Raw genomic sequence first — 288,358 nt, 5'->3', positions numbered from 1 at the left:
ACGTCGGATATAATTGTCGGCAATATTTACTGTCGGCAGAATCGTTAACTGATTGATCACATTCTTACACGTGATTGTTTGATGATAACACGTGAACGCATGTTTTCACGAGTTCGTTAATTCGCTCATATTATGTCTGTAACGGGTATGCTGATTTGATTATAGAAAAATAGTGATAAAGTAATAATAAATTTAAAGAGGTATTTTCATCTAATTGCATGAGTCGATTTCAAAATGTATATCTATAGTTTTGATATTAAATACAAAAGCATTAAGTTAAAGCAAAAATATAAAATGATTATCTTTTCATTGTATAGCATAGTCAAATTAAATTTTTCACAGTTTAAAGAAATATAGGAAAGGGATTTATTTCTACTGATTTTTATATTAAAGACAAAAGTTTACATGACAAAGACTGCTAATAAATGCATAATATTGATTTTTTCAAAATTTAGTTAATTATTAAATTCAATAATGTTTCTAATATAGATAATATTTTTCATATCATTTTAAAAACCATGGTATGTACATCGACACAATTACATGGGATACGGACAAAAGCCCGCCCTGACGAAAGCCACCCCCCCCCCCCGGTCTAACTTCAATTTTCAATTTCATTTTTATTCACTCAGATCATACAAACATGACAACATATGAGGCTTCTTACTTGTAACATTCTTTATACTCATATTCTTACATGATTATGTCCCTTACAAATATGTACTTGACAAGATCATATACATTTATGTCCCTACTTGAAATATCCTATACTTCCTTGTTTAAATTTGGTCACCTTCCCTATAAACATGTACGTGTACCTAGTCATGTCCTGTATATACAAATTCTCACATCATACAATAAATTACATCTTATATATCCATGTTTTTACTTAAACATATCCAGAACATGACTAAGGCATACTATATTCAATCATGTATGTCCCATATATAGATGAAAATATTATATTTGTACTATAATATGTGAATTTTAATTCTACATTTCAATGGTGTAATTATAACGATTTTACTTGTATTTATGATAATATATACAAAGTCTCTTATAACTCTGTAGAGAGTGACAATGTGTCTTCTTTTTAATTATGCATTTTATATATGATATGTTGTATATACTGTATCACATTGATGAGACTATAATAAAGAATAAAATATGTGGTAATAATACAATTACATGTACATAATAAATGAGGCTTCAGAATCAGTATCAAAATAACATGATATATAAAGTGTTAACATAAATATTGCGGGAGTCCGTATTAAAACAAATACTTCAATAGGGTTCTCCACTACATTAAATTTATACAATTTTTGGCTCATGTTAATTTTAATATAATTTCTTTAATAAATAAACAAAGTTTTTTTGTAATCTGGAATGTTAACATCAGTGTTCATAAGAAGATCAATAGAATGTATATTATGTTTCTTTAAATAGTTATGTTTCAAAAAACGTTTTCTGCTGTTATCAAACAAGGACACTCAAAAATATAATGAAATTCATCACCAATCGATCTATCACACAGTGTACAGACACGCCTGTTAAGTTCGATGTTGTTCCAACGTCTGGTTTCTACTGGCAATTTGTTATTTCTTGTTCTAAATTTTATCATGTATTGTAAAAAAAATTGATGGAGTTTTTACAAGATATGTTTCAAAACAAAAAATGTTTGAATGATCTATAATCTATTATTTATGCATTTACTAGAATTCTCTAAAAATGACAAGGTGGACAAACTACCCCCCCCCTCTCCCAATGAAATTTATACATAGAACAAAAAGCCCCCCCCCACCCCCCATAAAAAAGTAAAGGTAGGACAAAAGCCCCCCCCCCATGGTCAATCAAATTTACAATACAATATATACAATACAATACAAATCACTTTATTTTATAGTGTATTAAAGTTGTGTTTTTCATGTGTTTAAAAGATATTTATGGACATCACATGTAGGTGACATAGAGCTAAGGATATTAATTTGATCCCTTTACAAAGTGATAAAACATTACTACTCTTCTGACCCTTGTTGTGTATAAGAAAAGGTATGAATTCAGTATCGCATGCATGCATTATTTCATCTGTTATCATATACTTTGTTATCACTTCAATATATACATTGTAAATAAACATTAAAACCGATTCTTTTCATTTTTATTTAAAGGTTTGTGTGAAATTTGATGAATTTGAGCACCTGTGCGTGTGAAAAAAGATGGGGGGTTCTTTTGTCCTACCTGTATTTTTGATGGGGGGGTTTTTTGTCCACCTTGTCATTTTTAGACGGGGGGCTTTCGTGCGGGGGGGGGGGCTTTTGTCCTACACTCCAATTACATGTCGAAGAAACAAAGACATACTGATCTACCTGAAGAAAATGATATTCTCATTCTATAGTGTTCATATTGCAAGATCTACAAATAGATAGGTAACTTCTGTATTGTCATAATGAATGGTCATATAAGAAATATGACAAACACAAAGAGGAAGAAAGACAAGTATAGGGGGACTAGTAGACAACCATCAAAAAATAACTGTGTACATAAACACTGAAGATCTGCTCATAGTTGTAATATATATTGTTATCATACATCCTCCGAACAATCTAGTATTTTTTGATGAAATAATAGATAAAATAATAGATAAATCCTATTATATAATGTATCATGATATATAGATAGCTAACTACGTTGTATTATGACGTAAAGACTTTTTTATCTTGTGATCAGAAACTGCCTGAGAACTTCCAAAATCTTTAGTTTTACCTATGATTTACTACATGTTAATTAAAAAAAATTCTTTTTTGCTGAATAAGTTGGAAGGGAATGGCCATTTATAGCAAAACAAAAAAATCTGTTTTACAAGCCCTACAAAGCTTGAAAAAAACACATGAACCACATAAGCTGAAAACATAAACCACATTAAAGTTAAGTTTGTTCGTTTAGAGATAATAGTAGATGACATTTACTATATTTAAGATAAAAATATAGATTTTATGCAGAACTAGAAATGTCTCCAAAGGACATGTGGGGGTATAAAAGTAAATAAAAACATGAAATGTTTATTTCAAAGATTTTATTTAGGTAATGATGGAGGATGATATATCACAACACCAACGGTAAACTTTCACCTAATTTGTATTTTATATACCAGGACAGTCTAGAATAACTGTCGAATTATTCTCCGTAATTATTTTACCTAGAAACACATTCATACCTACATATCGTTATTACTTTAAAAGGTTTCAACTTAATTCTTGCATTGTAAAAAGTGATTGTATAAAAAGTACAGACCGAAGTAAGCAAAAACAATTTTGACATACAATTCAACAAAACTGCAAACTGAAGTACAGTAGTAGATCTACTCAAACATAAATATAAACACTTATAATATAAATCATGATATTGTATAACATATTACGATATAATACAGTAGTTTGACATTTATTGAACAATTTGTATATAACATAATCACCTTGTATATCCAGTAACGCCGGATTGTGAAAATCACGCACGATTCCTGCAATAAGAAACGCAGAATTGTGCAATAAATGGCGGATACCTGCCAGAATTTCCACTGGCCAATCTGTGTTTTATTTTACCGAACTGAAAAAGGAATAGCCGCATACGCATTACTCTTTCTCCCCCATCAAGATTATTTCCACGAAATTGTTTACTTTTCAAGATCATTCGTGAAAATGATGGCTTGACCGTTTTGAGCGAGATTTTGGCTTTTTGTTGGCTCTTATAAGTAGAACAAAGCATTATTATACCGTATTATTTCGATTTTCGGTAGGCAAATGACATAAACCTAACTTCTTGTGATATAGAAAATTGAAAATAAACTGATAAAATGTGATTCAAGTCGTTTTTATGAGGTAACGCCGATGAAATTGAATATTTCTTCACGGTAACGCCGGAAAATGCAATATTTTTCATATATGGTATAGAATTATACCACAGGCTGAACGCCTTTTATCGGCGAATGTAATCAAGCTATTTGCGACCTAGTCAATGTATTTTCTTCGTAACTTATTAAGAAATATATGATAATTAGATCTTAACAAACTTTCAACATTTTGATTGCATAGTGTAACTTAATACAATTTGACCATTGTTTTCCGAAATAAATTATTATTTTCAAATATGTTGCCCACGTCCGATCTTGTTAGAAAATAAGAACAATAAACTTCCTTTGCAAATACAATTTAAATTGAATTATAAAAATCATAAAAAACAATAAAGAGAAGAAGTGTTTGTATATTTTATGTCTAAAATAATGCACCAGTAAAACTTGAAAGTCTCCATATGTCCTTTATAGTGTTGACGTGATGTGAAACCCAAACAAAAGAAATATTTGGCTGTAGCAATTTGCTTGGTGAACTTCTGTGAAAATGGATTATTTATTTTATTTATTCTTCGTCCATATTTTAGGAGAAATGGCTCGGACAAAAATAAACTATGAAACTTAACAAAGGGCAATAACTGAAAAAATAAAAAGCGCAGAGTAACGATTCTTGTGCACTGCATTTCAGGTCATTGAAAGAAGCATGCATACCACGTTTATAGTCAATCTGATTTATAGTGACTGAAGTATGGTCCAGACAAGCCTTAGGGGACGCCGCCGCCGACACCAACAACAACGTCTACGCCGACAAAAGTAACCCCTATATGTCGCACGTAGTTCAGCACGACATTATTGTTGTGTGCATGTGTGTGGTATTTTAGTTCCTTCGATTTGACCTTTGTCAACTTGGGTGGTTCCAGACTGGGGTAGTTCCAGTACTACTGTATAATTACCCTTAGGGTATGGTGCCTACTTTGTTTTTTAATTTGTCTTTGACATCTTTTTTGTGATACGCAGGCTTTATAACAGCAGATACCCTTTGAAAATTCCATTTTATTTAATTCGGCCCATTGTTTTCTCTTTAGGGCACACAAAAGTGTCACATGATAACCGCAATATGAACATCTGCGCGGATCTTTCTAAATTCCAAAATTCCGAATTTTTCATGTCAAAATGTTGACTTCTGGTGAACCCGGTGCTAGTGGGCGTGGACGGTAATTTGCACTTTAAAGTACCGCCGTCCACTAAAAGGCTCAATAAAATTAAGCCTGCAAATCTTTTGGGGTTTTTTTTTTTTGGGGGGGGGGGGGGGGGTTATTAAGGGATTCCGTTTTCTCGATTTTAGGTGAAAATGAAAAAAAGTCTGACAATCATTTTAATAATCAATTTATGTAGAATTATTAACATATAAAATTACTGTCAACCGGTGAACATTTTGTACATTCGGCTTCCATAAACTTAATAATGCGTACATGCATAAAAATAATGAACTAAATATATACATGTATGTATCAAATACATGTATGAAGTTATGGTCTGTGATAGTCATACTGGCCTGCAGACATGTGTAAATTTTCAAATAAGTTTAGTGATAAATAAGATATGGAGGCGCACGCAAACTAATTATATAACGCTACATGGTGAGTAGGACATATTCATCGACTGTTCTAGCTACTATAAAAGTTGCGTTAATCAGGTTAGAAAGAAAAAGGAACAAATGAAACAAATATTTTAACTTTATTTATTTCAATCTGTTCCAAATGGCATTGTCTAAAAAGTCTCTCCGCGTATAATATACAACATGCATCTCCGTTGCTCAGCTGTTTTATTACAAGTCTGCCTTGTGATTATGAAACAGTTTCTATCAGTGCGTCTTTTATGCTCTAATTTAACGTTTTGCATAAATATATTTTGCAAACAATTATACATGCAAACTATTCTAATAATATAATTTATAAAACCTATAAATGTCTTAAATTCAAATAGCACTTGGCTTTAAACCAGTCAATTCTTAACCTGGAACAAAAAATCTGTCCCAGTCTGGTCTGAACATACGTCCAATTTGGCTAATAACTTTTTGAACATAGAAGTCTACTGTAAACAAAGTGTTCTCTAAAAAATGACTCTCGTCACCTGTATAACGATTTTTGTAGCACTTTTCTGACAATTTGCATTTTAACCTTCATGCAATTCTTAAAATTATCAAGAAGGCAAACGTAACTGTAATATTAAGCCAGCCCACTTTTGTCACTTGACTTGCAGTTGAACCAATTAATGAAGCGGACAGTGTCTGTGACGTGGTGACGTTGTATGGTACGGCGACATTGCAGTAAGATATTGTGCAGCACGAGATACATTCCTGAAAAATAAATAAAAAAATAAAGGTTTACTTTTAATTTATATGTTTGTGATACATATATTAATTCTGGAAATGTTTTGAATAAAATGACTGTAGAACTGTGCGTTTAATTTGAACAGGGTTTGGTGAAGATCTTATATGGAATGAGAACACAACAAATTAACAGTATAATACAATGAATTAGCTTAATGGAAATTTATGTAATGTTTGAGTTTAAACTTACGATTTCTCCTTCTAAACCCGTTGCCTTGCAACCTACATGATCATTGCTGCACTGGTCTGGCATGGCACACATTTTGTCGACTTGTATACTTTCGCCGGTTCTATCGTTTATACGATGCACAGTCTTGCATACCGTGTGTCCTAAAGAATATAAATGTATACATTTAATAAGAACTTTCTGACAACAACAATATATGATTTGTGAAAATGGTACAATGATATTTTCTGAGATAATACGTTTGTCATTTAAAGCAATTAATTCAGATGCAGTAACGTTGCGTTGGGTAATTAGTGAAAATGTTAGTGACGTTGTCTTTCATTCTAATACTGTTTTTAAAGAATATTTGAATTGCTCTGTGTATATTGTCAAGTGTAAATATACGAGTATATGAGAAATAAAATATGTTTAAACTAAACAGAAATATATTTCAAAAGACTGGTTTTTATATAAAAATGGTGATAGACCAATACTTGATAATGAAAAATAGTGATGATTCAATATAGAAACTATCTAAATTATAAAAAAGGACTGCACCACACTTTTAAAGAATTAAGCATTTCCAATACATTATGAACGATATTTATAGAATTTTTTTATTGGGTACATGAATTATTGTATTTTAGGTTAAGATACATGTACTTACTAAATGGACATGGTATGTTAGGCGCCCAATTGTTGCATTGTTCGTTGTCCTTCTTCATCGGGCACGTGTAACATGTTAACGCTGAAAAAGTGATGAACATCATTGTTATTATTATCAGAGACGTTAAAATATGATGTATATATGTCTTTGTTATGATGTAGCTGTTAAAAGCACTGTGTAGCAGAAAGATTTTTTTAAAATAATATGTCGTATTGTGGGTACTTTTCAGCTTCGAAGAAAACTCCGATTCTGAACTTTTTCATTCATACATTATTTTTAACACGTGTGAGACACTTCAGTCTTGTTAATCAGATTCATTACAAAACGTGAACATTATGGAGTATTTTTTCTCTTTCAGCATACTTTTTTTTGCACTTATTAATTTTTACAGGTTTGAAAGCAAGACTTTTCCGATATTCCGCAATTTAAACTAAATCAAAATTTAACCTACACCAGGGAAAAAATTGTAAGCATTAATTATTACAAATGAATGATACACACCTTCAAAATTCCGGTAATCTATATGGATGTGTAAACCAAATGTCCCTGTCGTCATGACAGCCAAAAGTACCAAAGCAAAACTCACCAGGTAGGTCATTTTCTATAATCTGAAAAAAAATGTGTGCTTTAAACATACGATATTTGACAAGAATGTCAGACGAGTATTCATTTCCATCATAAATGATACATGTTTTGATGTATATTTACTTAAGTGTATAAACTTAAAACTATTTTCAAAGACAGTGCAATATTTTGATGAAAACTTTCAATGAGAGGGAAAATACCGAACAAAGAAACAAAACTACAAGAACCAGTACGTGTACATTAACTTAAAAGTGTATAAACTAAAACTATTTCCGAGGCAATGCAAAATTTTAATGAAAACATTCAATAGTAATATATGGTGAGAGAGAAAAAACTACCGAATAAAGAAATGACATAACAAGAGTCGTGGCCGAAAATCAAAAATTATTTCATACCTTTAAAGGTGTTTTATCCTGAACTAAATCCAATCACGAGAAGCACAAGGTAAAGAATAAAGTTGTAAGTTAATATGTATAAAGTTGTTTTAGTATATTAGATAAGTCCTGGCATGAATGCTTGTTCCAAAATAACAGTATGGCTTTGTATTTATTTATTTTGTTCTTATATACTTTATTTCTTTATCGTGTAATCAGTGTTAAAAGTAACACTCTAAACACATTATTATCTAATTATCAAATAGATCGGTGACTACAAAGGGCAATGTGATGACGGTATCGGGGCACGTAATGGATGGTATTTCTCACGTCAGGTATAATTGTCGGCAATATTTACTGTCGGCATAATCGTTAACTGATTGATCACATTCTAACACGTGATTGTTTGATGATAACACGTGAACGCATGTTTTCCCGAGTTCGTTAATTCGCTCATATTATGTCTGTAACGGGTATGCTGATTTGATTATAGTATAATAGTGATAAAGTAATAATAAATTTAAAGAGGTATTTTCATGATGGCATTACATCTAATTTCATGAGTCGATTTCAAAATTTATATCTATAGTTTTGATATTAAATATAGAAACATTAGTTAGGAAAAAATATTGAATGATTTTCTTTTTCATTGTATAGCATAGTAAAAGTTAAAGGGATTTAATTGTACTGATTTTTATACTAAAGACAAAAGTTTACATGACATGAATGTCGAATATTTACTGACAAACAATGTCTGCTAATAAATAATATTGATTTTTAAAAAATTTAGTTAATTATTAAATTCAATAATGTTTAACATAGATATTTTTTATCATTTTAAAAACCATGTTATGTACATCGAACACAATTACATGTTGAAGACACAAAGACATACTGAAAATGTTTTGTATCTCCCCGAAGAAAATGATATTCTCATTCTTTAGTGTTCAAGATTTACAAATACGTTGGTAATTTCTGTATTGTCATAACAAACGGTCATATGAGAAATATGACAAATACAAAGAGGAAGAAAGACTAGGGGGACTAGTAGACAACCATTAAAATATAACTGTGTGATCATGAAGATCTGATCATAGTTGTTATATATATTGTTATCATACATCCTCCTAGCAATATTGTATTTTATATTGATGAAATAATAGATAAATCCTATTTTATAACATATAGATAGATTACTATTGGGATGTAAAGACTTTTTATCTCGTAATCAGAAACTGCCTGAAAACTTCTTAAATCTTGAGTTTTGCCTATGATTTCATACACGTAAATTAAAAAAAAAAGAGTTGGAAGGAAAGGCCCATAGCAAAACAAAACAAGAGAGCCATGATGGCCCTGAGTCGCTCACCAGAAGCAACTGCTTATCAGTGTTGGAATGTCAATATATTCTTATATTAAATTTGAGCATAGAATATGTTTAAACAATAATTTGAAGAAATGCCATGACCTGAGGCATTTAAACTTTAGCTTAAACGGGGCTAATCAAATTAATATGAGCAAACTTGATAAAATACTACCTAAGAATGCTACAAAGTTTGGTGATCATGTATCAATTATTTCAGTAGGAAATGATGTTCGAAGTCTTTTTCTATTTTAAGCTTTAGTGGCCCCTAAAAGGGGCCAATCAAATTTATATAAGCAAACTTGATAAAAGACTACTCAAGAATGCTACAGACAAAGTTTGGTGATCATCCATCAATTAGTTCTGTAGAAATAGACATTTAAAGGTATCTCTATTTTTAGCTTTAGCGGCCCATAAAAGGGGCCAATCAAATTCATATGAGCAAACTTGATAAAAGACTACCCAAGAATGCTACAGACAAAGTTTGGTGATCATCAATCAATTAGTTCTCTAGAAATAGACATTTAAAGGTTTTTCTATTTTTAGCTTTTGCGGCCCCTAAAAGGGGCTGATCAAATTAATATGAGCAAACTTGATAAAACACTATCCGAGAATGCTACCGACAAAGTTTGGTGATCATCCATCAATTAGTTCTGTGGGAGAAGATGTTTTAAGGTTTTTCTATTTTTAGCCCTATGGACCCCTAAAAGGGGCCAATCAAAATAATATTAGCAAACTTGATAAAACACTATCCGAGAATGCTACTGACAAAGTTTGGTGATCATCCATCAATTAGTTCTGTGGGAGAAGATGTTTAAAGGTTTTTCTACTTTTAGCCCTATAGACCCCTAAAAGGGACCAACCAAAATAATATGAGCAAAGTTGATAAAAGACTACCTAAGAATGCTACAGACAAAGTTTGGTGATCACCCATTGATTAGTTCTGTAGAAATAGACATTTAAAGGTGTTTCTATTTTTAGCTTTTGCGGCCCCTAAAAGGGGCTACTCAAATTAATATGAGCAAACTTGATAAAACACTATCCGAGAATGCTACCGACAAAGTTTGGTGATCATCCATCAATTAGTTCTGTGGGAGAAGATGTTTAAAGGTTTTTCTATTTTTAGCCCTATAGACCCCTAAAAGGGGCCAATCAAAATAATATGAGCAAACTTGATAAAAGACTACCTAAGAATGCTACAGACAAAGTTAGGTGATCATCCATTGATTAGTTCTGTAGAAATAGACGTTTAAAGGTTTTTCTATTTTTAGCTTTTGCGGCCCCTAAAAGGGGCTAATCAAATTAATATGAGCAAACTTGATAAAACACTATCCGAGAATGCTACCGACAAAGTTTGGTGATCATCCATCAATTAGTTCTGTGGGAGAAGATGTTTTAAGGTTTTTCTATTTTTAGCCCTATGGACCCCTAAAAGGGGCCAATCAAAATAATATTAGCAAACTTGATAAAAGACTACCTAAGAATGCTACAGACAAAGTTTGGTGATCATCCATTGATAGTTCTGTAGAAATAGAGGTTTAAAGGTTTTTCTATTTTTAGCTTTAGCTGCCCCTTAAAGGGGCCAATCAAATTCTTATGAGCAAACTTGATAAGAGACTACCAAAGAATGCTACAGACAAAGTTTGGTGATCATCCATCCATTGATTCTGTAGAAGAAGATGTTTAAAGGTTTTTCTATTTTTAGCCCTAGAGACCCCTAAAAGGGGCCAATCAAATTAATATGAGCAAACTTGATAAAAGACTACCCAAGAATGCTACAGACAAAGTTTGGTGATCATCCACCCATTAGTTCTGTAGAAGAAGATGTTTAAAGGTTTTTCTATTTATAGCTCTGCTGAGCCCTAAAAGGGGCCAATTGGAATGACATGAGCAAATTCAAGTGTGACTGTCACAAGGATGCTACAGACCAAATTTGAAGTAAATCTGCTTAGTAGTTTCAGAGAAGAAGACTATTGTTGACGCACGACGAAGGACGCCGGAGCATCCCCCTTTGATACTAATAGCTCACCCTGAGTCTTAGGCTCTGGTGAGCTAATAATCTGTTTTACAAGCCCTACAAATGTATGCTGAAATTATATTTTTTTAAGCATAAACCACATTTAAGTTAAGTTTGTGAGAGAGAAATGTCTACTAAGGATATGGTGGAGCATAAAAAGTAACTAAAACATCAAATGTTTATCTTAAACATTTTATTTTGGTAATGATATATCACAACACCAATGATCAACTTCCACCTAATTTGTATTTTATATACTAGGACAGTCTAAAATAACTGTCGAATAATTCTCCGTAATTATTATACCTAGTAACACATTCATACCTACATATGGTTATTTTTTTCAAAGGTTTCAACTTATTTCTAATATTGTAAAAAGTGATTGTAAGTACAGACTCAAGTAAGCAAAAACAAATTTTGACATACAATTCAATAAAACTGCAATCTGAAGTACAAATATACTCATACATAAATATAAATATTTATAAGGTGTTCACACAAAATTTAATGGAATGTGTTGTTTGTTTTATAAATATAAATCATCATATTGTATAACATATTACCATGCACTACAGTAGTTTGACATTAATTGAACAATTTGTATATAACTGGTATATAACGTAATGCATACATTAATTGTCAGGGTCAAGCTTACCTAGTGGAGGGTATTTCACTGTGCAATAAATCACCCGAGTAAAAGCGCTTATCTTCCATAAAAGCTAGCTGAATACACATGTAGCTGTTCAAGTGAAAGAATAACAAGAGGGCCAAGATGGCCCTAGATCGCTCACCTGACCCATCAAACTCATCCAAGCAATTACCTAGACAAGCATCCGGCAATTGAGTCAAAAATGTGACCACTAGAGTGTTAACAAGGTTTTCCCATATTTGGGCGTTGTGACCTAGTATTGACCCCAGGTGAGGCATATTCAAACTTGACCTAGAAATCATCAAAACAAACTTTCAGACCAAATTCCAGGATACTTGGATCAAAACAGTAGCCACTAGAGTGTTAACAAGATTTTTCCATTTTTAGCTCCTGTGACCTAGTTTTTCATCTGAGATGACCCATGTTTGAACTCATCCCAGCATAACAAGACAAGCAACTTGACCAAATTTCATTACAATTGAGTCAAAAATGTGACCACTAGAGTGTTAAGATGGGTATTCCATATTTGTGCAGTGTTATCTAGTGGTTGATCCCAGGTGACCCATATTTGTACTTGACCTAGAAATCATCAAAAAAAACTTTCAGACCAATTTTCAGGATACTTGGATCAAAACAGTAGCAACTAGAGTTTTAACAAGATTTTTCTATTTTTGGCTCATGTGACCTAGTTTTTCATCCGAAATGACCCATGCTCGAACTTATCTAAGCAATTACCTAGTAAAGCATCCTGACCAAGTTTGATTATGATTGAGTCAAAAATGTGATCACTAGAGTGTTAACAAGGTTTTCCATATTTCGACGGTGCGACCTAGTTTTTGACCCGAGGTAACCCATATTCAAACTTGACCTAGAAATCATCAAAACAAATTTTTCAGTCCAATTTCCAGCATAATTCGATTAAAACAGTAGCCACTAGAATGTTAACAAGATTTTTCTATTTTCAGCTGCATTGGCCTAGTTTTAAATCCAAGATGACCCATGGTTGAACTTATCCGAGCGATTACCTAGACAAGCATCATGACAAAGTTTGATGATGATTGAGGCAAAAATTGTGACCACTAGAGTGTTAACAAACAAATGTGGACAGACAACAGACAAATAGCGGACAACACACATTCAGCTATTCTTAAAGCTCATCCTTAGTTAGCTAGCTCAAATGAGCTAAAAAGTCCCTACCACAACAGTGAGGAGCAAGTGATTAGAAGCCAGCGGCCTTGACCACTCAGCCACTCACCCTCAGATGCCCCTCAAAAATCAATACTTTATCATTACTGTAAAAAGATTATTCAGTGAAGAGTATACAAGTAATAACAATTGTATAAATAATATAAACAAAGATTCTTTTATAAAACAACATTATTTTTCTTTCAAAATTAATCCCTATGAAAGAAAATTTGAAGGTAATACTACAGTATTTGTAAATTACTAACAAAAATATTTTATATACTAGATAAACAAGTGTAATCTTCAAAGCAACAACACATCTTTGAATGTAAAGAACTAAGCAACAAAAATGTTGGTATAGAATATTCATGTTGATATTTTTTCAGAAATGATAACTATGAACCTTAATGTTATCAGTTATTGAAATATGATTAGGGTTTGGGGGAGAAAATACATGTTGACCTTAAAGTGGCGACCCTGAAATGTGCATCCTGGACGTACATCACCTTGACGTGATGAACATTTAAGTAAAGTATCATAATGTAACACTAGCTCCAAAATATTGTCACTGTATATAGTGATTGCCTGGAAGTCGATCAATTACTGTAAAAATGTTCTAAAGATTGACATAGGCCAACTATATTTTATTTCAAGACAATATTTAAGTTGCTTTATATGAAAGAAAAAAAAAACAACAACAAGAAACAAACAAATTATGTAAAATTATCAACAACCACTTTTTGAGAGTGTATAGAATTACGTATTGTATTATGAAGAGATTCCATTGATGTAAAGCTAAAGAAAGATATGCAAAAGATATTTTAAGAAACTCTGGAAAAAAATTGTATTCTCGTGCTATTCTAAGCCTGACTTATTTATTTTTAGCCAAATATAGGTCATTTTTCACAGTCAAAACAATTACACTGGTTAAAGAGGGAGAGGGAATGATTTAAAATTTTGCACACAAGTTATTGGTCAAGGCCTACATCAAATTGAACATTAATCTAGAAAAAATTATAATCAGTCCCGTTATGTCAAAAAGGGGAGTCCCTTTAATAATAATCTTACAAATGTACACAAAATGAAATAATAATATTTGCATATTTCCAACAAATCTACTAGAAGAATTACATTTGATAATTTTGTTAGTGGACAATTTATTCTGTCTTATATAATTCTTGTGCATTGAATAACATAAATATTTTTTGCTAGACTATATGACTAGTAAAGAAAGAAAGAAAAAAAAAAACTGTACTATGCGTAATGTAATTTACCTCATTACATGTAAAGGCTTTTATAAGCAATACGTAGGTCCAACTAATCAAAATGTATCGTGCAGAATGAATAAACATGAATTTGATATGAGAAATTGTAACGTAAATCCAGTTTCACATGTTGCGATCCATTTTGGATCACCCGAAAATAAGTGTTCATTGTCAGATTTTTCATTTTTGCCGATAGAAATTGTAGATAACAACATGGAAGGGTTATGCAAAGAATTCTTTTGGATCCATAAATTAAATACTATGATTCCAAATGGACTAAATAACAAGAGGGCCATGATGGCCCTGAGTCGCTCACCAGAAACAACTGCTTTTCAGTGTTTGAATGTCAATATTTCCTAATATTAAATTTAAGCATAGAATAAGTTTAAACAATAATTTGAAGAAATGCCATGACCTGGGGCATTTAAGCTTTAGCTTAAACGGGGCTAATCAAATTAATAAGAGCAACTTTGATAAAAGACTACCTAAGAATGCTACAGACAAAGTTTGGTAATCATCTATCAATTATTTCAGTAGGAAATGATGTTCGAAGATTTTTTCTATTTTTATCTTTAGTGGCCCCTAAAAGGGGTCAATCAAAATAATATAAGCAAACTTGATAAAAAGAGTACCAAAGAATGCTACAGACAAAGTTTGGTGATCATCCATCAAGTAGAAGTTGTTTAAAGGTTTTTCTATTTTTAGCTTGAGTGGCCCCGAAAAGGGGCCAATCAAATTATTGGAGCAAACTTGATAAATGATTACCCAAAAATGCTAGAAACAAAGTTTGGTGATCATCTATCAATTAGTTCTGTAGGAGAAGATGTTTAAAATTATTTCAATTTTTAATTTTAGCGGCCCCTAAAAGGAAGCAATCAAATTAATATGAGCAAACTTGATAAAAGACTACCCAATAATGCTACAGACAAAGTTTGGTGATCATCCATCAATTAGTTCTGTAGCAATTGACGTTTAAACATATTTCTATTTTTAATTTTAGCGGCCCCTATAAGGGGCCAATCAAAATAATATGAGCAAACTTGATAAATGACTACCCAACAATGCTACAGACAAAGTTTGGTGATCATCCATCAATTAGTTCTGAAGCAATAGACTTTAAAACATATTTCTATTTTTAATTTTAGCGGCCCCTATAAGGGGCCAATCAAAATAATATGAGCAAACTTGATAAAAGACTACCCAACAATGCTACAGACAAAGTTTGGTGATCATCCATCCCTTAGTTCTGTAGAAATAGACATTTAAAGGTATTTCTATTTTTAGCTTAAGCGGCCCCTAAATGGGGCCAATCAAATTCATATGAGCAATCTTGATAAAAAAGTACCCAAAAATGCTACAGACAAAGTTTGGTGATCATCCATCAGTTAGTTCTGTAGAAGAAGATATCTAAAGTTTTTTTCTATTTTTAGCAATAGAGGCCCCTAAAAGGGGCCAATCAAATTAATATGAGCAAACTTGATAAAAGACTACCAGACAATGCTACAGACAAAGTTTGGTAATCATCCATCAATGAGATCTGTAGAAATAGAGATTTTAAGGTATTTCTATTTTTAACTTTTGCAGCCCCTAAAAGGGGCCAATCAAATTCATATGAGCAAACTTGATAAACGACTACCCAAGAATGCTACAGACAAAGTTTGGTGATCATCCATCAATTAGTTCTGTAGAAATAGACATTTAAAGGTTTTTCTTTTTTTAGCTTTTGCGGCCCCTAAAAGGGGCCAATCAAAATTATATAAGTAAACTTAATAAAAGACTACCCAAGCATGCTACAGACAAAGTTTGGTGATCATCCATCTATTAGTTCTCTAGAAATAGACATTTAAAGGTATTTCTATTGTTTTCTTTAGCGGCCCCTATAAGGGGCCAATCAAATTAATATGAGCAAACTTGATAAAACACTACCCAACAATGCTACAGACAAAGTTTGGTGATCATCCATTAATTAGTTCTGTAGAAATAGACATTTAAAGGTATTTCTATTTTTAGCTTAAGTGGCCCCTAAAAGGGGCCAATCAAATTCATATGAGCAAACTTGATAAAAGACCACCCAAGAATGCTACAGACAAAGTTTGGTGATCATCCATCCATTAGTTCTGTAGAAGAAGATGTTTAAAGGTTTTTCTATTTTTAGCCTTAGTGACCCCTAAAAGGGGCCAATCAAATTAATATGAGTAAACTTGATAAAAGACTACCCAAGAATGCTACAGACAAAGTTTGGTGATCATCCATCAAATAGTTCTGTAGAAGAAGATGTTTAAAGGTTTTTCTATTTTTAGCTCTGCTGACCCCTAAAAGGGGCCAATTGGGATGACATGAGCAAATCCAAGTGTGACTGTCACAAGGATGCTACAGACCAAATTTGAAGTAAATCTGCCTTGTACTGACAGAGAAGAAGACGATTGTTGACGCATGACGACGGACGATGGAGCATCCCCCTTTGATACTAATAGCTCACCCTGAGCCTTCGGCTCTGGTGAGCTAATAAAGTATTGTTTAATTTATAACGTGTTACATGAATATTAATATGTTTGTCTATTATCTTATTTTTATTAACACTGTCTAATAGACATCTGTATCACTATTGATCCATTTTAATTCATGTACCAGCTTATTTATAACATAAATATTTGTTTCTACATGTTATCATATTTTGCCGCTAAACGCCATAACGTTTTTTCGCACGTTTTACACGTGTTCCGTTATGACGTCGCTTCCAGTAATTTTATTATGTTTTGCACTGATGATGGCATACAGCCGAAACATATGCAATAAATAATTACTGAATGTTTGTGTTTGTGTGGCTTGTCTGTTTATTTTAGATATGACTACAAGAATACATGTATGAAAAATGTTTACTGGTGAACACCTTTTGATTTTTTTATAGCTTATATTGACAATAACAACTTAACAACTTTAATCTGGAATAACAAACAATATGGAATGTGCAAAAAAACATTTGTATTCATAAAAGAACATTTCAAAAAAATAAAGTGAACACTGAAAAATATCAGAGACTTATATTACAAAACAACAACAAAAATCACAAGAATCACAAGTAAATAATAAAATGACATTAACCAAAGACCAGACCAGAGATTCTTCCACCATAATAGCTGTTAGTTTGAAATAATGAGAAAACAAATAAAAAGTCATATAACTTACAGTTTTATATGTGGAGTTTTAGAACTAATACAACTGAAAGTTAATACATGTACAGCCACATGACTTTCAGTAGTACATTGTAGAACAATATAACTTAAAGAAGTACATATAGATCTATATAACTTACAGTATTTAGAGTACATGTAGAACTATATAACCTCAAGTAGAAAATATAAAGCTATATATACTTAAGTACAACTTATAGTACATGTAGTACATATATGGCTATATAATGTACAGTACAAGTAAAACCATATAACTCTAAGTAGTACACATGGAGCTATATAACCTATAGTACTTGCACAGTAGTACATTTAGAACAATATAACTTAAAATACATTAACACATTTTTGATAAATAACTTTGATAGTTTGAACATATTCATTAATATTTATTCAAACTTGACAATGTAACAAATTCTTGCAACTTAATCACTTTCAAATCTGCTACCTGGAAAGAACCAGAATCATGTTTGTCCTCCGAGTAGGACTTGAACCCATGATCCCTGGTTTGAGAGACAAACATCTAAACCACTAGCCCCCACCCCCATCTGCTATCATATATTACAATAACTTTGATAATAAATCTCCAAAAACAAAATTGTTTAACTTTCTTCTCTAGTTAAAATAAGTTATAAAATATTTAATGGCAAGTGTGATAATGCTATTATTAGTTGAATACTAGTTATATGTTAAATACTAGTTATATTAAGTATGGAATGCCCTATATCAAACAAATTGTATAAAAAAATAATTGGACAACTCTTTTTTACTGATACTAGGATACATGACATAAACTATATTAACAAATATTTCTGAAAATGAGAAAAAAAATCAAAATACTGAAACATTGTTACATCAAATATGATAATGTCAAGGCTACATATCAGTCAAAAGATGTTTTCTTCTCTATTTTTTACCTATCCTTAACTATGCTGACAACCTTAAACCTTCTCTTTCCAAATTAATATCACATTCAACATTACAAAAAAAGAAAAAGAAATGCTCTTATTTGCTAAACAAAAAAAGCAGATTTACATGCCGTAAGAAGTTTTTTGCTTTTGTTTTTAAACCTATCAACTTAGATAGTTTATTAATTCACTTAACAATAACATACAACAACACAATTCTTTAAGGTCAATGATTAAGACAGGGAAAAAAAAGTGGGAGTTTTACAAAGGAAGAGACTATTTCGCCTTTCTATACGACAATATCAAAACTAAGCAATGACGACAAAATAAAAGTGTCATAAATGATTTACATTCACAATGTAACACTGACTAGACATAAGGTCTAATAGATGTTTGTTTGACTATTAGATTTGGTTTTACTTCAGACTGACACAGTACAGGTCATATAGCGATGTTCCAGCTTTACTGCTGAAGGAAGACCTCAGGTGCCCGTTTGTGCCTGAAATAATATATGGAAAGGCACCTGAGATCTGAGGTTGAACCACCAACATTCGGTAAGCTAGCTGGATAGGTTCCACACATAGAGGATTCAAACCCACAGTGGTGAGGGGCAAGTGGTTTGAATACAATGACCATAACTACTCGGCCATGGATGTCCCTCTCATAGATGTAACATATGTGAAATTTCTTACTAATCTTAGCTTACAATCTTCTTGAATCACTTTATTTATAAATAAAATGCCTTAAACTAATTTTAAACAGGAACACTTACAGTAGTAGGTCAGAAGTAATTCAGAACTTAAATAAATTTGACAAAATACAGTTAAGCAATCTGCTATCATGTAAAACAGTAGTTGTTGTAACAAGATAAATTGTAATTATCCTTTCCTCTATTGATTATACAAGAACAAACAATATCATTTTTTTTTACAAAATAACTAAACATATATGGCCATGTAGAAATTAAAGAAATGAAATAAAACACAACTCCTAGGAAGCTTTTATCAACTGTCTTTGAAACGCCCTGTGCTGATGTCTTCTGTATCTAGTACTGTAAAACTGTATTGTTGGAAGTCCACACAACATAAACCATGGAATGCTATATTAGACAATATTGTCAGGTATTCACCCAATGCAAACCAGGAATATACTGAAAATATATCATATTTCATGTTATAACAATTATAGAATATACATGAATTACAAACCATGACAGACATAAAATTGTGTTTACATCAACAGTTACATAATAAATGTATTACTTAAAGTTTCCAAAAAATCAACGATGAAATAAGAGTATTGATAATATATATTATGTTTGTCTACATTGTTGGTTATGATGTACTGAATGTTATGATCTTTATAATTGCTTGTAATATGTCTATTTTTATGTTTATTGAAGACCTTGTTGAAAATGAGATTTTACATTATATGTGTTATCTCTGATGCTTTTATGCACTGTCTAAATAAGCTACCTATGTTAAATAAAGAGTTTATTATATTCATCATCATCATCATTATTATTATTATCATAATCATTATCATCATCATCATTATTATCATCATTTTCATCATTATTATTATTATTATTATTATAATGAAAGATGATATCATATACAAATTGAGGAAACAAATGGATGATTAACAGATTGAGTATGCAGAATTTAATTTGTGTCCATTTGTAAATAATTTATCAATTTACTACAGCAAAACAGATCTTGTTTTCAATGCACTTACGAATGGCCTAAACAGAAACTGAATAAATTAACTAAGCTGTGTTGTTTTTGTACTTACTGTAAGGTTCACAATATTCATTATGTCTGAAGTACAGGTACACTGACAATAAAAATATAGCCAGGTTGAATATAAATAAGAACCATTTTACCCGTAACCATTTCACATCCTGAAGAGCAAAAGTTAGTTTTAGAATCCATAAAATTTGTTATTTCTTTATTCATTGAAACAATTACTGAACAGAACAGAACAGAACAGATTTTTAACTCAAGCACAAGAGTATACAATGTGTAGTATATCAATATATAATAATGTTATACAATGCTCCATCATTATTGAAGCAATAAGCACTTATTTTAATAATAAAACATTTTAGCTCAATTAAACTCTATAACTTTAATGTATATACTGGACAGACTCTTAATGAAAGCTTGTTGTCAGATATTTTACAATATATTCAAAGTTTCAAATGGAAAGTTTTAATATTAAAGTTTAAATTTCTTGAGATTTATTATGAATAATTTCTGTAATTTTCTTTATCAGGAGGGATTCCACTTCAATCAATAGGTAAATTATATTTTGCAGAAAAATATATCATCGAAAATTAATATGTATACATGTATATGATTTAAAAAAATAACTTGACAACATGATGGAATATGCTTTTTACCTGAGCTGTAACTTTAAATGTTGCAGATCTGTGGGTCCAAGAAATAAGTATACAAGAAACAAGCATGTATACCTGGGAACATACCATAAATATTATAAATGAGTATTCATGTACATCTGAAAAATAAAAAATTAAAAAATCATTGCTCCATACAACTGGAAAAACTATATCAAATAAAGTAAGAGCCACCGCCTTATTTATAACGTCAAACACATCAGAGGAAAAATATTATAGTAAAGAGTACCCTCACAAATTATAATATTTTGGCAATTAATAAATTCAAATTTCATAATTGACCTTGAAGGTCTGTCAATTAAAATATGTCAAGGTCACATTTGAATTAATCATCATGTTGGTTCTGTCATATTTGTTTTTTGGCCAAATATGAATCAAATCCATAAATAAATAACAAAGTTATGACAATTTATTTCAATACTTTGATGGCCAAGCCTAAATTTTTTTCAAACAGAAACCCAGAACATGTACAACCAAATACTAGTATATCAAGAAAAATTATAATATTAAACGATAAAAACAAAACTTGCATTTCAAAATATAAACTCCTCATATATATGCAATGCCAATACCTTAAAACATTGTTATTAATTTAAGTCTTCCATTTCAAAGTAATATTGTAAGTCATTCTTTTGATAAATTTTCTATTAACAGTAAGATATAACATGCCATACCTCCATTGTCTGTTGATGATATAGAAGACAATATAACCAGAGCAAGATTTTCAATCACATGACATGTTATCGCAAAGCTAACAACTTTTTTGTATACTGCCTGATATTGTCCTATATGTATACGTAAATGCCAATTGTAGTAACAGAAGGCTAGCATAAACCTAAGTCCCGCCTGAAGTGCAATGCAGATGCGCCATATATATCTCTGAGGTGTAAATCCACCAATAGCTGAACTAATTGTTGGCAGGAAATTTGAAACCTGGAAAAACCAATCAAATTCTTTTATTAAATTCAAAATTAATATCCCCCACCTTAAGGCTTATGATAATATCAATTGATTGAAACTTAAGCACAATGAATTATGCACCTCAGCAGTGATTTTTTTCACTGTTTTTTACAGCTTATCCTAGCCCCAAACATTTTCCCTTAACACGCCTCGTGCTCTTCCTTCCCAGAACCATGACTTCACAGCATCTGACTTATATCAGCTAAGGGACAGAAAGCTGTTGCTACTGATAGCCTCTGCTATGTACCATGCATGTTAAATTGAATTGAAAATAAAAACTTTAAAAAATGTGTGGGTATATTCCATTTTCAGTTGTTGGAATTTGATTTCAAGTTTCTCCCTTTTCTGATTTATCACCCTATATTTTGTTTTTAAATTGGAAAAAAAGTCACTGCTCAGAAAAATAATGAAAATGAATTTGTTATCTCTACTTGTATTGTAACAATACCCATATGTATCATTTGATATGTGTCAAGCAAAATAGCTCTTACAGTAAATGACATCTGACCTTTATTAGATAAAATGTCAATGACATTATTATATTATAAAATAGAATATTTGATGTGAAATTTATGTTTATTAAATACTATCTGATTTCAAAATTGAATTGTGAATCATTTATTTATGGTTCTATGTAGCCAATAGACAATTTTTAAAGAAAAAATAGCTTTTCTAAATACAGTAAAATAATATTGGTGCCTCCATGATTTCACAATTATTATACATTTATATTACAATACATAATTATAACGACTTGTCATACAAGCTATACAAAAGTTATTTTGGATATTTTAAAGTAGCTACACCCTGAATAAGAACCCACTGAAACCAGGGTTATATATATTAAGCTCATTTCATAATTTTAATATATATATATATAGGCACCACCCAGTCAGCTCGATCAGGAGAGCAGTTGGAGTGGGACTGCTAATTGGGGACCTTGGTTCCAATCCTGGATTCTGCAGGTCAATTTCATTGTGATTGATCATAAGATCCTTTCTACAGTCATGAATAGAAGTATAACATCAGTTCCTTGCAAAAAATGAAGGCATGTTGTATAAATGGTAAAATGTTTTGACAGCCTGCCCAAAACTGATGCTGTGGTTAAAGTCTGCTCAGATGAACACATAGTGGCTTATACACCCATTGTTTCTATATGAACTACGTAAATAACTGAGGTATAAATCTAGTGAAAAAATAACGAGTTGTTTCCCTTATCTTCGAGTAAAATCAATATATCTAATGCTAAAGCAATACAAATTCAGTCGTTTTTAATCCGCTAGTTTGGGGCGATTTAATGTCGAATTTTAAACTTTATTACAATATGAAAAGCTTGTGATCTTAGCTTTGTCTCAGTATATATTTCAACACATTGTTTGACATTCAAGGAATTTAAATTAACTGTTAAACCTACCACAAGTCAGACCGTTTTACATTCAATTTGTGAAGGGGCCTTATAGTTATATGGGCCCCTGTTATAGAAGAAAAAAAGCCCTGATATGGTCCACCCTGTCCAAACATATAAAGGTCCGCCCTGTCTCATGGTCTGCCCTGTCTCATGGTCCGCCCTGTCCTACGACCTCCATTTTTACAGTGAGATACTAAGGCTGTCAACCTGGTCTTATCCAAAATAAAGGAGGAATATAGGAATATTTTAGCAGGAAATATAGGAGTTTTTGGACCATTTTGAGGCAAAAAATAGGAGTTTTCAACTTAAATTGTTTAACTTACCAATGATTATATAAATGTGAATTATTCTTACTTTTACACAATGCTGTTTCTACAATAAAATGTCTACCGTATAAGTGAAGGACACCATTAGCAGGCTGTCCAGCACCTTCCAACATAAAATTAGGGCGAATTTTAGGGTAATATTTCAGAAATTTTAGGGCTGAAATTAGGAATGTTGGGGTACGTAATAGAAATTTTAGGGCTAAAATTTGCAATTTTATAACTAAATAAACTAAGGTCCCAAAGGACCATGATGTGGGCTAACCTTTGAATATTTGACACAAAAGTAACTCACAAATAATGCTCTAGTTTAGTTAGAGCAAAGGTGCTACCAGTATGGACTCACTGGTTAACTGCCTCCCCTGCGGAAATGGTCATAGTCAAATCATGTTAAAACCATATTTTTTAAAATGGCTGAACATGTCAAAAAGAACATGTTCTACCTATGTTTTGGGAATGTTATAACCACAAGTGTCTAAAAGGAATTCTTATACAGTGAAATTCTTGCACAATGCAGCTTTTGAATATGGACAAATGAAATTTTTTGTACAATTAGGAAGTAAAAAGACATTTGCCTTAGTACAGTCATTTGAATAAATGGGAAGCATCTATAATCAACACAAAGAATTGCACATCAAAAAAGTTCATCACACAGACCATTCAATTGCAGTTTATCTAGATCACATAATTGCAAAATGTGTGTACATTGTAATTGGAAATGAGCTTAATATTACTGAACAGCCACATTATTTTTGAGTGTGATTAATTATATGAGTCTGCCTTTTCCTAAATTGTACCATATGAATGAAAGAACAAGAATTGAATGAAATTGATAACATTGTGGCAAATAAGCAATTTCTCCTACAAAGACATCAAAAAGGATAAATAAGTATGAGGGAAAGAATTAATTTTTCAAAGTCTATGTTCACCCATTTAGTATTTACAATGTTGTTTTGAAATTATGCAGATTTAAATAAAAGAGTTGTGAGTAAACAAATTGTACATTAATTTTTGACAACTATTTATACATGTCTTTAATTAAGATTGTGTTACAACAGCTTCATAATGATCATTTTCATATATGATATGATACAAATGGACCACTTTAGAAATTTGGATAAAATGAACAAACATAAAATTCAAAATATCTGGAGTTGGCAAAACAGTGTCAAAATATTCCAGAATAAGTGAACTCTTATGGTTATTATTTGAGTTTCAGGACCATGATATGGTAGTATTTTTGCTGCTAACTGTCAACATGATTATCAACAACTGCTTTGATTATGAAATAGCAATGTTACTGACATAGTCAAAGTAACTTTTAGTTAAAACGAAACCATTTCAATGTCATAAATTTTGAGTTGGCAAATCATGGCCAAATCATTTTTGTCCATGTTCAAAACATGGTCGACTTAGTTATGTCCGTGATTATTTTGACAGGGTTACAAGTTATAAGTATATTTATAACAAAAGATAATTTTTTTTAGGAATTTCAGTGAAAAAATAGGGCATTTTTAGGAATTCCCTTTGAATTTTTCACTTTTTTAGGAATTTTAGCCAAACTGAAAAAAATTAGGATTTTTTTAGGGATGCAGCGGACAGCCTGCATTAGCTTTGAACCACAGCATCAGCATCCCGGCAGAAAGTTACAGCAATGCATGACCATTATCTGAACGGTCACCTGAAATAAAGTTGACATACTGATGCACTGCTTTTCATGGTGACCATGCAGATGGCTAAGTGGAGCACTGCAGCCTTGAGCATAGTAATGTGATGCTGATGCAGGCATAGACATTCTCTTATTACCTGTAAAATACAAAAGGCCAAAAGCAGTACCAAAATTGAAATCTCTTTGAATTCCTCGGTAATATATTTTTAAAAAAATATAGGAAAAATATTCAAAATATAGGAGAATATAGGAAAAATAGGAGGTTTTTTAAAATATAGGATTCCGACCAAAAATATAGGAGTTTTATAGGAATATAGGAATTGGTTGACAGCCTGGATACACAACCAGTTATCTTAACTCACAATTCTAATGTTAAGAATAGCCTGTCATTGACTATTTTGGAAACTGGCAATCGGTGTATTACCATGATCTAGAGGTTAGCCACAAAAACCACCACCACTAGGTTTAGAATATAACTGGTCTATCATTCTATGTCAGGTGATTGCCTATAAAGATTCATTTATTTTTAGTTTTCCTTCTGTGATTTAATTCTACTTTTCATTATTATATGCCATATAAGTTCATTGAACAATGAAATAAAATAATTTTACAACGTGTTCAATCGCTATGAAATTACCTGTAAAATAGAGAAAATAAGAATCCCCAAAGAAAGTCCAACACGACAAAATTGAAAATGTTGCAGGCTCGGTTTGATTGAGCCTGTTCATGGACGGTAATGGAAAGTGCAAGTTACCGTCCACGCCCCCTAGCTCATAAAGTAAAAGTATCATTTTAGTGGAAGGCTGCTGGGTAGGTTTGTGACATATCCGAATAAAACTATCCGAAATCTCATACATTATTATAAACCCTATTTACACTTACATGACATACTGTTCGAACGGATGCATCATAATCATAAATAATGGACCATACTATTGCAAATAGAAATCCAAATAATGGAAATCCGACAGCAACAAAACCAAGAAGACTGATCGAAACATGTTTCATGTTCAAAATTTTCAATGGTAGGGTTCTAGATATTTACGAATATAATAGGTTCATATCAACGTCATCTTAAAGTTATTTAAGAAATAATATATTTTATTGCTCAACATCACCTAACATTGCCTAATAAAGTGTGTTAATTTCTGAGGCTTAATCTGTTTCTTTAAAAGAAATAGGTATAACAGGTCTCCATCACAAATATCTAATAAGGATAGAATACCAGAAAATCACACATGACTTGTGGTTTTAAAAGCCTTTCAATCATCTCTCTAGCAATTGTATAATGCGAAAGACGTATACATTTTGTATTTGTGAAGAACTCACATTACATGTTTTCTTCAATAAATACTTGTACAATTTTGCAAGATCAGCTCTATATTGCAGTTTAGTTTACTTATGATTTTTCGTACATCATATTTTGACTACATTTTTAAAATTTTAACCAATATATAACACATAAAAAATTTATTAAGGTACTAAAATAAAATATTATATCAAAAGAAATTGAGAAATATATCAATTTAAATTTTCATAATTTGTAATATTGTCATCTTGAAAAACATCTTCTCAAGCATTTCTCGACCTTGCCTATAATATCACCAACGGCAATTTGACACCTTCATTGTCTTCTCTTCTTTAGGATAAGAGGCCCAAGCATAAAATACAATGTTTTAACAGTTCACTTAAATTCTATATGTTGTTCTGTGAGTGATTTTTTAATCCCAGAAAACTAAACTTCTTTAATAACAAGCTCACGATACGGTCTGATACGGGAATTATCGTATGCTACTTGCAAATTTTGTATATCTAAAAATCGACGTGCTTAAAGAGAAATTATGATGCGTATTTTTTTGACAACATTTCAACTATCATCTTATATGATTGTTTTCATATGTCATACCCATGTGTCATAACTCTACAATGTTTGTTAAAGCGAAGTGATATGCTTCATTTTAAAATTGAAACGGTGATGTATGCGTTTAATCCACATGTGAATGATCCTACGTCGACAATGAGAACTTTTGTGTTTTCTGATGATACTGATGAAATTTCTGTATTGATACCAGAAAGACTGGATGCGGATTATGGTATGTACACTTGGCCTTCAGCACCAACACTTGCCCAGTATATCTGGCACAACCGAGAGCAGTTCCGTGGAAAAACCGTTCTTGAAATAGGAGCTGGAACGGCTCTTCCTGGAATAGTAGCTGCGAAATGTGGGGCTGTTGTACACCTCAGTGACAGCGAATCTTTGTTAAACTGTAGTAACAATTCTTTAAAATCCTGCATTGCTAATGGACTTAACGATATCAAAGTGCATGCGATCACGTGGGGTCTGTTTGGTACGGACGTGCTTCAATTACCTTCTCTGGATATAATTATAGCATCAGATTGTTTTTACGACACAAAAGACTTTGAAGACATTATATCAACAGTGGCTTTCCTTTTGGAAAGAAATCGAGGATCAGAATTTCTCTTTACTTACCAGGAAAGGAGCTCATCACGAACAATCGAGCATTTGCTTGATCAGTGGAATCTGAATGGGAGTCAGATTCATTTATCTGATTTTAATGCTGATAAACCTTGTCTGGCTGGTTCAGAACTACCTGGAAATCATACTATTCATATGTTTAAATTGACGTCTAAAGACAATCCGTAAAGCTTTGTTTGTATATAATAATAATATGTATGATAAAGATGTATTATTTCAGTATTTGGGTAAAATTTTACGTAATTCATATAAGAAATTAGGCCTAAATCACTTTGGATTCATTTTCTTTATACTGGTTGCAATTTACCTGTTAAAATAAATTGATTTGTTAACAGTACATTCTGTTTCACCGTATTGAAGTCTTTTTAATAAATGTTTTTGAAAAGTACAAATCAAATGATGCATTAACCACCATTTTATTGCTTTTGTAATGACAGAAAATACTTAAAGACGCCGGAGATTTATATTGCGAAGATAAAAATTCATGGAGAGGGTTTAAAGGACATACGTACTGGTGTAAAATAATAATAGAATAGTTCAGTCTACGGTGCATAGGTTTGCCCAGTAATTAAGCATATACACTTGGTTGTCTTTTTGAAAGATCCTGAAAAAAATGGATCATTTTCTTTAAGCTAGATGTCAGTGAAGTGTGATTTTAGTAACATATGTTGTTCCTTTTTGAAATTAAGTGGCTTCTCTGGTTTTTAGTTTGTTCAATTTTTTTTAGAAAAAAAAATATAACACACCCAGCAGAATGAAGTGAAGAAAACGATCAAGTATTTAGCTGTTTGTGTCAGTGTTATTCAGCATAGACATCAGTACAAGTTTTACCACACTCCTCTGTGCCTGTTTATGATAAAATATAGTCACATTTGATATTGAGAGTTAAAAACGGATGTTTCTAATCAGTTCGAAAAAAATCTATATAGATACCATTGCACTTATCTAACTAGAATTATTTACATAGACCAGACCATCAGAAGTTTTCCATAAAATAACGTATGATAACAGCAACATAACATAACAACAGGTCAATTTAACAGTTACTTATAAAGTATGGTGCAAATGAAAACGGTTCCAGTATTTATCGGTCAAACGGAAAAAGAATGCGGTGTTTAAATCCAGTGTTGTACGGTGCTCCAGTATTCGAGTCAATAGGCCTTTTTACAACATATATTCCCTAAAATTTACAATAGAAACACACAATTTTGTGTGGAACTTGAATTTATGCCTAACCATAATGTATACACGAGCTCGTAAGGTCATAGAACAAATACATCGTCGTTTTAACACATGTTTTTATGACAAGTACGAGTCATGTTGAGGTAGACACGATCTTTTGTAAACACTATTTCTTCGAAGTATGTAATTTTTTGTGAACTGTGTTGTGCTAGATTAACGATAAATTGTTTCAAAAATTCGATGGAATACTTAAACAATTGGAATAATTTTGCACGTCCAGCAGTACAATATTTTGTAAGCTATTGCCTGCAATTTGGTTATCCCGCCATTAATATTTTGTCCAGAAATATACGGTGTCACGGTCAGAAGTATGATATTTTGACGTTGCGCGGAAAAGTTGTGGTAAACGCACTATCACCGTGTAGTGGGGTTAAATAATGACATTGATTCTTCAGTGGAAAGGTTAATATTTAATGTAAAATATAATATTAAAGATGAAAGATCGAGAGCATTGAAGACAAGCCGCCCTAACAAGATCCTGATCATGTGTAAAACATTGTCCGTCATTATAACTATATAGTTACAACAGAAACACTGATATATTAATGATTTAGTTAAGATATCTGTTGACGTAGCAATGGTTATTGATTGAGTCTGGATTTAACCGGTGCAGATAAATTTTTGAGCGCGATAACCAAATTCACCAGTGCACAAGCTTTTACTCCTAAATAGCTCTATTGAAAGTGCTTTAACTCGTGTAGACAAATGTTGACCGCCATAATGGAAATCACTAACGCATGAGCTTTTTGTCCGAAATAGCTCTATTAAAAGTGCCCAGTCATTGGTCACTTTATTATGTATTTATATTTATCACACACCCGTGCCGATTTTGCGACTCCGTAAATATGGTATTGCACGGCCGTGCATATATTTTGACGTGACGTCATTAGCGTTATAAATACAAACATAGTGTAAAGACGTGCTAAATGTTAGCGTTATACTATAGGCGCGTCAATGAAAAATGACTCTTATTTAACTTTAAACTGTCTTTATTTTGGGTATGTGATAAATAGAATATTAAATTCGTGTAAGTTCATTACTGAATTTATTACACTCGTTGAATAAAATAATATTATGCTCGCCAGAGGCTCGCATAATTTAATTTTATCCAACTCGTGCAATAATTTCAGTATTAAGCTTACACTCATTCAATATCCTCTATAAAGTACTGACACGATTCATACTTTTTCAATTTTCCAATAATAACGTCAGATAAGGGAAACAAAATAATACTTTTGTTACCAAGGAAACTTTACCAAAATTAAGCATGGGTAGTATTTAAGAATGAAGAACACTCAATTCTTATTTACAATATATAGAAATTCATATCAAGCTCTTTCAATGACAGGATAATAGTGAAATCCTTGCAAAGCAAAATATCACCATGAATAAATATCAATGTTAAGTACGCAATTTGAACAAATCAGCCATCAAAGGTACATGTGATTTATAACTAAATACCATGAAAGATTTGCTGAATTCAAGGTTTGATTTGAAACAACCAGCAAGATTTTATTAGTCACCTAGACCTCATGTACGATTTTGAAAATGAAATTATCCTATACCGAGAATCAAATCGCATATACGGCACCTAGCTGTGAAAGGAGCTGGAAAAGAATCATCTGTTTTTTATTGTTGTTTTTTTATAAACAAATAAATAGGTTTATTGCTGAACGTTAGAATTCAGTTTTTTTTTGTTTATATATATATATATAGGAACATGATATGTTTGGGTTGCAAAATATGAAACAAATATTCATGAACGATCACGGTGTTTATTCCACGTTACTGCGTGGTGCAGATAACCAATACAAAAGGCAGTATGTAGGTTTAATTTACTACCTTGTAACTTTTTAAACATTTTATTATTTTCTATGGGATTAAGTGTAGTCAGCTTATTTTAGTGAGGAACCCATATAAAAAGTGTTTACAAAAAAGTGTTGTTTTCTCCCAAATTTGAAACCGCGTTTTTGTTTGATTGTTGAAACGCGCGTAATTCTAATACAAGTACTAGAGTTTTGCCCCTACTCACCAGAATTGAAGTGTTCCAGACTTTATGAAAATAATGTAATGTTTAAAAAAAATGATAGAAAATTGTATTTGGACTGTCTAATGCATGTTTCCTTTTTGGCCCAACGCAAGTTTTAAAAACAACGCAGTTAAATAAAATATAGAAATAGACTTGTCAAATAATAACTAGCAAATGATTCCATTCAATACTCTATCATTAAGTTTTGAATCAAGATAAGGTAAAGAGTTTTGTTATAAATATTTAGATTGTTGATGTTGATTTTCCAGAATAATTATTTTGTGAAAATGACCCAAAATTGAAAAGCATTTAAATCGGGTTAAGACTATCACAAAAATACAATTTTCAACAAGTTTCTGAGTAAATTTCTAAATGATCATTTACACATATCTTCCTCAGATAATTTTATGTACAAAATATAATTTTTATGTTTTTAAGCTATTGTACTTTAGTGGAGTTCCTTTAAAATCATTAAAAATTCAAATGGACTGTTCCAAATCCATTATACTTTTTCCAGAATGTTTATTTTAATTGTGAAAAATGACACAAAATTGAAAAGCGTCGCAATGTTTTTCCCCTCAAACGGACTAAGAACAGCACAAAAATACGATTTTCGATTAATTTCTGAACATTTTTTTTTTTAATTCTCTTCTGTTTATCTTTCTGCCTCGAGAGCCTCACCTGATCTATGTAAAAAAATCAATTGCAATACGTAAATTACTTACTTTGTTTTTTTTCTTTAAAAAAATAAATATAAGCATCAATCTGGCAATCAGGCATGCCGCTTCAAATGTGATGATAAAAGATGTTGAATGTGCAATTGCCAATGATAATCTGTCGCTATAGGCAAGGTTTGGACTTCGTCAATATGAAATGTCTTTAACAAAGTAGCATTCATTATAACAAAGCCCTAGCCAAGTGGGTGATATCAACTATGACTTCTCTCTGTTTTGGCATTTTTGTATGTGTAGTAATTTTTCTAGAGCGTTAACTTTTTACGAATTATTTGACTTAAATGTCGTTATGAAAATATTACAAATTATTATAGTTTTATAGAAGTAAACTTCAAGCATTCAATTTTGTCAAAATTGTGAATGTAACTAAGGCCGGAAGAACCGCTTTGATTATTGCTTTGAAAAATGATGCAATTAAATAAATCTCAAATGTGTCTCCGCTTTCAAAGACTTTCCATTACATATATCTTTATTGAAAACTTCAATATATGTATTTGTATTCACTTAACATTATCTTCATAATTTTTTTTCTTTGTTAATTTTTTTTATCACGATTTACATTTTTTAACTTCTGATTACATTTAATGTTTATTTAAGTCTGCACGAAGGCAGGTCTATCTTTGCACGTGATGTTTTACATGAATAGGTCTATCTGACCAGACTTGTCACGACCTCATAGCGGATTTTCCACAGACACATGGGATTTGGAGCTCAAAAGGCCTTTAAAATCCAAATAAAATGCTTATTTGTCAATCCCAGCACATGTACTGATCATATATATCAAAAAAAACTTACTATAAGCCGTTTTGAAAAAATTCATATTTCAACATCTATAATAATACACAAGATAAACATGTTCGCCGGAAAAAATCCGCACCCCTACCGTCATATAATTACCATGTATTTTATTCCATTTCCAATATTTTCACATAATCCTTTGGTCCATCGACACAGAATATATAATTCTTCACGATGATGGTCAATTTTAAACTTCAACGGTAATATAAACAACGCAACAGCCGAAATAAACATCAAGATTATCGCCGTTTTCCTCCATTTACAAAATCTTTCGATAAATTCGTGGTCGTGGAATGTTTTATGAACATGGTATAAAGAAATAGAAGGAGATCAGCATGTGACATACCGTCAGTACTTTATGGTAAAACAGGGAGATTCCCATACAAAGATAGATAATTATATTAAGATTCTGGGTAAAATTTTTATCATAAGGTAAACAATCCTTATAAAAGAATACTGGCTACTGGTTTCCTATCAGTTTCCGGGCCCTAGCCGTTTTCCGGCCCTTTATCATTTTCGTTCTGTACAGTCTATTTTACCAATAGGACAGCTCTGTTTACCTCATCAAATCAGAGAGACATTTGTTTTCTTTGCAACACAGCAGTTGAAACAGTACAACGATTTATATATTTTGAAGTTACCACAGAGAACATGAGACAAAATTTAAAAAAAGCCACACCTGGGGAATTTTAGTTTAACCCATGCGCAATAACTGAAACCCCATTCCAGGTAAATCAATACTGTTGAACATTATATTTGCAGACGACACGGAAAAGGTCGGGAAGTTCCATTTCTTTCTTAAAAATCATCTTAACATTTCGTACTGGTCCTGAATTATATATATTCAAAATAAAAAGGTCCGAAAAACTGCTATGAAATTTTGAATAAAAGAGAGAACATGTGTTTTACTTAAGCCTATATTCCAATTAAACGCAGCGTATAAGAGCAATATTGAAAACAAGGTAATGCTGGACAGGTACCTAACTTTGTTCTGTGAAAGTTTTACACTCGTCTGTATTTTAGGTGTTAAAATGTACAATTTTGGACCAGAAACTGCTAGGAAACCAGCAAAGAACTACATATATTTGAAAGACTCCGATCTCAAAATTTACGTATTGAAAAAGGAAGATAAGAAAATTTAATAAGAGCGGACAGACTGTGTAACTTTGTAGTATGAGACAGATTGAAAGTGAATATCATTTTTTTTTTCTCTAGTAGATTCTTATCTGCATTTGAGAAAAAAATTAAAGCCATACTGTACACGTACTTTTTTCATAATTTGGCCGAACATAAACTATAACTCCACCACATCCAGCAATACTTTAAATAATTTATCTAAAATAACTCAACAATGAGTAATTTTAAGAAAAGTAACTCAACAATGAGTAAAAAAATTGAATTGAATTGAATTGATTATTCACATATCGATTTATGGAACGTAATTGGACGGGAGATAACGATGAATACAAGAATTGTTTCCCTTTCAAAATGGCGACTACCATTGCAGTGAAAACGAAGCAGAAAACTAAAAGAGGTTTGCTGATTTAAATAAAAAAACTGAGTCGGAAACATTTTTTTTATTATGATATTTTATTGAAGTTAAAACATTCACATTCATTTATCCTAGTAAGATGTTCTTAGATAGCTGTTCAATGACATTTTTTACGCCGGCCCAATATTATTTATTCACGAATTCGAAAACCTAGCTAAACGCCGTTTTCCGGTACTTTCTGTACATAGCTCTGGGGAATTCACCTAATGGAGTGTAATAGCGAACTCGATGTTTTCGGCCTTTTTTAAAATTAAATTGAAATAAAACAGTTATTTCTTTATAAGAAAATAATTAAATATCATTGTATGAATAATTCCATACAAAAAATAAAGTAAATACACAAGTTTACGCTGAAAATAACTTTATTTATTATGGAGGATTCCACTACGTCTGTTTGAATTTTATTGATTTTCATTATAAATAATTTATTTTTTTTGAATTATTTGCAATAGATATTAAAGGAATATTGATAATTTTCAAAAACATCAATTTTATCATCTTAAACGCTTAAATAATATTAGAAAAATAGAAATATCACGTAACTGTGTTATGTACCTCATTTGGTGAAATTCAGTGTTTCTGCCAGAGCGCGTTTTTGCGTTTTTGGCGCACTATTTTCAGCCATGACGCAATGAAATTTAGTTAGTGCGTATTTTGTGACGCAAGAATTTCACCGTCGCTGATTTCAACACAAGTCAGATATACAGACTATAAACCGTCAATTCAGTATAAAAATGTACGGAATGTTTACCGTGGGCTCCACTATAATTTTAATGAGAAATGAAATTTACCGGGTCCGTGGCCCGGCATTTAGCCAATTTCAACTAGTTAATAAACGCTTGCATTTATACGTTGCTGCATATATTGAAAGCGCCCAGACAAAATTATTTATTTTGTTGTCGTCATATTCTGCGAACGAATAACTGTCTGCTGGAAAATGCAGTCTGCGTATATGTTAGTGTTCATCTGTGCTGTTCTACAGAAATTAGAAACTTCGAAGGGAGCAATAGCGACAGGAGAATGTTTCTAATTTCTGTAAAACAGCTAAGGATGAACACTAACATATTTAGTGTCAAGCTTTATTTGGCCCTTGATTACGTCACTAGGCGGTACTATGAAGCACTATGAAAAATAGAAGGCGACTATGAACGAATTTCAATATAGTATCGACTTTCTTTCTTCTATGAAAATTAATACACATAATTTTTAAGAAATACAGCGTTATTATTGGATGACAAATAATCCAAAATAGCAGAGATTGACCAATTTCTTCACGAAAAATATACAAAATATTGTAAATAAAACTTATAAAGTGTTACCTGTTTTTTTTTACATTTTTGTTAAATTTATTGGCATGACCCTTATGAATTTGAAATGACCCCTAAAATATCATACAGGGGGTCATAAAAGACCCTCAGAAAATCAGAGCTGGCAGAAACACTGGAAATTCCCCAGAGCTAAAACGGTAACATACCGGAAAACGGTGTTTAGCTAGGATTTCGAAAAGGTCAATTCAATATCTACAAAATCACTCAGATTACTATAAGGGTTAGGTAAGTGTTATGGGTAAGGTTAAACCAGTGGCTGTTGCTCCTGAGGTCCCAGGTTCGATCCTGGGTAACACCATTGGGATTTTTTAGAGAGTGAGACACTCAGTGTTTCCCACCTAACTAGAGGTGTACTGGTAAGAAAGCATGTATCAGTGGAATTATGGTGGTTTCGTCGAACTACCGGTTCGGCGAACTTATTTATGAAGAGTCAGAAGAGGTGCGAAAGTGGTTTCGTCGAATATTTGTTATAAATTTTAAATCATTATTTGTTTTATTTCCAGGTTTTACTTATATACGTGTATATATTTCTATGATGTTGCTCTTTTTGTATTCACGAATTCGAAAACCTAGCCTAGTGATTATTCTAGCGCGGAATGACAGGGCGCTCCGCCCTGCCCCTTTTTAAGTCCGCCCTTTTGCCTCTAAAACACCGCCCGTATACTTAAATGCGCCCCGCTGCCCTCTTTTACCTATACCCAATCAATATGTATAAGATACACAAAAAACTGCCAATCACTTATATATAAGATAAGATTATGATGTTGACACGCTCCAATATACAAACTGGGTGCCCCACGGCGATAACAATTGACTGACCGATGTGAAGTGGGCCGTGTGAAGCGGCCCCGTGATCAAATTAGCTATGTTTGCTACAGTTTGAAATGATTAGTAAGGAACATTACCGACTGATTGATAATATGTGGTTAAAATGGCAATGATTTACGGAGACAATCAAATTGTAATGCATTCCCTAATTTGTTTGTTCACACGATTGTGTGATGAATGTCGGTAAAAATTCGTATACTTTTGAAACATGCCGCTCATTGGGATAAAAGTACAGGTAATTACATTTAATTGTTTACACATATTAATCTCTATAATTGCGTAAAGAATCTTTAAAGTCATAAGGACGGGTGTTATGGTTTTTATTAGTTAGTTGTTCATTTGAGAAACAAAATGCCATCTGCGAAAAGGAAATTTGCAGAAATTGAAAAAGAGCGTGCGAAAATTCGCAAAACAAACCACAGTATTTCCTCCTGTTTTGGAGCTAAAGAAAGGTACGATAAAAGTTATTCACATTTGCTAAGAATCGATTTTAAATGTGTTTCTCCCTTGCAATTCAACATTTGTATAAGAGGAGGCGACTGAAATAATTTGTGTACGAAGCCACTACACTAGCAGTACGGCCCTGGACTGAAGTACGGTCCTGTACTGCAAGCCGTTCGTTACATAGACTGTTTAGACTAATCGTACGGTAATTTTACAGAAAATAAACAAAGACAATTATGAATAAGCGAATATTTGTCTCTAGCTGTAAGACATTTTAATGAATTGAATGAATTATTAATCTACAGATTAACCGTTTTTCTGCGGTTGAAAGTCGGGAGATTTTTTTTTTTTTTTTTATGAAATAGTACAGAAACAACTACAGTTAGAATCTATTAGTTACCTGTAAAATCATATGTGAAATATCATAATGAATTGCAAGATAATGACAATTTGTAATCAATTTCAATCGATTCGAAATTAGATTTACTTAATAAAGATAAAATCGTTGGTTTTTCTTTGAACATCTCTACAGAGTACAGTACATGATAAATTTACACATACATTGATTTTAGCTAAATGTGACTGTTATTGTGAAATATAAAAGATGACTGAAGTAATTTCAATGACTTGAAATTGTTTTATAACTCAAATTTATTTAGAAAATTAACCAGTCTTGCTATATTATTAAAGAGTGACCCAAAGTAACGAACCAATTATCACTGCTCAAAGTACAGATTCAAATAATGAAACAAATTCCAAGTTATGAAAGTTTTTAACATGAAACCTTAAAATATACATAAAATGTCACTATGTGACAATGTAAATGTAGCCCTGCAATAAAGTCATTGATACAAATATACAGACAGTACAATTCTTTCATTGAAATATAATTTCCATGAGCTTTAAATCTATAAAAATAGGACAGAGGACAGTCATGAGAAAAGTGAACATGAAACCTTCAAAAATACACATGAACAAACAAATATGACATTTTGTTTAAAATTGTTCACAACATTTTTAGCACACACAGAGTTAAGCTGTTCATTGTAACACAATTAAATATATAATTGTCTAATCACTTTTTTGCCTGGGTGGCATACAGAACTATTCACCTTCTTGAGGTACATGCAGCTATTATTTCAGTCACAAACAGTTCTTAGTTTATCCGTCTTGGTTTTAAGCTGTGCCACTTTTTAACAGTTCTTTCAATCATTTCTGTGAATCATAAGAAGCTGATGCACACTATTGACACTATCACCATAAAAATAGAAAATAAACACCACACTGAACCAAGTAACCAGAAAGTGTTGAGATAAAGGGAGGTAATTAATCTGCTGATAAGATATGAGTTATCTGACCATGATTATCATAACGGTCATAAACTATATGTATTGACACATGTTCCACCCTGCCCCTGTTTGATGCCTCCCTGCCCCTTTTTCAAGTCTAGAATAATCACTACTAGCTAAACGCCGTTTTCCGGTACTTTCTGTACATAGCTCTGGGGAATTCACCTAATGGAGTATAATAGCGAACTCGATGTTTTCGGCCTTTTTTAAAATTAAATTGAAATAAAACAGTTATTTCTTTATAAGAATATAGTTAAACATCATTGTATGAATAATTCCATACAAAAAATAAAGTAAATACACAAGTTTACGCAGTAAATAACTTTATTTATTATGGAAGATTCCACTATGTATGTTTTTATTTTATTGATTTTCATTAACTTTATTATAAACAATTTATTTTTTGAAAAATTTGCAATAGAATATTAAAAGAATATTGATAATTTTCAAATACATCAATTTTTTTCACCTTAAATGGTAAAATTAGATAGAAAGATAGAAATATCATGTAACTGTGTTACGTACTTCATTTGGTGTAATTCCCCAGAGCTAAATCCGTAACGTACCGGAAAACGGTGTTTAGCTAGGTTTTCGAAAAGGTCAATTGTGTAATGTTTTATGTAAATATTACTAAATTATACTAAAGAAAATAATAAATAATAGGTTTAAATTTTCGAAATCTTGTCTTTAATTGCATGAAAATGTGTGATAAACCATGATAATTGGCGTGCCCATTATACAATAGATATTGTTTGCACTATATAAATTAAGTTCGCCGAAACCACTACCTGTTTATTATATAAGACGGTAGTTCGACGAAACCACTCTCACCCTATCAGTGCTATACACTGGGCATGTAAAAGAACCAAGGGGTCTATTCAGTAAGACCTAGGGACTGATTCCCGTATTCCCTTGTATCTCATAGCTGTTTCTGAAGTGACTACTAGTTTATAGTCATGTCTACATCCCGCAAAGGGCTTAACATTAATGGAAGATAGGAGCACTTTTAGAATCTGACCGCAGCAAAAGTCTTAAGTTTTAACTAAGCTAAGCTAGAAGGGTAAGGGTTAGACTTTTGCTGCTGTCAGATTCAAATAGTGCTCCCAAAAAGAAAAATTTATGGTTACTGTCACTTTTGTGAGAATTATTTCCCCTTTATCATGTTTTTATATAACATAATTTTTGAAATCTGTAAAAAATATGTTTCATAAAATTATGCAAAGTATGAAACAAAATAGGTTAAATAACTTCTTTATAAATGCTCTAATACTTTATGTGATAAGCCCAAAGGGGCATTTTAACCAGCCTGTATAGACGTTACAGGCTTGTTATAGTTTATGATGGTCAAAACCAAAAAGTAAAAATATCTCAAAGCAACATCATACTTATAGTTATAGGACTTACTCTAGACCAGCTGCACAAAATATCACATAAACAGTATGTTAACTTTCAGTAAAATATGGCTAACAGTAACACATTTTATGTATAATGACTCTGGTTGGTAAATGTCATCATGGTGTACTGACCTTATTTTTGAAAGAAAACATCATGACCTGCAGGTGCCCATTCATTCACTTCATTCATTCAATCAGTCAATCATACATTCAGGAAAGCACTTGACGCCTAAGTATACCAACAACCTTCAGATTGCCAGCTTAATAGGTGTCTCCTTATAAAGATTTAACTGTTCCTCAAATTCACAGTGGTGTGATCCCCCCAAAATAAAGTGATGTGAAGATTATGTTAATTATTTGGCAACAAGAGCCCTTGGTTAAGTAAACTTTGAAGAAATTATTTGAAGTTCTTAATATTATATTACAGTTTTAAAAATATAAGTAAATATCAATTCCCTATGAATCTTTTAAAATGGTGCTTGTAACTGTCATGTAAGTTAACATATTTTTATTGTAGAGCCAACAGCATATAATGAGTTAGCAGTGCGTACAAACAATGGTATATTAGATTATTGTAGAACATCAATGTCTGCACTATCAGGAGCTGCAGCAGGTGTCCTTGGTCTTACAGCACTATATGGATTTGCATTTTACTTCATCATGGCTTTTGTATTATCAGTAAGTATATATCTTATCTTCAAACTTGCCTAAACTAAGGTAGCACTCCACACTAAATTTCAAGTTTCTGTCGTCAATGTCCTACAAGCAATATGTCTGATAAATCTGATCCCAAACTAAACAACCTGGAAAAAGAAAACACATTTTGTTAAGAACATATATGTCATACCATTGCAAATCTGTAATGAAATCATCCCATGTGCAACAGTCAGGCAGTTAAAAAAAATCCAATTCATTCCGTAAAAGCCAAAAATCTATAGTGGTCCGAGACCCAAAACAACATTTTTCGTACCTCCGGCAAAAAATACCTGCAAATATACGGTCTACAAAAACTCAGTCACTGCTTTAGCAACTCCCTGTGCATGCAAAATATCACAAAGAAATAGGTGCTTGGCCTTGTAGATTTTTTGCTATTGCTGAAAGTTTGTACCCCCCTGTAAAATTACTTTTTTTCACCGAGCATGCTGTTTAAAAGCAATGTTTACAAACAATGGCGACCTTGACATCAATAATTATCAGCATGTGATTTCTAACCATGTTTTCGAATTTGCCAATGATCATATAACATGTCACAAAAACAAATTTCATGCTGAAAATGCATTTTAAAGACAACCAGTCATTTAAATCCACAATAGTCACTATATCCATGAAATCCTCCTGGCCATTCGAAGCTGCGGCTTCATTTAGTGTGGTGTGCTGCCTCAACATTACAAATTAGAAATGATTAATAGAGTTATAGACTTTCAGAGCTGTGTAGTTTTTGACTTTCAGAGCTGAATGTGTATTTGGTGTGATTCTTTTAACTTAAAAACAAAAATCCATTTACACTGAATAATGATAATGCAGCAAAAATATATGTTTAATACTGAGAAAAATAAAAGAATACACCCGCTAGTATACATTACATTGACTTATTGTGAATGTTCTGTTACTCATCTCAAAGCTCATTTTGCAAGAAGAAATTCCAGCATTGATTTAAAATTTTACATAATTTCCCTTTTTTACTTAAAGAACTGTCAAATACTAATTTCTGATCATTGTTGAAATAATGATGAGTGTTCCCGGCCAAGTCATTAAGATGATCCACTTGCCCCTCATCCCGAGGAGTTCAAACAATTTTTTCATGTGAGGAAGCTTTCCAGCAAGCTGACTGTTATTCTACTTGGGTACCTTTCCGTGTTATTCTACTTGGGTACCCTCCCGTGTTATTCTACTTGGGTACCCTTCCGTGCCAGAAATAATGCACTTAGGGGAAACTGATGTCTTCCTCCTCCAGCAAGGCAGAAAAGCTGCTATATGACCTTTTTAGCTCACCTGTCACTTTGTGACAGGGTGAGCTTTTGTGATCGTTTTTCGTCCGGTGTCCGTCCGGCGTCCGTAAACTTTTACTTTAAATGATATCTCCTCATAAAACCACTAAGCCAATTTCATCCAAACTTCACAGGAATGTTCCTTTGGTGATCACCTTTGAAAATTGTTCAAAGAATTTACTTCCATGCAGAACTCTGGTTGCCATGGCAACCAAAAGAAAAAACTTTAAATATCTTCTTCTAAAAAACCAAAAGAGCTAGAGCTTAGATATTTGGCATGAAACATCTTCTAATGGGTGTCTACCAAGTTTGTTAAAATAAAAGCCCTGGGGTCAAAATTGCCCCGCCCCAGGGGGTCATTGATTTTTCCTATATGCATATAGTAAAAACTTAAAAATCTTCTTTTAAAGAACCCAAAGAGCTAGAGCTTAGGTATTTAGCATGAAGCATGTTCTAATGGATGTCTACCAAGTTTGTTCAAATATAAGCCCTGGGGTCAAAATTGGCCCCGCCCCGGGGGACATTGATTTTCCCTATATGTGTATAGCAAAAACTTAAAAATCTTCTTCGAATAGCTGAATAGCTAGAGTGTAGATATTAAGCATGAAACATCTTCTAGTAAGTGCCTACAAAGATTGTTCAAATAAAAGCCCTGGGGTCAAAACTGGCCCTGCCCCAGGGGTGTCATTGTTTTTAAATATATTTGTAAAAAAAAAACTTAAAAAACTTCTTTTAAAAAATCCAACGAGCTAGACCTTTGATGTCTAGCATGAAACATCTTCTAATGGGTGTCTACCAAGTTTGTTCAAATAAAAGCCATGGGGTTTAAACTGGCCCCGTAAAGATGATGCCTTTGTTGTATGTTACTTCTCATTCAAATTATTTTATAATTATTTTCAGTTTTTCTTGATGACCAAAGCTGGTACAAGTTGGAACAAATATTTTATATCAAGGCGTGATCTTGTCACAAAAGGTCTATTTGGAGGCCTTTTTGTATCCTTTAATAATATATAGGCGCCAGTAACTGGATGGGTGATTATGTAACGTTTGTTTACCATAGGTCACCATACCCATTACTTAAAATATTTTTTGTTAATTTTTCATTATTTCTTTCAATATACATGTACCATACTGTCCAAGACTAGAGAATGTTGATTAATTGTCTCCAATAACAGAGTTAAAAAATGAGTTAAGACTGTTCAGAACATTGAATGAAAATTAAATTCTTCAAGGTAAAACTTTCCTTTGAATCATATAGATATTTATATAATAGCATATATATTTTAGTTTATGCAGTCATAAAATGTTTTATTCTTTACAGAATAGTTAAATACTTCACAGTATGGAAAGAACTTTATACATTTTCTGGTAATGACACATTCTTATATTTCTCTTTTAATTAAAGAAAAGAAAAATGTTTTTTCCTTAACATACATTTATCAGACGTATGTGTTGTGTTGGACATTTTTGTATGGGATGGTGCATGTGTACTGAGAGTGGAGAGATAGAACAACAGACAGATATTACTCTAGAAGAATGATGTTGGAACAGATCTGTATATACCAGGGACTACAACACAACACATTCTTAAATTATATTGTACTAAATTATCTTTTATTGTGAGATTTATAATGATTCATTGCAGGAATTTTAACGAAAGTTACATTTATTTCTAAACTGTGTTTCAGTAAAGTGTTGTTATTTATCGATAATCTAAATATGAATGAAATTGATAATGTTCATGTCAATCATTAATGATATTGAACATTTTGACATTCAGTTTGGAAATGTCATATTTTACTGCACTTTATTGGACAGTGATAACTGATAAATATTTTAAAGGTCATGATATCAGAAAAATCAAAAACAGCATTTCTATGCCTTTTTAATGAAAACTGGAAAACAATGAATCTTTTGGTGAAAAAATAAATATACAAACATAGATCATGTACCATTATGATTTTCTAAAGGGTTGGTTGGTGATTTCACATACAGATATTTTGTATGTAAGATAAACAGCAATTTGTTGGGAGGACATGTTCAGACCTCTTGAAATATTACTTTTATACATGTTACTCCTATTTCAAGTTAAAGACTATATTCAATTAAATGCTATTAAGACTGCATGTGTTTTGATAATGATATATGTATAAAAAATTCACAGTTTTTAATAATTGGTATTTCAGACAAAATGATAGTGAAGTCGATTAAAATAAATTCAGTTCTTTAACCTGCCGGGACTGACTGTGATCAGCCTTTGTCACTTGCCAGTATAGAGCCAGGCCAGTCTGAACTTCTATGCAGTCTGACCAGGCTCTAATATTGTTGATAACTCAATTTTTGTATTTCTAAGTAAAGCTGTTGCCATATGACCTATACTGTGTTGGTGCAACGTAAAACCCAACTAAACAAATAATTGTTACCCATTAAACTTTGAATAGACTGTTCCAAACGTTATTCAAGGGAAATCCGTTATACACTGTAGGTTAAAAAAGTTGTATGTTAAAGATAAGAAGATGTGAACTTTAGTCAGATTGTTGGTGAACTTACATGGCTGTCAGTAACAATCATACTTCATCATTGTGACAACTTTGATTGTCTCCTCACTAAAAAATTGTAATTCATTTCTTGTGCAATGAGTAAATGTTGTTGATACATTTTGTATTTATAAAATTTTATGTATATAAGATATGATGATCCTGAATAAATCTGAAAAGAAAGAACAATTTTCCTTATTTCTTTTGTCAAACATGTTATATTTATTTATAATGTGCTAGTTCACCATATTGGCCTTTACTGATGTCATATTTTACATGATTTGCTGCAAAGATTTAATTGGATATTTTTTAAAACTTAAACCATATTAAAAAAACCACATTCTAATGGATATTGACAATAATATTTTCGTTATGAATGACTTGTGGGTTGTATGTGGTGTTTGCAATGTTTGAATTACTTTCTTTATTCACTTAATAATACATTTTGTATTTTACTTTTAAATACATTTTCGAAAGTTTTTAGCTCACCTGAGCTAACTCAGGGTAAGCTTTTAGGAGCGTTGAATGTAATCAAACTTGGTCAGGATGCTTGTCTAATTAATTGCTGGAATGAGTTCAAACATGGGTCATTGCGGATAAAAAACTATGTCACAGGACATAAAAAAAATTTTGTTAACACTCGAGTGGCTACTGTTTTAATCCAAATATGCTGAAAATTGGTCTGAAAGTTTGTTTTGATGATTTCTTGGTCAACTTCGAATATGGGTCACCTAGGATCAAAAACTAGGACACACTGCCCAAATATGGAAAAACCTTGTTAACACTCTAGAGGTCACATTTTTGACTCAATAACATCAAACTTGGTCAGGATGCTTGTCTATGTAATTGTTTAGATGAGTGAACATTCTCGGATGAAAAACTAGGTCACATGAGCTAAAAATAGAAAAATCTTGTTAACACTCCAGTGGCTACTGTTTTGATACAAATATTCTTGAAATTGGTCTGAAAGTTTGTTTTGATGATTTCTAGGTCAAGTTCAAATATGGGTCATCTGGGGTCAAAAACTAGGTCACACTGCTCAAATTTGTAAAAACCTTGTTAATAGTGGTCACATTTTTGACTCATTTTTCATCAAACTTGGTCAGGATGCTTGTCTAAGTAAATGTTCTGATAAGTTTGATTGGTCAGGTGATTGTCTAGGGCCATCTTGGCCCTATTGTGTGAAAATGAGTATGAATCTGGTGGATTGCTGCTTTAAAGTGATTGTCTGTTAAGCTGAAAGTACTTGTGTGCAATGCTGAATACTCTTAGCATAATCTGCACTGCTACAGGTGATCATGTGTTGACAATTACTGAATATTCAGCTGAGAGGACCTAGTGACCAATAATGGCAAGAGCCAAGTAGTGTTACTACTGTCGTTATGTGCATGTATGTGTTTCAAAACCTTATTGGGTCCATAACTCTGTCATGCATTAAGGGATTTTAAAACATTTTAGCAAAGATATTAAGCATGCTGAGATGGTGTGTCATGGGCAAGACCTAGACCTCTAGCTGTAAGGTCATAGTTTGAGGTCTAAGACCAGCAGTTAAAAAATTGTGTCCGGTCCATAACTTTGTCATAAATCAAGAATTTGAAATAACTTGACGCAAATGTGTAGCATGATAAGACCATGTTTCATGTGCAAGACCTAGACCCCCAGCTTCAAGTCACACTGAGGTCAAAGGTCAGCAGTTAAAATATCTTGTCCGGCCCATTACTCTGTCATGTATCAAGGGATTTTGAAGTCAGTTGGTAAGTGTTAAGCATAATGAATGGTCTGTCATGCACAAGCCCAGACCCCTGCCTTCAATGTGAAGGTCAGACTTAGAGGTCAAAGGTTAACAATTACAAAAAATATTGTTCGCTCTTTATCGGTCAAGCATCAAGAGATTTTCAAAACAAATTAGCACAAATATTTACAGCATATCATGTCATCCGGCTCACCCATGCATATGTTGGAAAAATATGTCTAGCTCATAAGTCTATCATGCATCAAGGGATTTTTAGCTCGACTATTTGATGAGAAGTAGAGCTATCCTAGTCACCCGAGCGTCAGCTTAACCACGTATGTTAAAGTTTGCGTACCACCTCAAACATTTCAAAGTCCACAACATACGGCTTTGAAACTGTGCACACTTGTTAACCATCATGCCCCCATTTGTAGACAGGAGGAGGTAACTCTATCAAGCATTTTGACAGAATTATGCCCCTTTTTTGACTTGGAATTTACCGTACATTAAAGTTGGTGTACCACCTCAGATATTTTCCTATTCCAACAAGTTGAAATTTTTTACACTTCTTTGAGAGAATAATAGGACTCTCTCCAAGGCCTATAATTGTAACATGGATTTGAAAAAAAAATGGCCCATTTGTGAATTTGGCATTAGATAAGATGCAAAAAAATGTCTATAAAACAAGTCAAATAATTTACACAAGTTTGATTAGGCTTGTATGAAATGATGAAGATATTTGTATAATCAGTTAAATTATTTACTACTGCCTATTTAGTATTTCTTTTAAATTACCTCATTATTATGATGAATATCAATAAAACATTTATTTATCTAGATCTACCATTTTCAACATAAAACTTTTAATGTCTGCTACATGTATACTAGTATCATATATGATTACCCTAATCAAGTAGATAAAAAAACAATTATTTTCTATGACAAAACACATAAAAATTTTATTAAATTTACTATACAGTTACAGTAATGTTATAGAATTTTACAGACTAATTAACACATATTGTGTAGACCACGCCTTTAAAATCCAAATAAATTTTTACATGATCACATGTACTGATCATATATATAAAAAAACTTAATAGAATCTATAAGCCGTTTTGAAAAAAATTCATATTTCAACGTCTACTGTATAATAATACATTATTATATTATTATTAGTGTATTATTATAGACGTTGAAATATGGATTTTTTTTTAAAACGGCTTATATTAAGTTTTTTCAGAAAAATCTCTAAATACTGCTTTAAAGTTATTAAGTAAGTTTACAGAAATTTCTGGATTAAAGATAAATTTTGACAAAACTAAGGTTATTTGGATAGGCTCTCTTAAATATAGTACTCGGTCCATTAAGACAAGATGGAAATTAACTTGGGGTGATACTCAGTTCAAATTGTTAGGTTTAATATTTGATGTTGATTTAGAAAAAATGATTGACTTAAATTTTAATGAAAAACTTCAAAAAGTAAAAAATAGTATCATTCACTGGAAAAAGAGAATATTAACTCCAATAGGAAAAATTGCTGTTATTAAGTCAATATTGCTTCCTTTATTTACTCACTGTTTCACAAGCCTACCAACACCAAATACTGTATTTTTGAAAACACTTAATGACTTGTTTTATGATTTCATTTGGGAGGGCAAGGCAAAAATAAAACAATCAGTACTTATTAAAACATACATAGAAGGTGGTTTAAACATGGTTGATATTTACAGTTATATTCATAGTTTAAAGATAAAATGGTTTAAAAGATATGTTAGTAATAGCAAAAGTAAATGTTATAAGCTAGTAAACACATTGTTTAGTATTGATAAAATTTTTAACACTGGAAAGATGTTTTGTAATTTGATTATTAGTAAAATAACAAATTCTTTCTGGATTGATGTTTTAAAAGCTTATATGGTGTTTGTAGATAAACTTTGTATAGATAATATAGAGCAAGTATTACATATGCCACTTTTTTACAATCACAACTTTTTAGCAGGAAATAGATATATTTACATTCAGACATTATATAATAAAGGAATCAGATTTGTAAAAGATATTATAAATGAACAGGGTAACTTTGTAGATTTGATATATTTAGAACAGGTCACAGGTAAACCTGTGAACTTTTTACAGTATCATAGTTTAAAACAGGCAATAAAAATGTACATGCAAAAGTTAAATATTTTTATTAGTAACAATTTGCTTAATGTTCAATATCCTATAATAAATTGTTATGTTAAACCTATTTTAACTATGAATAACAATAAGAAATATGTTTATGAAATTATAGCTAAAAATTCAGACATACCTACAAGTCAAGAAAGGTGGAACACATGTTTTAAAGATAATAACATTAATTGGCAGTTAATATATAGTTATGTTTTCAAATGTTCTAAAGATTCATATATTCAGTGGTTCCAAACAAGAATTATTCATAGAACTTTAGCTACAAACTCACTTTTGTTTAAAATGAAAATTGTTGACAATAAAATGTGTACTTTTTGTAAATGCTGTGAAGAAACACTTTTACATTTATTTTGGGAATGTCAGAAAATTCAAAGCCTATTTCAATATCTTAGAGAAAACTTACATAAATTTGATGATGTTCTTTGTTGTAAATCATTCATATTAGGTACAGAAACTAAAGATTTTAAATATGACAAATTGTTTCTAGAATTGGAAAGATATATTTATTTGTCTAAGAGAAAAAACTTTTTACCTACATGTATTGGTTTTAAAAATAGTTTGAAATTAGCATGGAATATCTATAGAAATACACATTTGACAGATGATGAAAATAATAGATGGTCAATTATAAGATCCTTAATTGCTTAAACTACACTTAATATGTGAAACAAAACTTTACCTCGTAACAGATTGTTTAATTGTTTATTAATAAGTAGTATTTTTATTGGTAAAATATTTTTGGAAAATAGATGGGTTTATTGTATGTATGTTGTTTATATTTATATACAAAATATATACTGTAGATGTATTTGACAATATTTACATGAATATAATTATTTTGCAACATGTATATGTATATTAACAATGTAAGGTATGATGGAGGATGACCCCGACCCCCTCATACCTATTACGGGGTAAATAAACGGGGTTACCCAGATGGGGCCTCAAAAAAAAAAAAAAAAAAAAAAAAAAAAAGTTTTTTTGATATATATGATCAGTACATGTCCTGGGATTGACAAATATGCATTTTATTTGGATTTTAAAGGCGTTTTGAGATCCACACCCCAAGTGACTAGAGATGTGTTAAACTTGTCATTTAATAATTAATAAGCTTACCCATTTATTAAACATCTAAATACATCATCATAATGTATTGATAAAAATAAAAATGGGGAGGAACTGTCTGTTCATATGCAGACATGCATAGGGACCCGGCACAGTGTTGGGATAGTGTAAAAAAGTAATTCTAGAAAAAAAAAAAAACTTTATATGTAATATATAGTCAATATATAATATATAAAGTATATTTTTTTTCTAGAATTACTTTTTTACACTATCCCAACACTGTGCCGGGTCCCTTTGCAGACTCAAAATAGGGCGAGGAAGTGGTAAGGGAGAGAATAGTCTGAACCCAATTTTTTGTACAAGTTACCTCCCTTCTTTATATAGACGCCATTTGCAGTATTAGACAGTATGAAGAAAATGTAACTGGAAGCAGGGTCTTTCAAATAGAAAGACCCTGCTGGAAGTGAATATAAAGGAAGACGTGTTGGGTTGTTATTGTCGTGTAGTAATGCACAATGACTATTTTAAGGTAATGATATCCAATTAATTGATTTTGAACAGCTCTTAACTATCGTCTGCAGATTAGCCCAAAAAATTGTGGCTTTATGACCGACGTCTGTGTAATATCAGTTTGTAATGTCGGTCGGTCTTGCAGTCGAAATAATGAGAATGGTCTGCAGATATGCCGTGGATTGCAAACTATTTAGTGATAGTGCTATATGCTACTTCCGTTATAACATCACTGGTGCAGTGTTTGGACACCCCACCCCTATCTGCCCCTGGTCCCCTGCTACAATCCCAAAAAAAATTCAACACTAAGGCTTACTATAAGATACCAAATACAAAACCACCGATAATTTTTTTTTTCTACTATCAAAATTATAGTTACAGTGATTGAGTGAAATTATAAAAAAAAAATCTTACAATTCTGCAAATATCATTATTTCAGCTAATAAATGCAAAAACATTTTGAAATTTTACCGTAGTCAAATCCAGTTTCCTGTTCTTCAGAATTTCACGGCCACATTTCAGTCAGTTAACAAAATATATACTGTTAGTGTACCACATAAATAATCATTTAAATTGGAATACAATGTTTAAATATAACCAGAAATTTAGAATAACTCAACTTCAGATAAATGGTAATAAACAATTTTAACCTAATTTATAATGCCATTTTTATTTTTATTTTTATCTTTTTGCAGTAGTAATGCTGTCACAATTAGGGTTTTGATGTACATATCAATTTGCATAACAGAAAAAACATGTTCTTGTGAAATATTTGGATCTTAGGGTCTATATGACCCTCTTCTATTGACATAAAATTGGACATCTAGCACCTTTCCTGGCCTACATACTAACACAACAGGTATCAAGATGTGACAAATAATTCTTCAAAATCTCAAACTTAAAAAAATATATATATTACAATGTATACTCTAGGAAATTTGTAGATATTTACAATCCTTTCTTAAACATAAAATGTATTAATTGATAAAATATAACAGAATTTAATGTAATATTCATCACAAAAATTCTACCATATAACTATTAAAGTTTTCTTGAGAAATTTCTGTATAGTTTTGACAAGTTATAGGGTAACATCCATGGATAGTAATGACCTCTACTTAATTTGTACGCTGGACAACATTTTTGCTTATTAAAACACTTTTCAAGTTTTACCTCCCACGAATATTCCTCAAATAAAAAATCAGGGGCGTAGCCAGTTTTCTTCAACTTGTAGGCACTTAAAAGGGGGTCTCGGGGCTTAGCCCCCAGAGGCCAAAAACAAGTTCAGATTAAAAAGAGCAAAATGTGCGTTCCAAAGTATGTTCAAGGAAAATTATCAGAACAATAATTTTAAACTATGAATTTGATTAGATGCAAACTTTACTGAAGATGGTAAATCATGCACACGACTATACGGCTTGAACCCACTACCAGCCCCACCCTCGCCTGTTTTTATTGTATTTTCGGGACTTTTGAAAATGTCAATTTCTTGACCAAGTTGTAGGCCCGAGCCTACATGGCCTAATAGTAGCTACGCCACTGGTGAAGCAATAAAGATAATTACTTTATATGAAATTCAATTATCTCTAAGATTTGATAAATTTGTAGTTAATTAGTGAAATATACCCATAATAAAAGCAAAATATTCAAAGTACCGGTAAATGACCCAGAAAATTGTACAATATTACATGTAATTCAAGTTTTAGAGATTAAGAATCTTTTATATAAAACCATTTAAACTTTACATATTTCCTACTTGTATTGGGAGTTAACCACTTGAACAGTACTTGTCAAACAAGTTTATTATGTAAAATCAAGGAAGTTAAATTTTAAAATCATAAATGAAAATTTGTATTTCAAGGTTACAGATAAAATCAGAGAGGTTTTGGGTTACAAGAACTTGACCTAAGGTAGGATACATGCTCTGGTATGTACAAGAGTTCTATATGTGTGCCAGGAACATATTTATTTCATAGAGAGCAGATTTTTCCCAGGACCTACCTGTAATGTTGTGCTATAATTTACTACAGAAATTTCCCAGATTTTCTAGAAATGCTATTTAGCAAAAATATTTTGAAGTTGTATTTGTGAATGGTGTGTGTAATTGAAATTCGTGAAAGGAATTGTTTTCATTTCATAAAAAGGTTGAGGAGTTAAGAAGTAAGTAGACAACCTGTTTTTTTTACACAAGGTTAAATAATCGAATTAAGTAAGTAAGTAATGTAAGTTGACAGTGTTTAATTGAAATAAACTGGTGTCATTAATGTTGAGTTAAGGTTAGTTTATCAAAATTAAAGAATAATTATCATAATGTGAATAATTGAATAAGTCCATTGACAGTGTGATCAGGAAGTTCGGATTTACTCAATAACATGAAAGATTAAAAAAAAAACCACTTCCCATCTGATAACAAAATGAAATATAACTTAAATAACTTGATTGGACAATGTTTTTAAAGCAAGTTTTTTTTTTGAATCAGAGTGTCACCATAGTAACTAACATGTAATATTTGTTAAATTTTCAACTTTTGATTTCTCATAACTGACAGCAGGTTTCTTCCTGGTATGACATCTATTAATAGTAGCTTGCCAGTAGTAAACATTGATGAGTAGTTCTATAGTCACTTTAAATACATTAATTTTTTGTTACCAGACAGTGATTTTTTCCCCTGTATTTTACAGCCGAAAGGCTGTTTACCCTAGCCCAAAATAGGTATTTTTTCCCATAAAAATGCTAATATTTTCCCCTTTAAATGCCCTATGAACATTCTTCACTTAACAGCAGCTATGGAAGACAGAAAGGTGTCCATATAGATAGTCTGACTGCTTTGTACCATACATGTTAAATTGAATTGATATTCTCAGTTGTTAGAATTTGATTTTCTCTTTTTTAGATTTATTGCGCTTTATTTTCAGAAAGCCACAGGTTGTTTTGAAAATTGAAAAAAAATCACTGCCAGAGAAAGTTAATACTGGCTAACCAATACTTGAATACAAGTTTGATCCAGTCTCTTAAAAAACATTGCTGGCAGTCTTTCAAATGAGACTTTAGAAATAGAGGACCTTTGTACAAGTACAAATAATGTACTTTTCACCTTCCAATTTGTGAATATAAATCTAAGAACTAGTGGTTTCTTCTGGAATTAAGTAGTTATTCTTATCATTCTATCAAGTGCACTATCATCCATAAAATAAGAAATTATTATAACTTTCTTCTGGCGCTAGTGGGTTGCCAGTGCCGACTCTAAATGAATAACTTTAGAACTCACACACATGCACATAAATTTGTCTCACTTATCCAAATTAAATTCTGAAAATTTAGTTTTCTTGATTCACACTGTCATTGATTTGAATATCAGCAGAGTTAATTTTTTCTGACATGTATTGTCCTTTATCATGGGTCCCAATGAACTTTTAAAACAGCACTGAGGGCATTAAAGCACTATAAAGACAGGTAAGTCAGCCGGCAAACATTTAACTGATCGAAGCCAATGTTTGGGGCTGACAGGGAGGGCCATATAATGCTATGAGGTCTGAAGTACTTTGTACTCATATAATCACGTATTTCGCACTTTCCTAAATCATAATAATTAAAGTTTGCAAGCATAATTTTTATTGTTTTAATCACAACATTTCTTGTAAGGTGTTCTGGAAATTTTTGGCAGTCAGCCTATATTGGTCGTATTTTTGTAAAATAGTGGTCTTGCAAAAACATAATAGTGCCTGCTTAGGTGATCACTATACTTTTTTGTCAGACCACTGACATCATTGTGAATAGTTTACTATTTAATGGTAAGCTTTGATTAATGTAAATAAAGAAGGAGCATATTCATGTAACATAATAATATAAGAACTTTAACCCATTACTTCATATACACGCCTTTTAACGCCTTTTTCACCCCCCCCCCCTTTTTGTTGTCTGAAATGATGAAAAAATGCCTTATTTAGGCCCCAAACACTTGTTTTTGTTTGAAATATGTTGTTAAAAAAAGTGACCTCTTTTTCGGCGCGGCTCCCCAACCAAAAGATACATGAGGGTGTTGCCAGAAGGGGGATGTGCCCCCTTCTGTTTGGGGGGTTTGAAGGGGGGGCGGATTCCCCCTCATCGCCAAGAAAATTTTGGACTTGTGAGAGGCTGTAAATGACCCCAGATTGATCACAAGGTAACGTGTAACCAACGCTGAAAAGCATTTGACTCTATCTCCATCCATTGAGAAGTTGCAGCACTTTGAAATCAATTTTGATGGAAAAAATCAACGCAAAATAGTGATTTTTGGCAATTTTGAGATGTCCCCTCGTTGCCATGGTAACAGAAAATTTAGCCTGAACATGTTGTTGCCAAGGGCAATGTCCAGTCAACAATTTTGTGCCAAGTTTGATTAGTGTTGAAGCAGTTTTTATAGTATTATAGCAATTTGAACTTGTAACGGGAGACTTTTCAATGAAAACACCCATTTTTCACAAAATGTTCATGAAGTAATGGGTTAACTGAGAAAACTTATTCTTTAACTGATGGAAACATTTTAAAGTATGGTCATATTCTCTAAAGTATTTTTCATCCATACCCTATTTATATTTATAAGTTTTCTTTTTCCTTTGTATGAATATAAGGAAATTAAGCACTAAGTTTCTATATGACTTTCTTTATTGATTGTATGAATTCTTTAACCCCTTAGCTTCTGCCCCAAAACTGTTTCTACCCTCAAAAGTCACTATCCCTAGTATATTGTCGTATGTTGGCATTTTTTATTTTCCAACTGGAAAATGTTTTTCCAGATTAAAGATGAAAAATTTTAAATTTCAGTTTTAAAGGGGTGTAAGGATTAAGCTATGTATGGGGGTTAGATTTAAAGCAGAAAAATTCCTTGAAAATTGTTAAAATTTTTAAAAGTTTATATCGGCCCCAGGCGAGGGGTTGGTTCTGACTTGAGATAAACCCCCCTCACCACTGAGGTGATCCTCCCCGGGGGTCGAAATTTTTCATTGGGGAAACCATCCCTGGTTACAGAAGGGTAGTTTCTCCAAGGGTCCCGCTCGTCCCTATAAATGCCTGGAGGGCCCCGGGGGTCTTCTCCCCCCAAAAAAGCTGGAAAAAAATTTGGGGGGGCCTCTAGGATGGTCCGCCTTGATGATGTCGCCCAATTGGCTTTTGGGGGCGACCTTAAATAAACGCATTAAAAAAAATTTTATAAAACAGCTTGTGCGAATTTTTCACAGAAACAAATATAAACATTTAAGAATTTTAAAATAAAACGGGTATGAATTGCCAAAACATAAAATTTTTAAAATGAAATTTAAAAAGGGAAAAGGATTTCCGTTTTTTTTCTCAATTTTTATTTTTTAAAAAAAACCCATTAAACTAAAGAAAAAAAAAAAAAAATTGGGCCTGTTATTTCAACCTGAAAACTTTAAAACAATTAAATCTTTTTATAGGAGTGTATGATAAATTTCATTTAAAATCTCAGATAATGAAAGATAGGGAGTGAGGGAAGATGCCAACTTATCTCTGGCAATGTTTACATATCAAATTAGAACCATCAAAGTCAAGATTAACAACATGCAGGCTGATTGATATCACATTTTACCTGGGAAAAAAACCCGTTGTTTGTCTTGATATCAATACTTGTTATATAAGATGTAAACATATAGCAGGTTGTTACATACCTCAACAAAATCTCACATTTCTCTGTTTAATAACTGATTAATGCTTAATTTACCGGAACATAAATCGATTAGTCTTTCACCAGGCCAGCCTGCGTATGTGTCTGACCAGGCTCTATACTGCTGGCAGTGCAATTTTAGTATTTTTCTATTGAAATGCATTAAACTTTAAAAATTTGCTGATCTTGCTAATCTTTCCTGGTGCACAATGCATGAAAAATCATGCTATATGTGAACAAACATATGTCAGTTTCAACTACATTCAAATCTCAAAAAATTTTTTATTAATAGTTTTTCATTTTTAAATTAATTTTAATTCAACCTTTTTTGTTATTTAAAAATACATTGTTTTTAAAAAAATGATTACAAACCCTCCAATTTGACTAATGTTTAAGATAAAGGGGGAATTTAAACCTATTTTTATTTCCTTACCTTCAGATATAAGGAAATTTATAAATTCATTAAAAATTAATTAAGTTTTAATAAGACCCCAACCAGGAACTATTTTTTCCCAAAAACAGAAAAGAAAAACCAAAAAATGTATAAGGGACGAACTTCTGTTTTTGAATTTTTGTAATGAAAATGGCAAAACAACCTTTAAATACAACATCTCCTAAACTGCTCGATAATTTTAAACCAAAATTTCACAAAAATACTTATTGGTTCTACAAAATTTTATTTTTTGTCAGGTTGTTTTAGGGTCAAAAACAAATATAAACTTTAAAAAAAATTTTTTCAGGGGCACAATGCCTAAATTTTGATATTGGGATGTAGCATCCCCTTGGGGTCCTAACAAAAAGGGTTTTATAAATGTGAAAATTGCCCCCCAACCCTAGAGAGAAACAAAAAATGATTCTTTATGAAGTTATTTCCCCGGCTTGTGTAAAAGTTTAATCCCCTAGGTACTAGATCTAAAAATTTTTGGAAGTAGCAATTTCCTAAAGGATTCAAAACAAGTATATGAAAAATCATCCCAAAAAACATTGTTTTGCCATAAAATCTCCAGGAAACATTGGCTTCCCTATAATACCCGGGAAAATTTTGGGCTTTTTTTTTAAATCATGCGGGAGAATTTGGCTTGTTTTAAATCATGTAGGAAAACATTTCGTTTTCCTATACAATCATGCCAGGGAAAACATTGGCGCTTTGCTACCTATAAAACTCATGCCAAAAAATCGGAAAATATTGGCTTTGTCCCCTTATAAATTCCGGGAAAACATGGCCCTTAAATCACCAGAAATTACTTTGCTTTGCCTAAAAATATCATGTCAAAAATCAGGAAAAAATGTTTTGTCCAAAATTGGCCTTTGCCTTATAAATCATGCTCAGGAAAACATTGGCTTTGCCCTATAAATCATGCCCTAGGAAAACATTGACTGCTGCCCTATAAATCATGCAGGAAAATTTGGGCTTGATTTTAATATGTAGGAAAAATGGTCACTTACTTTAATGGGTTTTTATTTTAAAATAATTTCTTAAAAACCTTCTAGCCCTTAATAATTTTTGGCATTTGGTCCTTTACAAATTTTTAATACATTTTGTCCCTTGCGTAAAAATTTAGTGGCCATTGGGTACTTAATTTATATTTTTTGGAACAAAATTTAAGTTTCTAGCCTCCAAAAATGAACCACTTATGTAAGAAATTAAATTTTGAGTAAAAATGCTAAAAATTTTAAAAAAGAAAAAAGTTTTTAAAAATTCAAGAATAGTTTCCATTTATGTAGTTTTTTGAAGTAATTATCTCCCATTTTCAATTTGTGCAACTATACAGTAGGATATTTTTGCATATTTTATCTTTGAAAATTTTATTTTTAATTAATGCTGATATTTTTTTTGTTCACTCACAATATTTTACTTTTTAAAATACTTTTTTTTTTTTCAAAAATGTTCACAAATATAGCATGAATCTTGAGGCATGCTACTTTAATTCCCAGGGAAACTACAATGCCTAGAGTTTTGGTTTTTAATATGCTCCACCATTGTGGAACAGATGTTAACATAACGATATAAGATAAACATGTCTGAACAAGGATAGTAAGTCATATCTCTTGGATCAAAAATTGGCTCTGCCAAGGGGCACTTGTTTTGTAATAAATATATTTAAATTTTGAAAAAAGCTACAATGCCAAAAGCCTGGATACATATTTGGGCATATAAGGGTTTCTAGCGACATTCAATCATCAAGCTTTGGTGAAAACTGAACACCCAAAAAATCTTACTTACGATTGAAAGAATTTGTACTGTTTTTCCCCCCCCCCCCCCACCCCCCATTTAGAGGGTTGGTTCATATAATTTGACCGTGAGGGGCATATTGATTTGACCTTGTCCATTTGTCTGTCATGCCTGTCCATCAGTAGACATACTGGTAACAGTGGAATATGGGAGCATCTTGTCTTATGGATACATTTTTAGTCTAGCAATAGATCTCAAGTGGGCAGTCTTAGTTGCAACCATGACCCTCATTTCAATTAATTGTCAACTTGCAAACTTAAAACAAAAACAAAAAATGTAAATAAATAGAAAAAGTAATAAAAAGTTAAAGAAATACTGGCAGTTTTGATATTTTCACTTGCTATATATGAGTTTGTTTACTTCATGGCCTGCCTTAAACCAAAACTTATTCATATATATATATTGTTCTTGAGTATTTATGTGTCTGAATTTTATAGATTTATAAAACTCACATAAGCCAATATCTTGCAAAAGTTTCTCATTTTGATTAAAGTTATAACTTTTTTTGATAGAATTTTCCCTCAGCTTAAATGTCGATGAGATTGCAAATTAAAAAACATAAGTCTCTATTTGCCATGCCAGAAAAATAGTTTCACAGTTTTTTTCATTAGGCAATATAAGAAGAGAAGAAGAAAAAAATTCTCAATAAACAAAGATAATGATTTTAATTGAGCTATATTTCAGCATTTATGCATAAGATTGAAAACCAATGTTCTTTGTTAACACTAAAAAGTGCCACAGAAATTTGGCAGCTGTCTTTATAAGAACAAATGCCAAAATGTTTTTTTTTTCGTTTTTCTTTTTTCATCAGTATAATCTGTATAAAAACAATTCACTTCACTGTTTGAATTTGCTGCTTTTATGATAGATTGCAGTGTGAAAGTATGGAGTAGCTGCTGTTATTGAAAGGGAAATTTTTTATATGCTGATAATCTGCAAGATCAAGAGAAAAAATTCTACTGGAGTTTTAATACGGTAAGATATTGTGATACAGTAAATATTGTGATACAGTAGAAATTGTGATACAGTAAAATATTATGATACAATAAAAAATATTGTTAGATATTGTGATACAGTAACATATTGTGATATTCGTAAAATATTGTAAGATATTGTGATGCAGTAAGATATTGTAATACAGTAAGATATTGTGATACAGTAAGATATTGTGATACAGTAAGATATTGTAAGATAATATGATAATTGTGATACAGAAAGATGTTGTAAGATATTGTGATACAGTAAGATATTGTAAGATATTGTGATAATTTTGATACAGAAAGATGTTGAAGATATTATGATACAGTAAGATATTGTGATATGGTAAATATTGTGATACAGTAAGATATTGTGATATGGTAAGATATTGTGATACAGTAAGATAACTTGTGATATGGTAAGATATTGTGATACAGTAAGATATTATGATACATGTAAGATATCTGTGATGTAGTAAGATATTGTGATTACAGTAAGATATTATGATACAGTAAGATATTGTGATGTAGTAAGATATTTGTGATACAGTAAGATATTGTGATATGGTAAGATATTTGTGATTACAGTAAGATATTATGAATATGGTAAGATATTGTGATACAGTAAGATATTGTGATTTTTATGGTAAGATATTGTGATACAGTAAGAATATTATGATACAGTAAGATATTGTGATGTAAGTAAAGATATTGTGATATGGTTAAGATATTGTGATATGGTAAGATATTGCTGATACAGTAAGATATTGTGATAAGGTAAGATATTGTGATGTAGTAAGATATTGTGATACAGTAAGATATTGTGATACAGTAAGATATTGTGATATGGTAAGATATTGTGATATGGTAAGATATTGTGATACAGTAAGATATTGTGATATGGTAAGATATTGTGATGTAGTAAGATATTGTGATACAGTAAGATATTGTGATGTAGTAAATATTGTGATACAGTAAGATATTGTGTTTATGGTAAGATATTGTGATACAGTAAGATATTGTGATACAGTAAGGATATTGTGATGTAGTAAGATATTGTGATACAGTAAGATATTGTGATACAGTAAGATATTGTGATATGGTAAGATATTGTGATATACAGTAAGATATTATGATACAGTAAGATATTGTGATGTAGTAAGATATTGTGATACAGTAAGATATTATGATACAGTAAGATATTGTGATGTAGTAAGATATTGTGATACAGTAAAGATATTGTGATATGGTAAGATATTGTGATACTAGTAAGATATTATGATATGGTAAGATATTGTGATACAGTAAGAGATATTGTGATATGGTAAGATATTGTGTGATACAGTAAGATATTATGATACAGTAAGATATTGTGATGTAGTAAGATATTGTGATATGGTAAGATATTGTGATATGGTAAGATATTGTGATACAGTAAGATATTGTGATAAGGTAAGATATTGTGATGTAGTAAGATATTGTGATACAGTAAGATATTGTGATACAGTAAGATATTGTGATATGGTAAGATATTGTGTGATATGGTAAGATATTGTGATACAGTAAGATATTTGTGATATGGTAAGATATTGTGATGTAGTAAGATATTGTGATACAGTAAGATATTGTGATGTAGTAAGATATTGTGATACAGTAAGATATTGTGATATGGTAAGATATTGTGATATGGTAAGATATTGTGATACAGTAAGATATTGTGATATGGTAAGATATATGTGATACAGTAAGATATAAAAAGTAATAAGGTAAGATATGTGATACAGTAAGATATTGTGTTATGGTAAGATATTGTGATACAGTAAGATATTATGATACAGTAAGATATTGTGATGTAGTAAGATATTGTGATACAGTAAGATATTGTGATACAGTAAAGATATTGTGATATGGTAAGATATTGTGTACAGTAAGATATTGTGATAAAGTAAAATATTTTTGATACTATGTTTAAATTTTTTCCTTTTTCCCTTTAACCCCTTTCCATGCTAAATACATAAAAATAAAACATTATGCTGTATTAAATGGGTTTTCATTTTCAATCGGACAAAACCATTCATTTTTAGGGGAAATTTTAAAAAATATGATGATTTGGGGGGAAATGCAGACTTTATCGTTTGGAGGGGGGCTTGATCAAGGTTCATGGTCTTATTGGGAGTGATCTTATTCTTATATTTGATATATAGAAGTTGGTGAAGTACAAAACCCTTATTAATGTTTTTGTATTGAATAAAATTGGTCACCTTATTGATAATAAATGATTCTCACTTAACACTTATTGTTTTCATTATAACTTATGTTCTCCAAGTTGTATTTCTTCATTGTTATAAAATTTGGATTTCTGGTCTTTCAAGAACCATCAATCAGACTGAGAATAGAAATAATTGTTCCAATAATTTCTTCTCAAAAACTAAATCTATCTTCACCAACTTGTTTGATGTAATCTGTGCAGTATGGCTTAATTATTAGAAATATAAATTCAAAATATTTTTCCTTATATACTGACAAATTAATTTTACTTGTATTTATGGTAATTATTCCCTGCGGTCTTGAGACCGCAGGGTATTGGTACGCGTTTAACTTTTGAGGCATGGAGGAGCACGTGACCTGTTTTCGGTACATGGAGGAGCATGTGATCTGTAAACCGTATATGATTGGTTAATTGACCTTTTCGAAAACCCAGCTAAATACCGTTTGCCGGTACGTTACGGATTTACCTGTAGGGAATTAGTCCGAATCATACCTAACTGACAGCAAAAAAACTATTACGTGATACTTCTAATTTTCTATAATTATTTTACCGTTTAAGGTGGAAAAACTTGAATGATGTGTTTGAAAATTATCAATATTTCTTTAATATCTATCTCAAATTTTACAAACAATAAATTGTTTAAACTAAAAATATACAAAATTAAAATATTCGTATTGGCATCTGCCATAATAAATAGAGACATTTTCTGCGTAAACTTGTGTGTTTACATTTTTTTTTTGCTCGGAATTATTCATAAAATGGTAGGCATATTTAATCATTTTCTTAAAAAGAAATACTCGTTTTATGCTCGACCTTCTCCGGTCTTCAACGGTCACCAGTTTCCAAAGACCTTCTTCTATATTGATCGATTATTGTCAACTATATTCTTGATACAAACGTTTATTTATCCTCCCCCCCCCCCCCCCCCAAATAATGTTGAAAATAGTTAAATGAAATATCTTTATATCATTAAAATGTTCACCGCAGGAAACCATTTTACTTGTTTCCCTATTACATGTATTACAGATAGAGAAGACTGGTCCCAATGAATAAATGTGAGGTTCCAGAGCTTCTTCTCCACTTTTGAGTGCACCAGTCTACTTCAGTGACCCAGAGGACAGAGGTCATGACCTTTCAGCAAGCTCACATGTGGCGTCTACCTCACTGAGGTAAGTGACAGTTAACAAGAAGTATCTTTTAAAAAGATACTTGGATGAAGTAAAACTGCTTTGACTTGCATGCATGGTGTCTTTTGGTATGCACAAGTTTTTTCTAGGATCGTGGACATTATTGGTCGTTTCGTCATTTTAGAATGTCATTTATAACTTGGTAACTTCTTATGTTGAATAAGATATTTACTACAGAATTAATGTTTCAGAAAGATCCTTTAGATTATATACTAATTGTAGATTGGCTAATGAGATTCCAGGATTTCAGTTGGCAATTTTAAAATGTCGAATGAAAATCCTTCTAAGGTTCAGTTCTAATCCCTGTAAATTTTACAGGAAGTCAAACCTATTTCAGACGGACTTTCTCCAAAAAAATATTTTAAGAAACTCCGCTGATGTTTAAAAGCCTAAAAACATAAAATTTTAATTTATTGCATGGATCAATTAGGGCATATAGTGTATACTCAGAATTTAAATAAAAATTGTATTTTTGTGCTATTCTCAGTCAAATGTGAGTTAAAAGCATTCAAAAGCTGTTCATTTGTGGGTATTTCATTTTGTATATTTTCACTGTCGAAATAATAATTTTGGAAAAGCGGAGTGAACCAATGTTCTGAAATTTTACTCACAAGTTAAAAAAACTCTTAGTTGAATGTCAGACAACACTCTCCATAACTTGTTAAGATACAGTTTATATCTTTCATATGACCAGAAACAATTTAGTTTAACACTAAATAAAAACTTTCTGTGAAGTGAATGGAGTGACAATGGAGGGAACTAGGGTGCATGAGCTCTAATACTAAGAGACGGCCTAAAAGGCAAGCCTTTATTGACAGCTGTACAGTGATCTACTTTTTAGCTAAAAATCAATTTCTTTGTCAAATACTTTGTTGAAATTGCACACAGGTAAATTATCAATACTTTGTGCTTCAAAATAAACGTTTTAGATACATTAGAGATGACATCATGTCCAGGGTCTGTACTCTTTATACCTTACTGTGGAAGGATGGACCCTCATTAAGTATGGAATATGTACATATCTTCTGTAATGCATAATTGATCAGCTCTTTGTTAATGTAATAGAGTAATCATTTCATAAAGAGAATCAGCTGTTTAGTTCTTTAGATGGAATTTTCAAGTACCATGATTTATGATGTGTTGAAAATATAAATGTTTTATTTCAATATTATTACAAAATACCCATCAATTTACTGCAGCATTTTATCAAACTCTATTATAATTTGCATTTGTCTATTGTGTAAATCTTGTCCACAACTCATTTAATATAGAAGTGTTTGCCTTTACTTTAAAAGTAACAGTTCTTTAGAAAACTTGTAAAATATGCTGAAATTTAACTAAAAAATACAGTTCTACAGAAATAAAAGTATCCCATCCCTGTTGGAATAGCAACTTAAGGCCACCGTGGCTTTCATGTTTATTAACAATAACTGAATTATTTCATATAGTATGGATACTTTATATCACTGGGAATATTAAAATGTTATTGTTTAATAGAGGTTGTTACAACAGAAAGTTTATACTACTACTTCTAAATCACTTATATATCAAGTATATTGACATGAATTGTGTTTGTTGTAGAGAAGTTGTTCCCCTAGAGAAATTTTTATACTACTGATAGTGCTAATATTTCAAAATATTGAAACATGTTTTGGTACAGTGGTTGTTGCTTTTGACAGGTTAACTAATACAGAATTATTTCCTCCAGATTTTAGAGAAATTATAGTATTTTTATCAAACAGAAGCGTATGTTCTTTCACTTTCTAAGGTGATGACATAATTGTGACATAATATAACACCAGTTTACATTAAAATGCTGGTAAATGAGTTCTTTTGAAGTCACTGTAACTCTTGCACTAACATTACCTATTGCAAATTGGTAGAAGATTTTTTTCAGGTGTAAGTTTGTTGTTTTGCCAGAGATGTAAGGAAAAATGTAGTGAATTATCGCCCTATAATAGTGGGGAACAAACGTTATGTTACACAGCTCTGTCTGCATCATTACAAATACATTAGACATAAACATTCTAACTCAGAAAAAAATCAATTATATTGTACTGATATTTTAATCTGTTGCCAAATGTCGCAGATACTGTTGTAACAATTACTAGAAAGTTAATTTGGTACTATTGTTTGTAGAAATTAAATCATAATTTTTCAATCACAAAGTTTGCCAGGGTGTCTGTGGCTGAGTGGTTAAAGTTATTAACTTCAAACCACTTGCCCCTCACTGCTGTGGGTTCAAATTCTGACAAGGATTCTTTCATGTGAGGAAGCTATCCAGCAAGCTTATGGAATGTAGGTGGTTCTACTCAGGTGCCCGTTCGTGCCTGAAATAATGTACAGAAGGGCACCAGTGGTTTTACTCTACCAGTTAAGCTGAAACCTGACTGTGTTGTTGTGATGTAAAACCCATTCAAACTAACAAACAAAAGTAACCTGCTAGTTGTATTGATCAACAATTCAGTAAATTTATGAAAATATTTGTTTGAAGGAATTTGTTGTAAGAAGCCACACAGATCAATTCCAGGGATTTTTGTTGTTTTTGCTTTTTATATGGTCTCCCCTTCTTTCAAAAATTTTGAATCTAGCATTTTCTGTGTAATAATTTCATTATCATAAAAAACAGTTTTTTAAAGCAACATACTAAGACTCCACATTTGTATTCATTTTTAGGAATCCTCAGAAATTGTTCTAATAATTAAGTAAAATTGTTGTCAGGTGTTCAAATGTAGTGATTTAACCTTGCTAAACTCACTTAATCTCATCAGAATTAACTCCAGGTATATCTTGTCAAAATAAGCATACAATTTTTTTGCTTTAACAGAGGTACAATTTCTGTGATTAAATAGGAAAGTCTGTATTATACATTCAAAGTTACACCTGGATAATGAACTATAAATGTATATTTCTCTAGTTTGAATTTTGAAGATTTATTAAAATGTTGTCTGAGACCCATCCCATTGTGACCCTTTTGTCCTTTCATCGCTAATAAGCATAACAAAATGTGAACATTAGTCATAAGTGGACTTTACGGCAAAATTTAGGCGAGTGTACTTGAAACCTTTCATTTACAGTTTATTTGACATTATTTGGTTGAGAAGGTTTTGTGAACCGAAAGAATTTTGAACATAAGTTCAATTACTGTTAGGTCAAAGTTGCATTTTGTCTTCATGTTGTCTGAATTGAAGAAATTTCTGTCTTAGAATACATGTTAGTAGCTCTGGCAGCGTCTTCTTAAAACTGGCAAGTTTATGTACAGTTGGTTAGATATTTAATTAAACAAGTGTCTTCCATAAACAAATAGATTATAAAAGCATGACAGTATGAATAAAAAGGGGACATAATATCATAAAATAACTTGAGCAAGACATGTTTCTGTTAAATGTTTAATGTTTGAGAAGGGAGGTAATCTTTGTACTAAATATATTTGGTATTGACTGTGTTGTCTCCCTTAGTAAAGGTGCATGATTATTTTTCAGCATAAAGTGAAGTTATTTTAGAAAGGACATACAAAAAAAAAAAAAGAACAAAAAAACATTTTTAAAAAGAGTGCTTTGTAAAATTGTTTTAAAAATATCGCAAATAAAACTATTGCAGTCTTTGATTATTTTTTGAAAAATTTCATTGTCAATTTAGTTACAATGAATTGTTTTCACACTGTAGTTAAATTTTTGATGGATTGGACATTCTACTTTGGGCTGAGAAAGAAAATGGTCTTTTTAAATGAATTTAAAAATCATCAAAATGTTGTTGCCCCGTCAATTCCCAACAAACTTTATGTTAATATACCTGTTGCCATGGCAACTGATGGCTCCAATGATAAGCCTCCCAGCATGCAACAGTCAAAAATAATCTCCATCTTACTGATTTACCCTGACAATGTACCGACTTTCTTTCTTAACATTGTTTTGTTATTTTTGAGTGATTTTCTGTGCTAAAACCAGGAATTAAGTTGGGAATTGACATCTTTTGAGATGGTAAAAAGATTTTGTTATGTTTCTATTAAAGATTTTCTGTTGTAGATAAGTTTAAAATGAAGATGTAGTTAGGGATCTGTATTGGGAGTTTAGTGGTTTGGTGGTTATGTAGGGTTGTATATCACTGCACTTGTGTTTATATTAATGTTCTCTTTGAAAGGTGTAACATTGTTTGTTGTTAAATATTCACTTTGTTGTATTCTAGTACCCTATAATAGTTTCTTTTAGAATCATGAGGGATAATGTAACAAGTACACAGTGTACTGATTATGTTTTATTGTTTGCTACTTATAGTGCTTACTAAATAGGAATAAGTGCCAGCACCTGACAAGATATAAGTATATATGTGCACCTGTCGGAAACAAAACTTCCTATAGGAAAGTCTGAAGGTTTTATGCTTGATGAGCAGTAAACTATTGTTGACAATGTTTTGGGGTTTTAGCACTGTTAAATGTGCCTGTCTGTGTTCACCTATTTGTAGCAACGATTTCCTTGTCCCTCACCGCTATGGCTTCGAATCCCAACAAGGACCTTTCATGTGACGAAGCTATCCAGCTAGCTAATATGGAACATGGTGGTTCTACTCAGGTGATACTTCACCAGTAAAGCTGGAAAGACATCATACAACCTATACAACCAATACTGTGTTGGTGCAAAGTAAAATCTAACAAACAAAAAATAATAATGTCTAATTCATAAGAAGGTCAATGGATCTAAAACAAATGTTCAATAGGAAAAAAGATCTTTTTTTGGTTTGTAAGATTACTTTATTGCCATGATCTTTGATATATGGTCATGTTTTAAGAGTTTTATAAAAACATTCCCTGGAGTTTAAATGACACTGCCTTTTAAGAAACTTATAATCGCTTCTTTTCCTTACACTCATAATTATGAGTGATACAGCTCCCTTTAGCTTGTTGTATAGGTATTGTGGTATTTATACCACAATAAACATTCTAGATATTATTGTGGTGCATTGCTCAAATGTTTATAAGACTTTGCTATTTTTTATGCCCGGGGGGAAAAGATGGAGAAATGAAATAGGAAAGAGGGGACTGTCAGTATGTGTTTGTGCACAAAATTGAATACTTTGTGTCCGACAGCTCGATAACTTTTACATGCATGCAGTATGATGGAATTTCAGAATAAATTGGTATACATGATCACCAGCATAAGAAGAAAATGTTACATATGCAAGAGTCTGATCCCTAGGTCAAGGTCACAACAAGGTATTGAACATGTGTAATTTTTATTTAGTCTCAATAACTAGTTTTTTAGTTTGATCGTGTAGGAATCTATAAGCTTAAAGACACACTTTGGAATCTGTTCCTGGAACCAACCAGTACTGAGCAATGAGTGAAATGTTCTTGCTCAAGGAAACAATGACTTGCTAGAGACAGTGTTTGAACCCATGTGGTCTAGCGATCATTAGATTAATTGTCTTAAATGCGTTAAGCACTTGGCCATGACACCACTAAATGCATAATGGGTTTTAAAAGAATTGGCACACAAGATCACTATAAGTAGAGCATGTGTCACATGCAAGATGATCTATGTCCACACCATCAAGATGATACTTTGAGGTCAAAGGTTAAATTTCATATAAAAAGACAAGCTAATTTCTCAAATTCAGCATGGTTGAAAACTTGTTCCTTGACATTGTGCTGAAATTCTATAAGTAATTGCAATAGTCATGTACTGATTAAGTAATATATTTTTGGCAATTATCTTTCACTAAACAGACGAAAACTTTTGTATTTTCCAAAAGGTTGTTTGTTTGTAGAATAGCTTAGATTAAGATGCTATTACAGATTTTCAAATTCAGGTTAACATTATTGATATTTTATATACATATTAAGATACAGTACAGAAAGAAAGAAAAAGGAAATGTTTCTTTATTGTTTTTATAAAAAAAAAACAGGATTTGATTTTTATGATCTGGTCTGTTTTAGATATAACTTGACTTAATTTGAAAGTTTTTATTCCCAACTGAGACCTGCAGTCTAGACATTACAGCATTAATACAGGATTTATTATTCAACTTCACTTTTATATCTGTTTTTGATTTGATGCCTGTATATACAAAGAAAGAACTTCAGATTTTTTTACCAGGTTTTATTTTCCAGAAAGTTCTCTCACCATGTGGGTGCTGATCTCATCAATGTTTAAAATCCATTTTATTGTCTTTTGAAATGAGGACATCATTTTAAGTAGAATGATAACGTCCCAGAGCTATTAAGAATTTAGATTATATAATTTTGTTAAAGTCATGAAAGATATAAGAGTTTATACTGGTAGTTGAAAACATTAAAGAAAAAGCAGATATAAAATTAAAGCATTTATCAAGATATATAGATTATGTAAGTAGAGTGTGTTGAAGAAAAGACTGTTTAATAAATCTAAGCCTCTTGAATTGTGTAAAATTTCTATCAAAATAAACTGTTTAATTATATTTCATTTTGAAACAGAAATCAAACATGGACCAATTTTGTTAAAATATTTATTTGATATAGAGCCCCAAGTGCTAGAGCATTGCGAGTGGGTTGATGTAGGAAATCAAACAACATTACTGCTGTATTATCTTTGACAAGCTAGTGTTTGCCAATTGCAATGGTACTTCTATTAAAATGTCTCACAGAGGAGAATAAATTAAGTATTTGCAAATAACATCACACAAAATTTGCAAACACATTTGCATGAACCATAAAGGTACTTTCATGCATGCATTTCCAAGATTTTTGCTTGATCACTATTCTGCTTTAATATACAAGATTATTTTCTAGCAGAAAAAAAGGTAAAATATAACAGAAATATTTATATGATTATAGACACTCTGAGATTTATGATATATTTTAAAATATAATGTATAAATCTTTATAAAGGAAGGAAAAGTGCTTGAAATGCAACATTTTCAGAATAATTATTTTGTGTGTGTTGTGTTTAGCTGACATCCACACTGGCTTGTTAAACAAGGGGATTAATTAAGAGATATTGCTGTCAGATAGACCTGTTAACTATCAGATGTCACTTTACATGCAGTACTAATATGCTAGCAAGCAGCAATAGAATAAACTTAATTTCACCAGCTTCAGACTAGAGAAATGCCAGGTTATGTGTTGGGTTCCTATACAAATAGACTAGAGACAAGCCAAATAATCAAGTACTTATGCCACTAGCCTAGAGATAAGCCAATATATGTGTTAGTACACCTACAAATAGCTTTGAAGCAGGCCAAAGTGCCTAAGCTTGAATTAGGCCAACGTCTGTCAACTAGTGGTTATAACTTAGTAGGCAAACATGTACATCAGTGCCTTTGCCAATAGCCAAAGTGTACCAGTGCCTATGTCAATGGCCATTGTGCAATAGTGTCTATGCCAATAGGCTTTGTGCATCAGTGCCTTTACCAATAGCCTGTGTGCATCAGTGCATATGCCAATAGCCTATGTACACCAGTGCCTGTGCCAATAGCGTATGTGCATCAGTTCCTATGTCAGTAACCTTTGTGCATCAAATGATCAATGCCTATACCAATATCCTATTTGCATCAATGCCTATGCCTATGCCAATAGCGTATGTGCATCAGTGCTTATGTAAATATGAAGAATGACATGTGCCTCATTGCCCATGCGAATTGCAGAGAGACAAGCCAACATGTGCATCCATGGCTATGCCAATAGTCCAGAGACAGGCCAACATGTGCATCCATGGCTATGCCAATAGTATAGGGATAGGCCAACATGTGCATCCATGGATATGCCAATAGGACAGAGACAGGTGAACATGTACATCCATGGCTATGCCAATAGTATAGGGATAGGCCAACATGTGCATCCATGGATATGCCAATAGGACAGAGACAGGTGAACATGTACATCCATGGCTATGCCAATAGTATAGGGACAGGTCAACATGTGCATCCAAGTCTTGTATATAGTCTAGAGGCAAGTCAATATGACTGCATCAGTACCTATTCTAAGAAAAAGAGCATAAATGCTTAAAATGCCAAACAACTGAGAGGCAAGACTATAATATGTGCATGAGTGCCTTATGACAGGCAGGTCATCATGTGTGTCAGATGGTGTTTACAGGCCAGCAGGCAGCAATTCCTTGCAGAATGACCAGTATCATAATTCTGTTAGAAGCTCAATATTTAGATTATATATTGAGATACTATAGCAGCTGGAAAGGTTTGTTTTCAAAAACTGCTGCAGAGGATAAAAAAGTCAAAATAGACTAGATTTAAAACATGCATGCATCAATATGCTGTATTGATTGATAACATGAGAGTAAGGAGAGAATATTGCAGGAGACACAATCAAATTATACATAATACATCACAGTTAGTGCTAAATGCATCCTGGTCAAATATGCATCAACCAAAATAACTTCTAAACAATGCTGTCATAATTTCATAAAATATAGATTTCCAAAGTTATCAAATGGCATTCAGTACTGATTATATGTTATCAATATTGCATGCTGCATATTATACATGAATAACAATGCTAATGGTTTTCGTGATTTAATTGTGATCAGTATTGAATAGTGAATAGATTTCATGTATAATTACATGTTAGGGTGATCAGGGGCGTAGCCAGCTTTTTTCAACTTGTAGGCACATATAAAAGGAGGCTTCTTGGGGCTTAGCCCCCAGAAGCCAAACACAAGTTCAGATTAAAAAGAGCAAATTGCGCGTTCAAAAGTATGTTCAAGGAAAATTATCAAAACAATGATTTTAAACTATGAATTTGATAACATGCAAACTTTAGTGAGGATGGGAAATCATGCACACACACTTGATTCGACTATATGGCTTGAATCCACTACCAACCCCACCCTCGCCTGTTTTTATTGTATTTTTGGAACTTTTGAAAATGTCAATTTCTTGACTAACTTGTAGGCCCGTGCCTACATGGCCTAATAGTAGCTACACCACTGGTGATTTATAAGTACATTACTTGATTCATCAGATATAAAACTGGAATGACCTTTGTTAAAGGGGCGTCCATGGCCTAGAGGTTAAGATCTTTGACTTCAAACCAATTGCCCCTCACCACTGTGAGTTCGAATCCTGACAGGGACTTTGATTTCAATCATGTGAGGAAGCTCTCCAGCTAGCTAACAGAACGTTGGTGGTTCTACTCAGGTACCTGTTCATGCCTGAAATAATGCATGGAAGGGCACCTGAGGTCTTCCTCAATCAGTAAAGCTGCAACTTCACCATATGACCTATACTGTGTTGGTGTGACGTAAAACCAAATCTAACAATCAAACAAAGACCTTTGTGAAAGAAAAGGCAGCACATAATGCTTTGTGAAAGAAAAGGCAACACTAAACTTTGTTAAACAAAAGGCAACACATAATGCTTTGGGAAAGAAAAGGCAACACATAATCACTGCTTTGTGAAAGAAAAGGCAACACTAAACTTTGTTAAACATAAGGCAACACATAATCACTGCTTTGTGAAAGAAAAGGCAACACTAAACTTTGTTAACCATAAGGCAACACATAATCACTGCTTTGTGAAAGAAAAGGCAACACTAAACTTTGTTAAGCATAAGGCAACACATAATGCTTTGGGAAAGAAAAGACAACACATAATGCTTTGTGAAAGAAAAGGCAACACTAAACTTTGTTAAAGAAAAGGCAACACTAAACTTTGTTAACTATCCAGCTAGCTTACGGAACGTCGGTGGTTCTACTCGGGTGCCCGTTCGTGCCTGAAATAATGCACGGAAGGGCACTTGAGGTCTCCACCAGTAAAGCTGGAACGTCGCGAAATGACCTATACTGTGTCGATGTGACGTAAAACCCAAAACAAAAAAAAACTTTGTTAAAGAAAAGATAACACATAATGCTTTGTGAAAGAAAAGGAAAAGGCAACTCTATACTATAAAGACTGTTTTCTTTGGCAAATCCGTCATAGATTTGTTCAATATAAATATATACACAACATGATTGATAATCTGTACTGATAATCAAGTTCATGTATTTTCCTGACTAGCAGATTCATCACCAGGGAACAGATGTTCCAGATAACTGAGAAATTATCCATAATGAGATACAAACTACAATCAGTATCACTTACTGATTACCATAATTGTGTCCAGTCTATCTTTGTTATTGTTGAGCCTTCTCCTAGGTGAGCTCATTTTCGTTGACAATTAGGATGGTATAGAAAATAAAATCCTTACCATGCAGTACAAACATAATTTTAGTTACCTCCCTTTTACAGTACGTTCAAAATATATGAATTTTTAAGAAAATAAAGAAAAAATGTCTGATATAGACATTATTTTTATTGCAAATGAGATTGCATAATTGCATATGAGAAAAATATACTTACTATATTCAAAGAACAACAAAGGTCACATTTTAGGGTCAAATTTGTCAAATTAGTAAAGTTACAGTGATTTAGAATCATGTATCACTAAAAGTCAAAATACTACTTTATTTACATTTTGATACTTTTATGACATTCACATTTTGCATCACTTTCTTCATGTTAAAAGCATCTTACATGCTCAAAAAATCATTTTATTAAAAGGTTATAAAACTCATATTGTCTTTTTCTAAACAAAGAAAAATTTAATTGTTCTGAGGCATAATGTACAGTCGACATTGTATTAAGAGACCACTCAAGGGACTGCCAAAAATTGGTCTCTTAATAAAGTGGTCTCTTAATAGAATTCTGGAAAATTCGAGACTTTTTATTACAAGTCATATATATAATAACATCTTTTTTATAAAAACAAAAACTATACAATATTATGTATGTATTACCGTTTTATAATTACATTTATGCCTTTTTTTTTAAAAAAAGTCATCAATATTGTTTGTTTTTGATTTTTAGTAGAAATTTGTGTTCAAATGTGTTTTACGCTCATAATACTGTAAACAGGTCATTTAGACCATGATACAAAGCATATTGTCTTATATTTTTAATATGTTCATACACATCTCCTGCTGAACACACTTTAGAATCATCAGCCAGAGCTCCAGGTAATTATTTATGCAATGAGTTTTAATAAACTTCTTGATTTTTTCAACAATTAGTTTTCACACTACCCTGATTTCAAATTCAATAAGATTTTTAGAGATCTAGGATTTTTTTGCCTTTTTTTGTCGAAGGGTCATATTTAATGGGATACAACATGTATTTTGTAAAGCATCAGATGAGCACCTACACCATCAGCAATGAAAGGCTCGGCTCTGTAATGTTTAGTCTACTAGGTTTTACGATTTTATTTCGACTACAATCGATGACATTTGCTATTTACTCAGACTCAATTCCATGCACGATTTCCTCATACAATTTATCCGGTCTTATAAGTTGTCTGTCTTTTTTTTCGCTCAATCCGACATCATTTTCGATAAGGGAGGTCACTCTCAGCACATGACAAAACTATGCAAACGCGGTGTTGTGATACGTTACTGCTCTGACAAAATATGTCACAATAAATATTACGATCGGAAAATCCGATTTTGAAACGATTGCAATTGTTATTCATTTCGTTTTTAAACGACAATTATTTGTGACCAATGACCATGAAAATTATTGGTTTGTTTGCTTGTACACATCTAGCCTACTCGCTAATTACACAGGTGAGAATGCCCGCAGGGACGATTGTTTGTCACGGCCGTTTAATAGATACTTTAACACTTAATTTTGTACATTTGGGCCGACATTCAGTGGCCGCTGGCCGCATTATAAAATAGTCGTTTAATGGAATTAAATTAAATAGTAAAAATCATCGGGAGGGATTTTATGCGGCCGCTTAATAAAAAAGTCGCTTAATAAAGGTGGCCGCAAGTACGATGCCGACTGTACCTGTATTTCAAGTAATATGAAAGCAGATTATTTGGTTGAATTATTAAAAAGTATCTTCACTTGTGGCTGGCTTTGTTTGGTTTACTTTAAAAAAAAAAGAAGATTATTTTCATCTTTAGATACCTTTCGAGTTTCATCTTTGTTTTTGTTTCTTTGTACTTTGTAAAACATTAAACCATTTGATGTTCAATCATGTAGTTTTTTTAAGTGAAGAATGTATTTGTTGCTATAAATGATAAGACATTAACCTAAAATATCAGCACAAATTTGAAATGCTTTGGAAACACCTGTTGGTTAATTTAGACACAAGAAAATTTTGAATAGTTATGATACTGGCAAACTTTAGCCAGGCCCGAGCTCGGCCTTCACTTTTTTTAAAGTCAGGCCAGATTCAACATTATATTACTAAATATTATATTATGGCCATGTAAAAATATAAATTTAATGAGACCAATGTAACATTTTTATCAACATGGACATGATGGATAATGTATTTACCAGGTACAGTTAATAGAAAGTAGATGGTATTTCATTTTAGATTTCTATCAAGATAGATATTTTATAGATCTGTGTGTGTTTGTTTTTGCTGGGAAGCAGGTGAATTAGGCTGAGATGATTTGATATATTACTGATTAATCAAGATTTTATAAACCTATAAGAAGCAAGGTGGGATAACTAATGAATCACCTACAGAAAAGTAATTGGAACTCAGGGGTTTTCTATATAACTTTGTTCTTTCTTTCCATCTTTCTCAATACGTTCTTTGTTAGAAACAGTGAGCTTTTGATGTATGTGATAAAAATCTACTTCTGTCAGAGATGAAAAAGTTAAAACACTTCCTATGGGTGCATGGTTCAACAGAAGGTGCATTATATTTAATAGGCCAAAAGCTTTAAAGTGTTGCAACATGGGAAAATGTAAGAACTACTTGGTAATCACTTAAAGTGTATACAGCTTTATTTAATTAGATATTTTTATAAAATTTATTAACAGTAAAATTATATAGTTTCCATAATAATGGGGTTGATTCTCAAAGACAATATTCTGTTTCTTGAACTTTATAACCCTAAATAATTAAATAAGCTTCAATTTAAACAAATATATATGACTGTATATGTATGTATATGTAAATAAATGTTTACAACAAAAAATAAAAGTATATACATTTACATCAAGATAACAATTGAATTTTGTTTAAATGATTAAATAGCTGTCATATTCATATTGCATAATGGGTGTAATAAAAGTGTATGATGGATTGTTTAAATGTTCTTATTGTGCAGATTAATTTGCATATATCCTCTTAAACAATCAATTTTTGAGCCAAAAAAATTATGAAAGATTATACTTTAAGGCAGAAACTTCATCAATATTTGATAACCACTTGCTGTTTTTTCCCCCTTTTTTGCGTTTTTGTGGTATTGATATGTTTTCACATTAAATGATTTATATGCAAAACAAGAAAGATATAACTACTTTAGCCTTTGAAATATTAATAATTGTATTATTATTTATATTAGTATTTTATTACGAAATATGACCTAAATTGTGTTGGTGCAACGTTAAAACTAAACAAGCAGTATTAAATATTCATGAATATGAAGGTTGAGATCCAGGGAGATAACTTGTGTATGTGTAGTTATAAATTACTTATCAATCTATTTAAAAACCTGTTAAATTACTGTAATTATATAATATGGATTACTAGCATTATATTTATTAAAAAAAATGAATTAAAATTTTTTTATCAAGACTGAGAGCACAATAACTTACAATGTTATTTGGAACTGCGGGTTTTCACCCATCTAATCCAGGGGGTATTAAAGCTTCTGGGTGCATTTAGTAACCGCACTTAAAGTAATCAACCTGTTACACTTAAATATTATCAATATATTTAGAAAGTCATAACTGTAAAAGTTTGTTTGCACCCTTGTTTTTAGATTGGAAAAACCCACATTGCCAAGTTCCCGAGTAACTCTATTAAAAAAGGTATGGTATAGTAACTGTAGTCATCACCATTGAGCCAGTTATAAGGCACTAATCATATGATTCAGAATGATAAAAAAAACAAAGGTTGGTTAATAAAAAAAAAGAACCAATAAAAAAGCAGGATTTCTAGGACCTACTTACATCCTGTTGTTACCATGGAAACTTTGAAGTCTCGGAAAAAGATTAAAATCAGCTTTTGAATAAATACATTTTATCAAATTGCACAATATTTTGAAATACAGTTTTATGGAAAAGTAAGAGGAAATTTATCATGAGTTTTAATCATGGAAGTTAAAAAGTATTTGTAACAGTATGAGATGGAGAGACTGTGAATGTAGAGATATTTGTACAGATTATTTGGCACCATGTTATCTTCTGAATATTTTCTCTGATTTCTTTGATATGCAGACAGGATACTGGTCAAGGCCAAGTATATTACATAATTGGGTCCTCATTTTTACTAGATGTTCAACAAGGATATAGTGTTTTAAAATCTTTAGAATGCATATTTGAATTAAAGGTATTAATTGCTGTAAATAACTTTTTAAGCTTTATTATTTGATGGAAAATGTATTTAATAACTTCTTAGTAAGGTTAGTGAAATGCTTGGTTTATAATGGTTGGCCTTTAATATAGCTTCAACACTAGAAAATTTACACAATTTGATAGGCTTCAGGACCTTAGTTGTAAAGGTCCTGGATGACCCTACTCCAACAGTTACTGAAAGTATCCATATGAAAATTCACAAATGTCTAGAGAATTATAATTCTAGGTTAATTACCAAAGACCCATAACTCAAGCATTGATTTTCTCTTGATTACTTCCCTTTGTGAATTGTTAAAATCCCTGAATGGTACTGTTTCATGAATAGTTTAGCCCTTTCATTGACTGACTGACAGTTCTTATTAATATTTCCTTTCATCAATTGCGTTCTATATGCAGCTTTGAATATACAATAATTATGTCTGTGTCTAGAGCTTCTGTGATTTTAACTCTTGCTTGTTGCCCCATCAAAATATTACAATATTATAATTTTGGGAATTCCTCCCTAGTAACTGTTTATAAACAGAAATAGTTATCCAGTTTGTGTACACCTGTTTAATTACCTGATATATCATCTGATGTTGTTTTCATGACTGTAGACCAGCTGTATGTAGTGTGATTAAATCTGATAAATTATATTTTGTTGCTACTGTAGTCAGAAACCAGACCATGTTCCTTGGCAAACTGACTGTGGGTTTGAATCCTAACTAAACATTTTGGGAACCTATATGACAAGGATGAAAGGGGTTTATCATTCTTCTCAAGTGCTTGCTCATGCCTGAAATGGTAGTACTGCTCAGATGCTGGAAGTTCTAACGAAGGCTCTCCACTTTACCTTACATTGTCAGTTCAAGCTAAAGTTTGATCAAAGAAAATACCATATATAAATGACACTCACCATTATATATAAATACATATAACACTGATCCCTCATTAAATTTTGCATGTATAATGGACTTATGGTGGTTTGGATATGAAATGTCTATGTTGTATTTTATAAACACTAAAATTTAGAAGACAGTTGTAAATAATCTGGTTCTTGACTGTATATTGGTAGTTCTTGGCAGCAGAAATTTATATAGATTTTTAGAAGGAAAACAGCTTTTATGTTTCTTTAAATTTTAATTCTGAAATAAGTTTTATTTAAGTATACAAGTATATGAATTGAATTAAAGAGATGAAATAGCTGAGACTTTTCATATTAGACTTCTATATGCATCCAGTATAACTTGCACATATTGCTTTAAACTGAACTAAGAAATAATTGAAACCAGATAATTATTGGTCGTTGAATTATTCATTAATCTTACTGTAAGATGAAAATCAACATTCTAAATTTAGACAATGCATACATGCTTCACAATGGCATCTCTTAGTGCACATTTACTGTAAATTGCACAAGAAAGATGTTTATTAGATTTTATTTATTTAAACCTTTTATGATTGGTGCTACATTGTTTTTCTGTAAGAATATTAGTGTGACTAAATTCTGTTAGAATATTAGTGTGACTAAATTCTGTTAGAATATTAGTGTGACAAAATTTTGTTAGAATATTAGTGTGACAAAATTCTGTTAGAATATTAGTGTGACTAAATTTTGTTAGAATATTAGTGTGACAAAATTCTGTTAGAATATTAGTGTGACAAAATTTTGTTAGAATATTAGTGTGACTAAATTCTGTTAGAATATTAGTGTGACAAAATTCTGTTAGAATATTAGTGTGATAAAATTCTATTAGAATATTAGTGTGACTTAATTCTGTTAGAATATTAGTGTGATAAAACTCTGTTAGAATATTAGTGTGATAAAACTCTGTTTAACTTAGAATATTAGTGTGATTGATTTAAAATGTGATATTTTTCTTTTTTTCAACAGATTCATATAGTATAGTGACTGCAGTAAAACATTTTCACACTCATTGGTTAATCAACCCTTAGTTAATGTATAAATCTAGTGCAGAATTTCTGAAATTCCATCTTTTTAGATTACGAGGATATCTAGATGAAAATTAAAAGTTGGTCACCCATCGGTATGGAGCCTGATAAGCCCGCACAGAAGTGCCCACTGGTCTGGCTCTACACTGGCAGCAAAGGCTTATACCAGCAACCCTTAACATGCTGGATATATATTAAATGGACTTGTCCCACTTCCATTTTTGGGACTGTCCATTATCAATTTTAGGGATATCAAATTTGAATATTTAAAGTTTATCAGCCAACAGTATAGAGCCTGGTCAGACTGCATGAATGTGTAGGCTGGCCTGGCTCTATACTGGTGGCAAAGGCTTAACGCTTCTGGTATTATAGCACTTTAAGGGTAATGATTACTTTTGGCGATATAAAAGTGAATTACTAAATCTGACTTTACAAAATTTATTAGTCTTACTGTAGGGAACATTAAGTGTACAAGATGTATAAGGTGCTTGAAAGAAAAAGATATAACACAGTGATCTCCCTTTATAGCTGCTTTAGGCAAGGGAGGTAAAAACTGTAACTGAGCATGAACATTTTCTGGAGTGGATGTTTGGCATATAGTCGTAAAAAGACATTTTATTGATAGACGTAATGTTCAGTGCATTTTATTAATGAAAATGATGCTGATATCTAGAAAAACAGATGCAACTTATAGCAATGAAAGCATTCATAAAGATAAAGTTTAAAATGTTCAGGTGATCTGGTGTACTGCAGCTTAGTGTAACCTGCAGGTATGATTTTTTATTACTGCTACATGTCACTTTCATATCATCTATCAATTTTTTAGTTTTTATCCAGACACCATTTGCCATAGTTTATTTCCTTTACATTCATTTTTATACAAAAATATTAGAAAATAGTGCAAGGAAAGAGAGCTTTAATTATAAACATTACGGTACAAGAATTTGACATGAATGTAATAGGTTTACTTAGAAACCAATGTATTTATTTGTGTGGCCTTGTTCTGCTTGTGTGTTCATTAGTCAAAGTCTGGTGTTTGTAGACATAGGGAAAAAAAAGAAAGTTTAATTGTTTAGTGATAGAGTGAGGAGACAGTAGTAATTGCAGGAATAGACATTGTGGATCTTAAGTGGATTTCACTTTTGCCAAAATCTGAGATTGAGCAGAGATAGGGGGCAGTGCTCTTTTCGTAAAAAATAATTTTCATTTCGATTTCGTAATTTTCTGTTGAGATGTTGATCAGTCTTGTTCACTAAGGATTGGTAGGTGTTTGTAACTGTTTCTCTTCATACAATTAGAGAAATTTTCATTTTCTTCATTTTTGATATTTTGTGGCTATTCTCGATTTTCGGTATCTCATAAATAAGCTTATTATTTACTGGTTTTCGCACAGAAAGAAAAAAAAACTTTTTCAACCTTTTCTACATTATAAGTGAGGAGAGGAGGAAGAGAAAAGCTGAATGAAATATAAACTGTTTGGATGCCAATAAGGTAAAAAAATTATATACCAGCAGGATTGTAAATGCATTCTGTGGAACTGTGGGAGAGGATATAGAGATCATGATCATCATTTGCATGATTGAACACAAACACAACATAATTGTAACTGATGGGTCTTCTGATTAGTGAACTTAGATCAATATACAGACAAAGTTTCGGTGGTACAGTCTATACTCACTCAAGGTCTGGACTTAAGTAATGGACTGTTTTCTAGTTAGCTTTCTCAATAATTTTGTTTAATATACAAAATTAAAACGGACTGGAAATTGAATTTTTTTTATGTGTGAAAATAGATAACTGATTTTGTGAAATTTAGGCTGCTTGAAAGAGTGTACCAACAGAAATACAGAATAAAAGACAGGATTGTTGGAACGATTTCTTAGAAATTCAAATGGTGTTTTACGGATGTGTTCTGGGATATTTTGTAATTTCGTGTTTATCAAGGACTTTGACATGTTTATTTTATGAAGCTGAAGTTTTTGCTATGGATTTATGAAAACATGTTTTTATGATATTGCTTTGAAAAGTTTCGAAGATATTCTTTTTCTGATCACTAATGAGTGAGGGAACATACATAAGCAAAGAAAAACTGAACGCTATATTGTATAAGATAAAATATAAGAAAATGGCGAGTTCTCCCCGTTTGGATGGCGTGATGTCGTCCAGTATGTCGGCGGCATCTCCGCGTGTAGAGAATGTGATGTCATCTAGTATGTCAGCAGCAATGGATAAACATAAAATTGCCGATCAACGGAGACTGTGGGAGGATGACCTTGAAACTGTTAACGTGCCTTCACTGTATAATCGTATGAACTTTGCCACTGTGCCAAGAAAATCGGCTAACAAGAAAACATGGTAAGTGTTTCTTTGACAATCACATTATTTCATTTTGGCACTAAATGTCAGAGTTATTTGTAAGGAAGTTGCATTTAATAATATCAGGTAGAAAATGATAACTTATTTTGTGAATTAATATGAAAAGTCTGAATTATAGACTTTTAAAATATTATAAACAAACCTGTCTTTTGTATAATATAGCAAATTACTAATTGTTCTAAAATATTTTTAAAAGTAGTTAGTCAATCATGTTTAAGGAATGACTGTAAACTATTAGAGATAAAATAATTTTGATATTAAAAAAATGCGATTTCCATGGAAACAAAATGGTAAGAAATGTTGTTAAAATTGAGTGTGATAAAAATGTTGCCTTGAGATATTACAAGTATGACAGAATTTAACACAGAAACATGTTTGTTATGTATTTCATCTAGAGTTTTGTAAATTTGTTGATGGCAATAAGAACTGGTTATTTGTTAAATGTATATTCATGATGATGATAATTGTAAAGTTAAGAGAAAATCTCAACCTGTTTAGAGAATGGGCTTTTAAGATACCATCAAACAAGGTTTAGAAGCAGTAGCATGCCTATCAAATTCATTCAGCATAGCACTTCATATTTCACCTGATGCGAAAGATAATATTCACATTATTTCTTGACATGCTACATGTATGGTACCCATTATATTGATAAAGGTTTGGAACCAGTGAATTGGGATTTATAGAAAATAATATTTGTACAGATATTGTTGCAGTGCCAAGTATGAATACTGTCATATATGAAACTAGAAATATTTATGGTGGGTCTTTATAAAGTTCATCATGCCAAGTATCAAAACTCTTTATTGCATTTTGACAATTATGCCCCTTTTTACCTAGAAAATGTACTGAAATTTACATTTATTTTAATATCTCAGACATCATTATTATATTATATCATCATTATTTACCTTAGTTTTTACCTGTTAACTGACCATTTACACTTGTATTGGCATAATGTCACTTTAATAAAGAATGTCTTTATATCTTCATTTAATTTTTCTTTAACATCTCTGAACCAAGAACAGGTATTAACTTGAAACTTAAGTTATATATGAAAGATACCAAGAGTCACTACTGTACATCAAAAATTATGTCAGGTCTCTTGAAATTCAAGATACCAAGAGTCAACTGTACTTTGAAAATTATGTCAGGTCTCTTGAAATTCAAGTTACCAAGAGTCAACTGTACATCGAAAATTATGTTGGTCTCTTGAAATTCGAGTTATCGAGAGTCAACTGTACATCGAAAATTATGTCAGGTCTCTTGAAATTCGAGTTGTCGAGAGTCAACTGTACATTGAAAAAAATTTTATGACATATGTTTAAGTTTATAATAAGTTAATACTTTCTTATAATAGCTTAAGATTCAGGAAGTATAATATAAAATTTTCGATGAGCTTGTTGAAATCATTAGTTTTATGATCTGCAGAATGTAAAGCTGTATAGTTCACAATGTTCCATTTCTTTCTTTTACAGCTATTAAAAGTTAACAAAATGTTCATTCTGTTTCATGGCAAGAAATTGAGTTTGCATGGACTTGTTTGAATTTTGTTGAAATGTTTCTTTTGATTTTTTTTTGTCATTATAACTGTAATTTGGCAACATAAAAATAAAAAAAATGTGATTTTGGTTGGAAACAGCAAGATGTTGTATTTTGATTTATCATGAGTCAGAGTTATCTAAAGATTTTATAATGATAAAAACAGAACATGGAGGAATTGTATCAAATGAATGTTAGAAATTCAAGAAATTGGCCTCTTTACAGTAAGTTATGTAGTGTTGCCACGCTTGTTGAATAGTGCATGTTTATACAAACTATGACTCACCTGAGGGAAGATAAGAAAGTACTGGTGCTGATAAGCCCAGCCAGGTGAATCATGTAACTTGCTAGCAGAACAGTCATTTCCCACAAATCCTCAGGTGAGTATTTAGATAAATAAACATTTTTTATCCTGGTAAAAATGTGCTAATGACAACATTTATAGAAACATGTTTTACCCGAATATTTTTCAGAAATATGATCATTTTAGGGACCATGGCAACACAGTGGTAACACTGTCAGTCAGTTTGCTTTGGTTATTATAGTGTTGAATTGAATCTATAAATATCTCCATATGGTTTCCATTATGGAATTATTCAAAGGTTACTCTGTCAGTTTGTATTTATGGTTGTTTGTTTGCTGTGTTTTTTTGTTCTTTTTATTTCAATAATTATAAGGTCAGCAACTTAGTTACAACAATCTTAACCAATATTTTATCTTGGTTGGCTTTCTAGGAATAAAATTTGCTACATGCCTTCTCTAAGACAAGTTATAAGTAACTTCCTTACATAAATTGCAAGTGAAGAATAAAGTTTTATGCTCGTCAAAATGTTTGACAAGACAATAATATTGTTCTTACATGTTTGACCACCAACCTTTTGTCATTTTATCCATCTGTCACTCTCTTACTTTACCATTTCTCATAATGCCCTCATTTATTGACTGATACTAGTATCTTAAATACCTGGCATATTGGTACCTTTAAATTGTGGGCAGCTAAATTTTGGTAGGGTTTTATGTTAATTTAAGGTCAATGCTAAGGTCACAGGGGCTGAAAACAGATTTTCATTATTTTCTCCATAGTGCCATCATTTATCATTTGTTACCATAGATTATTATTCTAATGTATTATATTAGTACCTTAATTTGATGAGGTTTGAATTGAATGTGTCATGCCTTATGCCTGCTTAATATTTTCTTTTCAATCTTGATAAAAGTATTCATCATTTTTAGTGACATTTTCAATGTAAGTACAGACTGAATAGTGAATAGTTCAGACCAAGATAAGACAACATAGATGTGCATGCTGATCTTGGTCTGCACTAGCTGTGATGCAGCCAGCTGGCTAAAGGTTAAGGACATTTACACTGAAGATTTTATCCTCATAGTGCCCATCAGATATCTTTGATGTTTTATATGCTGGTACCATATATAAACACCTACAGACCTGTTAGTTCACTTTTCCTTGTAATTTGGTAATGTGATTTTGCTATGTCAAGGCATCCATTTGTGTATTAATATTCTTATTTTGAGCAGTAAACCTTTCAGACAAATGTAAATAAATCATTAAAAAATTTCTTATCCAATATAAAACACTAATTCATAAGCAAGACTGATTAGTCATTCTGACATTCTGGCAGCATAAAAAACAGGGCAAATTTATCGTTTTGTGTGGGAGTTCTTAAAATATTTCAATTTAGTTAAAGAGAAGTAACTTAGTTGATGATTATTGAAGCAAACGTGTTTGAGTGGTCTCCCTTGTATTAAGCTGGCAAGTGGAGAAAGTGAACATTTATCATTGATAACTTGACAAAGCTTCTGTTAAAGAATGACAGCTTGTTCTATATAATCTTATTACAGTCATTTGTCATACTTAAGGCTTAATGAAAAAATACTCTGTAAGGTTTCTGTGTTATACAGTCTTCTATTTTGTTAACTTTTTACCAATAACCTGTTTATTTGTAATGGATTCCTGCCCTGGATCTATACTGGTGGCAGGAGCAGATGGTGGAGGTGGTGATGGTTACTAATAAGTTTTCACTCCAGATCAAGACAGTTAGCCACATTGAATTTACCTGAGCACATTTCAGCCACTGCATCATTCCTGGGCAGGCTGTCAAGCAGTTGACCAGTACTTCACTATTGCAGTAACTGATAACATCTGTACATGCCATAGCAGAGGTACAGTGCATTGTTTAGACCATAGAAAAGATTCCATGATCAATCACAACGAAAGTGACCTGAACCTTCTGGGAATCGAACCCGGGTAGCCTGATTTATATTCCAGCACACAACCTATTGAACTAACCAGACAGCTTAGTTGAAGCAGGTTAAAGGTTAACCTTTTTAATAACCAATAATTGTATGAAACCTTTAAAACTATTTTTGTTCGATAGGATTGCAGTATTTCTAATGAATCATAATTACACATCTATTTTGGTGAATCATCTAACTATATAAATCAATCTAGTAAATCGACTGTTTATACAAATGATTTCAATTATTGGTTGCACAGTTTTTGACCAATTTAATTTTGTATTAAAATGCTTACTAATGAACACTGAACTAAACTTTGTTATATGAATCATGAATAAGTTAAAATAGTTAAACTTGTTCAATAGAAGATATATATATATATATATATATATATATATATATATATATATATATATATATATATATATATATATATATATATATATATATATATATATATATAATATATCAATTTAACCTGTTTAACCTCTGTCATTATTTTGTGTGATTATAAAAAATCATTTATGATATGATTTATATTTTGTGGTTATATCTGTTGGTTGCATAATCATTGATTAAATTTTTTAATTTGGTTTATTTTGATTTACATTTTATGTATAGTTAATTAAACAACACTGTGTTATATATTATTAACAGAGTTAAGTTTTCTACACATGCTCAACTATTGACAACAAGGTGTATGCATTCTCAAATATTCAGGCTACATGTAAATAGTCAATATTATATTTGTTTCCATAAATGTTAACTGTTTAATCATATGCAGGTAATAAATGACTGTACTTGTGGTTAAAGTTATCAAAATTGTTAATGATTATGCATTCTAATCAAAGTGATTTCAATGAAAATGAAATTATCATTCCCAGTATCATTTCACTTTACCACAAACTATAAATGTACAATAAGGGAGAGCAATACAGGAGGACAATTTAATCAAGACTGATCTCCCTTTAATTATCACTGTCCCGAATGACTAAATTTAGCTTGGTGTCATTTACAACAAAACTGTGTAGTGTCCAGTTTTAAACTTACTGTGTTCAAAAATCAACGGTCATTAAACAATCAAAAATGGATTATGGATGTAGTTAGACCAATTAACCCAGGTCATGTACAGACTCAAAACAGGTATAGAACATTGATACTTCTATAATTTAGTTTTAAAGTTGTACAAAGAAATGTTGACGGTTTGTTTACATGTATGTCATATCTTGTATGTACAGTTTATGCGGTCATAAAAACTTTATTGACACATATTTTGAATGTTAGAAACACTTGCTGTATGCAACATATGAAGTTTTATGTTGATTTTACTGTTACTTTTACTACTGACAAGTTATGATAATGGTTTTGTTTAAGTACAAAGAAGTGTTTGTTAAGTGAATCACCCTGAAGCCATATACATGTAGATATAAAATTGACCTATCAGTACTTAAATCCAACAACCTGTGTTTAGGGAAATGAAGATAAACATCTTTAACTTTTATCTGTCAACACCTCTTATCCTGAATTTATACTCTTATGATTAAATTGAATTTCATTTAAGCTGATAATTAAATTTCAAAGCATTTATAGAAACTGAAATTGTAGTGTAAAATAATATTGCCCTTTTGTAACAGTAAAAAGAATATTATACATCAAATTTCTTATATACCTGCCAAAAATTAGAGTGGGAAAATACTTTGCTACAAGAGCTGAAACAATTAAAATGCAATTAAGATACAAATACAAGAAAAATTAAAGATTGCATGGTTTTGAAAAACAGTATTATTATTTTGAAGACAGAAACCATACCAAACTTGCTTTACTTCAGAGTATATTTTGAACATGCTAACAAAAAGTACACAATGTTCTGTGCTAGAAGGCGCATTATCTTTGTTTAGGACTGTAATAAAGTCTTTCCTACAAAGGTTTCTATCAATACGTTGAATTAATAAGTACTTGAAATATTCAGTGTATAAAGTATTGCATTATAGCTTGACGGATTTAGAAAAAAAATTCAGATCAGATCAGACTGTCTAACTGAACAGAAACATCTGTCATAGCCTGATCAAGTCAGATATTTTAGCTGTATACATGTTTATTTATTTTAGTAATTAAGTGGAGCCTCAATCTTTAAAATCAATCGTTAAAAGGACTTGAAACAACACTCATTTGAAGATTAAGCTTTTATCATACTTGTTCTAAAATATGAACATTTCCCAGTATTTTCCTAAATGTCTGATAATCATGCAATTTAACAATATTGTCACCAATCGCTGTCAAGTTTTCTTGATTTGAGCCACGTCATGACAAAACCATCATAATGTGTTTGCGACCAGCATGGATCCAGACCAGCCTGCGCATCCGCGCCGTCTGATCAGGATCCATGCTGTTGGCTTACAAACCGTATAACAAGTAGAGAAACTAATAGCGACCAGCATGGATCCTGATCAGACTGCGCAGATGCGCAGGCTGGTCTGGATCCATGCTGGTCGCAAACGCACTATGTTGGTTTTGTCGTGACATGGCTCATTTGTCCTCTGTTTGACTACTTTATTGTGAAAAGTTTTATTGATTTCTAGATGTGTCTCATTCGTGGACAAAGAACTCAGCATTGTGGATGCCAGTTACTGCAATAATCTTATTAAATTACAATTGCATAGGGAGAAAATATTGAAATTTGTTTCAAATGTTAAAATGAAGTGGAAGTCATTATTTAATTATTGTTTCATTGTCAAGTCCTCCACATGATCATTTTATTGATTGAGAATTTACAACCAGGACAAAATGAACAATTGAAATTGTAAATTTGTAATAATAATGTATAAATAATTTTCAGTTTTCCTTTTACCTGTGCCCCACTGAATTTGAACTGGACTTGCTCCTGAAGTTTTAATTGTAAATGTTATGATGTCAAGAAAAATTTGCTAAAGTTATAAGCACCCAACACTATAGAATCTGGTTTGTTCACAGGCTTTGATCTATGCACTATACTGATATTAAACATAATAGCAAGTAATTAAGTAATTATCACCTCTCTTTATCAGACGGAAGACGGACAAAACCCCACCAGTTAAAACCCCACCACTCAAAATTTTATAGAGTGGACAAAACCCCACCACTTAATTTTATAGAGTGGACAAAACCCCACCACTTAATTTTACAGAGTGGACAAAACCCCACCACTTACCAATTATTGGGCAAGATTTGATGAATTAAAATATATATAATATACAGTACACATTTTCACATTTTATTTTTTAATTTCAATATAACATTTGTGTAATATAAGAGATCATACAAATAATTTACAAACTGTTAAACCAACATCAAAGAGTAGTCATTTATTTGAGACTGTGCCACATTTATGACCTTGAATTATTCATTATTTTTAGTTTCTTCAAATTCATTTCTTCAATTAATTTATATAAAAAATAAACTACTTACTATTAATCAAGAATGTAGCACATTTTCATCAATTAATGATTAAAAAATAGCACATTTTTATAGCACATTTCTAATTTATTCAGTTCCGTCAATTTTCCTTCATTGTACTTCATTGTACTTAGTTTAAGTGGATACTGTGGCTGATAGCCTGAAGAAACTCGGGTACAGTCTTCTCCTTATTGATGAGTTGTTCACACATTCTTTTGAGTTTCTGCTGATGCACAATTGTTTGTTTTTTAACATGTTTACAAGAAAGTTTTGTCCATTCTATAAAACTGAAGTGGTGGGGTTTTGTCCACTCTGTAAAATTTAGTGGTGGGGTTTTGTCCACTCTATAAAATTTAGTGGTGGGGTTTTGTCCACTCTATAAAATTTTGAGTGGTGGGGTTTTAACTGGTGGGGTTTTGTCCTACGTTCTTATCAGACAGTTAATTTACATGTACTATAAATGCTAATGGGAGGAAGTTATTATTGCCAATTTTCTACAACCGTTATAATATTTGCACCTACATGTATCTAAGGGGCGCCATGGCCAAGTGGTTAAGGTCGTTGACTTCAAACCACTTGCCCCATCACCTCTGTGGGTTCGATTCCCAACAGGGACTTTGGATTCTTTCATGTGAGGAAGCTATCCAGCATGCTTATGGAATGTTGGTGGTTCTATTAAGGTGTTCGTTTGTGCCTACAATGATGCATGGAAGGGCACCTAGCTGAGTTTCTTTCTAAACCAGTAAAGCTGGAAATTAAGTCACCATATGACCTAAACTGTATTGGTGCAACATAAAGCCAAAAACAAACAAACATTATTCTAATATTTTAAAGGGACACAAATGGTAAAAGTGTCTGACTTGCACTGGGTTTATAGGAGCACTCCCACTTGAGATCCACCCTCATGTTTCTTTACGGGTAAACTGTTTTGTTAAGTCCAGGAAGTGAACTTATGATTGGTAAAGATAAGCCATTCAATGTTAGTGTATGTATGTTTGTATGTTTAATCTTAATTTATCAAACAAATAAACAATAAATGAGTAATATCAGCAGATCATTTGTTACTCCTATTAAAGTATACACCAGACATGACTGATACAGAAATAAATATGTAATTTTATTGCGATTTAATTGTCATATTTTAGATCAACACCTTTTGGCAGACATCATAACCTGCCACTACCTTGAATATGAAATATGCACAATACACTTGTCTGTATTTATTTTATGTAACAAGTCAAATATATACAACTGCAACTCTATAATAATTGTCACATTAGCCATGGCTAAGCTTTCCGGTCATTAAATTTACATAATTATTGTATTTGTACACAACGGTTTATTGTCACTGTCAGCCTTACTTGTCAATAAGGTTTTATTGAGTCATTCGCCTCTATACAAACATGCCTTAGATAGGAAGGATTAAGTCTCTGCCGCGTGCTGATCAAATATCTAGCAATACAACGTAACAGTCTGATTGATTGTTGTTTCTGTTTCATCCGAACAACATCAATACCTTATAACATATCCTTATTTGTCAATTTTACTGCCGAACAACACGTTTTATATACGCTAATGAGCTGGACGATGTTTTGATCACATTTTATTGCTGAATTCTGCTATAGAGCTGATTTTTTATCAATGTATTTTAGTTACCTTGAAATTTCCATATTGAGTTTTCTATGTGCGATGTCTTAAGGAATCTGGTTGTGACATATTGATATAGTGTATTTTTACAGTTTAATGTTACATGTAGAAATGTTGTGTGATATTATCTGATGGAGTGCTAATAACTAGAAGTGTTATGTACTTACAGTAAAAGTGGCATTCAGAAACATTGAGGACTATACTATATAATATTGTATAAAACATGGCATTATACCATTAATGATGCATGCCTATTAAGCATGTACTTGAAAAGCAGATTGGATAATTGAAGAATAAACAGCTACTGTATTCGCAGTTCTAACAAATGGAACATTTATGATAATTTTTTACATGCATACACACTAATGTTAAAATATTGAAAGAAAAAAGTTGGATTTTTTTGGATGTGAGTGGTGACGTCTTGGATTTAGTAAAGATGCAGCGAGCTTCAACGAGTAACAAAATTGACAGCAAGTTGCCAAGTTTTCATTCCTTTAATGATACATTGTGCAGGTAGTTATCTTTTCTTTCTCATATCTTTTCTTTCTCATATATTTTCTTTCTGGTATCTTTTCTTTCTTGTATCTTTTCTTTCTTGTATGTTTTCTTTCTCGTATATTTTACTACAGTACAGTCTCATATCAGCTTCATTTCTTTCAGGTTTAACTACATCATGATTTTCTTCCTTATTTGTTATATTTTTGAACTTCTTCGTGAGTCATGATAAAAATGTAAATGGTATAATGGCACAGAACCAATTGAAAATGTAAAAGTGTATAAAGAAAAGAAAGAAAAGAATTGAGTCTTGAGTTATTATGAAAATGTAAAATGTATATAGCAGAGAACCGAGTATAGACGTTGAGTTATGATGAACCTAGAAAATGTATTTAATACATGTAGCAGAGAACTCAGTCTTAAGTTATTATGGAACTATCATATGTAATGCAGAGAACCAAGTCTGTAGTTATTATAGAGCTATTAAATGTATAGAAGGGGAATGAGTCTTGAGTTATTAAGAAACTTTAAAGTGTATACAAGAGAACTGAGTCTTAGTTATTATGAAAATGTAAAATATTACTAGCAGAGAACCATTAAGTCTTGAGTTATAATGAAACTTTAGAATATATAGAAGAAAACCAAGTATCAAGTTATTAAATTGTAAGATGTTTAGCAAAGAATTGTGTCTTGAATTAATTATCATGATTATTAAATATTAAAATGTGTAACAGAGAATTGAGTTAAAATATTCAGTGAAAAGTTTTTTGTGCCCCCACTATAGACCTAGAGTCATGAAACCTTACAGGAATGTTGGTTCAGTGCTTCTTAGTAAAAATTTGCAATTTTCAACCTGTGTCGCACATAACTCAAAAAATATTTGACCTAGAGTCATGAAACCTTACAGGAATGTTCATCAGCATGGGTAGTTGTGCACCTTGGTATTTTCGTGTGGATATTATTAGTACTTAGAGTTATTGCCCTTGACTTAGTAAAAATTTGCAATTTTCAACTTGTGTCGCACGTAACTCAAAAAATATTTGACCTAGAGTCATGAAACCTTACAGGAATGTTGATCAGCATGTGTAGTTGTGCACCTGGGTATTTTTGTGTGGATATATTTAGTATTTTTAGAGTTATTGCCCTTGAATTAGTAAAAATTTCCAATTTTCAACTTGTGTCGCACGTAACTAAAAAAGTATTTGACCTAGAGTCATGAAACCTTACAGGAATGTTGCTCAGCATGTGTAGTTGTGCACCTGGGTATTTTCGTGTGGATATTTTTAGTATTTTTAGAGTTATTGCCCTTGACTTAGTAAAAATTTACAATATTCAACTTGTGTTGCACGTAACTCAAAAAGTATTTGACCTGTAGGCCTGAAAGTTTACAAGAATGTTGGTCAGCATGTGTACTTATGCACCTTGGGGTTTTCTTGTGGATTTATTCAGTATTTGTAGTATTTGCCCTTTACTTAATAAAAGATTTTTAGTTTTCAACTTGGGCACATGTAGCCAAAAAAAAATTTGACCTAGAGACATAAGATTGACAAATCGGTGGAGTGTGGGGGCACCCGTGTCCTATGGACACATTTCTAGTTTTTATATTAAATAGATGGTGATATAATTGTTTATAAGTTACAATTTACTGATTAAATTCAAATAAACAAAAAATGAATCATAAACACAATAACTGGGGAGATAATTCTCTTACTGAGGGAATTAAAAATACAGGATGACTGAATAGAATGTGCAGAATGGCGGGGAATAATTGATGCTCTAGTGAGCTATTTCATGCAAGATTCAGGGACAGCTGACATGATAAATTTGAATTTTCTCCCAGACTGTTACCTTTAATTGTTTTAAGTTGTTTTATTGCTTGTGTTCACTCATTCATTGGTTGTGTATAGATGGGTGAGAAAGATGATTTGAGCCGTGTCACGACAAAACCAACATAGTGCGTTTGCGACCAGCATTGATCCAGACCAGCCTGCGAATCCGCACAGTCTGATCAGGATCCATGCTGTAAATGGCTTGCCAACTCTATTTCAAGTAGAGAAGCTGATAGCGAACAGCATGGATCCTGATCAGACTGCGCGGATGCACAGGCTGGTCTGGATCCATGCTGGTCCCAAACGCACTATGTTGGTTTTGTCGTGACGCAACTCATTTCAAGTGTTACATGTTTAGCTGTTTAGTTCAGAGTGTTTTGAAAGCTTACCTTGATTATAGCACTAAAAGGAATATGGGAAACATATGTATAACATCCATACTTCATTATAACTCCATTAAAGACTGTTCATATTTTTATGATTTTAAATATAAATTAGTATCAGATCATGTTAACCTTGTAACAGCAGACTGTGTGTTGTATTTTGATATATTTTAGGTCTTTTATTTACAGTGGTTTGTAATGTACGGTTTCTGACATCACCTATCTTGCAGTATGTCTGAAAAAAATAGTTAAAACTGTCTGTGACAAAATAAAACCTGAAGAAAATATCATCAAATAAATGTTATGGATGTTTTCACTATAACAAGGCTTACCGCATAATTCACAGAACTTAGCTAATGATAGACACACCACTTCTCAACAGGAGATATATGATTATAGTTAGTTAAGTCATCAATGTAAATTCTGCAAAAAATACAGCTTGTTTTATTGTTCAGTTTCATCTATACACCTTGATATAATTGTTTTATTGTTCAGTTTCATCTGTACACCTTGATTTATTTGTTTTATTGTTCAGTTTCATCTATACACCTTGATGTATTTGTTTTATTGTTTAGTTTCATCTATATACCTTGATTTATTTGTTTTATTGTTCAGTTTCATCAATACACCTTGATGTATTTGTTTTATTGTTCAGTTTAATTTATACACCTTGATTTATTTGAACATAAGAGTTATGGCACTTCCTCTTGATAATTTGATAAACAAAGGGAGAAAAAGTAGAAGTTTAGTTGAGACAGAGAGATTTGAGCTTTATAAGGGGCCATAACTCTTCATAATTCAATTGAAGTGACTTAATATATCCTAATTCACTCCTTTAATGTTATATTTCCTTAGATGTTGCAATTGTTTTACATAAATACTGAGTCTACAGGGGGTTGCATTGTCTAACATGGCTTTTATCTAACAATCATCTATATTATTGCCAGAAAATCTGATATCCTTATAGATATATGTTTAAAGCTTGTATAACTCGTGTTGCTTTTAATCAACTGTACATCCATTGATGAAAATAATAGCTTTTATTTATAACACAGTTGCGTGATAGTGTATTGTTCAATGAACTGGAAAAAAAGAAATGTTCTTTTAATCGAAAACACAACATGTTATTTTCATCAATATGCGGGCCCAACATTTTATCGTAGCCAGTGTTAGGTGAGTCAACTATAACGGAGGATGACTCAAAAAAACTGATCAATATGAAAGATTTCCGGCACAGTATAAAACTTGTTGAATTATTCTATTTTATGTGAGAAAAAGCTCTTAGATTATCTGCTTTGTCCAGGAGATCTGTCAATAATTAAATATTTGACATCAACTTTTATTGCTCGAAATTGAGTTGTGATCAGAATATAAATGTACCAACACAAAATGTGCAGTATCAAATTATAGTTATGCCACAATATTAGCATATTAAATGCTCATTTTGATAAAAAAAAATGAATAAAAAAACAATGATTTGTGGCCAAGATTCTAAATAAAAAAAGTCCAACTTCAAAAGAGAGATATTTTGAATTTTTGCAATTGTTACGTTCTATGATTTATTTTCAAAGGATTTTTTGGGGGGGGGGGGGGGGGATGGGGTTGAGTCACTGGATAGTGGAAATGTTTTTTATTCGCTTAATTCTTTTCTTCACAACTAAAATAGATAAGGGGTTATGGTACTGCTATGTTGGTTTTCCCTGTCACTTGTAACCATGGCTTGCCTACCCTCAATGGAAAAGTGGAAGGTCGACTTTTGATTTTCCATACCCCTGGTAATTGTCTAACTTATGGAGACAGTCAGAAAGGTAAAACCCCATTAAAAGCATTGGAACTGCGGTGTGGAAAAGCAAAGGGGGCATACAAAAGCTGCAATTGCACTTAATGCCCTATTAAAAACAGTGTTGCTGTGAAGCAAAGGGTTGAGCAAATTTGTTGTACATTGTATTAACTTAAAATATACATTTAACTGTTGGTAAAAAGATTATCTTAAAAAGGTTGTTTCTTACATTTAAAGTTTATAAGTACGTTTTTAGCTCGACTTTTCTATGAAAAGGGGAGCTATCCTACTCGCCCCGGCGTCGGCGTCGGCGTTAGCGTTGGCGTCACACCTTGGTTAAGTTTTTCGTACCACCCCACTTTATTTCAGAAGTATTACAAGTATGGCTTTGAAACTTACCATACTTGTTCACCATCATAACCTCCATCTACAGACAAGAGTACATAACTCTGTCAAGGTTTTTGACAGAATTATGGCCCTTTTTTGACTTAGAAAGTGTATTGAGCTTGGTTAAGTTTTTTGTACCACCTCACTTTATTTCAAATCCATTGGAGGTATTGCTTTGAAACTGACCATACTTGTTTACCATCACGACCTTCATCAACAGACAAGAGGACATAACTCTGTCAAGGTTTTTGACAGAATTATGCCCCTTTTTGACTTAGAAAATACATTGAATATGGGTAAAATCCACTTATTGCCTTAACCCTTTGAGATATTGCTTTGAAACTTTTAATGCTATTTCACATCATTACCCCCATCTGTACGCAAGAGAAGGTAACTCTGTCAAGGATTTGTTTTAAAAATTAAGGCCTTTTATCGACTTAGAATCTTGGTTAAGTTTTTAGTACCAGTCCACTTTTTGACTGAACTGTTTGAGATATTAATTTGAAAGTTGGAATACTTGTTTACAATCATGATTCCCAAACATGTCCAGGAGAAGGTAATTCTGTCAAAGATTTTATTTGAATTATGGCCCTTAACTGTCAATGTTTTGTATTATAGGCAAGCACTAAAAAAGTCGAGCGCGCTGTCTTACGGACAGCTCTTGTTACAAAATAAAATTGGTCAGGCATGGCACAGCCGCGCAACCAATTTAAATTTGTAAAAATGTACTAATTAATTTTAACCAGCTTAGTGTTTTAAATTATTTTTACAAACAGTCGATTTACTTGACTGATTAACAGTTTGCCGATTTACCGAAGTAAATGTGTTACGATTCATTTGAAATACTGCAATCCTATAGGACAAAAAATAATTTCAAACACTAAGGGTAATTATGATTTAATGACAATGATAAATCCAGTGCAATTATTATAACCAGTATATTTACTGAAACAGCTGCAAAATGTCAAAGATTAATCTGTGCACAAAAATCAATGAATTTTACATTTGCATGTTAAATTTGCATAATTAGGAGAATAAGAGATCCTGTAATTACGGTCTATTAAAATATTCCAATCCATATAATTCTTATGATGTCTATTTTCTCTTCAATCTATATCACTTTAATCAATGTTTTGAAAATATTCAACATTGATTTTATAAAAGAACACACACAAAAAACTTAAAATAATTTAAAAAAAACCTATATCTTTTAGGTCACATGGTATTTTTCGTTTTTACAGTCTCACAAATGTCTTCACAAGTGACTGATGTTATTTATGCTTCGTTTAGATTTAAATAAAAAAGCCACCCACCAGAAGACATAGTATTTTCTTTGATATTATTTCTGCCGATAATCACTTTCAAGAAACAAAAAACAAAAAAAAAACCCACCAGATCTTGAAAAAATCTTACAAAATGATAAGTACAAATGTAACACTATTGGTTGAATTAGGATCAATAATGGATTAATAATCCCGACCCCAAAAAATTGAAATTTATAACTTTTACTGTTCCCAGGAGTGTATAGTTATATGAACTCATATTTAAAGTTGTTTATTGGTGAACACAATTTAGCTCAAGTTTAATCTTGATTTTGGAAAGCAAACAAATAAACTATTGACAGATTTAAACCATTCACTGTATGTGAAATGTGGGCACAATTTCCTTTCCACTCACATATTTTTGTGTGTTTTTTTCACATTGTAACGCAAACTGCAGTCATCCTTGTTCATGGATCATACCAAAACAAATTGTGCCACTTAGTACACAATAAGTGTCATAAACTTATTCAATGATGAAAACTGCTGATTCAGTTACGGAAGGGTTACTTAAAGTACAATTATTCATAAAACTGATTGTTGTAATTTAGTTTTATGGAGGGAAAAAAATCAGTCACAAAGCATTTTCAGCTGAAAAGTAGTTTGTTATGTTCATATGACACTTTGTGAAAAGGTTGACACATTATTACATAGCAGTTTTTCAATGAAATTATACAAAAAGTCATCAATGGTTGTTCTCATAAGTTCAGAAGTTATGGTATCCTTACAGTAAATGTCAGATATGATAAATCACCAATATCTTAATTTGAAAATAAAGTATTGTACAGATATCTGATCATGCTTTTGTTGGTTTTGTTTGAAAGTGATACATTTTATATCAATGGCTTAATGGCAAACAGGCAGCCAGTTACACTATTAGTAATATCGCCTGTAAGCTGTACTTAAGTACTGTTCTGTCATGTGCTGTACCAGTTTTGACTTGTCATGTGCTGTACCAGCGGTGACCTGTCATGTGCTGTACCAGCGGTGACCTGTCATGTGCTGTACCAGCGGTGACCTGTCATGTGCTGTACCAGCGGTGACCTGTCATGTGCTGTACCAGTGTTGACCAGTCATGTGCTGTACTAGTGTTGGCCTGTTATGTGCTGTTCCAGTGGTGACCTGTCATGTGCTGTATATGTACCTACACTGTCCTGTCATGTGCTATACAAATGCACTGACCTGTCATGTGTCACATCTGTACTGAGCTGTCATGTGTTATACAGTCATGCCAGGTACTTAATCTGCACTGACCTGTCATGTTGTATCCTTGTACTGGTTTTTCATGTGCTGTACCTTGACTGACCTGTCATGTGTTGTACTTTCACTGGCCAGTTAAGTGCTGTACTGTACCTGTGCTGACCTGCCATGTGCTGTACCAGTACTGGTTTTTCATGTGCTGTACCAGTACTCACCTGTCATGTGTTGTACCAGTACTGACCTTTCTTGTGATGTACCAGTACTGACCAGTCATGTGCTATACCAGTACTGACCTGTCATATTTTGCACCAGTACTGACCTGTCATGTGGTGTTTCAGTACTGACCTATCATGTGCTGTAACAGTACTGACCTGTCATATGTTGTTCCAGTACTGACCTGTCATGTGCTTTACCAGTGCTTACCTGGCTTGTGTTTCACCAGTACTGACCTGTCATGTGTTGTACCAGTATTGACTTGTCATGTGTTGTACCAGTACTGACCTATCATGTGTTGTATCAGTACTGACCTGTCAGGTGCTGTACCAGTACTGACCTGTCATTTGTTGTTTCAGTACTGGCCTGTCATGTGCTGTATCAGTACTGACCTGTCATGTGATGTACCAGAACTGACCTGCCATGTGTTGTACCAGTATTGACCTGTCATGTGTTGTATTAGTACTGACCAGCCATATGCTGTACCAGTACTGACCTGTCATGTGCTGTACCAGTATTGACCAGTTATGTGCTGTGCCAGTATTGACCTGTGAATTGTTGTACCAGTACTGACCTGTCATGTACTGTACCAGTATTGACCTGTCATGTGCTGTACCAGTACTGACCAGTTATGTGCTGTGCCAGTATTGACCTGTCATGTGCTGTACCAGTACTGACCAGTTATGTGCTGTGCCAGTATTGACCTGTTAATTTTTGTACCAGTATTGACATGTCATGTGCTGAACCAGTACTGACCAGTTATGTGCTGTGCCAGTATTGACCTGTTAATTGTTGTGCCAGGACTGACCTGTCATGTGCTGTACCAGTACTGACATGTCATGTGCTGTGCCAGTATTGACCTGTTAATTGTTGTACCAGTATTGACATGTCATGTGCTGTACCAGTATTGACATGTCATGTGCTGTGCCAGTATTGACCTGTTAATTGTTGTAACCAGTACTGACCTGTCATGTACTGTACCAGTATTGACATGTCATGTGCTGTACCAGTATTGACATGTCATGTGCTGTGCCAGTATTGACCTGTTAATTGTTGTACCAGTATTGACATGTCATGTGCTGTACCAGTATTGACATGTCATGTGCTGTGCCAGTATTGACCTGTTAATTGTTGTACCAGTATTGACATGTCATGTGCTGTACCACTATTGACCTGTTCTCTACAAGCTCTAAGTGCTTGCATCTACATATCAATCTTAGAGTAAATTGGCCTACACTTCTGTCAGACTCAAATCTAGATTTGATTTTCTAATGAGTGTATAAGTCTTCATAAAGAATAAGAGGGTTGGCTAGCCTGGTATGACAAGACAGTGACACTCAGGTCCTAAATAACAAAGACTAGCACAAGACCATTGTGAGATGACAATTTAAATCAATGGAGAAGCATGCATCAGTTTAGTTTGTGGCTGGCTGTCACCTGTTAAAGGAAATATTCCAGTAACATCTGACACTCAGGTATGAAAAGGTTTCATAATCAATAACTGAATATAACATCTGTGTTTAATTGATTAAACAATGTTCAAGAGACAGCTTGAAGACTAGCAGAGAGAAATAAAGGTTAAAACATCAAGACAAAGGTCACAGTTCCAGGGGCCTGCTTATTGCCAGGTAAAACCAAAGTCTTTCTGTCTAGTTAGTAGTTCTTTCATACCTTTATAAAAGAAGAAAAAAACAACCAAATTTTTTCAAAAGAATATTGTGCAGTTGACTGTTAATTTTGATTTTCAAGGGATGCTAGAAATTAACAGTAAATAGCAGTTCGCTATTTTAAAACAATTCAGTAGTCCAAAAAGGGTCGACATATTAATGAAGTTACAAACGTAATTATTACCAAGTATTCTGTTCCTCAAAAGTTATTGTTATCTAAAATCAATGATGCTAATTTTTAAAACGTTTATGCCTTTTAAAACCTTTGCAAATTATTTTAGAATCAGCCTAATGATGAACAAGTTTTACAAAATGATGCTTGAAAGATTTTAATTTTTTTTTATGTCGTTCATGCTTCAAGTGTTTTTTTTTTAGGGAATTAAATTATAATGAATTATAAAATAATTGTAGGGAAAGTTGAATTATGACATGCATGTTGTATTGAGGTAGTGTTGTTGTAGAGATTATTTGTAACTGTGATTTGAAGTTGTGACATGTTTTATGGCTCTGTTAACAGCTGTCTAACAGTAAAACTTGATCAGTCGGATATACCATGGTTCATTTGGTAGCTTAAGTTCATTGAGCGTGGAGTGAAATAATATTAAATATGTTGTTAATGTTAACTTGCTATTTTTAAAAGTACAGCAAATTGAAATTATAAAAAAAAATATTGTGTAGTTCATGAGAAAATCTATTATTTGATATTTAAATGGGAAATACAACATAAATGATAATGCTGATAAAACAGAAAAACATGACTTGTATTTGATTGGAAAAAATTATGAATTGAAGTGGAGGTTTTGTGATAATAGAGTAAAACTGTGTAATAAAGATGCCACATGGAGTTAGAACATGTACGACTGTTTAATTTTGATATGTTTAAGGCTTGGTGATACTTACTTCAAGCTCAGTATTTTTTTCCTCCCAGTGACATTTTCTAATTTGCTCACTGCGGGAGCCCTGCGGAACATTTCACTTGGCAGCTTCAGAAACACTTATGAGATGTTATGAATTGGTTGTTTATTAGGATAGACTCCGGAGAAACCAATAGTTTTTTTTAACTCGCTGAGATTTTTGAAAGTTTTTATTTTGTGATGAAAGGGATAGCCTTTTTCAAAATGATTGTTTTTCAGATAAGATTTTAATCTCTGTTATTTTATTGATTATTAAGTTTTAAAGTTGGTGACATTTTAATTTTGTTGTTGGGACTTTGCTTACGAGATCTCAGAGATCGCTGGAAACAGTTGCTTCTATTTTATCTGCTCACATCAGCGTACAGTGTGATTAAATAACGGAAACTGAGAGTTACAGTGGCAGAAAATAGAAAATATAATGTAAACCTTTAAGCAATAGCTTTTCTAGATTCTTAGACTAATTGTAGAAAACAAGTGCTTCAGTGAAAATGCTTTACAAAATGGACAACTTGACTTGAATATAATATTGTTTAATAACGATTGGCAAACATTTTCATAGATGTTTTTCATGTAGTTAAAAATTGAAGAAAGAAAAACATTAATTATTTTTCGGAGGTTGTTATTTTTTTATAACAATATGGTGATTAATTCTTTGCAAAAAGCTGTTTTCCGCATGAATTAGTTCAGTTATTACTTATTCAAAAATAACCTGTTCATTAGAAGTAGATTGTAATTTAATTGATTGTGAACAGGGGAGAAAATAATCTATGACTTCTGACAAAAAATATAGTGAAAATAATGGAGAAAACAAAGATTGTTTCCAGTATAGAGGAAAGAAATTATTTTACATAATTGAAGTGTTGTTATACTGTATTACAGAAAAGGGAAAAAGTAATTTTGAAATAAATGAAAGCAAGGTGTGATAGTCAAAAAGTCTGGTGTTAATAATTGCAAAATTGTATTTATGTGTAAGACTAAATAAGTTGTATTTTCTTGTTATATATAAAATAAATTTTGTTAGTTTGGTGTTGACAGACTGCAGGGAAATATAATGTTTTGACTAGTTTTACCAGTTTTAGTATATTAACTTGGGAAGGATATTATATTGTGAATGGTGCTAGATTCAGTGTTTTCATGTGCTCGGATATCTCGTGCAGTAAACTCAATGAGGCTGTGGAAGAAGAAGAAAATGTCTCAGTCATATTGCAGGTAAAATTTTATCAAATTATCAAAAGTATTAAACTGGAAATAAGTGTAAATTTTCACCTAAAGTAATTTTTTTTTAAAGCTGATTTCATAGTTTCCTATTCTGTTTTATTAATATAAATTTGAAGAGATCTTTAAATTGCCTAGTAATTAAGTGACAATTTCATAAACCCATAAACACAATTATTTAAAATGTCATATTATGTCTCCATTTTAATACTCAAGCTTCTTCAGTTGGAAAAAATTTAATTTCTGCCAATTTTAACTTTTAATTTATTTTTGAATTTCAAGTTAGGACAATAGAAGTTTAATATTTGCAGAAAGATATATTATTTATCTCAGATTATTTGCCACATACAATTAGTTAGTAAAATAAAATAAAAATATTTATAAAAATAGTTACTTGGCTCAATTAATTCATGAATTGTCAAAAAAAGGGACTGGAGTTTTTAGCATAATTGGATGATAAAAAATTGCATCAACTAGAATATTTTGCTGCATGATTTAAAATTAAAGGATCATATTTAAAACATTTTGTATTCTCATTGAAATTAAGATCTGGACCCGACATTAACGATGCTTCTTTAGCAATTAGCTACAGAAGATGGTAATTTTGTAATTTTACACCATATGTCATACAGCTTATTCAAATGCATTTTGTATGTTATCATACAAATCAGAGGTATATTTCTCTTGTTTGAAAGAGACATAAAATCAAGCATTTAATCCCATCCGAGTTGTTTAAATGCATGTTTTTTCAGTCATTGTACTTATACATCGCGACATGTGCTGTTTGTTGTTTTTTTTCCTCAATAAAATTTGCTCAGTAGGAAATGTTAAAAGTTTAATCCGTTTGGATTTTGTGAGATTATAACAGGCTTTTCCTTTGATCTCAGCTTATATATGAATAGAATTATGGGTTAGATTAACTTTATTTACATTTTGTCTTTGTTTACTTGTGTCATACTAGTAAATAGTGTTTCTACTATTGAATTATTCTGTATAAGTGACTATATAAAACTATTGAGGATTAGAGTATAATAATTTGTACTATTTCTATATATATTACCTCTTAACATAGTTTAATGATGACAATATTTGAATTATATTATATACTTAATACACTTATCCTGTCTGATTGTCTACACTTAATATATAGTAAATACTTATTTACGTTTAGAATAAAGACAAAGAACTTTTTTACGTTAAGCATTGAGACAATGGTTTATGTTGGATTATAATATCAATTATGTTCTGTTTTAGTGGCCTAATTCTTTTCTGTTTTTTTATGGTGACATTATGTTTTATCATAATAAAGTTTATATGGATATTGAAAAGATAGCAATATCAAGCTCCCTACCAGAGGCAATGGAATATAGTCCTTGTCCATCTGTCTTAAACTCAGAACCCAAAATGTCTGTTCAGAGTTAACCTTAGCTCCTATCATGTCTTTATGTGCTGAATTTTTTCACTTTTTCATATGTAATTGTTTAATTCTACTAATGCATATGATATGCCTTGAAGAAGTCAAATATCTGTGGGTAACAATTATAACTTGATGCTATGTATGTATAGGCATAAAAAAAAACCTTAAAAAATATGTACAAAGTAATCATTTTCATAAAAAAAACCATCATTTATGGCATTTTGTAGACAACACTAAAAATAAAATAACTTGAGCGTGTTTCATAGAATTATTATTTTATTACTCATTATCTTTGTTTCAAATGAGCACAAATCCTTTGGCTAAGCCAGAAAAATACCAATAAAACTTAAAAGATCGATCAATAGATATATTTTTCAAATTTCTTCAATGTCAAGTACTTTGATTCACTGGTATTTCTGTGTAATGTAAAGCATTGAAGTGTTATGAACTAGTTAGTACTGACAGCTGTAGGTGTATATATATAATATAAGTTACTTGAGTTCATTGATTACATATTATCAGAGTTATAGCCCCTTTTTATACTTTTAAAAACGTACACAAGGACACTAACATTACTATTGTGTGATACTTTCATGAATTATCATAAAAAAGTATATGCATAATAATATATCAGTCTTGATGAAATACATATGCAGTTTCTTGAATACATTATATTTATATAATCTGTAATATCTTCTGTTATATTATTAAATTCAAGATATATAAGGCTTTTGACCTGCCCTATGTAAGATCTTCAAGTCTTTAATTGGTCTTTCATACAAGTGATTAAGATGTTTCATTAAAAATTTTGTGTGCAACAGTATGATTTGATTGGGTCGTTTGTTCTCCACCACTATTTTGTGAGGAGAAGTTGACAGTTACATGCATGGAAATGAGATGTTAGTGAATTTAGTGAGTAACTGTCAGCCAGTGTATGATTGAAGTACTGGCAAAGTGGCTCTTTAAACTCATTATAAATAAAAATAAATCTGTTATATAGCCCAAATCATTCAGAAAACTGAACACCATCATTCTTGTTAAGAATTATTTAAATATTACATATAAAACAAACTGCCTTAATCATAGAGCAAAATAAATACATGTATAAGAACTCTCACAATAAAAGAACATCCCTACAAACTGCTGCAATTTACATCAGCAACAAAATGTTCCATCTCCAAGGAGCACCTTTCATTTATATTTTTATTAGAATATGTAGCATGTAATTACTTTTTAAATTCATAATGTCTTGTTCAGTCATTAAATCATTATTGAAGTAAGTGAAAATGCCAGACTGTAGGGCTAATCAACTTGGCTTATGTTAATAATAATATTTGTAATGGATTTTAGTGGCTCCTTGTACAGTGTTAAGATTGAATTTGGCCTTCTGTAGCTGTCTAGATTTAAAATGCTTCCAAACAGAATTGTCATGTAGATACATGAAGATTCATTAGTTTAATTATACAGGATTTATTTTAATTTGATTATGTAGGAAGTTATAAGTTTATAGACACACTTTCAAATCCCTATCTGGAATCAACCAGTGTAAAATTTAATGAGCAATAGGTGTATGAAGTTTCAAACAAGTTTGAACCCTCTGGACTAGTGATCCTTATAGTGTGCTGTGGTAACCACTTGGTAATGCTGCCACATTGACATGACAGGCTGATCATAGCCCATTAATGTTGGGGGACCCAGTGAATAACATCTAGTGTAAGGGTCATTGGTATGACCTTTTTTTTAATTAACCCTACCAGTAAAACCACCTGCATACAAGGTTTCACACCAACAACTACTTACCTGATGGATTGTTTGAATAGTTGAGATTAGTGATAAGCTTGGAAATTTTCTTTGAATTGTGGGAGTATAAACAATCTGATGACATTCAGTGTAGCTGTCACTCAAATTAAATGTAAAATGAGTTATATATTTTAATGGACAAGTTTCCTAAATAATGATTTAAGTACTGTTTCAACTATCATGACAAAGAATAATTTGCAATATGATAGCATGTCTTGGATATTTAAATTGTAAACAGTATTTAACTATGTCTATATTTAATAGTCTAGAGTTGCAGAAGTGGAAAATAAAACTGATTGTAATTTAGAACTCCCAACTTCATTACATTTCAAAATAGTGTTTACATTTTCAAATATTATTTCTTAATTGCATTTTAAGAGGGAAATAAAAATCTAAGATTAAGTGCTTTATTTATCAAAGTTGAAAGATACAATAAATCTCTGCTTCTTATTTTTGTAATGGAACTCCAGACTGGAGATATCAGACACCCCTGATGTTTTGAATGCAAACAAAACTGGAGAAAAAGTGAAATAGGTGATTATTAACTGATAAGAATCTGTTGTTTGAAGTTTGATGGAGATCAGCTGACTGCCATTGATCAACTAATGCTGATAACAATCGCTCCATTATACCTGCGTTTGATTGTATTAATTGTTTACCAACACAACTTAATTAACATTTGTAAATATATTGAATTTTTTCACCAATAAAAATTTTTCTTATAGAAATGTAAATTAAAAGTGCTAAAGGGCAGTTGTGACATTGATTTGTGGGTTAAAGGGAGGTAATACACATTGATTTTTGTGTTTAAAGGGAGGTAATAATACAAATTTATTACAGCACTGTGTCCTGAAAAAGAAATTTTTTATTGATATAATTGGTTACCTTCAAAATGATAGCTCTATGCAGTTCTTGCATATATTGAATATTAGTGCCTTTTTGTAGCTTTTGAATAATTTAATAGTTAATGATAAATCAGACTACAAACAAATAAAAGGTCATGTAATAGATAAGAGAAATGATGACTCAGTTTGTTATCTAAACAATCTCAATACATGGCTTTAATTTATGCTTAAATGTAGCTTAGAAACCTTTACAAATAAATATACAAAAATTCTTCATAGCCATGCAGTTTGACGCCTAAATAAATCATATATGAATACTGTAAAAAAAAGAAGAGATAAAGTAAAAATTTTGATGCAAGTACAAGTTACATAAAAAAATGCAAGCTTCGTAATTATCATATATAAAAAAAAACAATTATTAAATCAGATAAAACATAGTTATTCATTTGACAAAATATCATCACATTTCATATAGATAAGGGGAAAAAAGTGCAATACAAATTGACACAGACATTGTATAGTATAAAGGTTATACGAGACAAAGGCAATGAAGTCTGATCTTTAAACAATGATGGGAGAAAGAAAAAAGCAACTCTTATTGTTACAGTCTCTTAATATCATAGTATATGTAATCCTCCTTATGTATGACCTTGACAGATATATTCTTTTAAAGCAAATAAAACTATTGTCACAAGCTTTAAGTATCTAAGATTCTGTTCATCATTTAACAAGGGAACTTATATTATAGAGGATAGTGGTGCACTAAAATTGGATGTATCATAAAATACAGATATTAAATTTTAACAAACAGCGGTGAGCTTACTTTTATATGCTCTCAAAGCAATTAAACTTCAATTAATAAGGGCTTAGAGTTTATTTTTAGATCTGAAGCTATTTTAGAAAATGCATAATGAAATAGTTGAAGTGTTAAGAAAATTGTTAAGATTTTGCATCACCAAAAATTTTGTTATAGTGACATTTTCTTTAGATGTTAAATTAACAAAATTATTCCTTCAAATTTATTATGTTTGCACTATTTTTTTTCCTTCAGGGAAAAATTGTCCATATTTCAAGAATGTAATTTTATTGTAGACAGATATTATCCATTAGGATGAAGTTGTCAAATTTTCATGGGACAAAATGAAATTAATTTATGAGAAAATGAAGGCATGGTTTGTAGAGATAAGACTGACATTATCAGGGTGTCAAGCTGAGCTCATGCTAGCATTCTACTTTTATGTCATGGTGAATTACAGAAAATTAATGCTCATATTGTGATCTTGTGCAGAAAATGGCAGTAAAATAATTTATAAACAAGTCAAATAAATTTGAAAACAGTTGTCTGTAATCATATCATTACATTTCAGAAGTCATGATGTTGAAAACTGATACTGTAAAACACTGTTTACAATTTGAATACTCTTCAGTTTTTGGAGATAAGGTTTTTGTGGTTCTTCAATGTGGAGATAATAAGTTACAGACAATAAAGGAGTGTTGTACGTTTTTTTGTTCAAGTGGAGAGTTTCCCAGAGGTGGTATTTTCTGAGAAATGCTTAGTTATATATTCTAAGAAAAATTAACAGTTGTATAAGATTTTCCAGATGTTTGGTAAATATGATTTTTATACCCCCGCACAACAAAGTTGTAAGGGGGGTATACTGGAATCAGCTTGTCCGTCCGGCCGTCCGTCCGGCCGTCCGTCCGGCCGTCGTTTTTTTCATTTCCGCCCTATAACTTAAGATTCCTTTGACCCACAGTCTTCATATTTGGCATGGTAGTTAGTCATGATTAGTAGATGACCCCTATTGATTTTGAGGTCACCAGGTCAAAAGTCAAGGTCACAGGGGCCTTGACTTTAAAAAGCTTGTCCGCCGAATAACTTAAGATTCCTTTGACCTACAGTCGTCATATTTGGCATGGAGGTTAGTCATGATTAGTAGATGATCCCTATTGATTTTGAGGTCACTAGGTCAAAGGTCAAGGTCACAGGGGCCTTGACTTCAAAAAGCTTGTCCGCATAATAACTTAAGATTCCTTTGACCCACAGTCTTCATATTTGGCATGGAGGTAAGTCATGATTAGTACATGACCCCTTTTGATTTTGAGGTCACCAGGTCAAAGGTCAAGGTCACAGGGGCCTTCACTTCAGAAAGCTTGACCGCCCAATAACTTAAGATTCCTTTGACCCACAGTCTTCATATTTGACATGAAGGCTAGTCATGATAAGTAGATGACCCTTATAGACTTTGAGGTCACCAGGTCAAAGGTCAAGGTCACAGGGGCCTTGACTTCAAAAAGCTTGTCCGCCCTATAACTTAAGATTCCTTTGACCCACAGTCTTCATATTTGGCATGGAGGTACATCATGATTAGTAGATGACCCCTATTGATTTTGAGGTCACCAGGTCAAAGGTCAAGGTCACAGGGGCCTTGACTTCAAAAAGCTTGTCCGCCCAATAACTTAAGATTCCTTTGACCCACAGTCTTCATATTTGGCATGGAGGTTAGTCATGATTAGTAGATGACCCCTATTGATTTTGAGGTCACCAGGTCAAAGGTCAAGGTCACAGGGACTTTGACTTTAAAAAGTTTGTCTGCCCAATAACTTTAGATTACTTTGACCCACAGTCTTCATATTTGTCATGGATGTTGATCATGATTAGTAGATGACCCTTTTGATTTTGAGGTCACTGGATCAAAGGTCAAGGTCATAGGGACTTTGACTTCAAAAAGTTTGTCCACTCCTTAAGATTCCTTTGACCCACAGTCTTCATATTTGGCATGGATGTTGATCATGACTATAAGGTGACCCCTATTGATTTTGAGGTCACTGGGTCAAAGGTCAAGGTCACAGGGACCTTGACAAAAAAAAGCTTTTCTTCTCAATTGCTAAAGAATGTCCTGTCCGCAATTTATTGATTTTGACATTTTCACATTTGAAGCATGTAGAATACATAACTTAGCAATGCACTGGCATAACCTCAGATTTTGCAGGGAGGTTGTCCTTGAGCTCTAAATGGCCACTGTTGATTCTGACAAAGTGGTATGCGGGGGTATTCAAGCCATGATAGTGGCAGTTCTAGTTTTTACTAGTTTCGAGTCCATTTCCCATGATTACAAGTGCACTGTGAAATTATTTATATTAACCTGTCTGGTTTTTTGAAGTGAAGAAAGGATGAAAGAAGTACGGCAACTGTTTGCTGATTTTCCCTGACAGAATTATGACTAAGTAAATACTTGTATATATAATAAAGTATAGAATATATATACCTTTTCCCAACGTTACTCAATCATTAAAAAGTACTTACAGAATTGTTAAGAAAATTGGGTAAAAGAGCCGTGATCAACTTTAATGCTGTCTTTGATGATAAAGATAAGTGTTCCCTAGTTGTTTAATTGTTTTTAAGTCATTGACTGAAGCCATTTATTATAACTTAAATTGTTAATCATCGTTTCTAAATGAGCTATAATGTTGAGTGACATATGACATGCTTTTCTATGCTTGTCAATTATATCCCTCAACCTTATGTAGATTTTAATCCTTTCTCACCACCGCATCACAATACCTCAAAGTTTATGATTGCCCTTTTTGTCCTAACATATTCTTACTGTTGAGTTTTGCTTTAAATGATTTCCTTTCACTAAAACTATGTTTTAATTTCTCAGTTATTGTCAGTGCACACTGAAAGGTTTCAGTTTGTTTTGTGGTTCACATGATTGTGTCAAAGAGTAAATTCTATGTTATGTAAGTGTCATATTTTACATGTGGTTTATGATAATTGTCACAGCTAACAAGCCTTGCTATATTACTGATATTAGCATATAAACTAGGTTCATCATTACATCTATCAGATTGTCATTTTAAACATATGTTAAAACAAATGTTTGTCTGATTCCTTTGTCACTGCCCATTTATTGTTTGCACTGTTGTATTGTCTATGATGGGTCTGTTTTATGTGATGAAAAAAAAATTAAATGTTAAATCATGTACTTTATGTACTTGATAAACTTATTTGATTTTTATAATGGTGTTATTCTCTACTTTGCTTCTAGTATCTTAAATGATATAGGTTAAAGTAATTTTAATGAAGTTCAAGTTATCAAACAGTAGGCTATTTTAAAGTATGTATAAAAAACAATGATGTATAATTACTGTAAGCATCTAAATCAAGTGTGGAAATGCCTTTTCTTTTTCAAAGAAATTGATATAATTAGAAACAGTTCAGGTTGAATATGGTGAATTTGTTTGCTATAAGTATTAAAGGAAATATTCAGTTTTTGTTAGGCCAGTTAAAATAGTTGCGAAAAAAAATATAAGGGAAAAAGTGGTCCAAAATGTCCAGACAATCTATCAAACATGCTTGTCTTTGTATGATGTATGGTTGTGAAAGTCGTACCTCGTAGAGGTCAGACAAAAATGATATATACAATGGTACGTAATTGAGAAACTTGCAAAAATGGATCATTTTGTGATGTTGTTGAATAGATCATCTTAAACGTGTAAAACTGATGCCAGACCATCAGAAATGTTGTTGTCGGATTTTTTCCCTCGATTTACAGAATTTGGCACAGAAAGCCTTCTTTATTTGCCATGGAGCCCTCTTTCATTTCATAAATACTTAGATATTTACATTCCAAATATTTTCATTTGTGGGAATGTGATTGGTACCATACTGCTGGAATAAATATATTCAGCAAGATATGAAGAAGAAAAAAAATTATCAGGAGTTAATTGATGATTAATAAAAGATGAAACCCTTCTGGCATGAAAAAAATACCATGCTTTCTCAGGCGTATATGTAATTTTCAGAGCCAGGTCAATACTTTAAAAAAACTTTTTTACAAAACTGGATTTCACTGCCTTCTATCTAATAGAAGAAATGTAACACCTTATGAATTATATATAAAGTTATTAAGGATATAGAGATTCGTTTAATGACACTGGACATGTTGAATTTGAAATGTTGTGTTGTTTAATAACACCGGAACTTGCTGTTAACATGCAATGTTTTGTTGAAATACAGTACTGGACATAATGTTAGTATGTAATGTGGTGTTGTTGAATTACACCAGACATGCTGTTAACATGTGATGTTTTGTTAAATTACTCCGGACATGTTTTTAATGTGTAATGTGGTGTTGTTGAATTATACCGGACATGTTTTTAATGTGTACTGTGGTGTTGTTGAATTACCCTGGACATAATGTAATGTGTAATGTGGTGTTGTTGAATTACACCAGACATGTTTTTAATGTGTAATGTTGTGTTGTTTAAGGTACCTGGTCCACCACACATATGCGGCAAACACATTTAACAACACAAAGATGGAGGACATTGGCGATGCATTTCATTCAATGAATCATGCCGAACGGATGATGAAAAAGATGGAAGAATATGTGAGAAAACATTCTCTTTGTGACGTTGTGTTAGTTGCTGGGCAACGCCGTATTCCTGCTCACAGATTAGTGCTCAGTGCTGCATCGGACTATTTTGCGGCAATGTTTACAAATGATGTACGTGAAGCGTCAATGGAAGAAGTTAAAATAAAAGAAGTAGATCCTGATGCATTAGCTGCTGTTGTTAATTTTGCTTACACAGGTGAGGTCCCTATATAACTATTCTTCATTTTTCAACATTATTTTCTTATTTTGTCTATTTAGTTACTGATGAACCTTAAATGCTATGTATTATGATAACATGTTTTATAGTTTATTTTACTAGTAGGCCCTTATAAACACTGATAAAAGTGCTTACACAGGTGAGCATTGCACAGAAATTTCATGTTTTTCTCCAAGTTTCAGTAATCCAATCTTTGGCATTCTTTACTGTGAGAGATTGTTTTAATGTGAGAGAGAGTTTTTGGCTGGTAAAACTAATATCAGTGGCGAGTTGATCATTGATGAACTGGCAGCAAATACACCACCACTTTCTCTACCAGTTTCTGTTACTCTTTTCTGGCAACCCTCATGTCTGTAATTATGTCTCAGTGTTAAACCACAACCTTTTCACCTTTTCCTTTCACCTCATTCGATATGATTGATGTGATAATATTTTTCTGAAGAAGTTTGGGTGTTGTCATATCAGACTGTCTCTTTTACAAGCCCAACACCTTAACAAATTTTGTTTGGGTAAGGATTGTTTCTCAGATTAAAAATTATAGAAATCAGTTACAATGAGGGCCAATACTAGACCAGAATATTTGTCCTGGCAGTAATTGTGGTGATGTTGTCCCTTTGCTAAATTTCCACAGAACAGTTATTTAAGAGCTGGATATCACTATCTGTGCTGACATTGTGTAAAAAGAAATTGCAGTACATTCTATATCTTTGGCACTTCTGAGAAAAATTGATCTGTTTTAACTTATGTTTTAAAAGAAATGGCAGGTTACATGATCATACACAAAAGTAAAAGCCTTACAAGTGATATACAAGTCATAATTATTAGGTAGTTTTTCAAATTTTAAAATTTCTCAAATTTCCCAAAATGCTTGGTATTTTTCTCAATTTATGCCAATATAGCTGGAAAGACCCTGTCTTACACTGTAGGGGGTGTGGTGTAAAAATGACATCTTTGGGCATTAAAAATATGTCTCAAACCATTTGAACTGATTGATTCTTTTCAAAGATCAATATTAAGCAATACTTTAAGACAAGTCCCCAAAAATAACTTAATTTCTTTAAAATTTACCTGTTTGTTTCCTGTAAATATTGATTTGCAAAAGTACAGAAACATTAAAACAGACCTCATCATTTTGTAAGAATAGCATGTGTTGCTTTAAATGATAAGAATAGGAGCTTATAATGTAATCTAAGGGTTGAATGTAGCTTGAAGGAATATATCTTTGTACAAAATTTGATTTTAATATTTAATGAGACAGCCTATATGAGGGTGGTACAGTGACGCAAGTACTTTTACTTTGTGTTAATGCAAGCAAACTTTAATAATGTTACAAGTTGTATATACAGATCTCTTATTAGGTTACTTGCTCTCCCTCATTCTGGAAAGATCAGATAATTGATTACAGACAGAAAGCCTAGAAACTAAAAGTTAACATGTATAAATAGTGGTGTATTAAGCAATGATGTTAAACTAAACCAAAAACAATAGTTCAGATGCTTTGGCATATTAATTTAGTGAAAAATCAAATGCATGAAAGCATTGTCATCTTATAAATAGATGCATTAATAAACTACCATTCTGTAAACATGGTCAGATGCATTAATAAACTACCATGCTGTAAACATGTTTAGATGCATTGATAAATTACCATGGTGTAAACATGTTCAGGTGCATTGATAAACTACCATTCTGTTAACATATTCAGATGCTTATTAAACTACCATTCTGTAAACATGTTCAAATGCATTGATAAACTACCATTATTTTAACATGTTCACATGCATTGATAAACTACCATTCTGTAAACATGTTCAGATGCATTAATAATTACCATGATGTAAACATGTTCAGATGCATTGATAAACTACCATTCTGTAAACATGATAAAGATGCATTGATAAATTACCATGCTGTAAACATGTTAAGATGCATTGATAAACTACCATGCTGTAAACATGTTCAGATGCATTGATAAACTACCATGCTGTAAACATGTTAAGATGCATTGATAAACTACCATTCTGTAAACATGTTAAGATGCATTGATAAATTACCATGCTGTAAACATGTTAAGATGCATTGATAAATTACCATGCTGTAAACATGTTCAGATGCATTGATAAACTACCATTCTGTAAACATGTTCAGATGCATTGATAAACTACCATTCTGTAAACATGTTCAGATGCATTAATAAACTACCATTCTGTAAACATGTTCAGATGCATTAATAAACTACCATGCTGTAAACATGTTCAGATGCAATGATAAATTACCATGGTGTAAACATGTTCAGATGCATTGATAAACTACCATTCTGTAAACATGTTCAGATGCTTTAATTAATTACCATTCTGTAAACATGTTCAAATAAACATGATGCATTAATAAATTAGCATTCTATAAACATGTTCAGATGCTTTAATAAATTACCATGCTGTAAACATGTTTAGATGCTTTTTTACACAAATGTTTGTCACTATAGCAAAATGTTAATTTTTGTGCCTGAAGCAGCAGATGGACCTTCATTGTGCATTGAATACAGACAGACAGACGTGTTCACATGCAATGATAATTCACCATAATGATGCATATTTTACATGGATATCTTACATACTTTGTTAATTTTCTATTGGTTGGAAACACAAATAAAGTACACTGAAGATAAAACGAAATTATTATTTTGTTTGCAAAGATGTTAAGTTAATTATGATAAATGATGTTTACTTTGTGAGATTTCACATTAATTTTATAAAAAGGAAATATAACCATAACATCATTTTAATTGTTTATTTAATGATGATTAAGCCTATCTCATTATCTCTTTATAAAAATAAAAGGATTTTATTATTTGCATTAAAAATGATTAGGAATGATTAGTTGCTTTTAGATGATGAATGAGTCTGAACCTTCGGTTATTCTAAAGAGTTATGTTTTTTTCCTATCTAATTCTACATCACACCATCACTTTACTTGTTTTTACTCTTTATATTACTATTATGATATTTTCTTTAATTTCTACATTCAGTTATTTTTATTTTGTCTGTTAAAATTATAAAGCACACTAGTTAAAGGGACTCGACTGAGCTCCTTTTAAGGCCTAAAAGTATAAAATTTGAAAATCTTACAAAACAATTAATATCAATTGAATCTTTTAAAATGGAAAAATTCTGCAAAGGAAAACAAAATAATATTCACAGATCAATTTTTTGTGCGATTCTTAGCCAAATTTGAGTGAAAAGCATTGCAGAACTCTTCATTTTTATTTTTTTTTTTTTTTAAAAATGTTGTGGGGAAATGACCTTAAAATTTGCAAACAAGTTGCTGGTCCAAACCATCGTCAAATTGTACATAAATCTCGGAAAAAAAATTTCCAGTGACATCACATCAAAAGTCATAGTGAAGTCCTTTTAATTTCACATTGTATTTGCTTAAATTTAAATGTGACTGGATCCATGATTCACAGTGATTTTTTTAAACACATGAAAATGTCATACTTTCACTTACTTGACATTTTGTAAAGGATACTGATTTACTGACTGTATTTGTTTCATTTGTAAAACATAATTCAACCGCAAGTTTTCCATGTTACAAATGGAAGGGAATCAATTTGCTTAATTAGATTTTTAATGAAGTAATGCAATTCTTTAGTAGCATGCACTTTCTGAAGTGGGGTCTATGGAGAATAAAGTATGAAAGGTTGCATGTTGTTTGCCTAAATTTTCCATTTCATAAATGTAAACAATAATAACTAAAGAGAAAACATTGTTCATTTTCTGTATTGGTAGCAATTTATTCCCCCATGGTCATATTTGTTTCATGTCATCGACTAACTTGTACCCATCATGCATTTTTCATGAGTTTGACAAGAAGTAAAAAAAAAACCGGACATTCAAACAATGAGAACAATAGAAAAATAGAAAATACTAGAAAACAGTAGCAGACGTTCAATCTATTAAAAAAGTACAGAATCAATAGAACAACAATAAAGTTTACGTGTGCCATGCGCTTGCATGACCATGGTCCTACTTTGTATTGTGTACACTTTTTTACCAGAATATCAAATTATAGATTTACTGTCAATTATTGAAATGAAATGCACTGTTCTGGAAATGGTAAAACTGAAATAATTACAAAAAGCTTTTTCATTGAGGGCCAATGCTCTGAATAAATCAAATAGAATACAATATGTTTTAGTGGGTTGATGCATTTAATTTCAATTAAAGCTTTATTTAGGGCCTGTTTCATCAAAGAGGATTGATTACTGTTTCAATTAACAAGTGGAAATTGGAGACCACAATGTTGGTATAGATGCATTTTAATGTGCTTGTAACTGATTTGAAATATTTAGTGGTGTCATGCCTGTCAGAAATCATTGTCTCTATCTAGGTTGATTTAGAAGCTTGGGTCCAATTAAATCAGCAGTTTTGTTCAAAATGACATTATAATTTAATTAAAAACATTGAGCAGAAACTTTGTACTGGATTTTATAGAAACATTGCAGTGATATGTTGACATGTAGTTATACATATGAGGAACATATATGTATTCTGCTGAAACAATACTGAGTAATAGCCCTTTATATGCTATTCATCTTTTCATGTCTTGTTCAGAAACTTTTAATGAATTTAACTAGAGCAGAGAACAAGATTGCGGCATCTGAAATTCTCTATGTTCTTCAGGATGAAGTTTTTTAGTTTCAGTTATGTCCCTTGCTTTGAGATCTTGATTAAACAATTTGCATGTTGACATATCATATGGTTACAAAACAAGTTTTAAATTAGTTTACCTGCTTCATTTTACAAAAGTTACCTAGTGATAAGTCAAATCAAACCATCATAGATTATTATCCAGAACTTCCCTGGATGCAACAATTTTTTACTGTTATAAAGTTTCGCATTGAACTTGACTGTCCACTATGTTCACTGCATTTCAGTTATGTGTAAAATATTGTCTGTACCCCGGGATTAGATGAAGAAAAAAAACACATTAGCTTAGTACTGAATTAAGTATCTCTTTTTCCTGATGTTTCATTTAATGCTGTTGCATTTGTGTTAAATACTGAAAAATACTTTCTACAATAATTACCACAAAACCTTTTAGATCCTGCTTGTATATAGTGTGTGGGCTGGTCTAATGTTCCTTTGACTTCAAGACATTCCTTAACAGAAATTTCACATGTCAATTATCTCTGTTGGGGATAATTGCAATAAACCTGTAGGGCAGAATATGTTTATACTTTAAACTTTTATTGTAGGGAATTATAGTACCCCTCCCACATTACTTCTAGGCACCAGATAACCTAAATTTTTTACAGCTTGTACTAACACAGGACATCAAATGTTTGCTCAAATACCAACGCCATGTGTCAAACATTCTGACATGTATTTATAAATATGTTTGTAATTTTAACATTGTATGTGGTATAATACATAACAGTTCTCTTAACTTCTTGAATTACTTAGATACACTTGTCCAGCTAGCAGTTTTAAGATTAATGTTTCATCTGATGAAAGTCTAGACCAATAACTTATATGCAAAATTTCAGATCATTCATTCACTTCGTTTTTCCAGAATACATGTAATTATATATTCTTAGAAAAATGATCTGAAGTTGAAAAGCGTTTTCACTCAAATCTGAGGCCGAAAATAGGAAAAATTTGATTTCCTCTGACTATATTCCTTAATTATATTCTGCATGTCTTGCTGTTTTAAATGCCCCAGCTGATCTATATAAGAAAAAGTAAAAGTATGTTTTTAGACTTTGGACCTCAGCTGAGTTCCTTTAATGTCCATTATAAACTTTGGTGATACTGAAAATATATATCATGACAAAAAGTTATTAAAGCCAACAATATATTTAAGTTTATTTATACTGGACAGATATGCAAATTGGCCTGGCTCTATGTTACTGGCACCTTCAGTTCAAAGTGCTAGTGTGTGAGAGAACAAGAGACTGACCAGGTTCATCTAATTCAATTTTTAGAGCTTCTTTGACTTTCAATTTGTCAATGAAATGATTTTTACTAAGTTCTGAGTTCAGCTTTAATTGGTTTAGGGAAAATTACAATTCTGGAACCTTTGTTCATCATACATGGACAACATAGTAGTACATGTACATATATTTTTAAAAGGATTGAAAAGATTTTTTAAAAAATCACTTATAGCAGATAACTGCAAAAGTTAAGATGGTATCACCCAATTTGTGTCATAAATTTGTGTCAATTATTATTCTCTTTAATCATGCAAAGTATAAGAGAATTCTCTGTGCTAGTTTAAATCTTCCTTCTTTGCCTTTCTCCTGGAAACTTCTCCAAATGAATTGTGATACGGTACCAGGTACCTATTAAATGAAAAAATAAGTCAATAAGATTTGTTCTATTAATTAATTGATCATATTCGGTAGACCATAAATTTATGTGCAAGATAAAAACTGTTATCTCAGTGTGAATAAGTCACTATAATCCTTGAACTTGTTATTTTGTTGACTTGAGCAGTCTATGATTAGTTTTATTGATTTAAAGATCAATATACAAAAACTGAGCAGACCCAGGATGTGTGCACAGTGGCATGACTTTAAAACTTCTGATATGAAACATTTATTATTTGAACTTTTGTCTGGTTAGCTCAATTGGTAGAGCATTAGACTGTAAATGGGGGGACCCAGGTTCGATACCTGGACAGTGCTGGTCACTCTTGTTATCGTTGATCATAAAATTCTTTCTACAGTCTTTAGCACTGTACCTCTGATCTGGCCTGAAGGCCTTAAATATCACCCACCACCAAGTACTGCCAGACTACCCTGAGTTAGCTCAAAAGGTACAGTGTTGGACTATAAATCAGGCAACCCTGGTTCGATTCCCAGATGGTGCAGGTCACTTTCATGAAATAATTTCTATGGTCATTCGCTCTGTACTTCTGCTCTGGCAAGGTGAAAGTGAAAGCAAGCAGCAAGCACTACCAAGTACTGCCATAATTTCCAACTCTACAGATAACTTAATTTCAAACACATGATGTTAATACATGTAAATACAGGTTGAAGTTATTATTTGTAAATAAGTCTCAGTAAAGATTTAATTGTTTTGTTTAATATGATACATCACATGTTAAGGTATCCAGTAAAATATTTTTTATGTTTCCGTGGTATTATAGTCTACATGGTTACCAGATGTTATAATATCTTTAAAATGGTAATAAGAGGCTTGATGGTTTATTATATGTCATGTTTTAATATGAAAAGTTTCCGTTCCTGGTTTAAAGTTCAAATAATAACTGTCTCATAAAAATCTGTAATATATATATGATATATTACATTGTTACCATGGTTTCCATCTTATATATCCAGAATTTTACTCCCTCCGTTTTAATGTAAACAGCTAATGATTTTAAGAAAAAGTATTTTTTTACAAAAAAAAAATAGCTAGGAACGTATTTTATGGGCTCAACAAATGGGCTTTGCAAAGCCTTTTGTCAAGTTATTGGAGAATGCATTTTCATTGCCAGCAATGAAACCTGAAATATAATCTCTGTGTTAAAATGTTTATAACATTCATAAATAGTATTGTTTTGTCTGAGAATTTGCCTGCAAGCAGGAAGATAATATTCTCATTTCACATGGTAAGCTTAAAAATATGATATATATTAATATAAACAAATACATTTCTGAAAGCCATTCATATAGTCTGCGAATTTATGATTAGCAAAAAAAACACCAAGTGAGTGTCAGGGTAGTGAATGAATATCTGGAGGATCAGAGAACTTGGTTAATTTTATGTTTTCACCTTTTAACTGAACCAATTAAGCTAATTTCTTGCACACAGTCATGTTTTCCTCCTATTTTATTACATACAGCTGGGTAAAGATGAAGAGAGAAAACTAAATAAAATATGGATGATTTTTATCACATGTTTATTACTTAAAGCATATGTGAGTTGAAAATGTTATGTTAAAATCTTAGGATTTTAGGTTATACAATATATACCAAACAATAAAGAGTATTCAAGCATTTATTTTTATATATAAGCATTTATTTTTATATATACGCACATGTATATGAGCATCAAAAATACTTGAAGTAGACAATATTGTAAATGAACAACTTAAAAAATCACAATTAGTTTATACAAATTTATTCTAGTTCGATAGTGTTGGAAGCAATAAGTTTATTGATGGGGTTTGAACACAGTCGCGGATGCAGCCATCCTTAGATTACTAGTCTGAGTGTTAACCACTCAGCCAGACCGCCACACAAAAATCACATTTTAAATACTTCAATTCCAAAAAACAGTCAATATGTGATAATATGATATGTTAACATACAGCAATTATGATAGCTTTTCAAAAAAACAACAGTTCAAATATTGCTAACAAAAGAAAGTCAAAAAAAATGTGTGTTAGAACTAATCCTATAAAATGTGCAAAATATAATTTATGAACTATGTTATCATTTCTCTTTTCAGGCTCAATAGAACTCCGAGAAGATACAGTTGAGAATCTGCTGTCGACAGCATGTATGTTACAGCTGTCAGAAGTTGTAGAGGCTTGCTGTAATTTCCTTATGAAACAGCTTCATCCGTCTAACTGTATAGGTATCCGACAGTTTGCTGACGCTCAGGGATGCTGTGATCTTTACAAAGTTGCTAATAACTATGTTATGGTAAGACAAAAGTGTATTGTGAACATTGTGACCAATTATAGATATTGCACAACAGCAAAATGGATATTGCAGAGTAAAACTGTTATTGCCTGTATTGGAAATATTGCACAAGAGCTCTTATATTACTTATATTACATGGAAACGCAGCTATTGCACCTTATTTCACATATCTTTGGTTCAGTTACAAAAATGCATGTATTGCACAGTAATGCAAAAATTGTTTGGTAATATGATATTGCAGAGGTGTATCATACAGTTATTGCCAGCATTGCAGGTGTGTGCACAAAATTACTTTTATTGCACAGTGATGCTTTCATTGCACAGTAATGCTGTCATTGCACAGTAATGCTGTCATTGCAAAGTATTGGGGGATATTACACTGTGATACAGTTTCTGAACAGTATTGCAGATATTGCATAATAATTTAGACAATGTAGAGATTTTCATAAAACAATTGAGATTTCATTTATTGTGATGATCGTGAACTTGAGGACCCCAGATTAGATTAAACCTTATCACTTTTATTTTCATATAATCTTGGTACACTTTGAACTTTGCAAGGCCAAAGAAAAGATAAATTAACTTGACCATATGTTTCATTTCATATGGAGGAAAATCAGATCACCAGATTTTTTTTCATTTTATTATATCCTCATTGAATTATTAGCAACTAACAGATATCACTTCACTTAACTCTGGTGTAAAAGATATGTACGGTAATACTATAAATGTTTTTTTTATCAACTACATTGTACTTGAAAAATACTGTTAAGTGTGTATTTTTTCCCCATCTATTTTGATATTTTCTTTAGAAAGGTAATGGATTATATCATTTGTGTATGTGATGTAAGTGACAGAACTACATGAGTCATATCTTAGAATTAGTATAATCATAATCTCTCCTTATTGTTTATCTTTCTTAAAAAAATATTAACAGATATGGTATACAAGTGTCAGTGAAATGTGTGGATGTTTAGACAGGAAGCAAATATGTAATAAAAACCTTAGCCTAAAAATGACTATTTGAACTGATATTGAGATCAGATGATATACAACTTGATTATCAACTTGATATTGATTTCTTATTTTTAAAAATTGATTTCTATTTATAGTGATTTAGAAAGTTTTAGTGAAAGGGTGAACATTTAGGATTTTAGTTAAAAAATGTGTTGTTTCTCAAGTTTTGACTTCTGTTTATAGGAAAGGTTTGGAGAGGTGATGAACACCCAGGAATTTCTTATTCTGCCACCAGATGAGGTAGCTAAGCTTCTATCCAGTGATGATCTCAATATACAGAGTGAGGAGATAATTTACTCAGCGCTAGTAATGTGGATCAATCATGATATTAACAACAGGAAGAAATACCTCGCTAAACTCATGTCGCATATCAGACTTCCACTAATGTCTCCACAGGTATGTACCTCTATAAACTTAAAACATATCAGACTTTCTCTAATGTCTTCGCAGGTATGTACCTCTATAAACTCATGTCACATATCTCACTTCCTCTAATGTCTCCACAGGTATGTACCTCTATAAACTCATGTCACATATCTCACTTCCTCTAATGTCTCCGCAGGTATGTACCTCTATAAACTCATGTCACATATCTCACTTCCTCTAATGTCTCCGCAGGTATGTATCTATAAACTCATGTCGCATATCTCACTTCCACTAATGTCTCCACAGGCATGTACCTCTATAAACTTAAAACATATCAGACTTTCTCTAATGTTGCAGAAGGACTGGTATATACCAACTCGTGTCGAATATCAGACCTATCTCTAAAATCTCCACAGGACTGGTATGTACCAACTCATGTTGAATATCAGACTTCCTCTAATGTCTCTGTAAGACTGGTATGTACCAACTCATGTTGAATATTGGACTTCCTTTAATGTCTCTGTAAGACTGGTATGTACCAACTCATGTTGAATATCAGACTTCCTCTAATGTCTCTGTAAGACTGGTATGTACCAACTCATGTCGAATATCAGACTTTCTCTAATGTCTCTGTAAGACTGGTATGTACCAACTCATGTCGAATATCAGACTTTCTCTAATGTCTCCACAGGACTGGTATGTACCAACTCATGTAGGATATCAGACTTCCTCTAATGTCTCTGTAAGACTGGTATGTACCAACTCATGTCGAATATCAGACTTTCTCTAATGTCTCCACAGGACTGGTATGTACCAACTCATGTAGGATATCAGACTTCGTCTAATGTCTCTGTAAGACTGGTATGTACCAACTCATGTCGAATATCAGACTTCCTCTAATGTCTCCAAAAGATTAGTATGTACCAACTCATGTCGAATATCAGACTTTCTCTAATGTCTCTGTAAGACTGGTATGTACCAACTCATGTCGAATATCAGACTTTCTCTAATGTCTCCACAGGACTGGTATGTACCAACTCATGTCGAATATCAGACTTATCAGCTTCTAGACCTGGTAAGATTCATATTTGCCATTGTGGAAGAGTTGCACATCTCTTTAAATCATAATGCCTCTTTAAAAAATTAGATTTGTTCATAAGTCACCAAGCAGAGTTTTCGAAACTTTTTTATTGTACTATTGGGCTGCGAGTAATATCTGTATTTACACTTTTTTTTCACCATGTGGCTCTGAAAGTATCAATTGAAACCATACCAAGTCTCTTGTGTTTTAACGTAAAGCTTGTATTTTAAGAGCTTCATGAGATATATAACCTCTTAGTGGTTTTTTTCTCAAGTTTAACAATCATGATATACTTTTCTGAATAAGTTGCAAATCATCTCGTTTAAGTATCTCAATATACTTGCTTAGGTTGTGCCTCGCTCAAAATTTTGAACACTATTTGGGAAAATTATTACTAAGAGGGAAGTTCAGTTTAATGAAAATGATGTGAAATTTGTTGAAAATTGGCTAAGAAAGAAGTTCCCCTTCCTTATTGTTATTTCACTTTCTATCCTGAATATTTGAATATGAAAACTTAAGGAATATATCCTAGAATTGATCATATAGCATAGGTTTTTCTCTGTGTGACTTGCCTATCTGTCACATACAATTTGCCATCATTCATTCCAACACCCATCCCTTATTGTTCACTTATATGAAATTCTCATCAAAGTAATTTATAGTACATTGAAAATTTTAAATCAGATTATATTGGAAGGCCGCTAGTTTAATTTAACTTTAATATGTACTTCTCATTTTATGTGATGTGGAACATATTGTTGTGATTTGATATTTATTTCATGCTTTCCAGTGTTTTATTGTAATATATCAGATGATTATATTCTGATAAACCACTAGTGAAATTTATAAAATATAATTTTCACTGTAGCCGGACTATATCTGAATGCGGATGAAAAGAAAATCATAACTAAATGGAATAACACGCAGAAATAAATGCCGTCATACGTAAATTTTGCTTCTTTAGGAAAAGAAAGTCGATGTCATCATACATCATGTTAAAAATGTAACAAAATTAGAGAAATTTAGCAGAACTATATTTCAAAATTGATGATGTGACGTCATGATGTGATGACGTCACAAAGGAGAATGCGCGACGTTACGCGGCAAAATCAGTAAAAAATACTTAAAATCACTTAAAAAGCATGAAATAAAAAGAAAATTTATTTGTTTTACATATAAGATTTAAATATATTTCATTCGTGAACACCAGCTATTATATATTCACTCGTGGCTACGCCACTCGTGAAAATATCGCATCTGGTGTTCACTCAGTGAAATTATATTTCGATCTTACATGCAAAACAAACAAATATCCTCTATATATTTTTGGCATCATCAAAAAAATGACAAAAACCATGTATGTTTTTGTTAAGGTTCATTTTTGTTCAGTTTTCCTCTGACCAAAGTTAAGAATAGAGAGAAGTGATTACTGAAACCTCATGTATGTAGTTGTGTGACTAATATAGTCACTGTTTCCCTTCACAGTTTGTCTCCTTACCTCTGATATATAGAACCAATATGATCATTTTTTATAGGTAATTGCTTATATCATAAATATTTTATGAGACAGTTGCTATATTATGTTTATTTTATTGGTTCTGCTTGTAATATCTTGTGTTTTTGTCATTTAGAGTAGGGGAATTTTTATTCAGATCTATGATTGTTAATTACATTGGTGTCAACTTAGAATTGTGTTGGACTTGATAATTGGCTTTATTTATTTGTAGTTTTTGTACAATCAATGTTTAGGGTCATAAAATTTTCTTCAGTGTTTGATTACAAAAAGTAAAGATTTTTAAAATCAAATACAATTTATGTGTAATCAGACTTTGATTTAGATTGGTACTTGGCTTTATCAATTTTGTTGTTTATTGTTTACAGTCAGTTTTTTTTTTTCCAGACTGTGCCTGAAGTCATTTTTTCATCAATTAGATAAAATCAGATCATGTTAAGACTTTTTCTAAATTTCTCTTAAATCATAAATGTAGATATTAACTTCCTAAAAAGAGTCAAAGATCAACTTGAAGTGAATTCCAGAGACCTTCCCTAAGGAACGATGACACATCTAACTTGGTCTATTGATATAGGATATAATGACAAAAAAACAAAAACAAAACAAAACAAACCAGAATGGTCTGTAGATGACACATATGACAACAGTGTGTCTCTTCACATTATAATCTTCTCCTAGTACTAGAATATACAAATGTATTCCAGAACTGTTTAGATATTTGAGATTTTCTTAATATTGTATGATTATAGACAGAATGACAGTGGTTTGAGAAATATCTCTCCAGATTCCCATTGTTAAAGATACATCATTCTCCCTTGATAGACCTATAATAAAAACATTCCCACTGTGTAATCCAGCGTGGAAAATGAGATTTCCTCAAATTAATTGACAGAAAGTATTGTTTTAATACAATGTGGAGAAAATGTTCGGGGTTTGATCAATAGTAATTGGATAGTGTTCTTGAATTGTTGCCGTTTATTGCACCAAATCTCAGCTTTCTTGTTAGCTCCCTGGAGACTATGTTGCTTTCATTAATACAGTAAATAGTTCTGAATGTTTACTTACATACTTCTAAATAAATATACAGTACATATAGGGAATATAGTTCCAGTTTCAACAGCCTTCTTAAAGTGTGATTTTTATGCCCCCGCCATGTAATGGCTGGGGCATAATAGTGTTACCCTGTTGGGCTGTTCCGTCATTCCGTCCTTCCGTCATTCTGTCATTCCGTCATCATCAGTTTCCGTTCAACTCAAATTTGACATATGGATATGTCATGAGAAAATACAGGTCAAGTTCGAATTTGGTCATGGTTCGATGATTTTTGGCAGAGTTATGCCCCTTTTACTTTGAAAATAATATAACATTTCAGTTTCCGTTCATTATCTCCCCAACGGTACAACACATTCAATTCAAACTTGACATATGGATATGTCATGAGAAAATACAGGTCAAGTTCGAATTTGGTCATGGTTCGATGATTTTTGGCAGAGTTATGCCCCTTTTACTTTGAAAATAATATGAAATTTTCAGTTTCCGTTCATTATCTCCCCAACGGTACAACACATTCAACTCAAACTTGACATATGGATACGTCATGAAAAAATACAGGTCAAGTTCGAATTTGGTCATGGTTCGATGATTTTTGGCACAGTTATGCCCCTTTTACTTTGAAAACAATATGAAATTATCAGTTTCCGTTCATTATCTCCCCAACGGTACAACACATTTAACTCAAACTTGACATATGGATATGTCATAAGAAAATACAGGTCAAGTTCGAATTTGGTCATGGTTCGATGATTTTTGGCAGAGTTATGCCCCTTTCACTTTGAAAGTAATATGAAATTTTCAGTTTCCGTTTATTATCTCCCCAATGGTACAACACATTCAACTCAAATTTGACATATGGATATGTTTTTGGAATGCCCAGGCCAAGTTGGAGTTTAGTCATGGTTCAATGATTTTTGGCAGAGTAATGCCCCTTTCACTTTGAAAATAATATGAAATTTACAGTTTCTGTTCATTATCTACCCAACAGTGTTACATATTCAACTTAAATTTGACATATGGATATGTCAAAGGAATGGGCAGGTCAAGTTGGAATTTGGTCATGGTTTGATGATTTTTTGGCAGAGTTATGTCCCTTTCACTTTGAAAATAATATAGATACATCTTAGGAATAAGCAGTTTAAGTTTGAATTTGGTTGTGGTTCAATGATTTTAGGCAAACTTATCTTTCCTGAATGTTGGAAAAATTTTGAACTTTCAGTTTCAGCACTCATACTTTAAAGTTACATTTAATAAATTTCATAAAAACAGAAATAACGACATTTCATTAATAAATTGGGTTTCATATCGAATCCAGATCTTATTTTGGTGTCCAGACTACCAAAAGGAGTTTTATTGGCAAACAAATGTGCAACCTCATTGTGGCGAATTCGGAAGTACAATTTCTGTTTGCATAAGAAACTCCGCCTTCTAATCATCCGTACATCAATGTTAAATCAACAAACATGCCTATAAGTAGTAGTCCTAATTTAACGGTATATTTCCGCATTGTAACGGATATTTTCATACAAATTTAATCTTTTTTATGTGATGATAACTTTTTCTGAACCCCATGCCTAATGCACCGTGAAGCTTAAACTGTTAAAGTGTGTTTGCACAAGAAAATTTTATATTTGCTGTGTTCCGGATAGCAACGATAATACCGTGACATAGCGCATACACGAGCTGATTATAGTCTTCGTTTGCATGTTAAAATTCGTATACGTACTTTAGTGTTACCGTGGGGTTTTCCATTTAAAATCCTTATTTATGAACAATATTTGATGAGATTTATAACGATACTGTTAAAAAGGTTAATGAAACTGTAGAATGCTTGGGTTTTAGGCCGACGGCAAATATATTTTTACATATTTATTTAATGTTACTTTAAGCCATTATTTTGGCTACAAATATGCAATATGCTATTTTTAAAAGGTTAAGACTGAATAATTTCAGTGCCTTGAACATTGTATGAAAATGGTTTGCGTTAACATTGAAAAGTTTTAAGGGCTTTGAACTTAAAATGAAAAAAATAATTAATGCACCATCTGAAATTTTGGCTGCATGTGGGGGCATCCGTGGCATGATGACACATTTCTAGTTTTCTTATTATTCAATTTTGATTTCAAAAAAAGAAATAATTTTGGAAATTTGTTATAAAAATTAGGTAAAGAATGTCCTGTGCAGTCGTATTAAAATGTGATGAAGTCCAGGAGAATAAATCACTTAGTGAAAACTTGTCGCCTTCAAGAAAGCTGTTTCAAGTTTGTGAACAATTTTAGTGCAAAAAAACTTTTTTCATAGACCACTCAAGTACCAAAGACCATTGACGGGTTAACTGTTACTTAAAATTCAAAAGAATTGTCTGGAATTACAACGCAAAAAGATTCCCCAATAAATTATATGTAATATTAAAACTTGCAAAAAGATAACAAGCTTTTGAGTTGTTAATTTTGTTGTTGTAAAAAATGTTAATAAGATTCATGCTCCATTATAATTACACATACTTGAAATCCTTATACAATTTTGACATCAATGTTTAGTTTGTTAAAACTAGAATTATACATAAAAAAAAATGAAATAACTGTCTCACATTAACAAGTGTTTATTATATATTCATAAGAAGGTGTCAAATTTCTCAAGTTGTTTTTGCACTTTGTTGACATTATAGTTTATAACTTGAGTCTGTAATGTTAAATATTTTGTCCTAGTATTGTATATTTTGTAAACAAAGTATGAAGTATCAGAGGAGATCAAGATTTATTTAGAAACATAAACACTTTATTTATCTAGTCATAGAGAGTCTGTAATGTTAAATATTTTGTCCTAGTATTGTATATTTTGTAAACAAAGTATCAGGTATCAGGGGAGATGGAGATTTATTTAGAAACATAAACACTTTATTTTTCTAGTCATAGAGAGTCTGTAAGATGTATGTTTTAAGTTGTTTGTTATTATATAAAAACATTCTTAGATTCATATATGTATATAGAAATACTGAAAGACTTAAGAATATTTTTAACTAGCCATTTAAATATTTGTAAAAGACACATTGATTTAAGCTTTTTTTTTTATGAATTTTCAATGCCCTCCCCCATTATATAATAGAGGAGTCTGACCTTTTTTTTGTCTTTGCAACAGTTTAAAGATATCAGTATTTGCTTTAAGATCTTAAAGATAATTATAATCTGCTTAAATGTGATATTTAAAATACTGATAATTGCTTCACATGATAATTGATTCACAGTCTCTATTTACATGTAAAATAAACATCTTTTCAGTTTTGAGTACACAAAAGGAAAATAAATTACTCTATACACTTTTGATAAACACAGTATGAATACATATGACAATGGACCAAAATTAACTTGGCCAATAAAAGGAACTTCAGCTTCCCAAAATTAGCTTCTGCATTTTCTTATACAAATAAGGCATATTCAAGTAAAATATTTCCTAGATTTCAGTTATTTTCTGCAATACCAAAGATGAGCATAGTATAAAATGCAGCCTTCTTTAGTTTGCCCTGCCCTCTGAACATCTGTATATTATTTAATTAGAGAAGCCTGTTGTGTTACATTACAGAAGCCATATATATATTAAACAAATAATTTGTCAGAGTTAAGGAATAAGTCTGTAACCCCTGATAGCAATATATCAGCTGCTTAAAACACTTGTTAATGTTATCAGATACCTTATAACATGTCTCTTTATAAACTCTCTAATTTAATTACATTGTATAAACATGGCTTCTTCTTTAGATACTAATATTCAGTACATGTAATAGTGTAAGAAAAGTGTAAGATACTGGTAACTTGTATACAGTACTTCAAAGGAAAATCTATCAATATATTTTTTTTTCATTGTAAAAAAACAAAACACATTAATGTTCATTGTATGTACTGGTTTCACTAATGAAAGTTTACTTATTTAACCCATGGTTCTTTATGAAACCATCATCAAAGGTCTTTGTACTAGGTAATAGAAACTGAAACAGAAATGAGATTTTAATAGTGCACATGTTGATGTATATAACGAGGGTTGAGCGCAAAACTACAGTAACTTATATAACATAAAGAAGGACTTACAACAGTTTTGCATCAACCCTCAATAAGGACCTCTTAGGTTTCACAAGAACAATGCAGAGGTTGACTGAGTATATTTTAATTAGTAATTTAGAAAACATTTTAATAAACAGGGTAATGGAGGATTGTTATGGGCATATAATATTGATCAGATATGAAAATAACATTCAGATCCTAAAATACAAAAAAAAACAAAAAAAACTAAAAAACCACATTCAATTCCTTGCAATGTGTTTGTAAATTTTATCTTGGACTTAAGATGTCAATTTAAGTCCCAGATTTTATGTAAAAAAAAAAATGTACACAAAGTTGCACAAGAAAACTTACTTTGATAGGTTAATTTTTTTGTGTGAGTATTTTGATTGACTTACTATTTTGTTCTTGTTCACAGTTTATAGCCGACCATGTAGAGACGAATCCACTCTTCAAGGATAACAAAGACTGTCAGGGTTTGATTATGGAGGCTTTAAAATATCACCTACTACCTGAGAGAAGGTCATCATTCCAGAGTCCAAGGACCAAACCACGTAAATCCACTGTTGGTATGATGTTTGCAGTAGGTGGTATGGATAGTAATAAAGGTAAAATATTGACATTATGTCAGTAAACATTGTATTTTATAGACATTTTTGTAAACTTGTCTCTCTTTCTCTGTCTGTGAGCCTGGGTCCAAGGTTATTAATAAATTCTCTAAGCTTAAACTCAGATCTCGGGCATTTGATTGGTCAGAAACTTACGCAGAATGTACACTGACCAATGAAAGTGATAAGATTTGAGACAGAACTCAGAAAAAAAGTTTTGTCACCAGGTGGTTTGAGACAAAATATCTTAATCTGTTTGACTTCCACTGTATGTTACAGTGCATAACTTGGAGTAGTTTAACAGGTTAGAATATGTACAGAATCCAAACACTTGTGAAGGTAATTCCTTAATTATTTGTGAACTACTCTTTAAGAATATGTGGGCTAATTTTTAAAATGTCAGCCTCAGAAGGCAGTGATTGTGTTAAGCCCCCACTGGGGTCACACCATTTATCTTCCAGCCTTTGGGTTTATTGACACCCTTATTGGTTAGTTTCAGGAACTGGACTTGAATGGTTTAAATAAGCTCTAAGCATTTATCATAATTAAGCTATTAGTATAATTATTTATATAAACTAGATACTGTTGAAAATAGGCGAAATAAAAACTTACCAGAACATGAAAGAACTAGAAAGTCTCCAAATATGCTCAAGTTAAGTGCACTGTTTGAGATATATAAGCCTCATAAGATTGAAGTTTATTGCCTGTGTAATAATGCCTGGGAGAATGATACTTAGAGAATTGATTGAAGTGAAGATGACATCAAATTATAGTTGATGCTTCTTTCCCTAGACTTGACATTATTATAGACATTTATAGTGCACTTTTAGTTAATATGTCTAAGAGAATAACATAAGATAAATTTATTACGTATAAGTACAGTATTTTCGGTTCTGTGGTAATGTAAGTTCCCATTTTAGAATTCTAATGATACCAATATAATCCTGGTGTCTTTTGTCATGGTAGTCAGTTAATGTCAATATAATAGACAAAGGTTGCATAAAGATTGAATAAAGAGACCACCAAAGGTCTCGGAAATTAGAAAATTTCAGACTAATTTTGAATTTTCCAAGCGTGAGAAAAGTTTCTTTTGCATAATTTTCTTATGTTCAACTCATGCTATTGTGACAAAAATAATTTCCTTATATCGCTAGTATATCGCCAGGCCAGACTGCATATCTGACTTATTAGCTGTGTTACCTTTACATTATCATTTTTTATAAGAAAATGAGTCAAAATATTGTTTATGTAGATTGCCATTTAGAGTTAACCATCCATTTGTAGATTGTGATAAAGAGTTAACTATTTGTAGATGGCGTGATAGAGTTAAGCATTTGTCATATTTTCAGGTCCATCAACAATAGAGAAATATGACTTAAGGACCAACACTTGGACTCAGGTTGCTAATATGAATGGTCGACGATTACAGTTTGGTGTGGCAGTACTGGAGAATAAACTCTTCATAGTTGGAGGTAGAGAGGGTCTGAAGACACTAAATACTGTAGAATGTTATGATCTGAGAAAGAAAACGTGGACCCTCATGCCTCCAATGTCAACTCATAGACACGGATTGGGTAACAATTATTTTTAAAAAAATTTTCTTTTTTTTTAAAGCACAAATATAAGATTATTTATTGATGTTTTTTTTGTGATTTTCATTTCGTTATACAGTAAATTTGTATTCATTTTGTGAAAGACATTTTGTCTACAAGTCTAAAATAGATACAAAATAGATCTAAGATGCCAAAGACATAGGCAGTCGTTTTTGTAGCCTGTATATAAAGATAGATAATCTTTATTCAAGGGAGTGTTTTGTCTGTGATTAGACATTTGTTTTGTTGCTAGGTAATTTGTAGTGGAAATTGTTTTCTGAAAAATCTTCACAGAAAACTTGTGATGAATGATGAAAACAAAACAAAGAGATATTTAACATAAAACAATAGAGGTTCATTTGAAAATGCTGTAACAAACTAACTTACTTTTTTTGAGTTATGGCAATATTGCATTTAATCCTTGATATAATGTAGAATGAAGCTGCAGGGATATATTTAGGATATTTTCCCTGCATTATTTTATGATTTTATGCAGTAAAATAACTTTATTATCACATGGTATAGCAGTTTAGTATATTTAATGTTATATATTTTCTGTCTGGTATGTGCAAACTAACATTAATTGTCACATTGATGGCATCCTGTCTGTGATATAAATCATAACATATGATAGAACATAAAATCAAATTTTATGTGTGCATGTTGTCATGGATTTAGTAAATATTGTCATTTTTATTTGGAGACATATGGATCTCATCAGTTTAAGATAATGCACATATGTATCATGATTTATGTAGTCGAATATTGTTCCATTTCTCGTATTTTTTTTGGTGGCATCATTCTGTTGGGTCAATTTTACATATTAATGTAATATTAAAATATTTTAACATTGAAAAGTTAAGGCCTTTGTGCTTTCATAGCTCAGTATATATAACATTAGGTCTGCATCTCTTGGTTTTTGTGAATTTAAATCTATGGCACAGCATATGTTTTCCTGTGACAATATTATTAAAGACATTGGTACTATATTAAATGATTTATATGTTGAGAGGTTGGTAGGTAAAACATGTTTGTTCTGGTTCGGACATTAAACATTAGTTAACTTCAGACCAGTATATAACTGAAATACTTTTACATTTAGCCTTGACCTTAAAATAAATGAAACATTTATAATGTTCCTGTTTCAGTCATTTCATAAACAAACTCTTAATACATCTTCTATAATTTATGGCAATACATGTATGTGTAGAATTTTGATTTTATTATCATATATTAATAATAAAGTAACAAGGATGTTAAAAAATTCATGTAATGTTTGTAACCAAGACATCAATGAAAATGAATCCCATGTGAGTCACAAGTTAATTTCATAATTGTAATAACTGAACCTACTTAAAAAAACATATTTACAAAGTGTTGCCATGAGACATCAAAAATTAAATACTTTCACATGTGGTACAGAAGTTCAGACTTAAAAAGAAAAAATGCAGCTCAAGTATTTTTTCAATGCTAGTGAAGTTCTTTTGATTCTAGAAACAAAGTGAAATATCAGATATGAGCGATACAGTTCATTACTGGTGTATTTACAGGTGTAGGAGTGCTAGAGGGACCTATGTATGCTGTGGGTGGTCATGATGGTTGGTCATATCTAAATACAGTGGAGAGATGGGACCCACAGGCTAAACAGTGGAGTTATGTTGCCCCTATGTCAACCCCTAGAAGTACTGTAGGTGTGGCTGTCCTCTTTGGAAAGTAAGTCATGAAAATCTGATTTATCATGATTAGACAATACATGAGCCGCGTCACGACAAAACCAACATAATGGGTTTGCGACCAGCATGGATCCAGACCAGCCTGCGCATCTGCGCAGTCTGATCAGGATCCATGCTGTTCGCTTACAAACCCTATTACAAGTAGAGAAACTGATAGCAAACAGTATGGATCCGCGCAGGCTGGTCTTGATCCATGCTGGTCGCAAACCTATTATGTTGGTTTTGTCGTGACGCGGCTCAAATGTAATAAAAAATTCAAGATGTATATATAATTTTGATTTGCTGTTTGAATTTATCATTCTAGTGATACAGTTTAGAAAGTAAAGTTCAAGAGAGGTAGTGTTGAAATAATTATAGAGACATGTTTTTTGAAGTAGAATTCTTCTGCTTACAGCTGTTGTTTTGTTTTTGTCTCAAGACAAATTGTAAATACTTCAACAAATATAAATTGATCACAAGAATAATGGAGGTTTCTGGCATATGCAATAGAAATTCTTGAGTGTCTGGCTGTAAAAATGTTTTTGTATATTTATATAAACTTTAGTAGAAACTATTTGTTTCTGTAATGATTTGTATGCAGAAAACATAATGGCATAATTGTTGTTGTGTTTTTTTGTAAGAACATACTTGGAAACCAGATGTTTGTCTATGTTGAAGAGATCTTCACAGACGAGAATGACAAAGACATGGAAGAAATATTACTATTCAACCCTGCTTGAAATTAAAGCTGCATGACTCCAGCAAAGTGAACAGATTCAAGATAAATTAAGCATTTATCACAATTTTTCTTATCAGGCAGCATGGTTGTAAAAGCTGATGAGAGCAGCCATGGTTACATATTCTATTCAAACAGCATGGTTATATAAGCTGATGAGTTCAACCATGGTTGCAGATTATATTCAAACAGCATGGTTATATAAGCTGATGAGAGCAGCCATGGTTACATATTCTATTCAAACAGCATGGTTATTTAAGCTGATGAGATCAAACATGGTTACATATTCTATTCAAACAGCATGGTTATATAAGCTGATGAGTTCAACCATGGTTGCAGATTATATTCAAACAGCATGGTTATATAAGCTGATGAGAGCAGCCATGGTTGCAGATTATATTCAAACAGCATGGTTGTGCAAGCTGATTAGAGATGCCATTAGCACAAATTCTAGTCAGACAGCACGGTTTTGAAAGCTAGATTGAATATCTATACTGGTTGTTTTGACGGCCTACCCTTGTGGCCACTATCAAATCCAGAAAATGAACATGTTGTATCAAATAAAACAAACAGTCATAATTTTTTTTAATCAAAGATGACTAAATATTCAAAATGATTTTGTAAGTGGAAAGACTATTGGAGAATGCTTGATATTTGCTGGGCCACCGGAGCCTAGTGGTAAAGGTTGCTGACATCAATTCTCTTGCCCCTCACCACTGGATTTAAATCTGGCAAGGACCTTTAAATGTTTTCATGTATGGAAGTTATCAAACTAGTTTACAAAATGTCTGTGGTTTTATACAGATGCTTACCTGAGCAATAATGCACTTTGAGTGGCACCTGAAGTCTTCCTGCATATGTAAAACTGGAAAGTTGCCGTTTGTGATTTATTGTTCGAACTTTGACTTTAAACCCAGCTAAAACCACTGTAACTTACAGTGGTGTTATTTCATAATTAAAATGAGATAGGTAACCGTGGAAAACTGCAATTAAGGCATACTGTGAAGATAATTAGACATAAATACTGGCTGGTAGCAGTAAATATTCTTTTAATTGTGTATGTGCATTACTGGATAAAGGGGAGTTAATTACGTAAAAGCACCCCAGCTCTGTGATAAAATCATTGCACAGTCTACATAAAAATATATTGTCTTTTGAAGCACTGCCAAAACTTGTCAATTAATGCCCTCATCTACCGAAATGTATCAAGTCCTGCTGGAACTGTGTGTGTGTTTTTATATTTATTTATTTCTAGAACAAAGCATCCACTAATGCAGTTCGGCTGATTAATTGGGCATTAGGGAAACTGTTTAAAAGAAATTTCTCTGTGAAATGTTGAAAAGTTTACTGCAGTGATGGTGGGATAAAACAATCAGATCTCCTACAACAGTTATCAACAGTGATAAAATGTTTCTCTTAAAACAGCACTTGTCTAGATTTATGTGAAAATTGTTCTAACTTTTATTAAATGTTTTGTTAGAAACTCCTGATGGGTTTTTTGTTATATATTACTGCTATATAAAAGGTGTAAAACTGCTTTGCTGAAGTGAAATGTATCTATAGAAAAAGTTACATGTATATCAATTATTTAAAAGAAAATGAAAAAAAATCTGTTCTTTATAATTCTATCATTCATGATTGTTTTTACTGCAAGTTTGGGTATTGGCATAATAATTATGGACTTTGGTAATATGCCAATTGTGATATTTACTTTATGAAACTCCAAAAAGATTTAAGCAATAATTTAGTTACTGTTATAATGATACCATAAGTTGTTGTTCTGACCAAAATTTACATATATCATTATTATATGTCAAACTGTTGCAAATTTGCTACAGAAAAAATCAGTGGCAACACTTTAGGTATAGCATAATTGTTACAAGAAAAGTAAATAATATCATAAACTTTGACAGTGAAGAGACCAGTTCAATGCCAATGAAACAGGAATCTCTGGATCAATCATAAACAAAATGTTTTGGTTGTACGTGCTTGTCATTGCCTGAAATATACATACACAGAGTAGCCTGTTGGTCCTTTAACATACCAGCTTGAAAGTTGCCATGGAGTTCAGCTTCAAAGGTGTGATTCAAAATCCACATAAAAGTTTATGACAATGAATTTGTTTATTTTCAGGTTGTATTCTGTAGGAGGACGTGACGGGTCATCATGTTTAAAATCTGTAGAATGTTTTGATCCTCACACCAATAAATGGATGCCCTGTACACCAATGTCTAAGAGACGTGGCGGTGTGGGCGTGACCACATGTAACGGGTTCCTATATGCTGTTGGGGGTCATGAGGCTCCAGCTACTAATCCTACATGTTGTAGATTTGATTGTGCTGAAAGGTGAGTTCACAAAGTTAGACAGACTGAGCTGTATTTATATAATCTTATTCTATTATTGATGTGATGTAGAACTACAGTTTTATGGAAAAAAATGTAAGCTTGAGAATTTTTTTGAATAAAATACTTAATTTGATCAGCTTACAGTATAATATCTGGTCATACTAGCAGCAGCTGTATATACCTTTGACATTATGTAAACTGCAAGCTTTCAATATTGAATGACATTTTAATTGTTGTTAAATTGCTGTTTACATTACTTCATGTTGAAGATTGATAAAAGTTTTAAATTCAGTTTATACAAATTTATTTTAATTCAATTGTGTTATATAAGCTTATTGAAACACTTGAATCTGTTCCTGAAATTAACCAGTACTAAGCAATAAAAATAAAGTTTCTTGCTCAAGGAAACAACAGCCTGCCTCTGGCAGGGTTTGAACCCATACAGTCAGAAATCTTTTTAAATCTATTCTGACGCATTAAACACTCTGCCATGTGGCCACTTTTAATATTTAAGTTGCTAGACTTGTGCACTAGACTCTATTAGATTGTGTATGGAACTGTCAAATTGTAATTTAAGGGATCTCAGTATTGACATTGACGAGGCAACAATATTGAGTGTGGTTATACTGACCTGATGGTCATACTGACCTGACTGGTGATACATGTACTTTGTTGTTATTATACAAGCACTCAAAGAAATAAGCCTTTTTTGTACTTTTCAAATTCTATCTGAAACCCAGCCAGTTGAATAATAGAAGTTTTAGGATAGGTCTTATAACTTCAAGATTTAAAATGGAGTGCATTGAGTGGGCTTATCTTCCTGTGAAATCAATTACCCCAATGCTTTTGAGAATATAATGTAAGAACTTAAGAGACCTCCGTTATGCCTGTAGATAAATTTATTACCATTTTCCCCTCTCATCATGCATTTTATCTGTATTCTAGAAAACAACAGTGTGATAAAATTAATATTTGAAATATTTTACAAAGAAGCATACTTGTTGAACAAACTGTTATGATATAATATTATATATTTAAAGAGTGTCAGATAAGACTAGCAAATATAACATCTTCTCATCAACGAAACATCAAAGGCATTTAACAAGCACTTTGTTTTTAGACGAGATACAGGATCTTGTGTAATTTATGATATTCCTGCACTGTTTATAACTACATCTTTGTATTTATAACACTGATGTATTAGGGCAGGCTGTGAAAATATCATGCTTTTAAAGAGGAAGTGTATATAATGTTCCCAAGGATTTGTTGAGGAAAATGATGAAAGGGGGAATATTGATACTTGAACTTGAAATTTATCTTTGTTGTTGGCCGTGTTTTCAGGAAGTAAAGAAATGAAATACTCTCATTAGTTTGAATTGTGTCAGGTGTTTTGTACTCACAGATTTACTGATTTAAATACTGGGGAAACTTTTATCTTGTTACATTTGTCTTGAATCTTACTTTATTTGTAAGATTTATAAGACTTAATGTAAGATTTGATACCAATGCACTAAGCACAGATTTTTGATATATAAAAATAACAACATTCAAACAACCCTATATTATTGCCTTGTATATACTGTGCTCCTCGTAGTTCAAGGTTCAGAGGTATGGACACATTTTAATGGACTATTGTGGCATTTTGCAGAAATTAGCAAATTGTTCTGATTTCCGTCAAAATCTACAGATTTAAAATATTTTGCACACAAACTTTGTTGTTAAGATGTATGGCTAAAATATCTCAAGTTTGACTAATTTTAACACTTGTCACATGGAAATATGCCATTACTGTGAAATAAGTGATGACATGAAATTAGTGACGTTGAGTATAGTTGTTCAGGCCAATTTTAAGTGTATAATAATCATAACAAATTGTGTAAAAAGTTAATAAAAGTCATTATTTTTTCAGATATGACCCCAAAACTGACCAATGGACCATGATATCTCCAATAAGTGCACCAAGAGATGCTGTTGGTATGTGTTTATTAGGGGACAGACTGTATGCTGTAGGGGGTTATGATGGACAACATTACCTGAAAGATGTTGAGGCATATGACCCTATAAATAATGAGTGGACCAAGGTATATTTCAATTGTTTTATATTGTAAAAATACAATCCTGTTACAGATATGTTGTCATATATAAGCCATAACAAACAAATTTTTAAGTTTTTCTAACATAAATATTTGAGAGTAAAAAACAAAATATATATTAATAAATGGTGACCCATTGCCTACATATTTTATTGTATAAAGGGGATTTAAGAAATTTAATAGTTTTTTTACGATGGTGCTTATCATATCTATTAAAGTGTTTTATGGATAAGTTCAAGTATTATGTATATTGAAATTCCATGACATTGTGCATTGATTCTCTATTAACACATACATTATTGGTTATATTTTTTGACATCTTATATGGCCCTATAGAAAAGGTTGTTTGTTTATATCACCAGAGCTGTTTAAATAACTATGTTTATCCTGCCATATAACTTGTCCAGAATCATGTTATTTAGATATTTTTGACACTTGTTTATTCTGTATGTTTTCAGGCAGCTCCGTTGAGCACTGGGCGAGCGGGGGCGTACGTTGTACATGTGCCGCACAGTTGACAAAAACCCCGCTGGTCACTCTCATCATTGAGGAAGTGGCCATCTGGATTTTTTAAGCGGAAATCCAAATTGAATTCCAGTCCATCAACTACCTGGATATAAACATTTCATAACTCAGATATAACATAACATAGACTTGTACTAGAATACATTCATCTATCATAATGGTGTATTTGTTTGATAACATAAAATCAGTCTGTTTGAATAAGAAATCTCAAGTGAGTTCCAGTCTATGAACATTTATTTCGTCAACTGTGAACCATTCTATAAATTTTATAGAAACAATTTTTCCATTGACAAGAATATTGTAATTCTTGAAGAAAAATACATTTTTGTAGTGCTAGAGATAATGTAAGACAATATTTCCAATATTTTATATACTGCAAAGGGCCAAGATCCAGTGTAGAAATTAGGATTCATAACTTGGAAGGTTCAACTGAATTTCTTACTGTATACATGTAGAATCAAGTTGACTGTGATTGATTGTTTGATTGAATGCATTAATTTAACATGTTATAATGTTATTATTACATTTGTGCAATAGGCATGCATTTGGAAAAAAATCCACTTATATATACCCACAAGATGAGAATTTTTTATGGAAATGAGTGATGATGATGTAATTGTGTGAAAATTCTATGTGTTACTTCAAATGCACTTGCCATATATAAAAAAATGGACAAAGGGAGGTAACTCTACTTGAATAACCTATTTTTGTAGAGCTGTTATTTATTGTGATCTAACATGCGAAAATGACAAACTGAAAAGTTACAGTGAAACTCCACATTTATGTGTGCATTTGTAGATTAATTTTGTTAAACATCTGGATTTAGAGATGATTAAGTACACTTGCTGATTTTGTATCACTTTAGCAAATGTTTAATGAGTAAACATATATGCTGTGTGGAAGGTGGAAATGAATTTGCATAATATTTTATGTGTATTTAAATGGTTTTATTTCTCAGAATTTGATAATCTTGTGTGACTGAGTGGTGTAAGTGCAGGTTAGAATGACCAAAGGGGTTTGTGTCACTGTTTAGATGTGATATTTGCAAGGCAAATAGTATGAGTATTGCCTTATATCTATTCAGGCTTTTTGTAAGTTAGGGGACCAAAAGTACCATTAATTCAAGTTTTGACTGTACATAACTGACTTGTGTCATGAACAAAACAAAATTTGAGATGAGTGGAATATTCAGGTGTATTTCAGGTACAAAGAAGTTTAAAAAAAATTTCCACTCTAAGAATGATGATATCGTAAATGGTGTTATCAGGGCATGGCTTTCTTTTTGTTTGTTTTTTTTTTTGAAAATAAACTAGTGAGCATCAATATATAAAATGTATTGTCTTATAAGTTGATTGTTGCCATATTGGCTTCTTTTAACCCTAAACCTGCTGAATTACATAATGGACTCGTCCAGGTTTTATTTTTGGAACTGTCCATTATCAATTTTGAGGATATTGAGATGAAATTTTGTAGCCAGTTGACAGTATAGAGCCTGGTCAGACTGTATGGATGTACAGACTGGTCTGGTTCTATACTGGCGGCTATACTAGCGGCAAAGGTTTAAAGTTTCATTTAAATCACTATAAGTTGCAGGGTGGTTAAGGGTTTAGATATGTGTTTTTAAATAATTATTTTTGAAAAATACAATAGGAACCGTTTATATTGTTTAACATGAAATGTCAGTACTAAATAGTTTTTGAATAGCATAATAGACTTTAAATTTTTTATCTTGCTGTTATAATGTAATGTTTTAGAATATGTACTATTTGAAGTGAAAATTTTGATAATGAGAAAATATAGTTGTAAGTTTTTTTCACAAGTTATATTGGACCAGGATTTTTTGTAAAAAAAAAAATGTTTTTGCTTATTAGATGCTTTTTTGTTTCATATAATATAAAAATTGTCCCAAAATTTTGCAAACAGTTAGCTTTAAGTATTTTGAGGTGTCATATTCTGGTTTATAATTGTTCTAATTGAAATTTTAATTAGAACATTAATGGGCATATTATAATTGCATGGTGTGTGAATCCATAGGTTGTAAATATTAACAACATAAATATATATGTATGTTTTCTTTTTTTCCAAGTATCAGTCCCTATCATTATTGTGTGACATACCTTAAAGCATCATTTCATACTGTCATTGTATCATTACTATGCTATGTCATAGCTTTATGTCTCATAGATTTACTTCATATTGCCATCCTCATAGCTTCATCATAACACTAAATCATACTGCAGGCTTTTCCTGATATATGTATGTAAACTAGCTGTTTGAAATTTTTAATTTTGTAACGGCTAAACTTTTTTTATATATTTTTCCTTAGGAATGGTATTGCTTTATTTGTACATCTATTTCAATAAACTGTCACAATGCTAGATTTTTAAGGTTATAATAGAATAATACAGAGATTTTCTATAGTGTATAAAAAAAAATCAGATTTAATATAGTGTTTCAGTTTCACAGTTAAAGTATCAATTAATGATATGTTTATGAGGGATAGGTTTCCTACACTTAATTATAATTTAGCATTAGATCACATTGGAAATAAAGAAAATATTGAATTCTAAAACCTTACAACTCTATTTTGAAATTGATTATGCTGGCACAAGAAAATATTCAAGTTCCTTTAACTTGATATAGATTTTACATCATAGCTTGAATATCTTAAACTTTTGTTAATGATACAATGTTTGATGTTACACTTCACATTGATTTTACCACTTGTTAGTCACTTGTAATTAACATTTTATTTAAAAAGATTTTGAGATGAATGCAAGGAAAAATATGGATTATTTCATCAGTTTCATAATCACAATGTCAACTTTGAATGTCTCATTTTCATGTATCAACTTTAATCTTGTTTCAAGATGTCATGCCATATTCTATCTTTATACGTCATATATTACAACACTAGATTGTTACATATATTTTCTAACATCATTTCTAAACAACGAAATTTTCCTACAATTCTTTTTTTGTATAAATATTTATTTTATAAACAATTTCTAGTAATATAGCTTTAAACCATGACATTGGTCTCACAAAAGTTGTATAATTATAAAATGTCATATCACTAATACAAACTTATTGTGATTAAAGCTTTACATGTAAAATGAATAGATAACGAGACAACTAATGAGAAACTTGAGATGTGTCACAGGGACTCAACACAGTGTTGGGAATTAGTGTAAAATGTAATTCTAGGAAAAAAATGTATATATATATACTTTATATAATAGTCTATATATTATAATTATATTAAGACTTCCCTTGTTTTGTATGATTCTCGTATTTGTATCTATAATAAATGCTGCTGAAGAAGGCTGAAAAGCTGAAAGCTAGGGCAAATTCAAATTAGCATTTTTATTTATATATAATTTTTTATTTTTTTATCTTGAACTACTTTTTACACTATCCCAACACTATATGTACTTTATATAGTTATAGTATTTTTATATAAAGTATGTATTTTTTGTAGAATTACTTTTTACACTGTCCCAACAACGTGACGAGTCCCTGTGGTTGTAATAAATAAGTCTTCCATAATATATTGTACTGACAACACTCAATATTGCTGACTCATCATTATGATCAAAATTATGAGCTCAATAATGCCAGAGTAAAATAATGATCAGATTTGGAATATACCAAAGTCTTTCTGTACATTGCCAAGCACATGTATGTTTAAGTCCCAAGGATATAACAGTAAAAAAAATATATCTTTTTATAAGAAGTTTAGGTCTCAAAATTTTTTGCATATCTAATTTATTTTCATGTATCAGAGATGTGTTTATATTGAGGTTACAAATGAAAGTGAGATAGTTTTAAAGTAAGTCTTCCAGCACATTAGGTGCTGTATGTTGTAGTGCCTTTTATGTTGCCATATCACAATGTTTGTGTGAACAATTAACATGTTGACAGTGTCTAATGGTAAAAGTATTATTACATCTTGTAATTGTCAAATACAGATATTTATTATGGTTGCTAGGAGATTACTATTTGCCATAGATGAAACTGTGTCTGAAAAACTTCCTTTCATACAATTTTCTTACTACATGTATATTGTAATGACTGCAAACGTGCATATTCTTGATTAACAAATATTATCATGTCAAAGAATAATTATAAATAGTTTATAAAACCTCTAGCTTTAACCATTTATTGAATATGATAATATTTTATCAGTTATATCTTACAAGTTAAATGACCACCAACACTTCAGAATTAATATAAACATTTAAATGCAACAATGTACTATTCCATTAATCTTCAACATTGATCAGTTTTTCAAGTCACATCAATTAAGAATAAAATGAAATATGTACTAGATTTTTGCAGATTATACCTTGAATGTTCTTAAATTGAAATATAATACTTGAAAATGAACTATAGAGATCTTATCTCTATATTTATACATGTTAAAGGTTTTAAATATTTTATAAATAATTGATGCTTGCAAAAAATATATTTTTCACATTTAAATATTTCAGACACCAATGAGCATGTATGCAAGCCACCATATTGATTATATTTTTTCAATAACGTCTCACTGGAAAATACCCTCTCATGTGACAAAAAATGTATTAAGATTAGGTATTACAAAAACTGTGACAAAAAAACAACAACAAGAATGGCTGACCGTTTATGAGAATATGTGTACTATATAAGGTGAAACCTACTTATGCATTAGGCTTTGTAATTTTTATATATATAGTAAAAGTTGAGTAGGAAAGACACTAAAAAGATCATGTAAAAGTGTTTTATATTTTGTATTTAATCTTTTCCAACTTTTCATTGTTTTAAATGTTTTCAGGGCTACATTTTTCATCTGTTTTGTTTGTAAGCTCTGTGAGCAAGTTTTACACAATCATGTAATATATTCGTTAGATTAAATATGTTGAGAATGTATGTCATGTACTTGAATATACAGCAATTGCTTCATCAAAAAGTATTTTCCCATAAAGTTTTTTTTTCATTTTTTATTTAAGTGAATAAATATGCTTGTACCCTAGTCATTTTGTTAATTGCCTACAGTCAACACCACTATTTTACACAAGTGCTGTAGTTATTTCTACTTTAGTGTATTTAACAGTATGTTTTTTTTTTATGTTACTGAATTTGGTAATGAGAGTGCTTTTGTTATGAACACATGTACAGTTGGTATATGTGGAAGAATTAAGGTCCAGTTTTATGTTAATATAAAGCATAATCACCCAACATTTGTAAAATATGTGCTATATGGTAGTTCTCTTTTTTGTGTTCCAAAATAATTTCATATCTTTGATGATATATGTATATAAAGCAAACTAGAAAATGAACAAATAAAATGACAAAATATTTACAATTCTGTTGTTATTTTCACCTGCAATATTAGTATAGAAATACAGAATGAGGAAATTAATCTGAAGAGTTATTAGTTCAGACCTACAATAAATGGTAAATCACAAATCTTGAAAAATATTTTCAGTCCAGCCTTGTCATGAAACCACATTGGAGTCCCTTTAAAACAACATATAAGGTTGTGGTTCTATAGACAAGAAAATTTTATCCCAAGCAACATCTTTGCAAAATTTGCCAAAGGGAGATGATATATAAAATTATATCTTTATAATTAAAGAAATTTTGAAACTAAACTTTAGGACCACAACTTGAAACTTCTTAGGTGGATAGATCTCAGTGAGGACAATAGTGATAACTCTGCCCATCATAATCTTTGAGTTATTTCCCTTTGTTATTTTTCATGTTAATTTGTCAGGAGCATGTCTCAAGAAGTATTTGCAACATCAACTTGTGGGTAAATCTTCTAAAGAAAGAGTCATGCAAAGCACAAGAATGATAATTCTCCTTTTAATCATTTTGAGTATTTTTTGTGCTCATTTTTTTTTCCAAAACATAACTCGAAAACTGATGGATCTCATTGAGTAGGAATGCAGTGCACAAGTATAATAATGCTTCATTTCTACTGCCTTTTATATTTTTTTTTGCATAATTTTTGTTGGGACCATAACTGAAAGTTTTAGATATAAAATGTAATTTGAAACTTCATTGGAGGACTCTAAATCACAGAGAGAAGGAATGCACTGAAAGGGTTTACAAATCTCCACAGCATATTTATGGAGATATTGCCCCTTTTTTCCATGCTTATTTTGCAAATTTTCTTCTTTTTTGTATAGGCTATACAAAAAAATATTTTAAGAGATAGCAACTTGAAACTTCATGGGTGAATAGCTCTCATATAACAACTTTGTACTATTTGGGTTAGTGCTGTGAATTGTTCAATGGATTATGATCATTTTATATCTTTTCCTCCTGTCCAGCAGAGGATGATAGGTTACTGTCTGCTTCAAGTTTGTTTAAATAAAGTTGGCTGGCTCCTCTAAAGAGCTGCTAGATCTATTAATAATACATTAACGAGAACTACCACAGTCTGGCAAAGATACCCTGGGCATTGCCCAAACACCAATTTTTAAAAAGGGTATTCATTTTGACTTAAGACTAACTATTTAGTTTTGCCAGATATATCATTGCTTTTATATTCCTTGTTTTTATTTTATAAATAGTTATCTTGGATATTTACATTTGAAGAGGTCTCAGATAGCTAGAAATAATTGCAGATATCAACAAATGGTACTACAGCACTGAGAAGGAATATGTAAAATACAAACACAAGATTTGTATGCATTCCCATAGCAAACAATTTGCAAAATTAGAACAAGGTAAAATCACGTGCATTTTTTTTTCACTTGTAATGTATGTGGGTCACAAAAAGATTGTACTTTTTGACAGGATCCAGTTTTGAGTATTTTTACCCACTTATTGCCATATAGCCACCACAAATCTCAACACATGAAAAAAAAATGTGCATAACCTCCATATATCTTATAATCCATGTTTCATGAAAATATTCTAATATGGCAACATTCCAGATTTCCTGCATGAAGAAGACCTCATGTACCCTTCCATGCATTATTTCAAGCATAAACAGGCTCCTGAGTAGAACCACCAACATTCTGTAACCTAGCTGTATAGTATAGCATTTGATCTGTTGGGTTTCAAACTCACAGAAGTGAGGGCCAAGTGGTTTGGAGTCAACAACCTAAACCACTCAGCCACAGATGTGCCATGCACCCTAAATGTATTTGAAACTTCAAATATACAGGTATTTGAAACTTTAAATATACACATGTACATTTATGAAAGGGTCACAAGCAAACTCAGAAAGCCATTAATTAGTTTCACAAATTTTAATAACAAAATCTTAATCATAATTATATAAGTATTCATCTATATCCTGGCTGATATTATTGAGTTGTGGATAAAGCATTGTTATGACAGTGGATGTGAAGGAAATATTCATGGTAAAACATTCCAAAAATAGAAAATAAATATCTAAATTAATAAAATACATGTACAGTACATATCAAGGATATAATTCATTGATTAAATGATTAAAATTAGCAAGCAATGTTTATATAAAAGTACAAGTCATTTCAATGGTTAATGTGTCTATATATAAATTCATAGTTATTAGGTTAAAATAATAACTGATGAGACCAAGCAATAAAAAAAAGAATTTTGTGTAAGTACAATTTTTCGCCCCAGCAACTCGTACCAAACAATATGGCGGCGGTTGTCAATTTTTTGTTTATCTAAAATTGAGATAGAGTACATACGTTTACACTAAGGTTTACATTAAGATCTGTGTCCGTAAGTAAAAGGGACATATTCTTTTCTATTCCTCAGTCAAAAGTCAGCGGGTTTTTAGTCATTTTCACTCTGTGCATCGAATAGAATTAAAGTCTTTATTTATTATCATTAGAATTCGCGACAATGTAATATTTTGATGACTTAGTATGTTTTGTTTGTCATAGATAAATAATTATGATTTTTGTGCTTTTGTATGTCGCATTCATACACAAAGACTTCACTTTGTTACTTTTCAGATTATGTGATATAGTAAATAGTCCAGAAAATTTAACTTAATAGGAATCAAGATATATTTTGCATGTGATATTGTGATAGGATAAAAAAATCACAATATTTTTACCCTACTTTGACCCTTATCCTGGTTCTCGATTTCAGAGATTGAATTCCAGATATTAGTTATTTCGTCCAAAAATTAATGCCAACATTATTAATGTGTAAAAAAACACAGTGCCTTATGATTTTTAGAAGATTCTGAATTTAACAGTTTAAATCTGTCCATGTTAGCTACTGACAGTAGGAGAAAACAGTCTGTTTAATGGGTCAAACTGTTTATGCTTAATTAATACGGCTATATAGTAAAAGTATAAGGGTAATTAACACACATAAACTGATTAATATCTGATCATTAACACAAAATACTTTTAGAATCATCACTAGAAATGGGCATTAAGGAGTTGTATCCAAGTATTCGAGATGAGAGGAGGACATTTCGCTATGGTACAAACCGTATGGTTGAAATAGCTTTGCGCCATGAGCTTGATGATATGGCCAAAAAATCACTGGATGAAATCATAATTAAAAAAGAATTGGAACAACTTAGACCTATTGATAATGAAGAATTTACATCAAGGTAAGATTTTAAAAGTTTAAAGAGTCTCCAAGTTTTTTTCTACATGACGGGACAGGAAATAATTTTTTTAGATTAATGTTCCATTTCATGAAGGTCCAGACCAATAAATTGTGTGAAAAATTTCAGATCATTTACTCTCTGTGTTTTTCCAGAATTACTATTCTAATTAAAAAAAAAAGACCCAAAATTGATGAGTGTTGCACTTTCACACAAATTAGGCTAAGATAAGCATGAAAATAGGATTTTCAGTTTATTTCTGAGTATATTTCTTAACTATCTTTTTACAAATCTTTCTGTTTAAAGTACCTGGCTGAACTAGCTGATCTTTGTAAGATTCTCAAATTTGATGTTTTTCAGCTTTTGGAGTTCTTTTAAGAAATGTATGATTTGGTTTTTAAACATTTGTTTCTATTACACTTATTTGTGTTTGTGATTTCATTGTAATGTTGTTGTTGTTGTTTTTTTCATTTGAAACAACAAATATTGTAATTGTATTATAGGAGGTTACAGCCGGCATTTGCTCCTAGACGTTTAAGACAGAAGATGAAGCTGCAACCAGTGTTTCATGATGAACTTCTCAAACTCAAACCAAAGGTCAGTAGATAAATATAGGATTTTAACAAGTTGATAAGAACAGCAAAATTGAGTCTTTTCCATAACCCTAAAGTGAAGAGATGTTTGTTTGGAAAATTAACCCTTTATCAGTCATACAAATCAACATGTCTGCAAAATATTCATTATCTTTGCTTCATTATTGACACAGAATTAGATTTTTCACATACAGGCTGTGAAGTATGACTATATTCATATTATAACAAGACTTTTATACAAAACAAATTAATATATATTCTTATCCATTTCAAGAATTTTTTAGTATGATTGTAATGACCATTGACTTGTTGAGATTTATTTATTTCCTACTTGGCTAAAGTAAATGTATGTCTTAAATCATATATAACTTCACTGTTCTATTTACATTTATATTTGTACCTACAGGCACCCCAGTTTATGCTGATTCCAAACATTCCTCCATATAATCCACTTGACAAGTTTGGTATGCCGAAAGAGTTTAGCGATGACAAAATCAGAACATTTCCATACGCTAGAGAAAATACAGTCAACACTGAAGGTTTTCTTTATTTTCGTTTGAGCTCTTCACCTTTTAAAGTTTTTACAGATCATGCACTCTTATGTCATAAATATTTCAATATTTCCTACATTTAAAAAAAAATATCAAGTAGTTTGAATCAGTTCATAATATTTTCAATTTGAGATCATGACTTATTCACATTAAGATAGTTAAATTCCAGTTTTATGTTGAATTTCATTTATGTAATTCTCTAAACTATCCAATTGTGCAGAAATCAGCTTGGACCAAAATTACGTGTTTCCAATTCTGTTTTAAAAAGGTACTTTGTATTTGTTATTTTCTTACATGGTATTTATTTGAGCCGTGTCACGACAAAACAAACATAGTGCGTTTGCGACCAGCATGGATCCAGACCAGCCTGCGCATCCGCGCAGTCTGATCAGGATTCATGCTGTTCGCTTACCAACCCTATAACAAGCAGAGAAACTGATAGCGAACAGCATGGATCTTGATCAGACTGCGCGGATGCGCAGGCTGGTCTGGATCCATGCTGGTTGCAAACCCATTATGTTGGTTTTGTCGTGATGCGGCTCATTTTTTGAAGTCTGATCTGTGATAATTGTTTCATTTGATATTTTATAGAAATGCAGAGGGTAAAGATTTCCACTGTTGGTGTGTTACCTATCAGGAAAAGGTAGTTATATCATCTTGTCTCAAATATTTTGTCAAATCTAAAGAATAACATTTAATAATATAACAGTTTGGACAGGTTCCTTTTTAACTGCTTTATTAAATACTAAGTTTCTACAATTTTGTACACTTAACTTAAGTACATGTGACTGTTTTTATTGAGTTTTTAACTTTATTGTGCAATTAGAAGCCTCACTGTTGATATTTGAATTCCATTACTGCTACAATATTATATTATATTTCACTTAATCAGGAATTTCTTTGTGTTATGATAGTTTTGCTTTGTTTCTTTTCTCGCTGAGCTCTAATGTTTATGATATCATATTTTTGCACACAGTACTGAGATATCTAATTTGAAAGTGATTATGGAGGGACAACCTGTAGCCCATTGGAGGGATGCTGAATTACATGAAATACAAGAGGTAAACATTTGCTTACTGGCAGAAACTGCAAGTTTCAGTTGTCTAGAGATTTTATTCAGTAGTCTACAGATTTTATTTTTTTCTTTTTACAAAAGAAAAATGGTCAGATATGTCAGATCATTCTTGAGATTTTTTTCATTTTTATACAACAAACTTTTGTAAGTTCTCTAAATAGTGATATAAACAAATGTTTGTACCAATACAGATTTCTTGTCTCTGCAGTTTTCAAAACATGTTGAGCATTTTAGCATTTAAACATGGAAAATTGTAAAATTAAGTGCGACAAGGCCATTTTTTTTATTTTCCGCAAGATCAGAGTTAATGAAGTGTTTGTTCTAACAGTTATATCTGAAGTATTTGTATATATATGTATATGTTAAATGTGCCTAGAATAACCTCTTATATTTTAAGGCTAATCAGGTGACAGATGAAAGAGCAGAAACTCCTGGTACCCCAGATGAACTTGAGATGGAAGCAGAACTAACTGACAGACCAGATACTCGTCTAGAGTTTGAACCTGACAGACCGGAGACACCAAAAAAGAAACCAGCCATCATTGGCTCTGAGGGGACATCTATTAAAGTATCGCTAGCTGTGAGGCCACCAATGAAACCCCATCCTGCCACCCTGAAGAAGAAATATAGAAGAGGTAAACTTAGTAGTAGCATACATATTGGGTGTTTGTGGTCTAGTGATTAAGGTGGTTTACTTCAATCTACTAATTCCACTTGCCCCTAACTACAATAGGTTGGAAACCCATCAAGGACTTTTGATTCTTTCATGTGAGGATGCTATCCAGCTAGCTAATTGAATGTTGGTGGTTCTACTCAAATGCCCATTTGTGCCTGAAATAATGCACAGAGAGGCACACTTAAGTATTTATATATTTAAGTCTGTTAAATGGTCACAGAAAGCCTGGTTTTATTATATCTCGAGTTAAAAATGTATTTTATTTAAATTTGTCAACATAAAATGTATATTGAAATAAATATTAATTGAATTATTTGACAATTTGTTTTGTAATTCAATACCTTTATTGTTTCATTTATATTTTAGGTTTATATATTTAAATGAAATACTGTTACATTGTTACACTCTACCAACACAGTGTTTCACCCTAGTAAAGTTGTACAAGTACTGACGCAATTATATTAGTTAGGTTCATTTCTGTATTGTGTAAGTAATTTTTGCAAGGATATGTTCTGTTTAGCCGCCAGGTATTTCTACCAAGTTTTATTCTTTAGCATAAACCATTCATGAAGAAGTGCAGAGTTGTTTGCACCCACCTTTCCAAGTATAAAGTATTTTTTGACCTAATATTGGTGTTTTATAAGTCTGAACATAACCAGATTTGTTGTTTATCTGTGTACAGGAAGGAGTTCAAGAAGTGTTGCCTCCTCGTTGAAGAGTGGGGAGATTTTATTACCTGGTAAAGAAGTTTATGGTAAATATGATACAGCCATTGAGGATATAGATGGTGATTTAGAGAATGTTCAAACTGCCATGGGAACACAGGAACAGAAGGAAGTGCAAATCCCAACAGCAGGGGAGGATGGAAGGAAAAGTGGGGCAATGTCAGAGGCAGTAAGTTCAGTTCTCTTGTGAAATACACTACTACTGTATCTGTAAACTTGTATGAAAGTATGAAAAATCATAAAGTGAATTACTGTATGTACATTACTCTTAATAATGAAATTGTATAGTTTTCAAAGATCTTAGCATTTCTTATAAAAAATCAAAATTTGTTTGCAATGTAAATTTTATCTGCAAGTTTGAGTGCATTGAAGCTCTTGAATGATATGACTATTTAATTTAGAAAGAGTTTTTTATATTTATTAAGTATGATTATTTTTTATCATATTTTATGTAGGCAAAATCTGTGCATGATATGTTAGAGGAAGCCAGGAAAATAGCAACACCTGGTGCTGAACCGGTGCATAAAATGAAAAGATCTCCACGGAAACGTGAGGTGAAGAAAGATGTCAAGAAAATGAAAGGTATTCATTCATGTAAACATATAAATGACAGTACAGGATCTCTTACCTTTATTCTAAATCTTGTACTAGTCATTTCATAGTCAAATATATAGAGAAAGGAATTTTTAAACATTTTCATGTCAGCTATGCCTTTTTTGACTGATTCTCTAGATTAAAAGTCTCAATGGGAAAAGAGCTGTAAAGAGAAATTATTTTCAGAATGGACTATTGTTTTGAATATACATTGTGTTGATATCTGATATGTAAACTCAACATATGGTAACAAAGTTAAGGGTTGACAATGTGTTATATACATGTATATCACATACCCAAGTCGATTTTTCAATTCTGTAAAAATGGTGTTGCACGGCTATGCACATATTTTGATGTGACGTCATTTGCATTAAACATATGTTAAGACGCGCTAAATGTTACGTTATACTATAGGCGCATCAATGAAAAATGTTTCTTTATCACTTCTATACGGTTTTTATTTTTGGTATGTGATCAATAGAATATTGAATTTGTATAAGTTCATTACTTAATTTATTGCACTCGTTGAATCAAATAATATTATGCTAGCCTCTGGGGAGCAAAATATGATTTTATTCAATGAGTTCAATAAATTCAGTATTACACTAACACTCATTCAGTATCCTCTATATATTTTGATTTCTGAGATATATAGAGGATATTTGTTTAGTTCAGTGTAAGATCGAAATATATTTCACCGAGTGAGCACCAAAAGGTATATTTCACGAGTGGCGCAGCCACGAGTGAAATATGAACTTTTGGTGTTCACAAGGTGAAATATATTTCAATCTTACACTAAAGTAAACAAATTTTCTTTTTATTACATGCAAAAAAACGTTTTAATGAGACATTAAACCTTATACGAATGAAAAGCGCTCCAAATAATAATACAACGTGACGTCATTTACGACATCACGTCATTAAGTTGATACCCTGCAGACATTTTCACAAAAAATCTTACGATTTATCTTAAGTTTTTCACTTACAATAATCGTAAGTTAAATCTTAAGTCATTTTCACAAAGCCACTCGTAAGTTAAAATTTTATCTTAAGATAAAAATTCACTTACGATAAATCTTACGACAAAAACATCCCTAGCAACATTCATTTGATAGTGATGTGCATGCTCTATATTTGATTCCGGTTTTAAAATCAAGTAATAAAGAGCTTGAAATATGTATTGAACACAATCAAATTTCAATAAGAACAAAAAAATGATTCAAACTAATATAATTTATATCTTGATTAAAGATAATTATATATATATAAAAGATTCAGAAAGAAGGACTACTATGTTATTAATAAATAAAAAGGTAACACTAGTACATGCTGGCAATGAAATCAAACTCACCAATTGTACAAATTATAGCATAAAATCGTCTATTTTTCCCTCTTTTGCCCATGTTATAACGGGACCAAAACCATGCGTTAACATAGTCACGCGCTCTTGTTATAACACGGTTTTACATATGCGCAATACATACAGGGCCCAGTAAACAAACAAAAAATGACGATTTGGCCTCTGCCAGAGTTGATATATCATGCGCTCTTGTTATATTGGAATCATTGAGGGCCTCAGTCGCATAAACGGCGAGCAGCATTCAAGTAATTATGCCGGCAATACGGCGTATAGACATCGCCGCTAATCTTAGTTGTCGCCCTTTCTAAGAAACGGACAGTTGTCAATGTAAACAAATAGAATCTGTCATTCAGTTTGATCCCCCGATTAACTTACAAAACTAGAAAGCACAAAATGAATATGAGAAAACGTTGTTTTATTGATGTTTATATTGATGTTCTGTATGTTTCTTTGAGAGAATGTTTTATGCCTGATTTTTATTTAAACTTGCGTGCTTGAAAAAAAAAACGATTCTGAAATTGAATCTGATGTCACTGATCTTTTTTCTACCGCCAATCTGTTATCATTCTAGGAATTTCTGAGGCGCCTGTTTTGTCTTGGGTAGAGTTATGTTATGTTTTTTCTTAAGTTAATATATCTCAAAAGTTAAGCTTTGTTAAATCAATTAAAATTCGAAATTTCGTTCGGTTCCAAATTTGTTGGCCCCGGAAAAAATAAAACGCATACGTAAAACATGTAGAGTTGGATAAATACCGTTCAAGCACAAGGATTTAATGTTTGTGTTTTGTATATAATATACATCATGAATCTGTTTTAAAATTTTATGCTATAATAGCGTCAACGCACGTTTATTTCGTGTTATAAAGTCTTCAGAGTCCCTCGGAACTGTTGGAGCCCTCGCCCTACCGGGCTCGGGCACCAACCGTTCCTCGGGACTCTGCAGACGTTATAACACGGAAAAACGTGCGTTAACCCTATATTATAAGTTTTCAATAATACTAGTCTACAGTATGGAGTTCACATTATTTTAAACTATTCATAACCCTCTCCATCGTGACGTCATCAAGTTATGACGTCACAAATGTATATGTTGAAAAATAATTATACCTCAATTTGTGTTATTTATAGCATACTGTTTGCTTTATATTTAGTTGTCCTTCAACTTTTTGTTTATTTTTATTCAGTTTAGGTAAGAGATACATGATATTTTACCCTTAAGAGAGAAAAAATTACACTTACGAACGGGAAAGACCTATCGTAAAGTTACGACAGATTTTGCACTTAAGATTTTCTTAAGACTTTTTGTGAAAAGGAGATTTATCGTAAGATTTCTCTTACGACAAAAAATTGTCGTAAGAGTTTTTGTGAAAATGTCTGCAGTACTGTGCACGCTGGTATAATACTGAAACAACGTACGCTGGTATATTACTGAAACAACGTAAGGGGCTTAAATTCAAAACAGTGAAATTATCAAAGTGGTAATTTCACTGTTTCAAACAGTGAAATTACCAGTTTTATATCACTGATATATTTCTATAAACCACCGAAAAGCATGTAATAAAAACAAATTATTTGTACAATGTAGGAGATAAGGGTAAAGGAAAGAAAGATGAAGACGGGAAAGATGGAGCACAAAGGGCAGAGAGAACTGTTGATGAAATTATTGCTTCTTTAAGGAGTCAGTCCAGAACAGGACAGTATGTGAAATCTTTTTTTGAGCTTTTAAGTGTGTAACTCTTCTCTTAGTGAATTTCTTATAAATAAAAACATTTACTCAAATTTGATAAGTTTAACCATTTACATGCTGAATTTGTATAATGGGTTAAATCTGCTTTGAATTTGAAACAGTCTATTCAAAGTTAAAGGGATTTCAATATCAAACTTCAAAATTAAGCTACCAAAATTGTGACTGCATAAATGTGCAGGTTGGCCATGCACTGTAGTGCTGGTACAAAGATACAGTAACACTTGGTACCAATATGATAAGGGTCTTAATACAATCATCATTGTATTAATAATTTAATATGTTTATGGTCAATATATAGGTTGTTATGTTTTGTATATTGTATTTTGTTATTTGTAGCTTTATACTTTTAAATAAATGAATAAAGATGATTTGTAATAGATTTCTACTAAAGCTATTTGATTTTTAGTGTATGGGTTGTATTAGAATAAAAGAATATTGACTTGAAATTTGATGTGAAACATCTTTGTATTTAATATAATGTCTTTATTTACAGTGTACAACAGTAAGTAAACATACACAAATTGTTTCCCTTGCATGATTTAATTAATTTTATCATGACCAGTTATAGTTTTGGATTCACAGATTAATATACCACCCACCAACTTTGTATAATGTCCCATTTGTGAAACTTTACCCCACCCACCCATCATCAGCCATTGACTATTTCATTCAAGTAGACAAAATGCATTCTGTTGGATGATATTGTCTGAGAAAATTGTATGAAACATTTGAAACTTAATTTTGATACCACCTTGAAAGCTTATTATAGATCATTTTGTTTCTTTTTTGTTATGATTCAAAAAGTCTAGAATGTGTTTTGTCTGCTTGTACAAAATGATCAGACACTTTGACAACTTAAGCACAGACAGGAGGTTTTCTTTAGAGAGAATATCATATATAGTAAGAAAATCAAAAATATTTGTATGTATATTGTCTAGTTTAGTGTGTGTAATTGAATAGTTGTTAAGTCCTTTCCTATGAAACAAAATCAGAAACAGTGATTGATATTTCGTTACTCTCAAAGGTTTAATTGGCAGGAATGCATGTAAAAATTATTTGAAAATAAATATCTGCAAAGACTATCTAAAAAAAACTTTTCTTTTTTTATCAATTATTTTATAATTCATATTTAACCTGCATTAAGAGACCACTCATATTGAGGTCATACTCTTCTCTTCTGTCTGGTATATAATAGAAAACTACAGTGAAGTTTCATTAAGGAGTTATCTTTATTCATATTGATATAGGTCACTGTTTATTATTTAAGTGTGCAGATTTTACTCAAAACTAATTTAAACTATATTCTTATATTTATAAAATTCAAGCATAAAGAGTGTCCCATTGTTTACTTTTAAAGCAACACTAGCCAGAGAACTTAGAAAAAGAGATATTATTTGCTAGATGTACAGTTTTATTTGTCTAAAAGATTTTAGTAGAGTAGCAAATCTGTTATATTTGTAGTAATTTTATAAGACAGATTCTTTTTGAGAAAAAGATGAATTGTTCACTGTGAGCTTTGTTCAAACTAATGACACCATTATTGGAAAGGGACCCTCTGTTTGTCTGTATGTCTGTTTGTTAAGCAAATAAAGCTAACATAGGATATTAAAATACTCGACATGAACAAAAATCACAGTTGGTGATTTTCATGATTGAATTTAAACCGTTGACAACAATGTTGTTGTTCTTGGCAACTAGTAAAGTTACACACATTCACAAGAGCTTGAAGTTCTTTAAGTAATTAAGTTTAAAGCCCAGTTACAATCACTTTAGTGTTTTATGTGTGGGTATGTAATCATAATTGGACTGTGATTTACATTCAGGTTTCTTGTGATATAATGAACATGGAGCTAACAATAGGTTATAATACAGAAGTGAACTTCCATTGAACAGAGTAATAGAGAACAATTAATATGAATGTTTTAATTTGCACAGTGGTCAATAAGTTTTAGTTGTCCTGATATATTGTAAAAAAAAAGTTTGGTTAATTTAACAAATAAATTGAAAGCACGGTTCTGGAAATAATATGATTTCTATTATTTGTAAATACTATGACAAAATGTGTGTTACACTATTGTGTTTTGTTTAACAGTTCTTCCTATAAACTGCATGTATATTTACATCCCTTATATTGTGTTTATGTAGAATAGAGTATTACGGTATTATTTTGTATAGATAGATATATGTAGCTATATATGATGTATGTCATTGAAAGTGAAACTAGTAATGTTAACTAAAAACTAAAGAATTTACATGCATATGAATGAAAACACCTCTTTATTAAGAGCTATGAATTATAAAACTTATTTATTTTGCATTTAAAATTGATATTTTGGGCATATTGAAAGATACATTTTTTGTGGTACAAATAGTTCAAGTTCATATTGTACATTTTTGCTAACATTTTTGACAGGAAGTTTTTTTTATATGTTTTATAAGGTATGAGGTCAGCAAAACAGAATAAAGGCATATTAGAGCAGAAGAACTTGTGTTAAGTTTGTATTTGTAATATAATTGGGTCATATCAGTACATTAATTATGTGTTTTACAGGCAGTCAGAAGCAGATCGTAAAATACAGGAAATCATGGAAAGGGTCATGTCAAGGTCAAGCGGAGCAAGTAAGTTTTTGTTATAATTTAATTTATATGCATTTCAAGATAATTTTTACTATCATGTTTTGCCTTGGTTTTTCAATGGGCAATGAGAAATTAATAAAATTTTATTTTTAAACTTCTTTACAATAAATAAACAGCCGGTTACAGAAAATGATGTAAGTATAACTAAAGTATTCTGATTTCATGTTTACTATAAACTTAAAGAATGAAATTTGACTGAATAACTTAATTAAGAATATTATTCACATTATATATATATATAATCTGTTAAAGGGACTCCACTGAGGTTAAATAGCCTAAAACATAACATTTGAATTTCTTACATAAATGAGCTGGGGCTCTTTAAACAGAAATATATGCAAAGATAGTTAAGAAATATAAGTTGAAATAAATTAAAATTGTATTTTTATGTTTTTCTTAGCCCGATTTGAGTAAAAAGCATTTAAGCGTTTTTCATTTTGGTCATTTTTTACAACTTGACAAATTATTCTGGAAAAACAAAGTGCATGAATGATCTGAAATTTTGCACAAAGATTAGTGGTCTAAGCCTACATCAAATGGTACATTTATCAGAAAATTTTATTTTCAGTCCCATCATGTCAAAAAACCTCAGTGAAGTCCCTTTAATGTGTAACAGTGTTAAAGCATAATAGATAGGAAACAAGTGTTGTAAACTTCTTTTTTGTAGCATTCACATTTTTTGCCATTTTCACATTTTTTCACATTTTTTATTTCAGCTGGTGAAGAGAACATGGAAGACAAGCCTGGTAAGTTGATTGTTGATTTGTCTTCCTGTATAATATTACAACTTGACACATGCATGATATATATACACCTCAACTGCACGATACTACATGTATACCATGCTAACTTATAATAAAAGTCAATAATTTATGGCAAATTGTTATACATCTCATGGTTATTGAAAATATTTTCATAAATCTTTTAACTTTTCATCAGTTTTGAAAATATCGTATTGATTGATTAAGTTTAAAGTTTGCCTATTAAACCCAATACTTGACAGTGTAAGTGTTACAAAGGTTCTTGTTTTAAGCTCGACTATACGAAGTATATGGAGAGCTGTCCTACTCGCCCCGGCGTCGGTGTCCGCGTCCAGATTTCAGATTAAAGTTTTGGTGCAGTAAAATATTTTTCACTATATTTTTGTCATTTCTTAAGGTATCAAATATATGTTCATTATCATCAACCACATCTTATGTGACAAGGTTCATAACTCTAGCACCAATATTTTCAAAATTATCTCCCCTTGAACTTAGAATTTTCCTAAAAAAATGCTGTTTTTTACGGTTACTTCTTTATTTCTTAAGGGATCAACCTTATGTACCTTATCGTAATCACTATCTTATGTGACAAGGTTCATAACTCTAGCACCAATATTTTCAGATTTATCTCCCCTTGAACTTAGAATTTTCCTTAAAAAATATTATTTTTTACTGTTACTTATTTATTTCTAAAGGGATCAACTCCATACTTCAAATATATGTACATTATCATCATCCACATCTTATGTGACATAGTTCATAACTCTAGCACCTATATTGCAAGAATTATCTCCCCATAAACTTAGATTTTTATCCTAGAAAAATGTTATTTTTTACTATAACTTTTTAAGTTTTAAAGGTATCTACCTCAAACTTCAAATACTTATTCCTTATCATCAATTACATTTTATGTGACAATGATCATAACTCTTGAAGCAATATTTACAGATTTATCTTTCTTTGAACTTTGGATTTTCTTTAAGAAATATTATAACTTCTTTACTTTTTAAGGTATCTACTTCAAACTTCAAATATATATTTCTTATCCAGGGTTCGTACAGTCTTAAAAAGTGCTTAAATTTCAGTCCCTTTCTTAAAAAGTGCTTAAAAATGATAAAAAGTGCTTAAAAGTCCTTGAATTTGATTATTCTCTTGAAAAGTGCTTATAAAGTGCTTAAATTCACTACAAATGTGCTTGAAAATGATTGAATGACAGAAAAGTGTCAGTAAAAATCAACAGTTACCAATAAAAAAAGATCTTGTTCAGTACCAAAATCAATGTTTGCTCAATGTAACAGACACAAATTGCACTTAATTTGAACTTCACTTCAACCCCTCTATAATGCTTATGTTGTGTTCCAAGGTTTCAACACAGAATTTAGCCAGATTCTGATTTGTAGCCCTCATCGCAAGATCATCGCAATACCCCACTCACTGCAATTTTGTATAGTGCTAATGATTTTTACTTAACCATTCAATGAATATTGACATTATTTTTGTAAGACAATTTACTAATGTAGATATATTCATAGAACATATTATCATGTTATAGTATTTATATTTAAAAGAAACGGAAAACCTACAAAAGAGCGTGATATATTGAAGTTAGGGTTTTAATAGGGGGCCATAAAACAGGGTGGCAGTTCAGTATCCTTCTTGTTATTCTATAGGAACTGTTTAAGTGTACTCTAGCCAGAAAATGTGTTTTCAACAAAAAATGACTTATAAATTAATACTGGTTAAACATTGTGTAGGATAGACACCCAACAAATTGTGCTTGAAAAATGGAAAAACATGCTTAAAAAATGCTTAAAAAGTCCTTGAATTTTGATACTGGATGTCTGTACGAACCCTGTTATCATTACACACATGTGTGACAAGGTTCATAACTCTAGTGTGACTATTTCTAGAATTATTCCCCTTGATCTTGGGATTTATGTTAACAAATCGATGCCTTGGTGCGAAAGGGTTGTAACTCATAATTTCACCGAAAATGGTTTTATGGTGTTTTTCAATGTAGGAGCAATATACACACATGTTGTAAAAATATTAAACTTGAAAGCTAAAATTAAACTACCAAAAAAGTATATTTGTCCAAAGGTTGTAACTCAAACAGTCATATTTTGTTGGTGCGAAACGGTTGTAACTTAAGTTACAACTGTTTCGCACCAACATTTTGATAATATTTTGAATAAATCCCAGTGCAAAACAGTTGTATCTCAATATCTTATATCATATTCTGTGAAATATTTAGTAGATTATTTCTTTCAAACTAATTGACAAGTTTATAAACAGTCTCAGCTTCTGATTCCATGTTATTTACATAATTGTTAAGCTTTCATTCAGACATAATACAAGAATTTGAATAACTTACACATATTTCAAACATAAATCAATTCCAATGCTTGTAAAAGAAACAATATCATAGTACATTGCTATATTTGACTAACAGAACTATTATAGTGATTTTTACTCAACATAAAAAATGTTATTGGTATAATGTTGCAATGTTTGCAAAATAGCATGAAAAAGTAAAGGACCTATTTTGGTTTTACGAAAATGAAATTACTGTAACTCAAAATAAATTTTTTATAAACAATTGTCATACAATATATTATGATTGTATCATAGTTTGGAGACTTTTGAAAACATGTCAGAGTTAAATTGCATACCAATAAATGCACAATGCTTTAACTCACTGTCAGTCTGGAGCTTGCTTGTTAACTGGTTCATTTTTTCTGTTTTTTTCCCTGCGGTCTGAAGACCGCAGGGTATTGGTACGCGTTTAACTTTTGAGGCATGGAGGAGCACGTGACCTGTTTTCGGTACATGGAGGAGCATGTGACCTGTAAACCGTACACGATTGGTTAATTTACCTTTTCGAAAACATAGCTAAATACCGTTTGCCGGTACGTTACGGATTAGTCCAAATTACACCTAATTAACAACATTAAAACTATTACGTGATATTTCTTATTTTCTATAATTATTTTACCGTTTAAGGTGGAAAAACTTGAATGATGTGTTTGAAAATTATCAATGTTTCTTTAATATCTATCTCAAATTTTACAAACAATAAATTGTTTTACTGAAAATCTACAAAAAATATTTGTAGTGGCATCTGCCATACTAAATAGACATATTTTCTGCGTAAACTTGTGTGTTTACTTTATTTATTTTGTTCGTAATTATTCAGTAAATGGTATTAAGTCATTTTATTGTTTTCTGTTCGACCTTCTCCGGTCTCAGGTCTTCAACGGTCCCCGGTTTCCAAAGACCTTCTTCTATATTGATCGATTATTGTCAACTTTATTCCTGGTAAAATGTTTATTTATCCCCCCAAACAATGTTGGAAATAGTTAAAAGAAATATCTTTACATCATTAAAAAATGATCCCCGCAGGAAACCATTTTACTTGTACATATTGTGACGACAGGGAAAGAGACAGGGAAGGAGATGACAGTAGAAAATAGAGAAAAACAGAATCCCTAAAGAAAGTCCAACACAACAAAATTGAAAATGTTGCAGGCTTGGTTTGATTGAGCCTGTTCATGGACGGTACTGGAAAGTGCAAGTTACCGTCCACGCCCCCTAGCACCGGCTAATATAAATATAGAAAAGTCATATTCAGATGCTTAAACATTTAGTACATTTTTCTTGGATGACTGGGAATGTGTTTCAATAAAATCACAGTTTGGAGTCGGATGTGTGGAATTACGAGGGCATAGCCCGAGTGATATAATGATGCACATTCAACAAACAGTGATTTTTATCAAGTGATTCCAAGCGATTTGCATATATATTATTTTGATTCTAACACTACATCAACAAATAAAATTTTAATGCTGCCGTACCTTATATTTATCTAAATTGCGCCTGATTTGTTTTCATACTCATTTTCAGCACGTCACATTTTTAGTGGTTACTTTGCGTGTATAATGACTACGTCACATGTCTTAATATAGAATGTCAAACAGTGATTTTATTGCATAATAACGCACACTTTCGGTTCTTCTATGTTCAATAGGGAAAAATGCGGGTCATGTTAAAATATTAAGTAAAATATGTTATTGACCCTTTGTTTTCTGTTAGATAAAAGTAAATTATCAGATATATTCTATCTGCTATTTAAAATCATTCATAAAGATATTAATCACTTCCTCAGCTGTATGTGCGTTTGTGTGCACACCTGTGAATTTTATTGGGGTCACAGGGGATTGCATTTTGTAATTGGTATTATTTGCAGGCCTTATTTTTTTTCTCATTTAATTACTGACTGATTCAAGCTGGACTGATTTATAAACAATGAAATTTGGGACTGTGAAGAGTTGTAAGAATAGCATGAGCTTAGAAGCTTAGAACATCTATAATATTTATCATCTTTCTCATACTTTTGGCTTAACAGTAAAGAAGATCCAGCACCTGGATAATGCTTAAATATATAGAATTTGTACACAAAAGCACATCCTAGGAATTATCTAAGTTTTCAAATTAAGAAAAGCCTATGTATAGAATAGGTGGAAAATAGAATAAGAGTATTCTCATTTTCAAAAGGCTTATATATTAACAAAAATAAATGTGTCTTAGATGGTTTTGTCATTATGTAAGTTCACATTTTGAATTGCGAAAAATTTACCTTTGATTCTTGCAAAAACTTACAATGTTAATGCATATTTGGTACTTATGATGGGTTTGACAATCTGAACTTTGTGTCACATAGAAAACAAAAAATATATAAAGTGAATTTCTTTAAAAAAAAGTCATTTGACTGAAATTATATTTTAAAAACATATAATTTGAAGGTTTTTCACTGAAATATCCAGGCAATATGTTAAATTAGTACATACTTAACACAACTAAGCTTGGATCTTTCCATTTGACCCATTACATTTATCAGAATTTAAAGCAAAAATTAAGTTACAACCATTTCGCACCAAATCATTTTTTGAAATTTTTGATTTTTTTGGTGCGAAAGGGTTGTAACTGAAACTTTATCAATTATCTCTTTATGCTGACAAAATAAAATAACCTTGCCAATCAATTATATATCAGTAATTGAATTAAAGCCAAAAAGCAAAATTATAGAAGAATTTATAAGAATGTAAAAGAATAAATAAGTTTTTTGTCTCCCCTGAATAATTTCAAAATATTGAGTTACAACCCTTTCGCACCAAGGCATCGAAATGTTATTTTTTTACTATAACTTAATACATAATTATACATAATTGATTTTTCTTTCATAGTTTTGTCCTCCTTACTGCATCCTGTATTTTATTAGTCGAGCTTCTCTGTCTCCTGTGACAGCTCTTGTTGGTACATGATCTCAATATTGATGTCAGTAAAACAGTTTTATTTTGCTGACCACCACTATGTGGAGAAGTTGTCAGTTTCTGGGATAGTACGGGGATAGCTACACATGGTTTTGATTGGATATGGAAGGGCATCATCCATTTTTTAGATATTTTAAATGTAAAAAAAATGGGATTTACATTACTGTTAAAGTAATATAGACTAAGTAATCAAGCACAAAACTTTTTCAGGTCTTTTATGTTATAATAAATGATACATTCTGGTTTACAGGTTTACTTCAGTTCCCGGGTAATCATATATTTTAGAGTTCAAGCCAGATTTACATTTTTACTTGTAACATGTCAAATTTAGATTTTATAAACTTATTTATAATCTTTTAGATATTTCTTACCTCCTTCACACAACTCTTCAATTCTTAGAATTTTTACAATCATAGTATTGAAAATGTTCATTTTTAGAATAATTTTCAAGATTTTGATTCACGGTCAATTTAGAAAGAATATTTTTTCTCACAATCACTTGTTTTCACAGAACTGAAGAATTTTTTTTAAGGTCAAGAATGATTTCATTCTTGCACATCCGACAGGAATATCTACTATTTACAGGTGATAGAAAAACCTGTCTAACACTCCTCATGTAAGACAAGTTGCTTGTTTTAAATGACATTATTCCCATGCTCTTTTATGAATTAATTGCAATCTTAGGATGATGTCATTGTGCCATGGTGAATGAAGTTCTATATTCATTCGCTACCATAAGAAAAGAATGCTTAATGAAAATATTAGTTTCGTAATTTCTTTTCGTAATATCATTAATTTGTAATGTGCAAGAAAAAGAATCAAACACCAGTTGTCATATCACAGACTGGAATATCTTGCTCTCGGGTATCTTTTTACGGCAGAAATTGGTCAGAGCCTCATTACCGCCATAAACAGTTACCCTCAAGTTAGATATTCCAGTCTGTACGGCAGTCAGTGTAAGAATCTTATAATATATGCCGTAATGGTGTCTTATTCACCCTCATTTATTGCTGTTCATATTCATCATACGCAAAACAGTGATTTCATATGGAGACTAAAAAACTACATTCATCATTTAGTAAATAGCCTTGATTTTTGTGAAAATGGAAACACAGTCAACAAACATACATATGGATGCATACAGTTATTTATAATAAAGTTACATTTCAATAATATTAAGAGAGTTAACATACATGTAATGATTTTCTTTTAAAGCAATACAATTTAACTATTTTCAATTTACTTTCTTTACAAATTGTCTGGGATTAGTTCTGTTTAGTTCTATATGTAATGAGTCGTACAAATATTTATTACATACATGTAATTATACATTAGTATTATTTACACAGGATAAAATTTTGTTTCTCCTTCAAATTTGACATAGTTGACTTTTTCAAGGTGTTGGACAATATTTCACTTTACCAGTTTGTTTAACATGTGAAAATAAAGTTTGCATTGTAGACAGGACTGGTTTTAAGAAAATATGAATGCTAGAGGCAATTTATAGTACAAGTAATATCTTGAGTGTTTTAACCTAATACGGGTATGCTGAAGACGATGAGGGTGGATACCAAAAAAATAAAATTGACCTTGACCTTCAAAAGGTCAATTCAAAATGGCCGCTTAAAAATACTAAAATAGGTCATTAAAACTATGATACAATATGATGCAATAAATTATTCTTGTCAAAATCGAATGATTATTCAATATTCTCTAAGTTTATACAATTATTAAATTTATTAATAACATATTTCTAGTAATATATCAGGTTAACACGTAAAAATCACTCAAAAACAAGGTCATAAAGGTCATATATATTTTTATTTCGCAAAGCATGATTATTATTATCATGTAAGCTCAAACTACATTTCGTTATTATACTTTTATCATATTTATGAATTTACTGAATAAATTTTATACTAAAGCTTTGAAAGAACTGTACTGTGTTATGCAATAAAGCTCTCAATATTGTTTTATATGTAAATATTACATCACACTCATGAATTGAGTGCCCATTCGTTATATGTACACATGCCAGTATTTGTCACAGTCTGAAACATTGGTTTGGTTAAGTTATGTTTAGTCTTTCAATATGTTGTTTTCTGATTTTGTTTACTACTCAAAAATTTGATAAAGGCTTTGTCGGTCTTAAAAATAAAAACGATTAAAGGGCAGATTGAAATAAATTCAATTATAAACATTTCAAAAAACACTAGAAACGCCATTCAGTTGGGTTTTCGAAAAAACAAATCGTTAAAAAAACATCATTTCTGAACAAAAGAGCTTATGTTTCTTCTCTTAATAGAAATATTCCATATATTGTTTACCTAGTAGAAGCCCACACACTGGGTTCAAGGTTTGCATATGAAGAAAGTAGTTTAATTCTATAAACTTCAGTATAAAGAAAACATGACAAAAATATGGCGGTTTGCGAGCACAGTAGGGGTCCATTTTCGAGTTTTTTTTTTGTCTTTCAATTTGTTATCATGTGGCATTAAAGTATGCATTTTGAATGGCTTATGGGGAGAAATGGTTGAATCTTGTTAATTATATATGTCGCCATCCAGGAGCAGCAACAATAACAAAACATCTAGGTAAGGTAATGTAAACCAGTGACTTGTAAGAAAATTAGGGTTGGAGATTACTAATAGGAGACATTCTTTTTGATTTAAGGATTTTATGGATTCCACTGTAAAATACTAAGGCTATGAGCTCATTTGACTTTAAACCTAGTTTGGTCAAAGCTGTCGGTAACTTGCATGAGCTTTGGTTATTCAATAGCAAACGCAAATGTAACACTTTCATTTTTAAATCCCATAAGAATGAGCTAAAACGCAATTGAGAACCTTGTGAATATTTGAAGTTTCTGCAAACAGGTTATATGCTTGAGCTGAGAAAATTGTTAGCATTTATAAGCGTGGCTTGTTTTAAAACAAGTATATTAGGACAAGTTATTCTATTACGGGTGGCTTAAAATTAACATTAGTGATCCCAACACAATCAATGAAGCCATCTCATCGGTCAGTAAATACCGACAGGACTATTTGTCTATATTTTTGGGGGGTAAATGCAGAAAATGTATGGTGGTTAGGGAGTAGTGATGGAGTAGTGGTGGTAAGAACTGATAAGCAATCATACGGTCATACCAGTCTTCTGATCACTCTCCTACAACTTTTATATGGGAAGCTCGCTCTATATGTTGCCGTTGATGCTGAGTATCTTGGAGACTTAGGTTTAGCGATAGTGGTGGTTATGGTACCTATAGGAAAGGCTATTTCCCATGAGTAATGGTGGGGGAAGAGTAGTTTAAGAGTGGCTCAACCTCTGACTATTTAGTAATGTTGGGAGTAAGGATAACTGCAAGAAAAGCAGAAAATTATATAAGTACACCCAGTGATTTAGTGGGTCACAACATTTAGAAACAAATTACTCAAATTTTACATCTTATGGGTTGTAGTTAGCCACAATCATACCTTGGGCAAATTACTTTAAAAAGTAAGTGATTAAGACACAATTATTTCTTATTCTTTTACAACAGTTACAATAAATTACTCTAACTTTTCTGCAGGGATTGACAGAATAACATTAATTTTTCATGAATAATTATGATAACTTCTGATAACTTTCTATTGTTCGAAGGTCAATGGCAATTTTAGCCTGGATGTGCATGTTGTAGTTAATCTGTTTGGCTGACATCACAGTAGAACACTTTGTCGTAACCTACTTTGAGCAAGCTTCAAGTACAAGTAACTGTTATTAAAAAAAAGAAAGCCAAACCGTTTGCATAATATAATGTCTTTTTTAATGTTAATTATTCATAAATTGCGTGGTATAGGGTTTCTTGTGATGAAAATAAAACGAGCATTTAGCAGAATTTGAAGTCATAACCATGACATCTCATTCAATGACAAAGTCACAGGGCAATAATTGTTGCTGCCAACTTAAAAACTTTTTTTCTTAGTCTGGCCCAAGGGTTCGGAGGTTTTTGATTCAATATGAGTTTTATAATATGCATTATTAATTAACTGTGCAATATTGGGCGCATTAGCACTTGCAATTCAGAGCTGATGCATTTTCATTATGGATAGAAAACTCAGCCATTATGAAAAAAACACGTCCATAACGAGAAAAGTCGGCCGTTATAAGATTCAAACATTCTGACGAACTGTTTGACATGGCCATTATGAAGCTCACGCTAAACATTGAAAAATCCAATGCCATTTCGTTATTTATAATAATTAAAAATTTTCATAATTGTACTCTTATTTAGCTTGAATCCTATGGCTTTATAACAATGTCATTATGAAAACAAACTCCAATTATTGACATCATAGTAACCCAGCTTTTTCCTAATGTTCTTGCTTATTGGTCAATAAATAAAATTTGTAAGTTGCTGGATAGGGCATTTTAACTGGGATCAAAATATAATCCTCTAGATGTTCATGCAGTTCAGCTTGTGGATATGTAGATGTGTATTTAGGTGAAATTCTGGAAACAAAGTGATCCCTCGAAAGCATTAATCACAACAAAATTACATAAGAATTGCAGACTCAGTTTGATTGAGTCTGTACATGAGAGATAATGAATAAGTGCAACATCCCTCACGCCCCCTAGCACCGGCTTCATTCACTGACATCTGACTTGGAAACCAGTGCATGCATGGGAGGATAGGGTTGTTTGACAGTAATAAGAAATCCTTTAGTGAAGCAAACTTAAATCTAAGCTGTTATATAAGTGTTATTGGTTTAAAATTTCTAATGACAATATTAATCATCCTACTTAATTTTTCCTGAATTTCAATATCGCAATAAGTGAATTGAATTGGGCAGCTCTGAGGAGTAAGAGTAAACTTTTTAGAAATTTCTCAGGTGGTTAGTCAAGTTTAAAAACCTTGTTAAAAGAAATACTGGCATATAGTGCTATGCAAATATAAGTAGGAATCTGAGTAGCCACTCTATATGCATGCATAAAGTGCCAGATAAAATACATGAAGTATCTATATATTTAGCAGATAGGGCAGGGAAGAGTGTAGTGTTCGCTTCGTAAACCCTAAATATAGTGATGGTTCAAAGGAGTAGGGACTTTCTAGAAATTTTATCTCTTACATTCTAGTCTCTTATGTTTAAATGCCTTAAAATATTCAGCATGTTCAGTACTATCTTAAATATTACTTCTATATTTCTATTATATTGGCCTATAGAAAAATGTCCGCCATCTTGGATTTTTCGGCCATATTGGATTGTTTTTTTTTAATTCAGTTTTGGTGTCTAATTTGTTATACCTTAACTTGCTTTGTGACAAATTTCAGGTTTTTCCTATCTTTTAAAGTTTAATTTGATATATCATCCATTTATGATAAAGAATTTGGCGGTTCCTACATTGGCCTTAAGAAAATGTCGGCCATCTTGGATTTTTTTCGGCCATATTGGATTGGCTTTTTTTTAAATTCTGTTTTGGTGTCTTATTTGTTTTTACCTAAATATGCTTTGTGACAAATTTCAGGCTTTTCCTTTCATTAAAGTTTTATTTGATATATCATCCATTTATGATAAAGAAATGTGGCGGCCATTTTAGTGGTCATTTTAGATGGCCATTTCAATGGTCAAGATCTAGTTTTTCAGTTTGGTATCCACCTTTATCGGATTCAGCATACCTTAAATAGGTAAAATACACCAAGATACCACTTGTACTACAAAATGCCTCTAGCATCTTATAGAGACCCAAATTCTCAAAATCAGTCCTGTCTATTGAAACCTTTAGAATTTATTAACTACTTTTTTTCAAGTTCTTTTTTTGTACTATTTTATATTTATATTTGGTTATATACCATATTTAGAGTCTTGATATCATTTTAGTTTTTCTCAGTTTGCGAGAGAGATTTAAGCTACTTGTTTATTATTGGAAACTGTATATTGTAGATGGTGAGGTAGACCTAACTTGTGTTTAAACATTGTTCTGTTTCTGGGGCTTGATAACTGACTTTAGTCCATTTAGTGCATATATTTTTTATGATTTATTATATTTCTAAACCTTGTGAATGCTTATGGCAAAAATAACTTGCCATACCAAAATAATGTTTAGCATATTGATACATCAAAACCCAATACATTAACATTTAACAGTTTCAAATTCATGCAGGACAAGTTAAAATAAAAATCTAGCAAGGTAATAGATTATAAAGTGACAGTTATGTCTACCTCATACATAATTGTAATCTCTAGTGTTTAGAAAAGTAGAATAACATAATCATAATGTTATACAAGATGCAATTTTCTATTGGATCAAAGAACTTTTTTCCTAAGAAATTGTACATGTATTATTGAATGGTACAAGTTGAATTGCCGAAAATAGCAATCTTTCTGGGTATAGAACAGTTGTTTTATAGATGTTGTATTCCCTTTCACATAGATTAGATTGTTTTACCCACTCAATTTTGAAAATGTTGTTTGGTTTTTTTTTCACTTATGAATTGGAGCTATTTTTTGCAAATAGGAATTTACAATGAATTATGGTCATGTCACTTCTGTATCTGTTCAAAAATAAGATTTTTTCTGTCAGAAAATTAGCAAATGACCAAGGTGATTACTGGATATATCAAATTCCAGGAATAGTCATGATGGACTTTGCTGGAGTAGTGATATGACCTATAAGTAACATTCACATATATAGTTAATCAAATTACTTGGCATAATAATGTTAATTCATATACTTTTGTTAAGTCATGAAAACATTTCTTCTTTTTTTTCTTCTTCTTCTTCTTCAAAAAAGGAATTCGATGGGTGATATTCAAACTTCTGTTCTTGTAAAGCAACAAGAAACACATTAAACTTTTGATGATATTTAGATGTTTGAACTCCTTTTAATAAATACGTTTAAGGTACATTTGATTCCAAATTAATCAAATACCAAAGGCCCTGACTAATAGGGTTATATGATATATTGATTCAAAGGAAAAAAATATCAAAACAAACAAAAACTAACAAAGTTATTGGACATATTTCAGATACAGACCAGGATGGTAAATCTCGTTCAACCTTGACCCCGCCAACGAGGGGTAGTGTAACTACTACCCCTCCCACCAGGGGCAGTTTAACAATGTCCCCACTCACTAAAGGCAGTGGCTCTGCCCCACAAACTAGGGGCAGTGACACTGGCAAATCAGTTTCTATCTCGACCACTCTAACAAGAAGCAGTGATCCCTCCTGGTACCAGTCTACCCCCAGCCCTGCCACCGCGTCTGCTAAATCAGGTTGGACAGAGTTGTGTCCCTGTAATCTGTTCTCTGCTAAATGTGTTGCTAATGCTTGAGTGCTTTACTTTGGAGTAATATTTTACCTGTGACATTTTGGTGATAATTGAAGTTTATAATATTTTTTTATTTTTTTTATGTATTTCATTGTGTGCTTAACAGAAAGGGTAAAATTTAAGTTACTTGTTTTCATTAGCTTTTTATGGTGTGCTTGATTTTTTTTACTAGACATTTTACTTGACATAAGATGAGATTCTATTTATGATTATTATTACCTTGTTATATGTATTTTGAAACTATGATGGAATATTAGTCACAAATATGTCAAAATCTCACATTTAGTGACATACAAATTGTAAAATTGTACTTATTTCATTGCAATCTCTGTAGTGTCCATCTATGATAGATATTATATTTAATCAGAAGACAGAATTTTCTCCCTTACAACTATAGCCCTAGTGCAGCAGTCCTAGAACAATTCTGTATATTGTATAATTTTTTTTTTTTTAAAGTGTTGCAACATAAAATTTACTCTCTCAAATTCAACAATTGTAAATCAGTAGCGATAAACATTTAGAACCACTTGAATCATTTCACAGTCAACTTGTTTACTTGTTTACATAGAGGATATTTGTTTAGTTCAGTGTAAGATCGGAATATATTTCACCGAGTGAGCACCAAAAGGTATATTTCACGAGTGGCGCAGCCACGAGTGAAATATGAACTTTTGGTGTTCACAAGGCGAAATATATTTCGATCTTACACTAAACTATACAAATTTTCTTTTTATTACATGCAAAGAAACGTTTTAAAAAGACATTTAACCTAATACTGAATGAAAAGCGCGCCAAATAATAATACAACGTGACGTCATTTACGACGTCACGTCATTAAGTTGGTACCCAGTTCTGTGCACGCTGGTATTTCACTGAAACAACGTAAGGGGCTTAAATTCAAAACAGTGAAATTATCAAAGTGGTAATTTCACTGTTTCAAACAGTGAAATTACCAGTTTTATATCACTGATATATTTCTATAAACCACCGAAAAGCATGTAATAAAAGTGTTTAAGGTCATTGATTGTAAATTATGTACCCTTTTCCACTTTGGTTTCTATCCCTTCTAGGGACATTGCATTCTTTTATATGAAAATAGTATTAAACTAGCTTATAGAAGGTTGGTGGTTGTACACGGGTAACCATCGGGTTATATTTACAAACAACCGTTTATATACGGCCATATAACCTGTCAGGAATATTTATAACGTAAAAGGACTACTGCACTGATGCTATATAAAACTATTTACTCAGATACAACAGAAACAACTTCTTGCTTTTAGTTCCTTACAACTTTCATACACCTCCTCTTCTTTCATAAAACTTCCTTGCAGGGACTTCTTTCTTTCCAAAAACAGAAATTTCTTATAAATCCCTACACCTCCTCTACTTTCATAAAACTTCCTTGTAGGGACTTAATTCTTTCTTTCCAAAAACAGAAAGTTTTTCAGCATATACAGAAGTGTCCTGAATAGTTTACATCAAACTTGTACCAGACATTGGGGGGGGCGGGGGGAGAGTAGCTGAGCCTTTCTCAGTTTATTTCAGGCCATGATCAATGGCTATGTTGCAACAGTATACAACAAGAAAGGGTAATATTCCCTCAAACCTTATCAATGTTTTAATCTGGACAAACAATTCATTATTTTTTAAGAAATAGTATGAACTGACCAAATTCAAATTTAGCAAACTGCAAACAATGATTAGACAACAGAATTTGTAGCCACAAAAAGGCTTAGGGTTCAGAATTCATTGTATATGTTTTTCTAACAGGTGATAGCTTAATTGATATTTGTTGATGATTGTGGTCATAATAACTGTGTCAGTGAAGGAGTATTATGTTGTTTTATTCAATGAAATACCTCTTCTGAAATGCTATAAAAATGCACTGGCTGGAATGAGTATTTTTATGTATTAATTGGTATAACACATTAAAACACGACAGTTAACAAACTGAAAGCTATTATATAAATAATATTGATAATTTACTTCCTATTTTCTCACTTTCATAGATTCTAATTTTGTAAAAGTCCAGCCTAAGAATTTATATAATGTTTCAGTATTTGAATGTGAAATTAACTAAAAAAAGCTGTTGATTAAAAAAAAGCATTTGTCATGAATGTTGTTAAGTTTAAGGTTTACACAAAAGGGTCATTTCATTATGCAACAGGAATTATAAATTAATTGTATTTAACTTCTATGACTTTTGGGTGAAAAGAAGAATACAAAGAAACCACACGTCAACACCGGATAAATGTGAACAAAATTTTAATAAAGATCTACCAGTTTCAAACCTTTCTAGTTCTTAATCAGGAAATAATTTGGAAATCATTGATATTTTAAAATGACATATGATATAATGATATTTTGGAAATCATTGATATTTTAAAATGACATACGATGTAATGATATTTTGGAAATCATTCATATTTTGAAATGATGTAATTATGATATAATGATATTTTGGAAATCATTCATATTTTGAAATGACATATGATATAGTGGTATATATTATATATATGTATTACAGAAAGGAGAGAGGGAGATATGCAGGAAGCTATTCTAGAAGAAGAAGAGGAGAAACATACTGATGGTAACATTATAATATGTCTTATATTATATATACATTGTCAAAATCCAACAATCGCATCAGTCATAACATTAGTTCAAAAAGAGTTACAATTAACTCCTTGTGATGATCCAGTATTACCTGGAATTTAGCCATAAATTCAATAATATCCGGAATTTAGCCATAAATTCAATAATATCCGGAATTAAGCCATAAATTCAATAATATCGGGAATTCAGCCATAAATTCAATAATATTTTTCAAAAGTTTTCATGTAACAAACACTATTCATGTATTAATGCATAATATATCCTCTTTACAAGGATACAAAAAAAGAATATTACAATTTGAACACATCAAAGACACCAAATGCATATTAATATTACAGTATTCTGCAATTAGATAAATGTAAGTCATCAAACTTAAGCAAGTATAAATTTAATGAAGACAACATGAAATTTATCAGAATTACAGACAAATTTTGGGTAATTCTTGATCATCCATTGTAAATAGGATCTATTTTTAGCTCACTTGAGCACAAAGAGCTCAGAGATGAGCATTTTTTGATAGCATGACATGTGTTACGTGTTGTGCATCTTTACAAAATCTTAATTGCATGTATTTAAATAATCCCTTATTTAACTTCATCATTTAAATATTGTCAATATAGTACTTAAGATGAAATTCTTACTTTATGCTGTATATGTGTATACAAATGTAATGTAGCTATAATGTCACAGCTTCTCTTTTTTTAGAACAAGACAAGAAAGAAGCTGAAAAATATCTAGAAGAAAGAATGGTAATTTGTCTAGTTTACTTATAGATTTATTTTTGTATGTGTGTATGTGAGAAATTTATAACAATGGAAGAAGGAAATACAATGTACATGTATTTGTTTAATTTTTTAAATAAAGGGAAACATAATCATACACATTTCTTGTGACATTGGTAGAAAATTCATGCCATGTTAGTAACTACTGTATTTTTAAAGTGCCTCTCTTATATTAGTACACTGTATATGAAATAATGCTTGCAAAACAAAATCTTTTTTGTTTCTTAGAATTTCATGTGTTTTCAATAGCTTAGCTTTGTTAGTGCTTTTGATTTGAAAGAGAATTTGTTGTCATTAGGATTTCATTCTAATTTTTCAAATACAAATGTATTGATACATACTAAAATATAAGATTAAATTAAGAAATTTTGGTTGTAAATGTTTCCAGCAAACTATAGATGCCAACATTCCGCCTGTACCTCCGTCAACTGCCCAGCGACCAGCAGAGGTTGAACGTCTTCTAGGTCTTGATGAACCTGACTCTGATGATGATAAGGAACCTGTCATTGACATACAGAAGGTGATACATCTTTAACTTATATTTCCTCATATTTATATATACTTATATTTCCTCATATTTATATTAACTTATATTTCCTCATATTTGTATTAACTTATATTTCCTCATATTTATATTAACTTTTATTTTCTCATATTTAAATAAATACCTTACATAAACTTGTCCTATTTTATTCTGGACAAAACCATTTATTATTTTTAATGAAAATTTCAAAATATATCAAACAGGGCAGACCATGATCTAACAGCCCTAATCATAGTCTGCACTGAGTAGATTCTGGAGCCACCAGCAGGTTAAGGGTCTAACTTCATTTGTATCTTTGTATACATTTCAGTTGTTTCATTTTCCATTTATGTTAGATAGGAAAGTTCATGATTTTTCTTTAGTATTCTTATACACACAATGCTAAAGTATGCAAGTCGTCGTTTCCTTGAACAAGAAACTTTACAATCATCGCTCATTACTGGCTGGTTCCAGGAACGAATTCGAAAGTGTGTCTATAAGCTTATAGCTTCATACATAATCATACTAAAATAAATTCTGTATGAACCAATGCTAAAAAAATCTACTTTTTTTTTAATGAAACTTACATGTGAAATGATAATTATATATTGTATTATTCTGTCTCTTCAAATGTTTAAGACTCAGAATTATTTAGATATTTTAATCTTATTAATGTACATTTCATCTATTTTGGTGTACAATTCTTATTTAAAATAAAATGATTAATTGATGTTAATTTATGTAAATAATGGTGAAAATGTCATTTATAATATTATTATAAAAACACATATATATAATTCATGATGTACATATAAAGTTTGTTTTGATGTTTAGGCTTGGGAAGATCTACAACAGCCAGATGTTCAGAATGAAGATCTTGTTGGTGTGACTGGTACATCAGCTCTCCTAGAGGGCCGCCATCCACCACTACCTGGGTTTAAGTCCAATGCTGCACCAGTATACTCCAACGCAGTCTCCTTTCTGTCGGCATGGAAACCAGTATCAGAGAAACGTAAACGCGAGGATGATGTTGAGACTGAGTCACGACCCTCGAAGAGCGTACATCATTTCTGTACTGCAACCACAGAATATCAACTTCCTGAACAATTTGTTAATGTTGGCAGGAAGTATCATACTCCAAGTAGATTTGAGTTTGCTATGCCAGATCAACAGTTCAGAGTAAGTGTTTTATCTTTTTACATAATTTTAATTTATTGCTGTATTATTTAAAGAAATGATGCTGTCTAGTATACTACATAGAGAATTTAATTGTTGTTTAAACCAGTACTATCTTTTGAATAAAATGCTATGTTGTAAACATAATGTATATAGAATTCATTTGAAAATACTTTTTGAAATAAGGTACTGTTTATTCAGAGTTTATAGGACTTTATATTTTGTATTAAGTTGAATGTTTGTGTATACTATAGTTTGGTAGTAGAGGACCTAGTGCTATGGAAGATAGACCATTACAGAGTGGTCAGACGAGGGCCTCTGATACAAGAGACTCGGAGCAACGTAGAATCTCTGCTGCTGCAAGGAGGGTATTACAGAAGGTAGAGGAGGAGGGGGATGGAGATGATACTATGGAGGCATGGCAACAGAGGGCAGAGGAAGTGGTATACACTTTATTTTATTGCTTAAAATCTTTCACCTGTGTTTTGTTAATTAGCTAGTGTATGTTTTCACAACTTTATTATAAAATTTCCGGTTGGTATTTGACTTAAAAATAAGTGGTAAGACATAATGGTACTGCCTTCTCCAATGAAACAGTAATGAATCATCTCTTTATCAGGGATTTTGAAACTGTGGCAGGTTTTTTTGTAATTTTACACAATTATTTAAAACAAAATTTAGGACACAGTTGGTTTAAGACAATTTATAGCAATTATACAATTAATGTTACAGATAATTATTTACTTATTATGGTCACAAAATGTGTCAGGATTGGTATTACTATAATCTACATACCAGTGTCTTGTTGTTTCTTAGGAATGCTAGTTTTGATTACCAATGTGTCAGATTGGAGAAGGACACTGTCTGTTGATATAACTCTTATTGATATTGAACATGCACTTTATCCTTTTCTTTGTAAAATATTTAAGACTGACTTGATACACTGCCATGATTTATTTACATTCAGTTTGAAAGTCCGAATGTAGCAGGGACTGCTATGTCATCACAGTATAATGAGTCTCGTCTCTACTGGACCCCAGCTCCACCTAAACTTGATGTAGCACCAGCCAAGGTCAAGGACATCCTGTTTCCTGAATATCAGGTAATGATATTTTATTACATGCTTTTCGGTGGTTTATAGAAATATATCAGTGATATAAAACTGGTAATTTCACTGTTTGAAACAGTGAAATTACCACTTTGATAATTTCACTGTTTTGAATTTAAGCCCCTAACGTTGTTTCAGTGAAATACCAGCGTGCACAGTACTGTGTACCCAACTTAATGACGTGACATCGTAAATGACGTCACGTTGTATTATTATTTGGCGCGCTTTTCATTCAGTATTAGGTTTAATGTCTTTTTAAAACATTTATTTGCATATAATTAAAAGAGAATTTGTTTAGTTTAGTGTAAGATCATAATATATTTCACCTTGTGAACACCAAAAGTTCATATTTCACTCGTGGCTGCGCCACTCGTGAAATATACCTTTTGGTGCTCACTTGGTGAAATATATTCCGATCTTACACTGAACTAAACAAATATCCTCTATGTAACATTTCAACACTGCATACATTCTCAGATTAGATGAGCTATAACTTATTGTTGTTCTTGTTGGTAATAAGATTTGCTAAGAGACCTGTTATGCAGAACCTTACTTTTGATGATACATATACTTTCATTTATTATTGATATTGACAAATATGCTTGTTTTCTTAGCATAAAGAATGGTCGAAATTTACTCAGGTCAGTAAGAGGTCAAATTAGTTTGAATAAATTTTTAGGCCTTATGTTTTTATTTTGACTTGTGATAAAACTTTTTTCAACCACTGAAGAGCCAAACAAGTGATAGGAATGATGCTATTGTTGTACTTAGGTATTTGAATGTATTTTAATGTTTATCAGAGACCAACAGTTGGAGCAGTGTCTCATGAGATGCAGGAAATGATGGAGGAGTCATCTAGTAGTGAGGAGGAAGAAGAAGAAACTGAGATAACCGAGGAAGATAGAGAACAGATGGAACAGCTAGAGAGGTGAGTCTGTTGTTACTAGTGTGTGCTTGATGCTCTTCCTTAAACTTGCTGGAACTGAGTATGATAGGTTATTTCCACCAGTATAGTGTCAGGCCACCCTGCACATCCTTACATTCTGACCAGGTTTTTCGTTGGGGATCATTGATTCCAGCACTTTTAAAGTGTTGAAAATTAAGTACCGCTCAAGATGGTGCTAAGGGCCTTGAGGGATCTTGCACTTTCTCATTATCCATTGTTTACAGACTCAATCAAGCTGAGTCTGTTATTTTCATGTAATTTTGTTGTGATTAATGCATCTTAGAGATCACCAATATTCTAGATTTTTAAGCTGTTAATCTTTGTATATTGATATATTGAACCCCGTAAACTTTGAATGGACTGTTCCAACTTCAAAGCAGGGCAAATCCATTACAAAAAATTGTAGCAATGAGCACATAGACAAACTTAATTGTGCCATTTAAATAACATGTCATTAAAATTGGATATAAAACTATATCAATAATGCTGTGTACAAGGTAAAGTGACTTATACAAGTATCAATTTCATAATGGACATTGAAATTACTTGTGTGTGATAGATCACATGACCATCTGCATATAATACAAGAGCTTTAACTGACAAAAAAAAACAGAACAAAAAACTTAATTTGAACTTGGATCTTACTGTGCAGGTACTTAATAAAGTATGCTATCAAACATAAATGTCTAAAGATTACAAGTTTCTTGTTACAGAATTATGTTAAGACGTCACAAGTCGATGGAGGATCTGACAGATTTGGTAAAAGCCACACGTGAGAGAGATGAGGAAATTAAAGCAGGCACACTGTTTCCTTATGAAGATAGGATTGTCTTAGAATCTGAGAAAGATGTAAAAACTCCTGGTATGTTTTCATAATTCCATATTTATATATACATACATACATGTATCTATTGATTTTTCATGCATTATTTGCAATAAAAAACATAATTTTAGTTCGATTTAAGGTAAAGGCTCTAGACATAATCTTTTGGTCTCCTTTCTTGATTATTTAATGTTTTTGTTTTTTAGTTCCTGAAGAGCTGGAGTCAAGTTTTGTGAAGGTGACTGGACCAGTTCTCGACTCGGATCTATTTCCCACCTTTGTCCCATGGAGGTTAGTGTCTCCTTTAAACATAAGAACTAAGTAATAATAATGCTTCTTTTATGTCTGTTATATGCTCTTGTATCTTTTTATGCCCCCGGGCATATAGTAATTGAACTGTCTGTCCATACGTCCGTCTGTCCGTGCGTACGAACCCAGAGGTACTTGTGTGACTTGGAGAACAATGGGTAACTGTAAATTCTCTTTGATCCTATTCATTCCGATTTTACTTGTGTGTCTTTTTTTAAGCCTTGTGTGACTAAAAATGGCCAAAAAGATCAAAGGAAAAGTCAAATAAGTACCATTTTGTAAGTACTTCTGTCCGTCTATCCGTACGAGGTTAACCTAGAACGGCCAGTTGGATTTTTCTTAAGTTCTACCTGTACCAATGGCTTCATAATTTACACACTTACTAATCGATACAAAGTATATGATCTGGGCAAGTTACATAACTATGGCTTCCATTTGCACCAAGTTATGGCCCTTTTCAGCACTTAGAAAATGAATAATGGTTAACCTAAACCGGCAAGTTGGAAATATCTTATGTTCTATCTGAACTAATGACTTAATAATTTTCACACATACTTATCAATACAATGTACATGATATTGCCAAGTTATATAAATGTGCCATCCATTTTCCCAGTAATTTCCCTTTTTATCACTTTGAAAATAGGGCCTTGTATGGTTAACCTATTCCGCCAAGTTGGATTTATCAAAAAAATTCACCTAATTACTTAATTCATTTAATGATATCTTTCATATTTGGTAGGTGGATACCTTTAACGGTCCTCTAATTTTTGTGGCATCAGGCGTCTCTAGGTCAAGGTCAAGGTCACTTGTGTAAAAAAATAAATCTAAACATTTCTGCTCATACAGCCTTTATTTTTAAGTTAATGTCTTTCATGTTTATAATAGTCATACCATGGGAGGTCTTCTTCCTTTTCCTTTAGTAAGGGGTCATTTGGGTCAAGGTCACCAATGTCAAAAAAAGATTTTTTACCCTTTTACAGGTGTATTAACCTTATTCTATCGACAGATGTCTTGTATATTTTGTAGGAACATAAAATTGAGGTATTCTCATTTGGATGGAGGTAGGGGTCAGTTGGGTCAAGGTCACCAGTGCTAAAAATAGATTTTTACACTTTTGCTCATAAAGCCTTTATTTATTGACAGATTTGTATTATAATTGGTAGGAAGATAACTTACATGGTATTCTTCCTTTGGATGGAGTTAGGGGTCAGTTGGGTCAAGGTCAACAGTGCTAAAAATAGATTTTTACACTTTTGGCTATACAGCCTTTATATATTGACAGATTTATTTCATATTTGGTAGGAAAATAAGTTGCATGATATTCTTCCTTTGGATGGAGTTAGGGGTCAGTTGGGTCAAGGTCACCAGTGCTAAAATATATTTTTTACACTTTTGCCCATACAGCCTTTATTTATTGACAGATTTATTTCATATTTGGTAGGAAAATAACTTGCATGATATTCTTCCTTTTGATAGAGGTAGGGGTCAGTTGGTCAAGGTCAAGGGTGCCAATTACAGATTTCTACACATCATTGGTTTTCTTCCATACAAATTAGCTACTTCACTCTCTAAAGCTAAATTATTGACAACATGAGCACAGGGGCATTTGTGTTTATCAAACACAGATTCTTGTTTTTGTATGCTCTCATGTAACTATGTTATATGCTCTCATGTCACTGTATTGTATGCTCTCATGGCACTGTATCGTATGCTCTTATGTCACTGTATTGTATGCTCTCATGTCACTGTATTGTATGCTTATGTCACTGTATTGTATGCTCTCATGTGACAGTGATTTATGCTCACATGTCACTGTATCATATGTGCTCATGTCACTGTGTTATTTGCTCTCATGTCACTGTATTGTATGCTCTCATGTCACTGTATTGTATGCTCTCATGTCCCAGTGATGCATGCTCTCATGTCACTGTATTGAATGCTCTCATGTCACTGTATTATATGCTCTCATGTCACTGTGTTATTTGCTCTCATGTCACTGTATTGTATGCTCTCATGTCACTTTTTTGTAGCTCTCTTGTGACAGTGATTTATGCTGTCATGTCACAGTGATGTATGCTCTCATGTCACAGTGATGTATGCTCTCATGTCACTGTATTGTATGCTCTCATGTCACTGTATTATATGCTCTCATGTCACTGTGTTATTTGCTCTCATGTCACTGTATTGTATGCTCTCATGTCACTTTTTTGTAGCTCTCTTGTGACAGTGATTTATGCTGTCATGTCACAGTGATGTATGCTCTCATGTCACAGTGATGTATGCTCTCATGTCACAGTGATGTATGCTCTCATGTCACTGTGATTGTATGCTCTCATGTCACAGTGATTTATGCTCTCATGTCACTGTATTGTATGCTCTCTTGTGACAGTGATTTTTGCTCTCATGTCACTGTATTGTATGCTCTCATGTCACAGTGATGTATGCTCTCATGTCACTGTGTTGTATGCTCTCATGTCACAGTGATGTATGCTTTCATGTCACAGTGTTGTATGCTCTCATGTCACAGTGATGTATGCTCTCATGTCACAGTGATTTATGCTCTCATGTCACAGTGATTTATGCTCTCATGTCACTGTGATTTATGCTCTCATGTCACATTGTGTTTATGCTCTCATGTCACTGTATTGTATGCTCTCATGTCACAGTGATGTATGCTCTCATGTCACTGTGTTGTATGCTGTCATGTCACAGTGATGTATGCTCTCATGTCACAGTGATGTATGCTCTCATGTCACTGTATTGTATGCTCTCATGTCACTGTATTGTATGCTCTCATGTCACTGTATTGTATGCTCTCATGTCACTGTATTGTATGCTCTCTTGTGACAGTGATTTATGCTCTCATGTCACAGTGATGTATGCTCTCATGTCACAGTGATTTATGCTCTCATGTCACTGTATTGTTATGCTCTCTTGTGACAGTGATTTATGCTCTCATGTCACTGTGTTGTATGCTCTCATGTCACTGTGTTGTATGCTCTCATGTTACTGTGTTGTATGCTCTCATGTTACAGTGATGTATGCTCTCATGTTACTGTGATGTATGCTCTCATGTTACTGTGTTGTATGCTCTCATGTTACTGTGTTGTATGTTCTCATGTTACTGTGTTGTATGCTCTCATGTTACTGTGTTATATGGTTGTAGGAGATCAAATTCTGCACCAGATTTAAATGATGAGGATGATGATACACTGATGGTGTCACAAGATTTCAACACGGCCATGGAGGAAATACAGAGACAAAAACGTAACATACGAGAATGGAAGATCCAGCAAAAACTAGAGCAGCAGCAACAAGAGTCGATGCAACCAGCTGAAATATTCCAGGAGGAGGAGGAGACCATAGATCAATTAAAGGTGGGTAACATACCTTAGAATATTATTTTTTAGCTCAACTATTTGAGGAATAGGGAGAGCTTATGTAGTTATGTCTGCATCTGTGCCAAAAATCAACATCTGCGTCATACTGTGGTTAAGTTGTTAGGTGTAAGTTGGTACCTCAAAAATTACTTAAACTTCACACATTGCACACTGTGATTGTCTTATCAGATGGGCATAGGTCTATAACTATAAAGTTACCTTTTTACATAGTTATGCCCCTTACTGTAGAGAAGAGCGGACTGTGTTACGGACAGCTGTTGTTTTGGCTAAATTGGAAGTGAAAATAATTGTTTCAAGTTTTTATCAAAACAATCTGGATTTTAGGAAACCATTTACAAATGTTTGGACTGATTTAAAATTGAAAAATGAAAAGATGGAGAATATTATGATTTTTTACTTTTTTAAGCATATCATAAATCAAACAAAAAAGTCTCATAAAAGAAATGAACTATGTTATATTTTTCATTATGATAATAATATTTTTCTTGATTATGATTTTAGAGGGTTGATCCACAAGAGTACAAGGCAGACATCCTAAAAATACACTCACCCCAGAAACAAGGTAATAATTATTCTGTTTTTTACAACATAGTTTTTTAATGATTTTATCCTTGTTTTTTTTTAAACTATACTTTTACAGAAGTACAGACACCAAAATTATCCTTTTTTTTATTAATTTGTATCTTGCACATATTTGTTTCAAATTTTTCTATTTCTTTATATCTTGCTTTAAAAGCAAATACATGTGTATACAGAGCAAAAAGCAAACCAACAGTTTTGAAAAGAGCTATTGTATTTAAAGAAAAGAAAACACTTGTGTCTCTATAACAGAGTCTGTAACAAAGATTATTGTACTTGTTTTTATTTAGCATGAAACATTAAATAAATTAAATATTTATGTACCATTTGTACCATTTCAGATGAACCAACCCCGGCAGAGCTTGCACTGGCTGCTGGAAGGGCATATGTTATACTGCCAAAAAAGTAAGAGGGTTTTTGTTTTATTCTTTAAATAATTTTCATGGATTCCCGAATATTTTTCAGTTAAGAACATGCATATTCTGTTGGTTTAAGACATTACATAGATTAATAGGTCCTTACTTGTTATGGATAAAGAGAATAGGATATTTTTTCTTGTTGGTGACTTATTTTGTAGGGATGTATCCTGTTTTAGTTAGCCAGCATATCCAATCTCCAGAATCTTGTGATATAGTTTTTGATTTCTTTATGAAATCTGAAGAAAAAACATTAATAACATAAAGACCATTTACATGCAATTTATATTCAGTTGCTATTTGTGAATTATTTTCATGTTTATCATACATGCCATAATTTTTAGACTCATTTCCGAGACACTTTTCATTTGGAGGTCGGGCATTGATCAGCAAACATATTTTTTTTAATTTACATAGTGGCATACAACCTATATTACTGGTATAAACAACAATAAATTATTTATTTATTTAGTCCATCGAAAATAAGCTTGCCTACAAGCTTGGTTACGGGCTTTGATACAGATATAGCCTTGAATTGGCTCAGGTTGTACCTGTGTTCTTGTTATGTAAATGTTATCTAAATGTTAACATGTATGTTGTTTTATTTGGTTATATGTTAAATGATTAGGACAGAATATTTGAATGTTTAACATTTCTTTTACATTTAGGGTTTTGTGTTAATGAAATTGAGTGTAAGTTTAAATAAATTTTATGTTGAAAGGGCAAATGGTTTGATTTTATTTTATGTTTAAGGCAAACAGGTTGGTTGTATGGATTTTATGTTTGAAATGTAAAAATGTGTGAGTCTAATGTATTTTCTGTAATGTTTAAACATAAGGTGACTGCAAAAGTAGAGCTTAATTACAAATTTATTTATAAAATATGTATTATGTGATTAATACAGGAAAGTTGATGCAAGATCTAACTGTTGATGATATTTAAAAACCTATACAATAGGCTTAAATACCAATATTAAATTAAGGGCCTTTCTGGTTTAAACTTCAAATCCTGTCAGATCTTTTGATGGTTTCATCTGAGAAGCTATCAAGCTTGCTTACAGATATCTGCCATTAGAACTGGACAGTTGATGTATAACCTTTATATTGTCAGCTTAGAACACTACAAAACAGTGCTGTTTTTTTTTCTTGTAATTTGTTTCATGTATGTTGTTTTGATTTGTTAAAACTAAGTTAAAGCCTTTTTTGCAACATAAAAGCAGTGAGTTTATTTTCCCATTATATACAGCAACAATTTTTGTCTTAACGACCAATATATATGTTACATAATCAGGAAGAAGAAAAAGGTGAAGTCCACTATATCAATGGCCAGACTGGATGAGATTGAAAACTTCTTAAAGAAACAACCGAAGAAATTAGTGCGATCAGAGTCCATGATCAGAATACCAAAACCTATAGAGAAAGAAATGAGAGTTCCGACGTAAGTTATTCACCAAATGTTTATTTTCTATTTTAAGGAAACCATCTTGTTTGAGTCGTCAAACACAGTTGCAATTTCATATCTGAAAACAGCAATTTTTTGTTAGTTTATATTTTCCTTTATTATCACTCTAATTTGTAAGTTTTGAATACATACTTAAAGGTTGTGTGTTATTCTAATGAGCCAAAAAGTATATTTGATTTGTTTTCAGTCGTATTAGAGAAGGTAGTAGAAGAAGTATGCCAGATATCTTCAACTTTGATGATTATGGTAGAAGGAAAGGTCTCAAGTAAGTTTTTTTGTGTGTGATAGATTGACCTAATTTGCAATATTTTTATAAAATGTTAATGTGTCATTAAAACAACTGTGACAATAGCAGAGGAATAGAGTTTACTATTGGTCAATTTCATGACAGCTTTAGACATATCTCAAGTTTAAACATACATGTATTTATTTTAGATACTTTTCGAAGATAGTGTGATTTTACTTAATTTAATGGGTATGAAAATTTGAGGTTTTGTAAAAAAGAAATTTTTCATGTGTTTTTAAATTTTTGGATTGTCTTTTTAATGATAATTATTTTATCCAAAAATAATCTTATAGCAGAGAAAATAGAATTTTGTTGGATCTTAAATGTGTGTGTTGACCTATCCACAAGAACCACTAAAGTCAGTGCCCCACAAAAAATGATTTTACATAATAACTTACTCTAGTACTGCTGTCATGCAAATACCAGCCCGCATAGCTCATTTGGTTAGAGTGCGATTCTTGTAATCTCAACATTATGGGTTAGATTCCCAGGCTGGCCAACTAAAATTACTAAAATGTCTTTCCGATGTGACTTTTAATTGAGGACTTGTGAATCAATGCTTAAACACTTGGCACGTTAAAGAACCAGGAGAAGCTTCTGGAAATGGGCCATCTTTCTGTATCTGTATCTTGCACCATCCTCCAAAGTATAAAATGACTAATACTCTTCTGGAGGAGTCGCCCATATGAGCAACCAGTGGTGAGTATAAATAAACTCATATTCACACACAAACACACACACTGTCATATGAGGCATAACAGTTTTGACTCGAAAGGGGATCAAACCTGCAGTCCCTGCATTAAGAAGCAAACACCTTTATCTGTACACCACCTCTTCTCCTATTGTTACTACTTTTTTCTGTAGGAAAAAGGACGACACTCGTGAATGGGTTAGAGATATTTGGAATACTTGGTTTGATGAAGTTTTTCCACCTACTCCAGAAGATTCAGATTATGAAGAAGAAGAGGAACTGACAGAAGAACAAATAGCTGAAAGAGAAGAAGAGGAAAGGAAAAGGAAGAGGTATATAATGCCAGTTTATTTAATATATATATCTTGTAAATAGAATGTGTAAATTTTACAGCATACTTGAGTCATAAATTGGTATAAAACAATGATGCTTTTTCAAGGAGTCACCTTCTGGCAAGTTCTTGCATGCAGAAAATTACTTTACAAGTTCATAATGGAACTGTTTCAAAATGCATCTAAAATATCCTATTTAAGAAACATTTACAAATACATGTACACTGAAACAAGTAAGTACTAACAGTTAAATAACAGGGGGGGGGGACTTTTGAAAACAGATGTAGAACATGTAAAAAGCAACTTTTAATGATGCAATGCTTAGTAATCATTATGTAGCAAAAAACAAACAACAAAAACAAATGAATAGAAGTAGAATTCATCATTGTACATCTTCTGGTTATACATTTAACTTGTGATTTTACTTGTCACTTTCTAGGAAAAGTTCAATGTCCAGCTCAGTACCGGAGGGTATGGAATATATAGAACCATTAACTGAGAGTGATGAAACTCTAGAGGTTCACCAGGTAAACACTTACTCACTTATGTCCCTGACATTAAACCAGTGGAATGTAAGTAATGGCTGTATCCTGACATGAATTCTGAATTGCAAAGTTCGAGGGATTTTTTATTTATCAAAAACTTAAAATTTAACAGCCAAACAGAAATGAACTTGGTCATACTGCTCTAATGAGCAGACTGGCACTTTGAGGAAGCATTATATGCATTTATAGATTTAAAATCTGTTTATATGAATAGACTACATAATTAAGATAACGCATTGTGAAGTAGCTCATATAAGAGTCAGCATCAATTTTACAAAATATTACACTTGGCTAAAATCACATTATTTTAAAGATGTGTTGTTATGAAACAAGACATTGATTATTTGAGTACTGATATCATCATGCAAAGTCATCTATTCTTTCAAGGGATCACAACTTAATCTCTACTACTCATAAATGAGCTTTGCTATCAAAGAGTCATAACTCTTTATATTTTGTAAGAATAGGACATTTTGAGATTTTGCTAAATAAATGTTAATAATTGTTGTTTTTTATTTTCTTTAAAAATCAGACATGACAGTAACATACTAAAATGTCCTGGTTTTTACAGATAAGGAAGTTTTTATCACTGTAGATCTCTCTTCTTCAGTCCCAGAATTGAGAACAGAATATTTGTGTGGTCTCAGTGACTATGGATACATGACACTCGAGCTTTTTTTGACATTATCATAAATTATCATAAGGCACACTATAAATCTAGTATAATGAAAATCTGAAAATGCATGGTAGTTTATAAAATGCTTTTCAAAGAAGTTGTGTGTTTTCAGTTTCCCAGTAATAGGGTGATTATTGATTATTGTAATGTTTTTTTATTTATTTTGGGTAATTTTGTCAAAGGTTGTTGTACCTACATATTGTTCATTTACCAGATAACAACTCTTATAAACTTACTAATATTTTTTTGAATATTATTACCACTCACTATTTTTGTAATGTTGATTTCCCATAGACCAATGGGAGTTATTCTTTGTCATGTGGCTAAAAATTTTGTACTGTTACATTGGTAACAGTACTTTTTCAGAGTAAAAAATCTGAAAAATAAAAACATACAGAAACAGTGTTCCATTAAGTATTTGTTGAGGGAAATAAAATAAATAATATAAAGGTTTGTAAGTAACAGCCCTTGTCAAATTACTGTTACCCTCGGCTTACACATGGGTAACAGTATTTTCCTTGGGATGATAATTTAACTGTTACCCACAAACCTATGTGTTATTTATATATTGAATATCCTCATAAATCAGTGATGTTATGAAAAGCACAGTAGTGATCCTTTACAGTGTAGAATGCACTTAAATGTAGATAGATAGTTAGAAAAGGTTTTTTTCAAGTTTAGATAAAAAGTTGTTATATTTTAGTTTATCATTCCTTCTGGTGTCAATTTTGTGATAATCCTTACCTTTTTTTACTGATTAGTTCATTTAATTATAAAGTGTAACTGATTATTGTCCTTGATTTACTTTTATTTGGTACAGGTTTTGAAGATACATGTATATATTTAGATTATTTGTAAAGTTTACTTGTATGCAGCTCCTTAGACTCCTTTATGATATTTATGAAATTAACTTTGAACTTTATTGAATATGTTGAATATGACATTTTAGCTATGGGGTAAATAAGGTTCATTATGTTGTCTTTAGTGTATTATATATACTGTATATTATATGAAATTTGAAATTCAAAGAAAAGAAAACACAAATATAGAATGATATATATGATATATAATGAGATTTTAGCTCGACTATTCACAGAATAATAGAGCTAATGCAGTCACCCATTTGTCGGCGTCGGCGTCCCTGTGGTTAAGTTTTTGCGCGTAAGCTGGTATTTCCATAACTACTGAAGGGAATGGATTGAAACTTCACACACTTGTTTATTTATTATCTAAGATGATTGGCACAAGTCCCATAACTCTGATTTGCTTTTTTGCATAATTATGCCCCTTTATCGACTTTGTTTGTGCCTTTTTTGGGGACAATTTTATGCATTTATAATAATAAAGCAGTGATTTACTCGATAAAACATCTTAATGACAAGCCTTTGTACCTTTTTGACAATTTAATGTATTCATATAAGTGAGCATTATTATACTCAATGAAACACCCTTGTGACAACTTTTCGAATAGTCGAGTGTTACTGTCCTCCGACAGTTCTTGTTTTGTACATGATTTATTTTAAGTTTGTTATGTTTGTTGCTATTATTTCAGATAGCTAAATAATACTTATTTATTCCATTAAGTAATAATAACTTTTGTAAATTAATATTCCTCTTGCTATTTTATATTATACATGTATATTTAAGATTATAATGGAGGAGATAGAGAAATTGACAGGAGAGATGAACAAAGTGAAGAGACCTAAAGCATTTGACTACAGCAGACGTGGGGCTCTATATAGAAAGGCAGGAAATCTGTTAAAATACTGTCTGCATCCGATAAAAGCTTGTCTAAAGACTTGAAACAATACTTGAGTATCAAATAGTAGTGTCAAAATTTTGTTTTCATATTTTAAAGCTTATTATTATTGATGCATTTTTTCATAAAAGCTGTTATAGGCTGAATTAGTGTATAGGGCCCATCAGTTGAAATAATTTTAAAAAGCATTTTAGAATATTTGTTATAGTAAAATTAAAAAACAACTGCTGTGACAGCTCAACCCATTTCACCACTGATCATGCTTAGTTAGAAGTAGTATTTGAATATCTTGAAAAATATGATCAAAATAACATGAAAATTGCACACTTGGTTTGATTGAGACTGTACATGAGGGATAATGCTACATCCCTCAGGCCCCCTAGCAAGTGCTGAATTCAATGATCCCCAACATTTGAGCAAACATTTATAGTTCTAACTTTTTTAAGACTTAGTTATGTATATTGATTTACTACAATATTACATGTTTCAACTTTTTGTCCTGAATTAAACATATGCAGAAAAGACATAATTTGCCATTACTAATTTTTAGAAAATTTATTCCCTTTTACTAGATTGGCTATTTAAAGGCAGCAGAGGATGACTTAGGAAGGTACTGGCATCTTTTTATTGATCTTTTTAAGAAATGTGAATTAATGCAAGGAAATGAGTGAACCTATTGAGAATATTTTATTGGTGTAGTTATACATGTAGTTTTTAGAAGTTGATGACAATAAAAGTGCTTGAGTGATGGAATGTTTTTTTCTTTGGTGTTTTACTGAATGATAAAACATTTGTTCAATTTCATGAATTATTTTCTAAAGTATAATAACATGTATATATGAAACTGACAAATAAACTAATTTACATGAATGAAGAAAGAAAACCTGAAATAACTTAGAAATAATCTTAAGCATTTACAGTGTAGTTTTGAATGTAATATAAATGCTAAGATTGATCTCAAAAACTTTATAGAATACAATATCCAAGATATTTTAAATCCATATATGCTAAAAAGAGTTGTATTATTTTGGACAATTTTTGCCTATTTTCAGAGCTATACAACTAGAGCCACTGTTACTAGATGCCTACTGGCACAGACATTTACTGTATATTCTACAAGATAGGAAGAAAGAAGCCCTGGATGACCTTACATTTCTACTGAAACATACAAAATCACATGCTGGGGCATATAGATCCATGTAAATATTCCTAAGTGTTTGTTCTATGAAATTCTTGATTTAATCTAGGAAATATGATATTTCCCCATTGAATTTAGAAAGTTCATTGTTTAAGTTGAACCAAACTGATCCTTGCTGACATTGGCATTTGAATTGGACTTGGAGCATATCAGAACTGTACATTCTATGACAATCTGGAAAGAAATGAGTATTTTCCACATTGAATTTTACAAACTTTGTATATGTTTTGTGTATGTTCCCTTGAAAAACTATGATAAAGCATTTTTTGAATTATAGAAATATTGCTGAAGCCTTGCAGTGTTTTAAGATAAAGCATTGTAGTGTTTTGAGGAATACTGTATGTGTATGCTATATAACATTATATAATACACATGTATTTTTCTAACTTTCAGGGCTGAAATTTATAAGAAACAAGATGACATCACCATGGCGATAGTCAACTATACACAGGCAATAAAACTCAACCCTAGAGACCATGAGGCATATTTTGCACGTGCAGAGTGTTATGAAAAGCGTGGAGACATGTTATTGGCCCTGGAGGATTACTCCGCATGTACAAAGATCAAGCCAACTAGGACAGATGCTATACTCAAACATGGAATGTACTACTTTGAAAATAAGTAAGGCTGATTTTTATGCTATGAATATCAGCTTACCACACATTTCATGAAAGGATTATTAAAAATTAAACTTTCGGGTAAAAAAAAGCAACACAAGCTATGAACCCTTGGTGGAAAAACAGTCGTAAAAGAGTACATTATAATATAATCATAATGCCTGTGTATATCCCTTTTTGTAAGGTCTTTAGCTCACTTAAAATAAGTTTCAGGAGGGCTTATCAGTATAGACTGAATGCTGTATCATCAGGCACCAACAATCAATTACTCCTTTAAAAGTACTGATCAGATTTATTTTAAATTTGCTGTGACAATCAATTCTATGAACTATTGATGTACTCATCACATAATTTTAAATGTAACATCATTAGATGGAGCTCATTGAATATTGGTCAGATGATTTTGATAGACCTCTATGAAAAACCACTGAAGTTAAAAAATAGAAAAACCCTTGAACAACAAAAAAAAAAAACAACCAGAAACAAGAAAACTTGTTATGGATCCTTAAATCATTCAATAATTTTCTTCTCCTTTTAGTGGATGTAGAATTTGTTTGTTGCAAGACAATACTGACCATCTTATTTTTTTACATAACTGACCAGATATAGACAGTAAAATCTTTCAGAACTTGACTGATAATATATGTATCATATTTTGAACAGGAGCTGGGGAAATGCTATTAATGATTTTACTGACTTACTGAGAGTTGACCCGCTAAATGCCTCTGCTCGTGTACTTCGGGGTCGTGCCTATGCTGCCATGGGTCAGTGGAGCCCTTCAGTAGAGGACCTATCTGCAGCTATACATCTGGATCCAAACCACTGGCAGGCTTTCTATCATAGAGCATGTATATTGAGAAAGTATGTATATACTTATATTTTTTATATATACATGTATATGTGTGTTTTTTTATGCAGTTTAGTTAAATAAGTCATTAGTCCTTACAGGCACTGCTTTACCTAATTTCATCTAGCAAATAGGTCCGATTGATTCTTTCAGGTATTATTCTCTTGACAGCAGCTGCAAAACGATGGTGTCTGCGAATACACTCAATGCGTCTCATAAATTCGACCATATTTGAGTAGAAATTTAGAAATTTAAGGTAGCTTCTTAGCTGGCTCAAATTATCAGACTCAACTCAAGCCTTGAGCATTATGAGGAGTTGATTAAAAGTTCGTGAAACCACAACTCAAATTTTTACTCAACTTAAGTTGTAAAATAAGTACATTCAATACAACAGACTTAAGTTTCTTTGTGAAACCGGGGCCTGAACTATGTTTCCAGTGATGTTATTATCTACTGATAGGGAATTATTAATGTTGTTATATAAATTACTCACCTTACATGATGTATACATTTTCCATAATTTGTTTTTTAGAGCTCACCCAAAGAGAGCATTACATGATTTTAGTGTATCACTTATGATAAATGATTCCGATGAAAACATCAGCTCATATCTTCATAGAGGAATCCTGTATAATGCCATGGGAAAGTAAGATATCTTTTATTTATACCTTTATATAACTATCATAATCAAAGAATCTTACACATTTGGGACAAACACTACCTCACAAAATGCTTACACCTAGAATAATTTACCTGTTATAACATTATACCCCTAGGAATCTGGGTAATTGATATCAAAAATTAAGGTTCATTGCCTGCTTGTACCATATTTATATATTGTATGTCCAGTATTAAATTATCTTTTATTTATCAGAGCATACAATCAGTAAGGATATAACTTCAATTTGACATCATGGGATAGTTTAAAAATCCACAAAATTTGTGAAATAATAAAGTAGCAAGGAGTGGCATCAGCCATTTGCCGCAATGTTTGTGTTAAAATTTTATATCTTGTACTTATATGAATAATAATCCAATATATATGAAATATATCCAATAATGCAATCCGGCAATCTGCACTTACTTTCCCAGAGTTCCTTTGTAGTCAACCTAGTCTGATTTAGCCCTTTTTCCTTTTGATTCATTGGCAGATTTTTGAGGGCATAAATATATAATCTTTATGTTAATGGAAATATATTTCTTGAATAACTATTATCTGATTGTATATTATTTTTGTACATATAATTATATATGTCATCAACAATGTCCCCACTCCCTCCACCCCACCTCCAAAGCACCTTGATTTCCTGAGATATATGAGAAGTTTGTTAACCTGGAAATAAAATGGTGGCCATCTCTACCTGCATTTGAAAATTTTCATGCATTATTTTTTTTGAGTCATTTTGTAACTGTCTGTACAGAATTTACTTTAATTTGATTGTGTTGAAAGTTTATAGACACATGTTGAATCTGTTCAAGGAACCAATCTTTACTAACTAGTGAGTGTAAAATTTCTTTCTAAAGGAAACAATGGCTTGCTCCGCATGGCCAGCAATACTGATAATGAGTCTGGTACTGAACTGGCTATGTTTAAACATAAAATGTGTTGCTTTAAAAACTGTACTACAGATGTCTTGAGATTATCATCAGATTCTCATAATTAAAATTATTTCAACCTTAAAAATTAAGTTAATCACCAGGAGGGAGTATATTGCATGATTATTAATTTTTCTCGAAGTACAATCAGTTTACTAATCAATTTATATGAACACAAATAAATGGAGATTATTTCACTCACAAAAAAAAATGTATTGTCCCCTTTAATGAATTTTTATTTTCTTCAGATGGAATAACATATGCAATACTCGGGATCTCAATTTTATAGTCTTAGCTATTCTCATAAGGACTGTTTAAAGGGACTCCACTGAGTTTTTTAGTTCGACTATACGATAAGAATAAGTAGAGCTATTGTAGTCACCCAAGCGTCGGCATAACCACTTATGTTAAAGTTTTTGTAATAGTTTAAATATTTTCAAAGTCCATTGACATATGGCTTTGAAACTTTGCACACTTGTTCACCATCATTACCCCAACCTGTGAACAGGATGTATCAAGCATTTTAACAGAATTATGCCCCTTTTTAGCTCGACTATTCGATAAGAATAAGTAGAGCTATTGCAGTCGGCGTTGGCGTCGGCGTAACCACTTATGTTAAAGTTTTTGTAATAGTTCAAATATTTTCAAAGTCCATTGACATATGGCTTTGAAACTTTGCACACTTGTTCACCATCATGACCCCAACCTGTAGACAGGAGGAGGTAACACTATCAAGCATTTTGACAGAATTATGCCCCTTTTTCGACTTAGAATTTACATTAAAGTTTTTGTAATAGTTCAAATATTTTCAAAGTCCATTGACATATGGCTTTGAAACTTTGCACACTTGTTCACCATCATGACCCCAACCTGTAGACAGGAGGAGGTAACTCTATTAAGCATTTTGACTGAATTATGCCCCTTTTTCGACTTAGAATTTACGTTAAAGTTTTTGTAATAGTTCAAATATTTTCAAAGTCCATTGACATATGGCTTTGAAACTTTGCACACTTGTTCACCATCATGACCCAAACCTGTAAACAGGAGGAGGTAACTCTATCAAGCATTTTTTTTTAATATCAAGCACTAAGAATAGTCGAGCGTTGCTGTCCTACCGACAGCTCTTGTTTGACTTAGAATTTACGTTTAAAGTTTTTGTAATAGTTTAAATATTTTCAAAGTCCATTGACATAAGGCTTTGAAACTTTGCACACTTGTTCACCATCATTACCCCAACCTGTGAATAGGAGGAGGTAACTGTATCAAGCATTTTGACAGAATTATGCCCCTTTTTCGACTTTGAATTTACGTTAAAGTTTTTGTAATAGTTTAAATATTTTCAAAGTCCATTGACATATGGCTTTGAAACTTTGCACACTTGTTCACCATCATTACCCCAACCTGTGAATAGGAGGAGGTAACTGTATCAAGCATTTTGACAGAATTATGCCCCTTTTTCGACTTAGAATTTACATTAAAGTTTTTGTAATAGTTTAAATATTTTCAAAGTCCATTGACATATGGCTTTGAAACTTTGCACACTTGTTCACCATCATTACCCCAACCTGTGAATAGGAGGAGGTAACTGTATCAAGCATTTTGACAGAATTATGCCCCTTTTTCCACTTAGAATTTACATTAAAGTTTTTGTAATAGTTCAAATATTTTTAAAGTCCATTGACATATGGCTTTTAAACTTTGCACACTTGTTTACCATCATTACCCCAACCAGTAAACAGGAGGAGGTAACTGTATCGATCATTTTGACAGAATTATGCCCCTTTTTTCGACTTAGAATTTATGTTAAAGTTTTTGTAATACCTCAAATATTTTCAAAGTCCATTGATATATGACTTTGAAACTTTGCACACTTGTTCACCATCATTACCCCAACCTGTAAACAGGAGGAGGTAACTGTATCAAGAATTTTTTTTTACAATCAAGCACTAAGAATAGTCGAGCGTTGCTGTCCTACCGACAGCTCTTGTTTGATATGACTGGACTGAAAAATTTTGTTAATATTTTTGTACCATTTGATAAATGTCTAATAACTAATAACTTGTGTACAGAATTTCAGATCATTTGCTCACTAGGTTTTTCAAGGATAATAATTTTTATTGTGCAAAAGTACTAGACCACTGGGCCCTACAGCTATTAGACTATATTATTAATATTATTCACTATATTATACATAACACCAATCACCACAATAAAACCTCGCAAATAATGGTTCTAACTAGTTGTAATGACAAAAAAACTATTTGTATAAAGTTCACATACAGTGATAAATCTAGGGTTGAAATTAATATTATCTTGAATTTAGTAACTTTAAAAGAAATTATCCTATTCTGTCAATCTGCCAATATTTTACAAAAATCATCTCACCAATATAAAAATGCATTTATTACACAAAGATAATAGCAAAGATTATGCTTTTTAATCTGTTTGCATAGCTGGTTGAATTTATTTGGTTTGAAAATGATGCAAAGTACTTTAAATATGAACTGATAAATTGTTACCTTAGTGCAGTAACAGGTTATCTTCTTTTAAATGATATACAGTGTTAATCCATTACTGCACTAAAGTGATAATATATGGATTTACAAATAAGATATTTTAGAAAAAAAATGCACCCAATGCAGACTAAGATTGTGCCGTCACTATTCACTAGTATAAACCCTTAAAATGATAAATAGGTAATTAAATTTGTCCAGATTGAAACATGGGCAAGTCCATTCCAAAATTAAACCTTATGTACATCAGAATATATGTATAACTTGAATAAGTTAACAATAAAGAAGTTTATAACATGAGAAAAAAAAATTGAATTCAGCTGTCAAATATGACAGGTTGAATTAAGATAACAAGATTTGATATGTATGATAATCAGGTGACTAAAGGTGTTTATCTTGTCATTATGTAATGTTAAAAATTTACATTGCCTCCAGTGAGGTTTGAACTCACGACCCCTGGTTTACGAGACCAGTGCTCTACCACTGAGCTATAGAGGCATATGATATACTGCTGTATTGTAATTAAACTTAATACCATATCAGTACAGACATTGTGAAGTAAGATAAGAAATAATCCAATAACTTAACAAGTCACAGCCTGTCCTTTATTATGCTATTATAGTTAATCCTTCATATATGTACAATATGGCCATATAGCCTCCATAGCTCAGTGGTTAGAGCACTGGTCTTGTAAACCAGGGGTCGTGAGTTCGATCCTCACTGGGGGCTGTGAACAAATATTTTTTTGTTGCAAAAGTTACAGGGGGCGGTGGGGGAGACCATTAATATTAAAGCTCATAATGAAGTATGATTTTTGTACGAAAAATGAAAAAAAAAAATCATATTTTATATGCAATATACAATGTATTGCTGATCAAAGCAACCTTTAAGTTAAAAAAGTTAAAAGACAGTTTAAGATTTCTATCTCAGAACTTACAACATTTGTATCATTGAAATACTGTTGGTTAATAGGTTTATTGTGAAATCTTGTAAGAAATAATGTGAAAATGACTGTTTTTATGATTAATATATCTATCTTTTTTATATGTTAATGTATTCATGCATCTGATTTCTTTTTTTGTTATGCAAATTTTATTTCAGCTGAAATATTTGTTTAAATCAGTAATTCAATGTTTCTTTATTTTATAATGTGATTAAAGTCAATCTCAACAGAAAGTCTTTATTAGGATAATCCTGTAATAAGATAATCCTTTTGAATAGATAAAACTTTACATGAGTGGGTTTAACATGTCATAATTTATAAAACAGTGATTTAAATAGGTGAGGAACACACATACAATACCAGGTCGAGTTTAATGATTTTATTTGTTACTAGTTTGGAGTAATATAATACTCTACATCAGGCATATCATCATGTCATAATTTACTACATAAAATAGCATGTTAGTGAAATCTATAACTTAATTATAGGTCAGTTGTTTTTCTTCTTATTAAAATATTATGTAAAAAAAAGATTGTTGCCTCCAGTGAGGTTTGAACTCACGACCCCTGGTTTACGAGACCAGTGCTCTACCACTGAGCTATAGAGGCTACATATGCTGCACATTGTGTATATAAAGCTATTGAAATGGGTGTATGGCAAATATCCAATGTGACATATGATAGCTTATCTGATATTTATATAAATATTAAATTTCTATCTGAGAGGCCTACATGAGCCTCCATAGCTCAGTGGTTAGAGCACTGGTCTTGTAAACCAGGGGTCGTGAGTTCGATCCTCACTGGGGGCTGTGAACCATGATTTTTTTTCTTTGATTGTACATATGGAAAGTTCAAACCTAAAGTGATATTATAAATGCCCATCCAAGGGTATATAGTGAGTGAACTGGTGAAAGTCAAAATAAGTTTTCATTTTGCCATAATTCCTTTCAATATAATTATCTTCTTGGCTTAAACGATAAATAATTGAATTGGCCTAAAAAAAAAAATCTGTAATTATTTCTGTAATTATGTATTGGAATTTATGTTCAGTTTATAAAAAGAGTGGGGCTCAACTTGACTGTGAAAAAATCAGAACTCTACGCTTAAAAATGTTTAATTATCTCCCTTTATGAAATTTCATAGTGTTTGTTCAAAGAACTTAACTCAAAAATTAACACAGAGATAGTGAATAGTGAAAGGAATTGCAGTGTCAAGGAACCATAATTCTGCCTTGCTTAATCTTTGATTTGTCTCCCTTGATGATATTGAAAAATGTTTAATTATCCTTGTCAAGAGTATAACTCCTAAACTATCAATGCTATCTCATTCGAACTAACCACAGTTACAGAAATATGTTCTCTAGATTGCTTAGTTTTTAGCTTGACTAACGAAGTAAATAGAGAGCTGTCCTACTCGCCTTGGCATCAGCATCCGCATTAAAGTTTTGGTGCAGTAAAATATTTTTCAGTATAACTTTTTCATTTTTTAAGGTATCAACTTCAAATATATGTTCCTTATCATCAACCACATCCTATGTGACAAGGTTCATAACTCTAGCACCAATATTATCAGATTTATCTCCCCTAGAACTTAGAATTTTCTTTAAAAAATATCATTTTTTACTGTAATTTCTTTATTTCTTGAGGGATCAACTTTATACATCAAATATATGTTCCTTATCATCAACCACATCTTATGTGACAAGATTCATAACTCTAGCACCAATATTTTCAGATTTATCTCTGCTTGAACTTAGAATTTTCCTTAAAAAAATGTTATTTTTTACTGTTACTTTTTTTATTTCTTAAGGGATCAACTTAATTCTTCAATTGTTCCTTATCATTAAACACATCTTATGTGACAAAGTTCATAACTCTAGTACCAATATTGCAAGAATTTTCCCCGTTAACTTAGATTTTTTTTACTTGAAAAATGTTATTTTTTACTATAACTTCTTTAGTTTTAAAGGTATGTGACCTCAAACTTCAAATACATATTCCTTATCATCAACCAGATCTTATGTGAGAAGGTTCACAACTCTTGAAGCAAGTTTTTCAGATAATCTCCCTTTGAACTTAGAAATTTCTTTAAGAAATATTATAACTTCTTTACTATTTAAGGTATCTACTTTAAACTTCAAATATATTTTCTTATCATTACACACATGTTGTGTGACAAGGTCCATAACTCTAGTGTGACTATTTCTAGATTTTACCCCCTTGAACTTGGAATTTATGTTAACAACAATAACTTGTTGTCAAAAGACATTTGAAGTCCCATGTTCAGAGAGCATTCATTGCCATAAGTAATATTTCTTTTCAATTTTTGCTATTATTTTATACTTTCAGACCAGAAGATGCTATACCAGATTTTGAGAGTGTGTTAAAGTTGAACAAAGACAATGCCTGTGCTCACGTGAATCTTGGGTTGATAATGATGAATCATTATGATAATTATCATAGGTAACATATTTAAAAAAAATACCATAAAAAATGTTAAAAATATCATAAGCTAAGTTGTACATTGTAGCAGTTATAACAGTAAGTTCTTGGTTTAAATGACAAATGATTATTGCAGATAAAAGAGGACCAAAAAGTATTGAAATATCATTTTTATCTACAACCTTGGTGTTTGTACATAGAACCTAAATTACAAGAAAGCTAACAATTATTCAGATTTACAAAATGTAATTAGCATGGCCTTTTTAAAAAGAATTTCATCATTGTATTAGTTATCAATAGCCATGTTTTATCGCCAGCCGTTCTCTTCTTCATAAACTCAAAGTGAATTAGTCTAGAAGGTATATATTACAATGAATAATTATATGAGCCGCGTCACGACAAAACCAACATAATGGGTTTGCGACCAGCATGGATCCAGACCAGCCTGCGCATCCACGCAGTCTGATCAGGATCCATGCTGTTCGCTATTAGTTTCTCTACTTGTAAAAGAGTTGGTAAGCGAACAGCATGGACCCTGATCAGACTGCGCGGATGCCCAGTCTGGTCTGGATCCATGCTCGTCGCAAACCCATTATGTTGGTTTTGTCGTGACACGGCTCATATTTAGATTATTTAGTATAGTAGACCAATCCTCTTCAAACACTCATTTTTTTATATCAAACAAGTATGTCTTTTTTTAAGTAAAAGATGTTTGTTTTATTTCTTCATTTAGAGCCATCAAAAGGTTTACATCAGCCATTAAAGTAGATCCGACCTATGTTAGAGCCTATGTGTGTAGAGGGGAAGCTTATCATAAAATACATGAGGTAAGATCAGTATAAGCATAATGTTATTTGTTAATTTAGAGCATCTAAAGAAGTATCACTTTTTAGCTTGACTTTTAGAGGAACTGTTTAGCAATGAAGACACATGTTAAGTTTCTTTCTTTTTTCTTTTACTTTTGAATGTTACATTTCTTTAAAAGATACACACTACCTAACAATGTTGTCATATACATATATTATATACAACAAAAACTGAGAAGTATGTATTTATAAAGAATATGTTTATATATTTCAGCTGAAACTAGCTCTGAGGGATTTTACTAGAGCTATACATCTACGACCAGATGTACACCATTACTATATGTACAGGGTGAGATTTTAACCTGTAACAACTTTCCTATAAAACTCATATGATTTTAATCCATGAAAAACTTGTTGTGCACTAAAAGCAATATACATGTTTTATATATTTATCAGACTTACAGGTAAATGAAAGACTTAATTATTAAAAGCAACCATGTGCAATCCAAGTGCCAAAAATTTGGTGGACAAAAAATGACTTTGTAAATTGAATTGTAAAACAGAACTATTACATGAAAGTTTAAAAAAGAATGAACATAAAATGTGGTAAAAGATGTAATATATTCTGTATTTTTCAGGGTCAACTTTTACTGGAACTAGGTCACCTTGACCTTGCAGCTTTCTGTGTCAGGTATTTTCTTATCTTTCACTTCTTTACTTATTTTTCTCTTAATGTGAAAAATATCTTTTTTATAATTAGCATAATACAGTGATTTTCTCTATTTCAGTGATATATTCAATTTCATGGCATGATTTGTTGCAACAGTTATGTAACTGCATTATAAGTACAGACATACAATTGTTTTGCACCAAAGTCAAAAAGCTTCTTTTATTAATTTTTATGAAACTTCACCTTAAATATACTAACCTAAGATATTGAATGAAAGTTAACAAATTTAGTATTGGAATATCAAATCTGACATTAAAACATATTTTTATTATAGACATGCTTCAGAGATTGGCAGTAATGTATCTATGGGACAACGCCCCACCCAGCAAGCTGTTGTACACTCATTCTTGAAAAATTATGACAAGGTAAGTAGTATGTTATGTAATGTCTTATCATAAGGGATTATCATATAATGTTGTGTGTTGTTATTGTGTTTGTATGTCTGTGTGTCCATGAAATATATCTGTTCATGTTTTATGTTGTTGTTTTAATGTCAGTTAAGTGTACATTGTATTTGTATAAATCATTGTTCTTTCATTCCTGACAGGAAAACATGTTATATTATAACAACTTCACTAATTTAAAAGGTCAAGATCACAGATCTTAAAGGTCATATTGAAGGATCTGATATGTGCTATGTAAATGCTGTTTTGACATAATTCATTTTCATTTGTAAATATGTACCCTACTCAGAAAGTATTTGTGATGTATTTGTTGTTTTGTATAACTTTAAGGATATATTTGAATAGATCTATGTTGTAAGTCTAATAAATTATTGTTTATTTGTTCATTCTAGAAGCATACAAATTATGATAAGGTATTGTTATAAATGTTGAACATAACAATAAAATGCATAGTAAAATCTGCACCTATTATGTACATTATGTATACAAGCACTGCTAATATGACATTTCTCAGGTCATACTGTTTTTACTTTGTTCACAGATGATGGCCTAAATTTTAATTATTATGTTATGTGTGGCCTGAGAAACCAAATTAAGTAAATTGCTTTTCGATTTTTATACATAACAATAGGTTAATCACATTAATTTTAATGTAAAATTTAGAAGAGAAAGTACTACTTTTGTTAACAGGTATGTATAAAAAGTAAATCATGCACAATAGCAAATTATTTAGAAAAATATGCTATTTTATTTAGATATTCTTATCAATGCACATATAATAATAAATAATTCTATGTTAATGAGAATCTGTGAGCTAAATGAAGAATGTTTACATTTTATTTTTCAATTTCAACAACTGAACTGCAATATTATACACGAAAATCAATTTTGTTTTCTCTTTTTTTCCAAAACTATTTTGTATAGACAAGTTTGATTTTAGTATCAAAATATGGTACAGTTAATGATACAAGTCAGTGTTTACTCATGTTACATTGTATTTTCATCAAATGGATTTGCTCTGCTTTGAATTTGGAACAGTCCATTCAAAGTTTAAGGGATTTCAATATCAAAATACAAAGTTTACGCTACCAACAGTGTTAGAGCCTGGTCAGACTGCAAGGATGTGTGGCTATACTGGTGGCAAAGGCTTAACACTTTTGGTTCCAGCAAATAAAGGATTATTTCTGTTTTAAGCATAAATTTTATGTATACAATGAAAAATTGTTATCTTTATGAATGTAAAATAAAATATAATGTGAAAATCTAGTTCTGCATAATGAATTCTTATAATTGTGTTGTTTAATATGCAATTGTGTATATGATTAATGTTGTGTTGTTGTACATGCAAATGTATGTTAAATTGATGTTGTGTTGTGTTGTTTGATATGTATTTGTTGTTATACCCCCAAAAACAAAGTTTGGGGGGGGGGTATATAGGAGTCACCCGGTGGTCTGTTGGTCGGTCGGTTGGTCCAGACGTCCGTTGCATTTTCCTTGTCCGGAGCATAACTTGAAGACTAATAGTTGGAATTCAATATAACTACATACAATGGTCAAGCACATTGAGAGGAAGTGCAGTGCACAAGAACCATAACTCTATCTAAAGTAATTACAGAGTTATTGCCCTTTGTTACTTTTCCATTGCTTTCTTTTGTCCGGACCATAACTTGAAGACTAATGGTTGGAATTCATTATAACTTCATACAATGGTCAAGCACATTGAGAGGAAGTGCAGTGCACAAGAACCATAACTCTATCTTGACTAATTACAGAGTTATTGCCCTTTGTTACTTTTCCTTGTCCAGGGCATAACTTGAAAACTACAGGTTGGAATTAAAAACAACTTCATACAATTGTCAAACACAATAAGGGGAAGTGCAGTGCAAAAGAACAATAACTCTATCTAAAGTAATTACAGAGTTATTGCCCTTTGTTACTTTTCCATTGCATTCTTTTGTCCGGACCATAACTTGAAGACTAATTGTTGGAATTCATTTTAACTTCATACAATGGTCAAGCACATTGAGAGGAAGTGCAGTGCTCAAGAACCATAACTCCATCTTGACTTATTACAGAGTTACTGCCCTTTGTTACTTTTCCTTGTCCAGAGCATGACATGAAAACTACAGGTTGGAATTCAAAACAACTTCATACAATGGTCAAGCACAATAAGGGGAAGTGTAGTGCACAAGAACCATAACTCCATCTTGACTAATTACAGAGTTATTGCTCTTTGTTACTTTTCCATTGCTTTTTTTTGTCCGGAGCATAACTTGAAGACTAATGGTTGGAATTCAATATAACTTCATACAATGGTCAAGCACATTGAGAGGAAGTGCAGTGCACAAGAACCATAACTCCATCTTGACTAATTACAGAGTTATTGCCCTTTGTTACTTTTTCTTGTCCAGAGCATAACTTGAAAACTACTGTTTGGAATTCAATACAACTTCATACAGTTGTCAAGGACATTAAAAGGAAGTGCAGTGCATAAGAGCCATAACTCCATTTTTACAAAACACAGAGTTACTGCCCTTTGATACTTTTCCTTGTCCGGAGCACTGGTTGGAATTCAAAACAACTTCATACAGTGGTCAATCACAATAAGAGGAAGTGCAGTGCACAAGAACTATAACTTCATCTTCAGTATTTATAGAGTTATTGCCCCTTGTTCCTTTTCCTTGTCTTTCTGGACTTATTACAGAGTAATTCAATAAAACTTCATCAATGGCCAACCACATTGAAAGGAAATGCGACATACAAGAACCACAACTATCTTTAATTGCCCACAACCATAACTCTATATTTCAATTCTTTACAAGGTATTCTGTTACTAGTAACATCCTCATTTCCGAAGCAGTCTTGTGGGGGTATTAATCACATTCAGTAATAGTTCTAGTTTAATATATATTTATATGTTTATTATATATATATTTATATGTTTAATCAATGTTACATGCTATAGATAAGAATCCTAGAATTTATGCTAAATTTATAGTGTATTTTACCATATTTGTTAACTATATATTTTATTTGAGAGTTTGTTGTCATGGAGATATAAATTATTATGTTATATTGAAGGCTATAGAGGCGTTACAGACGGCATCCCGATCCAAACCAACCGCCTCCATGTACATGCTGTTAGGTAAAACTCAGATGAAGGCCAAGAAATTTGAAAATGCCATCACTAGTTTCCAACTGGCACTGTCTGTTTATGTAAGTAATAATCATGTAATTTATATGCAGGTATGATTACAACAAGGGTATTTTTTGGAATAAATGATGTATAAAAATTTAAATATATAAAAATTCTTAATCATGGATTTATATCATTGCTTAATATGATTGAGTTCTTCTTGCTATTACATAAGTAAAGCAAATCATTCCTGTCATATTGTTAAATGCATTCTTAATTGTGAAAAAAGAAGTTTGTATTACAGTTAAATAAAACATTTAGAAATAACTGTATGAAATTTTGATGACAAAATAATATAGTGATTTAAATACTGAATTATTAAACTGAGACCAGGACACTGTTTTATATTAAGAACAATTATTTTATAGTCAAATTTGGCACTTGTAAGTGGAACCTAATGTTTTGTTTTGTCATAATAGATCATTTCCTACAATGAATGCAATATAAATATTTTTTTCTTCTATTGATGTACTTGTAATTTGCATACAGCATGTATGAATACACTAAATATACATGTATAATTGTTTTATAACAGAAATCGATGGTAATATGCAATGCACTTGTACATGGTATAAAGTGCACATTTATTATATTGTTATAGTTTCTATTAAAGGGTATGATTGAATGGTTATCAAGTTTTCATGCCTTGTATCTATTTTTATGACAATCTTGTTTGAAACATTTTAGTTATAGTTGATGTCAATCAATGAAAATATGAAGTTTTAAGTTTTAACTGTATTTTCATTTGAGCTGCATCAAGACAAAACCAACATAGTGCGTTTGCGAACAGCATGGATCCAGACCAGCCTGCGCATCCGTGCAGTCTGATCTGGATCCATGCTGTTTGCTAACCAACCCTATTACAAAAACTGAAACTAATAGCGAACAGCATGGATCCTGATCAGACTGTGCGGATGCGCAGGCTTGTCTGGATCCATGCTGGTCGCAAACACATTATGTTGGTTTTGTCGTGACGCCGCTCATTTATTGTCAAATGCTTGAAACATTTTGGTATTCGTCTTCTCTTGGTTGGTCTAATTTCAAGCATTTTTGTCTATCTTTACAGTTTAAATTGTTTGTAAAAAAGAATAATTCACACATATCACACCAAACAGCTATGCAAGAATCATCATGTCTAAAGTTAACTTTCATTTCTTATGGAATAAGATATTAATTTCACTTTTAGTGAATAATTATACACTGAATACATTGATTGATTATACACTGAACATGTATATTGCTTTTATAAACTAGCTGCATACCTTAACACTTTAATTTCATGGAGAAGAAAAATGCACAAATATTTTTTTTAATGACTTAAGTATCATGATACTTTAAATATGCATTGCACTTGTACAGTCGCTTAAGAATTAGGCTCTGTATTTGAAAAAAAGTGTACAGTATATCATACGCCTAAAAAAAAATTACTTCTCTTTTGTTCAGATTTTGTTTAAGCATTTAACAAAAAGTATGTTTAAAAAAAACAACAACATATAAGTGATATACTGGTGGATTGTATCACTGTGATTGGTCGTTTAATGTTGTATACAACTTGAACAATCAGTTCAAGCAATACAATTTATCAAACTAGAACACTCATGTTGTAGTAACTACATGTATGTATTGTTGCTGAAACAGGTTTGTTTTAGATACGCATTGTACTTTTAAAAAAATAATAATAATAATAAAAATAATAAAAAAAACACATGAAAATAAGAATTCAACTTACGAAGAAACGTTTTACTAGAAAAAAGCACTGCAGGCAATTGTTCAATTATGCAAAGGCTGAGCAATATTGATAACTATGTACTGTTTAAAGATGATATAAGATTAAGAAAGATGTTATAAAAATAAGATGTTGAACATATAATTGTTTAAAGGAACAGGAGTATAGATTTCAGCATTCAGTAAGCATACCTTGGTTCGGTTATGCCTAGCCCTGCTTCTGAAATATGGGGCTTTATTGTTGTAGCTATTATAACAATTGATGGTTTTATGCTGGAACATTTTGCCAATTAGACTTAATAAATCATGTCCATACAGCTTTTAATTCTATCTTAAACTAAGGAAACTTAGTTGTAAACAATTTTGTACAATTTTGAAATGAAAGCTATACTTTTGAAAAATAGTGCAACTATCTATAAGTTCACAAATTTTCACCTTTTTGGATAAGTTTGGAATTCTATGAAAGTTTTATGAAAGTTATTTGTACTGTTAAAATTAATTGTAAAATCAGTCAATCTATTATTTGGCAAGCAGTCATTTAATAGCCTGGTGAAACACTGATCTTGTTGAATATAAGATGTATGGATATGTATATATATTTTGGGTGTCTGTTGTGAAATGGCCATTGTCCAAGCAGAATAAAGAAAGCACAAACATTCTATCCTCAAGCACTAAAAATACCCTAAGAGTAAGAACTACATTTACCATATGTGTTATAAATGCAGTTTATGCTGGCTTTAGCTTGTTAGGGTTTAATCTATATATGAAGATACTCCTGAACTTGGAAAATGTTTGGTTGTTTTTTCTGCTTATCTCGGGGTACAGACAAACCTTTATAGTTATAACATGGTAAATACATGTATATGGATATAAATGCCAAAATGTTAATCAGGCTATTAACTGCACAGTTGGGCTGTTATGGTAAAAATTCTGTTGTACCAAAGATGTAGATAACATTATTGTATGTCTCTGGTTGGACCCTCAGATTTGATGGGAAAAACCCACATTTGCCAAGTTCGGGATATCATTTACTGGTAAAGGTTCCCGCTGGTGCTTGTTGCACAAACTAATCAGTAGATTAAAGAAACTTACAGAAATATGGCATACTTAAAAATAGTTTAGTTGTACTTGAAAGCTGCACAAATACTGGTATAGAAATTTTGTTAATCTATAAAAAATAAGGTGAAAGGTTTATCACATAATGTTTAGAGTAGAAAACAAATCTTAAATTTAGATAAGTTTCTGTGATGGTGATTTGCATAATTTGAATATTGTATTTTTATTTGGAAAAAAAATGATTACTAATTTAAAGACATTCAATTTAAGTTGTATTGCAGATACATGTTTTTTCAAAGAATAAAGTATCAGTAATGAGATTTTAAGTTTATTGCTATGATTAAAGTTGGTCTGTAAATTCATTTTAGTAATGTTGAAGTGTTGCATCGAAATCATAATCAAAGCTTAAATGATAAAATTGAGCCGTGCCACGACAAAACCAACATAACGTGTTTATGACCAGCATGGATCCAGACCAGCCTGCGCATCCAGGTCGTCTGATCAGGATCTATGCTGTTCGTCTTCAAACCTATAACAAGTAGAGAAACTGATAGCAAACAGCAAGGATCCTGATGCGCAGGCTGGTCTGGATCCATGCTGGTTGCAAACGCATTATGGTGATTTTGTCATGGTGCAGCTCATATGAAATTGCTTTGGAAGTTGAATATGGTAAAGTAATATAAAAATTTGGTTGTTAAATTGTGTTTTACGCCAACAGCTAGCCTAGTGTTAAAATAAGTGTTGGGATTTTGCTTTTTGCTGAATATAAAAGATGTTAAGAGTATGAAGGAGTAACCTGAGTTAGGAAGGAAATAAAACTTCAGCAACGTTATTGTCTTCAACAGTATAGATAAAATGGTCTTTTGTTTGTTTACTTTTTAAAAAAAATATTTTGATGTAATTCATTGCAATTTGATTGTAATAAAAGTGAAAATAACATTTGTGATGTCAGATAATACATAAACAAAGAAAAAAAGTTAAGAATCATGTAGATTTGTAGTAGGTAACATCTTGAACAAACTGCATGTACATGAATATCTTTGTTATTTCGAAATTTCCAATATAAGATCTAATGATTATTGATATTTTGACACAGAAACCATGGAAGGCACGAGATCCCTGGCCCCAGGAGGCGGCAGATGCCCATTATCTAATTGGTCAATGTAGCATGGAATTGAGGAACTATCTCGATGCCCTCAATGCATTTACTGATGCTATCAAACTAAACTCTTCAATGGCGGAGGTAACTAATTTTATTATAACACTGATAGAAATATTCTTTCAATGAAGATGTGTTGCACTCATCATGGGCATATTTATTAGATGATTAAATATTAGTTTTATGGAAGTAAGCTTCTTTGCTATAATGTTATAATATCACATTACCATAACAATATATCTTTTATCATTGCGAACTTGGATATTTTTGATATATTTTAATCAATTTATGTTCTTTTTATTAATTTAAGAATCATCTCATTCCCAATTTGTACAGTAATGATATTTAGTACATATGTATCTGAGAACTTATGTTTTATAATATATTTTAGGCCCTGTATCAAAGGGGAATGGCAAGGATGAAGTTAAAGATGTCTAAAGGAATACAAGACTTCAACCGTGCACTGGCAATCAATCCTACCATATTCCAGGCGTATCTGTCCAGAGCTTGTTACTATGGCGGCAAGGGAAACTACACTAAAGCTATCCTTAACTGTAACGAGGCGATCAAACTTCAGCCAAATAGTGTTAGAGCTTTTCTTTACAGGTAATTCATGGTCATTTGTATGCTTCTAAAATATTTTTGATGGAGGCCAATTATAGTAAGATGATGTGTGGAACTTATACCCCCCCACTGTGGCTGCTCAAGGTCGACCTTGAAGGTCAAATGTCTGACAATTTTGTGTGTGCATTTTAAATTCTTTACTCCTTTAAGGACTTTCTTCAAAGTTAGGTAAAAATTTAATGTCCACTGTTGAAAATAATGATTAATGATCCTACATAAAATCCTGTATTATAGTGATGATGGGGTTATGGGTCAGTCTTGTGATGCTTTGTACATGTAGTTATGTCAACTGATGGAAATACCTTACATTTTTTCATTAAGAAAAAAAACCAACTCAATTATTGATTTATTCATTTATTGTATATTTATATCATTTATTACTAGAGGAGCATTGAAGTATCATATCAAGGCATATGAACTTGCCATCAAAGATCTATCAAAGGCTGCAAGTATAGACAGTACATGTGCACTAGCATACTTTAATCGTGCCGTCTGCTACCAGGAAAATAGAGATTATCAAAAGGTATGTTACATATTTAAAATGTATTTCTACCAAAGCTAAAATATTATCATTTTTCATATATTCGTTATGTATATATATTATTATGAAAGCAGCAGACTGGAAAGATTTTTTTTGTTGCTGATGCCATGATAGAACTGGTCATCTAAAGGAGGAAAAATGTGTAAGTGGGAAGGTGTCTCAGGCAGTATAGCTGCATAATGATATTGCCAGGGCCCAGTTCAATTTCCTGTCAAACTGTATATTTTTCTTACTCTAAGGCACTCTGTGACACTGATCATAGAGACACATTAATTACCAGGTATTAGCATTAAAATTTTGTGCAATTATAATGTCTGCCCCTTAACCTACAGGTCATTGCCTTGAAATATACAGGAGTAACATTGTTTCTCTTTCTTCGTCTAACATGGAAGGCCTTTATGATTCATTGGTTATTATTGATAACGTTGTGTCAACTACCCTCACTTGGGTTCAAATCCTACCATGTATGCAATGAAGGATTCTACTGACAACCTTGATTCAAGCTTTAAATGATGACAAAGTCATGCCTGAAATTATGTATGGAGAGTTTTTTCAGCATTTAAACAGAAAAACTTCTCATGTCCTGCAACTATGTAGGAGATAATATGCCCAGTCAAAGAAAAACTATGTGACATTAGCCCTGGCTAGCCTAGGAAGTTTTCTTGAAATTAGTTTGAAGAAACTCAAAGCTCTCAACATAACAAATATGCTTGTAATGTGTTTATTTTATATTTTAGGCTCTAACAGACTATGGTATTGTCCTGCTTCTAGGAGATTCACTTAAACTTAAGGTAAGTCTTATAATACTGCTTTAAATATTGCTCGCATTCTTGATTTTGTCTGTGATTTCAACTATAATGTATTTTTCATCAATTGGACTTTCCTGAGGATAAATATTAAGACAATTTAAGTCTATGAGTTAGCATGGGCTAAACAATTCTGATGTTCTCAAAAAAAGAAAAGAAAAAATTACAGAGGAAAATTAACTTGTACAGGTATGTCAGTAAGGATGAGGTATATTTCAATAAACAGAAAAATACAAGGGATACTATAGTTAAGATCTAATTTTTTTGTGCATATACATGTATACATTGTTTATATACAGGTGCTAATTAACAGAGGATTGTTGTATTTTGAGAAACAAGATTACTTGAATGCCCTGTATGACTTCAAGTTATCTGCCAACATGAATCCTAATGATCACAAGATACTTCATACACTAGGACTCTGCTTCCATAAGTAAGTTGCTTCTTTAACTAAGCAAGTGCTAATTGCTTCAGCTCTTTGATTATTTTAAATTCAAAGCAGCATAACCATTAAACAACTGTGTAATTGTAAGTTCTAAATTATTTGCTTTAAGTATGGTCATTTCTTTGAAATTACTTATTTTTCTCATATGTTTTGTGTTATTTGAATGTGTGCTTTTCGTTCTGAGCTGTATTGTTCTATTTTTTTTACATTTGGCATCCTTTAGTATAAGAAAATTGCATCAGCAAAAAATTTTCTTGATTGATACATGCATTTTTTATATGTTGTTTTTTTTAATTGTATAAAATTTGTATACATACATATTTGCATACAGATCAAGAAAATGAATTGTCATCAAAAATACAGAAATAAAGTAAAGATTTGACTGCAGTAATTATGCTTCATGAGATGGAATATTTGTGTTTATATTGTGTACATTTTACTATGTTCAGGTTAGGACGTTTACAGGAGGCTGTGAAGACATTTACATTGTGTGTTAAGAGTCAACCATTCTTCCTGGATGGTATCATAGCCAGGGGAAATGTTTATATGGACTTTGGTCATGAAAAGGGTCTAAGATATGCCATGTAAGTATATCATATGTTTACAACACTATACTAAAATGATATAGCAAAAATTATCTTTCTTGTGTCGGCGCCATATGACCTAAATTGTGTTGGTTTGCCGTAAAACCAAACAAAACAAGATGTATTTTTTGCAGGTAGTTTCATCATACTATTTCACTTATTATACCTATGTCTATTTGATTGAAAATTATCTTCTTAATGTGTTCTTAAGACATTGAGATCTTCATTTGTAAGCTTTGAAATCAAATGAGTGACTTATGTGAAGAGATTGCAATATTAACAGAAATAAAGAAAAAAACTGTACTGCTAAATCAGAGATATAACAAACTTTAATTCCTGAACAAGTTTCATATGACTGTTAAACTTATTGTTTTAAAGTTTGTTACTTAATGTCATCTAAGATATGGTGCTTTTGTTTAATTGAGCGCAATATTTTTATAACATTTTAGGCGTGACTACCAGCGAGTATTAAGGTTTGATGCGATGAATCTACCTGCACGAGTTAATCTAGCGTACACATTACAAGTGTCCGGTCACTTCATGCAGGCTTGGAGACAGTTTACTACAGCTATAGATCTAAAACCTAGTATGTGCAACTTTGTTAAATGAAAACAATCTTTATAAGAGTATAAATCTAACATTAGGTTCACTTCAAATGTAAAATAGTATTTAAAGTTTACTTCACTGAGACGTTTTTATAAGTCACAGCAAAATTCATTTTCGTATACTTCATAGTATAAATGGATTACATATATTTTTACATCTCTGATTTGATTTTTTTTATCATAAAAACTCTTACAGTAATTTTCACACAAACGAGCTAACACTGTTCCTAACAGATTTTTTATACATAACTTATATATACATGACTGTATATGCATGCATCAACATGTATAATATAGACACATCTTCAGTTCAATGGGTTTGGTACAATTTTGATATATAAGATGTTAATTTGGTAAAATTGTGAATTGTAATGTTTGTTGTTATAGATTATAAACCAGCACTTGAGGGTCGGTCAATAATTAATCTACAGATGAGTGACACATTCGCCTCCTTCCATGATATTAACACAGCTATAAAGGTCAACCCAACTGCTGAATTACTTACTAATAGAGGAGTCATACATCAGGTTTGTAAATCATTTTACAGTATATTATAGTTGTGCTACAAATACTAGTATATTGTGACACAGGGTCAGCCGATAGGTATCATGATATGGAACCCTGAGGTACAGTGGTATTTTCTTTCATATTTAATTACAATATAGAATAACTTATCTCTCCTTTTTATCGTACCAGTCAAATTCTACAGAATTATTTCTAATTCTACTGTTCTGGGGGTTAAAGTTCAAAGTCTTAGATTTTAGTTACTTTAGATTTAGTTAATATGTGTCTTAATTGGTTGACTGCCTTACATTGTCTAGTGTTTTGTGTAGTCAGATATACAACAATTGTTTTAATGATAATGATGTGAAATACAAATACATGTATAAAGAAATATTTAACTTTTGAAAACAGAATTTAAAGATATTTATCACAATGGAATCATCAATCACAACTTGATGAACCAATGTAAAGAATTTCTTCATGTATGTTTATTTAATTTACTTTGTAATAAAATTTATACTATGTTGACACTAGTATATGTACATTTTAACTCTTGTATGATTACAGTTGTATTTTAACAGTTTCACTCTTGTATGTTCCACTTGTATGTTTACAGTTTATGGATGATGGTGTTAATGCAATGCGTGACTACCAGGCTGCTATAGAACTGGATGAGACTTACTCCTTGGCATACTTCAATGCTGGAAATGTTTACTTCCACAGCAGGCAGTTCTCACAGGTAAATTATTTTACAACACCAGCTGTGTAGAGCAAAATTATTTTACAACACAACCTCAAAAGAGCAACCACTCTTTGGGAGACAAATATTTTGGTTGATACCGAGTGGTGTCGCTATACAGAGGTTAAATTTATTATATGAAACCTTCATTTTGGGAAAAAATGATACTGTTGTTGTAAAGAGGTGATTGCTCTACAGAGATCTACTTTGCAGAGGTTGTGCTATGAATATCAAATATAAGAAACTACCAAAGGAGATTAATATTTTGTATGATGTTATATGAATATGACAGACAAACCTCCCTATATAGACAAGAGTTTGGAAAAACAAAAAAAGTGATCTATATGCAAGTAGAAAAATAGAATTGTGCTACCTTTTATGTACACTTTCATGCACTAGGTCTTAAATAGAAGTGTTATTTATAAAAATTAGACTGTAAAACAGAAAAAACAGAAATATCTGAAAATGTTTGGATTTCTTTTCAGAATAATCTATTTCAATAATAAAAATGTTCATTAATGAACAACTAATTGAATATCATTGACATTTTAAAAAGTTTTTAATGGTAATTATTTGCTGATTTTAGGCCCTGGATTATTTTACCAAAACAATAAAATACAACCCGAAGGATGAGTCAGCTATCCTTAACAGAGCTATTACCAGAGTAAGTATTTTACTTGTGTTCTTCTTTTCTTAGTTCTCTTGCTCATCAGAGGTTCTACCTGATACAGATAAGGGTATCTATTTCACAAATGCCTTTGCAATTTCACCATCTTAATTTGTACATAAAGAGAATATTATTTATATATAATTGTTCATTGAAGTTATTTTGAGAAAAGATGCCCAAATTGAAGACAGATAACTGATTTTTTTTATCTACCCTCATGTATTATTCATTTATGACATGATCACTGATCAATAACACACTTCATGGCTATAAACAAATCCTTAGTTTAAAATTTTGCTAGATAATTATCTCTGAGATGAGTTGAATTCAGCATTCAGTATTTCAACATTTGAAATTAAATTTGAAACATTGAAAAAAAAAGATTTCAAATATGTATTACATAAAATTGGAAATAAGCCATTTTGCAAATAAAATTTACATATTTATCACAGCATGATTGTTTTAGGTAATACAATAAAATACAAGATTAAAATTGAATATTTTCTGCTCTAGGTGATGTTGAAGGATTCTCAAGGTGCCCTGGAAGATTTCCGGGCGGCCATCAAGTTAAGCCCATACTCTGCCCACATGTACATGAACAGAGGTAACCTGTATGCTTCAACACAACAATATGATATGGCAGAGAAAGACTTTACTAAAGGTAACACTAGTACATCTTTCTGGTCTAACAATTTTTTTTTTTATTTCAGTAATTTTGTCAATATGATCCTAGAAATATGCTGTTTTCATTGTTATTCAACTATAGTTATCAGTTGTAGCCATTATTTTACAAGTATTATAAGTTGTCTTCCTTTAGCATTTTCCAAATAACATAAGTGGTCTCCCTTTAGTATCTTAAAAGTTTCTCCCTTGGGCACTTTCTAAGATGTCTCCCTTTAATATTTATTTCACATGAAATATCTGTTGTCTCTCTTCAGTATTTTAAAATCTACCTTTGTCACATAATATGGTAAATGTTAAACTTGTCTGCATTCAAAGATATATTTATTATATGTGCTATATGTAACTTCTCTTCGGTGTTTATACTACGTAGTAAATTAGATAAAACATTAATAAAATAGGTAACCATGAAAGCAATGGGATCAATTATACTTCAATTTATTAAGTTTGGACACCTATACTTTTACAACAGTCCAGATCATATTTTCTCCTTCAACACTCATCTTCTCCTTTGAGATCTGTCAGACCTCAGAGCTGTAAAAGTTTTATTTTGTCAAATTTAATATACAGTAAGAAGCTGTGCTCTTTAGGCATTGTTTGAAAGCATGTATATACATGTAAATTACAGGTTATTACACCTACACATAAGGCATGGATGTAATTAATGAATCCTGTGAAATTGATTTTAAATTAATATTTTTCAGCTTTGGAATTGAACCCTGATGACCCTCTGGTATTAAAGCGGCGAGCTGATGTGCGAGGAAAATTAAGCAAGAGGAAAGAAGCGATACAAGACTATAGACAAGCTATTGAACTACAGGGCAGAATTAGATATCTTAAAATGGGAAAATAGTCTACAAAAAACAAAAACATTCTGAACATTGTATGTGTACTGTTGGAAAAACGTGTAAAAAAAACAACAACAAAAAACAACAAGACAATTGAATTTTTCATGTGGTTGCTTCTTTTCTATGTAAAACTTAAGTGTATCAACTTGGATGAGTTATAAAGTTATAAAGAAATCTAAATAAATATGGCGTTTACTGATTTGTTGGAAACTTTGTTTTGAAATTAAAATATTTTATCTTTTTTGGATTCTTAATGTATTTAAAATTCTAGAGTTAAATAAAAAAAATATCACACTTTAAAAATGCATAGAATGATATTACTTGATTTTTTTCTTTGATCATAATTCATAACATCTTATGTCTATATTTTATTTTAAATTAAATAATTTAAAGCAAAGGATATTTAATACAACAACATTTAATACATGTATCTATGCAGTATGTAGAGGCATGGGCGACTTATTCATGCCAATAGTTACCTCCCATTGCAATGCATTTTTATAATGTGATTGCTGAAAGTTTGAAAAAGTATAAAAGAATTTCTTCCTCATGAGTAATGCTGAAAAGTTGTCATATAACCCTGCTTGTTCCTAAGTGTCTTAAAAATCACTTGCCGAATCAATTATTGATTTTTTATTGAACTAACTTTTGTGGCTTAATGATTCATATTTTTTACCTACACACCTGCAGCATTTACTTATGTACTGTTCGTTAAATAAAGAACATTTCTGTTTTTGCTTTAACTCTTATTTAAAGTGACTTTAACTTGGATTGATATGGAAATTCTTAAGTATATAATATTGAATATAATTATAGAGTATTAAAGAGCAAAGCTGTTTGCTGGTTGTGTTATGTATATACTATATTGTGATGATTTATATATAGGCTGTGATAGGCTGGGAGAACTGTGTCTCTCATCTTTATTATTCTATGTGATTTATTGTTTCTTATAGTTTATTTTTCAATCTTTCTAGAAAAAGAGTAAAATTTTTAAGTATCAATATTTTGTTGTTGTTATTTCTTCTTTGACATGACTATATAAACATGTACATGTATTTTTGAAAATAAAAAATCGTCTTTAGCTTGACTTTTTCAGAAAACAAAAAGAGCTGTTGCTACAGTCATGTTGCTATATTTTTTTATTTCTCACTGGATTGCCTTCATACTTAGATACATCAACCCTTCGGACAAGACTTTCAAGTTGACCATACTGAACTTGAGCTTCTCTCATAAATGACCTTGACCTTCAAGGTCCAATGTTTAAATCTTGCTTGCTTTTTGCTGTAATGTTAATGTTAATGTGCTCTTCTTTTGGAGGAAATAAAGATATTATTATATTGTTATTTATAAATGGATTGTCTTCATACTTGGACACAACAATCCTTTGAACAAGACTTTCAAATAATCAAAATTGATTATGACCTTCAATCATCAATGACCTTGAAAAACTTATTGAATCTTGCTTGACTTTTAATATCAAAAATGTGGGTAGCAGTATTTATTATTAAAATATATATATTTTAATAATAAATACTGCTTCCCACATTTTTGATATTAAATACTGCTACCCCGTATGTTGATAGTAAATAATGCTGCCCACATATATTAATAGTAATAACTGCTCCCTAGATATATGCTGCTTCCCACATTTTAATATTAATACCCATATGTTACTGGTAAATACTGCTACCCACATATGTTAATAGTAATAACTGCTAGTAATTGTTTTGCTGCCCTCATATATTAATAGTAAATACTGCTGTCCACATATGTTACAAGTAAATGCTGCTGTCTACATATGTTAATAGTATTAACTACTGCCCACATATGTTTATAGTAATAACAGTTGCCCATATATGGTAATAATAATAACTGCTGGTAAATACTGCTGCTCACATATGTTTATATTGAATACTGCTACCTATGTATGGTAACAGAAAAAACTGCTTCTGACATTTTTATATTAAATACTGCTTCCCATATGTAACTAGTAAATACAGCTGCCCACATATGTTAATAGTAATAACTGCTGGTAAATTTTGCTGCCCACATATATCAATAGTAAATACAGTTGCCCACATATATTTCAAGTAAATGCTGCTGCCTACATATATGTTAATAGTATTAACTGCTGGTAAATATCACTTCCCAGATAAGTTAATATTAAATACTGCTGACCACATTTGTTAATAGTACAAACTTCTACCCACATATGTTTAGTATAAATAATTAGTATTTTAGTATAAACTGCTGCCTACATCATTTAATATCAAAATACTGCTGCCCACATATGTTTATAGTAAATACTGCTACCCATATATGTTAGTAGTCCGTAAATGCCTAATTAGTTAATGGTTTTTTAAAACTTTTTTTGTAATTTGTTAACCAAGTTCTGCTGCCCACATTTTTAATATTAAATACTGCTCCCCACATACGTTAATAGTAATAACTGCTCCCCACATATGTTAATAGTAATAACTGCTGGTAAATTTTGCTGCCCACATATATCAATAGTAAAACTGCTGCCCACATATGTCAAAAGTAAATATAGCTGCCCACATATGTTAATAATAAATAGTGCTGCCCACATATGTTAATAGTAAATACTGCTTCCCACATTTTTAACATTAAATACTGCTACCCATAAGCTACTAGTAAATACTGCTACCCACATATGTTGGTTTAAACATATTTATTTAAGCTCGATTGCGAAACAAGTTCTTACAACTTATATTAATCACTTTCGAGTCTGCTTCCTGGAACCAACCAGTACTGGTGTCATATGAAGAAACATGGTCATGACCCGAGTAGGGCTCGAACCCATGATCTCTGGGTTGAGAGGCAGACACCTTAACCACTAGGCTACCGCTCCCCTTATATGTATGTTACTTGTTAATACTGCTGCCAACATGATAATAGCATATACTGTCCACATATGTTTCTAATTGGTAAATAGGTAATTAGGTGATAAATTTTTTCATAATTTGCAAACCGACTTTTCCTACTCACACAGTCATGTTTATTGTAATAACAGTTGCCCATAATTATATGGTAATAATAATAACTGCTGCTAAATACTGCTGCCCACATATGTTAATGCTGACCATTTATGTTAATAGCAAATATTGCTCCCCCAGTAAATACTGCTGACCACATATGTTACAACTTGACATAGAATTACGAAAAATAAAAGTACGAAAGTTATATGTAGTAAGTACAATCTAATATGGCTGCGCCCATTTGAGAAAAAAAAGGCATTTGACATTCACAAAATTCACTAACATACTTGATAGATGTAACTTAAAAACAAATTTATTTCAGTTAAAATCAAATAAAACATTGCTTGAGATCAAGGAGCAGCGATGCCAGTTAAAAATTACTTCCCTGTTTTCCATAAATTGAGTAAGTTTTCTAGTGTAAACGGTGTAGTAGCCGGATAGTAAAGTTTACGGATATGGTGTTGTTTCCATTGCAAAATAGTTATAGATAATCCAATATATGCATGTAATTATATTTTGTTACAGTCAAAACAAAGAAATGTGTAATAACTTTCCGCCGTAAAAATCTATATATTTACGAAACTCTTATCAAGGCTGTGAGCATTTCTAATCGAAAGTTCTGGGTGTCTTTTGAAGAATTTCCTCATCCATTTGTTTGAAGGCCCTTTCTGGGTGTTTATAACAGTATTTCGACCTGAGGCCATAATTACTTCTCTTGTGAGGTTTCGAACCATTTTCTTTGACAGAGGAAATCCTCTTTCAGACATGTAAAGTATATAGGAAACAAGTGTTGCTTCCTCCTCTGATGGTTATTATTGGTGTACGTCCAAAAGAAGTATCTAACCCTCTGTAACGCCCTCTGGTATGGTCCTTCAATGTGGATTGAGGAATTCCATACAAGTGGGATGCCTTGTAGACAGATATCCCCTCTTTACTGCGGCCACAGCTTTTGCCATCTGACCACTATCGTGAATTTCTGTTGTCGTGGCATTTCTGAATCAAACAATGAACAAGTTGCAATAGGATTTAAATCATTATTTATAATTCTGAATGGACACCACGATAATAAAGCAGGATAAAAAGGTGCGGTTTAGATATTTTTAGTTATTTTTTCTGTGAATTGTTGTAAAATAGTTTTATTCGGGTTTATCTTTTAAGAAATAAATTTGTTTTAAAACAAATAAAGTCACAAATTCACATTTCTAATGACTATCTACTGCTGAAAGTACAAAAGAACAGGGTATACTATGTTAATATGCATTGTAGATGGAGGGGGTCCGTATAAATCCATGCTGTTTGTTAAATTTCAACTGTGAATTTTTATAAGAAAACATGAAAATACATTGAAATTTGATTTCTCTTCCTTATTAATAAAAAAAACCTTAAATTTTTGCCTGTTTAATGGCAGATATTGTATGTAAAACAAGACAACTCGAGATCGGTACGGAATTTATTCAGACCGTCGTCTGCTATACCGTGGTCACGTGACTTCGACGGAAGTGAACCGCACCAGGATAAAATCGCGATTAATGTAAATAAAAGAACCGGTGACCTTAATTGGGTATTCTGTTAAATATTTTTAGATATTCGTACAGGAGTACTATTTTACGCCGAGCATTGGTATACGCCGAGCATTGGTCCACCCACTCTATAATTATGAAACTGTACATGTGCATATAAATTATTATGAACACGCCTTCATCCAATTAAAAAGTTTATGAGATGGAGTTAATCAAACACGATTGGCTAGGGAGTGTCTGACAATTGAATAAATTATTTTTGATTGGTCTTCAGTTGGTCGGCGCTAAAACATTGTGCATATCATTAATCAATACAAATATCTTAAGCCTGACATGAGAAGCTGCTGCTCTGAAAAAAGATCAGATATGCTGGTACGAGGGTTGTCCCAAAATGTCATAGACTATATTATTTTCTCTTCAACCTGACGTCATAACTTAATAAAATTTACCAGATATCTTCCTTGGTCATTTGTTAATTTAGCTACTTAAAGTCATTAGCCAATATATTAGGTAACGCTTTTTATCAGGGTTTTATATTAAACAGTACAACATACCCGGAGCACGATAAAATATTGGTCAGTGTTGAGAGCATGCTTCTTAAAATAATACCTTTAACTTCTAGCATAAAAATAATTATGGGAAATACATTCATGTGGAATTACGTCATTCATTTTTATGTCATATCACCAACAAACGTTTATGTAACGTTAATTTGAAAAAAGTCTGTAGCATAATACTTAACAGCAGTGCCATTTTAAAAATGCCCAAAATGCCGACGTCAGATGAAAATGCGGCGCAACGCAATGTCATTGAATACCGTGTTAAGTTGAAGAAGTGTCCAGCATTAATTGACAACATGGAGAACATTATATTTTATCAAGATAATGCACCTTGCCAAAGATCTCAGGAGACACAGATTGAGCTTGATGTGATAGGTTTTCAGAGACTTCTGTACGCCCTAAGACTTTGCAGTGTTTCCTTATTTGAAATCACAATTACTAGGTCACAGGTTCGAAAACTTCAGCGAACTCTGCCAGGAAACTCAACTCTGCGTGTGTTGAGTACATTGAAGAAGGATTGTTTTGAAAACGTTTATGATAAATGGGTCGCCTCACACTTACAGTGCATCGCGAAACACAGTGAATACTTTAAAAAACATTTTAAAAATCTTATAACGTCATGACGTTTATGACGGCGTGCGCCGGGTATGTTTAGGTAGCATTCTTTAAATTTTAAAAACTTGGTCAATTTTGGAGGAATTTTGATTTTATTTCACATAGACACACATAAAAGGTGTATTGACTTTTCCCTAGCTGGAGGACTCTATTGTATTATAATTGATTGAGTAACAGACTTTGTCTACGATATTTTGGGACAACCCTTGTATATGTCAATGTACTTTGTCTTAGCGCCTGTTGATACTTTCTTTTCGGCGTGGATATATTGAGAAGGGTAAATATTTTTAGCTACTGTGTAACTATAACTTCAAGTGAAATGTTTTTTGCTAATTGCAAAATATGATTTTCCTTTACTGTATATCAGCCGCTGATTAAAAAACTGAACATTATTATCGAACATCCCTGGCAACATTTGCATTCGACCCTTTTTGATAGTTTTTTTCTTGAAACACTATGTCTTTGTTTCTCTACTAATCAGTTCTTAAATATGAGCCAAAATCACCGCTAAAGAACACTAAAAAAAGGCCCAAATAATAAGATCAATAATTTTTAGTAGAGTCAATTTTTGCAACTGTTTTTGGTGGATATACAGTATGTATTATCAGTTGTGGGAACAAGTAAGTTAAAAGGTATAATATTATACCTTATTCATAATATTATATCTTATTTGAATTTTATGTTCATTTTAGGTGTGTGCCCCATTTTTCTCATATGACCCCCTGTTGATGAGTTTATGGGTCCAAAGGTCCCCCTTGGAATTCATTTTAGATTGAACACTGGAACATAATTAAATAAATAAAAGATTTGAATACATGTACATTCTTTCCAGATTTCTTCAAATCATACCCCTTTACTAGGTTTTTATGCCACCGCAGCATCTGCAATGCGGTGGCATATAGCGATTCACCTGTGTGTATGTGTGTGTGTTTGTGTGTTATATAGATTATATAGTGAATATATATATATATATATTAGTAGAACTTAAAAAATCTTCTTGTGAAAAACCACTGATCCAATTTCAACAAAACTTGGCAGGATTGATCCTTGGGTGAAGGGCTTCCAAAGTTGTTCAAAGAATTTCATTCCATGCAGAAATCTGGTTGCCATGGCAACCAAAAGGAATTATAAGAATAAATTTAAAAAATCTTCTTGTAAAGACCCAAAAGGCCTAGAGCTTAGATATTTTTCATAAGGCATTGTCTGGTAGACCTCTACCAAGATTGTTCAAATTATAGCCCTGGGGTCAAAATTGGCCCCACCCCGGGGGGTCATTGATTTTCACTATATGTACATATAGTAAAAACTTAAAATACCTTCTTGTAAAGACCCAAAAGGCCTACAGCTTAGATATTTTGCATAAGGCATTGTCTGGTAGACCCTTACCAAGATTGTTCAAATTATAGCCCTAGGGTCAAAATCGGCCCCGCCCCGGGGGTCATTGATTTTCACTATATGTACATATAGTAAAAACTTTAAATACCTTCTTGTAAAGACCCAAAAGGCCTAGAGCTTAGATATTTTGCATAAGGCATTGTGTGGTAGACCTCTACCCAGATTGTTCAAATTATAGCCCTGGGGTCAAAATCGGCCCCGCCCCGGGGGTCATTGGTTTTCCTTATATGTATATAGTAAAAACTTATAGTAAAAACTTTAAAAAAATTTCTTCTAGCAATTGACAAATGCTAGAGGTTAGATATTTTGCATGAAACATTGTGTAGTGAACCTCTAGCAAGATTGTTCAAATTATAGCCCTGGGGTCAAAATTGCCCCCGCCCCGGGGGTCATTGATTTTCAATATATACATATAGTAAAAAATCAAAAAATCTTATTGTCTGAAGGTACAAGGCTTAGAGCTTTAATATTTGTTAAATGATATCATCTATAGGTACTCTACCAAAGTTGTTCAAATTTTGCCTCTAGTGTCAAAATTAGCTGAAATTTCTGAATGGGGGAAAGCTACAGCTTAGATATTTGACTTGAAATGTTGTTTGGTGGAACTTTATCAAGATTGTTTTGAATTAAACCCTTGGGTCAAAATTTTGCCTTGACCAAGGGGACAGTGACCTACTTTCTGGTCCTTTGATGTACAGCAATGAAATTTTGACCATGTGCACAGTTTTAGTTGTAAAATTGAACTTTGATATCAGGTGACCTAGATTTTGATGATGTGACCTACTTGTCCTTTGATGTATAGCTATGAAATTTGAACCATGTGCACAGATTAAGATGTAAAGTGAACTTTGATATCAGCTGACCTAGATTTTGACAAAGTGTCTTACTGTGTTGTCTTTTGATGTAGTCATGAAATTTAGGCTGTGTGAAATATGACCTTCACCACCAAATTCACTAGACTCAAGTGCATTGATATATTCCTACTCTGATCTTTTATTGGATTAACAATAGATTTAATCACTAATCTGATAATAAGAATTAGATAGGTCAGGGATCTATGCATTATGACAATCTTCAATTGTATAGAAACAAAAAAAATCTGTTCCTACACTACTATTTAGTGTTGTATTAATGCAGTGGCATAGCATTTTTCTCAAATGCAATCTTGTTTTTTAATGATTCCCGTTTACCAGGTTTCTTAAAATTATTGAATTTTTTCTCCAAATTATGCCCCTTTCAAAATTGACTTTAACTTTTTGTTGTAGACATATAGCAAAACACTTGGACAAAAACATCTGACAGAAACCATAGGTTTATTAGCTAAATAATTAGTGCATTGTTAATTGTTGTTTTTTTTTTTTCTACCATATTTGTTCCGTTGATGGCATTGGGTAAAAATTTACTGTGTCTCTACTTTTACATTAAACTTTTTTGACAAAAAAAAATCAACATATTCTGTTCATAAACTGTCCTCGTCAGGAACTGAAAGGTGTAGACTTGATATTTGAAATGTAGCATTATTTTGGTGCTCCTTATGAAAATTGTTCAAGCTATAATTCATGAGTCAAAATTGGCTTTGCCTTTGAAAGTGGTCTCTACTGTGGTTACACTGATATAGCAAACATCATAAAATATCTCCTATTAAAGACCATACAGGCAAGACACTTTAAAATGGTGCATTGTTAAGTGGTTTTTTTATCAAGTTTGTTCAAATTTTCCCTCTTAGTCAAATTTGACATTGACTGTAGCTAAATTTGGATACATGAACTTTGACCTTGAGTATAATTATGTGTCTATGTCCTAGTGATCTACTTTTGCATTTTTCAGGCCAGCTATAGCTTTCAGATTTAGATCGTTTGTACAGTTATTTGTGTAGAATAAATATTGACCTTGGATGGATGACTTTGAACTTGACCCAGTGACCTGATTTTTGGAATTTTTAAGCGATGACCCTCAAAATTTGAATCTTTTCTTTTAATGGTAGTGAAATAAGAGACATCATGGCCTTCTTGTTTTCTCATCACTTATATTTACAATCATGTGCATGTTTTAAGTGGTAGAATTATTATTCTATCATGTTTGCATCATGTTTTTTGTTTTCAATACATTTACATCAATTAGATGTATAATATATCTGAAGGAAATCTTTTTATTGTAGAATCTGGAGCATACTCGTATGTTTGGACAGATAAATGTGAAAAACTTTTACCAGCTCATTACAAACAAAGATGTCTAGATTACATGACAAAAGACCCAAAACCAGTTCATTGGAGACCTGACACTACGAAATATAAAGTTGATGAGTATGGCACAAGGTACGTAAAATTAGTGATGGTAAAATTTTGGCTGTAATTTTAATACTAGTAATATTTGTAATGTGTCTGAATGTGAATAAAGTATCACTAAGATGTTATCATTATTTTATCATGGAATGGTCAAGTAGTTTCTTTCTGTTTAAAAAAATAGTTGATGACAATGACTTTGTACATATCATTCATATCACAAGTTAATATAGAGATAAAGGACCATAACTGGCATTCAAGTATTAAATTTTTATAGGTATTGGTCCTCTGTGCCAACATAGTTCTTTTGTTAGATTATGCTGTTGTCAGAAAAATTATTACATATTTATATGTTATGCTACATAATCACTAAGGCTTTTGATGTAAGTTTGAATATAGAAATCAACTTCAGTTTCAATTTAAAAATGTATTGTTTTATTTAAAAAGCAAAACAAAAAAAAACATACAAAAAACGATTCTACACTAAAGTCCTCATCAGTAGAATTTTCTCTATATTTTAGTGTTCACAATATATACATATATAAATTACAGGCTCCCTATCCAGAATCACCCGATCCATGTGAGATATCCAGTACAGTGTAACTATGGGTTGTGGGGCGGTGAAGGAGTAGTAGAGTACTGGGCCAAAGTTATCAAAAGTAGAAAATATATACATGTGCATTCTCCATTGTAAGTTACATCAGATTAGTGTCATCATTATAAGCTCAACTATTGTATTTATATAATAGAGATATCCTCCTTACTCAGGCATCAGTATTGTCATCTGCATCATACTTTAGATTAAGTTTTTCATCCACCCACCTTGTTTCCTATACCCTTTAAGGTATTGCTTTGAAACTTTGTATACTTATAAATGACCATCATTCCCATTTTCAGGCAAGAGGAAATAATTCTGTCATTGATTTTAACAAAATTATACCCCTTTTTCAACTAAGAATTTTGGTTAAAGTTTTCCGTACGTATATTTCCTATACTCTTTGAGGTATTGCTTCAAAACTTAGTGTACTTGTTAATGACCATCATGCCCACTTCCAGGCAAGAGGACTTAATACTGTCATGGATTTTGACAAAAAATATGCCCCTTTTATGACTTATATTTTGTTTAAGGTTTTCGTACAACCCCAATTATTTCCTATACCCTTTAAGGTATTGCTTTGAAACTTTGTATGCTTGTAAGTGCCCATCATCCTCACTTCCAGGCAAGTACATATAATAGTTGAGCATGCTGTCTTATGGACAGGTCTTATTATTGTCTGTGTAGTGCAATTCATTTGTAAAACCTGGTATGATTCATTCCTAATATACTTGTAGATAATCATTACATTGGTGCTCGTGCAACAGTTTAAGTAATCTTTGAAGGATCTTTATGAAACTTGGTTTAAATGTATTTGTTTGTGATATCTGAGCCATGTTCTATATCATATTTATATTATTTTAGGCTACTTGGAGTTACTTTAAATTAATGAAACAGCTTGACTGGTGTTGATTGATTTTCTTTATCCGTCTTCGAGGATATTTATGGAAGATATCCACAATATTTGTAAGTTCAATGTTTCAGCAAAATTGATAAGATAAGCAGTCTTGAGTTAGGGCTTTTGAATTACTTAAAATGGTAAGTTAGGTTTTAAAATCCATCAACATGGTTATATGGCAACTTTTAAACTTTACTGGTGGAGAAAGATCTTATTGCTATAAAACCTATGTGCTTTAATGTGTTTTCTTACAGGATTGCAAAATACAGTGTACCGTTTCTGGTAGATCGGGTATTGTACAGTGAAATACTGGACAAATGGTTCAAAATTCCATGTACAAACAGAGCCATGGACTTGATAGATGATTCCTTTGGTTTAGATTATTATATTCTGCAGGTATGTCTTAATATTTCTATATCACTATTTTTTATGAGATCGCCTGCCACGAAAATTTGGAGGGGAATATTAAAATGGCACAGTCTGAAAGTCCCTTCATTCACACATACAAATGAATACTTTGAAGGTTTTGGAAACAAAGTTTACAGTTTATAATATTTTAATGCTATTCATTTAGGCAGAATTCTATGTGTCTTTAAAGACCAACAGGGAGAACAATAGAGTAGCCACAAACATGTAAGTAATGTGCATGTATCCTTCAAGATCCATATTTTCGAATCTGTCAGTCTAATTTTAATGAAAATGCTCTAGAAAATACTAAGTATAATATTGATGTCTAATTTCAATGAAGCCCACTAGAAAATACTAAGTACAATAATGATGTTAAATGTTGTAATACATTGCTCTTGTACTGGTAGACCCATGAACGTGATCTCAATTCTAAACTGGCAATGGATCTGAAGCGGGAGATGTTACTTCAACTTTGTAAGGATGAAGAAGATACGAAACTGCCTGAAAAAAGGAAGACAGTTCTTCAGAGATATAGCCAGTTTATCATACCTGTAAGTTGATTCTATATTTTTTACATGTTTTTTTTTCAAATTCTTATAAGTGCAAGAACAGCCCTTTCAATACAGAAATTCCTTACTTTTAATGCAGGTATCAAAATTATGTAAATAATCTCCCACCTTAAGGGAGAACTAACATTTGGTGTAGTCAGTATGTATGTTATGTTTTACAATTTGACAACTAATACCAGAGTTATGACTCTTGACTGTCAAAATCAATAAATTCTATACTTTGACTCTTTTATGACAGACAGTTACTACACCCAATAATGATATTTGTTTAGTAAGGATGTTGTGCACATTGATGTTGTTTATTTTGGTTAAATTATATGCCCACATAACAACAGGGTATAACTAGAATCAGTGTTTCCATCTGTCCAGCTGGTTTTTGTGTTTTGTTTGTCAAGAACATTTGGATAGTTTAATAGATGAATAGATCTTATTTAGGAAACATGAAGTGCCCAAGAACCATAACTCTTGCATAATTTTGGAATTATTGCTCTTTGTAATTTTATACGCTTTTTGTTTGTCTTGGCTTAACTACAAAAGTTATGAAAGTTATCAACTTGAAACAAATAATAATATTCATTGAAAAGAAGTGCAATATCCAAGAAACATAACTCTTTTATATATTTTTGGAGTTATAGCCCTTTGTAAATTTCAAAGTTTATTTTGTTCATGACATAATTTGAGGTATTATATTTTCAATGTGAGGCTTCATAGATGAATAGATCTTACTGAGAAGAAATGAAGTGGCCAAAAGATCTCTATTTTTTTTTATTTTTTTTTTGCAAATCTGGAGAGTTATCTCTCTTTGTAATTTTTTCATACTTAAATTTAGTTTAGAGCTTATCTGAAAATAAATATGATATATCAACAGGAAATTTCATAAACATTACTTACATACTAGCATGTGTGGAGTATTTTAGCAAGAAGGACAGTGGCCGTTCTAGTTTTGAATATGACCAGTAACTGACCCCAGACACTTATTTAGTCAAAATGAAAACAGAAACTTATCATTTCTAAAATTTCTCTCACCAAAAAAAAAAAAGTAATATTTCTATTACATGAATATTAGTACCATTCAACTTCTTGTCAGAATTTTTTTTCCTTTGGTTGAAAAATTCACTTGATGGCCAAAGATTTAATGATCATGGTCATGACTTAATACCTGAATCTTGCTTTTTTAACATTTAATTTATTGTGGATATTTATTACCTAATTACTGTGAAATTTTAATTTATTAAAATAGATATTTCTTGAAATACTTTGAATAAAATGTGGATAAAAAATCTATCTGGCCACATGATGGACAAATCAAATCTTTTTTGTATTAATATCCATGCATGATATGCTTGTAGCTCAGACATCAAGGTTACTAGGTGAAGAGACATTTTTATAGGTCACATGTAATTTGATTTAAGAATACTAAGAGTTCTCTAAGCATTGAAATTATTTGTTTTAAATACTGATGTCCCCATTTGATTTGTTAATTGTACAAAAAAGCTATTTGTGGCTGAAGTAATGTAATATGATAATGACCAGTGTTTTTAGTGTTAAATAATTTAACATTTTATTTACCATACAAACTTAAGTAAAGGGAGCTTACTCATGTGTTCTTCATAAATTGCTTTATTGAGTTACTCCCCTTTGACTGGTATTGTAAAACTATCCTGATTGGGATGTTAAAGAACTTTACAATTGTAGAATGTATTGGTAAAAAAATTTGACATAGTCATATTTTCAATAATGAAATTTAAATCAATGTATAATTATGAAATATTTTGATGCAGCAGTATTAGTGGTTTCTTACTTAATTTAGAAAAGGCCTTACCCATTTGATTTTGGTAAAATTGTTATTTTTGGGGGAAAACTGCAAAATTTTAAAGAGATTTTCCATTTGGATGTGGCCTTTTATAGACATGAACAATAACTAATTGTTTTTTCTTTGATCAGTAAACAATGTTTATATTTTATGAGACTTGTGTTTCTCCATGGTTTTAACTTTTATCATGTATTTAGGAATACATACTGTATAACCAAATTAAAGTGACATTATGCCCATCCAATGGTATAAATGAAAGGTGAAAGTTAAAATAAATTTTTCATTTTGCCATAATTCCTTTTAATATAAAAAATTATTTTACAATAACAATAAACAATGCATGGATCCAAATTATTTTTTCGTAAATATTCATTAGAATTTACCTGTAACGGTCAGTTCATAAAAAGAGTGGGGCAGTCTTTTTATATTTTAGGCAGATTTAAATTTTATCCTTAACATTTTCCAATATGAATTGTTGGTCAATCACTATTATAGCAGTCAATATTTTGAAATATATAGTCAGTTCAGCTCAACTTGACTGCGAATATGAGCATAATGTCACTTTAATAGTTTTAACCTTTTTATTATTAAGTACATTTTCTTGAAGTATGACTTTTCTGTCAGTTTGCTTAATATATTAAGGCCAACCATAAATCTGACTTGTACATTTTAGAAAAAGAGTTGTTCAATAGATAATTTTCAGCTTTTCTTTTTTCAAGAAAAAAAAGGTAGAGCTATTGTCATAACAAACTAGCTTTGGCTTCTATCATGGTTCTCTTTTTTGATGATCAATTTCATAAACTTTTAAAACTTTTCACTTGGTATATTATCAAGTCATGTTCACCATAAAAATGTGATACCACTTAAAAAGGGCAGGCGATTATAAAATTGAATTTTGCAAAGTTGTGTCCTGTTTTAGATTTCTTTTTGCCCTGGAAGGACTATTTCTCAAAAACGTTATTCACTAATACTGTGGAATATTTTTTTGCTTAATTAAAACCATATTTCAACTTTTAAAATGTTTTTGCAAAGGTGCATTTCTCAATAAGTAACAATGTTACAGAAATTAAACTTCAAATACTGAACTATCAAAATGGGAATAAATTAGTAAAGGGCAGATAACCCTGAAAATTGTTCTAACTTGTTGTTATTTCCCTTTTGGTACTTGGAACATTTTCCTATCCACTTGTATCTTTAAAGATTATTCACTTCAATACATGTGCACTGTGAAAATGGGAAAATTGTAAGGACTTGAAATGTGGTAAAATAAGGAATTTATTTACAGCTCATCAAGTTTCAGCTGAAACTGCTATGTCATACAATGTTTGTGAGATTCACCTTTCACAGAATTGAAAATTCTTCACCATGATTTATTTTTATGGGTTGACGGGAATTGACTGTTTATTGGTAAAACAGTATCAGATTATGTGTATAGCAGTGACTTAGTGGTTAAGATGTCATCCTCTTGGTATATAGGTTGTGAGTTCAAGCCCAACTTTGGTTACTGAGGAACCAGTCCTGATGAGACCAGGAAGCAGGCAAACTCTATTAGGTTTAAAATGAAGTATTTTACTCCACTTCTGCCGTAACAGACTTGAAGCAGACTTGAATAAATCAAGATTTGCAAATATTTACCATGAGAAAGGAAGAAAACACAATGTGAATTTCATATATATAATTATTTACTCTGATCTTTAACAATATACAGCAGCACTGCAGTAATAAATATTCATGTAATCATTTGTCTACACATATTACAATTACACATTTATCTTTACACATATGCAACTACTAAACAACTGAACATAAGGAAACAACATAAATTATTACGATTTCTTATTCTTTACTTTAAGATATACAATAAAAACAAAATGAAACTAAATTGGTATTTTTTTCATTATCTTCTGATCTTTACTTTAAGGTATTAGATAAAAACAAATTGAAAACTGAAAATTTCTTTAATAATAACTTAAAAACTTACAAAACATTGATTAAAGTTTTAAAAAAATTTATTATTTCCCTTTTGAAATTTACAAAATAAAACATAAAAGATATTAATGTTATGTTAATTTAAAACTGTGAATGGATTAGTCAATATTCAGCACTAAAATTCGGTAAGAATTAGAGTCAAATGCATAAACAAAACTGAACAAACATAATTTGCATCATTGCACAGGCAATATATCAATAATACTGTTCATCATTTATCAAATAACATATATACAACAATTTTACAAATTTGCAAGAGTTTGAATCTGTGGTTTCCCTGAGCGATCTCTCTGTCTAAAGCTGTCACTAAATTTCTTAAATTTACGAATCACAGCTTTTTTGTCCATAACTTTAGCCTCACTCTGAAGATTGGCAGTGCCATTGGATGGAAATAACTGACGTTTGCTTTGTGTCTGAATATTTGCCCCTCTAACAGATTCTTTTGGAGTTGATGTTTTCATATCGGGAGTTTTGCTCTTACGTCTAAATCTGAACAAGTTTCTGAGAGGTTGAGTTTGTTTTGGGACCTTAAACACTGCACCTTCTGTGTTTGCTGGGATTTCAATGTTCTGAACTTTGGGGGAATTTTGAGGCACTGGAATATTTCTGGGTACGAGTGTGACTGGTGGAGCACGAGTGTTAATGTTAGAGTCTGAGGATCGTGCGTCACTGGTAGTAGAACAACTTACACGTGAACTACTACTGGCATTGGTTCCTGGGGAATTGTATGGTGCGTTAATACCACTACTACATACACTAGTGGGACTGTCTGTAAGAATTGAGTCAACATTAGCACTTCCATGAGATATTCCGCCTGCATTAGGATTGTCATTGCTTGAGCTAGATTTTCCCTGAACGTCGGGACGTTCCGACATTGCTGTGATATCATCCTCACTTATACTACAACTAGAGTCATGAACACTTACATCGTCATTATTATTTGATGTGCATACACTGGTAAGATCTGGCAAAGATGCCCTTCTTGCCTCCATTGATGAGCTCCCACTTGATTTGTCTTGTAGTTTGACACGCGTGCTTGAACGAGGAATAGTGTTTGATTTTGGCACAGCACAGGTGGTTTCATCACATAAACTTTCAACAAATAAAATTCCTTCCCGGCAAGTTTCACTTGGTTCAATGGCAGAGACTGATTCAAGAATTGTTTTTGAGCATGGTTCACCAAGAAGTTTATGTAATTGATGATCTTGGCATTTAACTTCACAGTCACTATCTCGAGAACTAATACTCCCACTACGAACACGCTTACATGGTGGCAGAGGTGGTTTATTGGAGGTTTTCCTGGCACTATTAGTTACTTTACGCATATAAGATTCTTCCAAACTAATATCCCTATCTGAGCCATTGTCACTATCATGAATAGACCAGGTATAAACACTTTCACAGTCATTATCACTATTGAGATTTGTGTCACTATGATGTCTGATGACAGAAATTGTTGGTTCACCAACATATGGAATTGCTTCAGGAAGATCATGAATCATTGTAGAGTTTGCCATTGGAATTGATGAACTACGGTGCTTGCTACCACTAGATCCAGCCGAGCCTGATGAGAGGAACGATTCATTAAGCATTGTTGAACAAGCACGAGGATTAGAACCATTTGTACGATTCCTACGACTACTACCACTTGAAGACCCAGAGTCACAAATCATTGTTGAGGAAGCTTTTGGAATAAGTGAACTTCCTCTGTGACTACCACGACTACTGCCAGATGAGGAGAAACTGTCATCAAGCATTGTAGAAGAGGCAAGAGGTTGAGATGAGCGTTTTCTGCTGGTTCTTGACTGACGACGAGTACGTTCCTTACGTGAATGATGACGTGAAGTAGGTGTAGAAACATAGTCAGAACCAGAACTTGTTGATGGTGGCGGTAATACAGGTTTCACAAACACTGGTTTCTCTGGAGAAGATTCCTTGCCTTCAACATGACGAGTCAAAATGTCTTCAGTCACGGCACAAGGAGCACCATCTGAGGCGCCCCCAAAACTAGCAACCATAGAGTTTATCTTTCTCTGACGATCAAGAGTAAAGTCTGAATAATACTTAAGTCTATACATAAATTCCTTATCAAGGTCATAACACTCAGGCACTATTTGATTGTCTGAAGATTCATCTGACTTTGGGTATCCGTCAGAAGACGACATTTTGTGTGAGCTACTGCTGGATGATGATGTAGAAGTTGTAGAATCTGTTGGCGAGATTTTCTCTAGACTTGGAATAGCCTCAATCACAGGTGTGTTCTCATTAGACTCATTGTGAGGAGAATCTAAGTAGTTAGAGTTTCTGTCAACAACCAATGTTTTGTTGGAGAGGGTAGAAATATCTAGAGGAAGACCATCTGTTTTGTTGACGACTGCATCAACCATGCAGTCGGGGAACATCGAACGTGACTCGTCATCATCGCTGCTGTCTGACAGAGAATATGTTGTTCTTCCTGGCGTCTGCTTCAGGAATGTAGGAGTTTCAAGATTTGTGACGTGTGTCAGTGACCCTGAGGTTGTCTTTAAAAAGGAAGGAGTTGATGGTGGCGCCATAGTTCCAGAGCCCGTGTCTGAGTCAATACCGCAAGTTTCTAGAAGGTTATGGAATTTTGTAGCAATCTCTTCAATCTCTGATTGTAATATCTGTTCCTGCTGCTTTATGCTGACCTGAAAGTAACAAATACAAATATATAAATATTGCATTTTCAAAAAAATTATAATTAAAATCGATGATATAAAAACTAGTATTTTTCCGTACCTTCATGGCCAAATCTGAATGTATTAATGAAAACTAGCCATATGTGGGTTTTAATATTTTGAAAAGATTAAATGTCAAACTGATCCCTTTTTTCGCTGAAGGCAGGACTACAGACTATATGATTAAGATTATTTAAAGAGCAAGGGTTTTTCTGTAATCCCTTCAGTGCATTTCACATAGGATCATGTTAAACTGACCTGCTTCTGATTTTATCTGATTTCCCTTCTGAACCTATTTTAGTAGCAGATTAGGTTTCTTGCATAATAATAATAAGCAATGAATAGGGGGAGTCATCAGTCTACCAGATTGCCAATAATTTTGTCAAAAAAGGAGAACCTGTGTGTTAAAAACCCTTAAACCCTTTTTGCCAAATCGTCAGTCTCATTCATTCATTGCCGTAAATCTGCCTGCTTGGCAAATTGTTCTTTTAATCCCGACTTCCGCTGATAATTTAAATTTAATTTCATTTACCCGTTCTGCATTAAAATATATTTTTTAGAGCCTACTGAACTGTTAATTTCAATCTGATATCAAAGATGACCTGTGTCAACACCTGTTTCTTTAACGAGGATCAGAAATCGTAAAAAATTATTTAATTCAAAACGTTGATCTGAAGATTCTGCACATTATAATTTTTCGTTTAACAAAACTGTTTTACAAAAGGTCATAAGGCAAACACAATTGGCTGCTTAAGTTTGATTTTCCCACATTAAGTGTTTTTTTACTATCTTGACCTAGCAGCAATAAATCCCTAGACTGGCCAGTTAACTAGCTGGATCCCTTTAAACATTCACTAATTTATTCATCAGCATATAAATTTTATCCTTTTCCAACCTTTTGCTTTTCTTTAAATAGCACATAACTTGTGCGAGATCAAAAATAATTTTATTGAAGTTGACCCTAGCTTCAATTACGATGATCAACAAAGTGACCATTTTGTTATCGGTGGTCATCTTCACACCTGAGGTGACTCTGACCACTGCTGGACCAATCAGTGTAACCAAAGAGTGCCCTAATCATTTCTGTTAATTTTTCCAGTGCGTTGGGCACTTTAAAGCTTCATTTCATAATCTCTATTCCTCTAATGATCACCTGACAACAGTCTATCCTCAAAATTAATTTATTGAATGCCGAAAAAAAAAAATGTTTTTAATCATATACTGAAAATGTAAAAAAAATATTTTGCTAGCATTTCTTATTGAATGAATGACAACTGAAGTGTTCATAAATTATTGTGGACTTTCAAACATTAGTTTTTTGTTACTGATCAAAGTACGCCTTAGATCCACACTTTTAGATAGATGTTGCCGGCCTGCAAAGTTTTCAACTTCAGTAAGTCTCAAGTATCTTAACCAATAAATTTGTTACCTTTCCTTTCATACAATGCCTAAACACTTCAATGTTAAATTAGTGAAGTTTTGAAAAATTCAAGACTTTTATCTGCTGCAGCTGAGATGAAATATCATATTAATGAAATAATTAAATGTTAGGGGTTAGGACCCTTCACTGAGAGTAGTCTAATCAGGAGTTGATTAAATAGAGGCTGCACTTAGGGGTCAGCCATAATTAATTATAACTGGCTGACTTCCTATAGGGAGTTACTTATTGGAGAGGCTGGTGTAATAAAGGAAGATAAACTCTTAACATAGTTATCACTACAGGAGGTTATCTATGTAAGAAGATTTAATCAGCAGACAATCAAATTGTACAAGGTAGAAATAATTTGAGAAATATTTCTTATCTATGTGTGATCTGGCTACATTAAAGGATGAAGGTGACATAATATTGGGGAGAGATAAATTATTAATGGTTCATAAACATATTGTTGTTAATTAAATAGGTATGTAACAATAGATACAATGTTTATTGTTAACAGTTAATTAACAAAAAATGGCCAGATTGAAACAGGTTGATAAACTTTGAACTTTTAATCACTACCAGTGTATTAATACTGAAACTTATTTGACAATCTGAGAAATTTAAGAAATAAGTTAATATATCTGATTTTTTTTTATATAAAAATCTTTATAAAGAAAATAAAAATATTTAAAAGTGTGTACATACCATATCAGCTTGAAGCATGAGGTACATCTCGTCAGGTGCCATTGAGTCTCCACCGTTACTTGCCATGCTACCAGACTGTAATCGATCTGAAATTATACAAATAATTTGTTATTTCTTTGCTGTTATTATAACATTATTAATTTGCTACAAATGACTTAAATGATAATTGTTACAATAAGATGGAAGTAAAGCAGAAGTTATCCATCCCAAACTGTTCTCAAGTCATATGAAAATAAAATAAAATTGTTTCTTGTTTTAATAAATATACAGACATTTTTTTTTAAATATCAAAATTATAAAGTATTTGTAATATATAATTATCATATAAGAATGAAAATTTACTGGATTTTAAAAAAATAAAATCCCAATGTCACATAACACTTTCATAGAAGTTTAACATAAACATAAACTCCTCACAATATATCAAACCAGTAAAAAACAAAATACCTGTATCAATAGCAACAATAAATCCATCTTTGGTCTGAGTATATAATAAATTAACCATTTAGAACAGTTAGTCAGACCTTTGATCATAAACAAATCACCACACACATATATTTATGTCACTGTGGTATATATATAAAATACCACAAGTCAATTTTCTTTCTTTTTATCCTTTTAAACTTTTAGTCTTACTGCGTCAACAAATTTTATCACTATAAAGTGTCAAAGTCATGAATATTTTTTATATATAGTCCAAACTTCTTAGATAACAGCCACACTGTACAGTAGAAGAGGTATGAATGATCCCTTTACACTGGGCACACTTCTCACATCAATCAAACACACCTCTTTTCATTCAACCAGGTACTCTAGTAATGTATCCTGTTCTCTCATTGGTCGATTTACTACACCCCATTATACTGTAACTGAAATCTGATTGGCTAACGGATAATTTCATTTACTGATTGTTATGATGTTCACACAAGGTTTTGTATTATGTAATAAACATTGATTGTATACCTTTTGATCTTAAATGTAAATTCTAAGATCAAATGATAAATCCAATGTTTCCTTCTTTACATGATGGGGTATTACCTACAGGCCTGAGGTTAAATCTTGAGATTCTATAAACTTCTTAAAGTACATTTAATTAAATGGCCATAGCAGCGCACGCCAAACCTATTAACAAAGTGGAAATTCTTTGCCTATTAAAATCTCCAATGAAGGTGAACAAAATTGTAATTACACCTTGTGAAATTCTGCCTTTATTTGTAAAGCTGCAGTCCTATTCATTTCTTCACTGTGTTTCATTGCATTTTAAACCACATTCTATTCACCTTATCGAAAACAAATAAAATTGGGAAATATAAATTGCCAGGTTTTAGATTGTTTTATGAGACTTGTGACAATGTTAATGTATTTTGTCACAGCACTAATACAAGTTAATGGTTATCATTTCCTTATATGAGCAGATGTGTGTGCTTCTTAAGACAGCATGAACATTCGTGTAAATTTCACATTGATTATTGAAGATGAGTTATTGATGTTTTGTAAAGTGTTTGATAAAGGTGGAAATTGATCCTTTAACATTCACATAAGATGCATGAAAATTAGTGTGGTTTTTATTTTTAATATAATTAGATTACTCACAAAACAAGCTATTCATGAGGAAATGAAGAACTGAGTTACATAATTATTCATTACAATCGCAGATCGAAACTTGTTGAACAGTATTAAGATCTGTTGCTTTAGAAATGATTTTCATCAATTTACTATGAATGGAAGACGTGTCTTGTGTTATTGTAATATCTGGGACCAGATGGTGCATACATCATCCGGGTATGTCACCTCAACGACGGGAAGGTCTGTCACCGAGCCCAGTACAATTGTTACCAAATAAAGGCCAAAATTCAATCACAGACTTGTTGATTTCATTAACCTTTCTGACCTTAGGGTCATCGTGTTTTTAAGCTCAAAGAAACATTGAACACTGGCTGTATCATCTGCTTGATTGTGCTTAAAAAATCGTATTCAATAATTTTCAATATTTATTTCGACCTTTTAATTTAATTCCGACCCCTTGTATAATTCAATCGGTCTAGCAGAATTTTTGAGGAGGTTAATTGAAAAACAAGCATTTATAGAAAATAATAAGATTGAACTGAAATTCAATTAAGCTACAAAAACACGTCTAATGGGTTTATCAAAGACATTAAAGTAAATTTGTTTTAATGTAATCTAAAACAGTACAGGATAGTGCAATTAAGGTGTAAATGTTATCTTTTAATCTTAATTAACTTAACCAAAATCTAAACACCTCTAAATCTTAAGACCCAAGTATATATAAAATGTGTAAACAAAATGTGTGATAGAAGGATATAGTCCAATTTCTTGTTGTTTTTATAAGTTAAGAACAGCTGTACCCCAGGTGATTTTCCAAAAAGATCCCTAAATATATGTTTAATAGGAGATAATCTGGGGCTAATCCCTCACATCCTTTAGTCCAGAGACAGTTTGATAGCCTTATGTTCAAAGTCTTTTCAGACACACTGAAATGGCATGGCTATGTAATAAATTAAACACTTAAGGCAATTTTAAAAGATGTTTCATGAAAAAGATACATTTAGTTTCTTGTAGTGTCAACGTAGATGACACATTGACTTCCTACATCTGTTGTTAAGAAGGATATATCGCTTTTTTTCCCCTTCAGTTTTGACAAATGTTACATTAAGTTTTACCACCCATATAAAGCTAGTCATTGAGAGAGGTGTAAGGTTTAATACCCTGATCACTCCACCTAGAGCTACTTTTAGCACCTACATTGACAAAGCATGTTGCACACATATACCCACCCACTGGGCTTTTTCTTATTGAATTAAAAAAAAGAAACATTAATAATAATTGCATGAAGCTAACTCGTCAACCAAAAAATCATCTATACGCCTTGTTATTATGCAGTCAATTTACTACTCATCACTCTTGACAGAATCAAATTGGTTCTTTTCAACCTTCTTGACATGATATTTATCAAGTCACAATTAAAAGACTGCTAAACATAGAAATTTTTACCTGTACTTTCCATTAATAATCCATTGACATTGTCCATATATAAAGTATATTTAGATTTAATGCAAATTTTTAGACTGAAAACGTTCCCACAGAGGATCTAACCATGCTTTAGAAATGGCAATAATTACAGGTTTTAACTTGTGTCTATAAAAAGGACAAAAAAATTGTTACAGGCATTGTTGCCAATTTAACCCCATCATTTAGATTTATCTACATAGTTTGTTCAACAGACATTCAATCTAATTGAATATGATCTAGCGGAATTTAATGCTAAACAATAGCCTTTTGATGAGTGTCGAACATAATTGGTATTATCTAAAAGAATAGGGTTTTGAATAGAGACAACTACAAACGATACACAAATTTCATGGTGATATTTAACTTCTGTAAAGATCTGTTACATAGATTTTATAGATATCTCACAGTAACTATGCTATAAAATTTAATTACTGAATTTTTATTATTCCAAGTCTTAACATTGGATTTCTTTTCAATGGAAAGGATTTAAACGCAGAATGAGAGAAATGAAATTATTTCCTTATGTTGTTAAGTAGATTCTTTTCACAGTGAAACAAAATTTTGACTTTTCAAATTTAATTAAAGATATTTAACTTGATAAATTTTCCAGGGGCCGTTTTCTTTCCCACAATGCACTACCGTGTAGAATCAGGCAGATCTAGAACACTTCAGTCTTCTATTACTTTATGATAAAAATGTATCAAATTGAATCTGTTTTAACAGATATGGAAGCCAAATTGAAATTCAATGCTAAATTTTTTTCAGATTTTATCGAAATGGGAGGTACCTATTCAGGTCATTAATTCGGAAGCAAAATAGATTTAAACTTATCGTGTTTCAAAATAAACAAAGTAATATAATTCCTGTTGATTTTTTACTGGTCATCATATTGTTGTAAGTTCAACCATTGTTCAAAAAGAAGAATTGAATTATCGTGCTCCTCATTTTCTCATCATTGCTATGGTAATTATTTTGACTAACTCAATCTTTTGTCAAAAAAGCAGTCTATTTTCTGATCCATACTGTATTTCATGTGTAAAATAACACTGACAATTATCTTAAAATAAAATTCCTCATTTTGAATTGTATTTTTTGGGTCAAATACAATACTTATTGCTGAAATATGAACTATTTTATTCTTACCCTCTGACCTGTAGTAATAAACTAAAGGACTCTCCTCCTTTCTTATCATTTTCTTTCCTTTTATTTCTGTCAAATTACCTCTCCATAAAATCATTTTGATGTATGTTAATAGAGAAAAAAACTAGCACTAATTTCAGGTCATTTAACGCTACTTATTTATACTGACTGGTCATTTGAGCCTTAATTATCAGTTGTTTTTTTGAGTAAACATCTTTTAGCTGTTTGAGTAATTGCGTGACATTAATTCTTCATCATCATTAATGACATTCTGGCCACTTATTACTATAATGAATGATGTGCTTTGGTCAAAATTTGTACCTTCTTTAAGGAGGTGATTAAACATTGTGTGACAAATTAACAATATGAGGAAAAAAATGCACTCCTTTTTTTAAAATGAATCTGCAATATTTTTTCATGGTGTCACTTTAAAGTCCAACCATATGCTATGACAAGTATAGAAATAAAGTACTGTCCAAATATTGAGTTAAATAGGATGAGATTAATTTTTTACCCCTAAGACATTGATTAATTCTTTAGAAACAAGAATTTATTGAAATCTTTACGCTGAAATTTAGGGAAAATGGCAGATTTTAGAAATGTAAATATTTGGTTATTAGCATGCCTCTTGTTATCTCTATAAAATGTGAATGCCATTTTAAGGGGATTTTTTGGCAGTGACATGTGAAAAAAGTCGAACAAATTAAATCTTTTTAAGTGTAAAAAGAAAATTTAAAACTAATGAAAAAGACATTGACTGTATAGAGCCACCCAGTGTGAGCACATCTGATCTTAAAACAACACATTACAACATGTAACAAGGGAATCAAACATGAAAATAATGACCAGGACTGAAAGTGGTGGTGTTTGAAAATGCATTATCACCACTATCAGTAGCCTGGGAATTGTTGATTTTCAAGTTGATATAGCCCATTCTCAAGTTGAAGGGAGAAATGTCACAATCAAATCTCAGTATCTTCTTCATCTAGTTCACATCAATGGTAATAAATCAACAAATCAAAACAAAACTATCACTGGTATAACAACTACTACAAGTCCTAATCCAAATACAGGCTATTCCCAAAAGTACTGTCAAATATTTTTATTGTTTCCAAACTTTTCAAGTTGAATTTACCAAATTCTTCATAATGCTCACTTTCACACAATTTTCATGTTATAAATTTTTACAAACCAATATTACAAGTCTATTTTTACATAAGAAAGATTTAATTATGATAAAAACTAACCTGCACAGTAATTTTGATAATATTCTATAAGCAGAATCTTCAAATAGTTCATATTAGATCCATTTGTGTTGTATAATTCCATTTCCAGTAATTGTTAACTTAAAGATTTTTTTTTAATTAAACAACACAGTTAAGTACTTTTAAAACATATCAAGTAGAAAGATGCTATCTTTAGCAATATTCAAGAATGAATGAATTCCCATTAGAAGTCCTAGCTAATATATAGCCATATAAAATCAATTAGTGAACACCTATTAGCATGAATTGGTGCAAATTGAAGTTTTAATTAAGTACAGGATATATTTACTAATTATACAGTATCATTTCTTTGTATATGAAGGAAGAGGATAATGAGTTATCACTTGGAGTAAATTTAATTGTAATTAGAAGATAGCACAGGAAGATAAGATTTATTCTTCAATTGATTAATTGGCTTTTAATTGATTGGTTGAACAATTAAAATATAAGACTTTTGATGGTAACTTGTCATAATTCTGACAGGATATATCACAATATTGCACATGATACAAAGAAGATTTTGACACTGTACAATATGTGCCTATTTTGGATTAAAACAGATTAATTTTTTAAAATATATTCAAATACAGAGAACATGAAAGAAGAAAGATGAAAAGAAGATGTTAATGGATTTCACAAATTTCATAATGTACCCAAGTGTAAAACATAACAAGATATTAAAATAAACCTAACTTTTCCCATGAAAATATATCAGATTATTTTACTTAAATGAAATGCTTATGTAATACAGTATTTGAAATATGCAAAATCATGAAGTTGTCATCAAATGTTATGAAGCTGTATTACAACTATTCTCAATTTGTAAACAATTTAGATGACAGCCAATTAGTTAATGCTATTGAATTCTTCAATGAAAATATGAAATCTTAAGTTGAATCTAAGAAGGTATTTAAATTTTGAAAAGCATAAAATTGCTGAAAAAGGAAACTGGAAGTAAAATAGCTTGTTTTATTGCGATACAATCATTAAAGATCAGTATCTTAAATTGTTTAGTTGAATTTCCAATAAAAAGGTGTCCCAAGGATCTGAAATGGTGTACATGTCTTAAAGCTATACAAATATTTGGGAAAAATAAAATTGTTTCTTTAATTTAGCTTGCAATAAAAGTTTATCTTTATTGTTTATCTATTGCCACTGGGAAATGGGAGGAAGTGGACTTGTTTTCCCATGCAGCTATCCTTGCCAACTTGTGGTCAAAAAAGATGTTCTTCTCATCATGAACCCTGAGGATACACTTGATTTTTGTGTTATTAAATTTACAACTGATCAGTATGATAACTGAGCTTATCATTTAAATTTCATGTTTTACAATTTAATCTTTCTTTGAAGTCATTCTCTTCTTCATTTATCTGAATTTATCAAGTATTTTCCCCCCACTTTATTTTGATACATTAATATAAAAGGTACAGTTATTAAATGTATAATAGTTTTCTCAAATAAGATCTTGAAAGATGAATCTTTCCCTCAGATACTCTTAAAGATGAAAGAAGTTATGCATCATTTGCACATCACATTGAAGATTGAAATTTATTGCAAAAATATTAAAAAAGATATTCAACTACAACTTAATATCCCACAAGTCAAAATACACACTTACACAAACCAAATCCCAAAATTCTAATTATTTAATGACCTTTAAAATAGTGAAGTCTTACCCTTGTATCTTTGTAGCACAGCCAGTGCATCATAGGCCACTTTTAGAGCTTCATTATGACATTGCCACATTAATTGTTCAAATAATTCCCTCTGACTCATTCTCTCTCTCTCATCTACACTCATCTTCTAATTCTACAGATTCAAACTTTACAATTTTTGCAATATTGTTAAAGGTTGTTTTTTTTTAAAATATCCGTTCCAATGAAGATCTATACCTTTTGATATCAAAGTTAAGTGTATTGTATTTCATTTATTTTGTTAAAAGTATATACTATGTAAAAATAGATAATTACAAGTAGTAGTTCTCAATGTAGGTGTGCTCATCATTTAAATTTAATTAATTAGTTAAATGACACTGAATTGGTAGGTAAATTGAGTAGTGATTTAACACAGTCTTAATTGAAAACCAAGGTGTGAAAACTGCTTTTGTCTTTAGAACATCAACTTTGGATACCTTTAAGTACACATTTAATTCTATCTGACTTTATGACAAATTTGGATTTTATTAATTGAATTTCAACAAATGTATTATTATTGAAATTGGAAATTGGAATTTCAACAAATACTTGTTCTTGAAATATTCACTCAAGGTATAATGGATTTCTATTTCTATTATTTAACCAAGACAGACACCATTTTTGACACTGATAAAACATTTTAATTTTTATGTTGTTTTACAAGGGAATTTATTTACTATTACTTGAAATGGCTTTATACCTCTTTTAAACTGGTATTTAAGAGATAAAAGAAACACTTCCAATATTTATTGTGAGATTTCACTTATGTTTACCTTCTTCTTACTGACACCATCCTTATTGATCTTAACTAAGTAGATAGTCTCTTTTACATTATCTTTAATGCTTTACATTTGAATTTCAATTAAAAGTAGCATTGTAACAATTTAAATCTTAAATTTGTAGTGTAAAATAGAAAAAAACGAAATCATTGAAGAACACACCAAATGACAAAAATTGAAGATGTTGCAGGCTTATTGCAGCAAAAAGAGATTTTCTTTTCTTGAATATTTGGGTGAAATTGACCAATTGTAAGGTAATTTATCATTCAGTTAGTCACATCTCCCTATGGTCTAGACCCTAATCATTCTAAATTAATTTCTTTTCAATTCAATTAAGATGGTCAATTAAGTTTCAATCAATTACAACTGTATAACTTAGGAAGGGCTTATCAGCTATCAGAACAATCAGGGAAGTTGTAGTCAACCTTAAATGACAAATTTGAAACTAACTGATTTATCAGTGATTGGATTTAACTTAATATTTCAACAAATTTGCATAATTTTGTTAGATGTTGTAGTTAATTGGTAACATGTGAAAAACATGTGATTAATACAATCAGGGGTTCCCGCACTTAAAGTCCAATTAAGTCTGTTGTTTGCATGTTTACACTAAAATTGGTAGACATACTAATTTCCATGTCTCCATTTCAAATATAGGACATACGTATTATTGCCAGTTACAAGTTTTGATGTATCTTCATTCTTCAACAATGTCTTTAACTGGCAGAAATCCGGAAATGGGACTTATTAAATAGACAATTTATTTCATTGTTTTAAGGAGGTGTTTATTTCAATGTCTGTGTGTTGGTTCACTCTTGTCACTTCAATAACTAGAACAAACAACATTATCTTTATTAAACACCAACTATAACTCACACTAAACACCACTTGTGATTTGCATGAATGTGGAGAGGCATTCCCATTGAATTTCCTCAAGATAATGTGCAAATTTTACACCATTTTACAATGACTTACCCTAATCAATGGCCATAACAGAACCATAAAACAGACTAGCACATCCATGAAAATTTCATAATGTTCTTCAAATGTTATCACAAAGTCACATAACATTACACTCTTCCAAATCATTGTCTGATTTAACAATTATTTTAACATCTCTACTTATTAATCCCCTTTGAATAAAATTCAAGATTCTAGTCTAAGACACTGTATTTTAATGTTTCTAACCGATCCTTACTGACTTTTGTTGCTAAATTTTATCTTAAACTATCATGGATACTGTCTCAACTACTGGCCAGGCTTGTTAGTTAGCAATAAAGTACAGGACATCAAAGGGTCAGCAATTATGGACATTATCTTTTAAGGGTCTTGGTCAGAAGAGCTGTGCTTAATGTTATCAGATGGGTATAAGGGATCTTGAGTGGTCCTCCATGAACACCTAAAGTTCCTAATCATGTTTTACTGTGGTAACAGGATTATGCTCAAGTTATCTTCTGTTGTTACCTGGGTAACATGCAAGTTGTTACATAATCAAATAGCTTACTTCCCTCTTAAACTTGTACTATAAATACAAAGAAACAGTTATTATATATTATCAGCAATAATAATAACCATTTGAAGTCATATGAAGTAACAAACAAAAAAAACTGAAAAATTTGTTGCAATGAATAATCAACTTGTCATAAGTTGTGTAAATGAGACAATTAAAATAGCTCCATGGCTTAAGACTAGTAATAGAATGATTTCTCGCTATTCAGCAAGGGCAGGCTGTTGTTTCCTTGAGCAAGAGACTTTGGTTTATACATAATTTATTTTAGTTCAATTGTGTAGGATGCTATAACCTTTTAGACACACCGTTGAATCCGTTTCTGGAACCAACCAGTACTGAGCAATGAATGTAAAGTTTCTTGCTCAAGGAAACAAAGACCAATACGGGGTTTGAACCCATGCAGCTAGCTATCATTAGTTTACCATTCTGACGCGTTAACCACTAGGCCATACTGCCACACTAAGACACTTTACACTTATTGCTGCTTGATAAGAGAATGTCTCTGTATAAGCTAATACAGCTTCCTGCCAAATCACACCAAAATTTTTTTTTTTTAAACTAAAAAGTGCATAGATTATTGCATGATTGCAATCATTAATTTGCAGCCATTCCTGTTTAAATAGGCATAGATGAAACTTCAGAATTTTTTGCCAATATACATGGCATGTTTATCTACAATCATTATAAATCTTTCTTTTGGCTATTTTTTGTGTAATGAATAAAGATATGCAAACTTGCGTTCATAAGACTAATACTTTCATTGTTCATGTTATATAAATATAGACTACAGATTGTCTTGTCGGTCATCTTCAAGCATTGTCTTTCATTGTTTTCATAGTGATTCAAGCAGACATCCCTAGCTTACATTAAGATGATGGGAGGAAAGTCACCAAGAAAGATACCTATCTAAATCCCTTTATCAAAATCATTATCTTTAGATCCCCTATTTACAACAATGTTAGGGGGTTTCATACCAGGATGACAATATAGATCTTATTTTAGGATATCATCCAAGCCATGCTTTAACACTTATTAGCCAAACAAATATTACAACTTTGACCAATTGACACTGATACATGGTACATTACCTGATTAAGCCATTCTTGCCATAATCAGAATTTGTGGGAACAATTGCAGTTTTAAGATGTGTTTATCCACAGTTCTACTGTTTCACATGTAAATTGTCTATCACATCTGCCCTTTCGAATAGACACTATTCTATGTACAGTTTAGACATTTTATCACCAAATAAGTGAGTTTATGGAATGTTGCATAGATTTGATATTACAATACTAAAATTTATTAATCACCATCATCAACAATATTTCAGAAATTAGATGAGGACTACTCAGGGTTGTCATTAAGAGGCGGCAGGAGGCCAAATTGCCTGTCTCAAATGCATTATGGGCCGCCTCAAAATTAAGAAAACACTCCTTGTTATGCATGATAAAGACAGAAATGACCGCCTCAAGTTCAAAACAAACCTTCTGCAAAAAATGTTAATGACAACCCTGACTACTGTAATGGACAGAAGCTGATACATTTAGACTTGTGGTGTACATACACCTGTACATACACAGTATTTACAAGATTCTATCCAATTAAACCCAATTAAGAATGATTGACCCATCAGCATGTAGAATGCCATGCCTACTGTTTCCCCGTCAGCAAAGTGTCAATCATATTTATCAAAACATTAGGGAACCAGGGCTGACATATATCAGTTATCATCAAATGTCATGTTTCAAAATTATACTTTACAGTCCATTCAATTAAATGAAATACTATCAATTCAAATGCATCTTTTCAATTGATTAGTTTTAATGTAAATTAATCACAATGATTGAGGGTAAAATTAATGAAGATTTATATATACATTTGAGCTTTGAAAGTAATGGTCCATTTCTTACAGAAGAAAATTCTATTCATCAAATCTACAGTTACATCATTATTCATACAAAAGTTTAAAGTTTCAAAGGAATTTGAGGTTTGGACAACTTTTTTTATCAATGAGACTGAAAATGCCTTTATCATACATCTTGTATTTTCACTTTGATAATTTGATTCAATAATACTCGAGAGATGACAGTAATTCAAACTGACTTCAAGTTTCTTTGTGACTAAATAAAGAATGAAAATTATCATGCCCAAATCTTGTCAAAATTTGCATCTATACCAAATACACATCTATTTACTTATATAATAATGAAAGTCTAGTGTTTTCTATGCTGTTATGATAACTCTGACATAAGTAGACCTTAATCTGAGATTTCTAAATTACATTTTACATCTTAAAGATGAAAATATTTCATTACAGGTATATACAAATAATATGAATGCAGGCCGTATTTCAAACAAACTATAGAGCGACTTTTTTTAATTCACGATTGAAACATGATAACAGAAGTCAATTGCCTTACGACAACAAACCATTTTCAGATGACAAAGTTTTCAGAGAGGAGTGTTTAATGCTTATATACCAGTATAGAAATTCTTCCACTGGATAAGAGTGGCTTTTGGGCATATGTCAATACATAAATACTAATTATGTTTTAAAAATCTAGCACTAAATCTAATGCCATTTTGAGTAAATAATGTTTTTATCTTTAAACTGTTTGCTTATATAGGTATGAAAGGCAATTTTATCCTTGTATGTGGGAATTTAAAGGCAAACTAGAAATATTTGTTCCATTTATTTTATGAAAAGTAAACAAGCACTTGACATGATCCAACAAATGAATCATCTTTTTTATTCGAAATTTACAAATTTCGCAAAGCAATCATTACATTTATTTGCTTTAAAAAAAAAAACTGATATGAAAAACGTTATCTTTTTTGAATTGCAGTATTTTTCCAATGTCATGCTCAAAGCTCTGATTTTTTTCCTGATTTCTCCATTCACAGCATAATAATACAAATCTTGATGGTTATAAATTGATTAAATTAAATGTATATACAATCAAAATTTATATCTTACGTAATGTGAAGCCTGTACCAGGTTCCAATTGCATTACTTATGTTATAAACACATAAACTATACTAAATCAATCTTAATAAGCGAATTTGACAACAAGTTTCTATGGATTAATTAAAATTTTAACTCCTTTCAAAACAGATCCTGTTTCAAAAGGAAAAGTATATTGATATATGTAGAATAATTTTGACAATCATTTTAACTCTTGTCAATTTATTCTTTGTTAAGATAATTCAGATAATATATATCTGATTAAGTCACTGAATAACAAAACCCAAAATACTGACTAAAATTTATCATTTAGATGAATCAAACATCGCCCATATTTTTTAAGCTTTTGTTTAAATTTGTTCTAACGGTCTTCATCCAATTAAATCAGCATAATTTCATACCCCCTACCTTCCTTTATAAATCATATAAATATTACATTACCTGTTGTTCCATGATGATATTCCAGTTAATACTTTTGCTTCAAATGTAAATTCTTAATTACTTTTTTTCCCCCAAAAAGTCTAAGTGTACACTCTTAAGAATATAGAAAATATTGAATACGTTTTAAGATTTATTAGCAAAAACAACCTTAAAACATCTTGAATTATAATGCTTTGAACATGATACTACTTGATCTACATGTTTGCAGGTTTAAGTGTTTATTCAATCATTGTCCACATTAATCTTGAGTGTAATTTATTAAGAATTTTTAATATGATAAAGGGAGGTAATAAGATTACAATCATAAAGTTGATTACCTTCTTAATACTGGCACAAGTTACATGTGTGAATGTTTATTCAGTAAAAATTTAATAGCAAAATAACTACTCCAACTGTCAACATATAAGAAATCCATTTTCTACATGTCATTTAGCTGGGAATGAGAAACATTTTGGGTTAGATCAAATAAATCTTGATCCCAGTTTCCCATATCAGGTGATGCATTTGTCTTATTATAATGGACAGTTGAACTGTAAAGTCTCCATGTTAAGATTTTTATCAAGAAGGCTATGACCACAATTAACTTAATGCAGTGTTACTGACCAATGTCCAACTCAATTATCATTATATATCTAGATGTAGGAAACAGTCAAAATGGCATTTATAGAAAATTTATGAATATTTAGATATAAATTATGTTTTCTGTACAACCTTTTACTAACCTATTCAAAATGTGCTTTATAATTTGATGTTGAATTATTTCACTATTAATGTTATTGGTAATTGCCAGGTGCCCACTAGTTAAAAGTTTATATATAGGGTCTCACACCAATGTTTATATATGGATGCAGCATATTACTAAGGGTCTCACTTTTATATATGGACGCAGCATAGTCTCACACTTACATCTTAACTTTTAAAAAGAAAGTCATCAGAATACATAAATTATGAAGTGTCACATCTGAATTTTTAATTCCTTTGTGTGATATGTTACTGTTGAAACTATCCAGTATGTAGCAAAAGATATGTGACTTTTATTAGAAAATAAAATTTGTTATAACTAACATATCTTTGAAATAATGTCTGCACATTTTCATGCTTATTACATAATTCATCCATCACGACTCATTACATTAAATAGATTAAATGACAAACATTTCAGCACAACATCATTCATAAAGATGATTTAATTTCAATTAAAGGTGAACATTTTATCTGAATTAAGGAAGTGTGCAACTCATTTGTTAACTTGATGCTTCAATTTGTCATCACCTAGCAACAAAGCTAGAACAGATGCCATTTTCTAGTCATAGAAAAACAGGACATTCTAAATTAAAATCAACCATGCAAGTAATTTGTTTCAATGAATAGCAAATTTGACCAATTACACGCCTTCCGACCATGTGGTCAAAATATAAAATAATGAATATTCCTTGTGTTAAGAATAAATAAAAGAATCTCCAAGAACCAGCTTTTAACTTAAATATAAAATAAAATTATTATGATTTAATAATGTCAATGAATATTTTGTAATTAAAATTGCAAAGTGCTCCATGCATAACAATTACTATTTTGGAACTATTCCTTATCATATTAATGAGAACTAACCTTTTTTATTACATGCTTTTCGGTGGTTTATAGAAATATATCAGTGAAAATTACCACTTTGATAATTTCACTGTTTTGAATTTAAGCCCCTTACGTTGTTTCGCCACTCGTGAAATATACTTTTTGGTGCTCACTCGGTGAAATATATTCCGATCTTACACTGAACTAAACAAATATCCTCTATGTAATGACGAAGTCTTTGGAAAACATTCAAATTGACATAAAGAACACCAGAATACATGAAGAAACTCTGTTATGGTGCATCGTATATCGCAACTGTTACAATGCATTGATTAGTTGTAATACATGCAGAGGGTACTGATGATAATTATATTATAATACATATTATAGATTCTGTTACAAAATTAATAGAAAACCCCCCAGTTGTAATCACCATGTATATCTATCTATTGTATTATTGATATAACTGTAGATAGTATCACTATGTGTTGCTGTATCAACACCATCAACTGGGAACTCGCGTTCTGCACCTGTCTCACCATCACCCTGCAACACTGGGTCATTAATCAGTCTTTATCTATATGACCAACTGGTCATCAGGGCTGGTCATCTAAATGACCTATTACAGGTACAGGCTTTAGCTTTCCACTCATCACTTTATAAAGTGTTATCTACAAATATCTTATTTATGGGCTACAGCCATTTATAATGGATGAGTTACTTCAATGAAATTTCCCATCAATCTGTTTGATTCATTGGCTTATAGAATACTAAAAATGCAATCATAAATATTTTTATGAAACTTCTACAAAAGATTTTGTTAAACTGTATCGCAATTTTGTCCATTCCATTTTCTTGTTAGTATTACTGTATGACCTGTTTTCTCCACAAAAGCGATGAAAATATTTTGATAAATTCCCTTGTTTTTGTGTTGTTTTTTTTTATTAAATGCAATTTACCACATTCCTTCCCTTATCTTTACTGTTATTACTTATAAAAAATTCTTTGATAACTGACTATGAAATTTAAATACAATTTTCGATCATTCATTCACAGGGAACCTCCCTGTGATCTAAAGAAATATCACACTGGTGATTAATTTTTACACCAATTGATCTAACTGACTGAACCTTTTTAAGACCTATAAATTTCGACCATGTTGCATTCGTGGACACTAATATGATCAAAGGTTAACTCTTGTAATATAAAATCATATCTTGAAAAAAGAACAATTTTACACACCATCAGAATTCTATCCAAGTATCCAAAAACCATGGCATGTGTCCACCCTTTGATGTGACCTTTGGGGCAGTTGGTAAGCGTGTTAAAAACATTAATGAAATAAACACCATCTTAAAGGAAGTATTTGAAAAACTTTTTATAAAGTCATATGTTCATACAGCAAAATGTGATAATGTGTTTAGAATATTGACAGACATCAGAGACTTGGAGACATTGTAAAACTTGACAGTCCTTTTTCTGATATTGATAAAGGTGGTAATTAGATTTTCACCATGGTATTCAGCAAGGTCTTCTTCTAACACTACAGTTGTTTATTGAAGATGTGAATGTTTATGTAAGAAACAGTGTAAAGCCTGCAATTGTTTACACAATTTTAGTATCATTTTGACAACTTGGCAAATAAGAGCCAATGGATTTACCATAAGGCAATATTAGGAAGACTGATACAAGTTTAACACCCTTGAACAGGTTTTCATAAAACTTTTAACACGAAAGTTATACAAAAAACAGTATTGTACCTCGGTGCTAATTCTTTAACTCAACGATATAATTGAGCCTAAGATCTTTGACCAAATATTTAGTTAAGCCATTTTGAATAGGAAAGTCCTTTGCAATGTTTACAATTCCAGTTCACACTGTCCTGACAATACTTTTAAATCTAACATCTATGAAAAGAACACTCGGAGTCGGCCACAAAAAAAGGGCGAAGACTAATAAAATAGGAGTAGAAATTGCTGCCCGTGCATTTACTAAATAAATCAAGGGGAATTATTCCCTTTTGCAAAATTAAATTAAGATTATAACCAGAGTAGTAAATTTAAGACAATAACAAGTTTGGCTCAGTTCAAAGACGAGAGCTGAAGAGACATGCATTCCCCTGTGGGGAGCCATATGCTGAATGTCCATCATATATAGCAGTCTGTCAGTCTAACTAAGATACTAATCATTGGTCATGAGATGCAAGTCAGGCAGTGGCAGTCAAGATAGTTTGATTAATGAATATTTCTATTGTGAGAGGGTCTCTGCATGTCTAATCAAATTTTAGTTAGCATTACGGACTCTCGTGAACATTGCCAATAGTCTCTTAGGAAACTGGGAATGAAATCTAATAGAAATTTGCAAATAAAAATTTTAAAAGAACAAAAAATATTTAAAAAGAAAATTTAAAAATTTTAAAGAAAATTTAAAATTAAAAAAGAAATTTTTGAAAGAAAAATAAAAACTTAAAAAACACATTTTTATTAATTTTATTTTTGTTTAAAGTTAAAATTTCTTAAAATTTTAAATAAAAGAAGTATGTATTCTTAAATAAAAGAAGTATTTGATTGCGATATTTCCCTTAAAAGGGAACAAAAAAATCCTAACAATTCTATCTTTATATATTATGTCAATGAACAATTTTTTTAACGATTCAGCTGAAAAACCTAAACAAAAAAATATATAGAATCATGTAAAACAGAAAACCCAAAGGCTGCATTGAAAATTTAAAGAAATATCTTGACTTGCTGATTTTATTTAAACAGATGCTTCAATACAGATGTGTATACTAAATGATTTCTCATTTCAACAATAATAAAATTAATGCTATTTGTAAATAAATCTGAATTTATACAAAAAAGGCAAAAGTTTTATCGAAACTTCAACAGGCAACGTTGTTGATGAAATGGGCAGATGTAAAATAAAAACACCAGAAAATTGTTTGAAAAGAAAACCCATTTAAATTATGTTCTCTTAATAGACATCACATGGTGAAAAGCACATCAAGCAAAGATATTATTGAAAGAATAAATGTCTAAAATATAAAAATCAACAGGAAGTTATCCTTGAATCAACAAGTTTAACATCTGTTAATGTCCCTTATTTCTAAAACAAGGGCAAAAAGGTCGATACCAAGTTGATGTTTCAATAGAACTTTTATGTTTTGATTGAAATGAAAACTAATTTTGAATTGAACTACAATAACTTGTATTTCAATTAAGCACCAGCTTCGAGTTTCCAAACAGACTTTGGTTTAAATTGATGGATTTCTGCTGTGGGTATAGGTCATGAAATTACAGATGTGAGCTAGCTTGTGGCCATTACCTGTAGAAATGATATACAAGGACCAGCTAAAAGTAATCAGACATTTATGAGAACTCATGCAGGGTGTGCCAATATAAAGTAATAATTTCTCCACCAACTGTGAGAAAATGACCAGCCATCCCTTTAATACCTTTCATAAAACCTAATAGCACAATGAAGTAATTGGTACAAAATGCTTCAAAATGTATGGTTCATAATTTATTACCCGTCACAAGACATGAAAATTAATCAGTAACATATATTCACAGCCATTGTCTCTTCCTGTGTGATATATACCTTTAATTGGATGTCCATTGTGGATCCATTTGTCATTAATTAGTGTGTCTCCATGAATCATATTATTATTGTATTGTATGAAAGATTAACAACTTCAAAGTCTATGAACAAGACACCCTATGGTTCCATTATAACAAAAGTGCATCTGTGATAATTAATTATAGTCTCAATGCTGTTATATTACAGAGAAATTGCATGCATCTCACGCCTAACTAGAACATATTCATCAGCCTTTTTCTCAGTTAACAAGATTTTTAGTGAAACAGGGCTTCACTTAATGCAAGTTTGGGAGTCATTTACTCCTTGATTTTGACTTCCAAAATCTAATCATTTTCCTTCTTTACCTATATAATGTGACTTTCAATATCAGAGATTTTAACTTTATGGAAGCCCGGGTGAAAGCTTTTGTATTAAGGGAATCATTTAATTCAAACTACCCTACATATAGTCACTTTGTGTATGAAGTTAGTACATTGAATCTTCAAATACATGTAAAGTAGATGTTAATCTAAGTCTTGTGTCTTTCACGTTTCATTGTTAAATAGTTTCCTAATTAAAACAAATTGATACATGTATATGTCTGTTCATAAGACAAACATCTAAATACATATATTTTTTTAATGTTTATCTGAAGTAAATGTCCAGATTGTGACAAAACTATATCACCTGTATGCATTACATTTCAGTTTTAAATAATTTAATAAAAAAATAATTATTTTGTTTTAAATACAGCCAATTAAACTAAAACGTTTCTAAAAGTATGTGAAAAAAAAATTAAAAATAAAACTATAACTTTATTTTTACCTTGAAGGAGCAATGTACATCCGACCATTTTCAGCAATAAAAGCTCAATCCCTTGTAAATTGTAAAATTCTTACTCTATACTCTCTTTAATTGTCACAATCAAACACAAACTATGAAATGTAAATGTTTGGAATACAAACACCAAATGTCAATACAAGTTTGTCACAGTTCTTAAAGATGCTAATTAGCCAGTCATTATATTGTAATGAAGCTTATAGTTTGTCACAAGTATGAAGAAACTTTCAAACATTGCAAATTTGGAGAAATCCTCGCAGTTCATTGGCTGTAGCACACGTTTGGAATTTTAAAAAATGCAGGGGGTCAATTAAAAGATGTTCTCAATTAATTGAGTGCAGAGGGTAGATAATTGGTGTAACAGATCAAAGGCAATCAATTACCATTGTTATTTGTGATGTGATAATGAGAAAGGGTCCTGTAACATACATCAAAAGACAATGGGGACATCAATAAATAATTGGGGATTAAATAGAGCACTTTATTGTCCAATTAACAACAAGGGGTACACATACACAGTAGTGATTTACCCCAGGAGACATTCTTGTGCCATGGTGATATATGAGTAAAATCAAACACCATCATGCATGTTTTTGCAATAAGAAAGGGAAAAATGCTTTAGTTGTGTTGAATTTTCAAAGACAAATGAATTTGTATAGTATGATTTCTAAAAAAAAAAAAAGTTTTGTTTTATGAAGAAAAAAATGTTATAAAGGTGTTTTATAATCTTTTTCTTTTTTTTGAAAACTACTTAATTATTATAACTTGAATTTTCCTTTGAAAATAAAACAAAAAAGTTTTATGATCAGCACAGAATCCCTCTTCTTTAAAGGTCATTCATCTGTCAAATTCATTTGAAGAAAAAATGTGTCAAACTTATCACAATTAGTATCAGAAATAGTTTCTAATTGCCATTAGAGAACCTGTCAAATTGACAAACACATGTATATGTAACACATTTCATAACTGCCATACATACACATAAAGTTTGTATTTCATTTCTTGTCATGTAAGCTGAATGACCATGACTTTACTTCCTATTATTCCAGTTGATTTAGATGTTAGACATTAAGATTATAGTATTGCATAGGTGGTCCTCAACTTCTTTTAAAATATTTTAAATACTTTCTAATAATGATGAAAGATAATTGTAACATTAGATTTATTTACTGAATGGAATATTTTGTATTGAGATAATAGTGTTTTTAGAATGTACTAACCTGTGCCATCCTTAATTCGTATAAATGCATCATCATCTGATAGCTTGACCATTTAGCATGCAATTACGGATCAGTATCTATGAACTTATCACTTCTAACCATGCAATGCTGTATGGATATTTAATAAACTTTTAAACATTGAAATAAAATCGCCACAAAATTGTCAAGTATGATTAAGTAGGGAAGTTAAATTTACTATTTTGAGACAAGTCACCTGCTTCTGATGACCTATATAACTAACAGGTGTTTCCGTTGGTAAGGAAACCATTATGAGTATTAAGCTGAATAAGCCCTTTTTTCAAGGGTTTAATCATATAAATTTTGCGTCATGAAATCTGTCAGAGTGTGCGTCAAACATTGTTAAATACTTGCGCATGTTATAAGGTAACCTTGTATGATTGATATAATTGCTATGTTTAATTGATATAACATAGCTCAGGCTCGGTAATAAACCTGTAACCTGTTGTATGTGCTGTAATTACCCTGTCCACATTGTCCAGCTTTTCACAATGGTGATGGAGGGAGTCAGGGCAATGCACTTGACCAAAGGCTGACCAATGGCAATAATATAACCAACACCAATTATTATATTGCAATATAATGAAGCAAGAGAGAGTTCATACAACATTATAGTCATGTACTAAGATTTATGTCATTTAAATGGAGCTTCTTATGGTACAGCCTTTTCTGCAACAATTGCCTTAATTTCAAAAATAACAAAATTTGTTAACTTCGATCAGATTTTTTTGTAAAATTCCATTTTAAAGCTATGTTAGTAAGGACAAATTAAATTTTATGTATCTTACAAAACATCTGCCCCTTAAATTAAGGACTTCTTAAAACTCAAAATAAAAACTTGAAAATATTAGGAATCAAACACTTGTAAAGATTATTTTTGTTGTATTCATATTAACAGTATAAGTATGTAGATGGTAATAGTACCTCAGATAGTAACAGGTACTTGAAATGGATTACTAAGTCTCACAAGAAACAACTTTTTTATTTAACTGCTGAGACTTTAAATGCTGGTAAATACCTTTTTATAACTGAACAACATTAAAGACTTAGTTACAACCCTTTTAATTTCCTTTTGTACTTTCTGTTGTTATTATTCCATTATAGCCACCATAAAATAAAGCTTTACATACCAGACTGTTACCAACTGGGGAAAACAGGGCCTTAAATTTTCCCATGTACAGGGTACATTAGCCTTTATTACTTTTACTAGAGACCTCGGTAAATGAAGTATTTGATGTGATGTTATAGCCGTTTAACTTCATTTCTAGATATCAGGTGATACCTATTTATTTTGATAACTACAAATAAAGTGTATCACCTTTGCCTGATATTTGTGTACTTTCATTCAACACCATACAATCAGCTTTGTTCAAAAGCATACATCTGTCCCTAAATAATGAAATGTATCCTTATTCTCATTGAAAAAAAGCTATGCTTATAAAAGTTTTCGAAAAATGAGAAACAGTCAACAAATACAGGGGAGGCTTCATTAAACTGTAATAAAAAGTAAACAGGCAGTATGAAAGTATATGATTTGATTCTATTGTCGATGTTTGACCAGCGAATAAAATGTATGAAAGGTAATGATCGATGTTTCAATTCAAATTTAAGAGGGAAATAACTTGTACTTTTGACATATTATTAATTTTAATTAGATACCTCCAGTCACTGACAGTGGCTCGAACCTGCTGCCCTTTAAACACCTGCTTTTTTATCAGCCTGTTTCAATTTTCTCAAACACATATTTTTTTGAGCCCCTGTATTAAAGTATGATAAATCCTTAAAAGATTTAAGTCGATTCTTTTTGCTATTTGAGAACTTCAGTGATTCTGTAAGAATACATAAATTTTTGCTTCTATTATTTCAACTAAGTGGTTCTTAACCATGTAGGATTTCTATTTTAGCTTTTAATTATTATAAAATAGGATATTCTTGTAAATATTTTATGTTGTTTTTCCCCCCTTAATTTAATTGATATAGATTTTATTATATTATGATGATGAATAAAGTGGATAAATAACATAAAAAAACAAAAACCCAACCACACCCCATTTTTTTTTTATATCAATGCCAATCAAAGAAATATAAGTCAATCAATTTTATTCTGAGAGAAAATGGATAAGACTATGACTATTTAGTAATTACTCTCAGAGATTAATTTACCTGCAACGAAATGTATCCAAGCATTGTCCAACAACTGAGATAGATATAGGTGGTTTTTATCCATAATACATCAGTTTTAGTCACAATAACAGTTTGTTTATATCATCCAATACCAGTAAATTCACAGTCTAAAGCAGCTTCTGGAGCCAAAATATTGTCACTCAATGTTAGAGACACCTGTCATCAATACAGGGTCAAAAGTTACCATTCTGAACAAAACAAAGAAATTAGCACTGTAAATTTTCAGATATCCTTTGCCCCTTTGGCACCAGGTGTTGGGTATTTCTGCATAATCGTATAATGACTGTAATCTTAACTGCCATCTTTCCAATTTTATAATTCCACAGTTCCAATGATTGGTCAGGATAACAGATTTAAAATTCCAATACAGTGTTAAATATTTGACTTTGATTAAACAGTCGGAACCATGTTTGTTAAATCAACAACAAAAAAATTAAATTATGGTCTGTAACATTTCAACATTTGTAGTTAGCTTTGATAATCAAACATGGTAACATATGCTTTCCTGTAACATTATACCATAGTCAGACATTAAACAACTCAGAATACAGAACAGTTATGATATTAAACAGTAATTTTCAGTGACTGAGTTCTGTATGGGAAATTTATTAATGGATAACAATAGATCAAGATCATTATTCAATAATGAACTAAGTGATTTACATAAATGTTTTAAGATACATCATTATTGATATCGGTTCAAGGAGTCTGCAGCGTGACAATGCTACAGAAGCTGGGAAAGGGGCACCTGCTAGAACAGGTGCCCTCTCTACCAATTATCAATCAATAATTTACCTGTGCCTCCAGCAATTATATTCCTTTTTTGATTGGTTATTGTTGAAAAATGTCCAAATACAAAAGGATTTTATGATGATTATTATTAAAATGTCAGTACAAAGCAATTACTTTTAAACATTGTGCACATTTTGCCTGCACTGTGTCTGCACGTTCAGTGATCATTATTACTTTTCATACTGACAAGCTGGTTTAAAGTCATAAAAGAGAGTAGGCAGAAAATTATTAATGTTATTTTAAAATATAAATAAAAGCAAAGTATCATAATACTATTTTCTTATTTTGAGAGAATTTAAAAAATGCAATTACATTTTTTTGGCCCAAGGGCAAGAACTGTGTATGGACTTTATAATTTTGCTACAATGTATTAGTTACTTCCCTTGACTTCATAAGTTCATTGTAAGTTACTCCCCCTGATGTCTAAGAGGGTATCAATGATTATCCTGGTATTATATGGATTATCCACAAGTCTTACTCACTAATCCTTTGACTTAAATATCTGTACAGGGCAACATTAGCTATATTATGTCAAGATGTTCTAGTCATACCTGATAAATTGCAATTAACAAGGGCCCTCTACAAAATACACAGACTCTGCGAAAAAAACTTTGAAGGTTTAGAGAAAGAGTTTTAAACTGTAAAGATTGTGTCTTCCAAATATCTGGTTCAATAAGCAACAATTAAATATTTGATAATAAAAAGCTGCTTTGATTAAATGCATTTATTTTAGCACTAATTATGATGATTTTATTTCTATAAAGTCTGCTCGTGGGAAGAACCCAGTACTGACAGCATACAATGAAAATGAACGTGATTCTGTCAGAAGGAAAAGTTAGAGTGGTGGCATGGCCCAGTGGTTAGCATTTCGATCAATATGTCAGACTAGTACTCTAAGGCTTGCTGGCTGCATGAATTCAAATCCCATCAAGAGCAAGTCATCATGAGCCATACATTATAATAATAATAATAATAATAAAGGCTTTATTTAACGAGGCTACATATTCGCCAAAACGATCTTCCATATGTACCTCAACATATTTACAACATATTTACATCAAATAATTATACAAAAGACAATGTAATATTATAAAACATGGTATTAACTAGTTATAAATGCAATGACAAACTAAACATAAATATTAACCATTAACAATGAAAACTGCAGTAAACATAATTATACAAATATAATACTATGGTACTGGTTTAACCAGAGTACTTCCACTTTATGTAAGCTTTTTTGAATTTTTCAGTACTTTCAGACTGACATACATAGAGTGGTATATTATTCCAGATTTAAGTTCCAGAATAAGAAAGTTATTTACCGTAAAACTCAAGATTAGGTTTAGGGACATGTAGATTAAGATTAAGTACATTGTTGCAAAGCCATGTTTTCATGAGCAAAAATCTTTACACCCATTGCTCAGTAATGGTAAGTTACTCATTGCTCAGTAATGGTTAGTTCAAGAATGTTTCAATAAGCTTATAACTTCCAACACAATCGAACTAAAATAAATTTGTATAAACTAAAAGGGGAGTTAAACTGTGTGAAGGTTTTTTTTTAAACGTAAAAATTATTGAAATACTTTCTTTGGTTTACATTTTTCATTTCGAAATAAGTACTCGAAACACCTAATTGATTAGGAATGGGCCTTGATGTTGTTCAATAAATTTTATGCAAATTAAAGATTTAAAAAATTTATGCAGATGAATACTGAATGATCAGTTTTTGTAGTTGTACAGTTTGATTTGCACTATTGCCATGATTTCAAAAACAACAGAATTCTACAAAATTCTGCAATATATCAATTTTTTATCAAAACTGCACTGTTAGACTTACACAACCAATGGTAGATAATAGAATCTAAAAATCTACTGTCTGACTTTTAGAAGCTTTTCCTTCTAAAACCTGTTTAGAATTTAATCATTATTACAGTGAGATTATAGTAATTTAAATTAGCTCCACATTTGACCTCATTTGAACATCTGACCTGATGTATAAACATCAAGGATAAGTATTTTGAAATTTATTGAAAAAGAAAATCAAAGCTGCAAATTTTTGAGAAAATGTGCTCCAAAAATCCATCATGGTAACATATCCCCTTGTGATCACCTAGCCTGTCAGTGGTTTATGTATGAGCGGGTCAGTAGAGGTCATAGCCGGTTGACCATGCTATACCAGCAGATTCTAAGATATGATATAAACATTAGTGTCCAGTTGAAAATTGTTTAGACATTTACATTGTTAGTTGTAAAGTTGTCTGTACTATGTGTAGCTATAAATGTGTGGAACTTGCTTAGCAATACAACAATAAAACTGAAACTAACATAATTCCGGTTCTGTCAAACCTCTCGCAAGAATGTAGACAGTTGTTTAAATGAAACATTAAAAGGTACTTCAATATCTTAACAACATAATATATAGATGTGAACACAAGGTACACTGAAATTTGAACGCTTAAATTTAAAAGTTTTTTTTCAAACTTGAATCTATTTAATTTGAAGTACAACTTGTACTATGATCTTACAAGGTAGAGGTGAGAAACAAACTCAAAGTTGTGCAATCCCTGCAGGGTGCCCCATTTCTATTAGTTTGATATATAATTAGTATAGGTCTGTTAGGTACTTGACCCTTTAACCCTTTGGCTATCTATGTCCATTACATCACTGGCAACAGGTATCTGTCAATCAATTACAAGTCTCATTACTATATTACAGCTGTCAATCATTACCAATAAAATGTTTATTACTGTCAACCATGTATATAATACTTTTAGTTAGAAAAATATTTTCAAATTATTCAAGACACACATATCTCTGAAATAGATCTGTAAACTGTTAAAGAACTATCATTCTTTTTATCTTTAACTTTTTTAACAATTGGGGACTAAGGGGCTTTATCACATGACATGTTTGTTTTGTAAACAATGTTGACATGATGAAGAATTCCATTATTTATTTTAGCAATTGTAAACAAAATCTGAATGAAAATATTCTGTAAATTAACATAAAAAATTACATGCTTTCCCATAGAAAAATACAGATTTGCATCTTGAAAAGACATAATTAACTGTCTTTGACAGCTAAAAAATCAAGGTCTTTCTTTATATTAAGATATAACTATCAAAAAATATCAAAATGACCCCTGTGACAGTTAAAGCCCTCTCTTACTTGAGCATCTTTCATTCTTCTAAATTAAGTCAACTTGCAGACATTGTAATGCAGTCTTCAGTGTAAACTGGACAATAAATAGAATATTTGCTGATGTAACAGACCACAGCTGTTGTTTCCAACTGAATAAATATAAAACTAACAGTGGTATCTTGTAGAACCATTATTTAATCAACTTCATCATCATTGAACATCATAGTTTTCCTTTGTCTCTTTAGAAAGATCAATAATCGCTCCTTGTTAGTAACAATGTTAGTAACAATGTCCAGTGCCTGTTTTGACAATGAGAGTGCCTTTGAAATAACCCAAACAGTACCACAAACATGTTATGTTACTTTTTTTTCTCAAGAATATGTATTTTCCGCAGACACCACAGTATTAAGAAAGAACTTATACAAGAATTAGTTATTGAAAGTGATAGATGCTGCTCAAAATTAAAGCAGTGGTAGTTCGATGAAGGGCCATCTATTAGAGGCACTGACTTCTAGTCACTAGATACTTACTACTTTTGGTTTGAAAACAGTGAAATGAATGATAATAAGTTGCAATATTCATCTGTATCAGCTAAGAAAATATAATTATCTATGCATTATTGTGAGCTGAAATCTCAATTTTGAGATATACAGCATACTGGGCTCTGCATAAGCATTTTGACAGATAGTTGTTCTAAAAGTGTAACATAACATACTTACATGTAAATAAGTTACTGGATGAGAAGTTGTTGTTGTCACAGAATGGAAGGTATAGCCCACGGTGTTTCATTTCTCTGCAAGCCCATCAGCTGGGAAACCCTTACAAGAGGTCAAGGGCATCAAAGTTCTGATAACAATATCACAGTCAGCATCCCATTTAGTCCACTGCAAGTTAAAACACACAAAAATTCAAACAACATACAGAATACAAGTCCAATTCATAATCCAAATAGTTTCTGTCCAAAATGGTGTGTGTTTATCCTGTGTAAAATTACCCTAAAATCACTGGTGTAATTGATCTCCCCATCTCAACAACACAGACATTTAACACAGCATCTTTCACACACCTTTAAGTGTCCAGTAATTACATTGTCTACACATAAATCCTGGTCACTTTCTGTACATAATACACATTCACAAAATTAACATTTATAATGTTTTAAAAGTGTTTGTTTCAGACTCTGATTACTATCCATACAAAATTGTTGAATTACACAGAAAATCCAGCATAAACAAATCAATTTCAAGAAATTTGGACAACTAGCCATCAATTGAGGGGTACACAAAGGGGCTAGCTTGCAACTAATCTCCTATTATTAGGCTATTTACTTGAAGCTGTCAAAGGGCTGAAAACTTGCCATAGAAATATTGTTTGCTGTGGCCAGTTTCATGTTGGTGTTCTTTTAAAAAGACTAGATGCATATTTTTATTGTACACAAAATAACTATTGATGTATTTTTATTCTTATTTGTTTAATTTCTTTATAGCAACACATATATACAGTTATTTTAACAGATAGGTGTTACACAAAGTATTTATTGTATGAAAAACTTTATTAAGAGATTGCACTGAAGTTTTCCATCAAATGTTTCCTAGTTTTATATTTGGTTCTTTATACATGTATGATTTAAGAATTTACAAGATGTTGTTATTTTTTTAATGAAATTTGAAATCGCATCCTGACAATAAAGCATACATACCTAAAATAAAAGACAGAAACTTTTTTTGTATTAAACATCTAACATTAATTTTAATATTATGATATTTTTTCTTTAAAAGTGGTTATCATAGATTAACGCTTATCCAACTAGAAATGTTATAAATATGAAATATATGGGGATTATGTCCATACACAGAAATCCTTTACCAATGTAGCATTCAAAGAGAAGTAACAAAAAAATTCTTTTTGGATAAAGTATATTAATTATATGTTTAAATCCATAATATATCAATAATTATTTTGAGTTTTAATGAAGTATTAAGACAAATTAAGTTCAAATTCAGATGTTAATATTACAACACACTAAATATGAACTCTAAAGATTGAAATAAAACATCAGAGTTGACAATTTTGTCTTGGTGCTTGCTGTTACTCTTTGCCATCTGAAGTAAAGAGCTTATTTCTCTGTCTGAAGTCTCTGACTGAAGTAAATTGCTTATTTCTCCACACACTATTGGATCAGCCAGCAGCTGTCAAACTGACCCCTGTTTAGGGAACATGTATAGCTGGTAGAGTTACACAGGGGGTCAGCACCATCATTAATCAGTCAGATTTTGTCCAACAATCAATGCTAACTGTGCATCTTTGGAGATTACACACTTTACCCACAATACCCCTGTGATAGAAACCATTGTTGTTGTAATAACACAGGCAAACAATAGCCCTACTTTTACTTTTTAATGTTGTTTTTTGTAATTATAAGAGGAGTTGATGTTATTTTTGTGCTCCATTTGCTGAGGATAAGGGAAAGGCAATACTTAGAGGGCAGTTAGTAGAGGGGTCATTGTCGCAGGTGTACAATGATAAAAGGGAGGGAGGGAGAGAAGCCGACTGGGTAATAAATGTTTTTTTTGTGGGAAACTAACTATCAGCATTCTTGGTGACCATAGTTACACACTCACACATAAAATTTTAAATAATTTAAATACCTTCGAATAAATTTGCACATTTGAGAGATAATTTTTAAGCTTCCTTGGTATATATTTAGAAAATTAAGGGGAAACTATGCAGATTTTTTTTATTAATTAATAAATTTTATAAATACACATATATATGAAAGTAGGCCAATTAGCAAGAAGAAAACGCAATGGCCACTGGGGTGTAGTGGTTAGACTGGACCGGCAATCCAGAGACCCATGGTTTGAGTCCTGGCTGCGGTGTGCCGATTTTTCGTGCGATTTAGCTAATATATATATACATCGCGTAAAGAAATAAGCAAACCATTGCAACTAAAGAATGCACATTTTTACAATCAAATCAAAGCTTGCAAGAGAATTTTACCTGTTACATGAATCTGTTACATCTCTTGTTATCAGACAATATAAAACAGTTATAATATAAACATGTAAAAAAATATTATCCATAGGAATCGTATCCTTACCAAGACAAGAAGAAAATGAAAAGCTTTGATTTTAAAAGATCTTACTTGAATTTAGTGGACTATTTCATTTCACTTTACCACCCACAACATACTCTTTGATCTTCAGCATGGATTCAGAGAAAGAAGATCATGTGAGACACAACTCATTGAACTTACTGATTACTTTGTGAACAACCTTTCAAATGGCAAACAAACAGATCTTATACTTCTTGACTTCTCCAAAGCTTTCGATAAAGTAAACCATCTTAAACTCTTAGATACCCTGCAAGAACATGGTGTTTGTCCTCAAATTCTAAACTGGATACAGTCATTCCTTATTGGCCGTAGACAGACAGTAGTTGTGGATAGTGACTGCTCATCTGAAGTCCCAGTTACCTCTGGAGTGCCCCAAGGCTCGGTCCTAGGGCCCCTCTGTTTCCTTCTATATATCAACAAGTTACCATCTTCTGTCCTCAAATCCCAAGTCAGATTATTTGCAGACGACACTGCTGTATACCTAACCATCAATTCCTCCTCAGACCCCCCAACTCTCCAACATGATCTAGACAATATGGTTCTGTGGGAGAAGCAGTGGGACATGGAGTTTAACCCTTCAAAATGCCAAGTCATCCATATCACCAAAAATAAGACCATAATTAAACACAAATATATGCTCCATGGCCAAATCCTAGAGTCTGTTACAAATGCTAAATATCTCGGACTAGATCTATCTGCTGACCTTAAATTTAATACACATATATCTCGAATAACTTCCAATGCAAACAGATCCCTTGGCTTTATTAAAAGAAATGTCATCACTAAAAATGAGAAAGTAAAAGAACTAGCATACAAGTCCCTGGTCCGCCCACAGGTTGAATATGCCTCATCTATTTGGTCTCCTTATACTAAAACCAATATTGACAAAGTTGAGATGATCCAGAGACGTGCAATAAGATGGGTTAAAAGGGATTACTCCCCTCACTCTAGTGTCACAGCCATGCAGGAAGAACTGGGCTGGCGATCCCTTGAACATTGCAGATTGGACTGTAGACTGATAATGTTTTATAAGATATACCATAACCTAGTTGCAATTAATCTCCCAACTTATGTTCAAACCCCACATAGATTAACCAGACATATGCATCCCTTATCCCTACGTCAAATACAGGTATCCTCCGACTACCATAAGTACTCTTTCTTCCCTCATAGCATTATACTATGGAATAAACTTCCTAGTAACATTGCCACCCTGCCCAACCTGAGTCAGTTCAAACAGGCAGTGGTGGGTTTGCAGTACTAGTCTTACTCCCAGTGTTTTTAAACCATTTTATCTCTTATCATCTTGTTTCACTATTAACATTTTAACCATGACTAGAATACATTTTCAGTCTCACCTTCCAAGCATGTCAATGTTTGGACTTTTCTTTTTAGCTTTTCTCTTCACCTTTTACTAACAATCCGACGTGCACTAAATTCCTGCCTTTAACACTCGTAAGAGGGGTTGGCAGTATCCAGAGATAGATAGATAGATAAATTAACTTACCTAAATTCAGGTTTAAAAAATTCAACAGTATGTTTTCAATTCCTTTTAAGGAATTTTCTTTTTTTAGTTAGCGCCAATGCCTACTGTATATCAAAATGATTGTGCTGAGTCATTGTAACTAAATATTTTCTTTATTTCTAATTACATTCATTATAGCTTATAATATTTTAATGCCCTTTAACAAATTATAGCTAATTACAGTAAAATAGTAGCTCATAATAACTATCTTATTTGCACATATTCAGTGACAATGTGAAAATCGAGATCGTTACAATTAAATATTGTCAGACATATACGAGGAAGATTTTTGTGCCATAAAATATCAACGTCTATAATGTTCGCAAACCAGATCAAAACTTCTACAGATTATATACTTGGCATCTAAAATTGTAAAATTAGAGAGTATCACAATTATAATGTTATGTTCTATAGTTTATTAATTTAATATCACAATTAATGAAACTATTTAAAGCCCCATAATGCCACAGAAAAGGCCCATTATGCCCCAGAAATGCTTTAATTTTTATTTCCAAAGTTGTTTTCTTTTATTGTTTTGTAAAAACTTTTGTTTTAGTTCCCAAAATATTAATGGCCTGTCCAATTACCGGTACCGGAGCCATCATTTGTCTCTGTCGCCTTTACAAATAAGTACAGTTATAGTGACTTAGTATTTTGTATGGAAGCCAAAATAGTATTAAATAGTTTAAATTTGCTACTTTTATGACAATGTATTACAGCACTCACTATCTTCTTCAAGTGATATTAAGCATCTAAATTGATCAGTAACCCAATTTTTTTAAAGTATAAAACACATGTGTGCCTTTTCTAAAGAAAGAAATAATTATTCTTTGCTAAGGACATAGTATGCCTATAAGAAAAATTGAAGTTAGCATTTAAAAGAATAAAAATTGGTGCAAAAATAGAATGCATCATAAATCATTATTTGTTACAGTAGCTTAGGGACATAACACTGTCATCAGTACAGAAAAAGAGTTAGTTATTAATTATTTCAAACAGGGTCTGGTATTAAGTATTTCAGTGTTCAAAGATAAAAGCCATGATTATAGGAAAGGCACAGGTCTTGTGTTTTATTGTTTCCAGTAGAATAATGTTGTGATTATGACCACAAGTCAGCCAGACGTGGAGTCCCCATACTCTTTTCAACATATGACCCCTATTTCTCACCTATTCATTGATTCATAACATATGTGATGTCCAATCATTGCTTCTTAATATGGAACTGTCCGTGGTCATTAAGGTATGCTCATTACAGGTGATCAAAACTCCATTCAAAGGAACTGATCTTTGCAAGATTTGTTCATGAAATTTGATTTATGCCAGACACAAATAAAAAACATGATTATTGATCAAACTTGAATGAACAAGGAAGCCTGGGAAAATTTACAGTTTTCGTTATTTCAGAAACCTTTAGAAAGACACATAAAGGGTTCTAAATCATTTAATGGTTTACTTATTTTACTTCTTTAAATTCTTTTTTTTTCTTTCTGTTTTTCAACACTTAAAGCTTTATCTTTGGCAGTATTTTGTCTGAAATGATACCTTACCGTATAATAATTACATAAAATTGTTTATCATCACAGTCAATCAATTTTCATAAACTGCAGTTGTGTTTGCATTTAAAACAAATGTAACAAATAAAGAAGTTTTTTCTTCATGAAAAAACTTATGTTTTTCAATATTCTATGAAGTGCCAAAAATTGTTTTTCAAGAAATTGATGAGTACTTTGTATATATTTTTAGCGAACTTGTGTTTAACCTTGAATATAAGCATTAAACAAAGAGTCATCTGAGAGGAAGGCCAGTAGGGGTTAAAATTTGGAGGAAAAAATTGATTGTTTCTGTGTTTGGAAATTGAAATTTGGCAGCTGATAGTTTGAGAAAAGGCAGGTCTTTATTCTTAAGAAGAATCGTAAAAATTTCAATCATTGGGAAAGTGAAAGCTGCTCCTTGTAACTCTATCTCTGTAAAGAAACATCTTTATATCACAAAATTACTAAAATATGGAAATTTGAGCAGATTTTTGGTGTTAAAAAACATTTATATTTCGATTTAATGAGTTATTGATTTCAAATAAAATACTTAAATTCACCTAAAAATGAACAATCAATTTTACATGGTATACTTTTCTAAATAACTTAGATAACATATTATTGTATCAAATTCTAATTGTAATAATAAACTTCTCAGATATCTTAATGCGATCAATCTTAATTGATATTTTTTTTATGTTGAAAGTAAATTACAATGTAACAATAATTAATCACAAGAAATACCAGAAGAAAGTCTACATGAAATTTAATCAAATATTAAAAATAAATTCAACAAAAATAAGATAAAAGCTCTCTGCCGAAGGTTCTTGGCATTAGAAAAATAAATAGTATGGCTGCTTCTGACCATCTTGGGCATTAACAACTTGAACCCTGAGAACAGGGAAAGAAAACATAGCCTTTATTATGAGTATAAATGAGTATAATTACATCAAAGGCAACAGTGGGCACAGTGAAATGTTGGTGTTCTTTGATAACATATGTGATGTATTTCGCATTTTCTATAATGAAATTAGGTAAAGTTTAAATACCAACAAACAATGTCCTGTGATGTTCAAGTGATGTACTGTCAATTTATAAGCTAATTATACACTGATTATTTACTTAAGACGGACTCCCCTTTAATAAGAAAATAAGATGAATGTTATTAATCTGTTCTCAGAATTACCAAACTCAAATCTAGAAATGTTCACATGCTTAGTCTCCTTTGGAGGTAGGAGGTGCCTTTGTGGAATAAGCTGTTAATTTATAATACTGATATTAATTTTATGTTAAAGTAATTTTACATTAATTATTTTTAATGATATATTTATATGTTTCCTTATAAAAAATTAGTAAAGCCATAATTTACTGTTGCATTTATATTTATTTTATTACTTTTTAACATATTATTTTCTTTTTACATGTTTATACTGACGTTATATGCCAATTTTTTGTTGTTGTAAATTTTGACCAAACGATTGGAATGTTTTCATGAGTTTTAATCACAGGGCACGATTATAAAAGAGAAACTTTCCAAAAATATGATTATAACTATGTTCTCATTAAATTATACTTTATGATTTAATGTTAAGTTACCTAAAAGATGAAGAACCGTTAGACAAATCTTGCTATTTATAGCCATTGCTTTAAAGTTGCTTTTTCCCCCCAAAATGATACAGTGAAAACGGGATACCAATTCACATACATATAATTCAAGCCTTTGACCTGAGGGCAAGGTTAAAGTGGAAAGTAATTGAAGTTTAATCAAGCTTGATATGTAACATGGTAATGGCTGACTACCTGACCCTTTACTAACATTAGATTTCCTTGTAGATCTAGCATACTGATGTTTTATACAAGTATCTAAATACTCACAGACTTCTAAAGTTCCCCTAAACCGGTCATTCTACACAATAAATTACATTCTCAACTTTCTAAATTATGAGGCTGGGAACAGAAGTTGCCTAGTTCTTCTTTTAATTGATGAGAAAAACAGACCCAAAGTTCCCATTGGACAGTCTGACCTGTCGAGCAGAAAATTATATAAACAATCAAAATATTTTAGTGAATTTTGACTTTTTGAGAGAGTAGTCTGAACAAGTTGTCAAGAAGTGTCAAAAAAGTGAAAATATTAAGTTGTGCATATTAGAAATTCAAAAATATTTATCAATTATTGTATAGTATGTAATTATGAAGTGTAGGTTAAAGTGTTCATAAGTAAGCATTTACGAAATTGAATTAGTTAAAAATTGGTGCAGCCATTTAACCAATGCTAACTTATTAATGTGTCAATTTAGCGTTTGAATTTATTTTTTATAAACTGTCTGTTTACCAAACATTAAAAGTTTGACAAATAACCAAAGTAAATTGGTAACAATTTAAATTATTTAAATACTGCAATCCTATTGGACAAAACATAATTTCAAACTTAAATTCTTGAAACTGGACCCCCAAGCCAGTTGCCCCCCTTTTTTGGCTAACTTCTATCAACCCCTTTAAAAAACTTGATAAATTCTATGCTTAAGGTGTATATAACTATTTCCATTATCATCACATTAGAATAGTTTAAATCAGAATGTGGCCTGGATGCATGCTGGGTAATTTATTTCATATCATTTTATTCATCTATATCCCTTTTAATAGAACCCTAAGGGTCTTTGTGTATATCACAAGTTACTGGCCATGTTTGATTCAAACATGCCAGCAAAATATAAAAATATTTTCATATATCATTAAACAGCTAGACAAAGTTGACAAGCTTATTCAATGGGTGTCAGGTTTTATCACAAGGTAGGATGATAATTGAAAGAATTTCATATTTATGTGATAATTCTGCGTCAAGTCAATTGTATTTTCCTTTCAGAAAGTGATGAAAATGGTTTCAATTATGTCATAATATTGTCTGAGACCTGGGACTATTGGTGTGGGAATTATGGCAGTTTTTCTCAATTTTTCATAGTTTTATATCTTCTTTTTTCTATGCTGTAGAAAATACAACAATTATCTTTGCATTTCATCCTTAATTACCATTCAAAGTGATCAAAACCAGTGAATAGAAATATTGACACTTTTCCTTAAAAAAAATGTTCATGTTATTTTAATTCAAAGTGAGCATAGTTATATATTTTTATTCTGTTTAACCTCTGTTGCCTTTATTTCTAAAGAAAATGACAATCTAAATTTCTATTTTGATCACGAGGAATCCTCATGAAGAAACTTTTAAGTGTTATCACTATAAATATAACCAGTCTCTGAAAATATATTTTGGATTAATCCTTTTTTTAAATTTTCATAAACAGACCAAAACATATTGATACTTAAATGAAACCAAAGTTGAAAACGAACAATTAAATGGCTTTTAAGTAACAATGACCATTAAAACAGGATAGAAAATTGGACAGAAAGTGACTGACAAGTTTTACGCCAGACGATCATGCGTCAAAGATTAAAAAAATGTCTACATCATGCTGAGATAGCTTGAAATAAGATTATTATTTCAAATTTTTAATTCTTTCCATTTATAGGGAATGAATAAACTATTTTATTCTGATATTAAAAATTGGAGGTTCATTTTATTCATGTATTGAAGTGATGCAGACATATGAGATTGGATTGATAAATTCCAACACTACTTAACACAGTCGGTGGAAAAATTCATCTCAGTTATTCATAGAGGGAATTTAGGAAAAAATTTGTTGTAATGTTTATGTTGGACCAACCCATTTATTCAGTGTTGTTCCCACTTCGGTATCCTAGGTTTATCCTACTTTTATGTATGATTTTGCATGTAATATTAAAGGTGACAAAGTCCTCTTTTAAGATTTCAAGATGGTGACAGTCAGACTGTAGTTAAGTTGTTAAACTAATTGTGAAAAGCTATTCTTCAACTCTATAGAAGTTTACATTTGTAGCCTTGTAAAATTGGGTATCTCTTATATACTCTTAGAGGAACTCCACTGTGGTCCAAAAGCCTAAAACATAAATTTTTAATTTCCTACATAGATCAGCTGGGGCATTTTAAACTGAAAGATATGCAAAATATAAGTAAGAAATATACCCAGAAATACATTGAAAATCATTATTTTCTTCTACTCTTAGCCTGAATTGAGTGAAAATCGTCATTAGCACTGAACAACGCTTTTCAACTTCCAGGGTCTTTTTTTCACTATTGTATAATTAGAATAATCATTCTGGAAAAACACAGTTTTTGCACAAAAGTTACTTGTCTATACCTACATAAAATGGAAAATTATTCTTGAAAATTATTTCGAGTGACGTCATGTAAAAATACCTCAGCAATTGTCACAAAATGCTCTTGCTTTCAAGTTATTGTTATAAATAAACTGGCAACTCTATTCAGTTCCAAGAGAGTCAAAGTCATTATAAAGTCAGCAGCTTTAATGACACTTGTAATATCAGGTAATATTTCTCCACACATGTTTACAAAGGGGGTAGGGGGCTTCAAATAATTATCAGTCCAGCTTTTATTATTAACACCATTGCTTAATGATTTTCTAAAAATTGCTGTCCAAAAATAAAATTTTGTGAAGGGCATAGGTGTATTTATGGAATACCATGACAAGAGAAATGTGTGCACGTCCATTATAAGACATGTTAAACAGATGTTTCAGTCTCCAAATTTGGAATACAAAATACCGAGGGAATTTGCTAGTCATCTGTTGCATTTCTAATTGATTTCATGGAAATCTGTTTACAGTCTTATTATTAACTTTTAATTTTGTGATAAAATACTCTCAAATAGAACAGAGGGAGAACGGAAAAATTTAAACATGTTTCATGTTCCGAACAAATATTGACCAAGATTTAGATAAATCTTGATTACATACATCATAAATGTAACATGTGGTGTTTTTTTAAGGTAGGAGGATGGGATGGGGGTAATGTAGAAATAATTTAAATATAATTTATGTATTTTCTGAAGAAACAAAAATATTTAAGTACCACTCTGTACAGGTTGATGTTCTAAATAACAAGTCGGAGAATGTAGTATTAAATCATGAGAAAGTTTTATCTCTTTAATTTCACTATCACCTGTGGCGTCAGACATGAATTAAGATCATTGTCCACAATCAATAATTAACACCGTCTGAGAAGATACCTTCATCGCTGTCTTTACTATTAAAACCTAAAAAAAAATATCTTTAAAAAACAGTACCAGAATTATAAACAGATTTTCCTTTCAATGCATCCTTTGATCACTGCCTCGGACATCCTATATCAGAGTTACCCTATTATCATCAATACGCTCATAATTGACAGTGTCTAAATAATGAATAAAAGTGATCAAACCTTAACAAATTTTGTATCAATTACCCCTACAGTTTGATTTTTTGATCAACTGGACACTAATGGCCGTCAGAGGTGGCTGGACTTTATGATTGATGGATTATTACACACACGGTCCTCGGTCCTCCCTCTCCGCAAATTAAAAAGGACTATCAATGGGCTAGTAGTTGTTATCATGTTTTCATGTTATCATGAAAAAGAAAAGGAATGAGGAGCTCATCAATGGTATAAAAGCTCATGTGTCATAAATTTGTTTTTATTAAGACTTTTTGACAAGTTATTAGTTAAACAGGTAAAAAAATTATATGCATTTTAATTCTTTTAATTCTTTTTTTTAAAACTGCGTTCCGAGAGTCTTGGAAATAAAACAAATTATTCCAAAACATTTTTAATATTCTTATGATTATCTTAATATGTAAAGTTCACATCAATTAACTGTGTAAGTAAAGTTATTTATTAAGTTTTTCATGTTTCATTTCTGCACCGATTAATTATATACCCAAAGGTATGAGAATATCATCAAACAATAGAATAATTAATTAATTCAATAGCATGCTATTTAAAGTTATTATATAAAAAAAAAAAAAAAAAAAAGTAAATCTTAAGTTTATTAGAAAATGTATTAATGCAAACCCAGATTTAACCCACAAAATTTTTCCGCTAAACATGTAGTATATTTAAGATACATCTGACAAGGAATAGTAAGTCCAAATAAGACCAACTAAGTTGAAATATCATGTTGTTGGGGGGATTTTTGGATTTTTGCTTTATAGAAATTCAGAGAATGTTATCCTGTTTCCCAGTAATTCTTTAATTAAATGATTATATGGGTAAGAAAGGTTTTGTTTTAAACCAAATTTAATTTTTTAAATTTAATCTTGGAAAAAAAAAATAAATTCTAAAAAAAATAGGGTTAAATTTACAAGGGAAAAAATAAAATTTTTTTTAAATTTTTTTTGTTTTTTTTTTGAAAAAGGTTTAACTCCCTTTAAAAAATTTTTTTTCGGGTTTTTTATGAAAAAGGGGGGAAAAAATTCCATTTTTAAATTTCAAAAAATTTTCCTTTTTTTCAAATAATTTTAAAAATTAAAAAATAAATTTTGAAAATTTTTTCTTTTTTAAATTTCCTTTTTAAAAAATAATTTTAAAAAAATTTTTGAAAATTTTTTCCCAAAATTTGGGTAAAGAAAATTCCCAACAAAATTTTTTAAAAATAAAACTTTAACATTTTTTTTTTCCCAAGGGGTTTTAATATTTTTCCAAAATTTAAAAAAGGGTTAATAAAAATTTTTTTTCCCAAAAATAAATTATGAAATTTCCTTGGTAATTATTTAATTTAACCCAAAAATTTAAATTTTTTTTTAAACAGAAACAAAAACCAAAAAACAGGAACGGTGTCAAGGGGAAGTTATTAAATGTTTAAAAAAACAAATTAAATTTAATTTAAACAACCGGAAATTTTTTCAAATTTTATTTTAAAATTTGTTTAACTTTTCATTTTTATAGGAAAGTTAAAATGAAAAAAAAGGGACCAACCTCTCAAGCAGAAAAAAGTTTTTTCCATGAATTATTCCGATCACTTATTTTTCACATACACAGCCACACAGTTTCATTCCAAAAACCTCTGGGAATTCTGCATTTTAACCCCCTTTTTCGGAACCTGTTTTGTTTTATCAAAGGGAAAAGGAAAAAACCAAAACCCCCCTAAAATTTAAAAATAAAAAAATTTTTTTTAAAAAAAAATTTTTAGTGATAAAGAAAAAATCATAAATTCACAAAAATGTCTAAAATGTTACCCCAGGGCCTCAGAAATACATGATTTCAAATATAAAGTACAAAATCTTCTCTTTATTCTTGACAAGTAGTTGTTTACCTGAGGCTGTCATAAAGAACAGGGTTGACATTCTTATGTCTTATCATATGACTGCATCAATGTCTGTAATTCACTGTACCATACTTATCTGCTACATTATGGATGTGAAATTTGGGGTTTTGTGCACCCATAATAATCATTGATAGACAAATGGAGTTTTAATGACATACAATTTTAAGTATTAATTTTAATTTATAAACAAAGTTTTAATGGTATTTAGGTATATATAACTACCTTATGTAATATGTAATTTATTTAATAAAATTTAGTATGAAAATCTTATTGTAACAATTATTTAAATAACAATTTTATCTTGCTTAATTTTTAATTCAGACATGGGATATAACATCATTCATATAACATGTACATATAGTTCTAGTACTATATAGATAGATGTTCAAGACTGTTTTAACAACATGAACAAAAATATCTGATATATAGGCATTTTGGGCCATGTATTGGCACCAAAATTCTGTAAACAGGCTTGTAAGCAATTGTTTTATTTTCCTTCACTAAATATGGAATCATTTACATTCTAAATGGTATGAAATATATGAATAGCATAGACTGAGGCTGAATTGTTACAGCGTTATCTGTCAACAATTGATGTGCATCTGGATTACAATAGTTACCCATTTTCATCCAAACATATCAAAAACATTTTTTGATGTTTTGAACCTGGATTTTTACAAAATTTTCACAGAATTATTGTCTTTTAAATCCACTTACATTGCTTAAATATAAAATGTATGTACTTTTGTTATGAATAGAGTTGCAGGTATTCAGTCGTGAAAAAAATCAATATTAAAACTGAATTAAACATTCTATATCTCACATTAACTAAGGAAATATCTCTAAGTGATTTACAAAAGTGCAAGAAACAGCATTCTTTAAACTACCAGTAAGTCCAAAGTTAAAACAGGACCTGTAAACTTAAATTATTTTGTTGTCAAAAAGGGAAGTAACTGTTCTAATAAATCTTGTGACATTATTTAAGTTTTACCTCCCTTGATATATATCTCTTTTTACAAGATAATTTATGATTTATTTCCCTTTATATACAGAACCAGACTGCAAAAATTACAAGAGTGTTTTGTTTAATTTAAGTATTATTTACTATTTTCAGAAGTCAGAAGCAGAATGGGTGGGATTATCAATTAAAGAAGCACTTGACAAAGCTGAACAATCTCAAAAAAGGAAACCAATTCCATTGAAAAAACTCATTGCCGTACAATACCTGAAAGAGTTAAAAGGTATGTTCCTATATTAACAGTTATTAAGAGGTTAATACACGGCAGGAGAGGGCCGGAAGGTGATAATCGGCCCGCAAAATGAATAATGGACCCGAGGGCTTTAGCCCGAGGGCCATTATTCATTCAGGGCCGAGTATCACCTCCCGGCCCTACTCTGACGTGTATTAATGTCTTTAATACACTTTGTAGATCTAATAGATTCTAGTAGCATTTTTTTTTTTAAAAATACAACAACAAAGTTCTTTCGTTGAAATTCTTGTCTACTCTTCTACTGTTCTGTACAGAGATGTTTACTGTTTGTGTGTTGAAAGCAGTAGAATCTAGAAGCAAGTTTTATTTTCATTTTTTTTCGGAATGAATTTGTCATATTATTTCTTCAAATTTCAATAGTAACAAAAATGTGTTTGTACTAAATACGCTTAAGCTCTCATAATAAAAATAAAGCAATAAGTGCTGACAACCTACTTTCACTTTTACAGTTAACTGTTTGATGACGTAAAATATGACGTCATTGTTTCAGTTTGTGCACGTGCACATGTTCTGCGGGCTGATAACTAGTTCTCGGCCCCGGGCCGCAAACTCATAATAGGTCACGTGACACTCATAATCAGTTGAAATCATAGGCAATTTTGTTACTATATATAGTAACAAGTGTATTAATGAACAGTTAGTTACTCAAACTAATTATATATAAAATACTTGTCTGCCTTAAAAAGTTTGGAAGTGCCCATTCAATGTTAGTTCACCTTCAGATTTCTGTTCATTTTTACATGAACTTTGAAAAATTTTCAAATGATCAAAATTTTGTCAAGTGTACAAATTCAATAATTAAATTTAGCATTTAAGCACTTATTATCCATAGAAATTAACTGCAAGTTGAAATATGCAGATTTTTCTCTCAGTAAAGGGGTAGAATTTTTTGATAAAAGTAATCACATTTTGCACAATACATTAAACTATAGGTGTATTTTTCTTAAGTTTTATTTTTTACATGCCCAAAGAAACGTTGGGACATATTATGGTAGGGCATTGTCTATCCACTTGTCAATAGACAATTGGGTTCAGCAGATTAACTTTTAAAGGCTTTCAATGATTGTAAGAATGTTATATCAAAACACAGGTCAAGTTCCAATTTGGCTGCAATCAACTCATTATTGATAGAGTTGTGCCCCTTTAGACAGATTTTCTGTATTTGTTGTCAGCCTGGGTAACTTGAATTAAGGTGTTCAGGTAAAGTTTTTTTTTTACCCCTTTTGTAGTCAAAAGATTTCTTTTTACTCGTATTTACAAACATTGAAATCTGTCAAAAAAGTTATTTGATTTAAAACAAATCACCAAAAATTGCAAAAATATAATTTTAAGTTATTCATAAAACAGTGTTTGATGATTATTTTTATTAAATTTTTATTTTGTGTTACTGGACATTTGATTATGATTTATTCATTTTGGTCAAAAGAAACAGTAATATTTTTTTTAAAAAGTTTGTGTTTTTAATGTCAGCACTAGTTTTGAAGTTTTTTAAGGCAATTTTACATTAAAAATTCTTCATACTTTATCAAGCCTGTCATAGTAATAGTTCAGCAAGACATAAAAAAATCACTTATTATTTATTCATGACAGTGAGGGCACTTGGATTTCAAGTTTTGATTGGCATGTTGTAGAAGAAATTAATTATTCAATATTGTCTGATGGTTAAAGGTGGGAGTTTTGTATCTTCTCTCTGAGATGACTTTATAATCCATTGTCAAAAATAATTTTACACAGTATAATATTTGAATAATTTTATCCCCAGAAACAAAATTTTGTTACAATATTTGGTACAGTGATCCCCCTCTGTCCAGCATAGTTTGATGTTTGTTGGTTGATATATATCGTATGTGTCCGTTATTTGCAAATAAAACAAGCCCTCTGAAACCAATAACTGGATATAAACCAAACTACAGGAATAGTCTTAGTGTTATCCCCTATCAAAAATGTTCAAATGGTTCCAGTATTTGTATACAGTAAGTCGGTCACAAGATCATAAAAATCTATTTGTCTGAAAGACACAATTGGGAAAATGGGTGGGAAGTAGGGGTCTGGAACTAAATCGGGTTTTCCATGGGCCCCTTCTTTTTGGCAAACTCTGCTTAGATATTTGGTCTAAAGCATCATTTAATGACTCGCTACCAAGATAAAGTACCCATGCAGAGTTTTCTTTATGCATGAAAATAATTTTAAATAATTCTTCTCTAAAACACAATGAGTGTACAGTCTTAAGGTTTGGTGTGGAGGTTAGTCATGACATTAATATTTCCCTATAAGACTTTTTAAAAGAAAAAAATTCAAGCTATTGCTTAGTCTACAGCAATGTCATCTGACATCTAAATATCCGAAAAACTTTAATTTTGGCCATTAATTACTATCATTTCTAAATGGAATTGTCTTCATACTTACACACAACAACCTTTTGGACAAGACCTTCAAGTAAACCCGACTGAACTTGATCTTGAATCATAAAAAACCTTGACCTTCATGGTCAAATGTTTGAATTTCGCTTCATTTTTGCTATTATTGGCTGAAACTGTTATTTATGTTTGAATTTTTTTCATACTTGGACACAATCCTTTAGACAAGCCCTTTAAGTAGACCAAATTGATTGTGACCTTCACTCATCAATGATCTTGACCTTGAAGGTCATATTATTGTTGTTTTTTTGCCTGGTTTAAGAGAAAAGCGTTGCAACTTTTTTTATAAATTATTATTAATTGTAATGGATCATACTGGGACAAAACAACACTTATGACAAAACCAACATCTTGAGTAATTTAAGCATGACATTAATCTGTAAATGACCTTGATTGTCAAGGTCAAATGTCAAATTCAAATTATACTTTGTACAAGAAAATTATGTTTCTTAGGAGTATTTTTGACAACAATATTCTTCCTCCTTTGTGTTTGACTTTAGAAATAAGAAAAAATCAAGCATGGGCCCACAGTGACAGCCAGACTCTTCTCTGTATGCATGTAAAATTAGTAATGTTAAAGTCAGTCACCCTCTATACTGTATAGGTTAAAAAAAGTTGATAAAAATGTTCAATGTATTTCAGAGTACAAGGAGTCAGAGGATAATAACGAAGGTGAAGAGGAGGAGCTAGATAACATTTCCGATGGAAAGTATGTCCAGTCTTTTTTACATGCAACTTTATTTTTGTACAATCTATGATAAAATTATGGTCTGAACACAATCATAGTTACTGCCTTTTGAGTATATTATTTAATAAATTTATATGGCTCATCTTTTAACATTAAACATATAATCAGATTTAATTAGGTCATTGAAATTCTCATTACATGCTGCATCCAAAGTTATTAAATATTGAAATATATTTGCTCAATTGCAATGTATCAAAAAACGTCTTTTATACTAAGTTCATTACATTTGTATATAGTAAAATTTTGCTATTAAGCAAGTGTTATGACTTGCTACATTTTAGAAATTTCTATTTTTCCAGATAATTATTTAAAATCATAAATTTATGAATTTGTTTTAACCCATTTCATTCTACATTTAGCTATATAAATCACATGTCAAATATTTCCTATTTGAGCAGGTCAGTGCCCATTCCTCAAAATGGTTATTACAAACAGCAACAAATAATTTTCCTTTTTTTGACAGAGCACTTTGCTCCTTAAATTTCCTTTGTTTATAATTTTATACCCATATAATGGACAATATAATTAATCAATTCAGAAAAGTTAGAATATCATATTATTACTGAAATATCACTTGTTCTGATTCTAACAGTTCAATATAAATTACTGATATCATATGTAAAACAAAAACCGTTCTGGTTAGCTCAGTAGATAGGGCATTTAGTTAGCCCGATAGAGCATTAGATTGTTAATCAGGGGACCTGGGTTTGATTCCCAGACAGTGCAGGTCACTTTAGTTGTGATTGATCATGAAATGTCTTCTACTGCCATTCACACTGTAACTCTCCTCTGGCATGTACAGAAGCTATCAGTTTCTTGTAGGCTTAATTTCTTGTGAAAGAGAAGGTAGCTAGTATTTGTTAACAATATGGTGGCTGAACTGTGCTTTTGTAAGTTCAATATGGCTAACTGTCATGATACGGAGGGTAAACTTACAACACCACCATCATAATGTAAAACACTATACTTATTCTATTAAATTTATTGGAGGTGATATTTGAGTCAAAATAATCGAAACAAAATATGTCTTGAAGAGATTAATGATAAAAAAGAGCCAAACACAAGCACCTTGTTATGTTATTAGTTATAGATTTTCGACAGGTTATATGAGCCCAGCACAAGGAGTTCTATGTATAGATGACTGTAACCACAAGGAAAGAGATACAGTGCCAACCAAAATACTATTAGTTATAATCAACTTACTTACTTCATAAATTGACAGCAGCAGCACTTATAATATATATAACTGTCACTATTATCCAATGAAAAGTGATGCAGTGTTATGAAAGGTTATATAACCTGTAGAAAATCTTTATATTAAAATGAATTGATAATATATTGCAAAAATGCCTACTTTGATTTAAACAGAAAAAATATGCCATATGTGCAGCAGCTTATTTTGCTACTCTATAAACATTGTGTAAAGTGCTGCTAAATGTTAGCGTTACTCTATGAAAAAAGATTCTTTTGCACTTTAAACAGTATATCATAAATAAAATATTATACTTGTGTTACTGTTCAATACTAAATTTCCAGAGGCTTGCATATATTACATTTACTCAACTTGTCCAATTGAACCTACTCTCATTGATGATTCATAGTCCTCTATATATTATAATCATACAAGGGGCCGAGGGCTGTTTGAAAAGTTTGTGGACATTTTAAAAAATATATATATACAGCCAACCAGTGTCACTAATAAACTGTAAACATTTTATTTAACATACAAAGTATACTTAGCAAATTTATCTTAAATTATTACAAAATCCGTCTATAAATATCAGATTTACCATCATTAGGCAAACACTGTCTGGTTCTAGACAGGATAAATTGACCTGACTTTTTTTTACGTCACACTTTGTGACTATCTTTCAATAGTCAGAGTATCCATCCAGCACTTTAATATATTAGATATACGGCAGGGTTTTCATTTTTAACAGACTGGCGAAATCTATCATCTCCTTAAATCCTGTTAAAATCTGTTGTATTTTCAGCCTGTATATTAAAATAGCCCCCTTCCATTCACCCTTGGCCAAATGGGTTATTTTAGTTGACAGATTAACATGAAAATCCTGTTGTACAAGTCTTGTGTTTTCAACAATGTGTTTAAGGACAAAAAACAACAAAAATCAACAGACTAACTTAGAGCCCTCATAGTCATACTTATTATACTGCATGTTAGTGACATCAGTTTTGATAGGACAATCATTAAACATGTATTTTAATTATTTATAAGTCGCTGCTAATTTTTGATTGGGCAATGATAACAGTGAGGATTACCGTATATTTGTAGCCAAGTCAAATAACCTTGACAGATATATATTTGAATCTAACAAGGTATTATTTAGAGGAATAAGTTCTTCATCCAAACTATGGGCAAGAGAATTTGTTTTAATTTTTTTTCTAGCATCTCATTTTGTTCTCTTTTCAGTGCCAGTAAGCCAGAATCAAAGCCAGAATCAAAGGGCTGGCTCTCCTTCCTTAATTGGGGAAAATCTCAGAAACAGCAACATGTTGATAAACAATAGAACTACCTCAATGTGTTTCTTGTAAGAAGTACTGCAAAAGAAAAATCAAAAAACAGATCAACCAAGACTAACAAAGATGCCATCTATTGCATTCTGTTACACATTTTAGCAGAGACATAGATAACCAGTTATCTATGTCAATGATTTTAGTCATGCTTGTTATATTGGAAGAGGAGTAAAAATCTAATGCCCTCTTGATGGAGATGTGTACTGTTTGACAATTTCTTTAGAAATTTTTGGAAAAATACTTTTAATAGGACAACATTAAAATAGGAATAAAAACATAAAATATAATAATTCATAATCAATAAAATAATGTCAGTTTAATTTGAGTAGACATTCAAACATTTTCCATGAAAATAAAGAGAGAATTTTTTGAGCACATAGTGGTTCTTTTTAATTTGTATGCATGATTCTGCAATTTTTATGCCAGTCTGAATTGTCCATCTGACTGCAGTCCTTAACTTTCAAGGATTGCTTTTGAAATAATTTAGGAGAAATGTGTAGCACATTAAGATGATGTACCACTTGCAAGATTTAAGTTTCTGGGTCAAGTTCACACTTAGACTTAAGTTAAAAGGAACTTTCATAAAAATACATCAATGGTAATATCTGGTGAAGAATTCTGTAATCATTCCTGGATGGATTTTTAAATAACAAATGTGTAAGACATAGAGCTGTCATCGACAGAGATTATACCGATGTATCATTGATATTTTTCAATCAATCAATAATCGATACATATTTGAAAAAATTGTTAATTTTGATTTATTATTTAACAGTCTATAACTTATAAAAACTCACCCAAACATACAAAACTTTCATTTACCTGTAATTATCAAAAAAGTATTACACTTTAAGGAAAATACAATATATTTATCCATTTTAAACTATAGTTTTGAATTGACTGGGTGCTAGATACCCTCCAAAATAAATCTACGGCATTCTAAGTGCAAGAATTTTCCAGGGGGAGCATGCCCAGGACCCCCTTACCATTGTGCATATCCTCAAAAAGAGCTCAGGCACGCCTGTTAGGTCAAAGCTCATAGTTTACTGGCCCAGCTTTGGAGACATTTTTCTGTTTCTAACACTAACAATTGTTTACATTTTGGACTCATTATTGACTAAAGAAATAACATTTTTAGTACCTGTGACTCATTTGTACATAAACAGTCAAATAAGTCCATAATAATTTCAACAAGGGCAACATTGTGGCAAAATACACCAGTCACTAAAGCTTTTGACAGAGATGTTGGCATTATTGAAATGCATATAGGAGATATGCTCTGGGCAATATCCGGAAAATATCTGGATATTTTATCATCTCTAGTGACCTTGACATTGCAAAAATTTAGCTTAATTACTTGTCACACTTGTAGTCATGATAGTTATCATTTTTATTACAATCCATCAATAAATGTTAACTACGAGGGGTGTCCCAGAATTACGTGGACTTTTGCTGTAACTCAAAAACTACTGAAAATAAAAACAAACAAAATTAACATGAACAAAATGCAACTTTATTGCATTGGTACAAAAAATTTCAAAGTTGTCCGGCAACTGGATCAGTGTCTGTTGGCAGGGTAATGAGACAAGGGGTAGCAGGTGCGGGCAGTCCATTCCGACGTTACGACGTCATTCCGGTGGCATCGCTAGTTGTTAATAAATGCTTGGCGTCGAATGTCAGTTTTTCTCAACATAGTCGCCGCCTAACTCAATACACCTATGGTGTCGATATATCCACTGGTCGTACACCGCCTGTATAATAATAATAAAGCATACTATTAACTTTTGTTACGATAATAGTGTTAAAGACGACGGTGATAATGCTGACGCCGAATTATTATTTATCATTATTATTTTTATTATCATCATTATCATCATCATCATCATCATCATCATCATCATCATCATCATCATCATCATCATCATTATTATTATTGTGGAGTTTATTTTGTACGCAAAGACAATGTGCGTTAACAAGGAAAATAACCTATCATGCGCACTGCTTATTTTAGCAGTTCGAGTTCACCTTCTTAAAAGCTGAAGCGGATAAATTGCGTTTAAAATAATAAATTGTGATTAGCTTAATTTTTTAAAAATCATTTTTTTAAACACAAAATTATTGCTTACCCTTGAATAGTACTCAGCTTTGACCTTGGTGTAACGCCTGTCCCGATCTATGACGTCCTTGACTTCCTTAATTGACGCCGCAGTCAACGTTGACTTTCTCCCACGACCCTTGTCGTCTTCAATGTCCTCTCGGCCGTCTCGAAAACGCTTATGCCACTTGAAAACGAGTGATCGACAAACAGGAGGTCTCACTTTTGCAGTCTCCAACATTTCCTGCGTCTGTGTTGGCGTCTTCCCAAGATTAACACAAAACTTGATGATAGTCCGATGTTCCGCGTAATCCGTGGATATCATTTTTTGTTAAATATCCAAGAGCAACTGTTGTCAGTTGTCCGCTGGTAAACAATAACGGAAACAGCTATGACGTCAAAATTTCAAACGAACGTTCATATGACGTCACTGCATATGCTTACGACGTCGCGCCATTTTTTACGTATAAATACGCAAGATATTCGAAAGTAAAGACAACTTATTAATACAAAATATTGGACTGCCCCGCTCTGCGCATACTGCGTTACTATAGCGACGTAAAATATAGAGAAGCAATGTTAGAAATTTAAAAATAATGGACATATTCATTAAGGATATGTTAAAGGTATTGTGTACAAATTTGCTAAGAAATGCATTAAAAAATAAAAAAGTTATAGCAAAAGTCCACGTAATTCTGGGACACCCCTCGTATATGATCCCAATACACAAACTTTGACCTCTCTATGTAACCTTGACTTTAGTAGCAGTGACCTGGATTATGTGCAAAATGGGTCTCACAATAGTGAACATTAAGTAACATGAAAATCCCCTAATGAATGTAGAAGTTTGACTCCAAATGACCTCTCTCAGTGTAACCTTAACCTTTAATTTTTGTATGAAATTTCATTAGAATCCCTCCATATGTGTAGGAGATATGCTCTCAACAAAATCTCTATATTTTATCATCTTTAGTGACATTGAACTATCATCTTTAGTGACCTTGACCTTGCTTATATTAACCTAAATTACATATTTCACACCAGTAGTCATGATATTGACTATTTGTGTTTCAATCCCTCAATAAACGATGACTAAATGGTCCAAATACACATTTTCATATTTTTATCTGAACTTTGAACCCTATGTGTAACCTTGACCTTGGCCACAGGGACCTAAATTATGCATGCAACACTCCACCTCTTAATGGTGAACATTTGTGCCATTTTATAGTGAAATCCCTCAATGCATGTAGAATTTTTGCTCCAGACAAGTATTTTACAATGACTTTGAAGTATGACCTTGACCTTTGACCTAGTTCATGCGCATGACACTGCTTCTCATAGTGATGAAAATTTGTATGAAGATTCACTAGAATCCCTCCATATGTGTAGGAGATATGCACTTGTCAAAATCTCTTTATTTTATCATCTTCAGTGACCTTGATTATCATCTTTAGTGACCTTGACCTTGCATATATTAACCTTAATCACATGAATCACACCAGTAGTCATGATAATGACCATTTCTGTTTCAATCCCTCAATAAATGATGACTAAATGGTCCAAATACACATTTTTATATTTTTATCTGAACTTTGACTCCTATGTGTGACCTTGACCTTGGCCTCAGGGACCTAAATTTTGCACATGACACTCAAACATTTATGCCAAGTTATATTGAAATTCCTCTATGCATGTAGAAGTTTTGTTCCGGACATGCGTTTTTCATGACCTTCAAGTGTGACCTTGACCTTTGACATAGAGACCTGGTTCATACAAACAGCATGGGTTTTCAATGTGGTGAACATATCTATGAAGTTTTAGTAAAATTCCTCAATGCATGTAGGAGATATACTCCGGACAAAAATTGGACGCCGCCAGCCGGCCTCAGGGAAAACTATAATACGGCCAGTTTTTCAAACGAGTATATAAAATGTCAAATAGTGTTATTACATTATAGTTTTTTTTTATATAAATGAACTTTTTTTAGCAGTCTCATCAGTATAGTCTGTCTCTGTAGAATAAGTTTTATTGCTGTCATAATTCTACTGAACCATTGGCATCCCAAAGCATGTGATTGTGACACACTTTGAAGAATTTTGACAAATATTTACATAACCCGACTGATGCGTTATTTGTAAAGATTACATTTTCCATTCTTAAATGATATGAAAAAATCAATTTCCATGTTTTCCTCCCAAAGAAAAGAATGCCAATGTATATTTGTACAGAACATAAAAAAATATGCTTTCACGTGTTAATTTTGCAGTGCAGCCAGGGTCATAATAAATCTCAAATATTTTAAGTCTACTTTTCATTAACAAGAAATTGTAATTACCACTTTAACACCAATTTGTTGATTATTCTTTCCCTAATGCCTGGCAAAATACAGTAACCGGAATCGTTCTAAACTAACTTGACGTCTGCTAGATCTATCTAAATGCATGCCGTCTGTCATACTTTCCCTCGGTTTTTGACGGTGTAACAGTAAGTCTAGCACGCAGTGTTGCGTCGATTCACGATTCGCGAAAAAAAACACCAAACAACAACAGATCTGTTTATTCATTAAATCAAAATTTTGTTAATAGTGATTATTTTTAGATCTTGCATAAACATAATTTTTGTCAATTCATTTAAATCATAAGCTCTTAAATATATTTTTTCGATATTAATTAGCTGAAATGAGGCCCAGATGCTCAAAATTTTCATGACCAACATTAATGTTTTCTCAAATATTACGTTTTATTATGATACATTAATTAAAAAATAACAACTGATAACCATAAACAGCTGGTACTGGATAACTTTTTGTTTAGTTTTTTTACATTTTTTTTTTAGCTCAGCTGTCACAAAAATGAAATGGTGAGCTTTTGTGATCACAATTGGCCGGTGTCCGTCCGTCGTCCGTTCCTAAAATTTTACTTTTAATGAAATCTCCTTATAAACCGCTATGCCAATTTGGTTTAAGCATATTTATTTAAGCTCGATTGCGAGACAAGTTCTTGCAAGTTATTTCAATCACTTTCGAGTCCGCTTCCTGGAACTAACCAGTACTGGTGTCATATGAAGAAACATGGTCGTGACCCGAGTAGGGTTCGAACCCATAATCTCTGGGTTGAGAGGCAGACACCTTAAACACAAGTCCACCGCTCCCCTTAAGCCAATTTCATTAAAAGTTTACTGGAATATTCCTTGGATGGTCACCATTGAAAATTGTTCAAAGAATTGAATTCCATGCAGAATTCTGGTTGCCATGGCAACGGAAAAAAACTTTAGAAAATCTTTTTTGAAGAAAACCAAACAGCTAGAGCGGGAATCTTCTTTTAGAAAACCATGAAACATCTTCTAGTGGATGTTTACCAAGTTTGTTCAAATAAAAGCCATGGGGTTAAAATGGGCCCCGCTCCAGGGGCTAATTGATTTTCCTTATATGTGTTTAGTAAAAAAGTCTTTTAAAAGCTTAGTTTTAATAGCATCCAGTGGCTTCATTGCAGCCATTCACTTTTCACAGCAAACTGTAAATTTTCATAGCAACCAGCAAACTTTAACTTTCCATAGCAACGATTAAATCTACCATTGATTTCATAGCAGGCACCGACTTCCGACTGTTTTCTCTTTGCAATAGCAGCTAGTCAAGGTTTTTACATGTGCACTATTTCAAATAAAAAATGAACTTTGTGATATCGGTTTAAGATTTAGATTTTATTTCTGCTTTTATTGATAGTTTACAATATTACTTGTTCCTTGTCATGGAGAATATTTTATATTCAAGTGAGCACTATTAGGTCCATAATGACCCTCTTGTTTTAGAAATAGGTACAAGATGCATAACAATGATCCTGAAAAGTCATTTAAATACCGGTCGTAAAATATAACATGTCTGAAATAACTATTTGATCTCAAGCAAGCATATTAACAAAGCCATGCGGAAAATGATTTTGACACAAGGGGACGAAAATGTCTCACTGGAATTTCAGTAGTTATATTAGTGTACTCCACTCATCTTTATTGGCAATCGGCATCTACATATTAATTCTATGCCTTTGGTTAAAAATTAATTACATGTACTAGTATGATATAATGCGAAAAATGGTGAAGACATGGTCACCAAGTCATCATAAATTCATACGAAATAGCCGATAAGGATATGGTACATGTTACTATGTACATTAACAGAAATCAATCAAAAAGAATTCATAAAAAATAAGATTTACATAGTGAACTATACTTTCACAAAAAGTCCTCTCTTGATTTTAATCTACTTCTATAAAAAAAGAAAAGAAAATATGATATTTTTTCTTTCTTTTTTTGTCTGAATAGATGAACGAATTGCCGTGATGCAATATTCAAAACCTTTCTTCTTAAATGTGAGTTAACAAAACATGTACTAGTAAGTAAAAATAGTATTCAGTTTTGATGTTCTAGACCAACATGTCTGCTTTATATTTCTATTGCCAATTTAACTTAGATATTTTAGTTCCATCATTGACTCTATGAACACTTGTTTGTATTGTAATGTCTTAATAATAGCCCCATTCAAACTCATAAAAATCTAGAATCAAAAACTATGTTGTGTTTAGAAAAGATAAGACAAATTTTGACCAATGCAAAGACAATGTTTACATAATCCAGGAACACATACAATGCTTTGCTCTGAGTATGCACATATTTGTAATTCTCAAAAACCAGCGACTTATTAGTCCGTCTTTCCAGTGAAAATAAACACTGAAAGGCATTTCTTACATAAGACGTACGTTTTTTAAAATCTATATTCGAGTTAT

The 288,358-nt window shown here is 31.5% G+C and overlaps 10 protein-coding genes and 4 non-coding genes across 31 annotated transcripts in view; 7 read left to right on the top strand and 7 right to left on the bottom strand.

Annotated features, from left to right (window-relative positions):
- The window catches only part of LOC132748572 (ly6/PLAUR domain-containing protein 6-like), a 3,080-nt gene extending 2,888 nt beyond the window's left edge, over positions 1-192 (bottom strand). Inside the window, exon 1 of the mRNA XM_060738175.1 lies at positions 1-192. This exon is cut by the window's left edge and continues 309 nt beyond it. The gene's annotated coding sequence lies outside the window, so the exon portion shown is untranslated.
- Positions 193-5,572: 5,380 nt separating this feature from the next.
- Positions 5,573-7,155, bottom strand: LOC132748571 (ly6/PLAUR domain-containing protein 6-like). The gene is made up of 3 exons (XM_060738173.1): positions 7,073-7,155; positions 6,430-6,569; positions 5,573-6,206 (listed from the first exon to the last, which is right to left on the bottom strand). The coding sequence occupies exons 1-3, from the start codon at positions 7,128-7,130 to the stop codon at positions 6,030-6,032; spliced, it is 375 nt and encodes a 124-aa protein (XP_060594156.1). The 5' UTR covers positions 7,131-7,155; the 3' UTR covers positions 5,573-6,029.
- Positions 7,156-19,545: 12,390 nt separating this feature from the next.
- On the bottom strand, positions 19,546-26,422 carry LOC132748583 (post-GPI attachment to proteins factor 2-like). Its single transcript, XM_060738203.1, has 5 exons — positions 26,265-26,422; positions 21,697-21,955; positions 21,008-21,123; positions 20,398-20,506; positions 19,546-19,753 (listed from the first exon to the last, which is right to left on the bottom strand). Exons 1-5 carry the CDS (start codon positions 26,388-26,390, stop codon positions 19,608-19,610), a joined length of 756 nt encoding a protein of 251 aa, XP_060594186.1. The 5' UTR covers positions 26,391-26,422; the 3' UTR covers positions 19,546-19,607.
- Positions 26,423-27,148: 726 nt separating this feature from the next.
- Positions 27,149-28,287, top strand: LOC132748582 (histone-arginine methyltransferase METTL23-like). The gene has a single exon (XM_060738202.1). It carries the CDS (start codon positions 27,280-27,282, stop codon positions 28,045-28,047), a length of 768 nt encoding a protein of 255 aa, XP_060594185.1. The 5' UTR covers positions 27,149-27,279; the 3' UTR covers positions 28,048-28,287.
- Positions 28,288-34,087: 5,800 nt separating this feature from the next.
- On the top strand, positions 34,088-44,285 carry LOC132748581 (ER membrane protein complex subunit 6-like). The gene is made up of 4 exons (XM_060738201.1): positions 34,088-34,216; positions 40,095-40,255; positions 42,466-42,558; positions 43,009-44,285. Exons 1-4 carry the CDS (start codon positions 34,114-34,116, stop codon positions 43,057-43,059), a joined length of 408 nt encoding a protein of 135 aa, XP_060594184.1. The 5' UTR covers positions 34,088-34,113; the 3' UTR covers positions 43,060-44,285.
- Positions 44,286-49,604: 5,319 nt separating this feature from the next.
- LOC132748579 (kelch-like protein 5) lies at positions 49,605-138,851 on the top strand. Of its 10 annotated transcripts, none has more exons than XM_060738198.1 (12): positions 49,605-49,621; positions 58,363-58,469; positions 61,767-61,909; positions 110,198-110,520; positions 119,001-119,197; positions 120,398-120,610; positions 128,698-128,887; positions 130,237-130,461; positions 132,030-132,192; positions 135,061-135,273; positions 137,183-137,354; positions 137,825-138,851. In XM_060738198.1, exons 4-12 carry the CDS (start codon positions 110,247-110,249, stop codon positions 137,882-137,884), a joined length of 1,707 nt encoding a protein of 568 aa, XP_060594181.1. In that variant the 5' UTR covers positions 49,605-49,621; positions 58,363-58,469; positions 61,767-61,909; positions 110,198-110,246; the 3' UTR covers positions 137,885-138,851. The 10 variants fall into 10 exon arrangements, with proteins under 10 accessions (XP_060594181.1, XP_060594180.1, XP_060594179.1 ...); XM_060738197.1 differs by lacking the exon at positions 49,605-49,621 and adding an exon at positions 51,458-51,512; XM_060738196.1 differs by lacking the exon at positions 49,605-49,621 and adding an exon at positions 51,489-51,529.
- Positions 59,194-59,982, bottom strand: LOC132748588 (uncharacterized; the record flags this gene model as incomplete). The annotated part of the gene is made up of 2 exons (XM_060738208.1): positions 59,194-59,307; positions 59,905-59,982. Coding segments are annotated over 2 exons (192 nt in total), but the record flags the coding sequence as incomplete, so codon positions are not given.
- A 6,629-nt stretch (positions 138,852-145,480) lies between the features above and the next one.
- Positions 145,481-215,511, top strand: LOC132748578 (uncharacterized). Of its 5 annotated transcripts, XM_060738185.1 has the most exons (56): positions 145,481-145,601; positions 146,247-146,451; positions 146,952-147,045; positions 147,448-147,580; positions 148,184-148,235; positions 148,569-148,653; positions 149,065-149,302; positions 150,026-150,237; positions 150,524-150,650; positions 153,608-153,719; positions 156,321-156,388; positions 157,123-157,152; positions 162,748-162,765; positions 169,501-169,515; positions 172,333-172,395; positions 173,127-173,170; positions 173,592-173,723; positions 174,561-174,905; positions 175,157-175,345; positions 175,870-176,004; positions 176,811-176,938; positions 177,670-177,818; positions 177,986-178,070; positions 181,257-181,467; positions 181,993-182,053; positions 182,412-182,475; positions 182,959-183,030; positions 183,777-183,923; positions 184,135-184,212; positions 185,098-185,256; positions 185,696-185,783; positions 188,125-188,223; positions 188,809-188,846; positions 189,289-189,435; positions 189,828-190,055; positions 190,715-190,912; positions 191,431-191,544; positions 198,298-198,411; positions 199,124-199,217; positions 199,471-199,545; positions 199,835-199,887; positions 200,201-200,291; positions 203,412-203,546; positions 205,407-205,433; positions 207,404-207,550; positions 207,858-208,072; positions 208,475-208,613; positions 209,369-209,422; positions 209,737-209,870; positions 210,332-210,466; positions 210,916-211,052; positions 211,459-211,598; positions 212,192-212,314; positions 212,901-212,978; positions 213,495-213,642; positions 214,367-215,511. In XM_060738185.1, the coding sequence occupies exons 2-56, from the start codon at positions 146,261-146,263 to the stop codon at positions 214,513-214,515; spliced, it is 6,537 nt and encodes a 2,178-aa protein (XP_060594168.1). In that variant the 5' UTR covers positions 145,481-145,601; positions 146,247-146,260; the 3' UTR covers positions 214,516-215,511. The 5 variants fall into 5 exon arrangements, with proteins under 5 accessions (XP_060594168.1, XP_060594169.1, XP_060594170.1 ...); XM_060738186.1 differs by lacking the exon at positions 162,748-162,765; XM_060738187.1 differs by lacking the exon at positions 205,407-205,433.
- Trnat-cgu (transfer RNA threonine (anticodon CGU)) lies at positions 195,434-195,505 on the bottom strand. Its single transcript has one exon. It is a non-coding gene; the product is annotated as a tRNA-Thr (tRNA).
- Positions 195,664-195,736, top strand: Trnat-ugu (transfer RNA threonine (anticodon UGU)). The gene has a single exon. It is a non-coding gene; the product is annotated as a tRNA-Thr (tRNA).
- On the bottom strand, positions 196,487-196,558 carry Trnat-cgu (transfer RNA threonine (anticodon CGU)). Its single transcript has one exon. It is a non-coding gene; the product is annotated as a tRNA-Thr (tRNA).
- Trnat-ugu (transfer RNA threonine (anticodon UGU)) lies at positions 196,686-196,758 on the top strand. Its single transcript has one exon. It is a non-coding gene; the product is annotated as a tRNA-Thr (tRNA).
- Positions 215,512-217,727: 2,216 nt separating the features above from the next.
- LOC132748577 (large ribosomal subunit protein bL28m-like) lies at positions 217,728-281,738 on the top strand. The gene is made up of 8 exons (XM_060738183.1): positions 217,728-217,912; positions 223,758-223,914; positions 224,434-224,571; positions 225,629-225,770; positions 226,190-226,333; positions 275,626-275,752; positions 278,842-278,908; positions 281,379-281,738. The coding sequence occupies exons 1-8, from the start codon at positions 217,873-217,875 to the stop codon at positions 281,473-281,475; spliced, it is 912 nt and encodes a 303-aa protein (XP_060594166.1). The 5' UTR covers positions 217,728-217,872; the 3' UTR covers positions 281,476-281,738.
- LOC132748575 (uncharacterized) lies at positions 229,825-262,398 on the bottom strand. Of its 5 annotated transcripts, none has more exons than XM_060738178.1 (3): positions 261,867-262,398; positions 234,978-235,063; positions 229,825-232,822 (listed from the first exon to the last, which is right to left on the bottom strand). In XM_060738178.1, the coding sequence occupies exons 1-3, from the start codon at positions 261,934-261,936 to the stop codon at positions 230,396-230,398; spliced, it is 2,583 nt and encodes an 860-aa protein (XP_060594161.1). In that variant the 5' UTR covers positions 261,937-262,398; the 3' UTR covers positions 229,825-230,395. The 5 variants fall into 5 exon arrangements, with proteins under 5 accessions (XP_060594161.1, XP_060594162.1, XP_060594165.1 ...); XM_060738179.1 differs by lacking the exon at positions 261,867-262,398 and adding an exon at positions 257,191-257,622; XM_060738182.1 differs by lacking the exon at positions 261,867-262,398 and adding an exon at positions 253,775-253,867.
- Positions 281,739-288,358: the final 6,620 nt, after the last annotated feature.

Source organism: Ruditapes philippinarum, unplaced genomic scaffold (assembly GCF_026571515.1).
Source record: "Ruditapes philippinarum isolate M1 unplaced genomic scaffold, ASM2657151v2 ctg1019_1_1_1_1, whole genome shotgun sequence".
In the NCBI taxonomy this organism is placed as follows: Eukaryota; Metazoa; Mollusca; class Bivalvia; order Venerida; family Veneridae; genus Ruditapes; species Ruditapes philippinarum.
This window is presented reverse-complemented; position numbering and strand designations above follow the sequence as displayed.

Bases quoted from the DNA above. Each gene is read 5' to 3' on its own strand.
- LOC132748571 (XM_060738173.1), bottom strand. From the start codon at position 7,130: ATGAAGAAGGACAACGAACAATGCAACAATTGGGCGCCTAACATACCA. The intron at 6,570-7,072 runs GTAAGTACATGT...TATATTCTTTAG, and splicing joins TAACATACCATGTCCATTTA to GACACACGGTATGCAAGACT. The intron at 6,207-6,429 runs GTAAGTTTAAAC...TTTATTTTTCAG, and splicing joins CGGGTTTAGAAGGAGAAATC to GAATGTATCTCGTGCTGCAC.
- LOC132748582 (XM_060738202.1), top strand. From the start codon at position 27,280: ATGTCATACCCATGTGTCATAACTCTACAATGTTTGTTAAAGCGAAGT.
- LOC132748583 (XM_060738203.1), bottom strand. From the start codon at position 26,390: ATGAAACATGTTTCGATCAGTCTTCTTGGTTTTGTTGCTGTCGGATTT. The intron at 21,956-26,264 runs GTAAGTGTAAAT...TGGTTTTTCCAG, and splicing joins CCGTTCGAACAGTATGTCAT to GTTTCAAATTTCCTGCCAAC. The intron at 21,124-21,696 runs GTATGGCATGTT...TTTATTTTTCAG, and splicing joins ATCATCAACAGACAATGGAG to ATGTACATGAATACTCATTT.
- LOC132748578 (XM_060738185.1), top strand. From the start codon at position 146,261: ATGGGCATTAAGGAGTTGTATCCAAGTATTCGAGATGAGAGGAGGACA. The intron at 191,545-198,297 runs GTAAGATATCTT...TTATACTTTCAG, and splicing joins CTGTATAATGCCATGGGAAA to ACCAGAAGATGCTATACCAG. The intron at 198,412-199,123 runs GTAACATATTTA...TTCTTCATTTAG, and splicing joins CATTATGATAATTATCATAG to AGCCATCAAAAGGTTTACAT.
- LOC132748577 (XM_060738183.1), top strand. From the start codon at position 217,873: ATGCCAGTTAAAAATTACTTCCCTGTTTTCCATAAATTGA. The intron at 224,572-225,628 runs GTAAGTTACATC...GTTTTCTTACAG, and splicing joins ATACATGTGCATTCTCCATT to GATTGCAAAATACAGTGTAC. The intron at 225,771-226,189 runs GTATGTCTTAAT...TTGTACTGGTAG, and splicing joins TAGATTATTATATTCTGCAG to ACCCATGAACGTGATCTCAA.
- LOC132748581 (XM_060738201.1), top strand. From the start codon at position 34,114: ATGGAACGTAATTGGACGGGAGATAACGATGAATACAAGAATTGTTTC. The intron at 34,217-40,094 runs GTTTGCTGATTT...TTTTTATTGTAG, and splicing joins GAAGCAGAAAACTAAAAGAG to AGCCAACAGCATATAATGAG. The intron at 40,256-42,465 runs GTAAGTATATAT...AATTATTTTCAG, and splicing joins TCATGGCTTTTGTATTATCA to TTTTTCTTGATGACCAAAGC.
- LOC132748579 (XM_060738190.1), top strand. From the start codon at position 80,262: ATGAGTGAGGGAACATACATAAGCAAAGAAAAACTGAACGCTATATTG. The intron at 110,521-119,000 runs GTGAGGTCCCTA...TTCTCTTTTCAG, and splicing joins TGTTAATTTTGCTTACACAG to GCTCAATAGAACTCCGAGAA. The intron at 130,462-132,029 runs GTAACAATTATT...GTGTATTTACAG, and splicing joins AACTCATAGACACGGATTGG to GTGTAGGAGTGCTAGAGGGA.
- LOC132748575 (XM_060738178.1), bottom strand. From the start codon at position 261,936: ATGAAACACCGTGGGCTATACCTTCCATTCTGTGACAACAACAACTTC. The intron at 235,064-261,866 runs GTAAGTATGTTA...GTATAATTTCAG, and splicing joins ATCCAGTAACTTATTTACAT to ATCGATTACAGTCTGGTAGC. The intron at 232,823-234,977 runs GTATGTACACAC...TGTTACTTTCAG, and splicing joins TCATGCTTCAAGCTGATATG to GTCAGCATAAAGCAGCAGGA.